Genomic DNA, 253,746 nt, shown 5'->3' on the forward strand with positions numbered 1-253,746 from the left:
GAGAGAGAGAGAGAGAGAGAGAGAGAAGAGAGGGGGGGTTGTGTGTCCCTGCCACACCGCACTCTCCAAACACAACCACAGTCTCGCCACGTTCAATCCAATGGAGATCTAACGAGCCCAACGTTGAGCGATCCCAACCAGAGATTATCGTCACTCACGCCTCCCGTGCGTGTTTTCGCCCCCCCTCCCCTTTCCCCTTGCCCCCCCCCGCACCCCTACCCCCCCTCCCCGAAGACCGTTACCGCGTTTGGTGATGGACAACTCGTGGGGAGAATAGAAAGACGATCAAACAGACGAAGGGGGGGAAAGAAGAACCCAAGTACTGGATTTTTTTTTTCTTTTCCCTCCCCTTTTTCTACGTTATTTCCCAGGACTCGACTGTCGTTACTGGATTTAAAATAGAAAAAAAAACACTCCCGGCTTCTCAATAGAAAAAAAAAGGAGAAGAAGAAGAAGAAGAAGAGGAAGACGAGACCCGGGTTTGAAATTAATAGCGAAAATGATGATAAGGTAAGATCCTCTTGAGTTTGGAGGTAGTGACAGAGTGGCTGCCGCAGTGCTTTCAAGTGACCCCCCGCCCCCCGATTCAAGTTGTTCCAGGCACACCGGCCGGAGCCCGGTTGGAAACGCGCTTCTCTCCCCGTCTGGAAAACGCCGCTATCCGGGCGACGCTCGCCGAGCAGCCCGCAGTGGTTCGCTCGGTCGCTCGGCTGGCGTCGTGCGCTCAACCCGCGCGGATCGAGCGCAACCCGCGTCACATATGGGGGGAAAAACCACGGCGGGGAATCACAGGCAAAAACTCCGCTCACTTGGGTCAATATTTGTTTTGAGAGCCAGACTAAAAAAATTGGTTGATTGGTGGAGGGGAGGGTGTGCATTTGGATATTATTCGTACGTTGTGGTTGTATTTTTTGTTGAGGTTTTGTGTCGGCGCACCCGATTTCATTTAATTGACCGCCTCAAACATTATAATCGAGTTTAAGCTGAGTAGTTTTTTTTAATAGTCTCAGACCAAAACAAACATTTCATCATTTCAACTGTGAGAAATGCCGCCGTAAATGAAATGCCCGGCATGTAGTGCGCCTCTTTTCAAAGTTCTTGGACTCTTTCTGGCGGTCCATAGTGAAGAATGTCAGTGCATTCTTGCAACTCCCCAGAGAGCCCTCTTCTCATCTGTCTTATTTTTAGAGCACATTTCGAAAGTCGACTGAGCTTTTTAAAGACCCCACGTGCTTTCAAGAAAAAAAAGAAAAAAAAAGGGGGAAAAGCCAAAATATTGGTCAGTCCAGCTAGATGGCAGAGGAGCCAGTCAGTTGGGCCACCTTTCCGTCACTCAGGTGAAGCTTTATTTCCAGCAGAGCTGTGAACACCACCTGTGCTCACTTTGCTTATTGAGCCACTAGGGGACTCACTGTTCAGCCAATGAGTTGGATGCAGCGGAGATGGCCAGAAAGCCATGTAGGAATTACGCATGTATGTGTAAAGAGAAATACAGGATGAGAGTGCACTGCATTGAAACTCGTAAAATCAAAACAAACAAAAAAATCCCACTGTTTTGCAATCTTCGGTGACCTGAGACAAACAGAAATCCAGTGATTAAGGTGTGAGTAGGCCATTAAAGTGTTTCAAATAGCGCTGTGTGGGAATGCTTGTTTAAGCATGCAAAAAGTACAAATGCGTATTCACTTAAGTGATTCCATGTATAGGAAATAAGTACAGTACTCCAGTAGCGCTCACCTCAGCATCTCCATTGTCTGCTATGTTTTATGTTCATTCACTGAAACAATTAGCAATTACCCAAATTTGACACGGCACAATTTCTGTTGTCGCCGCTTGTTTGATTTCCAATTTTTCTTCTATGGCAGAAACACTCAAAAGAAAGGAAAAACTGAATATACAGAGATGTAGTGCTCTGTAAGAGCTGCTGTCCAAAATCACTGGATGAAGCAAAGAGTCACAGGCATGGAAAAGCCATACTGGCACGCACGGATGTATTTACATTTGTGATTAATACATTGAAATAGATATATTCTTATTTTTCAAAATAATTTCTTTGCAAAATTACAAGCATTATTGTGAAATGTAGACTGATGGAAATGAAAGGGGAAACGATTGAAGATCTATCCTGGCATTTACCTCCGTGTGTGGAGATGATAAATGAAAAAAGTGTTTTTCGAGCTACCGATAAAAAATTCAGTCCATCTCCGTGTTCTTCCTAATATGTCTTTTACATGTGTCAATTTATCTATTCATCCTTTGGGCCAAGGTGCATTTTCAAATCATGTTCCACATTTTGCTTTGCACGGACTGGAGTGAAAGTTCGAGCGGTTCAGACGTCGTTTAGATTTCCAATTTAAAATAGCTCTTATTTTGAAAATGTATTTTTATAATCTAACAATCCCGTTGACATTAATTTAAAGCAAATATATACACCTCGAAGAAGTACCAAAGATGTAAATGTCTTCTCATCCAAATCCCCAAATGGAAGAGGCCCAGGCCTTTGTAAACATGTGTGCCTGCAGCTCAAAGTCCCATTGTTTCAGAGTGTAAGTAGTGCTTAGTCACTGGTCTATTTTCAAGAGTAGAAAGAAAAAATAAAGTGAGGAAAAAAACAAGGTTTCCTATCTGAGTCTATGTGAGTGCTTTGGCCTGTGTGTGAGAAGTACTTCAGGAATACCAAGGCCAGGGCCCCTGTTATAAGTGTGGAATGGGAAATCAACACTTACATTTTAAAAACTGATACATAAACAAGGAGGCCACAATTTTCTGGCGCTGCTGTGTTGAAACTGTAGAAGATGACGTGCCAGTAAGTTTGTTAGCGATCCCCCCCCTCAGTCCCTGCCCTCTGTAATTCAGTGGGTGTTTTCTATCTTATATTCTGCCAGTGAAGTACCTTTATAACCACCCACTGACTGGCAGGCTGGCTGGCAGAGTATGCAGGATGGGTGGGTGGTGGGTACAGGGGACATATCACTAGTTGGGGTCAAATTCAAGAAAAAAACAAAGATAATGGTAGCGCCGCTTCATATTGTTGAGAAAGCACATAGGTGGCATTGTGTTGGGCTGGGTGTCAATATGCTGTATAAAGTATTTCTCTTGTGTCAAGCCACTTTGTATGTTTTGCAGCTTGGTTTGTTCACGTTAATCAACTGACGTTTGCTCTTGTGTGTCAGAGGTCTCCAGCCGACTACAAAAGCACTTCAGAAAGGCCAGCTTGATGCATTGTGACAAATGAGAAAGCAGTTTGATTTCGCACAACACTGAGCTGCACAGCAGCATAATGAAGTGATCATGACTTTACCCTTGGTTCACTTTGGCCCGGGTCCCGCTGTGTTTTTCTCCTCTATTCAATCGCTTCACTCACTTATTTACTTGGCAAGCATTTCCTCCCATAACCTCTAGTACTGCATAACTAGCGTCAAGGGTGGGTTGCTTGATAAAAACCACCGCTACGGGGCATTGGTTTTACACATAGGGGAACGCTAGCAGTTTTTATTGATATTCAAGTTGCCACTGGGTTGGAATAATAAGAAGCCTATTTTCACGCCCAAGCAAAATCACCTCTACTGTCCATCACCCTGTCAGGACAGAAAGCTGAGGCGTGAATATTATTTGGCAGCTGAAGGAGCTTAGGGCTGTACTTAAAATCTGCCTTCCCTGTTGTCTCATCCTCTCTTTTTGTTTCTTTTGTTTTTAGTTTGTCACTCCTTTTGCATATGTTTCTTTCTTTCCACATGTCTGATATACCTTGTCACAACAAAGTATGGCCCTCCTTCCCCTTCTTTTTATCCTTAGCTCAGTACATATGTCTCTTCCCATGAAATTTACTTGTACATACTTTTAGCACAAAAAGCACATTGTCACCTTCAACATGGGTCACCAGAGGTTTTGGTACACTACGGAAGAATTTGCCTGTAGGTAAAGCCCCCAGGGTTTGCATACGGGGGGAGCACCCAAGTGTCAGAGACAGTGAGGACTACTTTCTGCAGCAGCTGTCCTTTGCTTGCAGATTGGGTTTCGGCAGATATGATGGATGCTAAACGCCTGTAGCCAGTTGTGAGGACATAAAGGGGGAGGGATTGCATTGGTATAGATCTGGATTGGGGTCAATGCCGCAGGCAAAAGATTGGAATTCTGCCCTTGACCACCACTTTAGTATCAGCTGCCACCTTAAAAGTCTGTTGCTATTTGTACTTTAAAAGTATTAGGAGAAATTGTAAGATAGGTAAAAACAGAGAGTAAATCAGTGCCTCTCATTTTAATGATGGAAACTCATTTTAGACATCTATTATCCATTAATATTCCGCTAAATCCAGATATTTACTTGCACTATTTTATGAGCTAAATGATTTTGTGAGCAAATTTCATGCACCAAATCAATTTGTCCCCCACTGATAAGTACTTTGGCTTTACATTTTAAAGGTCGTCAAAAATTGAAGTTTAACTTCTAGGCTTTTCGGCCACTTTATCCCTTCCCTCCTTAGCCTGAGACAGAGTGGATCTACATCTCACATTTGGCAGAAATTGTTCAATGACTTTTAATATGCACACTTTGGTATTATATTGTATGACACTACATTTAAATGTTGAATTGAATAAAATTTGGCCAAAAAAAGTGTTTGGATATCTCAGGGTTAGCAAGGAGAATGAAGGTGATGCAAATATAAATGTAGCTTAATGATATATTTAAGGATTGTGTGTCATCCAAAATTGTCACATTTTTGCCCTTGCCACTGCTTCATTTTCTCTTATCTTAATTTTTGGGGAGGCTGAGAGCACAATTCACTCAGGTTCATTTGAATAACCACCGGAATGAGGAAATAAAAGCTGGGGGAAGAAATGGAAGTGTTGAGTAGATCTGCGCATTCATGTCACACAGCTTGATCAAATTATTCTACAATAGCAGCCACACAAGTGATGGAATTTCAATTAAGGCACTGCAGTTTTACAATTTGTTTCTCGTCGCAAAGGGTCTTGCTGGGGTTGCTTTTCATGTGCTGGTGGGTGAAAGGATTGACAGAGGAGAGGGTCTTATACAGAAAACATATTTTCTAGTCAATATTCTCCAGATACCCACTTCCCTATTTACATCCCCTTCAAAAGAGAATGATAGACGGAACAGCATTGTTCAGAGGCACTCAGCAGTTATAGACTGGAGCAGGCCAAAATGGGGTGTTATGATTAAAGTTTTTGCAGCAAGAAGTCAAAAAAGGAGCCTTTAGTTGATAGCCGGTTTTCAGCAACAATTATGCTACCCGCTGTGCCAAATAGAAGGGTGCGAGAGATAAGTGCATGGGAGCAGTGTACAGCTGAGATTGGTGTGTAGCCCATAAACTGGGAAGGAGCAACGTATATATGACCATCTGGAACCGTAAACTGTGCAAGCTTGAATTTGTAACACCCACATCGCCACTAGCACCCAGGCATGCGCATAGGCCATAGATGTCACAAACACACAGTGATATGATTTTATAAAAATGGAAAATATAAACCACTAAAAGGGAAAACACACAGTGTTGCTGCAGGAATTATTTTATATATATCTACATACACACACACACACACACACACACACACACACACATATATATATTTATATATATATATTTATATGAAAATATATATGAAATAAGCCTGAACTTCAATATTTTATGCATTTGTTGCCCATTTTCCTTTTTACAGACTTTCAACTGGCATTGGCAAAGATGAGAGAATTCCATTAAGAAGTGCAGTGACATTGCCACATAGCAATTTCACGAATGAGGAATGCATTTAATAGTGGATGGATTTTTCATAATTTGGGAGTGTTTCCCCAATTTGTGCTATAACTCTTGAACTGACATGGTTTGTAATGGGACCCATTGCCTCCAGTCCTCTTAGTCACATTCCCCAAAAGAGATGTATGGATATATCACAAGCAATGTTACAATAACAATATGAAGAAAATCAAGGAAATTTGGGCAGTTAACAATGTCACAGTGTAAATATTTTTTCTCCTTTTCTCTCCATTTTTTCCACAATTAGATCCCAGCATCAGTTCAATGTTGGGAGTCAATGTTTAAATTTTGTGTAACCCCAGCATTCTCACTCTACTCTATCTGCAATTATAGCTAGCTGCTTTGAAGAAGCCAGGCGGAACTAAAATGACTTTTCATGTCCAGTATAATGACTGCCATTTGGAAGCAAACGTGGTGAAAGAGGGTGAGAGATAGAGCCACAGAGAAAAGAGTAAAAAGAGATGGAGGGGTAGAAAGAGGGGAGAAACGAGGACAATCAGTAAATGAAAATGGTTGAGGTGACCTCTAGTTTTGACCAGACAACCCAAACCAACTGCCTTTTCTGATGTCATTCCTAAAAGAAAAATATCCAGGGTGTTGATATTGCCTTTATTTTCTTTGGTCTGCAATGAAACGTTTGCCCTTCCCCCTTTTTAACCCCCTGTTCATATTTCCCGCCCTTGGTCTCCATACATTTACCATCAACAGAGAGTTTGCAGCTTTTAGGTGGATTACAAGATGAATTGCACAGAGATGCTATATATTCTCTTTAGGATAGCCCACTACTGCCAAAGGCCAGAGCTGAGTGCCGTCACCTGGGCTAGCAGCTGGCTATCTTTTACACTACCCTCAGTAATAAGGGCAGACAGTTGGGGCTTAAGTTATAGTGCAGACTTGATGCTGTGTTGGTAATCTATTATTTAGACTTTTGTGGGAGTCTGGTCTAGAGAATTTCATGCATGCATTTTGCAGAGCAAATAGTCGCCTAGGGGGAATACAAAGCTCGGTGTGGGGAAGAAATGAACAGAGATTAGACATTGATGTGAGTTGCAGTGTTCATTTTCCAACTTATTCTAAACTAGTCAGACCTGAAAATGTTTTTTTTTTCTTTTTCCCATCCAATTTTGACAGGGATGATGCTTTCACAGATGTCCTTCCACTGTACAAGCAATATAAACAACTTAATTTGATGCTCAAGTCAACGATGTCTTTTATCTCAGTGTTCTTTCTTTTATTTTCTTGTAGGTTGCATTTCTTTATTATATATTTCAGTGATGCAGTTGAAGGTTGTGTTTGCAAATACTTTCAGCTGACAACGAAGAACCGGATATATTTCCTTTCCCTTTTCATGTATATTTTAGGACCTATTTCAGAGGGGTTTCAGAGAGTTGCATCACACCACATTGACGGGCCTTGTTTATATTTAGTCAACCTAGAAAACTATGATGCACATGATGCCACAACTGTATTTATAGACTAATACCACTGTGTACATTTACTTAGGTTACAATGGCCCTCCCATTAAGCAAAAATATATTATCTGTTTTCTGCTCTTATTTTACGTCAGGCTTCAAATGGTTACAAAAGCATGCCAGCCATACCAATCAGCAAATGAGGCAACAAGACTTCAGTATGCACTGACTTTTATTGCGCCATTTGAAAATTATCTTAATTTGGACTCAGAAATTGGCAAATCTCCTTGGTGACGAGACAGCAGCAGATAAACATAGAAAGGCGGTTACAGCCAGACAGGTTATGTAGACTTGGTTTCCTCGTAACTGAAGTTCATGCGGAATGGATCAAGATAGTACAAACAGTATGTGGGTTAAAGATAGCATTTGTAAGGCAAACATACCAAACCCCTTGGAGTCATCAAGCTATATTTGGCGATTTATAGCGTGAAATCTCTACACTTAACCTTATGCAGCCTATAATTCAAGGATTTCACCATAATTTCTTCCTCCTGAGAGAAGGTGCAGGCAGTGTAATTCAAGCAGGCAACACTTAATCTTTCACCTTGCCTTTGCATGTCAATCTACCCTAAAGAAACATTCCAGGAGAGTTTCAGCTCTGATGAAATTGGATACAAGAATTCTTTTTTTTTTTTTGTATATGATAAGCTAAAGTAAGCGTTCCATGGGTTCCACGGGAACCTGGATTTCTGGATAAATCATTGTTCGTTCTGCAATTTGTGCACTTTTAACACAACTTGGTAGCTTTATTATATGAGTCATGTCAGAAGTAACTGTGTGATACGATTGATATCCAACTGTGGGGTTAATTTTGAAATTGGATGAGGACATGTACATATGCTTCATAAAAGCAGTCGGGTTCAGGGAGATCAAATGGCATCGAATAATTTGCACATTGAATAACAATTGCACGAGGGACACGAGCAATGGTAATAGAAAAAAATTCAAGATATCAGACAGTGGAAAATGACAGACCAGAAAATGACTGTCTTTAAGACTGTAAGTATGTGAGGAAAGGATACATTTAAAGTTACTATATAAATGCCTCCATTGATAGCACTTCAGAAGAAATGTGTCTATTCAACCCCTTGTGCACTGACCAGAGGCCTAGTTGAAAGAGGGTTTAGTCATAATTTGAAATGTTTCAATATCATCTATACTTGATGGCTTGCTGCAGGGATAGACGAGAAAACAGTGTCAGTTAGACTCATTCAATCGTTATCAACTTGGGTTAATGATAATATATCAAATGTATAGTGGCATGCAAATTTTTCAAAGGCTTTTTATATTACAGCTACATTTTTCTTATTCCATTTTAAAAAGAATACACAGATGAGGTGAAAGAGTGTGTTTTACAGTTCTGGGCCCTGTGTCACAGTCTACTGAAAGTTTCATTTGGGAGCTATGAAAACACATTTCTATGCAATCCCTTCCTTCCACTTTCCCCTGCTGTCTGTTCCATCTTTCCACCCTGTCGTTATTTGGAAACCTTCCTTGCCGTCTATTGTGATAAGCTAAACACAGAGCTGTGTGGATGTCCTGCCTAGAATGCTTTACTCCTCTGACTGAGCTGCCAGCCTGCATAACACTTCACCAGAGACTTAACCTCTGTAAAATTTCCTAATATCTATCTATCTATAGATAGATAGATAGATAGATAGAGAGAGAGAGAGAGAGAGAGAGAGAGAGAGAGAGTGAGAAAGAGAGAGACTGAGAGAGTGAGGGAGAGAGATACTGTTTTTGTTTATATTTCTTTAAGTATTTATTTTGCAGTTACCACTTTGCGGGAAGTCCCTAAAATTCTGTCAACTTAGTGGAGGATTTTTTTCTACCAATACTGCAGTTATACGCATTAAATGATATAAACAGCTCAGCCTCTGTTGCACGTGGCTGCCTCAATAGTACAGCCTTCCGTGAAATAAAGGGGCATGATATTTTTTGTAAGACAAGTTAGTTGACGTGAAAGTGGCGAATTAAATAAAGGAGATTGTAGTTCAATGAACAGGACATTACTACATTGTCATGGTTTGTGACCTTTCCTATTTGTTCTGACAAGCAATGGTTTCTCTCTGTCAAAACAGCCTACACTATTTGTCAGCGATCCTTCCCTTCTTGACGCATTTTTTTTCCCCATATCTGCCATCTGCAGTGGCTGCGTGACTCTAAAGCCTCTGTGTCATCAATGACAAGACTCTCACACATGGTGATGAGACAAGAGAGATCCTAGTGGAAGAAAGAGATAGACAGAAAAAAAAGAATGAAGAGAGCTCTCTTAATCCTTTAATTGTGTTTCTTTATGTCCCAGTGGACTTCATTACCCAAGCATCATCTGAAGTCCCTCTTGTTTGCTCTTGGAAACGTGTTTGTAGTGCTTTTCATGTCTCCACATGGACACAAAATGTTGTGTGGGGCTGGTCAAAATTTTATTCATTAAAATCGTATATTTCAACTACTGGCTTACACCAAGGATGTGCGTACTTGCTGATGATTATTTACTTTGGCAACAGATCTTCTGACATACTAACTTAATTGGCCTATTTATATAGATAACTGGAGAATACTCTGGCATAACATATAATATAATATAATATAACATAGTATAATATAATATAATATAATATATGTGGGAGACACTGTGGTGCAGTGGTTAGCACCTACACCTCACAGCACAAAGGACCATGTCAATTCTGACAGAGGACCCCTCTGGGTAGAGTTTGCATGTTCTCCCGATGTCTGCGTAGGTTACTTGTGGGTTTTCCAGTTTCCTCCCACAACCCAAAAACATGCAGTAGCTTAATTGGAAAAAATTGGTGAAATTGGTGAAATTGCCCAGATGTGTGAATGAGGGAGTGAACGGTTGTCTGTCTGGCTCTCTGATTGACTGGCGATCACTCAATGGTAGGCTCCCGCATACCCTGTGACCAAAATTAGGATAAGCGATTTTTATGTTAATATAATATATATGTTCATCTGTTGGTTCATTTAACCAGGTGGTTATTATATAATTTGAGGAAAGAAAAAACAAAAGAAACAAAAAAATATCACAATTCTTTTCAAAGTGCTACTAGATCGACACGTTCACTTGCATGAAATATAAACAGAAGCCAATATGTATTTTGTGAATTCAATAAATAAATAATCCCCTCCCTAATTTTTTTTTATCTGCATAGTGCTGTAATTTGGTAAACTGATATATTTGTGAAGATAACATAATTTCATGATTTTAGTGCCAGCTTTCGTGGAGGTAATTTTTGATTTCATTAAATGTGGGGCTAAAAATCTACAGCATCTCTGCATAAAAACTCAGCAGGGGAGGTGATTATCTTTGGAAATTAGCTCACTCATTTAAAGCTGTGTGGATTCAGATGCCTCAGTTCAATGGGAGCCTATTATTCCAAACGACTCTCATTAAGCCATAGTGAAATAAGGCAAGCTGTGGAAGCAGTGAAATAAAATCTATAGACCGGCTGTGCAGAACTCAGCAGTGGTGAGCGTTTCTGTCTTTATTAAAAGCACTGACGTCAGGAGTGAAATGAAAATTGTATGCAGCTGATTTCCACCCCTACATACCCTATAGGAGGTGTTTGTGCTCCAAGCTAAAAAAAAAACAGTACAGCCTAAGCTCAATTAGTTTATTAAGATGTCAAACACTGAGGGGCATTAGTTATGGAAGATATACTAAATTTAGAGGTACTGATTAGAAGCTCCCCATAATGATATATATAGTAAAGTCACTTTGATTCTAAGCTAAATAATGCTGAGTTATATATTACACACGCAAATTCAGATGGCATCTCTATAAAGCAGTGTAAATGGTCGTATAATCACATACATTTAACTAAATGGCAATAGTACCGTATCAACTGTGAAAATGTCCAAATTGCTTGGAGTCAAGGTAAGTGAATTTTGATTTACTCAGGTCAATCACTAGAGCCAGGTTAAAACCTGTATAAAAGTTTGCATGAGCTATGTGCCTTCTGTGGGAAATATCTGTATGCACAAGAACAACTGGGAGTGGTTTTGAGTCTTAAAAATTCTCCTTGACGATGAAAACTCATGCAGTTGTTTGGACTGGTATATATGTAACTAATAGTGGAGTGGCGCCGGAGGTAGAGCAGTCGTCGGAACCAAAGATCCTTGAATTGATTCCTGGCTCCACCTAGTGTGTTGAGGTGTTGTTGAGCAAGACACTGAACCCCTAACTCGTCCTCTGATGGACGGCAGCCTACTGCTCATGGTTCATCCATAATTGGTTAATTGCAGAGAGCGAATCTCACCACGAGGGATTAATGAAGTATAAATAATTCTAATTATTAAACAAGAACAAAAAACAGTGTTGTGCAGCCAAGGCTCAAGGGACTGTGGAGCATCTTTACCTTTTTGTTCCCCCTTCCAGGATCCAATTCCACATCAGTCTAACATCAGGGGAGCACAGTTTGAGGACTCAGGAAAGGAATGATATCAATTGGACCATTTGTCAGATGAGGAAATAATACTCGTGTGTCTCAAGTGTTATCCACGGCAGGTGGCATTCATTTAAATTTCTCCCAGGCTTACATCTCCCATTCTCTTTATTACAATGGCCACAGGTGCAAATCAGGTGGTTGTCAAGCAACCCTGATGTTGAACAAGGTTCTATAAAATGCACAGTCACATTCACAGAAAAGCATGGACACTGCAAACGTAGCGCTGCTTTTAGTGTTGCCCAGTTTATTACTGCTGTATGATAACCTCTGCCCATAGATTAATGTGCTGTTTGGCTGAAGCTCTAAACATCAGTGGCCTGTATGAAGTGATGGAATGTGAACATTAAAATTCGATCTCCTGCATCAGTACATCCAGTGCTGGTCAAGAAGGCAACTATAAATTGCTGGCCATTATTTTCGATTAACCACGCTGATACTATGGACCATCACATTTCTTCCCATTTTTAATCTCTGTCACAGTAGTACCATATTTTCAGTGCGGTTCCATTTAAGATTGCCCCAAACCATGATAGCTCAGACCAGCAAACCTCAGGACACAAGCAACCAGGCAATCTTATTCATAGCAGAGCTGCGATAACAGTAGCCATCTACGTCCTCAGTGGTATCTTGATCTTCAGTCACATCCTTTCCAGGACCTGAAGAGCAAAGGCGTTGTTGCTGGCACGAAAGGGGCGGCGACCTGGCAGTTCATCAATGATATGCTGCAAAAGTTTAATTTCAGACACCCCAACTAAATCAAGCTAGCCTTCCCAAGTGGACCTTTAAATGCACACACAGAGTTCCACAGATCACAAACACAATTCGAGAGCCACCTAGAAAATCACAAGGTTTCCATTATAGCAGAAAATAAGAGGAAAAAAGTTGGAGGATAAACCAGAAAAAATTACATTAATGCAGTTACAAACCGCATACGTTCATCTAAATATATAATGTGCAAAGCATTTGAATTTTCATCTTCAAAGTAGTTGTGGACATGGTGGAAACAGATATGGTCATCTGCCAGATCACATCAGGGGCAGCAGATGTCCAATACAAAAGCAGAAGATATATGACATCCATTATCAATTGCTCATTCTGTAAAGTGGTGACTAAATCCCCATGCATGAAAAAACACAGCCACTTTTTCAGTACTCTTAGAATTATAGTCATTTCATTATCTTGACTGTTGAGCTGCAAGATTCTCAACGTTTACAGTATTTTCTTGTACAATTTCAGACAAAATCTCCTTTCCATGGCCTACAATAATAGCAGAAAAAATTGCAGAAAAAAGCAAAAAAGAAATATAGACTTAGAGTGATCTGACAGATGCTGCTTTCCAGACAGAAACAAATGCTCTGTTTTGCTTATGGAAAGTCCTTTTAGGTCTTAATGATTTCATTGGTTATCAATGTACCTGTCTAACCCCCAGGGATGTGACACTGAGGGAATGACCCTAGAAGACCTTTAGACGTTGGGGGTTTATTGTCTCTGGGAGAACTGGTAGTGGTGTGTTTACGCTCTGCCAGACAGGTAGAAGGTGTGTGTGTGTGTGTGTGCGCGCGCACGTGCGTGCGTGCGTGCGTGCGTGCGTGTGTGTGTGTGTGTTTGAGAGAGAGAGAGAGCGAGAGTAATGATGTTCCATTTTCAAATGCACCAAGCTGCTGCCTGTGCTCCTTCCATACTGCAATGTCAGGGAAGTCTGATGCTCCTTGCTCCGACTGTAATTTTGTCCCCAACATCCCTATTTTTTAAGCTTTTTAATTACATTTACAACCTAAAGCACATGTTAACTGATTTAGATTGTGAATGGTTCCCTTTGAAAGTGGACCTCGTCAAAGAGCTGGGTTTGCAAGTCTGTCAAACACTGCAGAAAATGGTAGTTTGCCTGTCACTCAGTGTCTTGGCACAATGGCTCTTCCTGTGATTGTGTTAGCATCATGCTGATACAAGCACTTTTTGGTAGGAAGATAGGGCTTTGCCTCCCAGTAGGGGTCAGAGCAGTTGACCCAACCCTGGCGAGCTCTCAGATTGCTTGCAATGATTTTATTCAGCCCCTCTCAGTAGAACAGCAGGGTGTGACCCGGGTTGCTGTGGCACTGCCAATGTGGATCCCATTGAGAAACCCAATGCCCATTCAGATGCTTTGATCAAGAGTGCCGGATGTTTTTGATTCACACTGCTGTGCCTCTGTTAACTAAAGAGTGTAATCACTCTGCTAAAATAGGGTTTGTTTACTGGAAACGTGATTCAACAGAACGGACATTATGCAGCTGAGCTTTGTTCTGTCCAACTAGATAGCACCATACAACCATGGTTCATGTCAAACACTTTGTATCCACCTCAGTCCAGGAATTTCCCAAATGTAGTTATGTCATTTGATACACAGCAGAGAAAAGAAGGAAAAAAAAAGGGATCTGGCAAGTGGAAAATAATTGGGCCAGGTGCCAGATTCTAGTCAAGCATGTGAGTTCAGTAAAGCACACTGTATTGATTTGCTATTTGTTAAGTTAGCCGTTATTTGTTTTGAATGTGTTTTGAATGCAGAGAAAGTTCTTTTGAAAACGATCCAGGTGTGTAGCTCAAAGTCCAAAATAAATTGTTTGACAGATCATCAATGACCAGAGAATATGATAGTAAATGAACAGATATAGATTCATTTCCCAATGGCCCTCTTTCCTCTTGTGAGCAGTTATTCCTAAAGAAACACCAAGCATTCTCCTGAGTATTGAATTTTTTTTCTTTGTTAAAGATGCCTGCTTTCAGGTGAAAATGAGGATTTATTTTGACCTGCTGCTTTTTGAGTGATGCTTATATGCGAGCATGAATTCAACTAGATAAATGGAGATGCAGAAAGGATATACATCACACAATGCTTATATCATTCATGTCAGACAGACTTGCCAGTGTTAATATACAGGCATCCAGACCCTCAAAATGCAAAAATGGCAGTTTTGTTTACATCACTCAAAATAAATGGCTGAGGCCCCGCTGTCACTCACAGATGGCACTTCCTTTGAGCGAAAAAAAAAAAGGAAAAAAAAAAAAAAAAGGCAGACCCAGTGACTCGTAATAATGTGTTGGCAAGGCGGCAGCCATTTTGCACAACCTCCGGAGGCAGTGATCGTCACACAGTGGCGTTGGCATTGTCTTGGCACTGGCCGGACCCCGGGCTCAAAGTAGTAAGCGATAGCCAAGCTGTAGCTTGTCAGGCCTGATGCTAATCACTTTTGACATCTGTCGACACCATCTCTTTTCCCTCATCTGCAGCAGGCCTAAAAAGAATGACCTTGGTATCCCTTTCTCTGTTATTCCACCGTCCCGTAACTGCCGCTGTTTTCAATCACCACTTCTGCTCTGGGTGTCTTAGACATTCAGAATTTGCTTTGTGGTCAAACAAGGCTTGTCAACTCATTATTAAAAAAATTCCACCCCCTTTTTTTGTCATTCCTCCAAATTGACACCCTATTTCATTTAGTTCCTGCCTTTAAAGTCTGTATAAATATCACTGTTTTGCTAAATAGAAATGGAGCAAGATCCAGTTTTTTTTTTTTTAATTATGTTTAAATGGATATGCCTTATAAAACACATTGTTTTGTCAAAGCTCATGCTATATCACTGTCATGTGTTGTAAAACACAGCCTATGATTATGATTATCGTTATGATCTTGACATGATCAGTGATTATCATCATCGGCCGATAATGGAAACATAAAAGAGTCTTTTTAAATATATATATTAGATTTACAATTTGGAAGACACCTCACAGACATTGTTTAAAAAATGGAAACGTTTTGTGGACATATGAATAAGTTATGGCAGCTGCAAATGCCACGAGTTTTGTTATCAGTTTGTGCCGACAAGAAAAATTGTAAAACGGAAAGTTTCCACACACATCTCCACATGTGGGCCGTAGGAAATAGCTCACATATAAGGGAGGGAGTGATCTTGATCGGCCAAAAGAAATGGTCAGCGTACATCAATACACTCACAAAGGTCCTCTGAAGTAATGCTTATAAAAAATATGAATTTGGGTTATGGCATTCACAACATGGCAAGGCATTCCATTTCTTACGTTACTTTTCACATATTTTCACAATATGCTGCCGTGACTCATGAGCAGCCCTTAACCCTGGCCTCCCTTAAGAGGTAATTAAGCTCTTGGTTGTTTGTTAAGCTGTCTGCATGTGTGTCCTGTATTAAACACAGGGGGTGCATATGCTCCTTCTTCTATAAACCCATTGAAACAGTGGGACATGAGTGGTGAGGAGGGGTCGGTTGTGTGTATGAGCCTGACAGTGTGTTCTAATTAGGCAGGCAGAAGTGTAGTAGCCTCACTGGGCAATAGCCAGCTGGGAACATCTGGAGTTGGGCTTTCAAACTCCTTCTCCTTTACTCTCCACACAACATACGGTTAGAAAGATTTGTATAGAACAGTAGCAGGATAAGCGAGTGATGGTCAGCCGTGATAGGTCGAACAACTATTGAAGTCTGCCACAATTTGGCCCTTCCTCATATCAGAGATTTGCATCTGTCCCCTTGTCTATAGCTAATAGGAGTGGAAGCCACTCTCATAGATCTCTAGAGACTCTAATGCCAGTAGCAGAGAGGGAAAGAACCTCATCCCTTCCCAACAGTTTTCTACTTTACAAGGATGCATCAAAGCAGTCCACCAAGATCAAAAGAATCTAGTTTCATAGCAAGGCCAATATCTAAAATAATCCCTGAAGAATTCTGGCTTATGCTTAAAATTGCCTGTTTGGCTAATGTTTCCTCATGGTAAGTTAGACATTATTATTGTAAAATCTCCTTTGGACAATGTATCCAAAAAATGCCAGCTACATTAACTACAATGATTTCTCTCTCAAATGTAACTTAATTACTTCTAATTTTTCCCACAGCCAATATCCAACCCAGGTGTGTGTAGAGAAACACTCCTCACTCCATGGAATATAGCACTTCCTGTGGGTCGGCTCTATAAATTGAAATAAATATTGCTGTCACAGTGTGAAGAGAAAAAACAAACAAACAAACAAAAAAAAAGTGAAAGACTGAGTTGGCGCCCTAAGTATTTCTCCTCTGTAGAGAACTCAGCTGAAATAGTGTTTCTCTGTGCTATTGATTTGTTGGTTAGGCTATGAAAAGGCAGAGACAAGACAGCCACCAAGATCCCATCTTCTGGCTTACCATTTAGTGCTAGCAGCTTTGTACTCACTTTTCTTTAAAGTGCTCCCTTTTACATTTATCCACATTCTCTCCTCGCACCTTACCTTTTAGACCACATTTGTGTCTTACACACACACTCACGCTCACACTCGCACATAGTGGCATGTTGGGAATATAGGTTGGTGGAGTTTCATCACATGCCCTGAGTTTGTATGCTTTATTTGTTTGTGTTATTCTTGTGCTGCCATGTGCACTATGGCAAGTTACACTATTTCAGACTGGTTTTGCCAGATTATTGCCACCTTTATGTTAGCAAAGGACAACATCATAAGCAAAGGTGTGAGTGCTCTGGCTCTGGCTTTTTCCTTGGCTCCATTCAGCACAATTCTGTGGTCATGTGAATAAAGAGCACTTGGTTGTGAAATCTAAATTCTTCTACTCATAGTTAACTCAAGCATGAAATTCAGCAATTTAGGCTTGGGACAATATTCATTTATACACACACACACACACACATATGTGTATATATATATATATATATATTTAAATGAACAATGATACAAACACACAGACACATTTTTATATACCGTAATTTCCGGACAATAAGCTGCAACTTTTTTAACTTAAACAATGATGCAGCTATTATATGGATTTTTTTAGTGGGGGCTAACGAGCTTCACGCCGCTAAAACATTTATCCTCATCACATCGGACTGATGAAATGGCCGGGAAATTCTGAGTCTGTTAAACTCTGATACTGAAGAAGACGACTGACGGTTTCAGTGCTCAGGAGAAAGCCCAAGATAGCGATTGGCGAGCCGGTGCGGCTTATATTGAGGTACGCTCAATAGTCCAGAAATTATGGTTTACATATATGTAAAAGAAAGACCTTTGCTCGGTGAACCACAGCACATAACGTCAATGAAATTTAACCAATCATGGATAGACCATGAGCAGAAGGCAGCTACTGTCTCATTCAACAACACTTCAACAAGCTAGGAGGAGCTGGGAACCCAAACCAGGAATGTTTAGTTCCAAGGATGACTTCTCTAACCCCCTACACCACACTGCCCATATATACATATATATATATATATATATATGTGTGTGTGTGTGTGTGTGTGTGTGTGTGTGTGTGTGTGTGTGTGTACACACGCACACACACCACATACACACACACATATATATATATAACTATATCAGTAACAGTGTGAAAAGCATCAGTTAGTCTCATGCAGAGTTAGATCACAGGAACCCAGCTGTTCGCAGTCAATAGCTGCTTCTTTTATTAGCCGTCTACTGACCTGGTAGGGCAGTGAGAAGAAAGAGTTGGTGGCAGGAGGCGGGGCACAAGGGCAGTAGGGGGCACAGATTTCCCAGCTGTTAGTCCACAATCTCTTCCCCACTGTCAGAGATTAAGTAGATCAGCAGGAACACTAGCATAAACACAGAAGTGAAACAAGCAGCTGACTGATAACTGATAGGGATGGTCTAACTCAGGGGAATTTAATGAATGAATTAACTCCGCAACTTTCACATTGACAAATGAGCACAAATATTTGTCTGTTGCATGCCCTGATTCGAAACTGGGATAAAACACGAGCCATAAGGTTTGCAACTAACCCCTAAAAATCCCCCCTACTCTTGTCTATTATTTTTCCTTTGTATCAACCTTTGCCGCCACTCAGTCTGTGGAGAACAGTTTTACTAGTAAGACGGTGGTCAAGAGGGACACCAGGGACTTGACTGTAAACATTATATTTCTTGCCTTGTAACCAGTCCTCCATTGTGCCATTTTTAACAACATTATTGTCATTAAGCGTGCAGGGACGGTTTTCTTTCTTTGATTCACGTCCTCTCTCTCTTCTTCTGTTCCAACTGTTATAAAACACTCTACAGATGTGGCAGGGATATGAGCAGCTCTCTGTTCATGGAGTTTGCTGTCACCTCAAAGTGGGCTACTTTGTGACTTAATATTTTTGTGAGAACACTGGGGGAACACTCTCCAAATAAAGATTTTCCACATAAGGTGAGAGCACCAAATGCAAAGAGAATATGACATTTCAGTCCACCACATCACATGTGTCTTTGCTTAAAGTCTGCTGCTCTCAGAGAAGTTGAGACGTATTGCATATTTATGAGAAATGGTTGCCACAGTGATCAAGTTAACTGGGAGCCAGTTTCAAAAAAGTGGGTAATGAAATCATGAGAAAAATGTGGGAGTCAATGGGGAATAAACCCTTGACCTTGCCACAGTGCTAGTGAGGTTTGATAAATATTTGGCTTTGACATAATTGTTGAGATATACTGAATATGTGTTAGTTAAGCCAAAGTAAGTTTTGATGAGTTGATTTGGTGTAAGACTTCAAAACACTCCTGGAAGACATTGTGCTATTTGAACAACTTCAAATATAACATAAGATTCACTCTCAGTGAGAACGTTCGTTGGACACAAAGGAACAACTAAAATGAAGATCCATAGTGTGTGACTCAAAGAAAACTGCAAGCCATACAGTAAATGGGAAGTTCTTGGCAAATGAGCTTACATAATTTCGGGCCAAAATTGAACTTGTGCTCAAACCTTTAATACGTTTTTTTTTTTTTTCCTTTGCTTGAGGGGCACTAAAAAGAATTCAAACAGAATACAAAAATCATAGTGCTGTGCTATCCTACACTGTGCTATCCAATTACTTCTGAATGGAGTTGAAATAAAACATAAATCCAAAAACTAGTGTATGTTTGTGTTTAAACAGAATTATTTCATGTATTTTTTTAGACCAGATACTGTGTTTAATAAACATGGTACCAATATGGACTTCATTACCAAGTGCTTCAGAACAACGTAGCTCAGTGGCCTCAGACAAGTAATTAGAGTTCACACTGAGGCCTGACTCGAAAATGCAGTCATTATCTCTGCAAAAAATACAACCTTTCCAGGTCACATCACTTTGTTTGTAGCAGTAAAACTAGTTTATTCCTGCATTGAGCCACCATTATAGTCACCCAAATCCACTTGCCAGCATTTTTATGGAGCACGGAGCGATTGGGGGCAACTGAAAGATTCAATAAAAATGTGGTAACACAATTGGCCCAGCACAGCCTGACTTTGTGAGTGTGACAATTTTGTTTAGAAATATGTACCTGATTACATGTTATATATTTTTTATGTATAGTTCAGTCCATGTAATATATGTGAGTGTGGTTTCATCATCCAACTTTAACAAGCACCTCCTGAAAGAGGTCCCAACCAATACATCAAATTTTTTGCTGCCCCCTGAAGACCTAATCAACCATCTTGCAATGAAAAACTACAGTTTATATTGGCCCTTCTCCCACATTAAGTCCCAGTGCATGCTCATTGTTAAGCTCAAAGGTCTTGGCATGAATTCAGTCCTTCCTGTTGCTGACTTGGTGATTACTGAAAGCAGACAAGAAAATAAGGCCATAATGAAAAAGTTGAGGAAAAGATGACGTCTAAAGTATTTTTGCCATCAACAGTTTGAAGAGTCACCAGACATTTCATATAGCAGTGGGAATATGTCCCTCTAAATGCCCCCTTTGGAATTTGAGTGGCTCTAAATTTACAACTAACTTTCTTCCTGTAGTCCTGGAGATCAGTAGAGGGGCAAAATAGCTACTTACTACTTTTGAGGGACACTATTTACATATTTTTACCAAAGAGTTCGATCTTTTATTGCCAGGACATAACTGACCAGATAAAAGTACAAGTCTTGCCGCTACTGATAAAGAGCTCATTCAGTCTATTCAGTCTTTGCACAAAATTCAAGGCCATGAAAACATCACATACGTATTTGTAGGGAGATCTGACTCAAAGGCATAACCCTTCATTAAAAATACAAGTGAGTACAACAGAAGGATGACCCCACTCATCTATTAAAAATAATACTCACACCGTCCCCAATTTATCACAACTAATTTCTCCAGCTGTTGGCTGTTGTCGATTACTTTCACAGGTGGTGTTTCTATTGAGGGCAATGTGCCAGTATCTCAACTGTCTCTCTGCCTGCGGTTTCCTTACAGCGCTAATGCACCACTTGGAGGACAATTATGCCTCTCAATCAACTGGTTATGCATATACTTTTATACCTGTCATGTTTTGATCTCCTTTTTTGCCCCCCCCCTAAGATTTTAGACATGCTGTTGCTACCAGGCAATGGGTACTTTTCATGGAATGCTATTTGAGGTTGAAAGGAAGAAGGATACACACAGACAAACGACAGGTACAAAAAAAAAGACATTAATGATAAGAAAATGACAGCGAGGAATGCATGGAACTAGATATAGTTGCTTGTTTATTTTCTTCAAATAAAGAATCAATGGCAAATCTGTTCTCGTAAACAAGTTTCTTCTCAAAACTACAATATAACAAGTGAGTGCGGTCAGTCAGACTAACCTGACCTCTAGAGTTAGTGAGAACCAGTGAAACAAAGCAGGGCTGATGTTCCATGCATGCACCGTTCACAAGGCTGCAGCCCAAAGAGAAGCACTGGCTCCATCCAGTGTACACTGGCTCCCCTCCCCTTATATCACCACGTCTGGAGGCGGAGGGTGATGGGGGGTACAAGATTAATGATGGTACTAACTGCGTATTTATCATCCAACTGGAGAGTAATGCGACACCTTTCTAATCTGAATATATTTCATTGGGCTGTTATGGCACTCAACACTGGGCTTCATATATATGTGTGTGCCCATTTGTGTGCTTGTACCTTTGTGTGTCACTGGAGGTGCATTTGAATGTTAAACATATCTGCTTGAGCTTGTGCGTGAGAATGCATGTGCCTGTAGAGGAATCCGAGTATTGCAATTCTAGGCACTCGCCATAAACGATGATCCAACATAGCAAAACGGCCCTGTGATAATTATATAAAGATGAAGTTCCCCCTTTTCCAGCACAAAGGGGCCACTCTGTCTGAGATCCCTTTCTGTGATTCTCTTCCACCTTATCAGGTAAATACCCGTTTTCCATCCCCTTCTCCATCTCTCCTTCTCATTGTCTTGGTACTTCTTTTTGGCACTCAGTAGACATCAAGATGGATGTCTTCTCAGCAGAGATGTGATGATAGGATATGGGAAAGGCCAAGATGATCCTGATAGGGCCAACATTGGGCTTGCAGTTAGATTGACTGTAAAGACCCCGGGGCTGCAAGAACAATGAGGACTTTGTAGTTTTGGAATTCTCTTGTTCAGATGCTGTTTGACTCAGAAACTCACAAGCAAGTCACATAGACTGCCCACAATTTATCATACAGAAGATCACAGAAACACCTGCTACATTATGCAATAGATTGGCTTCTGTGCTGCATTTTAAAATCACTGTTACCTAATCCATTAATGTGGGAGCGCCCCCATAAAGGCAGCAGCACAGACACATTTTCCAATCCAACAAGGTTCTGGTCTGAAATTATGGGGTAAAAATAGACTGTGCACATCCTACCAGGATAGGATAAGGTTAGTAATAGAAAAATAAAGAAATAATAATAAAACTTGCAACCATTAATTGGGAACATTTAAAATACAAAACAAAGCAAATACTCGTAATGGTGAATAAATACTATGTACCTATTATCAGTTACAAGGTACAGCTTGTCTAAGCATAGAACTTTCCACAATTGTTGTTGTGTTAGTTAAACATGCAAAGCCTAGGGCATATGGGATAACGGTCAAGGTTCCTACCAACAGATGCTGGAAATGAGTGCACAAATGGGCACCCTTTATGATTTTATGTCTTGTCAGACCTTTGGGAATGTTTTGATATTCTGCAGTTTATTGCCACCTTTAGTATAAGTACATTGTGAGATATTGTTTAAACATTTTTTTTTTCAAATAAGCAATGACCTAAGGAGTCTTAAAATGTGACACTTGATAGTGTTGTATCAGCCAAAGACAGCAAAACTAATATATAAGTTGAATTTCAATGAGATACTACAGGTGAAAAACAGAGAGGAAAATCAATGTATAAAAAAGTCAAAGTAAGGCGTTTTGGCCAATGTATTCTTGACATGGAATGGTATTTGCAGAAAATATATTATGTTATCTGGCATTTTGAAGAATTTGAAATGATTGTCTCAAACAATCTCCAAAACCTCATTATGTTCAAGTAGTTCTGTTAGCTGCAGAAGTCATAAAAAGCAAGTCAAGCAATATCACAATGTATGAAACTATTCAGTGACCTGGCTTTTTTGTAAAATGGGATTTGCAATGCATCTTTTCCTTCTTAGTTTTTTTCATTTTCAGTTCACCAAACCCATTGACATCTTAAAGCAGTCATCCCATAGAATATAGTGCATTTGCTTCTCCACAAAAAAATCACTGACTCATGATTTGTCAGTGTTACCACATTACTGAGTAACATTCAGACATCAGCAGCATTCTTGACCATGGTGCTTGTATAAAACCCCCAAGGAAGGGACAGTGTATCTCTAGCAGTTGCCAGCTGGTGTCTGTCCCAATGACTCCAATAGCGCCCAGTTAGTGTTGCCACTTCACATGCTAGACATTTAGCAAGCTAGTCAATCATGCACAGGGCAGCTGCCAGTGACTTGCCAGTGTCTCTAGAGAACCCAGATACAGAATGGAAGGGGCATCATGGTATCATGACCTGCTCGGCCATGGAAATTAGGTCGTATAAGTCATCAGTAAACCATCCTGATTTAGCATCCTGCTCCAGTTATTGTTGTTATTTAGAGTGCTTACAGTTATACAAGATAACAGGCCCCACTGTCATACAGAGAACACTTTTCTCTGTTGATTTTGGCCCCTGACCTACACCAGTGCATGGTTGATAATAATAATAATAATAATAATAATAATAATAATAATAACAATAGTTACAGTAATAGTCAAAGTAACATAAGTTAGAAGGGCTATGAGTTGGACACAAATGAATCAAGGCATATATTCGATTCATCTATTCTGCCTATCCTGTAGTGTAGGACTAGAGGGGTTAGAAGCATCCAATTAACCTACTGAATGTTTTTGGACTGTGGGACGAAACTGGAGAACCGGGAGGAAACACGGGGAGAATGTTCAAACTCCACACAGAAAAGCCTGCAGTCCAGATCGAACGAGGAACCATCTTGCTGTGAGGTTGAAGTGCAAACCACTACACCACCATGTTGTCTAGTGGGGGAAAAAAAATAAAATCATAGCTGTTTCATGGACAGTGTGCACCGTCACATCACAAAATTTTGCAAGTTAAATAGGGCTGCAGTGTTTAGTAATATAAAATGGAATTCTCAAGGTATTTGTGGGAACTCATACACATTAAATACAAGGAACACCTGTATTCCCTTGGTCCCAATGATTTCGGGATGTTCGAAACTAGACACATGGAAAATCCCTTTGAAGTAAAGCAATATAAAGCAAAACATATCTACATAATATTAAGCTAGTTTCCCATGAGAGTGGGAGTGTATTATTCAACAGCTTTTACACTGACCACAGCTCATGGCTTCTCTGCCATCACTGATTCAGTCGAATAATGTGTGAAATAGACAGTATTGTCAATACCTATTGAACAATTAATTTAGGATCGCACTGCATCATACACTGTCCAATTTCTTTGCAAGGCCAAAAAAATGAAACATACATACCAATCATAAATTATACTTATTGTTTGACAAAACTAATATGAATTTGACTCTGGAAAACTGCATACACTCCATTGCATTAATGAAAACCTGAGTTTGACAGCTGACAATGTTAGGGGCTCTAACTCATTTAACTCTTTTGTTGTGGGGGAAGAAACAAGAGCAGTAATGCAAGCACACACATTTCCCATCTATTGGATTCAATTAGCCCAACAAAGATAAGCATTGCCAGAGCTTTGAACATTTTTTTTATCTTGTTTAACAAAGACCAGTACTCTCAAATGTTCTCCTTTGCTTTGTACTTTACTTGTCTGGCATTGACGTTGTTTCCCCAAAATAGAAGTTGGAACAATTGGAGCAGAATTTGCATGATCATAAAACAAACACTTTTTATGTTTTTAACATGGTTTCGTTGGTCAAACAAGTGCCTTAATTTAATTCTGAGAATGGCAATATTTATCAAGTAAATAAAGCAAGAAGGGGGAAGCTGGTGCGTCACAGTATGAAGTATCAGCAATATTGAATGACATACCCATTAGGTTTCGATTTACTCTCTGTTGGACAACCAGAAATGTGTTGACTCAGCCATCTCACATCGGAGATAGTGTCATTTATCAGTTACGGAACAGAAGTTGATTGTTTTATAACTCCATTAACTACAGATGGGATTCCGCACACTTTCAGCATAGTTGTACCAATTAATGAGTGCCGTATATACAGTTCTAAGAACCCCTTCCTTTACCTCAGTAGACTCATGTTAGGTTTTAAAGGATTTTTAATTTGAAACAGCACTGTGATCTTCTGTGGACTGTTACTCATTGTTATTCAATTTCTAAAGGTGAATGCCTGCTGAATATACTTGCAGCAACAGTCATTTGCCAAACATTTTAAGTGCAGTGTAAACAAGAAACAAGCTGGGGACAAGCATGCTAATAAGGTAACCCTTGAATTCAAGGTTACATTTACCTTCGGTTCCAAAATGCATAACAGGTACATGCACATCCACATACTTTATATCATCAAAGAGCACAAAACACATGCACGCATGCATGTATGCATATATGAATACCTCTCTATCTCTCTCTCCAAGTAATGTCCTCCTTGGCAAAATCTCAGTGCCAGTCTCTTAATGAAATGCTCAATTAGGGTCTTTAAATAGGTAATTATGCATTGCCTAATCCCCTAGCTCCTGGGCCCTATCTCATTTAGATGACACTTGGGCAGGCAAATCGGGAGGGGCAGGCACCGGGGCCCGAGTTTCTGTCATCAAAGCCCCTCTGTGGTGGCACATGCAGCCCTATTAATGATAAGGCACATCCAAACAGTCAGTCAACAGTGAGTCCTAGTGAGGGCTTCTGACAGCATGGGAGACAGCAATGTCAGTTTTGACAGTGTCTTAATCATGTTTGTGAACACTTGGGGGTGGATGTATGGGATTGGGGAAAGAATGTATAAAGATTCTTATGAAGACGGTAGACATAGACTCAAAGCAACATTGTGATGTGGGATTATATAGGTTTTTTTTATCCTCACAGTTAATGCTTTTATTCTTTTTTTAATCACATTTGGACACAGGAGAAAAAAAAAAGAAAAGCTTTCAAATGTCAAAATATGCATTTTGTTCAATGGCAAGCATTGACAAACAGTCTTGATTTCCCGTACTGACATTTGTTTGACAATGGCATTTGGTTTGAAATTTTCACCAAACTGGTTGGATGAAAGTAATATTCATTTGTTTTCAGCAACAGAATACAATGCCTTGTTCTAGTGCTAATATATACTGTTAGGGACAGGGAACTGTTCTTGTTTATTTACAAACATAGGAATGGTTAGCATCTATCTTAGTGAAACGACAGAGGGGAAATAGTTGCATTTACCTCTGGGTGAAGCATTGCTTTCTTTAGTTTGTTGCACCAGACAATTCACTGTTTGAGAACAATACCTGAGCCTTGAACTCTGTCAATGACTTCCATGTGCTAAAGTAAGCTATGCCTCTCAAGTCCACTGTTCGATAGTGCCCTCACTAAAATACACTTTCATAAGGATCCTTAAAGTAACAAAATATTGAAACTTCTTTCCAATCATCCACACCTAACATGTCCTTTGTACATCTTATCAGGATAAATATGAAAATATGTAGAAACAACAAAATTTCACTTCTATCTGTGTATTCAGCAAAAACATCTCATATCTCTGATAATATTTTTGTTCTGCTGCCCTCTCTGTCTGCAGTGATGGATTTTCATGCAAACAGCTTTGATAAGCTGGTGGTTCCAATGCTGTCTGTTTGTTCTTTCAGTTGTTGACTCAGGCTTTCTTATCATATTTTAGTTGTGGCACAAACACTGGAGCCAATAATGTGCTGAAAATTGGGAATTACTCTCCTTGCCCTCATGGACGCCAATTTGACCAAACTATTCTCTTCAAATAATGAGAGGGTTATATTCACACATTATTTGACTTTACGATTGGTACTTGCTCTTTAATTAGATATTATGGATACATGATATAATTCATTTCAATGTTTATATTACGACTTATTAGATATCTGATTTGCTTGTGAAGCCGACCCTTACTTTGGTCAATCTGCATGCATTGTTGTTAATGCCTTATGACAATTGCACTTAACACTCTCACTTCTGGTTAGAGATAGTATAGAGTGTGCTAGGCTAATTGAAGTGAAATTCACTCACTGTTGCCTTCTTGCACTACAGCAACCATAATGCTGTGTTACATTCTTGCTCAGGGTATATTGAGGCAAATTAGCATTTAGATAATGGGAGACACTTGGCATTTTAATTATTTTGCTGCCCTATGAGTCTAGTGTGTATGCCCCAAGCACCTCCTTACATCCTTCATGTACGCCTAAGTACTGCATTTACATACCAAATGGGTTGGCTTGTGTACAAAAGCCACTAAAATGTCACCACTGCACAATGTACCTTGGTGTTCAATTGTTTCGAAAAGATAAGGAGGCATATTGTTGTCGACTCATGCCATATGTATTAGGACGTAACACGATTCCTATTGCTGCATTATTCAGTTATGTTCAATAGAGCTCTGTTCTGTACTGTTTCCTACCATGTCGGTTTGTGGCACTGGAATTTTGTTTTGTCTGTCCGAGGCCTTTGTAGTTTAAAAAGAACGACAAAAGGCTCAGCATTCACTCTCACCCTCCTTCTACTCTTCCATTTCCCTGCCCCACGGAAGTGTGATTATCCATCCTCCCACAGACTGTTGCTGTGTTGGGGGTATATGTCAAAATGCCAGGAGCATGTGGTGCAGGTGGTATTCATATCTATGCTATTGTACGCCATTGATATCCGTGTATTGGAATGTTTATATTTATAAGTGTGTGTGGGGGTGATGTGTAATTTTATGCTGGACCTATCTGATTTGATGACCTGAGCCCAAGTAATATGTATGCTATGTTTGTCATTCCATGTTTTTTTTTTGCACTTTTTTTCCACTAGATGCATTTCCCTTCAAAAATCAAAACTTCAAAAGTGCCAGGGGGCCTCATACATATCATCACTCCCTCTTCGAAGGCGCTAACTTTTTCTCCCTTTATGCTTCCCTCATTCCTTACTTCTATCTCTCCCGCACTGCCTCTGTTAGGTATGAGCACAGACGGAGCGTGAGAAAAACTGGCAGTGAGGCACATTCCCACCTCTCCTGCCCTCTACCCTACAGTGCACCCTCCTTTCCCTCATTTCCTTTCTTCCTCTCGCCTCTGAATTATTTCCCCTTTGTCCCCCCACCCTCTCTCTGCCTCGTTGCTCCCCTTATCCATTATATTTCCACCCCTCTGTTCCACACTTCGCTCACTCCCGCTCTTTTTTTTTTCCTGGTTCATAATATGTAACATGATTTAGCCCTTCCCTGTTCATGCGGCGTGAATTTAATCCTAGCCATTCCAGGTTGCTTCTGCTGCTGCTGCTGTGTCTGCCATTTTTCTAATTTTCTCGCTATCCTGCCATACTCCTCCTGATCCAATAGACCCCTAAAGATTCCCACTGTTTGCCTGATAAGTTATTTCCCTAATACTAATGCTGATATGCAAGGTCAAGCATGAATCAAGTGCCACACGGTTGTTCTTTAGCAGCTACCGACACTGTGACAAGCAAACATTGTACGAGAGAAGTCCTGCCTACAAGCCATTAATCATCTCAATAGTTTTCACTGCGCGGATGCTTACCAGAAGGGTTGTTTTATCTGATGCCCATTGAGAAGCAATTAGTAGAATTCATTAGAGTTCAAATGTGGTTGTCAGTGTCATGAAGGTCATTGTAGGTGCTTCAAACATGCAGACAAAGATAAATACGTTGCTTTACATCCGGCATTTTCCCTCCCCAGGCGCTTACAGCTTACCCAATAGCTATATAACCTTGTGTTTGTGAAACCGTGTGCATACTGTATATTGGTAAGTGTTCAGGGAGCAGCATGACAGGGTACTTAGATAATCAGTCACTAGACTGCAGGTCAGGGTCATGCACCATGAGGGTCATCCATCTGAACCGAACAGCTGCTGGGAAATATGGGAGAAGTGAGGTGGGAGCAAAAGTTGGGTGAAGAGAGTGAAAAAGCAGAAGACAAAGTGGTCAGGTAGACTAGCAAAAGAGAAAACTTGAGAAGAGGCTCACAAAAACAAAACGAAAACACAGAGTAGGTGGTAGGAAGAAGAGCACTAAAACACCGTGGTCATTTTAGTTCCAAAAGTATTTGGCTATGGCCACTTGGAAGTTGGGTGACCTGAATTCTCATGGGGACACAAACTTGTTCTTTTCCCTCACAAACGATGTAACAGTTTGCGCAGCAAACCTTTGAACTTGTTTTTGACATTTTTTTTGTAAGATAACTTTGTTCTCCCCATAGCTGTATAAAATTGACATGTGGTTGCCAGCTTTTAAAGGAATGGCATTTCAAATAAAGACCACAAAAATGTACAAGACAAAATGTAATTTTACAGTATCTGTAGGTTGACATTTCAAAGTAAATAATGTCTGGCAAACGAAGAGGTTAGTTTTGAAATCATATACCAATTAGCAATAGATACATAATTGAGATGTGATTGTTTTCCTTTCCAGCATTCACAGTAAGTGATTTTAAAATAATTATCAGACAGAGTCTTGTCATCCAAACCAATTACGTTCTTACTGTGCATTTCATGTGTCATGTACAGGATTTTCAAAAAAACCATCAGATGCTTTGTCGGGATTATGTTACACGTTACATTTGCAGGTAGAAACACAAACTCTTACTTTGTAGAACAGAAAGTCAGGTGGAAGTCCCCAAAAGGTTAGACTGTGGGGGGCTTCTTTGAGGGAGGTCCGGGGACCCAGGGAGGAAAGGGAAAAATGTAAATAAATAAGTAGAGCAAATAAACTCCGCTAATACACAGTTGTCAGGGTCTTTCTTTTGGAGACTTCACTTGAGGGGCATAACTTGGTGCAGCTTGAGGAATGTTTTCACACATGCCGTCTGATCTGGACTGACATGTGAGAAATGGCCTGTTCACTTGATCTTAAATCACACTGAGATCAGAGCTGCACATAGAGGGCATACAAGAACAGCAATATTGCATGAAAGAAAGAACATAAAAAAACAATAAATTATAGTTGAAGGGATTACGCAAAATACATTTTGACCCTTTAGCCCTCTTGATTGGAAATTTTGGAACACAAAGTTATAGTATATTAATGTAGAAAGTGGAAAGATAGGCCTTTGATGAGATTATTTTATGAATCTGTTCATCTGATGTTTAGAAAACCCTGAGGGACATGTTTTATGGTTCCCAAAGCTGTTTAATGATCAGAGGCAATGCCATTCCCACCATTTACACCCCCTGATCCGTCTTAGAACTGAGGCCAGTGCCATGTCAAGGGCTGTGCTAATTCTCTAAAGAAAACTATTTCATAGATCATTTTTACTGTTGAGTATTACATGGTAAAGTATCCATAAAATACTATATCTTAAAGCAGCTTTACAGGACTAGGTACAACATAAAATAAAAAATAAATACTAGCGGAATGAGCGGTAATACAAATAGTGGAGTCTATCTGTAAAGACAGGCAATAAAATTTAAAATAATTAGACACATAGATTAATTAAATGTAGTAGCATTAAATACAATGTGTTGATAGTTTTGAGTAATTCTATTGATATTTTAAATTTGTTTTCTTTCAGTAATTAATTCCCCTTTGTTAAAGCAGATCATGGAAATATGTTTAAACATTGCTGTTTTCATATTAAACAAAATCAAATCGAGTGAGACACCAACTTCAGTAACCCCTTCATAGTGTACATTTATTTTGCTTTGTATTTAGTTTCATTAAGGTAGGTTTTCTCCATCATGTTAATTTTTTTTTAAGTCTTTTAAGAAATCAAAAAAGACAAGTGAACCTAAGTTCTACATGATAAAACTTTTGAATTGAAATATGTTTGACCCAAACCAGGGGAAGCTGCAGCACAGCGCTGGTTCCAATTTTAGCTCTCTGCCAACACATTCATCAGGGGCACTGGCAGGGGTATTCATTCCTAACTTAAACACAATTTGAGGGGTAATGGAGGGGGGAATAAAAAAATAAATACAAATAAAACCTCAAGCACCGAGCAGAAACTTTCAGAGAACACGGAAAGTCAAACCAGAAAGGACGTCGAACATTTATGATTTGAAGCAACATTTCATAAAGCCATAAAGACAAACCATAAGACGCGGAGTGCTCAAAGAATTAATCACTAGGCAAACAATTCATGGAAAATTTAAGTAGAGGCGTTACAAAGTAACAAAGACTATTTTCCTTTATCAGGGTGGTTTAGATAGGTTAAAAAAAGTCCCATTTTAACAGATACTTGTGTCGTTCACAATGATACTGCATCTTAAGACCATTGATGCTATAGTCTTTGCTTCAAGAAGAATAGAAGACAAACTTGTTCTAACTTCTCAGTACAATACCTTTAACATCAATCATTGTAGTTTGAAAGTATGCATATGAAGGGCAATGATGGCAAATTTAACTAAAAGTCCAAAGGCACATAGACGACCCTGGTTTGCAAAAGAAATTATATGAACAGACTTACAAAAAATGCCAATAAAGGATCATATCGTATTTTATGCGGTATGGTTCTTGTGTGTACAGGGCTACTCACAAACTACCATGAACATATGCGGTGCAGTGATGGTAGTCGTCCTAATGTGTTTGAATCACTCGTTGTCCACTATTGTCTCAGTGTTTTTTTCTTTAGCTGACCTTAAAATGGTCTGATTCCCAGGAGCTGGTCAAAGTTACAGCATGTGGTGCAACTGCTATGCTCAACTCTAAATTAAATTTGATAAGTGGTATAATCAGTAGCATTGGACTGAACTCTTTTATGCCCTTAATATTATGGCATTTTGAAGACATTGAAAGGCATTCAGCATCAAAGTGATCCTTTGAAACTGGAGAGCTCATAACAATTCTGGCAGCATACTTCTCCATAATAAGTTTATTGCAGTATGGCTAGAATACAAGATAAATATGAATGATTCTTTTGTTGTTGTTTTTCTCCCCTTAATAATATTGTGAAATAAATAGACCAGAATACCAAACACGCTCTCTCAAATGTGAATAGAGACTAGCCATTATAGAAAATATAAACACACCTCCCATTCCCTTTCACACTTCTGATAGAGATCATTGGGAAAGAGAGAGAGGGTAGACAGCTCAACACCCCCTTTCTTTTTATTGTACCCCACCTCACACCCTTTTCTAATTAACATTGTGGATGCTGTCAGGCTTTGTTTAATAATGCATGATTGCTATCAGCAGCAAAATCCTTTGAATGAAGCAACGCTGAATGGGAACACAATAATACCACTGGGGGTTCAGGAAGAAAGACAAGATAGTTTTTTTTTTTTTTTTTTTCGTCTATTGTAATAAATGTTCATTAAAAGAACCATTGCCCACCAAATGTAACACAGAATTGTCATGTTAAGGATAATACAGGATGGTGCCTCCATGAAGGATAGGGTCCTTTTATATGAACACTGCAGAAGGACCACATAGAGTTGTCTCATTGCATATAAACCTCAAATGCGCGAAAACAAAATGGTTCAGAACGTTTTTGGACAAAATGATAAGCAGGTATCTTGCTCTTGCCCCCTCTTGGAAAGGATGTTGAAAAGTTTACAAACACAGAGAAAAACTTGTCAATTATAATTAAAATATAATAATTAAGTTTGTCTTTTAGCCTGGGCTTATAATGATTCACATGTCACTGTGTCTCCCTGTCTAGCCGGAGGTTCCACAACTTACAGATTGCTGCATTTCCCTTTATCAGCATGTGTGTGAGATAGTGTGTGCAAGAATGTGAGGGCATGCTTGGCATAGATAAAACGGGAAAGGTTCCTCAACAGTACTTCTTCTGTGCTGCTTAATGTCATGACATTATGCAAATTCCCACCTTGTTAATGAACTCAAAGGCTATCAATTGGATTCAGTGGGGCAAATGTGTAACACAAGTGGAAGAGACAGACAGGTGTACCTGTAGTTCATATTGATTGGATTGCAGCTTTATCCTCACAGACCTAAGCTGAGGTTTTCCACTCCTGTTGAATTAGAATCAAATATACTCCCTTCTCAGAGGGAAAAAGTCCTTACTAAGAGAAACCTATTTACAAGTGTCTTGTCATGTTATTGGCACCACGGATCTCTGGAACCATTTAATGCATATACATCATAAATATCCCCTCACTTATTCTTTCAACTCTGATACATTTTCAAATGGTATTCAGGTTTGTTGAGGACAGATGACTCTTAAAAGTCAGACCATGGTTCCCTTAATATTTATGCTCTAAACTGCTCAGTTACCTTTCCTTTCTGTATGGGAGCATCTGCATAACCTATGTTTGCGCACTCAGGGCTTTCCTTTAATTTGTCACCTGATGCATATGTGTACAATGCCATGTTTCTAAGAGTGTGTGGGTTTCAGTGTGAATGGGGGATGAGATTGCCTCAAATTGATTCCCATCGCCACACGTCCCCCGCTCATGTGCTTGCTGCAGGCCTAGTGACGCCTGGAGACAGGTAGTTGTGTCTATCTCCCCCAACGCAAATCGAGTGTGACAGGTGTGCTATCTTCTCGTCTATTCTGCCATTTACAGCCTACAGAACGGAAAAGGAAGAGCTAGGAGCAAGAAAGAGGATGATTGGTAACAGGGAAATGAGATACTTTGTCATCTTCGGGACTACTGATTGAGCTTATAGGGACTTTTGTTTTTCCCTTTTCAGTAAGTGACAGATTAAATCTGCAGATAAACAGCCAAATAAAATATTTTGAGAGAAAAAAAGTTATACACACATATATAAGTGTAGACACACACACACACACACACACACATACACACACACACATATAAAGAACATATACACACACACACAAATGTGTAGTTGTGACAAATATTTGAATGTATATAATTATATACATGCATATATATATATGCACACACACACAGGTTCAAATTCTTTGTCACAATAGATCAACCAACACTATCCTAATGAATACTCTCTGCAGACTAGCTAGCATGCTAACAAGCAACATGTCATCAAAGCTCATGTTTTTGGATTAGCCGGAAGCCATGTTATGAGCCAAAGACTACCACTGAGCATCCATCATCATGGATCAAACTCTGGCTTAATCAAATGGATGACAGGGGATAGAGATGATCTGCACTGAACAGTAGCTCACTGTATCACATCGATTTATAAAGAAAATACGGGACCTCATAAAAAATGACTCAGGCAATTATTTTAAGAAGGTGCAATATATATATATATATATATATATATATATATATATATATATATATATATATATATATATATATATATATATATATACCGTAATCCCCCAAACTGGAAGAATGGCTCCAGCAATAATATCCGAAAATAACCTTCAAGCTCTCAGGCCTCTGGTAGAGGACCCGAGCTTGAGGAGATACTGCTTTGACCACTCCATTTTCCCTGGTATCAAAAATCAATAATCTTCTATGGATGAAATGCCATGCAAATTTTTCTAGTAATAACTTCAGATGAATCTATTTATTGAATGGATTCACAACATTCATGTCTTAGCAATTAAAATCTTTAACAGTCTATTCGTGGTTTCATTTGTATGGTTATAATTGAAAAGTCATTAAATTACATTTAGTATGTATAAGTACTTCCTGCATTTTCTGACTATTCTTGCATCCAGTAGAGGTGCTCTTGATATGTAGCAGATATCATCACTCATCAGAGGGGGAATTAAAATGTACTCTTTATTATGCACAAATTTAACTGGTGATCACAACTGAAGCAGTGAAGGCAAAATCTGATTAGTTCAACCTTACATCTATGTGGTTTATACCTCTTCTACACTCTCTCTCTTCCTCTCATGCACGTGTGCACACACATCGTGTGAAGTGACTATTCCATTTAGAGAACTGTCAGAACATACCCTGTGAGCACATCAGCCTTTTCCTATCCTCTGTCAGCTTCAAACTCAGCTCCAGCCGAGGCTGTGTGGGGGTATGTCAGAAATGTGCAGGGATAGATAAAACCCGTGGAGCAAACAGCTTTGTTTCATTTAGTCCCTCTCTCTCTCTCTCTCTCCCCCTCCCCCCATCCTTCCATCTCCCTCTTCCTATCCTCCTTGCATTGCATAGGCTGTGAATACCCTGCATCTGAGAAATCAGACCAGACTGACTCACAGGGCTCTGTGAGCCAGCGCCACCGAGGCTGCCAAAGCATGCTGGTGCCAAGCTGTCCCACCATGCGCAGAGCCAGACCCACGCTGCTGCTGCCACTGCTGTTTGCCCTGGGTCTGCTCCTCCACCTCACCAACGCTCAAAGTAAGTAGACTGGCTTTCATATTGGCCTCAGGTGTTGTGCTCCATCAAACTTGTGTGTGGTGGCACAGGATGAAATAAGTGTTGTTTTTTTCTTTTTCAGTGAGAACCATAAATCAAACATCCTGCTGATATATTCGAAAATTACCTCTGCCAGAAAGCTACATAATAAGAATCTCAAAATAAAATAAATTCAGTTACCAAATTAAATTCTCATTCATTTTAGTAAAACGAATTCCTCTTTGATTAAGTTATTGTAATCCACTGGCGTAATTCTATTAAATGGGAAAAACTAACCATGAGGTACAAGGAAAAAAAAGGAAAACAAACTTGAAAATATGCTCTTTACAATTCCTAAGACAGTTCAAAGTCAGCCCAAATGCACAAATTCATTCTTAAAATATAAAGAAGAGGAATCACTCAGTGGCACAAAAAGAATCATCATCTTTGGACACATGCATCCAGAAGCTATGTTTTGCCCCTTTCATAATTTGATATAAATCTCCATTAAACAGTGCTGGTAAAAGACAAAAAAAACTAAAGCAAATAAAAACTGGTAAACCAGAAATACTAAGGCAGACATCACATGAAAGGAGGTAAATGATATTGGGACACTTGACATCAAGACACCTGCTCATTGAACTGTGACAAGAGTTTTAAAACCCCACTGAGTTATGGCTCTCTAGTATAAACTCCCCTTCTAACCCAGTCAAAATTGCACCAAGATTCATGAAGCATTAGCTTCTGGTGTCACAGTAGGATGAATAAAAGTTGTATCTCTCATTTTGCATTGACTAAAATCCCTTCAGTCTAGCAGAGTATCTCTGAATGAAAGGGTCATCAATCCAAGGTCAAATACAACAGAACCAAGCAAAGTGAAATTGATTGGTGAGATTTTCATTTTTGTGCCAGAGAAATTTTCCTTGTAATCAAATTTGTTTTACTTTCCTTCTTAAACTCCAGCTACATATGTTTCACAGCAGGGGAGAAGAAAATGGATAAACATTCTCTGTTTATCTACAATTTGCTTTGGAGCTCGAGGATATATTGACTCAATTAAATTAAGGGGCCATCCCAAAATGGCAGTAATAGTCAATATACGTTACCATTGGGGGGAGCAGTTGTGTCTGAATGCACCCCTCCTTATTGTCTGTAAGTCTCTACATAACAGCTTAACTGAAAAAAAAAAAAAAAACTTTTGTCAAAACCTTCCCTCAGCAAATACTATAACAAAACTTGACTCTTTTGTTTCTTGACATTCCATAGATGCATTTCAGCACAAACAAAGACAAACATAAGTGCAGTCAGCGCCTCTAAAACTTGATACCCATGTGCTCACCTCCCCCATACTTCCTTCCTCCGGTTGTCTGGTTGCTAACAGCTGCTGCTAACTCCTATACCCCACGTATAGACAGCTGTGCTGGGTCATCATTTCAAAGCCAAAAAAAACATTTCATGAGTTAATCACAGTGGATGGCTGTTAATGAGGTCATGGGGATGAGGTGTCCATCCTCTATTTGACTTAGATATGAGAACCCTATGAAACACCAGAAGCTCTTCATATGGCATGCATTTTTTTTTGTCTGCAGTCCCTTTTTTATATTTTTTTTTTTTTACTTGAACTCCCCCCATGTGTTATTTGTCCAAAATTGTTCTCATAATGATTTTTCCATGTTTTTATTTATTTGAGCTCCTGCTTTTTTTTTTTTTTTTTTTTTTTTTTGGGGGGGGGGTATGTTTGCTTCTTTGTTGTTTTTTTCTCTGTTTTTTCCTTACCCCTGCTATTTGAGAGCAGAGCAATGGCCCTTTGCAGAGATGCAAGGACTCCTTAATTTCCCTGCTGCATTTGTGTTACAATCTCTACCCAGAGTTCACTAAAGACCATTGCGTCTTCCATTCAATTTACATTTCTTTAAATGAACACTATTTATCCAAAACTGCCTGAATTCATGAGTGAAAAGCTGCCCTCTGTTGGTGCTTGGGATTTATTTGGGTGTGAACTAACCTGTGCCTGTGGACAGTAAAGTATATGAGACACATGAGAGCAGAAAGGGCTGAGCTGGCCAGCTCAACAGATGGCATGATCCTAAGAGCCAGTCCTGCTCACTACCCCACACAGTGGCCCTCTCTCAAGGAATATGCCATCAGTCCCTCCTATAAACATTCTGATATGGATTAATGGAGTGTATTTCTTCTACAAATACTTTCATTTGGGATCTATACCTTGGAGAACAATTACAACACAAAGCTAAAGAGCCCCCCCTCCTTTTTTCGCTGTTTCTCGTTTTCTCCTTCACCCTGTCCCCCTTGCTCTTCAAATGCAGCCTGTTTAATTTGTGTGGCAAATTGGGCTTGGCAATGGCTTGAAAGATGTGCATAATTGTCCCCGGTGAGCCAAGGGGACAGCACAGGAGAAAGGAAATGCAGGGAAGCAACAAACAATTTATCTTTGTCTATGGCTAAACCGTGACATCAAAAAAAGAGGATGAGAGGAGTGCTGGAAGCATTTAACATATCCACCTGAACAGGGATGTATCAGGGAAATAATTTGGTATGTGCTTGGGCACTAAATAACTTGGCTGTTCATTAACTAAATAGATTTCATAAGCCAAAGACGGACATTTAGCAAAGAAACCCCTAGTCTTAGGAGAGTGTGTTTCAATATATGTGACTAAAAGGTTCCCTCAGGCTTTGTTTTCCTGTTTTAACTGCAAAAGTCAATTGACAACAAGCTACGCTGGTTAACCAGTCACGCTATACTACGCATGTCATAATTGCTGAAAATAGTATGCTCTTTAGAAACAATAGAGCTATTAAAATACATTTGTAAAATATACATATTAAAACAAATATGATGTACTCTATTTTTGAGCTGAGATGGCTAAAAACACTTCCAGACTTTTTAGGCCTTTCCCACACACATTGTCCTGCCTTGGCTTAACTCAGTGTGACTTGATATGTAAGTCCAGAATGGTAGGGATTTGCATCTCCATTAGGACACAGTTACCAGCTTATCTTGAGAAGTGCAGAGTTTCAAAGCAGTAGAGCAATACTTGGCTGAAACTAGTGGGTCACAATTTGGCTGAGGAACAGCAGATAAACACATTCAATATCCTATAAATTATTCCCAATAATAGTACCCTAGTGCTTTCCATATGAAGCAGCCAAATCCAAAATTGATGGGCAACAGAAGTAGAGGATGGAAATTAAACGGCAAAGTGAAACATATATACTAGTGCACAAATGAGTATCTAGGATGAAATGTAATTCCAATCAACCTTGAATTCATACAAGTAATAAATAAGTGGGTAAGGTAACAAGGACTGAGGAAGTAAGAAATGTTATACGAGGACTGGAACACTGAACTGGATGGATGGATGGATGGATGGACAGATATTGCACTCTGCACTTTGTATTGTGGATTTTTTATAATGTTATTGTCGAGTCATTGCTTACCTCCACAACAATACTAGGTTTAACTGTCAACTGGAGACAAATTCCTTGTATGTGTCAACATGGTCCATAAATCTGACTCTGATAGTTATATATATGTTCTGCTTGCTTGTTTTTTTCTGTGGCTGCAATTGTTCTCATTAACTCTTACAGAGTTTGCCTCCCTATATATTATAGCATGAGCTTGTACTGGCAGTTAAACATTTGAATTTTCAATTTAGCAATCCCCAGCCATTTGAATGGAGTTAAAAAAAAACAAAAAACATTGTACTGCTTTATTTTGTTAATGTTACTGGGGAAATATAATCTGCTAAAGGTGCTTTTTTTTGTTGTTTTTTTCTAAACTACCTATTTAGGTTTTAAAACACAGACATTGTACATAAAATATATGTATTTTCAAGGGAGAAAGGTAGCTGTTGACAAACCCGAGATGTGCCTTTCTGGAGATGTCTGAGCTCTTAATAGATATGCAAATCAAATGCAAGAGGAAAAACCCTGCTGTATTGCCTGCCCACGCACTTGTTGAGTTGGACCATGTACTTGGTCTCAACTAATATAGCACTTTCTCACCTGGTGGCTATGCTCAACTGCATTCACACATTCACGTACACATAGAAACAAAATGTGGCAGAGCTACCATGCAAGGCACTAACCGGGTGATTCGGAACATTCAGACAGCATTCAGACAGGAGGAGTCAGGAATCAAACCACCAACCTTCTGATTAGAGGGATGCCCACTCTACCAGCCAGCCCACACTTTGTTAGAATCTGGAATTAAAAGGCATTTAATCGATTCCTCATGTGGCTGGTGGATACTATGGTGAGTTGCAGCAATCCAACACTGCTGTGCAAAACATCCATCAGTATTGACAGGCTTCCCCAGCCTCTCTAAATATTCTTAGTCTCTCTTGTGTTTACCTTTGGACATGCAGAGCAATTTTCCCATGTTTTTTCAGATGTTATTGAGGCAGTGGTCAGAGGTGACACTTATTGAATAAAAATACATAAAAAATGAACAGATACCAAGTATTTCTCTACATCCTTTAATGAGCCATGTTTTCCATTGAAATACTTGATCAAGAACAGTTAGTTTGCCAATACTAAAGTGTAGTAATATACCAGTGAACGGCTTAGTCATTTAAAGCTGCTACCAAGTGGCTGTTTCATCTGACATTATACTTTAGTTATTAGTTATTGCAGCTTTGAAAAATATTTCTCCTGGAGTTTATTGCACCTACAGGCTGTGACCACAGCAGCAGCATTTTGTCCTTATACACTAAGATTAAGTAGGACTCTTATCTTTTAATATACTGCCGTGGTAGGAACTACTTTCCCAAATGTTCATCATAAAATACATAAAGGTAAGTTATACATTTATAATCCAAAAATGTCTTCTGCTCTATCAGAAGTCATTTGGTAACCATTACTGCAGTTACATTCCAGCACCATCATCTAGTATCACAGACCCTCATAGCATTCTGGTCTGGTTGGAATGTGAATGATGATAACCAAGATTAGTGCTTGAGTTTGTGTTGCTGTGAGTACATATAGAAATCACTTTTGCATGGTCGAATACACAAAAGTCAGTATTCTTATGGAATTGAGTATGAGGATGATATTCTGAAATGTCTAAAAAGGATACAGCAGTAACAACGCATTGAGATCAGTGGATTTTAAAAACACAGGCATGTACCGACACATGCATGCACACATACCCCCAAAAGTGGATAACCTTGCAACAAGTCCAATAGCTAATGATCCTCAATTCCCTAGATGAAATCAGGCTGTAATATGTGTGTTTTATGCATGCCTGGCCTAATCTGAATTATTGTAAAATAGTGTTGTATTTGCATATGAGCTTCCGGGCTATACTGAAATTAGCATTTTTACAACGGCTCAAATTAAATCCCTCTGCTTAATTTGCCTGCATGCTAATTCGATTTAAAATGAGTCTGTTCCATCCTCTTCTACTCTCATACCCACACAGTGCTAATGTACAAAGCATGCACACACACGTAGGGATGCTGCACAGTGTGTACTCTTATGAGCAGGAGCCCACATTCAGTATACCCTGTAAAAAAAACACTAACTGACAATATTAAATGGCACAAATAAACCCACAGCTTACATGTTTGTGTATTTAGATTAAATAGTATTTAAACACAAGGGAAGTAAGACTCACAGCAGCAGTACCCAAACAGTAAATCACTGTAATTCCCCCAAGTCTACCGCCTCGTTCATCATTCTGCCGGACACTACTCAAGTGGAAATCTCATTGTTGGCTTCACTTGCTCATTTTAAAATATGTCTTAGTGCAGTGCATCATTTAAAACCAGTAGCACCGGCTATGAGCAGAAAGTGTGTATCATGTTAACACTTCAAATGGATGTGTTGAAAACACCTTCTGGTGAAAGTGCCAACACTTAATTATCATCTCGTTGTTTGGATCGAGGTCTTGCGATGAGACTGACATCCGAGATAAAACAATGCGATCAGTGCCATGCATGATGCTTCTGGCTTGCAGGTTGAAAAAAAAATTAGTAAGGAGTCACTATCATTTTCTTCATCTGAAAATGCCTGCACCAACTCCTTGTCAACAATGCACTGTGCAATTGTGTTTCAAGATGGTATCAGGCCTATCATTAAATCCATGAATGCAGATTTTACTGGCAATTACACCCAAGTGTATTATTTAAGGCCATTTGCCTCATCTATGGATTGTATTCCCTCTTACATTGCACTTAGACCGGAGAATCACACAAAAGGCAAGCAATTTTCACAACACATCTGACCCTCCCACTCTCAAGAAAAGCAGATAATCACATGCAATATGGAGTTGCTGCACAAGCCCAAAATGCAGGTAATTAATGGCTAGACACTAGCCACTAATGCTATATCTAAGTGCACTTATGCCTCTAAGACACATTGACTTGAAAAAAGTGTTCACAACAGTGTAACATCATTGTTTTAGACCAGGTCTCTCAATCTGAAAAATGGTTAAGATATAAAGTGGCTGGGCAAAAAAGAAAAAAAGAAAAAAACAGAAGAGGACCATGTCAATGTACTGCATCAGACAGCATTTATATTCTAACACAATCTTGCTCTTTCTCTCTCTCATTCACATACACACAGTCACAAAAGGGTACCTTGTAGCATGCCAGGAAAATGGGGATCAGCCGGTGAGCAGAGCTCAATGCCAGCTGTTTTGCATCTACAGGGCTTATTCTTCCCATGATTTTGTCCTTGCTGGCATATGCACTAAATCTGATCTCCCTTCATATAGAATACCAGTGAACTGTGTAACAATACAGGTGCTTTGTGACATTGCCACAGTGACAGTGCAATTAATCGATTGGTAGCAAAGGGATTACTAGACCAGTCAAGTCTGAAATACATCAGGCTGGCCTTCCCAGATGATGGTTTACAGCATGTGAGGTATGAACAATAAACACAAGAATACAAATCATCTACAAAGTAATGCAAGCCTTAGGTTTCTTGCGAAGAAAACCACAGGCCCAAAGATAATCTTAATTTTAACATCTTTAATGCAGATTTATTTGAATGAGACAGTGAACTCACTGAAGGATACAAGTCTCAAGGGAACCTGCTCTAATAAATTGTAAATGATACGCACTGCTGGTGTCATTGCATTTTTTGCAAGTCCATTACTTGCTTAGATTAGCGAATTAAAGACTATTTTTGCTGGTCATTGAAATTGTCATGAAAATTGTGACATTTTAGTGAGAAAAAATAATAAATACAACACATCAAGAACACCATACTTATGCTAGATATTTATTGGATTTACTGTTTTTTTTTTTATTATGTTCGATATATGAATGCTGAAAGATATTTATATTTTTCATCTGGATATGTATATCAGAATGAATGTATATTTGGCATACATTTAGCAAAACTGTGCAACTTAAATATAAGATTACAAGTCTGATTCAAGAAGTAAAGCTCTAATGCCTTTATTTTTTGAAGGACACAGACCATTGCTCCTTGTTATTATTTTGACTAGACATTATAGCATGTTTTGATTATTTGCAGCAGATTACAGTTACTCTGTATGCGCCTGTCTTTGTGTATGAAAGACACCTGACTATAGGCTGGTGCTTTGGTCTCACTCCAGGTGAGCTAAGAGTGCAGTGCATTGCACTGATCTCAGTGCAGCACAATTGTGTGCCTGTGGGGCTTTGCTGAGATTCTGTGGTGAGGTTAATGATCTAAACCATTCCTCTCCATGCAATGCCTCAGGGGTACCTCTCAGTTCCAGCCAGAAAGCTTACATCCACACCTTCTTACCTACAGCATTTCCCTATGCTTAATGAAGATTGGGAATCTTTATGCCCTAAGCTCCTCTTGTCACAGTAGATTTACATTTGGTGGAGTGATGGAGTGAGTGCTCAAAGTCTGTCTTTGGAGAGTTATCACTCTCACCTAATACTCTCTCACACATTCCACCTGTCATTCTTATCTGTCACCCCATCCCCACACTTAACAGTTTGCTTACTCACTCATTTGCTCATGCACATATTCACAAATACTCACTGGCTTACACTTGCTCCCTCTTTGGCAATCTGCACTACCAAGTGAGTCAAGCCATTTTAGGAGCAAAGCTTTATTATGACACACAGCTTTGGTGTGGTTTATTAGTTATGGAAAATGAAAGTGAAAGCCTCCATTGAGAGGTGAAAAATGCTCTCACGCCACAGCCAGACCCAAAGGCTTTTCCAGTTGAAATGAAGCCAAGCCCTTGTTCCTAATGGTACAGCACTCTAAGTAAGCACCCCATCACAAAACAGAGTATATGTTCTCACATACACACACAATTTTGGCAGGGTGCTCAAACATTTATTATGCATGTATAATGCATCCATAGTAGCACGGTTCAACAATATTTCGTCATGGCTTTAATACTCCAGTGTTGCTATCTCATATTTATTCATAATTCTCTTATCAACTAAAGAATAACCAAATGAAAATACAGATATAGGGTGACAGTGAATGCAGACATTTTTTTCTGCCATACCTTTGAAACTTTAAGCTCTTATGATAGTAAACACAAGTATACCATATTTCTTTAAAAACTCTTCAAAGTCCTTTCAAGATCTCAGTTTATCCTGATACTACAGTCCCTTAAGCCACGGCTGTCTCCCCCATTTTACTGATAGTTAACGTATGATGGTGTGGCTATGTGTGTGCATGCGTACATACGTGCATGTTTTAGAGAAGATCAGGATCTTTGTCTAGTTTGGTTGTTATTTTGTTGATATTTATTTTTTACATCATGCCGAACAGGATTTTACCACACCAACATATTTGCCACTCTCGGGAGGAAGTCTATCTCTTTTCACTGTCATATTTTTACTTTTTCAATGTTAAAGAGATTACCCACCGGGCATGTGGGAACCTTAGAGGATAAATTGGTACAAAACTAAAATGAATGCAGGTTTTTTTCCCACTTATTTTTTCCATATTGATGATGTTTGATCTGATATAAAGGCATATAAAAGCAAAAGCAGACAGCAGTAACATGAGCAAATGTACATACATCCACGGTGCACCCAACTCCAGATACCACTCACAGACAGTACACCTAATAAATAAAGCTTAATAAATTAACTAATAAAGCTTGTCCGTAATAATGTGCTTTCATTCTCCATTACTATTAAAGAACATCACTGATCAGATGGTCTCGCAAGAAGGCCTTAGATCATATTCTCTGATGTTTGCTTCAGTGATGTGCTTCCTTCATGGTGTACAAATGAATGAACCCTTGTGTTTTGCCCTGTTTGGCTGTGTAAAATGCATTCAAATATACTATATGGTAGATTTCAGAAGATAATAGGGAGACATGGCAAAAATGTGGTGTTAGGAAAAACAAAAGAAATTTAAAAAAAATCACAATATGACTAAGCAAATGGTCAGAGAATGTCAAAAATAAAAGAAATCATAACAAAGAACAACTGGAGCTAAAAAAAGAATGGTTGACTCAATTTGATAGATTTTCAAAATGGATGAGATGGCGGTTATCCATTTCTTTCGATCACTTGAAGTAACCTCTACCTCAACACAATTTTAGTGATAAAAGGCACAGATGAAAAGATATATGAGACAGCATTCCACAATGAGTGACACATTTTGATCTCCTTTTCTAGTCCATATTTCACATAAAGAAAATAAATAAATGAATAGAATTCAGAGATATCTTTGATGTCAAGGGGGTCAGACGCATTGTAAGCTGGGAGGTTGCAGTAGGTGAACAACCTTAGAGGACCAATCCTCTGCTGCGAGAGGTATTTCTAGGAACTTGGAATGTTACCTCTCTGGCGAGAAAGGAACCTGTGTAGGTGTGCCAGGCTGAGAAGTTCCTGACACATATAGTTCAATTCACCTTGACACAAAGCTTGGGCTGTGGAGTCAGTCTTCTCAAGAGAGGTTGAACTCTTCATATTTCACTCTGGCATTTACCCCACTAAGAGGAGCCAAGCAGGTGTGGGCATACTTATTGCCCCTCAACTCCATGCCTATGTGTTAATCCAGTAGATGAAGGAAGCCTCCTATCCCCCTCCTATCCCCCACCTTCAGGTTGGGGGATAGGTTCACACTACCCACCCTTTCTGGAGTCCTTAGAAGGTGTGCCTGAGACCACTCCTACGGGGGCCTCCCATATTCCACTGGGGGACTTAACAATATTAAGATCTGGAAAGGTGTTATTGAGAGGAATGGCCATTCTATTCTGAACCTGGACTTCTGTGCTCATCCCAGACTGTCCATAATTGACACCATGTTCAGGCATAAGGGTGTACATATGTGCACTTGGCAATCCAATATTTGACTTGTGGCCTCATGTCCTGGACACTTGGATGACATGGCACTGTCAACTAATCACCACCTGGTGGTGAGTTGGCTCCAATGTTGAGGAAAGATTCTTGTCAGGCCTGGCAAGCTGAGGGTCTGTTGGGAACATCTGGCAGAATCCAGCTGTTAGAGAAAGAACTTAAATTCACAAATTTGGCAGAACTTTGGGGAGGCAGGGGACATTCAGTCCTTGTGGGACATGTTCGTATTGTCCCTAGTAAGGGTTTTTTCCAGTGATGGTTGGATTCTACTCGCAACCTTTGTTGACATTAACCAGGGTACATAGACTCAACACTAGGTCTTTGCTTGTGGCAGAAGATGTGGTAGTCTTGACTTCATCTGACCATGATTTCCACCTCTCACCTCATTTACAGCTGAATAATGAAAATGAGCATCTTGTAATCAGAGGCCATGGTTAGCAGGAAAAAAAGGGGAGAGACCTCTTCGGGGATGAGATCCTACCCCAAGTGGAGGAGTTCAAGTATTTTGTATTCTTGAGCACAAGTAAGGGGAAAAATGGAGCAGGAGACTCTGCATTGGTCTGTTGTGGCAAAGAAAAAGCTGAGCCAAAAGACGAAGATCTCGATTGCTGATTCCCTCAATTTCCCACCCACTCTTATGGTCACAAGCTGTGGGGGGTGACTGAAAGGAGATCAGGGATGCAAGCAGCTAAAATGCAAAAATTCCTCCGCATAGTGTCCGGGCTCTCCCTGAGAGATAAACTGAGAAGCTTAGCCATCTGGGAGGGGCTCCGGATAGAGCTGTTGTTTCTGCACATTGAGAAGAGCCAGATGAGGTGCCTCAGGTACCTGGACAGCATGTCTCCTGGACATCTCCCTGGTGAGGTAATCTGGGCATGTCCCTTGGCTGGCCTGAGAACACCTTGGGATTCCCTGGAAGAGCCAGATGAAGTGAGAGAGGGAAGTCTGGGTCTCCTTGCTTAGACAACTGTCCCTGCAAATCAGACCCCAGATAAGCAAGAGAAGATGGGTGGATGGATGGTATCTCTATCTGAGTCAATACAACTCTTCTCAAAGTTTGGGGTCACTATTGCTACAGAAGAGCACTGAAGCTGTGTTCTGACCTGCTCAAAATGTTTGAGCTTGAAACTGTCGGTTCAAACTGACAAATATTGTCAGTTTAAACGTGTCCCATGAAGAAAAGGTGCAATCTCAAACTAAAATACTCTACTAACATTGTTAACAGTGCAGCAAATATTATGGGAAGTTACTAAGATCAGAATGACAAAGCAGTAATCAATTGGCTACATCGTGACAGAAGTGATTCAGAGATGAAAACGTGAGGACAATAAAAGCATGCAAAAAAGATGGAAATACAGAACTCACGGGGTATTCTTATCTCAAGATGTTGGCTATCTTGTGGAGGACAGACACTTGCGTTTTGTCAGGCTTCATTGTGTGGTATCTTTGAAATCCAGAAGTGCCTGTTACACAGCAATTATTTTGTTTCATCACTTGTACAAAGGCCCAAGCGACATTATTGGAGATAGTTTGCTTTGGCTACAATCACTGTAATTATTTATACTGCATCAAATTCCAAAAAATGTTAGGCATATTACCATCGTGATGTGATGTCACACCAAAATGTTGATACGAGGTATACCGCATCGCATCATCATGACACAATGCCCTATTATCAAACTATGTATTTGGTTTTACAGATGTGTATGTGTAATATTTAGTTCTGCTGGACTGCACATGGACATGTGCAACTTCGGCCAGGGTTTATTTTAGTAACCACATGATGTAATGGAAAAAAAAGAAAAAGTTGAATCTATTCATAGAGAAAAATGCCACTCAAGGCATCCCTTTGTTCTCAGAATATAGCAACCTCTAAATGACAGATTAAAGTTTGATATTTTTCTACTCTCCAATTCATACCGAGGAGTAGAAATTGTGTGCATTAATAAAGGAAGCAAAGTTTATAACAGTCCTGCCACAGCTTTCAGCCATCCCTACCTCCTTCTTACATAGGTTTTCAGAAGGCAGGTCTATGCATGTGGTCATTCCTCTACATCTTTACAAGATCTGCAATTATTGATTTGGTGATAATTAAATTGTCCACTCCAGCTTGATATGGATTAATAATTGCCAGCTAATGCCCTGCTGACGTTTTGCAGTATCGACTCAATACTGTTTGCAGCAGTGTGCCAATAATTATGACGCTTGGCATTCTTCACTTGGTTCCTAATTAGACCAATCAGAGCTGGCCTGACTTTTGCCCAAGACGTAAAATAAATGTGAGAGGAAGAAGTGAGAGGCAAGATTTGTAAAACCCAATAGTTAATGCTAGTCCTGTCATGATGGAGACATAGTCTCACTTTGCTAAAGCTTTACCTTCACATAGTTGCCATTTATTAATGAGTAAATGTATATGTTATCAGAATACACATGGACGTTTGTTCCGAGCTGGTCCAAATTGCATTAAGAGGATGACATTGTACAAACAACAGCACCTCTAGGAGAGCTATAAATACTGAGATGAGCACGGTATGGGCGTCATGCCACATCACTGTTTTGACTTCCTCACTGCCATCTGTGTGTGTTCCTCCTCTGGCATTTTCACAAAGACCTTTTATGCATTCCTTTTTCCTTTTGTTCATGTTTGCTTGGTTTAATTAGGTTATTTAGTTGAGCTTCACCTCCGAATGTTTCATTAAAGTGTGCATTGCAGATAGGGCTTCACACAAGGCAGGGGCAGATAAAAAGTTAGTACAAAAGATGATAAATGTTGTGAGAGGGGAACAGAATGCAATCTGGACGCCACAATGTAGAGATGCTCTAATGGCTTCCCAGCAAGGAAGGGGGAAGGCACTGTCTAGATGGCAATTTGATAAATAGAGCAGGGATGGCAGTAAGGACTGTAGGCAAGACAAAGAAAAAGGAAAACGTCATGGAAGGGGGAAAAAACAAAGATGACCACAAAATGGAATCTAATTAATCTGGACTTGGTTCCTCCTTCTGACAAATTCAGTGTCGAAGAAGAAGGGGAAGGGAAATTGTTTTTTAGGGACGTGTTCAGTTGCACCACTCCACCCCACCACCACTACCAATCCACTTTCCTCCTAGGTTGAAAAGGCATGTATGGGCTCTGACAATGTGCCTGCACCTGTGGAATGATTAATGGCAGTCGACACACAGTGCATGCTGCAAAGAGAAAATATCTGCTCCAAAAACATACCAAGGAGAACATTGCGATATGCACTCTTCCGGCTTTTACAGTACATTACCCAAAGTCAGCTTTCTGGTTCCGTAAAGCAAATAGTTTATTTTTTACATCATATTATATTGTCTGATGTTACCATAACAAAAAAAAAACAAACAAAAAAAAAAAAAAAACAGTTAGAAATGAATTCCTTCATTCTGATAAATCCATGATGTACAGATAATTTATAATGATACAACATACAAATACAATGGATTTAATCAATTCTGCAAGTAAGTTGAGCTTTTGCATTTATATGCAGAATGTTCCAATGTCAGATGAAACAGATGTAAATTTTGATTTGGGTTGATAAACACTTCTTTTTGATTTATGCATGTGCTATCATTGAGATGATGAACTGAAACACTATGAACTTTTATTTGAAACAATGGACCTCTTCACCTTGAATAATCTCTCACTTTGTGTTCTTTTTAACACACAAAGTACAGTGAATGTTAATGAATGTAGCAATTACTTCGAGTCAATGTGAGAAGTCGCAATTTAACCTTTAATCTATGTGAGAATAAGGCCATTACCTATTGAGGATCGGCCAGTGGCATTTTGTGGTAATTTAACTGGCTTTTTTTGTTTGTGATTTTTTTTTCTTAATTCTTCTGTCCGAAAAGTTTCACCGCACCACGTTTATAATTAACAGCCCCAGTCATCAATCACAATTGTGCTTCTTAAGAGTCAAGGTAAAAAGTAAAAAAAGTCCTGAGAGCTTATGCACGTGCATTCTTAATCCTGCAGCTGGCTGGTTTAGTAACAAGCCATTAATAGATGAACTCATAGTTCCAAGTCACAATTAAATACACTGTCTTTACAGGATTTCTATCCACATGCCTTTGTATTTATTATTAATAAATGCATAAAGCCACACACATGCACTTATCTAGTGGACCAGAGCCCATTATCGCTGGCAAACATTTGCACTTGAGGCCAGTGCTTTTGTGTACGCTCTCGCTCTGTCAATTGAGGTTCAGTTTGGCTAAGGCTGAAAAGGACTTAGAACAGAAGCGTAACCAACTTCATCAGTCCAAAGGCCACATCTCCGGCACCCAACAGTCCTATGGCCCAAGGAGACTGCTTGTCTGTCGGAATCAACCCATTTTTTCCTTCAGTCTCCAAGAAATCATTGCTCAATATTCCATGAAATTGCTTATCAAAACTTAGTTTGAAACATGGAATACATGTACTCTGAGAAGCATGTATTTCTGCACAGCTAAGGACCTGGACCATGTGTTTGGAGGAGAGGGAGGTCCGAGCCTCACTGTTCTCGCTGCTGCCCCCACGACCCAACTCCAGATAAGCGGGGAAGATGGATGGATGGATATTCTTATTAATAATTCAAAGTATATATCATCTCTGGTCCTTATGTAACCTTTGTCGTTTGTCAATTACAACTGGAATGTTACATTTTAGGAATTTTCTTTTCAGTCCATCACCTTCAGATTGCTCCAGCCTATTCTCAACCTAACGTGTACTGGAACAGTGGATTTCCTTTATGTAGTCATGCTCATTTTAAACTCTTCAATTGTGACATGTATTCCCAAAATTCCCGTATATATATATATATATATATATAATATGTATATCCCAAAATTAAAATGGAAGATATTGGGGAAAAGTACTTCAGGCACTTTTTTTTGGGTCATATGTGGTGAATAAATGGGATATTAAGGACATTGCTGAAGTTAAAATATTAAGCTCCCTGACAAACAGACTGTCTAGTATTGTCCACATACAATGAACATGACTGTGCATACATTCAGAGTCATACTACCTTCACTTTTACCTCTATTTAATCCGTAATTAATTCCTCTATTCAAACAAGATATTCCACAATTGTTGTTGATCATTTTTTCTGGGATGTTTTAATTCTATCCCAAGAGGGCGTAATGCTCCATCTGCTTCCACATGAAACATGTCATCTACCAGTCTGACCCTGATATCACCTACCCTCTTCAAAGACTTGGCTATACACACAGGGGTTTCTTTTATTTAGGGGTTTGCAATTAAGAATTTAAAAGCCTCAACTTAGATTAACTGCAGACATGGTTGTGATGGAAGATTATTAATAGTGTGTGGCTTACAAAAACAACCCATAAAAATGCAGCCCATATGGTAACATAGAAAGTAGAATGCCATTCATTTACTGTTCAATAAACCAATTAAAATACCATGAAAAATGATCAAATAATTCATACAGTTTACAATTGGACTATTTTGAGGGAGGTATTGTGGCAGCCACAAGGGAATAGTAGATCTTAAAAAATAATTACTAATGTTAATATTTTATGCCTTTTATGCCTCAAGTCTTTATTTGTCAGATATTTGGCTAAATCTTTCATATGGCTGCACAATTATTTATGTCTCTGTGGGATGACTAAAATATCTATATTTCTATCTATCCATATATCTCAAATTACAGCTGTTTAACACGACACTGAGATCTGGTCGCATATTTTTGTTGTCCGTTGTAGCAGTATTTGATTCAAGAGTGAAAGGTTCTGTAATGTTTAGTATCTTGTCCAAGAACCCACAGAATGGAAGCCAGTATTCATCTTGCAAAACTGCCGGAGCATGAGGTAGTTCACAAATAAGCGCCTGAGAAAACACGGCACAGGGAACGTGTCACTTCTCATGGCCTGACAACTAGCATCCGTCGGAAATGGCTTGGCACTACTTATCCATAAAATTAGAGTCTGTTTAAATATACAGTGTCGAAACCCTGGAATGATTTAGTACATAATCCATCTCTGCTCCAACTGAGACAAATGTGAGGTAAGCTTTTCCGCTCTATGGTTGAATGAAAAGACAATTGTGTGAAGTGTTTATGCTACAAAGAAATAGGACAGACCCAAACATAGTGTAATTCTGTGTTGAACAGCGATGGTCAAACATGCTGCTTACTTCATTGGTTTTTCCACACTTTCTGGTTTTCATTTCTCTAATTCGTATTAAACAACACCGATGAGATGCACGCACACGCACACACACACACACACACACACACACACACACACACACACACACACACACACACACACAATTTAGTTTATATAGAAGGTGAGGTCATCGTATCACAATAAGTCACAATCCTGATTTCTAAGTGTCAACACATGCCAGTCAGCTGACATGGCCAAAGAATGTTTATCACCGTGACATTTTTTCTTTCTCAAACCATCCCTTCCCCCAAGCCTGTGCAGCTCCAGAATGATAACTATTGGTCATTTTGCTGCAGCACTGCCATTTAATGAATCGTTCCATTGCCTTGTGGATAACAGAATGAACTAATGCCTTTCTGTGTTAGTGGCTGCCACTGCCTATCCTATCAGATAATTAACTTTTTGCAAATAGACTGTGCTGACTACCAAACAGAGCAAGCCTGCACAATTAGAATTACTTATCGAAGGTCCCTCTTTTTCTTTTTTTTACAGACATTGGAGGAAAAACAAACAGGAAGAATCTTTTTTTTTTCCTTCAACAGTCTTGCATGACCAAGCCCTAGATTAGTGTATCCGTAAACAAATGAATTAAAAAAATAGGAAAAATGGAAAGTATGAAAAGCCTCTGGAATAATTTGTTTGGTTCACAACCACAGCCCAGGTTTAGAGAATTTCCAGAAACAAAGAGGGTGAGTGTCTACTGGTACTCACCCCCTCTGCCTTCTCCTTTCCAACGTATTTTTTTTTTAAGTCTCATGCCGGCAGTGGCACAATTCAATATTTATATGTTTCCTTCTGTTTGGTTTTCCAGCAAAGGGAGATGGTCTTTCAAGTGTCTGATTTGCCACACCAGCAATTGAGTTCCAGCTTTTAAAGGGTTTGGGCCGTTTGAACAAAGCCATCTGTTTGAGAGGGCTGTTTTATTAAGTGACAAACTGGATCCCTCTTCATCGTTTGTGTCCTATGGGAGATGGCAGAAATCTGTGTGCGGGCGCACATGCGGGCTTGCATGTGTGGAGAAACAGATACAAGAAGTAAAGAAGTAGAGAGGCTACAAGTTTTCCTTTGCAAACATTGTTATACCACAGAGGAGACCATGTCACAGATGTAGCTGTCTGCAGAAATGAAAGGTTTCTGCCTTTAACAATTTACAATATTAATAGAAGACGGAAACCTTTCACTTACACTTCTTATGCTCAGCTGTTGCATTAATAATCATATGTATTTAAATGGAACCCTACAGGATTGTGTACGGTCCCAAAACCGTCAATTTATTAATGCCTTTTTCAGTGGTGCACAATGTTCTCTCAGTTCAGTGTTCACTGTTGTATTCATGCAACAAGGGCCTTTTAATACAAGAGAGAGAGGGTGCTTCAAGTGCATGGATGGACATGTGGATGATGGGCTGCGCTTGTGCACCTCTGGTGCCTTTTCCTCCCTATCCCCATCTTGTCAGAGTATCTGACAGTGCATTGAATGTGGGGCGCGAGCATTAGCTAGTCCCTTTGAAGCAGTTGCTGTTGTCTGTACAGAAGTGCTCTAACTCCTACAGCGCCACAGCCAGAAGCTGAGACACTGCATAGGCGAGCCAATAAGCATGAGTAATACACACTGACTGGGGTTAAGAATGTCCCATTGGGGTATAAGCTTTTTGCAACATTACTTTTTGGCTGAATATTTGACTAAAATAATTCACAAGTGAGTTGTGTATTATGCTTTAGTTTCCATCCCTTTGAAGCCTTGCTTAAAAAAAGAAAAACATCTTTTTAAGGCATTGTTTTTTTTTTTTTAAAGCAGCTACAGTAGGAGATTCTGACTGTAAGAGAAAGTTTGACCTACACCCCTAACAATTATATGCTGCCTGAAGATTATTGTGTCATTCAGCTGCATTTTTGTTTTTTCTATTAAATTTGTTTCACAGAATGACTAATGAATTTTCATATAGAGCAAATTTAAGCAGTTAGACGGGGCAATGTGGGAGAAGGATAGTATTATGAACTTCATTATGTGTGACAAACAGCAGAATATTGATGGTACAGCGAGTCTCCATCACCGCACTGCATTAAAACCTCTGCATTGAATTAATGTACTATTCCTGATCCAGTAATTAACAATCATTCGGGGGCCATATCCCTTTTCAAGTAATCACTAATTGCAATGATAATTTCAGTTTCCATTTAAGGCAAGATTACCAGTGAACATGCAATGCAAATCAGCCAACAGTTCTAATTAAGCTCCAATTCCTTTTTTTTCTTTTTGCCTAAACCCCTTTGTGAGCACATACAATGTGGAGTTTGTTTCCTCGGCAGCACAAAAGACAAAATTTTATCATAATGCTGCAGATAGTAAGCTGTGTAGCGCCTGAAGAAAATAATTTATGCAGTGTTTGTTCACTTGATTACTATTTGGTGTTTATCTTTGTGCTTTTTTTTTCCCCCACTTATTTTTTGTTTTGTTTACTTTACTGTTTGTGTGTGTCCCTTTTCTAGCATGGGTCATGTTTTGAGGCAGTATATAGATCAAAGAGGGTGTTGCCTTATAAACTTCACATATCTAAGTTTACCTCCCATAAATGTATCACTTTTTAAGTCTTTGAAAAAAAAAACAAATTTTGACAATACGTCAGCATCACAACATTGATATGCTGCAACTTAAGGATAATGAATTAGGTTCATGCCAACTTTAAATGTTCCTTTTTTTCACCTGTATGGCAAAATTAGAGCAGAGAATTTGCAGACTGCCACCCAGTGTGTTGGTATTAATTATCCCCCTCCAAATCCCTCACCTCACCCAGCAAGTTAAAGGTTCACCGATGAAATGACCTCTTTCATGCAAAATGAAATTAAATTAAAAAATGTCACCCAGAATGATTGTGAAAACTGAGCTATATTGCCATTGTGTCTGCAGCGAAAAGTAACAAACTGAAAGTTTTTTGGGTCATTTTTTTGTGCTCTCGCCAGTTTATGCTCTTTAATGGTCCGGTGAATCAAGCTGTGGCCAAGAGAGTCTTGGTGACTCGAAATGTTAAGACCATTATAAAAGAAACCCCAACTCTGATCTCATTAAATGCAATGTTTTCTGTAAACTAAACCTAAATCAAGAGAACTTGCATCAAATATAGACTCTCCAAGATACCCTGTCTGATAAAAAAAATCAATATAATTTATCATAGCATTATGTTCTGCACACAGTCCATTCAAGTAAACTGCTTGTCCTATGGCAGCTAGTCAAAGTTCAACACCATCAGTTCAAACCTCAATGAGTTGTCAATTCAAACAACAATGTTGAAAATATCTATCTACGCTGCAAGTAAAGATTAAGTGCTTGCATTTTTTTGTCAAGTTTCATTTCTGTCTCAGGATCTCCGCTTGGTGTCTATCATTTTATTTTTACCGCCCAAAAAAGTTTAATTTTAACTTCATGGTGATGATTAACTTTGAGACTATTTGAAGCCAGAGGATTCCATTTTAGATTAGTGTATACTCCTTAATAAAGGCACTTTTCCATTCATGAAATACTATGATGTCTTTACCATGTCCTTCAATAAGAGAGGATGCCACGACAGGGACTCTCAATAGTCAAGTCAAATGTAACCAAAGTAATATAATTACCTAAGGGCAGTGTGTAGAGCTCCACAGTAGGGTGACAGTAGCCTCGCAATAGTTCTCCATGTTTGTGATTATATCAGGAGCTTTGAACAGAATAACAATTATTGGTTTGAAATAAATTTTGTATTTAAGGTTAAACAACACACAATGCCCAATTTGTCGATGAAGGATATCACTGATTCAGTTTACGAAGACATTGGAACTGAAGGAGCCTCTTGAATGAGAGTTTATCTTAGCATTTGTGTTAGCAGTTCTGACAGACAGACAAGTTTCTGGTATATACTGAATGAATGAAAGATGATCTTGGTTGAATGTTCCATTATGCAAATGTATGGCTTGTTAGAGAACAAAAGAAGGCTCTCGGGAGAGATCAACATGTACCTTCTTGCAAATCCATTTATACCCTACAACTATTTAGGAGGGGTCAACAACTCAAACCAGACCCCAATGAACACCAACTCAGGTGAACTTTGTTCCGTTGGAGCTGAATAACCTCCAATGATAAGAGATGAAAACTTCAGTTCAGTTGCTTCAAGAATTTTACAATTACAATGCTCAATGTTATTCAATTTCCTAAAATTATTTTTTCCATTTATTTTGTAATAGAATTTGGTAAATAATTGGCAAAGTAACATTTTCAACTACCTAATAGAAGATTTTGTGTTTGAATGGCTTCTGTAAGGCTGCGAACATGACTGAACTGAAAAATCTGGGTTTGTTGTTTGCAGTACATGGGTTTGCACAATGTTTGCCTTGAGATTATATCTTTTTGGTTGCTGTCAAGGTGCCAGTCACAGCATTGTTCATGAAAACTGAAGTTTTATTCAACCAATGTCTACCTGAAGCAATTGGAGAAGTCGACCAAAATGGATGTTTGTCTGCACCAGACCTAAAATGGGGGTTTGTTGGTGATATCAGCAGCCATGTCTGTGAAAACACCATTACCACCATGTCACGCCTCAATCACTCCCCATTGTGTGATGACTTTCCCCAACCCTCTTCCCCTCACCTCCAGTGCTGATCTCCCTTACATGTCGTAGCAGTCTATCACAGCCGACATACAGGGACGCACCGAGCCGTAATGGATGGCCCTGGAGCGAAAACAGCCCCAATAGCATATCAATTACCCATCAGCTCCCTCTCGGCTCGATGCCAATGTTTACCACTTCAACCAAGTCAATGAGATAAGGTGCAAATGCAGATATAATGGTGCATTTGCCGCTTACAAATTACACAGTGTAAAGTATGCTGCCCAATTGTCAGATATGTCGGATGGTAAATGAGAGATATCATTGAGACACATGTGTATTTGTAGGTTTGCATGCAATATAGCGTGCATGGAATTAGCCAATGGAGTGGTTTTACTCAGTGGAAACCCAGCTGCTTGTCTGTTTATTTGTTCACCCCTTTGATTACTGACTACACCTTATATCACCTCTCTCCCAATGATGCAGGTTAATTTGTCCCCAGTCACAGTGCTGGCACTGATGCTGCTGGGCAGTACAATCTGGAAGTGGAAATCAGTCTGCATGCAGGCACGATGAGCAGGGACAATCATACATACTTACTCTTTCGCACACACACACACACATGCGCACACGCAAACACAAACACATACCGATACTGATGCGGTGATTCAGATGGCTGGCATTACTGCAGCTGTGTAGCCTAATGGCTTACTGAAGTGATTGATAAAAGGCAAGCAGTTGCCCCACAGGAGGACAGATGGAGCACACTTCCCAGTGAGGCTGGCGCTTAAGCTTTCCAGACTTAGTGCAAAGACATCACTGCTACTGAAATAATTTGAGTCTTGATCATCTTGATAGAGGCAGAAAATAAGTCTCACCAACCAAATCTTGTCAGAGAATGACTGAAGCTTTGGTTAAGACTCATTTACACAAGTTTTTAATCTTAATTCATTGTTATACTGGTTGCAATAGCCCTATTAGCTGATGGGGAGGAGCTCATTGTGCAAATAAAAGCAAATAAATGGAGAAAATAAATAAAATGCCTCACATCAAAATCATGTCAAATCATATGCTACAAGGTGCCTGTGCTTGCTTGTTCTGCATAAAGATTTTATTATACAGGGAAAGACGTTTCCAGGCTGTGCATTTGACAATGAAAACTTTGTGAAGTTATTCAATAAATACAATTTAAAAAGGTTATGGAAATTGCTGATATGGCTAAAAAACAGATTATACTGTTGTAGAAATCACACAGCAATCCCAGACTGACTATTATGCAGTTTAGTAAAACAAACCATTTTCAAGAGGAGCATGTATGTCACGTTCAAGCTTGTCCCACTCTGCTGCAATCTCATCTCTGCTACAGTGCAGTTTTTGTTGGCTTTCCAATTGACATGCAGGGCTGAGCAGAGGTTTTAATTAGGATGAGCAGAATACCCACATGGCCAATCAGAGCTTGCCAGGAAGTTATCAGGTATATGACACATTTGCATTGCATTTAGACATCGTTCCACTTCGTGGTTTTCTAGAGATTAGTTAACTCTACTTCTGAGACAGTACATCATATAGCTTTTATGCAACTGTTTTGAGAATCCACATGATTTTATGCCCAGTGCAGCATGATATCAAGTGTTTTGCATGATTGCTGGTTAAAATATTTGGCATTTAGTGCGACATAAAACATCAATAATTGTACATTGATAATCATTCTTTTGGCCATTTCACCCTTGAAAACACCTCTCCCCCAGACTAGAGCAAAGTCACACAAATCCCAGCTAGCAACAAATTATGACAAAGAAAATGTCAAAACAAGATATTCTTCCTTGTAAAACCATCCTGCATGACACAGTTGGAAATAATAGAATCCCTTTTGTTTCAAAACCTGAGTTAATATCTTTTGAATTTACTCTATGACAGTATCACAAAATGATCATGATAATAGAAAACATTTATTGTCAGTGAAGGAGTAAGGTTCTTTTTATTCGTTTTTCTTATTTTTTTTACAGATTTTTACTTTGAATTGAACTGAAGCATAGAATCACAGCTTCTATTATATTCCTGAAATGTGTAAGGACAATGTTTAGAGGTAAAACTCTGTATGCAGAGTTTGGAAAAGTAAATTGTTAGTCGAAGGGATTATGTCATCATCTTTGCACAACCTAACTGTTATGTTAATCGAGGCCAGCTGCCCCATGGCAGAACACCAGTAAAACCAACCACAGCATGTTAATGTGATTCAAATAGTGATTAAAATAAATGATAGTATGGTAAACCACCAAGTTATTAGCTGTGAAGACCATTTTGAATCTACTGGGAACAAAGTAAACTGAAGTTCAATTGCATTTTCAATGCCAGCAGAGGACCAATGAAAAGAAGCATTGAGACTTTTAGGCGGTAAATAAGTTCTTATGTAGTGTCTGATCACCCTAAATGTCAGAAGTTTTCAGAAGTTTCCTTGTCTTGTTTGTCTTGACCAATCGATGGGTTACTTGAGGATTCAACTCCATTTGGAATTTGCTTTTAGAAATATGTACTTTAGATGAGGGTGATGACGTTTCATTTCAAAGGTTCAGGCTCAGTAAGGCTTTGGACTCTGTTACCCAGATTGAAATAGAACTAGCAGCTGAAGGAGAAGTGGGATGTTCAGAGGAGACCTGTTATTATAGACATGTGACACTTCCAGGTTACACAGTGATTTGAATAGCTCTAACATGGACAACATTTTGGCCTGGCAGATACAATTTCAGAGTTTTAGACTATACCTGTGGTAGCATGGTCTCTATAACACTATTGAATGACAGTGAAACCGTAAATTTGACAGGATATTGTATTCATTAACGACGTAACACAGAAGACAACCTCAATAGGAGATATTTTGATTGTTTATAGGCTACTGAGTAATGTTGCATCATTAATAATTTAAGTTTTGAACAATAATGGCATGGGCAGTGTTCCTTGTGTTCTGCCTAAAGGCCTTTCATTGTCTTCTCTTGGGTGCGAATGTGAAACTGCTTAATGGTTTTCATATTCTTCATTGACTGGTTTTGCAATTCAACAAGATCCTGTATACACTGATAAGGAAACACAAACATACAAAGAATAAGATGACCTTGACCACAATTATAAAAAAAAAAATGAATGTGCCATCAGATTTTTCAGACACAAAAATTAAAAATGACACCTATGCATGAGGACTGAAAGTGTTGTGACAATGCAAATAATTCATGCCAATATTTTGATAGATTTCTTCTTCTTTTCCTCCCAACAGTTCCCCTCAGGAGAAGTGAATCATCTGCAACCCTCTAACCCTAATCTCTGCATCCTCATCTTTCATAGCAACTAATTTCATGTCCTGCTTCACTACATCCATAAATCTGTAGTATGTTTTGATATATCTATAGCACTGATATTAGTTATATGTTGACAGCCATCAAGGTCATAACAAAATGCTTTGTAAACTGTCTTGTCCTGATCTAACTGCATAGTGTAGTCATGACAATCTCCTGCCTTGACCTCCAAAGACATTTTGATTGAAAATTGCACTATGTTTCTGGATAAGAGGTATCAATCACTTCGTCTGTATTACTTGCACGGTCACTAAGCTTATTTAAATGTGTTTTTCTTTGTTTGTTTTTGTTTCCTTCTAGCCCCACCAAAGTTTTTAAGAACTCCCAATGACCAAACTGGTGTGCAAGGAGGTGTAGCATCATTCATCTGTCAAGCTACAGGAGATCCACGGCCAAAGATTGTGTGGAATAAGAAGGGGAAGAAAGTCAGCAACCAGAGATTTGAGGTATTAGGTCTATTGTTCTGATGTAAAATGCTCGACATATGAGAATGCATTTGCACTGCTTCTGGCTCCCCTGTCACTTAATCCATTGTGCCAAGTCCCACTCACTTGCTTTTTGCCATGATTTGCCACGACGCATTAGCAGCTTCAATTGTTATGCTGGCCAGGCTTTGAAATTCAAAATGAATGATGTGTTGGGTTCAAATAATGTGGCAAACAGGAGGGGTTCAAACTCCCATCAATTCAATAAAACCATACAGTTTGGGGGGGTGAATATATTTCCAGACACCCTTGTTTTAATCATTGAATTGTATTTTTCAGGGTACACAATGAGTTCCAGGCCCATGATTATCAACTGTCAGATTTGTTTTTTTTTTATACTTTTTTTGTCATTTTCTACTCAAATAGAATGGATTTTACATTTCATTAGACACTATTGACCTCACAGCAAGAAGGACCCTGGTTCGATTTCCACACGGGGCCTTTTGCGCAGAGTATGGATGTTCTCACTTTGCCTGCATGGGGTTTCCTCCGGGTTTGCGGGTTTTCTTCCCACAATCCAAAACATGCAGGTTTAATTAATTAACTGCCTAGATGTGTGAATAAGAGAGTGAATGGTTTTTAGTCTCGATATGTGGCCCTACGATCAACTGACTAGATCGACTAATGACAGCCAGGACAGACTCCTACATCCCTGCGACCCTAATTACAGAAAACTGGTAGATAATGAATTAATGAATGAAGACTCTGCCAATTGCATGTATTTTTTTTGCCTCCGTTTAAAACTAATTTACAAAGAATAATAATAAAAACATATGTGTTTATATTTTTGAATTGACAGTTCCTTTTATCGTGTTTCTGAATCACGTATTTCATAGCCACTGAAACAATATTATAGATCCGACAGTAGAGTTTCGATTCACTCTACTTGATGAAATTATTGCATTGTGTGGACTGTGTGTGTTTAACTTTTAGAGCACACGATGAGAAGTGAGCACGTCCCCTCTCAGGAGTTATTATTACCATCTCCACCCCAACCATGACTTTAGAGACATTCATCATGCTCAAATCATAATTTGAACCCTGATGACATCACTAAAGGAAGATAAAGAATAGACAAGAGGATAAGAGAAACCTAAACTTGCAGAGTCATGGAATCTCTGTGTAAACTACATGCCACATTTGCCAGCTTACTGTAAAGTGAAAGTCTGTTTCACTTTGAGATTTCCTTTTGCTTTGTGGCATCTTTATCTAAATGCATGTCCTTTTCTCCTTATTTCAGCTGAAACTTTAATTTTTGGTCAGCTTTAATCTGCATTTCAGCTTAGTAGTCATGAGAAATAACATCATCAAAAAACACTGATAAGATTTCTAATGTCTGTGTCAGCCTTCACAACTGTCATAGTCTCACTTTCTTTCCCCGCTACATATTTGCTTGCTATGACATAACAGCAATGATTTCGAACTAGGAGACATCTTTTTTTTAATCTCTTGCTGACATTAATCTAATCTTATCAGAGTTCATCATGTCTGCATTGCTTGCTGTACTGAATGCTAAGACACTAGTTTTCATTCCATCATTGCCTCACTGGGCTTGTTGGCTGCCATAATTTTATGTTTGTTCAATTATGGACTGCTGCCTCATCCTCTAACAATGACACATTGCCTTTAAGAACCATCACAACTTCCTTTTGTTATTTGCTTTTTGGGCATTAACGAAAAACAAGCTGTTCTTTTTGCGATCTCAAGCTTGAATGCCGGCACGAGTGTAATTTGGCGAGTGAAATGCTTAAGTGTAACATGCTCAGACATTGTAAATTGAAAAAAGTTTGTAGACCTCCGCTTGTGTGTGTGTGTGTGTGTGTGTGTGTGTGTGTGTGTGTGTGTGTGGGTGCAGGCGTGTATGCAAGAGTGACAGAGAGAGATCTCAGGCCTTTTCTTTATTCAAATCTACCTCTATGTTTAAAAGTGATTGAGTTATGACACAGGGCTTTCTATAATCAGTGAGTATACAACGTGTAGCATGCAAAAATAGCTGAATAAGCTACAACAAACACCTGTTTGTGAGCATTTTATGTGTTGTCCGTCTAATACAGTCGCTCCTCTGTTTTGTACCACAATTTCACTCCATGGTACAACTGTTCGTTACCGTTTATTAAATCACCTTTAAGTGTTTGTGTCTGTTCTGTCCCATTGACAAAATCCAGTGTGATGCATTTTCTAAGGATAGTGTGTTAACTTTAAGAGTGGGACATATTGCTGTTTAAATTTACTCTCCAAAGCCAAATCTGAGCTAAAAATTCTCTGCAGGAGAATATAACCCATTCTTAAAGTTAGTCAACTGCATTTATTTGCTTCTTAGATTATGTACAATATGAAAGTGCACATTGGAACAAGTTAATATACAAGTAAATTGCCCAGAATATGTGGACCCGATAATTTCCAGTAATATATCTATAAAAATTTTTACCACAAAACAAGACAAGAAAATACAAATGTTCAACGCTTAGATAATGCTATCAAGATTCAAGAATCACACAGATGATTTTAATTCAACGTTGATACCACAGTATTCAAAATCAAACACCTCAAACTTAGCAAAAGATAGATTTTGTTTATGTCTTAGGATGCACTTTGTGTGACCATTGTTGTTAACAAAATGTTTGTGTTGTTTTTGGTCTGCGGAAGGTCCCTCACCCATTGTGAACAAAAAAATCTCCTTTAACATATCTTGTCTCTCGCACCTGCAGGTGATAGAGTTCGATGACGGCTCTGGTTCAGTGCTAAGAATTCAGCCATTGCGCACGCCACGAGATGAAGCCATATATGAATGTGTTGCCTCCAACAGTGTTGGAGAGATGAGTGCTACCACCAAACTCACTGTTTTACGTGGTAGGTTCCTCTTCACTCAACATACCCACTTCCCCCTACTCTCCTAATATGCTAGTTTGTCCCAGCCAAGCCAGGTAAGATTGCACTTTGTTTTATTCTGCCATACGCACCCTCCCATTTTGGCAGTTAGGCCTTCAAGACATTGGATACGCCAATATAGTTTATCCAAACATGATAATATTTAATCCTTTTGCAATATAGCCAAGCAAGTTTGGTTTCTAAGTGACTTAAGTCGTTTGCATACTGATTTCTGACACAATAATTAAGATGCCAGTTAAATTATGCAAATGGCCATTCATCCCTAGCCTGGGGTGTTTTAATGGAAAAGCTCAGCAATAATTTTCAAATCAGTCATTTTTCATCTCTACACTTCAGCTTCAATTTCCATGTGACAGTCTAAAAATAAAGTGCACATTTTATGGTACCTGCACTATTTTTGGTCATATTCGAATGCCAGTATGCTCAAAAGCAGCCTCTTTTAGAGACCAGTCCTCATCTACATAAATGTGTCACAATTCAGGCGGGAAAGGTCAGGCACTTTGTTTAGTTCCATAAAAAAATGTCAGATGATAAATATCAACAATTTGACAGCACCACCTTTATAATAAACACTCTGGAATTTTTTTATCTTGATTACACACAGCACTCTATTCATAGTCAAATATGCACTAGCCCAGAGCTCAAAAGGCTGTGTAATATCTCTCTAAAACATGACTTGTTTGACTATGAATAGAGGAAATGGCTTTAGAAAAAAAGCCCCTGGAAGCCTGAATGAAGTGTGCTCCATTATGTGCCACAATTACACAACATCACAAATTAGTTCCTTTTGACGGGGGTGCTTCCATCCTATAGTAAAAAAGCTGGCTCTGCGAGTCTCTGAACCCCCACTAACCACTTCTTATCACACCAATGAGCCAACAAAGGACCCTTTCCACTGTCTCCAGAGACCAATTGAATGAGAAAGGTGGCACATTCACGTGCATCGCCCTCCTGTTTACTCAAGAGCACAAAATGTGTGGTTAAATCAGTGTGCTCTCACACAGAATATTGCACATATTTCTGCTTCCCCTTTCACTCTCACCACATATCTGCTTCTACCCTTCACCCACCCCCACTCCCCATAGCCCAATTGATAGCAGAGGGACAGATTGAAGCCGCTTTTCTCAGCTCTACAGCCTAGCATTAGCATGTTTATTACCATTTCCATTTTGCTGTTCTGCTTGCGCTCATTTTCCATCATTGTATTGAGGATGAGTTGAAGCCTATCGCAAACCAAAAAAAGAGGAAAGAGAAATCGGGAAAAAGCTTTTTTTTTCTTTCTCCCTGCTGTCACATCAAATCCGTGGATCCTGTTCTCCCTTTTGCTCCTGCCATTAAACAGAAACACAAAACAGGGGCCCTGTGATTGATTAAAGTACAATTCTGCAAGTTGTTTATGTAAATAAGTATACATATTATTTTTTTAAAAACTACACTTCACACCCCCAATTAAGTATTTGATATTAAGGATTATCTTTCTCTCTCTCTCTCTCTCTCTCTCTCTCTCTCTCTCTCTCTATCTATCTATCTATATATATCTATGTATATATAGCGCTCTCTCTCTCTATACATATATATACACACACACACACACAGATATGTATATGTATGTGTGTGTGTTTATACACACTTTTGGTCTGTGTCTGTTTCAAATGAATATTAATGCGTGATAGAAAGGTTTACTTCTACAACAAAAAAGAAAAATCTCAAATCTCAATTAAGCAAAAACTTAAGTACCTATTTACCCATTAAAAATTACTGTTAACTTTTCAAATTTGAAAATCACATGTGATATGGTTTTTCGATATATAAAAAATGTATTCCAATAATATTCAATTATTAGTTGCACCCAGGGATCATGAACAGCAGTCTAAGTTAGGAGGTTCTTTTTTTTTTTCTGTGTAAATGAAATTACTACAACTTCAGATTTTAAATTTTCCCTGATTCTGAAGGACCTAACAGTGATTGCATACTTCTGGCTACCTGCGGTACTAAATTGACAGAATATTTCTTCAAGAATGCTTCACGTATTCCTAAAGAAAGGTACAACGTTTTCTTCTTGCCTCAAGAAAGTTTCTTTATACAGTAAATAAAATGTGGAACAAAGAGTTCCTTCGGCACACACTTATATATGTGCCAAAATTTACCTTGTTTCTTTTGGACTGCAAGTGGAAGGAGTGTATTTTCACAAAATTTCATGAGCGAAGGAAAAAAAAAGAAAAAAAGCAATCAAAGACAAATGCAACCATACCAGGCCTAATACATATAAAGTGATTGTTTGCCGAGTTCATTTGGGCCTAAATGGTCTGTGGAAACGAGTGAAAAGCATCTGTTTTGTGAATCTTGCCACAGGGGGTGACGCCTAATTCCATGAAGGAAAAAGCCCATTGTTGAAATTGCAATGCTATGAGGTAGGACACGATGTGAAAACCCCTGACTACTGGGGATATTAGAATTTGATTGTGGCTAAAACTCGATGGGAAACATCATTAGTAACGAGCCTCTTGGATGCGAGAAGTAATTTGCATGAAAGTCAAACTCTGAAATGTAATGATGCTCGGACAGATCATTCAAACCCAAAATTTCCTCAGTGAACTGTATTTTGGCCTCTTTTCTGATTACTTCTTTTTCTGATATGGAGCAATTTATATGTGTCTCATATGTCTCTCTGTGTATCTGAAAACTGCATTGAGGGGTTTACAGGAAATATGAAAAAAGCACCAGACAGATATTAATAGAAGTTTGTGATTTCTTAAATCAATAATTTTACAAAATATTTTTAGATTAAAATATGGGTAGACATCACACACGCACGTAAGCGCACGCACAAACACACACACACACACACACACACACACACAGACACACACACAAATACATGAATGATATAGAGAATATATCATTTCTATAGAAAAGAGAAAGAATGCAGCCAAACCACCTCAGTCTAGATGCACTAGTTCCAGTTGAATGATGTGTGCAGATCATGATTCGGGTACGATTAAGGATTTATATTGCATCCTGATACTCCCATTATGCTGTCAACAGCCATTTCCTCTGGCACAAGCAAAAACATTCAAAATTACCTAGGTGTATACAAGTTGACAGTGGGTGCAGAACAGGGGGAAACGATTCTCCCGTGATGAAACAAAAAAGGCATCACTTCCATCAGTGAAGAATAGCACAACAGCACTGCAGACACTGTATAGCAGAGACAGATCACATACAATGAAAGTGGTGATACACAGATTATTCATCAGCATTGGTTTCAGTATTTTTATGTGATACCAATAATGGTTGACATGTTTATTTTACAAATTGTGAATTAACATATAGCCCAAAATACATAAATAGGGACATGTAAAGAATAGCTGTTTTTTTTTTGTTTTTTTTTTGACTCAATAGAAGAATAGGTAAATTGTTTACTAATTTATTAGCTCACTTTGTCCCTATCCAGTATTGACATAGACACATGCCAGCCTGAGGGATATGAATAAAAAACTGGTCGGTACATTTAAAATCACCAAGAATACGAATGATTTGGCGGCTGTTTAGTTTGGCAACTAATGAACCAAATGGGTAAGAGGGAGGGAGCAAGTAATCATTAAGAAATGACAGCCATTGCGGCCCAGAGCTTACAAAAGTGGATGTGGATGTCAGGTCCAGAAGATGATTTAAAATTCTCCTGTTTAGGAGCTCTATAAATGGTAATATGTGACTTGCTCAAAGAAAATTTATATTTTTCTTGGAAGATGTTTTTTTCTTCAAGGACATGTGTTCTCAAACTACCCTCTGTAATTGTAGAAGTGTATTTTATGAGAAAATTAACTGATAAATAGTTATGAGACACAGAGGTGCCTATGAAATTGCTACCAGTATTGATTGATAGAGACTGACTTGACCTTAGATGTTCATTAGATGTTTCTTGAAATATCCAGTCAGTTGCACAGGATTAGTCCAAAAGTAATGACAGAACTCTTCCCTCAAGCATCAGTTTTGTCACATGTCACCAAAGTGGACACAGAATGTAATTGTCTGTGGAGGTTCTCAGCCATCCAGGTCATGGTGAATTCGTAACATCGTCATACCGTATGTTTCTAATGTTTCGGAGAAACTAATAAGGGGGTTCAACAAACATGATATACCGGTACATTTCAAACCCCACAACACCCCACTGCAAAAACCGGTGCTCCCCAAGGACAAAACACATTCCAATCCAGGTAATCCCACTAAATTGCTCTTTTGTGTCAACGAACAACACCCCCATTAGCACAAGAACCCCCATTACACCTAGTTTATCCAGATCAACTCTTCCATTTATACAACAAGCCACCATAACCTAGACCTGCCCAAAAACTCGGCAGTGTTATTCAGAAACTTTCCATAGGTCATTAGAACTGGAGAAGCCCCTCGGGTGAGGGGTGAAACATTATTATTAGTCATTAGAAAGATGTAGCTAACCGTCCTCACAGCAGTTGATCTTACAAAAAAAAATCTCTGCATGGGAAATCATGTGAGCCAAACGGTATCTGTACTCTGGATGATTTAAGATAAAATCACTGCCAACAAGATTGATGCCAGACTTTACAGTCTCTAGAGTCTGTGTAGTGTGTAAGAAAACATCTGCCGCAACCACAAAACCGCTTCAACTACTCTCGTTACATGATGGATAACTCTGCAGATGTTCTGGCTCTGTATTTGTTCTAATAAAACTAAATGCAGCCTTGTAAACGATTAATTATTTGATTCTGAAAAATGAGGCAATTTTATTTCTGTTTCTCCTCAGACAACTTCAAAAACCACTGCTCTCTGAAATGGCTTAATATTTATGGCAGTGTTGTGTGGCTCAGATTTGTCTTGGACTCCACATTCCTGTGAAAGGACCAGTCTAATATATGGCCAAAGAGGGTATAATATACATGTATATAAATACATAAATACTTGGACATACAACATACATGAGACAAGGAAACACTGATGGATCTGATGGATGAGAATTTCCACCAGATTTTCAACTGGGTAAAAATCTTGTAAATAGGCTAGTCAAAAAAGAACGTGTTATCTTCTTGTCAACACAATGTAATACAAAATACAGAAGCACACCTTTCCAATCTACTGGAGTTCATCAAATAAGTGTGTCATCCCAGTGAAGGACACACAGGCGGGTTAATACCTAGATTTGATGGGACAACATGCCAGCTTCAAAAGTGGCTTCATGGAACTTGGGTCTGCAGGGATGTACCCGATGTTCAAATAAAACATAACATGAGAAAATTGTGATCATGTGAATAATTAGCTTTAATGCCCAACTGATGGCGCTCATTATGTTAGAGGTAATCAATGTCAAATTTTCCTAAACGTGTTCAGTTTCACAATGGCTGGATGACAAAGTCAGATTTATTTATTTATTTTTTTTATAATGTGTATTTTTTCATCATTATTACTACATAGCAACATATTTCAGCAATGCTGTGTTGTCTTTTTATGGTAGGAATTTGGCTTACATTCATTTTGACTTTTCCAAAGTTATATAACACAGATTTGACAAGATCAAAAAGGACACAAGAACACAACATGAAGAGTTAGTGTACGTCTGGGGAAGATAGTCAAGGGTTGTTGTAGTTGGTGAATTAAGAAACAAATCAAAAGTAATGTTTACAAGATTAATTCTCAATTTATCCCTGAATGCATTGTCTTGAGGAGATTATCAACCTGATTGAGTATACTCTATTCACTCTAATAATAATAATCTGACATCTTTCGAATTAACTATTTGGTCAGAATTGTGCCTTAGGTTTTAAATGGTTGTCTTAACATTGTTATGTTCAGAACAAAAGTGACTATACCTGGAACATATTAATTTTTTTAAGGATTCAGAAAATTAAATGAGTGTGTGTGTGTGTTTGCTTTTCCTCTTCACAAAGTTCATGAGCCATAAACCCAGCATATATATCTGAAAATATGTGGCATTAGTACAGTGATTTACATAGCAAAATAATGGCAGTCACTGCCTACTGCAACACCCGTTACCTTTCACAGTCGCATTTTGGCTGAATGCATGTCTGCTAAAAATGAAAAGTCTGATATAACCCAATTTTCCATTAAGGCTCTTTGAAAATGAATAGGCCATTTCTGCAGGATGTTAGCAAGCATGAATAAGCCCTATACTCCCTTCTCCTGTAGCAAGCTTTTAGCCCGATAAATTATTAAAATGATCACTGCTCAGTATTCCCTTTTCTAAAGAGGAAGTGAACTTGCACAAAGTCAGTTTTCTTAGACCTTTCTCTATACAGCAGATCTCTTTTGGTCCTCACCTGAGTTTGATAATACCTTGCTAAAATCCAGCACTCCTGGTTTGTGACTCATCAAGACAGCCCAATAATTCTGAAAATTTAATAGAATATAATTGACAGTTGACGCATACTTGAACTCTGCATGAAAAGGCTGACACCCTTTTTTCAAAAGCCAGAAAAATGGGTCCCAACTAATGGCCAATGTACCAACTGATGGCTAATTTTACTGAGCATGCCTGAGCATGCAAAAGCCTGTAAGTCTTTATACATAAATACAGACATTTCTAAATGTATAAATCAAAGGGACCTTTGTTAATACACTGACAATATACCATATGACAATTCATTCATTCAAGATATCCAAATGCCCGTTTGACCCAACTAACCTGCTGTTTCTGAATTGATTATTCAGGGACAGTAATGAAGCAAATCAATTGTTGACAGTTTTGTCTTTTTTCTTCTTTCCTGACTCATAGCTATATGAGAGTGGTAATCTCTTGTATCATTGTTGGTTATGGCTTGTAGCCTTGGTCTTGACAAGCTGCATCACAAGTTTGAAAAATAATTTATTCACATGCAGTTGCTCTGCTTGATGTAGCTATAATAAAATGGCAGGATGATGCAGCGTTAAAACACATCCAAACATCATCCAAAGTGAGCAGTAAGATTGTAAAATAAACAGCGTATATGTTAAGCCAAAGTTTAACATTGGGCAGATATCCAATGCAATCTGCTATGCTATAAGCTCATATTTTTGAATGCTTTATGTGCTCTGGGATATCAGGAGTGTTGATGCAGTCTAAAGACACAGGTAAAAGAATGACAGAATAAAGTTTCCAGTGGTTTATTTTGGGGCTGAGAATAGGCTCAGTCCTTCAAAATTCAAAACATATCTCATGTAACCCCCCCCCCCCCCCCCCCCTTCTGAATAGTACTATTAATAACAACAGACAAAAATGCTGAAGGCAAATCAAATGAAAAAAAAAAAAGTTGAGGATTTTTCTTTTATTTTTTCCTCTGCTCTGTGGATAAATAGGGTGTTTTTTCTGAGGTAAATTGAATCATTGCTCAAGGTACCAACCAGTGAAAAAGCCAAGCGGTATCTTGAAGAGGGAAGGCAAGTGAAAGTGGGCAAGGAAGCTGGTTGACAAAGACAGATCTGGTGAGGGTTGGTAACATCATGCATTTATTTTTAAATCTTAGATCAGCTGCACTTGGATCAAGACAGATAAATTCAATAAGTAGGGCTCATGCAAAACACAGTGGCACAGCAAGGAGAAAAAATATACATGATCTCAATGGAGATCTGGAAATCCTTTCTCTTGCAGTCTCCCTTGCCACCACCCGACTTAGTGACCTTTACTCTGAACGGATTTAGCTAATATTTAGGCTATAAGGCAAGAAGAAGGGGGCATCTGGGCATAAATAGAGCTTTGTGCCTGGTTTGCTGTCTGCCTTACTGCCTTGCCTGGCTAGGTTTTCAGAGAAAGCCCCCCCGTTCTTTCGGCGTCATCTTTCTTTTTCATCTGTTTAACAATATCCTCTGGTTCCATTGTCTTCGTCAAACTTCTTTGGTTTGTGGTGTAAATGGGGGAATTTGACAGCTAATCTGTCATTTTTATAAACAATATGGGGTCAAGGGACAGTTGAAGAACCCTTGGCAGCAGTGGCACAAATATGTGTTGCATTGCCTCAACATGGTTCGCGTCTAACCTAGCAGTCTTTGGGATAGGCTATGCTCAAAGTGATATTTTCTGCGGATATGGTAATCAGCCAAATCCCAAGTAAAATCTTGGCATAGATAAATACATCTATTCTGTAGGCTCAAGCTTGGCTTGCATTCTTTTATGAAGACCAAAACTATTCATCCACACTGGAGTAGCAGGAAGGACATAGCTGGTTAAGTGATTTTTCCTTCCTATTTATTATGTATATATATATATATATTATCTCCAAATATGAATTGTGATTCAACAGTAAAATTTTCCCCAAGTCTTCAAAAGTCAATCAAATACTGAATGTCTGCATAGACACATTATGCTTATATATATGTATGTTTGTATGTGAGTGTGCTGGAGTATGTGGATGCATGTGTGTACAGACACACAAAAGCAATGGCAAATGAAAGGGTTCAACTTTCTCAAAATGCCTGCTGATAATCCCAAACCTCTATTTTCTCATATCTAGTATATATGTCAGTGCTGTTTGGCAAATATAATATCCACACTGATCAGATTAAGTCTTCCTCTGGAGCTTCTTTTACAGCTTGAGTTCCCAAACAAAAATGGAAAACAAAATGTTCATCACTCTTTTCAATGGAAGTAGTCCAAGGCTGAACGGGACTCCTAGTCAACCTCTAAATGAAACATGGCATACATTTAGAGGAGTATTTTTTTTTTTTTTTTTTTTTTTTTTTTTTTTTTTTTTTAACACTCCAACTGGAAGAAATGCCAATACATATGTGCCGCATTATGTCTGAGTTCACAAGCAATTATATTCCATGATGTAACACAAGCTGACGAGAGATAATGTTTAGTGGTTAGTGATGGGTACTTTCCTCTGAAGATTTAAGCATCTATTTCATCTATTTGAATGATGCTTTCAGAGCTTGTTCTCCACAATGTGTGTGTATATATATTTATATATTTATCTACTTTCCTTACGCTAACAAAAAAAAATCAAAAAAATTCATGTATCAGGATCAAAAATATTGGAGCAAGTGATATCTCTGAAAATGTTTATAGTCAGTGTGATGTCTGGGATGTTTGAGAATCTTTGAGGCTCAGTTTGAAGTAGTTTCAGCAAGCTGCATTTACCTGATAAAGTAAGGGATGGAATCTGATTTAGAACACATCTATCATTAAGTAGATTTGTGCATGGTGTGGTGTGTGTGGGGAACAGGTATAATGTGTGTAGACAAATCAGCAATGATGTGGGTAAAAGTGCAACATTAGAGGAACTTGAAGAGAAAAGTAGAGCAGAAGCCACCATAGAATCTCTCACAAATGGAGTTGCTGCTTTCCTTTGTTCATCAAGAGCTCTTACGTTTGGTTGAGTAATTTTTTTTTCATGAGAAAACAAATGCATAATTAACAGTTCTCTCTCTGTTGCCAAAGGGAAAATTGTCAATTCAACAGGAGCAGAATAGAGTAATATTTTGCTGAAGAGGATTCAGATCGCCTGAGCACTCTATCACGTTCTCATCCTTTACCTAAAATGATGTGAATGGATTTTTCCTTCCTAATTAAACACAATTCAATAGCTTAGGAAACACTACTTCCTAATTCCTTCTAGGTCAGCTAATGCATTTGAAAGTCACAAAAAGCACTGTCCAAATTATGTTCTCAGGAATAGTAAGATAGCTGTGTGATAAACATGATAAGCATCCAAGCCCTCCTAATTCCCCCAATGTTGTTTTTCATTTGTTTTAGATTTTAGAAAATGGAAAACCCATTCTATTAGTGTCCCTGTATTACAAATTATATGCTACATGGTGTAGTGGGAAAATGGCTCAAGTTCCCCAGAGGAAAAATAAGCACTACTGTCACACTCCATGGGTAATATTTTCAGGGCCTGTTTTTTGGTGTTGGCTTAAATCTTATCTGGATAAAGGTTGAGAGGATCAGATTGATTCTTAAAGTGGACAAAATATCCTTCAGAGCAGAGGGAAAATGGGTGTATAATGTAAGAATATCATATCATGCCTGAAGATATGTGCTTCAAATTCCCATACTTCCATAATCCAACATTTGGTGGTGGAGGGCTTGCCAACACAACAATAGGTCTTGACACAGACTATATTTCCAACTTGCTACTGTAGCAAGTGACCTGTGACAGCCTCTTTGAGGAGATTGTATCCACCCAAATACCTTCAACAAATATATCTTATTATGGCCTGCAGGGATTTCCCCTGAAGAGTAACCTTAAGTGTGGGGTGAAAAGCCTTGTTCCGCTCAGGAAGAAAGGGTCGGACTAAATCCAATTCATGTGCACCAGCCACAGAAATGAAGTCAGAATGTGACCAAATAGGTTTATATTTCTATAGCTTTACTTGGAAACTCCACTACAACAAAGGCGTGTAGTGCTTTGTTTTATTTTTTCCTCCCTCTCTGGTTTTTAACTTATTAGGCACTTTTGGAAATTCAAGTAATTTCAATAGCAAACGCAGCATCTACATTTTAGACAATGCATTCAACCAGATAAAATGTAATTTTCTGTGTCATAGGGAATTTGAATACTTGTTATAGGGAATTGTCATAGGGAATTTGAATACTTGTTAACTGTAATAGTGAATCATTTTATGTTAAACTGAGTTCCGGTGTCAGAATTGCAAATCTAAGTAATGCATTCTTGTTAAATAATATTTCATATATTATTAGAAAAAGATCATGTAGGAAACAATGCTCCAACATTCCTTTGTTTACCAAGATGGAAGGGTCTGTCATTCATATGGCCCATGTCGGACAGAAGAACAGATTTCTACTCCGGTTTTGATGCTAGTGTCACAAAGCTGCCACCATTTGAAGATGTCAGGCTAAAAAAACCATTCCTTTCCTTTTTCCATCTTCTTACAGCATTATTCTAACACATTCAACCAAGCTAAGCTCATTAAGTCTGTAAAAACCACTTAAGACTGTCGTACCACAAAAACAACTCTCTGAGTATAGCATTATGAGCAAAAAAGTGACTAGTAACTGACTAGCTCTTAATGTTTCTTAAATAAATTGCGTTCATACATGCAGTATTACAGCCAGTGCTGCTGGTCAGTACTCCTGTCACAATCAATTGAAGCTTCTACAGTGACAATGAGAGTTGAGACTGATCTTTCTGATTTGAAATAGAAACCACATGCCAGATAAGCCTCCTGGCATATAAAATAAAAGATACATTGAAAGAAAAAAAGTACAAATTCAGTTATGTTTTCAGAGGCCTGGTTTGTTTCTCAATGAAACGGCAACTAATACCTACAGAAGAAACTATGAATTTCTCTTGAAGAGAAAATCTGTGTTCAGTTGAATAGTAAAATCATCCCTTGAGCCGCAGCTCATATAGTTTATTTTAAACTTCTAAAACGTTTTTAGAGATCTACTGTCTTTTAGCACTCTCCCTTTTTACTGGCTTTTCAGGTTATTGACAGTGTGCTCCACTATTGAACAACATGCATGTCAATTTCTGGCTGAAGGTAATAGACTCATGTAGAGTGCAAAAGATGGTAATAGTGACTATAACATATGTAAGCCACTGTACTAACAAATTGCCCTGATAGCCACTAAACCGAAATCACATGAAAGGTCCCACCTTGAAGATTACTCTCTCATATTAGGCAATAATAAATTATTTCTATCATACATAGACTGTGAACAGATCCAAGTGCTTATCATTTCTGTTCTTCACATATTATTTAAAGTAAAGAAGAAAGCCCTTTATCTTAGTCACATTCAGTCATACATATAGCACAACATCTCCAAAATTTGACCACTGCATTCAACCTGTCATGGATGAACCATGAGCAGCATGCAGCCACTTAGCAGCACCCAAAGCACCCATACTTTGCTTAACAACACTTCAACAAGCCAGGATGTTTTTGTAAATCAAACAAGAAACATTTGTTTTTAACCACATGAGGTACATCGTCCCTTGGTTGTTGATTTAACAAAATCAGTTGTGGAACATTAATGTTAATAACACAATCCAACAACGGCACATAAGCATTGCATGTCACAAATCATGGATGCATAAATCACAAATAAAAAGAAAAAAGAGGAAAGAAAAACCTCTAACAGGTGAAAAGGTGAGTTTAGCTGTGAATGAAGAAGAAATATCAACTCTGTATTGATGCAGATTTCCTGAATTAGACTTAATGCCACAAACTGAATCTAAAATTCTGGGCATTATTTATAAGGACTATGTCATTGGATCCAATATAGCATAGGAGGTGAGAGGACGGGAAAGGAATGTATACATTTGTTGCACAATATCATGGAAGCTTCCCCTGGACAGTCATGTACATTTTAGAAATTAATATGGCCTGTGTTGTGTTTCACATTATGCACATATTCTGTTTGAATGATCAATAGATATAATCTACTAATGGGTTGACTTTAGGTCCAATGGCCTTCTTATGGGAAGAATCTGCTCACTGAGGTACTTTTTGAGCCAATGTCCTTTTTATATTCTCCCAATCTTGGCACCACACACTAATATGGCCGATAGCCTGGCAGTGGCTAATGTGTGCAAATTGTCATTGGCAGTCTTTTCATACGAAGCACAAGTGCTCAGCAGTTTTCTAGAAGGTGACTTCAGCATTTCACTCCCTTCCATCTCATTTACTCTGTAGATCCATTGTTGAATATACAGTATCGTTCTGTGAAGCGGCAGCTGCCCTTGTCTTAGACTGCCCTTGAGATTACAGCCCTCAATGAGGTTGAATACAGCATCGTGAAAAATCTGTCTGAACCCCTCTTTCTTTCTGTTAACCTTAGCTTTTAAGCTTTGATTTTCTCTAATAGCTCACAGGATATTTTAGAGCATGTTGAAGCTTCAGAGCATAAAGAATATTTGCGCCAAGACACGCATAATTCCCAACAAACATACACAACTTTTCAACTTCCTGACCTCTTCAAGACACTGTCTACCATTCCAAAAGTCATAATTAATTAGTTAATGCTGATATTTTTTTTAACAAAAGTTAGGTGACCTCCAACAATCATTCAAAGTTGAAAGGCAAATGGCATTGTTAACATAATTGTTTGAACACTATGGCAATAATAAATATTAAATACAGTGCAATTTCACTTGAGTCTGGTAAAATATGCCTCAGACATGATTTGTTTTCTATTGTACCCTTCTTTGTAAACGTCTAACTGCAATGCAACTGGGAAATATATGTAAAACATTAGTATTGGTCATTCTGTGTTCTCTGAGTGCATATCAGTGGGATTACTATGCTAAATCTATAAGTTTATTTTCGTGGTTGATTAACCCACTCATCAGATTCCCCAAGTTTGAGGAATATTATTTAACATAAAAAAATGAAATTTTGCTGTTTTTCCTCCAGCATGGCAATAATTTTGATATTACAAGACAGAGATATTTTTGGTTACTTGTTTTAAAATACCACCAAATTTCACTGGAACTGCACCTCCATCCAAGTGAACCTCCAAGTGATTGTCCAATCCAATTATATCCAACACAACTCAATGCTCCGAGGCATGCTGTTGGCTATTGAGTCTGATCAGGTGTTCTTTTGACTACTTGTACAATTAAGCAATTATTCAACCTTAAACAGAATGACGAAGGCCTTGACAGGAACTATCTTGTGCAAAAAGTCCATTGAAGCCTGAGCATTTCTTATTTACTGAATAGATTCTTAAAATGATAGAGGAAGCACGTGTAATGTGTCGAGGACTAATGTTGCTGCAACAGTGGATGAATGGGACAAGGTATTCTGTATTGTCACACAGCTGGCAGGTAATGTGCATCATATAGCATAAAATTCATAAAAGTAATTTAATAACCCTTAAGGAAAAGCTGTTGTGTTTTCATTAACATTTAGGTGCAGTGCTAAAACTATTCATCATAAATGTCCAAACCCATATCTTTTCAGGCACGAACACACAGCTGCAATGCAATTTTTTAAATCCAGTCTATACTCACTAATTTTTAATATATACCATTTTTGATAGATTTATCTATCAAGGTGGTTTCCCCATACCAAGTGCCCAAAAGCATCATTGGAATGTCATAGAAATGTCCTATAGGATGGAAATTCATAGAAACAGAAGAGTCAGTACAACCAGCGTCACATTAGACAAATTTAATTTGTGCACAAGAGGGAAGAAGCATGATAGAGAGTCTCAAGGCATCTGTACCCTTGTCCCGTCAGAGGGACACGTGAATCGATCTTTTATAGTCTCTGATTCAGGTGATACATGAGGAAGTTCTTTTTCCAACCAGTGAGGTGTCTTTTGTTCATGTATTGCGTGGTTTTCTATCGCCAATCAGTTTGTCCTGTGTCAGCAGGCAAAGGGGGTATTGATACCTGGTTGCAACCAGAAAGGGGGGTAGACGAGGGGTAGACATCATTCTGCTTCTAGTTGTGGGCACTGTTCCCTCTAAGCAGCACGTTTGCGCAATCGCGCAACGCTCCAGCGTTCTCCACACACAATAAAGCTGAACTGTAAATAAATTAAACACATTTTTTTATTTACAGGTCAGCTTGGATTTTATTTTGTGCGCAGCATAGATTTGCTGTTTGCGGAGAACTCTGGAGCGGTGCGTGATTTCGCAAATGCGAGGCTTAAAGGGAACAGTGGTTGTGGGCCCCCAGTGAGCTCTTTTTTTTTAGGACATTGTTTTATAGGTCAGGCAGGTTTTATAGGTCTTCTTTTTCCCCAAATCCATCTATCCTTCCATCCATCTGCCCCCGCTTATCCGGTCTCGGGTCATGGGGGCAAGAGCCGTAGTGAGGCCCAAACCTCCCTCCCTCGCCACCTGGTCCAGCTCCTCTGGGGGGACCCCAAGCCCAGCCGGGAGACAGTCCCTCCAGTGTGTCCTCGGTCTTCCCGTGGTCTCCTCCAGGATGGACAGGAGGCAGCGGCTCTACTCCGAGCTCCCCCTGAATGACCGAACTTTAAACCCTATCTCAAAGGTAGAGTCTGTCCACCCTGCGGAGGAAACTAATTTCAGACACTTGTATCCATGACTCGTTCTTTCAGTCACTACCCACAGCTCGTGACCATAGGTGACAGTGGGAACGTAGATCGAAAGGTAAATTGAGAGTGTCCTCTTTTGGCTCAGCTCCCTCTTCACCACGATAAGACCGGTACAGAGTCTGCAGTGCTGCAAAAGCTGCACCAATCCATCTGTCTATTTCCTGCTCCATCCTTCCCTCACAAGTGAACAAGACCCTGAGATACTTGAACTCCTCCATTTGGGGGAGGACCTTTTCCCCAACCTGGAGTGGGCGTTCCATCTGTTTCAGGTTGAGCAATGTCCTTGCCCACGTGAGCGTTGAAGTCTCCTAGTAGAACAAGGGAGTCCCCAGTAGGAGCGCTTTCTAGCAGCCGTTCTAGGGGCAACTCCAGAATAAAAAAAGTGTCCAGCCCCTCTCAAGAAGCCTGGTTCCAGACCCCACGCTGTGTGTCAAGACGAGTCGACTATATCTAGTCGGAATCTCTCAGCCTCGCGCACTAGCTCACTGGGACGCACAAACCCCTCCACCATGGTAAGGTGGCAGCTCATGGAGGGGTTTTTCCCCAAATATATAATAATAAAGTCATTTGAAATTCAACAGTGCATAAACATTTTTTTCAGTATAAAAGCCAATTAAGTGTACCAGATAATGATGTCAAACTAATTTCCATGCTACATCAATTCTTATTGTGATAGATTTCAACTTGACACCCACCAAAAATTTGAAAACAAAGGTAGAGGATGGTCCGTTGGTTGTATAAAGAAGGACAATATTGTCATGAATCTGTGCAAGACAGGTACATGTTTTTTTGTTGTTTTGTTGTTACTTTTTTTTGTTTCAAATGTCTGAGCCATGCAGCTTATCAGTGTGGATGAGCTTTTTTTGTTTACATTTAAGTAAGTAGTCGTTGGTTTTGTCATAGCTGCTACCCACTCAGATATACTATTTGGAAAATGAAAAATGAATTTATATAGCTGCTAATCTCTGAAAAATATATCAATCATTAAAGTAAGAATTTTATGAGACTGGAAACTGTATGTAAGTATGAAGGTTAAAATTTTTGCTTAGTCCAGGAACAAGCGATGGAGCTGGATGTAGTAGAACCTGTATGTAAATTTAATATTGAATACAAAATGTTTTGTGTGTGTTTATAAGATGCAAATATGTATGTATGGTTATGGTATGCACACATCTTCATATAGCCTATTTATAGCATAAGTAATGCTTATATTTAATTCTCATGAACATGATGGTGATAGCAGTTATGGTGATGATAGTAATACATAACCTATATATAACCTAGTTTATATTATTAGTTCTAAAAGTTATTTAAGTTGCTGTTTCTATTTCCATAGATACTGAACAATTTTATCCAAATTGTTGCTGACCATTTTCATTTGTTTTTGTGTATCTTTGCCAGTGCAAAAAATTACATGGACAATTGTTTTGGATGCCACACTTTTAGAAACATGTACTGATTTATTGACAGTCAATGAAAAAGTTTTGTTGTGCTACTTAGCTGCGTGTCTGCAATCGCAAACTGTCTCACCATATTAAATTCAAGTCAAGATAATTACTGTCACTGAAAATAAAAAAATTCAGGCAACTATTTCTGCACAGGGTTAAGAAGGATCACTGACAGTCTCACCTGCTGTACAATATTTCTTGCCTATATGCAGAGGATCAGCTGCCCCCTGGTTTCCCCACCATAGACATGGGCCCACAGTTAAAAGTGGTGGAACGAACACGCACTGCCACCATGCTCTGTGCCGCCAGCGGCAACCCTGACCCAGACATTTCCTGGTTCAAAGACTTCCTCCCGGTCAACACCACAAACAACAATGGCCGCATTAAACAGCTCAGATCAGGTAGGTTACCCCAACTGAAAACTTCAAAGTAGGGATTTTCCTTTCTTGTTTCCTTGAAAAAGAACTGTTCCGTGTGTTGTCTCCACTGTTCTCTCATCCCTTTCTTCCTTCTATAATTTAGTATCTCATTTGGCTTTTGTTTTTGATTTTTAGGTAATTGTATAGTTCCTACTATTTCCTGTCTCCTATTCTCTGTACACCCTGTATGTGTGTGTTCCTTTGTCTTTCAGTGTTGTCATTGGCTGTTGGGATTATCTCCCTTCTTTGTTTGCTGGCTTCTGCCCTAACTTATGCGTCATTGTTCACTGCTGTGACTTTTTAAATGATGAATTCCTTTGCTATTTCACATTTACTTTCTCTTCCACTGCATTGGTGCAGTACTTCCTTTTGTGTGTGGATCCATTTTCATCCTCTCCTGAGTCTTTTTTTTTTGTTTAGTATTTAGTATTTTGTTTAGCTTTACTCAGAATCTGCAAAGCATCTCAACATTTGTTATTTGTATGAAACAGAAACTGAAATTATTAATTCATTAAGAGTGCTATTGTTGCAATTTTACTCTGGAAAGAGGGACAATTCAGCCTCTTTTGAAGCATTTCATTTGACCTTGATTATATTTGAAAATATCTTGTTAAAATCACACTCTCAAAGCCACGGTAGTGAGTAGACTTGCAAATAGGCACTTTCCCCCAGGCACCTGTTTTTAACTCTACCTCCCAAACATTGCTGTGTAAATGCAAGCTTTGATTTTATTTGCCTAAGCGATACCATTTTTTTTTTTCATGTTTGAGGCATAAAAAGGGTTAAATAGTCTAAGAAAAAAAAAAAAACGGGTCCAGCCACTACATTTTAAATTTGTAGTCTTGTATGTTCAACCACCTGTCTTCACAGATTTCACAACTGTCCTTTGTTAAATCGTCTTGTTAACCTTACTCCCTGGCTCCCATGTCTTCAAGAGAACTTTGTCGCTTTAATCCTTATTTCTAATGTACCACTTTGATTCACATAGAATTTAATAACAAATCCTTGTTAATTTCTCTTACATCGAGAATATAATCATATTCTTATGCTGTCTTTCTTCTCTTTATATTTTTAAATCAACAGAATCCTTTGGTAAGTGCTTAGCTCCAAAGCACACATCACCCCCCACTAATTTCCATGTGTACAACAACTATTAAAATGCATGGCATGCATTTTACTAACAGATTAGTTTCAGGGTTACTGCAAGAGGCACACACACTTTCCTCTCACCCCACAATGTTCCAGGTTCCATGGTACCTCTGCCAGTTTAGTCTCACCTTATCTGATGATTTTAAATGACCTAAACTAAGCACAGTTCTGCCATATACTGACCTGGGTAATAACCTGTCCTCACATGTCTGTTACTTACTCACTGACCCACCACTTACTCACTTTTAAATTGATTTTATTTATTCATGTATTTATTCAATTAAGAAAAAAAGCTATGACATTTTCAGGAAGTTTAGGGAGGTAAGCAATTCAAGTCAAGCAAAGGGATTTCAGGTTTCTTAAACAAGTCTGTCCTTGCTTTCACACAAAGTCCTCAGTCTTTCCTTTCAATAGAGGGTCTTCAGAAGCCATGGGCATTTCCAAATGCCACCTCCCTGTGGTTTATCGTTGTAGAATTGCTTCCATCTGACCTATGATTTTTCTATGATGAATCCTGTCTTTTTGCCAGTAGAGTTCAAAAAGTTCTTATTCTTTTTCTTTCTTTCTCTCCTTCTATTGCTCTCTCTCTCTCTCTCGTTCTCTCTCACTCTCTCTCTTTCCTCTAGTACCTTTATTTACATACCCTGTTAAATCTAATTTGATTCTTCTTCCAAAGCCCCCAGCCTCTATCTACTCGTACTAATGCTTCTTCTTTCTAATCTTATTTGCATTCATATTATCCACCCAGGTGGTACACCAATAAGAGGTAAGAGTGCTGAACTGACGTTCACAGAATGAAAATAATACAAATTCATTCTTGCTGTCAACTCATCCATTCAACTGAATCACTTCCATTTTTGTCCTGTTTATCAAGTCCAAACCCATTGCATTCACATGGACCTTCCTTCTTATTTGTCCTGTTTTGTTTACTAAATCTGTCTTCCATCTCTTCTTTTTTTACGTTTTTATTTTGTTCATTTATTTTAATCACTTATTTAGTTATTTATTTATGTATCCATTTATTTAGTCTATGCTTTATTTACTCCTTTTTATTCTGGTTTCAAGAGCCTGTTTAGCTCAGTTGTGATATGCTTGCCCTGGCTCAAATAAGCATATCCAATGACAATTATTTTTTAAACTATATTTTTTCTGTTCATTTTTGTTTTCGTTTTGGCCATAGCAAATCATGCGTCCCTCTTTTTGTCCAACTAAAACAACCAAGCATTTTTCCCCCTTAGCTGTTCTTGTTCAGCACTAAAAGTATGACAGATGCTGTGGAGTCAAGCAGGCATGCTGAAGACAACACTGCCTCTCATTTATTTTTATTTTTCTCCCAAAGAGTTCTTTCTATCTTTGAAAACTATTTTTTCCCATTTCTTCTATTTGCTTTCCTCTCCTGTACCTCTACAAAAAAGCCCCAACAACCACTTTTTTGATAAAGTTTCTACGGTGCTTTTTTTCTCTTTCACCTATTTTTCTTACTTTTCTTGGGTTTGAAGAGTATTTTACTTTTTGACTTTTTTTTTCTTCAGGGTTTGGGGAATGCAAACACTAGAGTCTGGCTGGGACCCGATTGGCTCATTTTTGCCTTGTGACACAGAGCTGGAGAGTTGTTGATTCATAAAACCATTTTTCCCTGGTTATGTGACACCACACTGCTGATCCCATTGGTGGATTTTAATGGGTGTCTTTTGTAGCTTTCACAAGCTAAAGCAGTGGTTGGTTATCTTCTTGTCGGCTTCGGCCGTGATTTTGAATTTTGTCTTCTAATAAAAATGCATTTTATTTTTCAGCTAAGGGTTGTCAGAAGGTTGTAAGTTGTGCTGACATACATTTCTTGCCAAGATTTGCATGTCAAAACTTTTGTTACAGAGGGTTATATGTTGGATTTGCCTCACATTATTATTCAACTAATATTTTTCCAAGTAAGAGCAGCAATTTTCATTTTTTTTTCTATGTGCTGCACTTTTTGAACTTCACCAGGGTGAAGTAAGAAATTGCTCTATACAAAGGATATTACATTTGTGATTGAATATGCTAAAAGTGACACCTACAATTTCTTTATTTCAATTGTCCTCCCTTGTTATGCTGCTTTCTTATACTGTAAACCTCTTTTGTTTGATCCATGTTTCCCTGAAGCAGTATCACTCATCCTCATATTGACCAGTCCAGTGACATGTTGTATATTGAGGGTCTTGCCCCATTCCTTTTAGTGATACATATATACAGTATATGTATATGCACACATATATATATATATATATATAATATCAGGTTGTTGTTTTTTTTACATCGGCGCTAGGATGAGTGTCCTTCTAAACACTATGACTTTTTTTTTTTCTTTCCCAAATTGAGTTAAGAAAGTTGGTAATATGGAAACAATGATATTTCTTAGATAATGTTTCCCTATGGTTGACAGGGTGTTTTTTTTTCATTTCCCATATTGTAACTTTAGGCCTCTTAACAGAAACAGTGTATTTGTAATAAAATGTCTTGCATGAGTATCGTTTTCCAGCAGTCCCAACCTGTTGTATAGTAGGGAAAGATGTCTCCATTTTGCCTCAGCCAGTGGATAAGACTCATCCGTTTTATTCAAAATCCCTTAATTTTCCAGACAACTTTCCTATAACTGTCCAACTACTGAGGCTTTTGAAGACATTGCAGGGCATTGGTCTCTCTGAGGTTTAATTTCTATTGTGTACCTGATGCATATTGCAGCATCGTAACCAAACCTACCCCACTGCCCCCGTCTGTTATTCCCAACCAGGCGCCCTCCAAATAGAACAGAGTGAGGAGTCTGACCAGGGCAAGTATGAATGTGTGGCAACCAACAACGATGGAACCCGCTACTCTGCCCCAGCCAATCTGTATGTCAGAGGTAGGAAACAAGCCGACAACAGAAGCCATATTGAAATGTTAAAACTCATCACAAACCTTTAAATCGGTACTGAACTCTGCAAGTGCCCTATCTATTAGTGATTTGTAAGTACACTTGTAGTCTTTATTTATTTATTTTCCTTTTTTTACTTGACATACCTGCACTGATTTGATCCTATGTATTTGCATTGTTATGCATATCAGGTCCTCTGTTGACTTTCCTTATTTGAACCCAAGTGACTTGACTGCTTGCTGTGTTTATCTACTAATTGCCTTTCAAACCTGACCGTTGGAGGGGTAGAGGGTAAATGGCCGTCCCCAACCAGCCCTGACATTTTCCCTTCTAGTGTAAAGAGCCTATTTCTCCCTATTAATCAACATTGGAAGGACAAATTAAAGCTCACTGTTTTAGTTTGTAATAAAATTACCATTTGGGAGTTTACGCCTGCAATGTAAAAAAAAAAAACAACAACATATCAGACTTCACTTTTCCTTGACATTAACCATTACAGGTTAAAAATGTTGAAATATTCAGTTTAAAAAATTAAAACATTCACTATGATAACTATCTTGCAGGTAGAATCAGCTTCAGACAAACCACTCGTGATTGTGGCTTTTACTCTAAATAGTTGTTAAGTCTCCATGTGTGATTTGAATACTGTATACATCAATAATCTTGTAACATAATGAAATATCCCTGAAAAAACACAAAAGTGTATATGTGGTACATCATTCTATATGTGTGTATTTCCAGAATTCTGTGGTTCAGTCCTATGGTTAGCTCCTGTAAGTTTAAAAAAAGTTGAAAAAAAAAAAAGTTTATATATTAATATATGTATCTATTTGTTGAAATTGCTGACCACATGACTGAGACGGAATTGAGTTCAAAGAACTCTAAAAATGTTTGAGCTTTATAAGCAGGGTGGCAGGGATGCAAGGGGCTCCCCGCACCGCTGATAGAAAGTCCTTCGAATTGTTTTGGTCGCATCTGAACACCTGAGTCATGGCCTTTTTACTCTCTGTGTTTCCCTTGTTTTTTTTCTCCTTTCATTATTTAATTTTATTCTGCATCAATATCCCTACATTCCTCAGAGCTGCGAGAAGGTTGGTCTGTTTTTGATTCTGAAAAAGGGTTCATTTATTTGCAATGAAAAAAATACATATTAAAGATATTCTACTGTTGCATATCCAGGACCCTTTTCAAATGTTACATTTTTGGTGTCATAGATATATTATCTTTCTTTCCTGAATATTAATTTTACTTGTCAGGTCTCTATCATAATGCTACTGTTCAAATGGCGGTGCATGTTTGCATATATGAAGTGGTTTGTTCGGGACAATATCTGCATCTGTCCTACAAATCTGTTAGCATGGCCATCTTTAAACGCTTGTGTCTTGTCCTGCCCTTCGTCCCATTCCCTAACCCTGCCCCTTCCCTGTCAATGTCTCTGCTTGGCTTTTCTCACACTTAATGGCATAGCATGTCAGTGAAGAGTCTTATACAAGATAAGTTGTGTTCTTGATCCAACATGTTTAAACAATTCAATAAAATTCATGTTAACACAGAGACAGAGCACTTGTTTTAATGAGCTCCTGGATCAAATAGCTCCTTCGCTGACATTGTTTCATGTTAGCACTGGGAAGTTCATCCATGGTGCTCTCTTCTTGTAGTTTGTCACAGTCAATCTCATGTTGTTTGTTGTACTCACGACTAGTTTTAAAATATGAGAGTAACCCTTTTCCCCAGAGAACACTTTTCCTCTGATGAGGATGTTTCTGCACAGGAAGTCTTAAAAGAATGATGTATTTAGAGGGTTATCCACAAGACTTGACAAATGTAATGATATTCAAATGAGCAGGATAATATTATGTCTGCGGGGAGCACGATCCAATTGGATATTAATTACATTTTGAGTGAGAGAACCATTATATTTAATAATGCAAGCACTTTCCCTAGATTTCCTCTCTGGAGAGCTGCAGTTTGCTCAACTGAATGGGCTTTTTGAATTCAGCAGGAAACTCCAGTCATGAGTTTCATGCATTCAATTCAAGCAAAATCTGCACAGACAAATGGTTTCGAGATGCAGGAACTTTACACAGTGGGGGGAGGCAATCGATGGGCATCAGAGATGTCTTAAATATTCCGTTTTTTTGATAATCTCAAGAGAATACCGTAAAAATGTAAAAATGTCTGCAAACTAAACTTGTAAGTAATACTGACATTTATAACCTGACATGCTTACAATAATACAATAATGTTTAACCCTTTGCATTACTCCTGGTTCTGGGATGAATAACTAGAGTTTGATGATTTATTTATTTTCCCTTAAGGATATTGTTACTTTATTCTAAAACCTTACTGCACTGGTAGTCATGAAACACAACTCGAATAGCACAGTACACAATACACAACCTATTTTCTTCTGACCTTGTTGTCACCTATTTTTTTGCACTTGTTTTTTGCATCCCTCTTCCTTTGACTCCCAGAAATGCTTCCTCTCTAAGCTACATATTGTTCTAGTACGCCATACCCTTCAATTGTCCATGATGCTTACCATGTTCATAACAAATGTCATACATATAAAGTCACTTAAAATACTCTTGTTATTTGTACTTTGATTGTAATATTTTAACTTTCTACATATGAAGAAAAATAAAACTTTTGTCATCTAGAGACGTCAAATTATATCTCTTGCTTGAAGCAGGTATGAGTAAAATGTTTGGCAAATAACTGTTTTATTCATGGTTCACGTGGTCCACATACAAAAAAAAATATAGAATAGCACTGAGAACCAAGTTCCAATGTGTCAGTTTTTTTTTAATTGCACTGTATACACAAAAATATGTAAATCATATGAGATGACACTTTGCCCCCCAAAGATAAAATAATAATAATAATAATAATATTGATAGTGTGTTGTTATGTCCAGTTGACTCTTAGCTACTCATTCTTATCAGAAGTATCTTTCCCGCGAAATCCTAGATTAAGCACACATTTGAAGAAACAAATGTAAGTTTCAATTCAAGTGTTTACCATTCAATTTGAGAAGGTTACGTGGTCATTATCTTTGCTACTTTGAAACCTACATTTTCATAATGATGAATAATACTTTGCATTAATTTATGATGTACATATCACCATCTTTTAATGTGGTCTTGTAGTAGTAATCACCTAGCAGTTTTAAGCTCCATTGTAATATTGTCAAAGACCTTTGACATTTGTAGAGTTGCATAAAAACAAAACATTTTTTCTCATCCTCTACACTAGTTAAAAATCCCACCTCTCTTGTGCATCTGCATGGCATTATTTTAAATTACAGGTAGGTAAACAGTCACCAAGTATTGCTGTACAAAAATGTTGGGGAACAAGGCTTAGTGCTCTTATCTCTTGGCACCCATGTAGTAGCCATAGGGCCAAAAGGAAAACATGTCCCATGTGATGTGTGGAAAATCTAAACGTTTTTAAATGCCAAACATTGCATTTTGCAGTTCAAGGGTATTTCGTCACAGCCTTAAAAGTACAAGAGCATAGAGAAATAAAGACTATAACCCTCCTCCACTGTTATGTATGCACTTTCTTTTTTGTCTACTGTATATCTGTCTAATGTGACTATATGATGTGACATTCTCTCACTTCAGCTTCAGAAGTACATTGTTATATCTCTGAAGTGCTGATGACCGCCCATTACTTTGTGTGCTTTGGTTTGCTTGTAGGCTGTGTTTTGTGCATGGTGATTGTGTTGATATTAACCCATTCATCATTGAAATCACTCAGATCGAATGTTTTCAGAAGTGTTTTGTTTACTTTCCATCAAACATTCTAGTTCGTTGCAGTGATAGTGATTTTCTTTTTTAATTATTGAAATATCTTCATGCTGTATATCCTGAAATATATGATCTTGGATTATGTGTCAGTATGCCATTGGGTTTTCACACATTTTTTTTATCTTTTTTACAGTACGCCGGGTGCCACCACGATTCTCCATTCCTCCCACAGACAATGAGATCATGCCAGGTGGTAGTGTCAATATCACATGTGTGGCAGTGGGTTCTCCCATGCCATATGTCAAGTGGATGCTGGGTGCTGAAGACCTTACACCCGAGGACGACATGCCGATTGGACGGAATGTCTTAGAGCTGACAGACGTCCGGCAGTCAGCAAACTACACTTGTGTGGCCATGTCTACCTTAGGGGTGATAGAGGCTGTGGCACAGATAACAGTTAAAGGTAAAACTGCTCATTCACCTCATTAATGTGGCATATATTTTGTTTATACATAATACAGCATGTGACCCAAATAATAGTAGTAAAATAATAATATAAAAATAATAATCAGCAACTTACATGAAGGTATGTATAGTCACCATTAAGTAGTTGTTTATTATTCATTAAGCATGAGGTGAAAAGCTAAAAATTTAGTCCAAATAGTAGGAAAGTGATATATGAAAAATGACTGAGGTTACATCTTTTACACTTTGACACTTTGACACTATAGTGATGCTTTCAAAATGTTTCACATACTGTTTTCTGTCAGAAATGCATTTGCATTATCCACCAGTTCAGCCTGTAACTGCCCTTAAGAACTGTATTTTCCTTTGACTATCAGTGACTCATAGAAGATTCCTTAAAGCTTTGGACATTTTTTTTTTTTATTTTCCCACTGCATTAGATGCCAAATTCAAAAGAAAGTACTTATCTTGCAGCTGGAAAGCTACACAGCCACCAGCTCACCACATTTCTTTAAGCTACAAGTGGGAAGGAGCGGGGACAAGGAGTTTGCAAAACATAGTGAGACTTGCAAACTGTCCTCCATGGGTTTAGAATTTGGTGTAATCGTGTAATCATGATTACCAGAAAGATATCTGAGTCTAGTAACAAGTAACACACATTGGCCCAGAGAGACACATAGTTTTTTGCAGATATAACTGATATTAGTGACAATATAACAATCTGACACCTCACATACCTCTCACATAGATTATCTGAAATGAGATATAAATACAATCTATTGCCTCGATATCTGTTGCTATTCACCACTGCTTGGAAAATGAAAGTAGTAAGTTTTCCTGTTAAATTTTGAAGGTGATAGAAGTAAGAAAATCCAAGATTAATGACCATGACATTTCATGCTGCTGATTATAGGCATTGTAAATAGAAAAAGAGTAGCTTTATTGTCACTGTAATGTTCAAAACAAAACTATACTTTTAGCTGTCATAATTTCATTCACGTCAAGATATGTACTTAAGTAGATAATTATAAATAAGATAGCTTCTAAAAATATATATATGCATTTATGATATATATATATATATATATATATACATATATATATATATGTATATGTGTGTTGTTTTCCAAATATAAACAGTTGAATTTAAGTAGCGTTTTCAGTGTTTGTACTTGAATAAAGTTGATATACCTTCATTGCATTGCAAGTGAAAAAACTGGAAAGGATATGGTTGCTACAAAATGAAGTGTGTAATTTTCATTTGAGTGTTATGTGTATCCAATAATTATCACAGCATTGCCCAAGGCTCCTGGTATTCCTGTGGTAACAGAGCGCACAGCAACCAGCATAACATTAACATGGGACTCTGGAAATCCTGAGCCTGTGTCCTACTACATCATCCAGCACAAGTCCAAGTACTCAGATGACTCGTATAAGGAGATTGATGGTGTAGCCACCACACGATACAGTGTGGGAGGCCTCAGCCCATACTCAGACTATGAGTTTCAGGTTGTGGCAGTCAACAACATTGGAAGAGGGCCACCCAGTGAGAGCATTGAAGCCAAAACAGCTGAGCAGGCACCCAGTACGGCTCCACGACAGGTCAGAGGTCACATGCTCAGCACCACAACGGCAATCATTCAATGGGATGAACCGGAGGAAGCAAATGGACAGATCATGGGATACAGAGTCTATTACACCACAGACTCCACCCAGTATGTCAACCTGTGGGAGAAGCAGATTGTCCAGGGATCTAATTTTGTCACCATCCAGGGCCTCATCCCCAATAAAACCTACTATATCAAGGTTTTGGCTTACACCTCAGTTGGTGATGGGCCTCTTTCTCCAGCTCTTCAGATAATTGCAAAGACAGGAGGTGAGCTTGCTTTTATAACCTCTGCCAAGGATGTATGATTGGTTAAGTTGTTATGATAGTTTTCTATCTGTCTGTCAGTAGGATTAAGTATGATAAACAGTCAGTGGTGGAATTCATGGAAGTAATGTAAATATTTTCCCCTGAAGAAAAAAAGTACACAAAAATTAAATATGCTGCCTTATACTGAAATGTATACACATTACAATGTTTTTTTTCTGTTGAGGCCATGTTCAAAATTGAAAAAAGACACCCCTATAAGTGTTACCCTAAAAGAATTGTTGCTTGTCTGCATGTAGCTGTTCTGGTTTGGATGCCATGTGGCCCCTGAAGCCTTGAAGTATGACTGTACTGAAGTATGGCTTTCTTGGTAATGAGTAGAAGCAGTGACAAATCAATTAATCTTCACTTTCTAATTTTAGTTCCTTCACAGCCCACTGACTTCAAAGGAGAAGCCAAATCTGAAACCAGTATTTTACTTTCATGGATTACACCAGCACAGACTGGACAAGAAAATCAAATTACTGGATATGAGCTAATGTACAAGAAGCGGGATGACAAAGAAGAGGTAATTATTTTTCAAAATCATGCCACATTAGCAGTAACTTCAATATGTGTAATGGCATTGAAATAATCTCAACAATTAATTCTTATCATTCTTACCTCAAGGAATTGAAAAAATCTGCAAACACAGTGTAACATATCTTTACTGGATTGTGTAATGGTAGTATAGATAGGCTTTCATCCTTGCTGACTAAATCTTGGGGATTGAAACAAGTCCTGCAAACTTTAATAGTTTATCAGATAACGAATGGATTTTGTACCACTTGTCTTTAAAATAATATGAATGTGAAGCTTTATAAAAAAGCTTTCTGAAATGTAATTATTAGTGTTATTATTGTTATTATTATTATTATTATTATTATTATTATTATTGTCAGCTCAGGGATTAATGGGATGCTTTTGATAGAGAAGAACAAAAGTCTATGGCTGTGGAGGTTCTAAGTTATCCATATCATGTTTCTTTCATCATAGCAACTCTACTTGCACAGGGGTTTCTTTGAAGACCTTTTGCTGAAGTTCATAAGGACTAAAGAAGCCTCTTAGATGAGAGGCTCAGTGTCTGAAATATAACAAACTGAACATGTCTCATTGCCATGATAAAATTTTACTGGGATGACTACTTTATATATATATATATATATATATATATATATATATATACATATATATACATATATATATATATTTGGGACAAAACATTATCAAGGAATAATGTCGTGATTTGACAGCAAATACATATTTGCTGTATTATACTGATAAAAAGAGTTTTAAGATTCCTACTTAAAGTCCTACTAGAATCCTGTTGTTTTTTTGTTTTTTTTTGCAAATGACAGCCTTTCATTACCTTATTGTCAGGAGAGGATTTGACAATATGAATCATTTTTCACAGAAACATATCAGCTTTGAGCCCACAACAACATATCTACTGAAGGAGTTGAAGCCATTCACAACCTATAGTTTCCGGCTGGCTGCCCGTAGCAAACACGGAGTGGGGGCTTACACGAATGAGATCTCCGCAGAAACCCCACAAACACGTAGGTTTTCTTCCTTATCTCAGCGTGTTTTAATAACTTAAACACAAATATTTTCAAATGCATTCCAGAATTTATGTTTGCTGCAATTTCACAAACATTTATCCTGAGCCCAGACACCGCAGTGTTTAACGTTAAAGGGCAGATGCATTTGAAAATAGTAAAGATGTAAGCATCTGATCTTAATGAGTGTTTGAATCTACTTAACCGTGCAATATCCACTTTGAAAATGTTGCCTTGTCAGTTTAATCTAGGCTTTCCTGTGAAGTCTCGGGACAAGGTTACTTTAGTTTGCAACATTACTGACTGTAAGGCGGAACTTTAAGGCTGTTCAGGCATTCAAATATGAATTCTGATGCCTCATCTGCTTCATTAAACAACTGTGATGTATAATTTCATGTCAGGGCACCATTGACCTATATGAAGCCTTGTCTCTTGACATTGCATGTCAGCCAAGAATAAGGTAACAAAAATTTGCATTCATTTATTTTTAGATTGAGCTTTCTGTGGAGCACTATGCTTAGAATCACTTTTCTGTACTTTCAAGAGATTTTCACAAAAATGACACTGGCATATTAACTCCCAAGTCAAATTACAATTTTTAAAGTCGTGAACATCATAGAAAGCTCAAAATAACTATTGTCTTTGTAATTTTTGGAACCAGAAGACCTCATATTTATGGAACACGTCAAAGTAGGTTCTCCAAAATTACAAGTTAATTTGATCTTCCTTTGCTTATCAGTTGGAAAAAAAAATCCCCTAGAGTCTGCATTTGGCATTCAACTGTGGACATTTAACATAAATCTGAGGTCTCTGAAAGACAAAAGCAGTGATAAGGTAGGTATAAAAGTCCACTCACTGCCCAGATGAATGTCCTGATTTAATTTATGGAGTCAAAGAAGTGCATGCCAATGTTATTAGAATCTAATAAATCAGTCGTGTCTCCTTGGGAAGTTCTCTGTTGTACAATCAGGCTTTTACCACAAACCAACAGGCTTCGGAAAGGTTGGTGACAAATACAACTTTTTGTTTTATTTTGTGTTTTTTTTCTTTTGTTTTTTCAAACTAGTTAAAGCATCAACCTTTATGGTTTTGGATTGATGGTAACTGCTTGCCAAATTTAATTACAAGCTATTAGTAAACCTAAAGTGACTTAGTTTATGTACAAGTTCACATCAGAATGTTAAAATAAAAAATCAGGTTTGTCAGTTAAGATACTACATACTGTATAGATGTTCTGTATTAGGGTGTGTGATTTATTTTTTCGCTTTTGTTTCTATTGTTTGTTTCAATGCTAAGGTAGGTTACCAATTGCAAAAGCTGTTCATTTTCCAACAAACAAACCCGCCCTCCCATTCATCATCGCTGTATACACTTGTGTTTGTCTTCATTTTTGGTTTTCTTTGTGTTGTCTCATTTGTTTTAAATGCCATGCATTTACCCACATATGTCCTTGTGCACTGTCCTCATTTTATGTTGTTTTATTTTCCTTTTCTCCTTTGTTTGGACATTTCTCCAATCATCCGCCCAATGAAAACTAAAAATACACTTGAAAATGACTGAACGAACAACCAAACAAAAAAATAAACAAAACAAACAAACAAACAAACAAACAAAAACCTGTTCTAAATTCAACCTACGGACCAGAACCCTCAGGCCCACCGCGGGAAGTCAAGTGTAATAGCCACAGCTCCACCAACATCCTGGTAAGTTGGAAGCCCCCCCTGCTGGAATTACAAAATGGGATCATTACACAATACACCATCCAATATGCTGCAACCGAAGGAGAAGATTCCACTACACATCAAATTACAAGCATCCCTCCAGAAAGTTCAGAGTACCTTTTGGAAAACTTGGAAAAATGGACTGAGTACCATGTGACAGTTACTGCTCATACAGATGTTGGAGCAGGACCGGAGAGCCTGCCACAGCTCATCCGCACAGAGGAGGATGGTATGTGTTTGCTAAACAAGCTCCAGCTGCTCTTAACCCACCCTCTTAAATACTAACCAGCTCGCCTTAATCTACAAGTCCCCTCTTATTTTACATCCCCCTCTGCCTGCCTCTAATAAGACTCTTGCCACTTAACACTTTTAGCCCAGCTGTGGACCAAATTTTTTTGGCTACACAAACTGGGACCCACTTTGTGAAAGCACTTTTTGGGGCTTTTTTTGCCTTACGCTGCTCAATTTCAACACATGGTATGGCATTTTCAGTAGCAGGCCTCCAACTTCCACCTGTCATTTTTGAAGTCTCGTAACAAGCTCTGCAGTGTTTTTGAAAGGCAGCCCTTTAGGAACTTGGCAAACGGACAAGTTCTGGACTTTGGGACTAACAAATGGTGGAAATTGTTTTTTTTTTTTTTTTTTTTGATTTTTTAAGGCCATTTCTTCTTTGGACCTTCTTTCATGTGATAGAATCATTTTTATTCATCCCCCCCTTGCTTATAGCCAAAATTCTTGTAGTGCTTCAAGCATTTGAAAAGCTTGAAGTCCCCTTTTGGCTCCACTTTTCTATTTTGGCAAAGCACATTTTTATTCCATGTTTTTAAAATCCACTCTTCCCATTTTTAATGTATCAAGATTAGGTCAGGTGACAGACCTGTTCTTACTGTTGTTTTTTAACCCCTTACCATTGTTGAAATATTGATGTCATGCGGTGCTTGTTGCAGTTTGCTGCACTTTTGTGATTTTTTTTTTTGTCTTTTTTTGTGACCGCAGTATTTTGCAAAGCAGCTCTGGCCACAATTTTTAAGTCAAATGACAGGGTTCTCTATAATTTTGACCCTTTTTTTTCTATCCCATGGTGTTCCTCCAGTTCCTAGTGGGCCACCTCGTAAAGTTGAGGTGGAGGCTGTCAACTCTTCATCAATTAAAGTGATCTGGCGCTCACCGATGCCCACCAAGCAGCACGGTCAGATCCGAGGGTACCAGGTGCACTATGTCAAGATGGTAAATGGCGAGCCCACAGGACAGCCAGTCATCAAGGACATCCTGATTGATGATGCCCAGGTACAACACCTTCCTCAGCCATCCACCTCTTTCTTGCTGCCTTTATATTGCTCTCAGTCTCTTTCACATGTGTTACTGCAAATTGTAAGGCCTGAACGTGTACATTGCTATATTTTTTTGTGCCAATGACTGCCTGCTGGGGAGTTTCCATCTGCATTTGTTTTCCTTTTGTCTGTTTTGTAATATACATGTTCAAAATAAAAGAGCACCAACATTTCCAAAGAAAGTAAAATTAAAATGAATCCATGTGTCAGACCTGTAGTTACCTTCTCAAAACTAATTACATCAAATATTTTTTCATCAATAATTTATGTTTTATCCTGATCATATATTCTGTCTCTTTATTTCTTATTCTTGTGTGACAATTAGTGGGAATATGATGATTCAACTGAACATGTGAGTAGTTCAAATTTGCTTCCAGTCTTTCTCCCCTTCTGTCAACCTCTTGCATGAATGACATTCCATTGTCTTTATGAAATGAAGGGCCTTAGTTAAAGAGTTTCAGTTCTTATATTTACTTTGAAAAAGCAATTCCTTCACTATGTAGCTAATACAAACTTTACAATTTTGAAATCTGCTGTTAAAGAGTTTGCCCTTTTGTCTGTAAGCATGCTCTTTGCCAGGTTGTTAATTCAACAAATTATTGAGACTAATTTTCAAGACCGCAATGCTAGCAAGCTTATCAACACTATCTTTGTTCAGTGATGCATGCCATAATTTTATGTACAGTGTTTGCACAGAGAATATTTCTGTTTTGTCCTTCATGGTGATTATGCTGACATCCCATTCCACTTTTTACTGTACTTGCTTCAATCAAAATACCAGTGAGTGAGTGTCAGGCATTTTAAGTCCAGCATTTTTGCAGGAAATGATCATCAGAGAGTTACAAGCCGAGACCACCTACTCCGTTACAGTCACAGCATATACAACAAAGGGCGATGGTGCACGCAGCAAGCCTAAATTGATCACCACCACTGGCGCAGGTAATATAACTGTTAATACCATTATACAATAATATAAAACAACAACCCTGGTGATTAGCTTCGTTTTCATATTATCCCTTGACAGATGCAGGTAATATATGAATTAGTTATGCATTACTACTTGGATATTTAAAGCCTGCTTTTTCTTGTCTTGAATCTTTTTAGTTCCTGATAAACCTCGGCTGATGGTCAGTACAACCAACATGGGGACAGCCCTTCTCCAGTGGCATCCCCCAGCACTAACCCATGGGCCACTTCAAGGCTATCGACTTCGTTTTGGCCGTAAAGACCTTGACCCACTAACTGTCATTGAGTTCCCTGAGCGAGAGAACCATTACACTACCAAAGAGATTCATAAGGGAGCCTCATATACCTTTCGCCTGTCTGCGCGCAACAAGGTGGGCTTTGGTGAAGAGACAGTCAAAGAGGTCACCACAAACGAGGATGTCCCAAGTGGCTTCCCTCAGAGCATTACAGCAGAGGGTGCCACGACCTCCACTATTCAGGTTAGCTGGCAACCAGTTCTCCTGGCAGAGCGGAATGGCCAAATAGTGAAATATGCTCTTCAATATAAAGACATCAACAGCCCACGTAGTCCCTCGGAACTTTTCATCACAGCCCCAGAATCAACTGTCATCTTGGATGGCCTTAAGGCAGATACCACTTATGATATTAAAATGTGTGCCTTCACCAGCAAGGGTTCTGGCCCCTATAGCCCAAGTGTCCAGTTCAGGACACAGCCTTTGGATCAAGGTAGGACCAGTCCCTGAACCCTCATACCCTTACCTTTTTAAAACCAATCTTTCCACGTGCAACTGTTGGGGCTTCGTCGAGGCCCAAATGGAAACAACCACAAGACTTTTGTTTTAATGGTGTTCAACCCATATTCTTCCTAACCTAAGAATGCTTTAATAACTCGCTTAAAGTAAGTATGTATGTTTTGTGTTGTGTAAGTCAAGAAAAGTTCAGTCATTCAGTTTAAAGTTGGTGTTGGTGATAAGGTAAGAGGACAGCATTTAGTTCAGTGTAGTGCTGATTTCAGCCTGGTTTTGTGTGGGGCATTTTCAGGTAAGCACTGATCTGGGACTACTGCTACTACTAGTGGTATTTAAAAAAGGATATTGTGTGTCTAAACCACCTGCTCCCCCTGTCTTTTAGCAGTGTTTGCAAAAAATTTTCATGTGAGAGCAGCAATGAAGACATCAGTGTTGCTTACTTGGGAAATCCCAGACACCTACAACCCAGCGCAACCTTTCACCGTAAGTGCAATTTGGAGAAAAAATAACTTTTTGTGAATGCATTGCTGCAGTCTAGGCACCCCAAGCCATAAGACAATCAGTAACAACGTAACACCCCAACTAATGTCTTCCATGCAGATCCTGTACGATAATGGACAGAGTGTGGAGGTGGATGGAAAGCTAACACAGAAGCTCATCACTGGCCTTCAGCCTGAGACACAGTACTCCTTTCTCTTGACCAACCGCGGCAACAGTGCTGGAGGTCTGCAGCATAGGGTATCAACCATGACAGCCCCAGACATCCTACGCACAAAACCTTACTTAATAGGCAAGATCAACTCAGATGGTATGGTGACTGTAGACCTACCGCCAGTACAGACATCTGAAAAAGTAAGGTATGTAAAGATTCACCAATTCAACCCCGTTATTTATTGCTCGTAACTAAAATATGCATCCCTAACTTGGGTGCCAACTATGATGTGATACAATATAATTTAAACAGTACAATAGTAGATTTATGAATTGTAATAACTGCACTCTAGCAGTCAGACTCTCTAGGCATTACTTGAGTTCATTCTACTGTAAATAAACAAGTTGATCGTTGACCTTGACAGAAGTAATTCTTCTGCAACGCAATAATTCATATTCATCCCAACAATTTATGCAATATCCACTGTCATTATAAACTGCAGCAGCCCAGTACATTTAAACCAGGCCTTCTAAGCCCCATAAAGTGTCATAGACTTTCAGCAGAGCTAAGGATTGTCAGAAGGCCAAGAAGCACATCCAATTGTAGCCTGACGCTTCAAACTCCTTCTTGGGTTTTCAGATCTTGCTGGATACACTTGGCCTACTGTGCCATGCCAGTGCTTAAGCTAATTAGTTTCCCATTACACTGCAACACTGTCTTCCTGGCTAACCCAAGCTAGTCCAGTGCCCAACCAAGATGTCTAAAAGGCATCGGCAGATGCTGTAATCTCTTGCCATGTGGAATAAAAGATGGAGGTCTCTTATTCTGTAGCTTTTCTGCATTCAGACTTCACTTCAAGTGGTCACGCTAAATTTGCAATTGTGTTTGTTTTTGTTTTTTTTTCAATTTAAAGATCTTTAACTAATGTACTCATGATTGTTGGAGACTATTTTATTTGATAATGCAACTGAGGAATTTTAGTTTATGTTTTGAAAAAGTGGCCACTGACTTGCAAAAAGACATGCTTGACGTTTGTTTCGAAACTTACATATGTCTTGATATCTACAAGTTGTAAAAGTGCTGTACTTTCCATTTCATTTTCTAGGGGATATTTCATTGTCGTAGTTCCTTTGAAAAAGCAACGTTCTGGCAAGTTTGTAAAACCCTGGGACAACCCAGATGAGATGAATTTAGAGGAGGTAGGTGGAAATGATTTGATGGTTTTAATGACATAGCACTATGAAATTCTATGTGGTATTTAGCCTCCCTTGTTAGTTACTTTAACTGCATACATACCATTTTTTTCTTTTCTCAAAGTGTAAAAAAGTTGAAGCAGTTTGGAAGCCAGGGAACAAGAGATGAGTCTCACTGATTGACGCAAATAGGTGCAGAGAGCACTGTTCATATGGAAATGAGAACATGAAGTAGCCTTCAAGTGCACTGCAAACTCAAACCACATTCCCCACCTCCTCCTCCTCCTCTTGTAATTACCTGAAGAGCTGTATCAAGCCTTCATCCCTCTTCTCATATCATGTAAAGCTACTGCATACGCGCAAAACACTTAACTGTTATATTTAGCCAGCTGAGTGATTCAGGAGCTCCAGTATATGGCAAGTATGACTTAATTTATGACAAGATAAAAAGACCAAGATGGCATCACATTTAAGTGATTTATTTTGGTGCAATATCAAACATTCCTTTTCTTCATCTGTTTCCTCCTCAAAAATTCTAAAGAGATAGTCAAATCCTAAAGATGTTTCTAAAAGTCATCCAGGAGCGTGTTCCTGTTTTTATGGTCATTGTGCATTTATTTATTGTCTATACCACTTATCCTGCAGTGAGGCTTGAGCCAATTGCAGCTGACACTGAGCGCGAGGCGGTCAATCACAGGTCCACATAGAGACATACAACCATTCACACTCCCATTTACACACTTTAACAAATTAAGAGTCTTCAATTAACTCAACTAATAGCTGTTTTTGAATTTTGTGTGAAATCCAGAAACCTGAAAAAATCCATACAGAAACAGGGAGAACAGGCCAGCGTCAGAATGGAAACAGGGACCTCCTTGCTGTTACTTCCTTTTATTATTATTTTTATTCTAATAATAAATCATATTTCCAGAAAAGTGACAAAAAAAGAAAAAAACACTTTCATCTGGCATTGGCTTTACAGCTCTTGCCTGGAGGCCAATGTCTATAGCCTTGACCGATTGCCCAAAAGTCGCCCCACTGTCAGAATTTATCTGTTTGTCAATATTTGCACTCACCTTTTCACAACTTTTCCCAAGGGCAGCTAGATTTAGCCGTGTTGACAGGAGAGATGATTGAAGACATTATCGGGCAGCACCAACAGCCCGGCAGCCATAACAGAACACACAGAAGAGTGTACACACACTGATATGAATGACAGGCTTCTGTGCGTGCATACACATGCATTCATACCCACAAGCACATAAAGCCAAAGCTATGAAGCCAGACTCTGCACAACTAGCTAGGAATGATTAGCATAACGAGGATCCCACTTTATGCTGGTATACAAAAGCCAAAGCAGTCAGACTTGGACTGAGGGGAACATTTCTTTCAGCCTCCTGTGATTATCATCGTTTGTTGGGAAAGCAGCGTGATAATTTTGCTTCAACAGTAATTGGCCATTGAAGAAAGTTCTACAGTTAACATTAAATTTGAAACCATGGTCAAATGGTACTGAAAACTAAAACTGTTGAATTTGCATTTTGAAGCCACTTTTCATTAAGCTTGACAAAATATTTGAAGGCAATTAGTTGTCATAACCCGCAGTGTGTCATGAGCAGAAAAACAGAAAATTGATAATGAAAAAGCATTACTTTTTGCAAATCCTCCCTACATCCAGCTTGCTTTTTCATCTAGCTATCTTTAGCAAATATATCTCTGGATTGTATCATGAAGAAAACAGAAATTCAGGTTAGGGAAAATGTAAAGTGATCTATTCTCTATTTTTCCCACTGTTTGAAGCTATTGGACTGTCCACAACTGGTTTATATGCTGTAAATCTACACAATCCAGAAAACATCACACAAAGCCAGATGAAGATCTTTTTCAGTAATGTGGTGACTTCTAAAAGGGGATTCCATCACAGCAATCAGAAGCAACAATCTTGATATGGAGGCTTGTTTGTGTGGATGTTCTTTCATGTGTGTTCTGGAACATGTCCCTTTGCATTATCAACTGTATGTGGCTCTCTCTTCACTGTAGCTGCTGAGGGAGATAAACCGAACAAGCAGAGGCCTTCGATTTAACAGGCAGGCTGAACCCAAAGCCTATATCGCTGCCTATTTCAAAGACCTCCCAAAAGACTTTGCACTAGGAGATGGCAAGATCTATGGAGAATTTGAAAACAAGCAGCTCCAGAATGGCCAGGAGTACATCTTGTTTGTGCTTGCTGCCTTGGAGATGTCTGAAAATGTAAGTCTCCACAAGTGTTTATTGTGTAAATCTTATATTCAAGTTTTGTTTCTGTCTTGAGCATGTTTACATCAAGATAGTCCTTGCTAGTGATTTCATGGGTTTTGAGCTTGACAGGGCTCCTTAATAGACACAAACGGGAAAGGCAACTGGATGTTTGTGGAAGATGAATGCCTATAAGGCTGTGACTTACTGAAAACTGAAAAGCAGAAAAAACAAGAAGCTGACACTTGATAAGCTGACAAAGAAAACCTTGATGGCAGGGCATCTCTTAAATTGCATTCTATGCCCTATCCACATTCTCTCCATATTTGCTAGTGTGTGCATGTGTGCATATGGTTGTTTGGATGAAAGACCGAAAACGACATGATCAGCCAGCTGCAGGGAAGGTAATGGATTTGGTGAGGGCCAAGATCCATTCTGATTCACAGTGCTGGCTGACAATCTCTCAACCTACCCTGATATCAGGTTCAGCAAAGATGATAAAGAGTGGTGGATGAGGAAAAGCTGTAATTTCTTCTTAAGCATGTCCTTTTTTCCTTGAAAGGCATTTCTTATTTGTCTAGAATGTGAAATAGTTGATTCAAAACCCTGTTTAGGGAAGGAATAAAAGTTCAGTGTGTGCTGATATCCTGTACCGATGATACATTTAATCTTCCTCCCCCAACAGGATTATAAATAGGGCAATTGCAAGCGTATACCAATGTACAAATATGTGTGAGACTGAGCCCTGGTGGGATTCTTTATTTATTTATTCATTATTGTTTGGCTATAACTAGTTAACTTGTATTGTCCCAAAGGCACTAAAAAACAAGGATCCATTAAGTGGTTTTTAAATAATTAAGATGGTGCAACAAAAAGTAACCAGGTTTGTTACCAAAACCCTGTGGAGGTTGTGTGCTTTTTTTTTCCCCTTACGCTTTAATTTCCCTTCACAGCCTCAACACATAGTCATATCATTGACACTTTAGATGAGTGACAACAAATAAAAGTGTATTCTCTAAAGTTTCTACTATTTGCTTGTTGACAAATTAATATGCTTGATATAACGGCTCAATATTTAAAGAAAAAAATGTGATTGGTAATTTGAAGTCTGTTGCTTTGAGAGAAAAAGGTTTTAAAACTATGGTTTTAAAAGTTAAAAACAATCCTTCTTTGTTCGGGAATTATTCTGGGGAGACATATGGCTCATTATGTTCTCAATTTAATTGCTCTCTTTGTATTGTGACAAGTCTAATATTAGTGATTGGAAATACCTTTTAATATGACATGATACATAAAATGACTTTGAAAGCAGGGTGAGTTTTGATACATCACACTGAGTCACTGAAAGCAAGTAATTTCCACATTTTCAGGAAACTCAATTTGTAATTTCCTTCTCTCTGGCCTAGATCATGTATGCCACAAGTCCCTACTCTGACCCAGTCATCTTGCCTGACATTGATCCCCAACCAATCATCGATGAGGAAGAAGGCCTCATATGGGTAGTGGGACCTGTGCTTGCTGTTGTCTTCATCATATGCATCGTTATTGCCATCCTCCTGTACAAGAGGTGAAAATATGAAACGTCCAAAATTGATTGATCTTTCCACAGAGCCAGACACACAAACACATGCATGCACACGCACGCACCTGGGCACACACACACACACACACACACACACACACACAAGCTTACATCATTAATATTGTAAAATACCATTATTATTATTGACTCCAAGCACATGGTGCAAGACATTGATACACGATACAAATGTACTGTATTTCCACGAATAAAAACAAATGTATTATTGATATACATTGAAAATGTTGTAATCCATAACAAAAGAAACAGGCACATATCTTTCATGATCACATTCAGATACAGGCAATACATGTAAGAACGTCTGAGGCATACTGATATCCCTACAATCCGAAACCCTTTCCATCAGCAGCACTTTCACTTCAAGTCTGTATCATAGGTTATGTTTCCTTGCACTGTTCCTCAAGCATAAAAGCCATCAAATACAGGCGTCAACAATCCTTCATACAGACACGTGTGTTGACTGAAAGTTAATCAGAAACATCCATCTACCCTGTGGACACACAAACACCCACTCACAAACACATGCACAACAGTAGAAAACATGATGAGTGGTGCACCAAATCAAAACAGCCTTTTTTTTTTAAATGTGTTAAACCCCCTGGTGTTAGCCAGACCTTATGCAGTCACTGTGCATCAGTCAAGTGTGGGAGTTGAGAGCTTTGACTATCTGCTGCATGTCAGTGCATGCATGTGCTGTTCCAGAGAGGCCTTAGGCAACCATCCAAGTCACTCTGACCCCCCCCCCCCCCCCCCCGTCTTACTGTTTCCACAATTGAACCCAGCTCTGCACTAGAACCTGAATCTGACCTCTTGCAGCTCTACTTGACACTCATAAAATATGAAATATACAATGATTTTACATTGTTCTTTTTCTGTCTTATCATTTCTCATCTTATACTTAACTGCACTCATCCTAAGTTTCTCAGTTATTCAAGGACAGTAGTTAAAGCTACACTTAGTACCATTAATTGAGATGAGGAAAATAAATCAATATTATCCACCTGAGAGTGTAAGAGATGTATAATTGCAGCTAGTCAGATTCTAACAACCGATTGTCCTTGGTATTCATTTGTATCAACATTTAGCCGTGACAGAATAAAGGTGATAAATTGATTACCGTCATTTCTGGACTGTTAAGCACACCTGAAAATAAGCCACACTGGCTAAAAATAAATAAGTATATATGTGTACATACATAGGCCGCACTTGTCGATAAACCACAAGTGTCCATGTTGTAACATGATATCTTTACACAGATACTTTTTTTTTTAACTTTTAATTAAATGCATACTGGTACCATCCACAAATACGTACTAGAAATGCAGGCTGCGTGCCTGTAACACAGCTGATGAAAAATGTATAATTTTATTATATTAATGATAAATAACACAAGGAAAAGTCCATCCATCCATTTTCGATCCCCGCTTTGTCCTACTCCAGCTGATCACTATTTTCCTCTTCCTCCTGCACACTAAAACCATTAAAGCTGTCAGAATTGAACAGCCTCAGAATTTCACAGTAATTTCATCTGATGTGATGCGGCTAAATGTTTTGGCGGCATGAATCTCGTTAACCCAAAAAATCCATAAATTAGCCACATCATTGTTCAAGCCATAGTGTTAAAAGTGTATGAAAAAAGGAGTGGCTTATAGTCTGGAATTACGGTGTATATATATATATGTATATATATATATATGTAGTGTGTGAAGAAACGTCAATGTTCTCATTTGTGTTAGGAACATTTACTCATTGATTGCATAGAGACTGTCATTGCCATATTAGGGAACATTCGGTTCCCGGGGCGATCAATGTTTACATTGCTGAATGTTCTTCTGTGACAAACAAAAGGGCAACAGCAACCTTATATTGATCTCTGGGAACAAGTTTCAGATTGATATAGTACTGCTTCATCAGAAAACACAAATTAGTCAATTATACTACGTGAAAAAATATGAAATTAACTATAAGATGGATAAATTAAAATAAAGTCAAAAACATCAACATATACTAAAAGAATGGAGATGCTGATTTTATACACAAATTAAACAACAGGATCACAATGAATTTATATTGCTACATGTAAAATTCTTGTAATTTTGAAATTTAATTTAATCATCAAATTAAATGTAACAGCGATTAGCAGTGTAGTCTTGACTTTTATGCTCCAATTAGTTGCAATCAGATGAAACCACATGAAAAAGCAGAGATACAATGTTTAAATTTAATTTGCACAGGCAAACTGTAGAATTTCAAACACAGCCCTGAGCTGCAAAACAGCATAACATCTAAAGTGGAGCATTACTAATCTTGCACAAAAAGCTGACGATTGGTAACGTTGCCAATTATTCACATGTTCCAAAGAAAATTATCTTAATTTAATTTTGCATTTATCAAGCCAAAGGTTTGATTAATGTTTTGTCGATATTTCTTTCCTTGCTAACCAATGGAGCAGCAAACCAGACAGGTAAGAATGACAACAAAGTGGAGACAAACTAATATTCAGGAGCCATTTTGAAGATTTTGTATTAACAAATATTGAACAAATACCACAGTTGGTTTAATCAATTAAATAGTGACAACCATTGGGTATTTCTCAAAATAAACATGGAAAACATGCTTTATTCAATTACAGCAATTACTTTTAAAGATATCTCAACGCTGAGATAGCAGTTATCTTAGCATTTGTCAAAATTCTTACAATAAATTGTTAAAAAAAATTGTTAAAAAATTACAGTATAAAAATAAATTATGTACTCTAAGTAGTCCAACCAGCTGCTTAATTATCAGATCACCCATCATTTACAAAAATGATTTGATACGGTTAGTAGATTTTGGAATGGAAAACAGAAAGTAAATATTGATTTGAGAATAATGGCCTAATTTTACTTGTTTTGCAGGAAAAGGGCAGAATCTGAAGCTAGGAAAGGCAGTCTCCCGAACAGCAAGGAAATGCCACTGCATCACCCCACTGACCCAGTAGAACTTCGGCGTCTCAACTTTCAAACACCTGGTAAGTGTGTAACATCAAGCCAATGATGATCATATCATTTATTCATTTACTACTGAATATGAAAACGTAAGGGGTTCCTCATGGACAGAAAATATATTAAACAAATCACAGACAATTAGTTGATTTGGAACCACTGCTGACAGCATGGCACAATAATAACTTCTTAAAAATCCCCAATCGCTTCAAAGGAGAGAAGCACTTTGCAGGTACACAGTGGATAAGTGGTAGAGAAGGTGCACAGGGTCAAATTGATAATGTCTTCCCTGGAGACAATTCTCTGTGGAAACTCAAGTGCATGATATGCAAGCTTAACAACTTGATGACAGCTGTCAACTTCATCAACACCTGGGTTATCCAGGTCATCAAGGCTTGTGCTTACTCAGACAGTTGTGCTTTGGATGCCCTAATACTTGGAGTCACAGCAGCATGGAAGGTTACAGATATACAAACTGTTCCACAGCCCTGATTTGTATGGGAGCCAATTGAAAGCAGAAATAAAATAAAATAAAACAACTGGTGACAAGCTGTAAATGTGAATGCTAACTTGTTCTGACTCAATGTGATCAGGTGAGTGGTTGCTAGTGGGGCAGTGGTCATGCTTTGACTCACGTGTGGCTGTATCTTGCCTGGAGAAACATAGTGGAGTCACAGTCCATTTATCACCTGGTAAAAGCGTTTGCATCTTTGGAACTATCCTGACCCAAAAAAAGCACATTTAACTGCTATTTGATTTACTCTGGCATCAATTGCATTGGGGCAGGTGTTTAGAAACTGCCAATAATGTTGTAATATCAAAGCCATATGTTTCAGGTCAGTTACTGTGAATGGAGGATGAATTATCCCTGCAGGCTCATTCCTGAAAAAAAAGATTATACATATTTATGAAAGCTCTTCAATGTTGTTAGGAGCATTACTGGCTGTTTCAGTCTGTTAGGGGCTATTTTTCATTTTGGTTCTCACTAATCTTAAACATCCTTTGACCATTACAGTTCTCCTCTTAAGCCATTACCTTCAACCACCACACACGCACAAACACGCGCACACACACACACACACACACACACACACACACACTATCAGCCAATATCTTGGCTTACTTGCTATCTAAAAAAGACTAAACATTTTTTCCTAACACAGGACCGCTTTCTCTTACATCCAGAAACACTTCCACATTAGCCCTCCTCTCTCCCTCTCTACCCTCCTTTTCACCTCTTTACCTCTTAATGGACATTTTCATCTTAAGGACGCTTGAAGTTTGAGCGACAGTGTGTTGGAAATGGCACTTTCATTGTCCCCCCAGTGACAGAAATGGATTTTGAGTGCTGGGTTGTAATAGAAACACCCATTGCCGTCATTCAAAGAGATGTGAGTGGGAGGGAAAATGAGGCCTTGCTTCCATTAGCTAATATCCACTTGTGCTAGCAACCAAAATTAAACATCAGTTCAGTGCTTGGCAGAAGACCGACACATTGCACCAGCACTCTCAAGTTGTAGAACTTGGTCCACAGGCTGGTACAAAGTGGTTTCCAAGTGAACAACAGTATTGTTGTTCAACAGTATGAACCTCGACTGCCTTCTGTTACTGTCCAATGTCAGCTTCACCTTGTCAAAGTCAAGCAAACTTGACTGCATGCTGAAACTTTATGCAGCACACTATGCAAGTGGTATATCACCCTGTCAGAATCCTTATGATAAAATGAATGTTAGGTCACACTCGTCTTTCATCTGTGCTGCTAGGATTTTTATTGCCTCTACTCATATGTCTATGAAATAAGCATGGAGGCTGACGCAATCTTATTGCATGAGTCATATGCAACAAATGAATGGGCCATTTAGAATACACATAAATCATCAAGTGTTATAATCAAGTTTCTACCTTTTGTTTGTGAAGTAACTAGTTGTCACCTTGCTATCATGTCTGCCATGGATATAATTACTCCGCCATCTCCTCCACAGGTACAGGTGTGCCCAGTCACCCCAGTAACCTCCATTTGTCAAGTTAGTTCGTCTCGATTATACATTTGACATGATTTATTTAAGCTTTTATTCCCTTCTTTCCTGCCTAGTCCTATACTTTCATCATCCCTCATCTAATTCACCAATGCTGTTACATCAAAGGAGGCGGAGTTTGAAATGACAGCCTGAAAACATGTCATCACTCAAAGCAGACTTCTACATCTGGCCTAACATTTTCAATGTCTTTTTTTCTATTTTTGTGGGGAATCTGTGTGTCTGTGTCTGTATCCCATGCTAACTTTCCACCGCAGCTTTATGTGTGAATAACATTCTTCTCTCTCAATAGGGAGAGTGCCAGTGGGGCGAGTTATGCTCTATGACTTCTCATTGGCTTCTGTGTCCACATCCTCTTTGAGCATGGCCAGTGCTTTGAGTGAACAAACTAGCCTAACACGATCCACTCTTTCATTCCTCTATGAAACACACATGCTGCTTATCTAAAGTTTGCTTGTGTCCTGGTGATACTCCCACGTAAAACAGGTGACTGACCCACAGTTCTGTCTGGCTGACAGGTATGGCTAGTCACCCTCCGATCCCCGTCATGGACCTGGCAGATCACCTGGAGCGCCTGAAAGCTAATGACAACCTCAAATTTTCCCAAGAATATGAGGTAATTTGTTTTTCAAAGCCAGTCTGTAGTATGTTTAAAAATACAAAAACGCAACTTTTTAATCTGCAATATTTTACTGCAATGAGCACCAAATACAGTCTGGTTGAGTCCCTTTTGTTAAGAATTACATTCAACTTTAACCTCCAAGGCCCTACAGTTGTACCAACTCAGTGATATTACGTAACTGAACCACCATTTGTGTTTTAGTTTGACTATTATTGCAGTAAATACAAGTCAAACTCATCGACGAAAAAAGACATTTGACCAACAATACACTCAGTAAGAAGTGTCTGAAAAGACCCGTACTCAAATATAGGAATAATACTAGTCTTTATTGATAAATACTGTGTCAAAAGCAACTGTGTATATCAATGAGGAATATGATATTTTGCAAAGGGACCATAGGGCAAAGTCTTCTCAACAAATAACAGTGTCCATAATCCTAAGAACCCCTACAAGCTCACAGGAGCTGTAAAGTTCACTTAACCATATTATAAACCTTTATAATTGATGTATTTGAATAAATGAGAATTTTAACATTGTTTATGGTTCAGAACTCAGACACTTAATTGCTTACAATCTGTTATGAAACTAGCAAATCCAACGACACACTGACAACACCGTGTTTAAGTCTTGACTTTGTTGAGTCATTACGCCATGCTTATTCAATGCCGATAAGAAAAAAGCTTCATGGTGAAAATAGTCATAATTTTGAATGCTGTTATTCGCTGTAATAAAAGTACTTAAAATATTACTGTAGTATTTTAAGGTTGAAATAAATTATTCTAATTGTTGCCGTATAATGCACTTGAAGATTTCTAAAAAAAGGAAAACCAGAAGTCCTTTCATTGGCAGTGTGAGAAACAGAAACAGTCACTCTTCATCTGACTATTTCTCTGTCTGTCCTACAGCTTCTCTAAAATCTGAGGTGGTAATGGGGTTGCTTGCCAAGCTGTCCAATAATAATTGAAGCTTAAGTACATTGAATTTCATTTTCATAGTTTATAATTGAGAACAGTTGAAAGCAATTTTCTCGGCACAATAAAATATAGAGTGCGATCATAAGCAATGTCTTTGTTAATGTGTTTCAACTCCTCATTTTGTACAATATATAGGGTTTTGCCAATGATTATTCAATTGCTTATTATTGGTCTAGCTGATATCTATATATAAAGAATTTCAGTTACATTTCATATGACGGTTTTATGGTGTTGCAGTAGAGTTGTGTATATGTTACATGGAAATGAGTGACTTCGTCATTCTAAACAGAGGTAGATGCAAACTTTCACAAAGCAATGATATCCTCAATTTCTCCCAGGATCAACAAAGTATTGTTGCAGTATAGCAGCTGATTCTGATTATAGCAGATGGTCATTAAGTTCCTGACAAAAACAGAATCAACGCTCACTTTCCTTCCTTAAATTGTCTATCCTAAATAAAATTGCATACCCTTTTTTTTTTTTTACATCCTACCGTTGGATTATAATGCAGCACTTTGGTATTGTCCCTTTTATATTATACCTGTTTGTTGACTTTCATCAGTCACTAATATAAAATGTTGAAAAGGACTCAGATTTAAAATTGTGTTTAAACTAGCCTCATGTTAGGGACAGCAGTATGTGTCATACCATAGCATTGATTAAATGAAAAATACAGACAAAATCCGTTTGTCTCTTTATTTAATTCCACTTTCATTTTCTATGAAATTTATAAAATTGTGGCCTCAATATTTGTTTAATAGTATCTCCATACCAAAGGAGTTAACTGAAGTCCTAGTCAAAGAGTTAAATGGATTGTCCTCAAACTGAGAAGGTGACATTTTCCCTGATGGGAAGTTAGACTCAATATTTCCTTTAGACATAATTTAGATTCTTAAATTTTCTGAAGGGCATCCATGATTGTGATGCAGTACAAAAATCATTAGTAGAGTGCAAGCCAAACAAGGATTCCGTCTATTTATTTCTTTTTTCATGTTGTTGGGAAAATAACTAAGCATGATCAATTTAACAGATAACCAGTTCACAAGTGGCACTTTATAGGCTGTTTGTTAGTATGAATCTGCATTCAAATTTCAGAGCTGCTATGCCCATTTATAACTTGCCAGAAAATAAAAAAAGAAAGATTTTGATGTTTTCTCGTGAATAAGGTGAGATTAATTTTCTTTTATTTCACTAGAAATGTTTTAGACACCACTTGAAAGTACCAAAACTACTTGACAATATAACCTTGAAAGGAAAGTCTATTCAGGCAAAAGGAGAAAAATGAATAAAAATTGCTAATTAAAAACACACAATCTTAGGAAGTGTGCATACTGTAAATCACTCAACAAGTACATAAATTATCTGCTTTATACATGATCAATACACTGGTGAAAATTGATTTGATATGTTGCACCTTATATGCAGTTGTGGTCTTGAATAACAATGCAAGTTGTATTTATTGAAAATATTTATTTTCAATATTGGTTGACTCTTTTCCTCCATTGCAGTCTATTGATCCCGGACAGCAGTTTACCTGGGAGCACTCTAACTTGGAGGTCAACAAACCAAAGAACAGATATGCCAATGTGATTGCCTATGACCACTCCAGAGTCTTGCTCTCTGCCATCGACGGTATGCCCTTCCCCCCATCTGCTTCATGGATCTGCAGACAGCCCATACAGGGATATCTGTTAGACTTCAGGAGCAAAATCACACTGTACTTTTGGATTGTATTTCAACCGTATGTCAGACTACTTATTTGCTTTCATGCCTCAGGTGCTTGCAAGGAAATAGATGGCTTTTGAAATAGCCAATTTTCCCTTGCAGTGTTGAGCTTAACATTCAAGTCAGACTAAACAATCACCTGAATTTCCTAGAAATGCATTGGTTTGACTTGATGCCTGGTGGATCTTTTGTGTTTAACTGTTACATTTTGAATGAAGTGATGGGTTGCTTCTTTACTCTAATTCACCCCAGGAAACCAAACATAAATATGAGAAAAAATCCAAGCTCAAACAACTATGATTTACAATTCATACTGCATTAGTAAAGAAGGACAAAAAATACTTATAGCAACAGAATGCAAAGATGTATTTATGGGCTCCATTTGGTTCAGTGTTGTTGATTTTTTTTGCTTGCTTCCTTTTCATTATTCTAGCATCAAGTGAACATTTAAGGTTGACATATAAAGTTCAGCTTCAGCGAAACAAAAGGCCATTTTGTAAAGTCTATCGGGGTGCCTTCCCTGGTTTTTTGGCTAAAAGTGAATGCATGCAGACACACAAAGGTATTAATTAACCATTTTCACTGAGGAGCTCCCTTGGAGGAGAGAGGAAAACAAAGTCAAATGAATATTATGACAGAAAATGGCAGATAAAAACTTGAGCCTTTTGTGGTCATTCAAAAAATAAATACTTTCGGTCTTTATAGAACTCCATTAGCTGAGAGTATAAGCACAATTGCAAGACTTTGTGCTGGAGTAAGTGTTTCTCAGCCAGGGGACTCTCAGCCAGGGACATAAGGGATTCTCTCTTTTCCATCTAAATCCTAGACAAAATCCTTTGGCAAGCAATACTTCTATTGTTTACTATGATTGAGGTCTTTGAATCAAAAAGGATTTGACATCAGAATTAGAAAAATGGCTACTTTCAGTATTTATTGATGTGGGGATCAGCAGAATCTTTGAAGTTAGGGTGATCCGATGCTGTAAATTTTGGGACTTAAATTGTAATGACATACCTGATGATGTCGACTTCTGGCAACTGAAAAAGCACTTCTTGTAAAGTTGCCTGACCACACAAAACATGCATTTATCCAACATTTATATTAATTTATCTTTGGAGTTTCTACCATCCTTCAAATAGGGAAAATCACCCCTCTTCATCATTTAATTTTAGGTATGGGTTTCAGCAAGCATTATTTCCCCAAATCCCATCAAGAAACTATATTGGTACATTATTTTCACGGAAAAGGAAAAATGATGATGCAGAACAAAACAGTGTCGGGTATGTTTTGATTTGAGAATTTTCAACAAATTATGACTGAATAAGTTTTAAAATCTGACAGTCAAGCGCATCTATACAACTGGTCATTTTGCCAATCCAGAATGCCCTAAAATCAACACTGAACTGCTTCAAAATCTGCAACTAAAAACAAGGTCAGTCACTGCCATTGGTACAATAAGGGCTTATAAGTAATAGTTTTGAATAATTTTTGCTATTTTCATTTCCAAATATGTATAGGGGTTCAGGGCAAGACACTGAACCCCTAACTGTTCCCCTGGCGCAGGTGGACGGCAGCCTACTGCTAATGGTTCATTCATGATGGGTTAATTGCAGAGAACGAATTTCCCCACTAGGGATTAATAAAGGATAAATTATTATGTTGACAGAGTAATATCTAGAATTTATACACATCCTGAATGACAGAAGCAGAAAGACAAATCTCTTGCTGAATGAGCATTAAACAATTTGCCCACTTCTCTACACCACAGTTATGTTTTTTTTTTCCTTCAAACATTGAAAACAAAATGTGCTTAATTGTTTTAGCCCTTGTCCATCATGGAAATCTAATGTTTATTAGTGTGGACTGATAATTATTTGGGGAGGAAGAAAATATGGATGGATTTTTGAATGTGTCCACTCTCCATTTTCATTTTCTTTTTTTTTGTTGAGTAAGTTACCTGGGAGTAAAAGGAAGCCTTGGGGAGAGGAGGCAGTTGGAGTGAGGGGATTCTCTGAGACGTGGCATCCATGCAGATGAGACTTATCTTGGTCGACCATGTGTGCACGGAGCCCCTAAACTGCCGGTCCTAAAGCATTGACTAGCTGTCAGCTCTGTCTCTTTCCCCAAGATTCAAAAAGGCTGCTGTGCCTTTCATTTAATATAAGCAAAGGAAAAGAGGAGAAAGAAGGGGAAGGAAAATTGTATTGCCCGTATTTTGTTTGTTTGTTTTTCTCCATGGGAGATGATAGACTCGCAGACTGAGCTTTATCTGCTAGTCAGCTGCAGATATGGGAGAGAGACACAAAACTGCAGATTTAAATGTGTTCTTGATCGAAAATACCAATCTTTATGACTTGCAGTACTGGTCCACTGGACGGCTTTATCGAAATAAACACAAATGTGGAGTCAACTTAGCTAATTTGAGGAAATAGGGCAGACTGGCAATGAGGCCTCCATAATATGAAAAAAATTATAATCATGGTAATTTTGTTTAATACTGAAGTAGAAATTACCAACACAAATAATTAGGAACTTTGGAAAATCACACTTATTTTAAGGAAATCTTGGTATATTTGCTTCTATGTATTTTAAACGACAGTGAAATAATAATTTTCAATTCTACTTTAATTGTCCTAAAAAGATATACATACATGATTAGTATATTTGCCAGAACTGCAAAGTATATTTAGTGTATACTAAGTATATTAGTATATTTGCCAGACAAACAAAGACAAACAAATGAAAAGGGTTTGCTGCTTCGCTTGAATCAACTACTTTTATACAGTGATAATCATGATTAACTGTCTCACAAACAGTGTAGATATGCCTGATTATCATTCTGCGTTATTTGCACTCGTTTCTCGACATGCCTGACATATCTTGTCGCACCTTATTTTTTTCAGGAATCCCAGGCAGCGACTATATGAATGCAAACTACATTGACGGCTACAGAAAGCAGAATGCATACATTGCCACCCAAGGGTCTCTTCCAGAGACATTCGGTGAATTCTGGAGAATGATCTGGGAGCAAAGGAGTGCCATCATTGTCATGATGACGAAGCTGGAGGAAAGATCTAGGGTAAGTGTAATAAATACAGATATGGAAAAAAAGGCATGAGCATAACCCTGTGACACACTTCACCTAGATTCATTCAGTGTTGCAAAAATATTTAAATGTAATGTAGGGTGTGTATATTTGTTTGTTATTTTGAATATTATTCTAAAAACACAATTTTCAATGATTTATTTTCCACCTCAAATCAAAACACAACAATTGCTGTATAAGGATGTCAGCAAATGTCTCTCTTCTATAATTTCCAAACTATATCCTTGATTTACGTATGACAGTATCTCTTAATGCATTCATGATATATTCTGCATGAACATATTTCTTAGTCAAAATGAATTTATACTTCTACCACATCTACCAGCCTTTGAATGCATGAAAATTTTACACTAGCCATGTGAGTTAGTAACCCTCACACTTACTGTATATGCCTTTCCCTAGATTCTAGCACAATGATAACATGTGCTGAAACTCAATTCCAAGACATATTTCGACCCAATATCCTCTCAATCTGTAAACCTCTTATTTTCATTTTTTTTTTCACAATAATTCCATTACCCCTGGGCTGAATGTTAACAATGCTCCTTGTTATACATTCTTTGATCATACACTTGATACATAAGCATTCCAGTGCAACAGATGGAGTATGCAGATTTTTTAAATGTTTTAAATCAAATTGAGTGAAGGTGTTTTCGAAACCAGTCGTACCCAGACTGGCACCAGTCTGTGGATCATTTGGTACCAGTCTACAAAGAAAATCTTTTTTTGGTACATTTTTGTCATTAGACCTTCTGGATCTTATTTGGAAAAAAACAACTGTTTCCACCTTCGCCTTACTGCCACACTTCATATCCTAATTGCCTAATTTAAAGTGTAATTACTATATTCAGATTAAATACTGTGAACTGACAAAGGTTTTTATTATTTGAACCCCCGCACCTCTTACCATTCTACGGAAACATTTTCACGCCTAAAACCGGTCCCTGGTACAAAAAAGGTGGGGACCATTGCCCTAAACAACATCAAGGTGACCAATAGCAGTTATTTCCTGTCAAGTACAAAAGGGTTGTCTGCTCAGCTAAAATGGAGGTGTTTTACAGGCAGTCACCAAGATACAAAGCTGTACACTTGAACAACGATAGCTCTGAGTTTGTAATATAATGGAAGCAGGCTACCTCTGTAATTATAGACTGTTGCGGTACAATTAATAGCATTGCTGGGTCTATAAAAATGTGTGTGGACATCGCATTGATTATAAAATCAAATCCAGTCAGCAGGAATGAGGCAACTTTGGGGATATACGTCAATATTATTTGACTGTTGATTTTCTTGTCATGAAGCAGAATGTTGTACTGAATAAACTCACCCCTGAATACTTTTTTGAATATCCATTTGTTTCTAAATCTTTTCTATTGAATTATTTACTAATATTGTTTTATTCTCATATTTTTTAGGTGAAATGTGACCAATACTGGCCTACAAGAGGGACAGAGACATACGGACTCATTCAAGTGACCCTGCTGGACACAGTAGAGCTGGCCACCTACTGTGTCAGGACATTTGCACTTTTTAAAGTAAGGGTCATACTGTATGTATGTAATTCATTGGAGTTGGCTCTTAGACCTGTCAACAACTATCAAGCGGGTCAAATAGCTGTCACTGACCTTTTCACAATCCCCATATTCAGAATGGTTCCAGTGAGAAGAGAGAAGTCAGGCAGTTCCAGTTCACAGCTTGGCCAGACCATGGGGTGCCTGAGCACCCCACGCCGTTCCTGGCTTTCCTGAGACGGGTGAAAGCTTGCAATCCCCCAGATGCAGGCCCCATGGTGGTACACTGCAGGTACAAAAAGACATGGTCTCACTCTGTAGCAGTGTACACACTAAGAATATCTTGAAGCATGAAATTGATTTTTTCCCTCTCTCCATTTGTTGTCTTGAATATATGAATACATATTACGGAAAGCAGTATTGTCGCGGTTATTTTTAACTTAATTTGTGAGTCATATATGTAATGCTAAGAGAAAGACCAGGGAAATTTGAGGCAGAATTGAGCACATTTGACAGGTAGTAAACTGTGGCCCACTATAAGCCCAAACAAATTAGCCCACCAGGTTTCACAGAAGCCACTTTAAATCTGAAGGTGCTTTCAGCATAACAGAACAAACAGTACTTATGTCATTGCCCTCAGCAAACTCAAACATCTCCTCCCACACACTGACACAAAAAGCCCAGACAGACCTATAGTTTTCCTTGCCACACCAATAAATGTCGCATATCAGCAGCCCACAAGTCCTCGGCTTATCCCCCTGGGTTGTTGCATCTTAACAAATAACTTCCATTCTAACTTTTCTTCCCTTGGCTCCATCAGTTGCCTAACTTCTACCAGAGGAATGATATAGCATGGACATCTGGTTCTTCTCAAACTCAGAGTCAACAGTTGGCCCATGTAGAGACCAAGTGATGAGGAAAAAAAGTCTGAAAAAGGGAGGAAAACTAAGTGATCTGGTGTAATAGGTACAAACTTGTGTCAGAAAGTGACAAAAAGGACAGTGGATTACTGAAGATTTAGAATTACCACATGCCATAGTTAATTAGACCTAGTTGTGGAATTGCTTCCAATTGAATATCCTAAGTTTATACAAAGCAAATACTGCATCTGTAGTACTCTTTATAGGCATGAAGCCATACTGCTGTTCACAAATGCTGACTTCTGCTCACAATCAAGTTTCCACTACTCCATCCCATTACTTCATTGTATGGCTCATCAACTTGTATTGTATGCTGGCCTGGAAACAGTTCCAATGACAAAAAGACAGTAGGCACAGCTAGAGGTCGCAGAGATGAAAATGCTAAGGTCCTCTTTGGGAATGACCAGGATGGAGAGGATCAGCAATGAGTCTATCAGAGGGATGGCTCATGTTAGATGTTTTGGAGAGAAGGTCCTCACTTCAGTTTTACTCATTTATGCTACTTTGTAGTCTACAATAGTCACCTCTTCTACCCTTGCCTCTCTTTCATTTTCCACTTTCATCAGCTTTTTCAAAGTAGTCTTTCCATAATCCCATTACTCTTCTAGCATCTGTCAATAAATTCCCTCTCTATCCTTAATCACCCGAACCTGTTGTACATCCTTTCCATCATTATCTCTCTTTTTAACCAACCTGTATAGATCATTCTCACCCTCCTTCCTATCCAACCAAGCTTACAGGTCATCGTACGCCCTTTTGTTTTGCCTTTACTACCTCTATCTTTACCTTACGTTGTATCTCCCTGTACTCCTGTCCGTTCTCTTCAGCCCTCTCAGTATCCCACTTCTTCTTTGCTAACCGCTTTCTCTGTGTACACTCCTGCACTTCCGCATTCCACCACCAAGTCTCCTTATCTACTTTCCTTCCAGATGACACCAAATACTCTTCTACCTGTCTCCCTGATAACACTAGCTGTTGTTCAATCATCTGGAAGCTCTCCCTGACCACCCAGAGCCTTTCTCAACTCCTCCCTGAAAACCATACAATACTCCTCCCTTTTCAGCTTCCACAACTTTGTCATCTGCTCTGCCTTTGTCCTCTTGATTTTCCTCGTCACCAGAGTCATCCTACAAACCACCATCCAATGCTGTCTGGCTACACGCTCACCTAAAACTATTTTGCAGTCACTGATCTCTTTCAGGTTACCTCATCTATACAAGATGCAGTCTACTTGCATGCTCCTACCTCCGCTCTTATAAGTTACCCTATGTTCCTGATTTTTTTTCTGGAAAAAAGGATTCACTACAGCCATTTCCATAATTTTTGCAAAATCTACCACTATCTGTCCCTCTGCATTCCTATCCTGTATACCAAATCTGCCCATCACCTCTTAATCCCCTCAATTGCCTTCACCAACATGTACATTGAAGTCTGCAACAATTACCACGCTCTCATTTCTGGGGATTTTCTGTATCACTTCATCTAACTCATTCGAGAACTTCTCCTTCTCTTCAAATTCACATCCCACCTGCAGGGCATTGCCACTAGCAACATTGAGCTTCACACCTTCAATTTCCAGTTTTAGACTTATAAGTCTATCCGACATTCTTTTCACCTCCAGATCGTTCCTAACAGTACCATGATAGTAAAACTTAAAGCCTGCTCCTAAGCTTTTAGTCTAACTACCTTTCCACCTGGTCTCCTGGACACACAGTATATCCACCTTCCTTATCTGCATCATGTCGACCAACTTTCTACCTTTTCCTGTCGTAGTCCCGATATTCAAAGTCCCTACTTTTAGTCCCAGACTCTTGCCTTTCCTCTTCTCTCTCTGCTTCCGATCACACCTTCCTCCTCTCCTTCTTTGACCTACAGTAGCTCAATTTCCACTGGTACCCTGTAGGTCATCGGTACCAATGGCGGTCATTGTTAACCCGGTCTTCAACCAATCCAGTATGATCTGGTTATTATCGTTGATTTGCATGTTTGGTTTTGGCAAAAGTTCTACGCCGGATGCCCTTCCTGAAGCAACCCTTTGCATTTATCCAGGCTTGGGACTGGCTCAGGGAGACACTGCTCCGTGCCCCCCTGAGGCTGGCTCGGGGAGACACCGACCAGTGCTGCTCTGAGGCTGCATTTTTCCCACTATATACTGAATGTAATGTTATTGGCAGAACAAACTCTGGGCTCCACCTCTTCTATAATATGTATGGCGTTTAGCATGATCACAGCAGGTTGAAGCTTGCTAAATCCAGATAAGCATATCAGAATGTTTCTTTTATCTTTAATGGGACACTTGAATGATATTTTGTCAATGTAATTTTGGTTGCTTGGTTGTCAGCTATTGATATTCACTTCCGGTTTTAAGTGACTCACAGTTAAAGGACTGATTTGTGTTCAGAACTGGTCAAAAGATTGTACTGAAAGCTGTGAAGATTACTGGTCTATACTACCTTATTTTCTTGGGTTGACTGTCAGGATATCATTTGAAATCGACGGCTACAAATGTGGTTAAAATAATGTGGCATTTCCAAATATTTAGGCAAATGTCACAAATGTCAGTATGAATTGTCTGAAAGGAAAAATAGACCTTTTATTGACAACTAATATTTGCAAAATACCTTTTCTATATACTTTGTTTCTGAAATATGCTGCTCCGATTACAGATTCACCACAGCTGGTAGATGATGAATACAGGTGCTCCTCACTTTACAACATACTCAGTTAACAATGACTCAGAGTTACGACAGGCTTTGCAATAAAATTAAAATACTCACAGAATGCACTGGAAGCAGAGTTGTGAGTGAGTACTAATGGCCGATATGTATCCAAATACTGTACGGTAGTATGGTAGAATCAGTGTTTCGCTTAATGACAATCTCGCTTAACGACAGACCGCTTGGAACATAACCCCATCGTTAAGTGAAGACCACCTGTAAAGTGAGACAATATCTGGCAAAGACTGTTGTCCATAGTTGTGGTCAAAGGTTTAGGAATTAGATATTTCAACTTCTAAGCAATTTCTACAAGGAGACTTTTTATATCATAACAATTGGTAAGATTTCCACAGTACCACTGAGCCTAAGATAGACCCTAACACATGCAGTCATAAGGAAAGGGGCCACTTCAGAATATTACTGCCAGGCTGAGCTGATTATGGCCTTGTTTTCAGCAAAGGCAGTTGTCTTATGGGTGTTCAATATCAAGAAATCTGCAGTCAACACCATCCAGTGGTGTTTTAAGGATAGGAAGTAAACAAAGAGAGCCTGCATACTGGCTTACTCACTTTGACAGGACTGATGTCCTGCCAAAGTGAGCCCAATACCTTCAGTTGGGAAGTAATTGACTTTTTTGACAAATCATTATTGACTTCATTAACAGCCATGGATTGATACTGGTGTGTGTGTGTGTGTGTGTGTGTGTGTGTGTGTGTGTGTGTGTGTGTGTGTGTGTGTGTACATGTTCAGTAAGCAGAGGAAATGATGACAAGTTTGCTGACAGCAAGAGATTTGCTAACAATACATATGTAATTGCTTTCACTGCTCCTCTTTCTTTATCTTCTCAAGGCTTATTGCAGCAGTATTTTACACTGCACTTTCTTTGACTTCTCCTGTCCCCGAAACTTCTGGTACGCATATTAGCCTGGCACTTAATATGTGTCGACGTCTAAAGCAGCTGGTCTTGACTGGCTGAAAAATCAGTGTCAGGCCATTAGTGCAATAATTCTGCCAGCTCTCCTTTAACTGCCGTACACACACTGATGGCTTTCCCCTTACAACTCTGGTTACTCTGCGTATCACTTTTAGAAAATGAATTTGAGATCGACAATGTGACTACAACTGGCAACATCTCTCCTGTTCTCAGCTCCTTCCTCATCCTTCTGTGTCTTTGACTATGTAAGCTCAGTTCTGTCATTCTGTCACTTCCACTCTCAAAGGCCATCACTTTTCTACATTCAGGTCTGCAGTGTAACATGTTTTCAAATGAAAACAGCTGGGGTAAAAAGGGAAAAAAAAAAAACAAAAAAAAACAATATTCTGCATCGTCCACCCAAGGACCGGCATTTTCCCAGTCTTGTGGGGGAGTCTTAATTATTTAGATACTTCTCTTTTAAATTGTAGCGTAATTCTTTCACCTTTGAATATGTGAAGGTCTTCATTATATTAGAAATAAGAGTGAAATAAATTTGGTGTCATTCAGCCAATGTTAGCCTTTTTCCAAGTGATCATCAGATCATTTGTTAAAGCCAATGATTCCCATATGTGCCCGTTTTCCATTCGCTGCACAGTTCTAATGCATCATGGCACATTAAGCAGACTTGGCCCCCGGGGACTAACTTTATTCCCTCTTGAGTCTTCATTCTCAACCCTTTCCGTGTTCCTTAGAGCAAATGAAAAACAAATACTCTATCAGAGTCAAGAGACACAGGAGCAAGGCTCACACCTCATAGGCATGTCAGCTTAATGGATTGAATGACCTATTTGCTTTTGAGTGCCTAGTACAAGGACTTGTCCTGTCAGACCTGTGCTTCGCAGGAGGACAGTTAACAAACACGATTTAACACCATCCTTTCACCCTAATATAAGTTATATGTCAGCAGAAAAGATTTTAGCAATAGAGGCATGTGCTATTAATACATAAAATGCATAGGACTGAGACATCTCCTGTCAGTAAGTGGGCCAGACTGATGCAGTTTCTTTCAAGCTAGCTAGACAAACTAAAATATTTCAGTCATTGTAAGAGTGCTTTTACGCTCCTGTATGTTGAATGAATGTATAATCTGCCCATAGGATTTTTTTAACGAATAGACCTCCTGTTCAGTTTCTCTGGTAAAGCTCTTGACATTTTGAAGTACTGCGTTTATCATTTCTCATTAATTAAAGCCACCTGCACTTCACAAAAGCATGTTAACGAAACCTTTAAAATACCACACACTCAAAATAGTCTCCTTTTATTGAAATTTTGTTTTCGTGGTTGCAGTTTTCAAATCTGAGTTGATGGTTAAATGTCACTGTTACATAAGTGATAAGTCCTGATGAGATAGAGGGTTCAGGTGGGGTCCAAAGGAGTAAGACTAGATTGTAAAGCTAGCAATGAGCCCCCTTAAGACGTTGCCCAACCCCTCACTCGTGATAGTGCCACTTCAGGTTTAATTACGATCAGAACAAAATGGTCAGTCCAATAATGATGAACGCATCCCCGGGATCAAGGGAACACTAATGTTTAGCAAGGATACACAGCCTTCCAGTGTAATTCTGCAGAGAAATCTGCATCTTTATTTTAAAACACAAACAGATTTGAAATCGAAACCAAACACGTATTGCTCACTAGAAATATGTCAAAAATTCAAAGGTTCTTTTGCAGCAAATCAGTTTTTTTTTTATTTTGTTTTCTTTTTTCGGTTTTGGAATCGAAATGCTCTCCTTGCTCTGCCTTGGACTTAACAGAAAAGGGAAATAAGATTGTGATGGACTGACTGCTTTTAAACAGTTTTTACACAAGTCCTGGACAATCAAATAAAGAATGGTCAAATGTGCCTCCAATGGGTCATTGACCACACCAGCCATATTAAACAAAATTCTGTTTTTTCTTGTAGGTATTGTGTGAGTTCTCCTTAAAATGTGTGAGAAAGATACAGAGCTCAAGCTCACCTGCGAATAACATAATTTTTTTTTCTTTGTTTCTTTGTTTCTGTCTACAGTGCTGGAGTGGGACGCACAGGTTGCTTCATTGTGATTGATGCCATGCTGGAACGTATCAAGCACGAGAAGACCGTGGATATCTATGGGCATGTAACGCTAATGCGTGCCCAGCGCAACTATATGGTGCAAACAGAGGACCAGTATGTATTCATACATGATGCTCTCCAGGAGGCTGTCAACTGCGGCACCACTGAAGTGCCCGCCAGAAACCTATTTGCTTACATCCAGAAACTGACACAAATAGAAGGTGGAGAAAATGTCACTGGCATGGAACTTGAGTTTAAGGTACAAATGTCTCGAAAAAAAAAAACTGCAATCAATTTCAGTTTAATGTTTAACCACAGAATGTGCACCATACTTGCAGACATCAATATTCATTCACACAAAAGTGCCATGACAAAAGGTTTCACAACAGACTTAACAGCTTCTGTGCATCTCTATGTCCCAAATCAGGACAAATTTCAGTGTCATTAGCTGGTCAATGTCAGCCAAACTCCCCAAACTTTTCCAGCTCACATTAAGCCCACAAGACAATGTGGTGCCTGTGGTTTCCTTCCTATTCCAGTTAGTTGACTGGATAATTCAACAGGGGAAAATTCTCCCTCCGGGTTCACCTTCCATTGCTCCTGGGGTAAATTGTGCCTCAGTTTACATGAAAATGCCAAACACAGGTTTCCTCCACCACACAGAAGAGTTGACAGAGCACTTAGACAATATATTCTGCATTTATAATGTGAGCCCTAGCCAACCTTATTCAGCCATCTGCACTTTTGCTGTATACATGACATTGCCTTGCTTATCACGCATCTACTTTATTTCACTCTGATGGATGCCGAATCCACTAACAGATGATAAACAGATCAGATTACACCACGCTACTGCCATCATAGATGGCTTTTATTTATTTTTTTTTATTTTTTTAAAGCAGTGATAGAAATTGCTTTGATTCATATTCCATTTCACAGTTTCATTAAAGTGTTTTTACCCACAGCATACAATGAGCCATTACATTGTAGATTTTTTTTCAGCAGGTTTGTGGAATATATTATGCCTTGGATTTTTCCCTAATTCCAATGGCAAGCATGGAATTACATTACTCATATCTTTATCTTGTAAAACCCCCTTTAGTCACTGGGGAAATAGATGAGGACCATCATGTCACTGCTTTTTTTCCCAGGTAGCTCTATGCTCTCTGATCTCTTTTTCTTCCCAATGCAGCGTTTAGCAAACACAAAAGCCCACACGTCACGATTCATCAGTGCCAATCTCCCCTGCAACAAGTTCAAGAACCGCCTTGTTAACATAATGCCATACGAGTCCACACGAGTGTGTCTTCAGCCCATCAGAGGAGTTGAGGGCTCTGACTACATCAATGCCAGTTTCATTGATGGGTACAGGTGGGGACATTAAATTATAACACATATTCATCATAAAGAGTTATGCTTCTGATACTTGAAGATTCCCATTTGCTTGAGGTTAACAATGGTGACTGTCATCACCTACCAAACCTTGTTCAATCAATACTTTTCCACAGACAACAAAAAGCCTACATTGCTACACAGGGACCACTGGCAGAAACCACAGAGGACTTCTGGCGAATGCTCTGGGAGCACAACTCAACTATTGTTGTTATGCTCACCAAGCTTAGAGAAATGGGCAGGGTATGTGTACTCTTGAATCTTGAATATTATTCCATTTTGGTAAATAAAGCTATTTCTGGTTACAAGGTCAAGCAAGTCATAAATCTCAATAGCCAATTACAGATCAACTCAGTGAAACATGTGCAGGACACAATGAACCTGTGCTAGAAGAAAATATAGGGGCTTATGATGATGTTCTTTTTTCCCCTCAGGAAAAATGCCACCAGTACTGGCCAGCAGAGAGGTCAGCCAGATACCAGTACTTTGTGGTGGACCCCATGGCAGAGTATAACATGCCCCAGTATATCCTGAGAGAGTTCAAAGTGACTGATGCCAGGGTAAGCAAAGACTACAATATGCGCTTAAGTTTACAGTTTTAGACTCTGGAAATGGCACTGAACACTCTTGTGTATTGTTTTTTTTCGATATTTAGTCATATGGGGGATAAGAAGAGGCGGGTTCAGTGAATGAAACATTTAGTTGTTGGGTATTAAATTACAGAAATGTCTTTGGAGGTTCTCAGACATCCAGGTCATGATTAATCCTCATGATCATCCACATGAGAGGTGAAACATCACTCATGGGAAGAAATCGAGTCGTTTCCAAGATAAGATTTGGACAAAAAATTACAATCATCCATGCACAATAAGCCAGAATAAGATGTTTGCTGTAGATCTACCTGTAAACAACATTATTGTAATTGTACAGTTATTAAATCACCTGTGGAAAATTATGATTTTTATATAAAAATAGTTAATAGTTTAGTCGCTTCAAAATATTCTCAGTGAGCCCAATTCAAACTTTGGCTCCTTATGGAACAACTTTTAATCGGTGTTTAAAAATTGTTGTGAACACCCTGCAACAAGATATAACATAACATTATTAATTAACATAGAATTTGGCATTGTATCACATATTTGCATTCACCAAGCTATGGCCCTGAGTGTATTAGAATCATAACTTTATATTTCTGGTAATAAAGACACATGTCAATGTGTGTGAGCAGATGTGGTACTGACTGAACTGAGCTGCCAGAGTTTTTTAATTCCATCAAAGGCTTACAAAGATAATGATGCAGGATCCCTACTTTGTACGGCATGTTAGACTGTCTCGTTATAGGATTGCTTCCTTATCAGGGGGATACAATATCACTTAAGTAATACACACCCTCAGTCAATTATCAAGGCACCCTGTCGAGGGGAGCACATCAAAGGATTTAGCATCTTCACTGTTCATGTTTAACACATATTCAGGTAAAATGAGTCATCTGTCGTGACAAAAAAATTTCTCAAGATACTTTACTTCTCAAGATACTTTAGCTGTGGGTCTGCACTCCAAATTTTCTGAATTTCATTTTAATTTTTTTCATGAATATCATCTTGTACTCAAAATTTCAAATGCTCAGTTCATTAAGATGAAGATGGAAGAAACTGGCATATGTTGGATGTATGCAAAATACCTCAGACTGCTTTGCAACTTGATTCATTGGCAATTTCCCATATTTCTGTTCCATGCAAAAAGGCAGGATCTGTACCTTATGCCTCAGTCACCGTGTTCTCTTTCCAGGATGGACAGTCACGAACAGTAAGGCAGTTCCAGTTCACAGACTGGCCTGAGCAGGGAGTTCCAAAATCAGGAGAGGGCTTCATAGATTTTATTGGTCAAGTGCATAAAACAAAAGAACAGTTTGGGCAAGACGGGCCAATCTCAGTTCACTGTAGGTAAGTGACAAACCACCAAGGATTACCAGACCATATCATCAACTTTAGTCCTGCTCATACAGTATGTTGTGTTTAAAAGATAAATTAACATCTTGATTTGTTGTTTTAGAAGATAATTAACATCTTGATTTGTTGTTTTGGAAGATATTTATATTAATGATATTTAATGATATTTATATTAAATGGTTTCTCTGACCTCCTCTCATTTACACAGTGCGGGTGTTGGTAGAACTGGAGTTTTCATCACCCTCAGCATCGTCTTGGAACGAATGAGATATGAGGGCGTAGTAGACATCTTTCAGACAGTGAAAATGTTACGGACTCAGAGACCAGCTATGGTGCAGACAGAGGTGAGATGTTCACCCCCAGCCCCCCTTCTTCTCCCTCCACTTTTGCTTTTGGCTTGCGAAGAAAATATTTGTTACACATTGTACAGCAGCTAACACTAACAATGCTACAATGCAATGTTTTCTGGCACAGGTGGCTGCACTTAACAGTATTGATTTTACCTGATTTGAAAGTGTGCTTTAAATGTCTGATAAAAGAGCCTGTGAGAGTCTAAGTGTCACCTGGAGTTTAACAATTGACTAAAGCAAGCACCCTCCTCATTCTGTGATTTTTTTAGTAGCTGAATCAACTCGAGGTGACCTGTCAGCTCTGCTACAATTTCATCTAATTTCTGAATTACGTAGCGTTCATTCCAATATACTTGAGTTATTTTCATAATTTGGAAATACATTTTGGTTCCCATTAGTACAGAAAGAAATTATTCTATTTGACATTTTCACAAAACAAATGGAAAGCAGATAAGGTCTTTGGGTCACTCAAAATGACTGCAATTTTCATGTGACGTTAAAAATGTGGTTTATGGCAATTATAAACAAAGAACAGTTTCAACAGTGATGAAGCCACATTGTCTAATCAAAAGTCTTCTTTTCTTTGTTTCCAGGATCAATACCAGTTCTGTTACAGGGCAGGGCTGGAGTACCTGGGAAGCTTTGATCACTATGCAACGTAAAACACCCAGTATCGGAAGAAAAAAGTAGAGGGCCGTTTTGAAAGAAACCCCAGTGCGCCTCTCTTCTGAGCCATAAATTACTGTTTGAGAAAGTACTCCTCCTCTCCTTGCTAACAACTCGTTATTTGTTGGACGTGAGATATGACTTGTCAAAAAATGAAAAAGATGATTCCCGGAGGACCAAGTATTTCCTGACCCAAATAAAAAACTTGCTGTGGCACAAAGTGAGGGAATCCTGACTGCTGAAGCATCATGTGGAATTACCTTCTTTTTCTTTTGCTTCAAGGATTCATTTATTTGGAGGTCATAAACTGAATGAAAGCAACACAAAAAAAGTAAATGAACTATATTGGCATCGTCAGAAATGCATCAGTGATTACGAACCATCATGAGCGGCGTTAGAGGCACAAAGAATGGCTGGGGAAAAAAAAAAACTTGATGCACATTGTAAAAAAAAAAAAAAAAAAAGGAAAAAAAAAAAGAAAAAAACCTGTTTCACCATCGAATTACACACAGAAATTCCATCAGAAAATGAGACAATGCTTGGTCCATGACAGCAGGACAAACTTAAAGTAATAAATGAAAAAATTACCCCTTTTCCTGTCAATGTTCATCACCAGATTTTGAGGGAAAGTAAAAGTGATATACGAAATAAATAGAAATTATTGATTTAGTTTTTTAGTACTTTATTATACAGCGGATGTCCTTTTATTGAACTGTGTGAATTTCCTTTTTTACACAAATTTATTGCTTGAAAAACAGCGATACGAATTTTATTTACATAAATGTTTGTTTTTCTTTTTTTTTAAAGTGATGTAGAACTGTTCTCATACATGTGCTTTTTGCAGAGAGTCTCTTTGGCTTTTATTTAATTTTCCCCTCTCAGTTCATTGCATCAAATGCTACCCACTCTACCAAAACTTAACGGCAAAAGTTATTTTTTGGGCTCTTTCTTTCAATTTCATGTTTCGGTTAAATACATGGTAAATGTATTATTCCCATAAGATAAACTGGGGCTTTGTGGAATCAACAGGGATGAGCAAAGTATGAAGTTGCTGCTACCGATTATCTTAGTTCTTCCATGTTAGAGCGATATGACAGAACGTTATGATTTGGATATGATAAATATGTGATGCAGATTTATTGAATATGTATTTAATATATATATTAAAGTTGAAACATACAAAATATATTGATAAAATATATAATTTATGAGGAAAAGTATAAGAAATGGAGAATGTCTGTGAAAGCTCCCAAATTGAGAGTTGTGTGCCATTGGGGAAATGAAGTGACTTTTCACTGGAATGCACATCAGTAAGACAAAATTGTATTCTGATTCAGTGCATCTTTTCTTGTGCAATAAATGTTTTAGATAGGGTTTATGCCGATATATTGTTCACTCACGACATTGGTTCTCCCCCAGCAAGTTAAGTGTGGGAGCGAGAATGTCTGGTGCCAGTTAAAGCATCATTGATGCATCTTCAAGCTCTCGCACAGTCAACAATTCGAGTGTCACACAGCCACACTCACCGCTCCACACAATAGGGCAAGGTACAAAGACATCTTCTTGTGGTTCTTTAATGCATTCAGTGATGAGTTTTTACTTTTTCATTTTGCATTTAGAGTGCCTTATATTTATGCCTGTTTTTATAATGTTTGATTTAACGTATTAATGTATCATTTTGGTAGCCTAGGCATTTGTTGTAAATGTAACTGTATGTTTTATTTACTTTTAGTATTCATTGTATCACATGAAGAGATTATATATGCAAATAAGGACATTTCAAAGCTCATATTTTTCATTTGCAGTGGCCTTATTGTGGCTGAGTGAATTACAAAATAACAGTTCACTCACAGGCGCATACACATACATATACAAATGTATGTGTCTGTGCGTGCGTGTGTAAATCGTATGTAAAGCTACACAAAATAATCAAATGTGGAGACATTTTAAGTGTTCTGAACTTGAGACATGAACATGTACCGTTAAATTATGACCTTTTTACCTGATTGTCACCTTAGTCATGTTTTACAAGTGCAGTATATTCACACAGATTTGGTCAAAATTCAATCCCAATGCACAGGTCATCAACAAAAGGGTAACTTCTCCATGACTTAGGTTTGAATTGCAGACATCAACATTACAAAGAGCAGACATAGAGAAAGCAAAATGTTCCATCTTCAGTTATCCCTGACAATCCTGGCAAAAACAGTGCACCAAGCCCCCTTTTTTCCATGTACATTTGGCAACTTCAGTTATACTTCAGTCCTTTTTTTAAAGGTATCTTTAAAAACTACTTTTACGCACCCTCTTTGGTGACTTTGTAGATGTGCATTCCAGGTCTTTCTTTCCCTTGTTAACCCAAGTAGTTATGTTTCATTTTACGATTTTGTGCTCATTGCTTAACTAATAATTTTGAGTTATAAAAGTGCTAGTAGTTCATCATGTTCTTGTTTCTTTCCCCATCTCATTTTTTATTTTATTGATTTTTCATACGCATGGTAAAACATTGCAGAATGGCCAGAGTTGGCCAGGTGGGAAGATTTGCACTTTCTCTATCTTTGTACTATGCACTGCCCTATTGATTCTGAACCCAATAATATATTACTTGAACCCATCTATCAAAAAATCTCCTTGAGCGTTCACTTTGTGTGTATGTAAATAACACAAAAAAGGTATCAACTCTAGAAAAAGACAAAAAAAAAAAAAGTTTGTGGCTAAAAAAAGAGCATCCACTCTGATGCCATGGTCACTCCAGCAGATGACTTAAGAAAAATCTGTCCCCCAACCATCTGTTCTTGTGGCTTTGCCATTCAAGCTTGGAGTGTCATTAACAGAAATAAACGTTGTGTTCTCTGCTCTCTCTATCTATCTCTCGTCTGGATGCATAGACTGAAAATTAAATAATTAAATTGTAAAAAAAAAATGGCTTGTTAAAAGTTCATACAATTACCTCTGATTAGTTGTAAGCGTAAACTGTTTCTTTTCTGAATGACAGGAGTGCTTTTTATTTTCTTACTTAGGTTACATTGGTGGCGAAAGAAGTCTGTATGAAAATAAGTTCTATGCTGATACAAGTTCCATTTGTTATAAATGAATTCTATTAAAAAATGTCCGTGTTATGCACTGGCGTATCACTTGTTTCCCTCTACCTCAATTTGACTTGACAAGATTGATGAAGCTATTTTACCCCCTACTGGTCTGGGTCCAACATATCTTAATCCCCAGTTCACTCATGAAAACTGACTTGTCCAAGCTTTTGCCATTGTCTCAGTTCCATTCTTGGTGTCTGTACATTGAAAAATGAACGACTATTTACACTCTAATACTCTCACTCACTCCAAAACACACACTTCAATTAATGCGGGAAGACTCACGTTTCTGTCACTGTTTACAAGTGCAGTCTTAGTCTATAATGGACATTCATCTATCTTATACCAGAGAAACTACTACACATATAATAGATGAAGGTGGGGCAGGGGCTTATGAATATAAAGATGATTTCGTAACAGCGAACATGTGTAACCGTTTTTCCCCACCATAAAGACGTACAATACAACCGGGGTCTTGTAACACATTGATGTCCCACATAAAAATCATGAATTCATTAAATAAATAATACAAACAAACAGTATATATATATATTGCATTTATCTAACTCAAAGAGAAGTCCAAAATATTGATATTAAGGAGGGAGTGTGAAATACTCTTGGACAATAAACCTATGTAAGAACAAAGCGACACCATTGACCCAAAGCAAGAAAACAATATCAAAATATAAATTAATTCACAGACAGCTAGATTATTGTTTGGAATTATTGCCTGTCAGAACAATGTGTGCAGGATTAAGCTAACTTTCATGAACAGAAATTCATGAAAGTAATGTTCTATGCGCAATAAATTAAAAACAGAAAAATAAATGCTGCTATAGACACATTTGGAAAAACATTTTATTATGTATAAACAACAATAGACAATATCAAAAGGAATTCCATGATGTATCTTTGTTTGCTGCCATTTAGTTTTTAAAATCACTTAAAGTCATATTATTAAGTGGTCAAGGGATATGTCCACATACATTTCTAAAGACCCCATAGAAATAAAAACATTTTAAATGCCCAGTTTATGACAAACCTGCCAGTTCACGAGCATTCAAGGGATTCTACATTCTATTCTCAATATTTTAGATGGAAACATGTATGCTTGGACTGACAGTCTCCCCTAAATGCTCGGGTACTGCATTACTGCCAGTACAGAACTGCCTGTGGCATATGAGAAAATGTTCAGATTTCTGCATGGCAAGAGCAATTATTGCCTCATCTTGTCCCTGACAATTTGATGGAAGTTGGCAAAAATAAATTTCTCCATTTCTTGAGCAGTCATGCCGGGCTGACGGGTGTTTCACAGCAGACAAGAGTAAAACTTGAACTGCCATTATATTGTCGCTGAGACTGTCTCCTGTCTTTAAGAACAGACATTGAAAGTCCATTCTTTCTTAAAAGCAATAAATCTTGTCAACCAAGGCAAAGTTCAACACATGATTGTAAGAATTTGTTCAGAAACTGATCTAGGGATTCACCTTGAGACTCTAACAATGCTTTACAACTTTCTATGGTGGGGAAGGTGACAAAATTAAGGTTCTCCAAAGATTGCAGCAATACTGTGTTTAAACCTGAAAATGTCCAACACTGAACAGTTTACACTGCTTAAATTTTAGTTCAGTATAGTTTACAAATTATTTATGTCATGTTTTATAACAACGGCTTTTAAGACAACCATACACATAAGTAGTACTGAATTTAAAAAAATAAATATATTGCATGAAAGAATCTTGTCATAACAGCTGTACTCGTCCAGTATATAACTGGGTTGGACAGGTTACTAAATTTGAGATTCTATGGGTTGAATGGGATTGCTATGTTAACATCCAAAGAGGTCAGTGGGACCCAGGGAGATTCTTCTCCAAGCCCCCAGTCAGGTGAAGAAACAGCTTTCTTAGGTTTCTCAAACGATTAGTCTTATACCCGCTGTTCAAATTCCATATCAGGTGAGCCACCCAAATTATTTTCATTTGTTTCATAACAACTTTAAGATACAGTACAAACATGTTGGTTCAAAATCCAGGCTTCCCGGATGGGAAAGGAATAAGCTGATTGGTAGAGAACTCTTAACATTAAAGCATGTTATACAATAAATTAAAGAAAATCTCTTATTTTGAACAATGCACACAAACACTGATCATGCTTGTGGAGTTTCAAAGAACAAAGAAATGGTCCCTATAGGTCATTTATGACTCAAAAACTGGTCAAAAATCAAGGTACCATCTATTTTCTCTTATAAGATCATAAAATATTTTAAGAATAATTCTCAAAATGCCTACCACTCCTTGAGCTGTGGGCATGACATTTTAAAATACTGTCTTTCAAAAGAATTAACCTTTCGTGGATAAAAACTTGTACTTAGTTCCTAAAGCACAAAATATTCCCTTTTAAAGATAAAACCTACTTTGTGAGCAGCATTTAAATGCTGCTGATCTTTGTCATGCCATATTTATTTAGTTTAGTATCAAACACTTACATTTCCCACAAATTCTAATAGTCCCCATAATGTGATCTGATATTTTCCATGTATTAGATAAACAAAAGCTTTCATTAGTAAAATAAAATGCAAGACTTTGCTTCACAATCCAAATCTAGATGCAGTATGCTTGAGAGGTATAGAGTTCATACCCCTGACACTGATTCTCTGTCACAGCTGACTGCCAGCAAAGCTAATATTAAACTTGAGAACGAAGCAGCTTAGTAAACAGACATCACACTTCCTAGATTCTGGCTTGACTGAGTTAAAGGCAAAATACAGAACAAGTTGAGCGTCTGTATGCTGCAAATGGAATGGACAGTGAATGCGTCTGCAAGCAGCACAACCAAAGGGCCTTTTGCCGCCAGAATGGTGATGGCTTTGGTACAACAGAGACAGACAGCCTGCCCGGCAGCAGACCAATGATGATGATGATGATCCATATGGGGATCATCAGTCGAAAATATATCTGAATCAACAATTACTGTAAATATGAGTTGACACTACTGTTGCCACTTCATCAACTTTGTATATCACACAAGAGCTATTTCCAAAGGCAAGGAGAGAGGGTGACCTTTAGCTACTCATTTCACAGCACTTGGAATAAAAGCAAAAAGTGTGCTATGGATGTAGTTACATCCGTACACTACAGATGAATACTGCAAAAATTGGTTAAGAACTTCGTGTTTGGTACTGGAGTATCCAGTAGGCTTGCTTTGCGGATGGAGCCTAGGATTTAAGAATATTTGTATAGGGAGGGGTGCAATGGATGAAAAATCGGGGAGAAGGTTGTTTTTTCTGAAAAGATTGGCTGGACTGACAACCGAGATAGTAAACGAAAAGAGACGAGCTGGAGCCAACAGTTGCTGCAGTGCAAAACCTTCTGAAGGTTGATTTCTTCAGCTTAGCATCTTGCCAATATCCCCATGATCTGAACCACTGTTGGCAAACCATCTGCTTCCTATTTTGCGACTCTGTTTCTCACTCCACATTGTGACTTGGTCAGTAACACAGAAATGCAAGTAAACTATGACTTGGGGTTGTTTTCTACAAAAATGAATACAGGTAAATTTAAAATAAATGCTATGCCAATGCCAAATTACCAAATTTGACAAAGGCAAACCACTGAAAACTGTACAGACCTGAGAGACAACTTAAATGAAACATACTATATAAGGGGAAAGTTTATTGCTAGTCAACAGGAAACATCAATTATACTGTCAAGGCTTCAAAAAAAAGCAGGGAACGTGGAATATAAATTGTGAGTGCCCCCAGCAGGTTTTTGTTGCAACCAAAACCAATACTATACCTTCAGTTCAGTACTCTGCTGCAATCTTTTCATATACTGCCACTTCACCAGGGGATCTTGGTAAGGGTATATTTTTTGTGACCCTGAAGGACAAGGTGTCAGTTATTCTGGGGTATGGCTCTGGGCTTAACTTCACTCCCTAATCAAAATAAATGGCCAGGGCAGCAGAAAGTTGAAGCTCAGCCCACAATATTCAGGAGGGGGGATGTGGACCACAAACAAATCCATTACCACAAGGTAAATAGGACGCATCAGCACTCTTGGCCCATTTGAATGGCTCTACACCCCTTCACAGGATTCTCCATTTTAAGCACAGCAGCAGCTGGCAAGAGTTTTTTTCCCCACTTTCTTCCTTGCACACCACGCTGCAGTCAATCTTACATAATACATTCTGATGATAAAACCCCTCTACGTATGGCAGCTCTGCTAACTGAAAGTGGCTGTGACTAACTCACTGTAATGGGAAAATTCAGCTTCCTCAATATAATGGGAAAAACGTGGCAGAAGTCTGAGTTGAAACTTTAAGGTAATACTGTACCATAATGTGCTCTTAAGCATTTCATAGAAGGGCTGGAGGTGGAGCAAGGATGGAATTAAAATGAGCTGTCATGAAATTAAATGTTTTCCCCCTTCAACAGCTGGTACTCATTTCACTGTCAGGGTATGCATAATTTGAGACATGGTGGCATCCTCACTGCTCTTGGCATTTTTTTTTGTTGTCTTCTTACTCGCAGCAATTATGCTTTTGGGAGCTCCTCATAAACAAAACAAACTTCTTGTTGATGTCTTGTTCAGAACAGTTTTGCTTTGGACAAAAGATAAAAATGTTGAGGATAAAATGTGTTCCCTCTGTGCTGTCCAAGAGAAAAAGCTCAGTGATGTACTCAGAACACATAATTTTGACTGATGTTCAAACCATAATCAGGACAATACATTTGACTTATTTTAAATGCAATAAAAAATGACTCTGAATAACATTAGCAGGTCTACTGTATACAGAATGAAGTCAATATTCTATTATAAGAATGAAAATAATTATAGTAATGAAATGAATGAACGATATTACCAAATCTTAACATTCCCTACCAGAAGATAAAAAAACAATCCAGTGGCGTCTGTAATATTCTATATTTGGCAAATGCCAGAAAATCTTCAAATAGTTTGCAGACAATAGATGAACAAACTGATCAGGCCAGACTGGTCTGAAAAAAATGCAAAGCAGGATAGAAACCGGGTATTAAGCCTTGTATTATGATTGACATCAACGGAGAAGTTTGAAAATAAATGGCCACAGCGTAACAGGGCATAAAGCATGCCTTAAAAAATAAACCTCTGATCATACTTAAACACAGCTGTAGAATAAATCCTGAACAGACTTAAAATGCTACCTTGAAAAACACTGTTCATTTTCCATCTTGTAATACATTAAAGTAAGGTTGAACATAATCCCAAGGGAGTGAGAAAAGCAGGAAAAGAGGGCATGGCTGACTGCTACCGCTCAGGGCCATACAAGAGCATTTAACAAGCAGAGATTAACTACTGTATTCCCACTGGTGGCCTCGAAGTCCTTGTGTACTGCCTCAGGGAAAGGAGATACCACGGAGCCAACTCTTAGAAGCAAAGAAAAGGGGAGGCAAGGGAGGAGTGTCAATGGATTGCTGACATATTTGGTCCTTTGAAGGGAAAGTATGACAGGTGAAACACAATGAAAACAGCTTTGTCACCTCCCTAGAACTGCTGAGCATTCAATAATATTAAAGATGCATCAGATCTGAGTTTATTCTTATTTTAAGTTTATTCAGGAAAACAACGCGCTTCCATCTGAGTATCTCCAGTTCGAGTTTAATCTCATATGTGACATGAACATCAGCTGGGTTCAGTAGCCAATTTATTCTGTTCTGAAACTGTCTATCATGTCTCTCCCCTTATGCGATCCATTCCTGAACCAGGAAGCAATGACTGTAACTCACATGGACACATTTGTGGAGATGTCCTCAACTCATCCCCATCTATCTGTGACATTTTCTCTGGCTATCACTCGTTAGTATTCATAACATCACAGTCATAGCCACTAGCATTCAGGTTCTGATTACTATTGCTATGTATAAAATCCTCTTCCAAGATACTGAAGTCTGAATGTCTAGTGCCTCCTCTTCAAGAAAATATGTTTGAGATTGTGTTCGTGTTTAAAAAATACACAAAAACATTTGATTTTATTCACCCAAGTTTTATGTTGTACACGTTTCCTCCCCATATCTGGGGAAACTCATGTTTGCTCATCTCTGTGATGTTTTGTTATGGCTAATGGCTGACATCAAACACTGCTGTATCCTATCAACAGCAGTAGTCTTATCCTATGCTCTCCTTGTGCTAGTGAAATAAGTGTATGCAGCCAATGTACGCAAAGCTCTTTAATGCCGCCGCAGGGGGGTACAAGACAGTGTCTCTCTCAGCCAGCCCGAAGCCCAAATAAATGCAGAGGGATGCATGGAAGGGGAAGGAAGGGCATCCAGCGTAAAAACTTGTGCCAAAACCAAATATGTGAATTGAACCTAAGAATCTCATACCGGTGCGGTCGAGGCCTGTCAGTGTTGCCGATAACCTACAGGTTACCAATGGAAATTGGGGTATTGTGGCTCGAGGAAGGAGAGGGGAAGGGGTGTTCAGAAGCAGAGAGAGAAGAGGAGAGAGTCTGAGACTGAGAGTAGGGACTTTGAATATTAGGACAATGACAGGGACTGTGTTCAGGAGACCAGTTGGTAGTGAGGGTAGAAGCTTAGGATCAGGCTATAAGTTGCACTATCATGGTATTGTGAGGAAGAGAAATGAAGGAGTTTTCCTGAAGGAGGAGTTTGTTAGGAATGTTCTGAAGGTGTGGAGTGTCAGATAGACGTATGAGTCTAAAACTGGTTGAAGGTGCAAAATTGAAGGTGGGATGCTCAATGTTGTGAGTGGCAGTGGCCCCATAGGTTATATGTGACTTAGAGGAGAAGGGGACATTCTGGAGTGAGTCAGATGAAGGTGGACTACATCTTGTATAGACGACGTAATCTGAAGATCAGTGATTGCAAAGTAGTGGTAGGTGAGAGTGTAGCCAGACAACGTTGGATGGTGGTTTGTAGAATGACTCTGGTGAGAAGCAATATAAAGAGGACAAAGGTAGAGCAGAGAATGATGTTGTAGAAGCTGAAAATGGGGTAGTGTTGTATGATTTTCATGGAGGAGTTGAGAAAGGCCCTGAGTGTGCTTCTAGATGACTGGACAACTACATTTAATGTTATCAGGGAGACAGGTAGGAAAGCACCTGGTGTGTCGTCTGAAAGGAAAGTAGATAAGGGGACTTGGAGGTGGAATGAAGAAGTACAGGAGTATATACAGAGAAAGCGGTCAGCAAGGAAGAAGTGGGACACTGAGGAGAACGAAGCGAACAGACAGGAGTACAGGTAGATGCAGCAAAACGTAAAGGTAGAGACACCAAAGGCCAAACAAAGGGCAAACGATTACTTGTACGCTAAGTTGGACAGTAAGAAGGGAGAGAATGATTTATACAGGTTGGCAAAACAGAGAGATGGATAGGGAAGGGATGTACAGCGGATTCAGGTGATTAAGGATAGAGAGGCAGATGTATTGACGGATGCCAAAAGAGTGGCTGGAAGACAGAAAGAGTACTTTGCAGAGCTAATGAATGAGGAAAATGAGGATTAGCTCTGAGCCCCTTCTTGTTTACAGTGGTGACTGATAGGTGAGGTTAGACAGGAATCTCCATGGACGTTGATATCTGCAGATGGCATTGTAATCAGTAGTGAGAGCAGGGTACAGCTGGAGGAAAATCTAGAAAGGTGAGGAATAAAAGTTAGTTGCAGTAAGACAGACTACATGTGTGTGAATGAGAGGGACTCGGTGCAAAGGTTGGGGCTACAGGGAATGGAGATGAAGAAGGTGGAGGATTTTAAGTACTTATAGCTAACAGAAAAGAGCAATGGATAATGCGGAAAAGAAGTGAAGAAATGGGTTCAAGCAGGTTGGAATGGATGGAGAAAAGTCTCAGGGGTACCATGCAACAGAAGAATATCAGCCAGTATGAAAGGAAGGGTGTATAGACAGTGTTGAGACCAGTGATGCTGGTCTCACAACTTTTTACCACTTATTGGTAGAAGGTTGCTGGGGTTGGTGCTGCCAGGCAGGAGGTTTAGAGAAAGACCAAAGAGAAGATTTATGGATGTAGTGAAAGAGAAAATGAAGGTAGTTGGAGTGATGGAAAAGAATACAGAGAATAGGGTTACATGGAGGAGGATTAGCTGTGGAGACCCCTTGAGGTAAAAGCTGAAAGGAAAAGACATAGTAGTAGTACAGGACAGTCATTCTATGGCTTCCCTCAAAAGTCAGCACATTGCACTTCCTTATCTTTTCAGGCAACAAATCATTCTGAATTTCCCTTCTATCACTGGAAAAACTCTTCTACTTGAGATGCAGAGAGAAAAACAAGAATATGGCACATCTCCAGCATGTTGGTTCACAGAGGAGGAGTGCTGCATTTTGTATGCAGAAAGGATTAGCCTAATTGAAGTGTCAGCCTGAGAAAATTGTGCGTTCGGGTTAATGTCCGGGTATATCTGAAGCTTCGCTCATTTCAGTGATGATGAGGAATTTGGCCATCATTGAAGGTCTTGTTCGATTGTTTGCATGTGAGTGAGTGAGAGAGCGAGAGAGAGAGAGAGAGAGAGAGACTCCCTCCTGAAGAGATGGCAATTGTAAAATTTATCAATCCAATAAACAGGGGGGCAAAAAAGTATTTAGTCAGCTAGAAATTCTGCAAGTTCTCCCATTTAAAAAGATGAGAGAGGCCTGTAATTTTCATCATAGGTACACTTCAACTATGAGAGACAGAATAAGAAAAAAAATCCAGAAAATCACTGTCTGATTTTTTTAATAATTTATTTGAAAATTATGGTGGAAGTATTTGGTCAACACCAAAGTTCATCACAATACTTTGTCATTGCCAACAAAGGGTATATAAACAGAGGACAAATGTTTTCTGTCAGTCTTCACAAGGTTTTCACACACTGTTGCTGGTATTTTGGCCCATTCCTCAATGTATATCTCCCCTAGAGCAGTTTTGGGGCTGTCGCTGGGTGCCACGAACTTTCAACTCCCTACAAACATTTTCTGTGGGGTTGAGATCTGGAGACTGGCTCGGCCACTCCAGGAACTTGAAATGCTTCATCCGAAGCCACTCCTCTGTTGTCCGGGCAGTGTGTTTGGGATCGTTATCATGCTGAAAGACCCAGCCACGGTTCATCCTCAATGTCCTTGCTGATGATAGGTTTTCATTCCAAATCTACCATTACATGGCCCCATTCATGCTTTCCTTTACACAGATCAGTTGACCCAGTCCGTTTGCAGAAAAACAGCCACAAAGCATGTTTCCACCACCATGCTTCACAATAGGCATGGTATCATTCTGATGCTACTCAGCATTCTTTCTCCTCCAAACACGACAAGTTGAGTTTGTGCCAAAAAGTTCTATTTTGGTTTCATCTGACCATAGGACATTCTCCCAATACTCCTCTGGATCATCTGAATGCTCTCTTGCAAACTTCAGGTGCAGGACAATTTTTTATTCTGGTGTCCTTTGATAGCGCTTTGGTCTTGGCCATAGTGGAATTTGGAGTGTGAATATTTGAGGTTGTGAACAGGAGTCTTTTATGCTGATAACAGTTCAAACAGGTGCCATTTATACAGGTAACGTGAGGAGAACAGAAGAGCCTCTTAAAGAAGAAGTAACAGGTCTGTGAGAGTCAGAAATTTTGCTTGTTTGTAAGTGACCAAATTTTACAAAGGAATTTGCTAATTAATTCACTAACAATCCTACAATGTGATTTCCTGGTAACTTTTCCCCCTATTCCCTCTCATAGTTGAAGTGTACCTTTGATGAAAATTACAGGCCTCGCTCATCTTTTTAAGTGGGAGAACTTGCACAATTGGTAGCTGACTAAATATTTTTTTGCCCCACGGTACTTTAGATGCTGAAACAGCAAAGTGAAAGCTGTTGAAAGGATTATTACGTGAACCATTAGTTCATTGCATTCGGAATCCACAACTGGAAATAGCAGTTCTCCTATCAATTAAATCTTTATGAAAACCTGTAAGGGCAGATATACATTAACGTTGTCTAACTCATCAAATTGGTGCAATCTGAATTGAACATATCCCCTATTTCACTCTTTCTTCTGTCATCATGGGAATTGCCACTGTAATTGAAATGTGTCAGTGTGACAGTGGTAACCATAAATTAATGCTGAAAATAAGAGAAGGAAACGAAATGATACAAGGCACCCTGACAACCAGAGTGGTCTATCTGCTCTGAGTATGCACATGAGCCAATATTGCCCTGTCATGGCATATAGCCAAAATGACCACCTCAAATAGGTTTCATCAATTATACTCAAACAGAATTGAAAACTGAGGGTTCAGTGCTATAACTAGATATTTAGTAAGAAGAAACATTGTAAGGTTTAGTGTTAAATGACAGGGCACTACTGCTCCTCTATTTTAAAAAGAAAAGCGATACTTATATTGAAACAACACTTTTTTAATTTAATTCTTACATTTTTTTTATTGTTAATTTTTTCACTTTTAACATCATGAACTAGTCCAAAACAGCTTATTCTTTGGTTGCCCATGCCTCATATGCTTATTATCATAGTGATATATGACACTGGGATAATGTGGTTCAGGTAATAAGAGCAGACACTTATGGTTCAAATGCCTGATCTGTTCCGAGCCTCTCCAAGTGTTACTGATCAGGAAACTGAACCCTTAACTGCTCCCCAGATGCTGCTCACTGGCTCCCAACTGCTCACAGTTAATCCATGATGTGTTAAATGCAGAGAGCAAATTCCTGTGATAAGTATTCTTTTTTTTTAAATCCCAAATTCTCTACGACCAGATCTTGACTGCATCATAAAAGGCCCTTTCTGATGGACACTACAGATGGAGGCAGGACATAGTCACCACAAAGATTGCAAGAGTTCCAGAGTCAAGGCAAATAAGCATCAGGAATCACCACCCAGAAACATCAGTGTCTGACTGGGAACTACATGTGGACCTCAATAAGAGGCTGGTCTCCCACAGGAGGTGGTTGTAACTACACTCTGACCAGACATGATTTTTCTCTCCAGAAGTGCAAAAATCATCATCTTAGCTGAATTACGGTACCCTGGGAAGATGGACTAGCCATCTCCCACCAAGTACTGATTGATGAGGCCCACACCAAAGGATGGAACACAGCTTCATTCCCTACCAAGGTTGCCTCTCAAGGTTTCCCCACAACTTCAGTGTGCTACTTTTTGCAGAAGATTGGGCTGGAGTCTAAACATGTACGGAAGGCAATTGAGGAGACAGCCACATCGAGCAAGACAAGTTCTAGGTAGCTGTGGTTGTCAAGAAGCTACAGGTTCTTAGCCTGAAACTTTTGTCAGTAACATGTCTCAAGCAACAGAACAAGGACGCGAATGGTTGCAGCTAAGGAGGCATGATGGCTGGGAAGGTTACTGAGGAAAGATTGTTTGCTTGTGGATTAGCTATGTAGCATGGAGGGGGGTGTTTCCAGGGCGCTGGATTTCACAGTCAAGCCTTTTGAGGTGTTGTGACACTAACAACAAAAACACAGATGAAGGAAGGTGCTCATTTGAAAACCCCAATGATATGCGTCAGGCTGGTGTTGACTAATGTAGGTAAGTGGTGTCTGTTTGGTAGGGGGTTAGTCTGCTGGTATTTTGCTTGTTTTTGTTATAGATAACTTCTCTACAGCATGAATTGTGTGTTCACCTAGGATCTTGGCACAAGGGACAGTAACACCTTGTCCTTTGAATTAATGGATGTTATGCTGAACTAACTCATCACAATGTTAGAATAAATTCAACCATAGTTACTAAGTCTTGCAATGGTCTTGTTTTCTTCCGTGTTGTCAATTTCTCCACTACTTGCCCAGGTTTTCAGTAGGAAGACATGTCAAATTAATGAAAAAGTTAATGAACTATCCCATAGTGACGCTAAAATCTGAGTACATCTACCAACCTGAAAGCATCCATCTCAGTAAGTATACCTAAATAGCAGTAAATATACACTGATTAGAGACAGTGGGCGAGCAACTGGTAAATACTCTGCAGCCACTGTCTAACGAAGAGAGCTTAGAGTTGGCAGAGGGAAGCGTGGGTTGGATTAGTGTCTCTTGTTTAATACGGTTTAATAGGATTTGATTTTATAGATTTTTTTGGCAATCCCCCTCCTTGTAGCACAACATCTGAGGGCTGAGAGATATATATTATGGATTAAGAAATGCCTTCTTAAAGTATGTAGCTTTGCTTCAGGAATATTGTCCTATATTTAAAGCACATGTATATTGAAGTTAAATATATATATATATCTTACTTTAGACCAAAAATGTGTTCATGTTAACATGTAGATTACTAATACAATCATATTGATAATATCAGATAGGCTTCTACAAATGAGTTGTTGCCAACAATGGAGACATGAGAGTCAAACCATATTAACGCAACACTGTTTAGATTAAAGTAGATATTAGCTTATACTACTGTGCCCAAACATGAAGACAAGTCTTTGAGAATTATCAAATTAAGTAAAATAAACTGTTAACTGTCAGATTTAGTTGTAAACAGTGGATAAAAAGTTGGTGGCAGTGAAACTTCTGTAATAGATGCAATGGAGATTATGTTTAAAGCTCTTCAGCAAAGAGAACTTAGCAGCAACAACTTCAAAGTACTGCTGAGATTTCAGCCTCCACACACTCCGTGAGAAGCAAGAACTTTGCTCTCGCCCCATGGGCTGCAAGAACAAGAATAATGTTCTCTGTGGTCCTGATATATATACTTTACCAGAAAATCAGGTGCAGAACTCTTGGGAAGTCCTTATAGGCATTAAATGCGCTAAGTATTGGGGGAACCCAACAGAAAGAAAAATAGTGCAGTGACAGCTACGTGACAATGGTTGAGAATGAAAAAGTCATCTTGATGGTTGTTTCATGGTGTTTTATATTGGGATGAAGTCACTGCAAAGAGGTTTTCTATGCATGAATTAATTTCCTTCTGACACTCTTCTTTGTCTATGTTTGCTGTTTGACAAATTTGTCACGAAAGTATCGGCATTTTTGCGACAGACAAACTCCTCTGCACACAAGGTTTGGGCACCGCTTTCAAGAATCATTGGCCATTTACGTGTCTTAATAAACCTTACTAGATGATACGAATATTTTCATACTTCATCCTTTCATCTTCCAAACTATCACTGTACATCCCTCAGCACAAGCCAAAACACATCTGCTTCCCTCCGTTAATCACACCCACTTCAACTATCTGACCAATCACACAACCACAACAGTTTCCAGACAATCTGCGAAAAAAAAGTCTGCCCAGATGATATATCAAGAACAAGAATTCCCAAATGGAAAAGAGAGCTCTTACCTCTTGGAGAGTTTCTAGAGGCCTTTAGATTCTAGGCTCATCGTGTTTAAGGGTATCTGTGTTTGGAGACTATAGAATTGGATCAACCAACTACAAGCTTATTTGTTTTGTATTAATGTTAACATGCTTGATCACCTTTAGCAGTGTTCAAGTAATCTGCATTTTACAGCAGAACATTCATAATCATAGACTTAGTAGATATCATTAGATTATATTGGAAAATCAATAGAATTTATTTTTTTATTTGAAAATGATGGTATCAGGGGGATCAATTAAGAAAGAACACTCCAAAGATCCTATACTTTTTCTATTTGACATATATGAATGGCACCATGACACACCATACATATCAGACATGTATCTCCATGGACCATGATGTTTGCAGATGACATTATGATCTGTAGTGACAGCAGAGAACAGGTTGAGGAAAATCTTGAGGTGGAGTTATGTTCTGGAAAGGAGAGGAATGAAGGTTAGTAAGAGCAAGACTTGTGAGTGAGAGGAACCTGGGTGGAACCGTGAGTCTACAGGGAGTGGAGATCAATAAGTTGGAGGATTTCAGGTTCTTGCAGGTAAACAGTCCAGATCAGCAGAGAGTGTGGAAAATAGGTGAAGAGATGGGTTCAAGCAGGTTGGAAAGGTTTGGAGAAAAGTGGCAGGGATACTGTGCGATAGAAGATTATCAGCCAGAATAAACGGAAAGATGTACAAGACAGTGGTGAGACCGGCAATACTGTACGGCCGAGAAACAGTACCAATGACAATAAATCAGGAGGCAGCGCTCGAGGTCACAGAGATAGAGATGCTAAGGTTTTCTTTTGGAGTAAGCAGGATAGATAGGATCAGGAATGAGTCTATCAGAGGAACAGCACATGTTAGATGTTTTGGACAGAAGGTCAGAGAAGCGAGACTGAGATGGCTCAGTCATGTTCTGAGGAGGGATGGTGACTATATACGTAGACTGATGCTGGAATTTGAGCTTCCAGGCAGAAGGTCTAGAGGTAGACCTAAGAGAAGATTTATGGACGTATATAGAGGATATGAGGGTAGCTGGTGTGAAAGAGGAGAATACAAAGAATTGGGTTAGATAGAGAAGGTTGATTTGCTGTGGTGACCCCTAAAGGGAGGAGCCAAAAGGAGAAGAAGATAAATGGATGAAAGCAGTTTTCAATGCAGGGTAGTGACCACATTACTTTGGTTTCAGGGAACAAGTAGAGCTGCTGTTGCTTCAGATTAATAGCAGTCAGCTAAGGTGGTTTGGACATCTGATTACTATGTCTGTCAGGATGGGTTCAAAGCTCATACAACTAGTGCGCTCCCAGTGTGTTCTGGGTAAACCTGGAAACCCGTCGGAGAGATATGCAGCTAACAACATCTGCTCTTTGAAAAACAGACCCCGACAGAAAGGTCTGTAATTCGGAAGAAGGATTTATGGTTTGACTTCGACTGCTGCCACTGTTACCCAGGTAGATGTAAGGATAGCAGAGATATAACTGGCCTATTAATGTCATCCAAATTTTGGAAGTCACCAAAGACAAACCAACCATATATATTTTCCTTTTCTCTGCCTTTTTCTTTAATATGAAAAGAGACTTTCTTTTCAAGTGCTGACAGTACTGACAAATCCAGCAATGATAGATAAATATTGTCATTTAGGTTACCGGATAGATAGATACAATTTCCCAGCAATGCTATATTCATCCAAAACACAAATAGGATTAATATCCACACTGTTTATGCATCTAATTATACAAGCATGACATTCCTTGTCATATTTTACTAATTTTGCTGAAAGAGAAGTGGGAAAATTGTGGCACATTATGAAGCAATAAAGTTGAAGCAAGGAAGGGATTGTGGCCTAAGAGATAAATAACAATAAAATGAACTGAAGTACCTTCTGAAATTTGTTGTATTTGTTGCACAGAACTCAAGTACTTTTTAGACAGTTAAATAGAGTATCTTGTCTGAGCATAGGGCAAGCAGCCATATTTTGATGAGTCTGGGCTATTAGATTATCAGAGCTCATTATGGTAGTTGTACAAATTTGAAATTGCCCCCCAAATGAGAATATGGTTTTAGAGTCATATGGTTATGATGAAGATCAACAGTGTGTTGTCATTTTAGAGGTGGAGAAATTCAAATTCTAAAATGTAAACGGAACATACAGTATAATGTAACAGTACATCATCTTGGAAACTAATGTGATATGTCTTGAGTGTTTTAATGATAAAAGTTATATTAGTAATTAAATTGGTAGGGCATGAAATTATCCCCATATGATTGCCTCTCACAAAACACATACAGGGTTTTACCTCTCATCATTATCTTATCAAATTATGGTTTTGATTTGATTTGCCAAAGTCCCATGTGTACCTGGTACTCGATTCAGTGAGTGTAAATTAGATGAGATAATACAATGTAAGTGATATTACAAAATGATTAAAATAAAAAAATAAAAATTAAAAAGTTAATGTGAGTATACAATATCAGTAATATAAGCTGAGCCTCTTTTGCCTTTACTAATATTAAATGGAATGCTAATGAGTTAATATTACTCCTGTTGTTTACATCTAACAAAATGGTATTTATTCAAGCTCACAGTGTACTTCCAGTCATGAAATTATATGCTATGGAATGGATTCAGAATCATCTCTATCTCACTTTTTATAGTTGTCAGATGATATGTTTTGGGAGAATATTTTGAAGTTATGAGATTCTCACTGTTGTGGTTACTTTCCATGTCTATCGCCACAGTTAGTCTATAAAGAAATAAATGAAATCCTTTTTTAAATGTGTACATGAACTCAGATCATCAGTGGGGACTGGTAAAAGGTACATTTTGATGGGAAAAAAATGGGAATTTTGCACTTTGATGTTATGCTCAGGTCCATATATGCTTTTTGTGTGAAACGGGAATCATTCCTTACAGATATTTGGGATGACACATGCTTTAACAATCTAACCTGACCAATCTATCAAGCAATTATCACTAAAAGGGGAAGGTGAGGCTAGAGCAAGCGTTGAAGGACTCACGCTCAATGCAAAACAGTTCTTGGCAACCTGACAATGACTATCCCAATATGGATTCATGAGACACATGGTTTATAAAGAATACTGTCCAGAAAAGAGTGTGAGAAATTTCCTAATGCAAATCTATTTCAACGTATTGTTCTTAATCATACAACACAGTCTTAGAAGTAATTAATCTAAATAAGCTATTCTTGTTGATGACATCCACAAAATTGTCAGACTATGAAGTTTATGTAAAAAACTCCAGATCATGAGTAAACAAATGTTGATGCATGTACAGATGCAAAATTTGGTGGATGTTTACATTGGCATTTATTTTCATTTATTTTGTTTATCCCTTTTGATTTATGTATTCATTTCTCAGACAAGTGTGTCAAAATCTTCTTGACGAGGCAACTGGACTTGATTTTCTTCACTTGAGGATGTTTCACACCTCATCCAAGAGACTTCTTCAGTTCTGATGGCTTGTGGGGACTTCCCGAATCTAAGTGATCGGGTTGGGGAGGGTCTAGGATACAACAGCTTGTTATGCAAATGTAAGAGTTATCAGCAGAAACTGGGTCAAAAGGGGTTGTTGTGTTAATGGGGGGGCTGTTGTTAGATGGGAACAAAGGTACAATTTTGGGGGATATCCCTGGATTGGAATCTTAAAGGGTGAGGCCATATTTCTCAGAATGTGAAACAAAGGCGTAAAACCTGTTGGATCGCATGGACTCAGGCTCAGGTTACCTGGGACTGATTCTGATGGTGGATCTTTCCGGGTTGTTAGGAGGGTGCATGGGCCTGATTTGTTTGTGTTTATCCATCCTGGGATTGATCCCAGTTCCACAGTTATATTCGGAAACTCCCCACAGGCCATTAGAACTGAAGTAGCCTCTCAGATGAGGGGTGAAATGTCTTCAAGTGAAAAAAATTAGGTCAGGTTGCCATGACAAGAAGATTTTGACAAATCTCATAGTTAGGTCTTCTTTCAACATCCCTGTGTTTGTTTATTCTGTGTATGTCCATTGAAATATTATTTGGTAATAAAATCCTCCTAATGTTATTCATTTTCTCTTTAAAATCCACACAGAGGGTTTCGTGCAACCCAGTTCAAAAGAAATTAGCTACTCAATAAACCTCAGAATTGCTCATCCCTGAGTCTATAACTTTTCTAATAGGTAATAAACCCAGGTCTCAATTTCAGCCATTCAAGACAAGGATGAGGCAGTTCCTGGTTCTCGTTTCCCAATGTTGTTATCAATTCAGGGTATATTATAGACACACACAGTCCCTGATTGTTTTTTTTTTTCCTTTTCATAGCAAAAATTAGACAAATATAAAAATAAGATTGTTTTTCGCAGCAAGGCTGATTCTCTCGCCTGTGCTCACTAAATCTTTCAGAGGTATGTGAGATTCAAATCACAATTATTCAAACAGGGCCATAACTAGGGAAAAAAGGCTTGACTTATTTAGCTACACAACAGTCAGTTTCTTTCAGCACTGGATAGATAAAATTATCACATTCTCGGGTGTGATGTGTAAACCTTTTGAATCTACATGGACCAGTATTTTCAAAAGACAAATGAAAAAAATGAAGTCAGAAATATTACACTGCACATTAACTTTGCTTCTTTTTGCATGGGATGATGAGTATCCAGCAAATATAAAAAGGTGGGAGAATGAACTTGGGCCTGTGATCAATAGAAAGCAATGTGCGAAGGATGAATGTCAACATTTGCTCTATTCATATATCTTCAGATTGCAACCAATATCTATTGTATGTACATGAGAGAGTTGGATTGTCTAGAAGAGGCTGGGGGGAAAAAAAAAAAAAGAATCACATTAAAAATCTCATTAAAATCGGGTAATCATGCTTCGCCGCAGAACTGGGAAGGAGGGTTTGAGAAAGGAAATGCTTACAAGTTGAATCAGCCTGGGGAAGAATACATCTGCTTTTCCTGCATGCCCTAATGCTCCAGAGCATTATTAATGTTGAGAGGAAATGGATCCCATGTGGTATTATAGAAAAAAAGGAAAAGAAAAGCATGTTGCCTCTTCTCATTTTGCATTAGGTCATCAACTGATTTACTGGTATCATAAAAGTACTATGGGACATTGTATTCCCGCATGGAATGGAAGGTGGCATGAAGAAAATAACCCAAATGTGAAAATGGTCACTCAGTATAATTCTTACATGTGCTCTGAATATTCAGATGTATAAAATTTTAGACTTCGAAGAGTAATCAATACGCAAGCTGTAATTATCATCATTGGTCAAACCTCAAAACTTAACAATGGTGTTAGGAAAGTAAAGACTTACTCGAGGCTATATTCCTTTCTTATTGCTTTCACCAATATTTTTTACCTACGTTTCATTTTAGTAAAAGTCTAAACGTGTTCTGTAGTTTAGACTTGAATAGTCTGAGACATCAAAATAGGATTACATATATGTAATCATTGATAAAGCATTTTTTTGTTGAAAACTGTACATTTTATACAAAAAGTATGTTATCTGATTATAACTAATGAAGAAATTCTTTACATTCTGTGTTCATGACTTATTCATGCCACTTCACATGGTATATCAATGTTCAAACTTAGTAAAATAAACAAGATTTTAAAAAGTGCAATTAAAGCATGTTCAACATGAAACAGACTCCCCTTTACTTTTTTCTGGCATTACACACTCATTCAGGGTCCAGTGTTTATGACCACAATCACAAAACAGAGCCATAATGGGCAGTAACAGGATCTAAGCAGCTTGGGAACGTATGGTACTCTGGAGATTTTTCAAGGTTTAAAGACATATATCATACAAAAGCTTACATATCATAATTACTGTATAATCAACAAATACTTCCAAGACCAGTTGGTTCAAAGATTTACTTAAGGCTACTTTTTCAGATTATGAACTGGTGTCTGGAAGTCATTCTTTTTTCACCTGTACCAATATGCAATGTTGGAAACATTTAAGTCTCAGAGTTTGATGGCTTGTGGACTGATATGGATTATTGAGGTGTCTTTTTTTTTTTTTTGCTTGCAGATATTGTGACATACTGTGGGTAATTTTCAATTAACAATCCGATCGTTAATGGGAGGGAAAGAAAAAAAAAAACAGGTGATATCCATAACGACTCTCCAGATTCCGAAAGTTCCTTTGCTCAAGCTACTGGGAAACATTATCCTCAGCCTCCCTTTAAGTACCTGACAATTGACATTAATTACAGTACTTACACTTCCTTTTAATTCTGCCCAATAATGTGTCATATCTAATAATGGTCCACACATGCCAAATGTTGAGAAGATAGGAAGATTAATAGTTGGATGGATCTAAAGAACATCCTATTTTACTTAGCCCCAAATTATCACAGCAATGACGCCCTTTCATGGCTCGTAAGGAAAGGGAAACTTGGATGTCCCAACAATTATCTTCCAATCAGAAGGGAAAAACATCAGTATATCAACTTAGCCATCTCCAGCAGAGTGTCACACACAAGGCCAATGTCAACTTTGAAGACATTAAGAAGGATATGGAGACCTACAAATGTTGATTTTATGTGTGTAGATTTATATGTTCATTGCTGCGGTGGACCTACATTGAAGGGATAATGGCTCCCTCCTCATTACTGGCCTATTCAAACACTAGCAAAGATTTCCCCCTCTTCTAATGATGCATATGGGGAAAAGTAAAAAAGAGAAACAGGCCCGATGGAGATGAAACACTGGAAGAATCAAGATTTTTTTCAATTGCCATTGCACAGGCACAGTGAAATTTTGTAATTTCACTAGTGTTGTTAAAATGGCACTGCAGACATTCAGGTAAAGACAAACTTGCCAATTGAGCTGTGGCTGACTTAGCATCACTAAAAAAAACCTTTCGTCCATGTGAGTTTTCTTGAATCAAGTTTGATCAAAGTCAGAAAGCTGTGAGAATTTGGCAGCAAAATGACAGCCTCATTGGTTGTTCAAAGTTGGTCATAGAAGGCAGAAACACAGTATAAACCAAGGAAAATACTACACAGAGTCAACTGCCAGTCATCTCTTCAATGCTGTTAGGAGGCTCTGCAACAGTATGAATCAAATAACAGGGAACCTTATTCCTATGACTTTTTTTTTTTTTCCCCATGAATCACTCTAATAGCTTGAATAGCTTATATGTGGCCATATATTCTCCAAACACCCGCAGTGATTTCGTAATGGTGTAAAGCCACCAAAATTAACTATGGGACGGTTAAGTATAGGTTCCTCAATCCTAGAAGGTTATGAACTATATGGAGAAACTGTGTCACTTGAAAATTGTAATTTGTCCTGGTATGTATGAAAATGTACTTTCGGGGTTTAGCGTGTTTCCAAGGAAAAGCAGTTTGAAATGATGGAAACAGTGAGAAAGCAACTGAATGATATTGAGAAGAGTGTACTCCCCTCGTTCCACAGAGGTAGTTGCACTATCATAGATATTTCTTTTAACACACGCTGGACATCCTGTTAAGACTAGGAGTTCGATATAAAGCCCCTGTGAACTGAAACGTGCAAGACGCACTCATGCATTGCATGCTTTTCACTATTTTACTCACAAGAAAATTTGTAATGATTTTTCTTTAAAGTGTGTTACACATTGTTTATCAAAGGTGACAATTGTGAGTAATGGTAATAACTGAGATAGTAAGGTCACTATGAGGAAATAGAATTTTGCACAAAGATTTATGTGCTGACTTTTATGAACAGCAGTTTTATTGGTGGTACTGATGTTTCATGTCACTCAGCCTTGTTTGAAATCAATTGTAGAAATAGCTTTGAGTTACCTGTATTTATTTTTTTTTTTCATTTTATTTTTTTTTCCTGCCTACCTCTCAATTTCATACCACATGAACAGTGTTATCTTTCTTCTGAATTCATTTTAATTAAAGTTTTCAGGTGCAGGCATGAAAAGAGCAAATAAAAGGGGCATTTTGCACGGGGAGGAAGGAGGTGACTATCGAGCCGATAAACTAAAGTAATGAAAATTGGATGTCCAATTTCAGCGCCCACTGCAGGTAATTTTTCTTTTTCTCATAAGTGCTGTTCCATTTTGGTGTCTATGTCACTCGTGAGCCATAAGAGTAGGTCTTAAGATAGTAAAGATTGAAAATTGGAACTGAGAATATCATGTGAATGAAATCCAACATTTCCTGTGTCCAGTCCTGCAGAAGCATGACATCATGTCTGGTGTGCACTTGGATTTTTGGGGTACTCATGAATGCATTTGTAGGTGGTCTAAAATTAGTTAATTTCTGATAGATGAAACATGTTACAAATTCAGCATGAGGTTATGAGTGATGATAGGAGGAGAGTGAACTTTTGAGTGTGTAGCAATAGTGAATGCTTGGCAGGAGTAGGATATGGCAAGTAATCATTCATTTTTTTCCCACAAAGAGCGCCTCATAAATAAGGAAACTCAGGCCCTACAGAACAGCTCTCTAAATGGCGGTTACTGTATAAACAATGCGATTATGTTGACATCATTGCACTTTGGTTATGCGATGGACTATTACTGCCTGACCACATGGTCCTCAGATGTTGCCAGTGGAAAGGCACACTAGTGTAATGGGAAAATCAAAATTGTATCCAAGGATACTTTGGCACCAAAATAAGAATGAATGGATCAGCCATTGCCAGGGTGGCATACCACTGCCCAGAATTTGTTTTACCCTGAGGTTTTAAAAAGTTGTTCAACACCAATAGTTTTGCAAAAAAATAAACATGTTAAGTAGGACCATTTTATCTTATGATTTAGCATCCTTTAATCATTAACAAATAAAGAAAAATGAAGGAAAATGTAGAAATGTCTATGAAGGAATAAATATGTCAACAGTTCATAATGTGCTTGATGATATAGAGTTATGGAAGAGTACTGAATATTGTGACACTAGCTATTATTAAGAGCCATTATTCCTTTTAATGTGTTATTGTTCAACGTGTTACAATTTGTTACAAACACGAGTAGCAAGTAATATTTTTTACAAATGTTTTGGGTAAATCAGTGGAGAGAGTTGATGTGGTTCAAGAAAGTAACATGTAATTTTAAGAGGATTTTGACACAAAGTTAGGTCACACAATAATATTGAAACGTTTCTCTCCAAAAAAATCCGTTGCCATACTGTAGTAGGGTTTTGGTTTGGTTTCAGGCTGTTTGTTTTTCCCCCATAGAACCTTTGAGAAATAGACATTGCAACAACTGTGGGGTTTTCCTTTTAAGAAATGACAAGACAGGTGTATCGCTCAGTCAGTAGAAGAAGAACTTTACTGAATAAAGAAATCATAATTTATCACTTAACTTGGATTAATGTTGCTAGAGTGGCCTTCATCCCTACAGGCAGTCAAAGTGACAAGTACCTCCCTTTTTTTCCTTCGGTAAACTTCTTGACTCAAACCAGATACAAGCACTCAAGAGATTGCTTGTAAAGTCTCTGCAGAAGTGGCAACATGAAACACGAATCAAAATATTGAGGACTCTTTTCCTTTTGGCCTTTCCCTTTGGGGGTCACCACAGCAAATTAGCCTTCTCCACCTAACCCTATTCTCTGTATCCTCCTCTCTCACACCAACTTCTCCCTTCGCTTCCGATTCATTTTCTTCATTCATCACCTCTTCAAAGTACTCTTTCCATCTTCGCATCTTACTGTCCAACTGAGCATACAAGTCATTGTACGCTCTTTGTTTTACCTCTGCTACCTCTATCTTTACCTTATGCTGTATCTCCCTGTACTCCTGTCCGTTCTCATCGATCCCCTCAGTGTCCCACTTCTTCTGTATATATTCCTGCACTCTCATTCCAACACTAAGTCTCCTTATCGATTTTCCTTCCAGATGACAAACCAAGTACCAAGAAGCTCCCCCTGACCACTCAGAGCCTTCCTCAACTCCTTCCAGAAAATCAAACAACACTCCTCCCTTTTCAGCTTCCAAAACTTTGTCCTCTGCTCTGCCTTTGTCCGCTTGATCTTCCCTGTCTCCAGAGTCATCCTACAAACCACCACCCTACGCTGTCTGGCTACACTCTCAAATACAACTACTCTGCAGTCACTAATCTCCTTCAGATTACATCAGCTATACAAAATGTAGTCTACCTGCATGCTCCTACCTCTGCTCTTATAAGTTACCCTATGTCCTTGTCCTTTCTTGAAGACAGTATTCACTTGAGCCCTTTCCATCCTTTTTGCAAAGTCTACCACCATCTGTCCCTCTGCGTTCCTATTCTAAATACCAAACCTGCCCATCACGTCTTCATCACCTCTATTCCCTGCATCAAAATGTCCATTGAAGTCTGCACCAACCATTCTCATCTCTGGGGATATTCTGCATCGCTTCATCTATCTAATTTCTGAACTTTTTCTCCTCTAACTCACATCCCACCAGTGGGGCATAGCCACTAACACCATTGAGCATCATGCCTTCAATTTCCAGTTTCAGACTCATAGATCTGTTTGACATTCTTTTCAGCTCCAGAACATGCCTAACAAACTCCTCCTTCAAGATAACTCCTACTCAACTTCTCCACCTGGTCTCCTGGATACCCAGTACATCCACCTTCCTTTTCTCCATCATGTCACCAACTCTAGCTTTTCATGTCATAGTCTCAATATTCAAAGTCCCCACTCTCAGTCCCAGACCCTTGCCTTTCCCCTTCTTTCTCTGCTCCCGAATACGTCTTCCTCCTCTCCTTCTGCGACCCACAGTAGCCAAATTTTCACTGGTACCAGGTAAGTTATCAGCACCAATGATGGTCGTTGTAACTCGGGCCTCAACCGGTATGAAATTCTTAGGTTCCCTTTGCATGTTTGGTTTTGGCACGAGTTTTACGCAACCCTCTGCATTTATCCTGGCTTGGGACCGACTCAGGGAGACATTTGCCTGTGCCCCCCTGAAGCTGGCTCAGAAAGACACTGGCCTGTTTGCGCCTGAGGCTGCAAAATATTAATGTGTAATGACGTCAATTCCAAGAGTTTGTAGCAAATGGCAGTCCACCTGCTGTGAAAAGAATCTTCTCAGTGGGTGGAGGTCAAGATCCATGATGTGTTATGAGTTCACTCAAGAAAACAAAAATTCAATATACGCATTGCAATGTATTATCAACATGTTTTAAAACTGATTGAAATCACTGATCTAAAGCAAATGAGCTGAAACAATTTCCAAGAGTTTTTTTTTTTTTTTTTTTTTTTACCTCAGTGTTAGATATGGGGAATAATCTGTTCCATGCCAAGCATGAAAATAATCTCTTGCAACTGTAGTTACCGCTTTGGATCTCTGTTCTTTCAAAAGGTTAAAATGTTTGTTGAATACCAAAGCAGTAACAAGAAATTAATTGCAATTATTAAGGGTCACAAAATAAAATGTGAGGTTTGGGAAGGCTAAATGATCATTCTTTTCTCTCTGAATGCAGGGGAACATAACTGTTTAATAGTGAAAAAGTATGAAAATCCTTTTCCTGATTCATTTGGACAAAAACATGCTACAAGTTATTTAAAATTGTACTACACGTAAGTAACCATACAGTCCCCTCCCCTTTCTCTCCATACAAAGCTTTTTATGAACAACAATTGACCTACCTCAGTATCTTAATTTCACGAAAATTCCCATATAACATGCATTTTGTGTATTTTACATAAATGAGCAATATAGTCAATTTTCCTGCTGTTTTTAACATTTTGAATAGATTTAAATACACATTTCATAAGTCACAAATCCTATACTTCCTAACATTAAAACCTCTTTACCCTCATTCACATAACACTTGATAAGTAAATGAACAAACAGGTATTGTGTGGATCAACGCCAAATGTAAATAAAGTAAGAGCTATATTCCATGACCAGAGCATTGCAAGGTTTTTGTACATATTTAGGTATTCATTTTTCAACCAATAAAAAATTGAGTGGAACAGTTGTGCTGGATAACACTGATAAGTGTTGTGAAAGAATGGCAGAGTGAATGTGGCCACAGTATTGTCAAATTGTGCATGCTGGGAGACCACTAACATTTCTTATTTGGCAGCAATCTTAAACAACAGAGCCAACAGACAGCTGTAATATTTCAGACTAACACCCAAAGGGCCCAACTGTTTCATGTCAAAAGCATCCAATTAAATATCATCAGAAATTATTTTTACAGATTTAAACTATTTGTTATGAGTTGTCAAGATCAAATGCTTCATTTAAATACATGCAGTCAAAATTAAAAAGCAAAACCATGGTTTTAAATTCACCAAAATTAAAGGTTATCACATAACATACACTTTTGACACAGTATAATTTGGTTATTAAAAAAGATGAAGCTGTCAAGTTAGTATTCTTTAGTTTTTGTATTTTTGGATACTCAGGAAATGTCCCAAAAACTAAAAGGAGCTGTTCAGTGGTTGAGTTGCTCTCAATCAAGACAAGCTGTAGCCTCTGGACTCTAAAGGCAGCTTAATCACTGTTTTTGTATATAAAGTGTGTATCTTTTCAAATAATTTACATCTCTGCCATTTCCATGAGGTTGGGTGAATCTGCCAAAAAGGGTGCCTTAATTATGTCTAATTTTACACTCCATCTTTTTCAGAAGGACCCAGTTTGGTGTCTGGCCTCCTTAGATTTCTTAACCTGCCATTTACCACTCATCACGACAAAGTAAACATCCCGAACAATACATAATCAGGCTGGGGTACGATGAGGAGAGCACAGCAGATGCGGTTCTGCATTGCAGATATCTGCTGCCTCTGCTTCAAATCAATCGGCAATTAGCGCCATTCCACCACAGCTGCTATGAAGCGATTTATTTCACTAGAGTGATCCCCTTTTTCTGAGCACACCCAACATAATTGCAGAGCCCTCCAAGGTCCCACTGAAAGAAAGGAAGAAGCACGGAGGATGAGGCAAAGAGAGATGGGTGGTAGGAAAAATTGTGCATGGGGGGTGAAACTGATGGAGATAGAGTAAGAAGTAATGAGTGAATTATCTGGGTTCAACAGCACAGGAGGCTGCTGCTCCAAATTGTTGTTAACGTATCAACAGCTGAATGTCTATTCAAAGTTCAGTCTTGAAAGTGTCCTTTGAAAGTATGGAAAAATATTCGCAAATGCCATGCTTCTTCATCCCCTTTCAGACAGTTTAGATTTGGGAAGACAAGCTTTTATGTTCAATGGAATACTGTTCCTCTGAAATACCAGCGGATTGTACTTCAAATTAAACACTGGCCTAGACAGTTTCAAAAATAACTCTGCTAATGCCAGGGCTTGCTTTTTGACATTATTACTGAAATATTATGCGTGCACAGTAATACAGAAATCTTTTAAGTCCACACACTGAGTGAACACAGACGTTATTTAATTTGAAACAGAGGACATACATTTTGCATTAAACAACTAATTTCCCTGTGGTTCCCTTTTTTAAGTGATATAAAAGACTGCGTGCCTACCTATTATAATGTCTTAGTGACAAAGCTGAATGTAGCCACTGTACTTCACTCAGACATGATGGGGAGCTTTTCATGTAATAAAATGTTTGCACACTTTGAAAAATCTTTTGTTTAAAATCATACATTTGGTAAAATCCTACCTTCCTTGTTATCTTCCTTAGAGTGAACCGCCTTCATTATGATATGGAATACGAGTCAATACGTGCCTATAACAGGAAATGTTCTCCAAAACATGTATTTCCAAATGAGTACGCGGTCTTCCATAATGATATGGCAATGCTTGATTAGCTGAAATACATGGATAAAAACTCAGCCTACCCATACAGCAGAAAGATGCACACCAGTGCAAAGTTATGGTCTCAGCTCCTACATGGCTTCAAGCAAGTAGGATCTACTGAAAAAATCCCTTCCTATTTTCCACTTTCTCTTCAACCTTCAGGTCACCAAGATCAATTTCAGATGATATAACTTTATAGTTATAGGCTCTTTGCTATAAAGCAAGGAAACATTTAAGTTGCCATAAACTTCTGTCAGTACCTTCAACCATTACTCACTGATGGTGTCTCTGTGATGTTTGAGGAAATATAGCCATTACCAAGATAGCATACACTCACAACATATTCCCCTTCATACAGTCAAACAGAAAAATATGGGATCCTCATAGTCATTTGAGCCTGCATTATAACAAATATCTCAGATTTTAAATCAATTCCACATTCCAAAGAGAGACTTATCTATAGATGTGAGGATGATTCAAAGCATATTTTGAAGTCAATATTTCAAGATAACTTGTGACACAAGCCTTAATGTGATCATCAGTGTCAAAAGCAGAGACAGGTGTGTTTCAAGTCATCTGTAATTGCTCTCTAAATCTCAAGCCATTCTCTCATTAAATCCCATCATTGGGCTTTGCTCTTTATTCATAGCGTCTTCATTCATTAAGGTTTCAATTATCATTATTTTAATAAACAGCCTAAGCTTGACATAACATCCGATTCTTACAGTACCATTTTGGATCAGGGAGGTCCAACTCTCTCAACACTTACCAAATTGTGAGATAAGAAAACACAATGTAATCAGATATCATAATCCTCACAACAAGGGACATTTTTACCAACTTCATAATTGAAGATGTCTTTGTTGAAGGCCTGGTGGGCAGACGCCATCAGCCTAATACATTTTGAGAAGATTTACCATACCTGCAATTGCAATTAAAGTGTAAAATTATACATACATGCATACACACACACAGTACATGTGGGGGTCTTGTATTATATTCATTCTTACACAAATTGTTTATAAATAGCAAAATTTCATTCATGGTACAATGGAGATAGTTAGAATTCAGTCAAGAATTTGACTGAATTTATTTAGTAACTTTCTCCAAGTTTTCCAGGTTAAATGTTTCCGTAGCAGCTAAAGGTACACCCAATGGATACCCTTGACGACTGCTACAGACCAAGCACTGCAAGCATCTCAGATCAATTTATTTCCATACAATCACAAGATTTTTGGGCCACAGTGAAGGGAATGCTATCTCCTTTTTTAACATGATAATGCCTTTATGCATAAATGATAGTTCATTCAGACTTTTGGTACTTCAATGAAAAATCTTGACACCAGGTAGCCACAAAGGTTATAGTTTTATATGAAAAAGAAAAATCATGGCCTTAGAGACCATAAACTTCTATTATTACTGGCTCAGCCATATGGTTACTAAAGGTTACTAAATTGAAGGAATCTAGTATTTGATAATACAAAGGCTTTGCACGGAGGAGATTTGCAGGGATGAAGACAAGACAAAAATATGTTCAGATTCTATCACTCAGTTCCTGCTAAGTTCAAAAACCTGTCAAATTTTCAGAAATGCTGCAGAGATGAAACAATGTGTGTGGGGCTAATCTTCCACTGCAACTTAATCTCTTAGCATACATAGATTAAAAAAAAAAATCAAAAGATCCTGTGGAACTTCTAGTTACAGATGGACAAATTGGTGATGCCAAAACAACTGGGCTTGGTAGTGGTGGACTAGCAGGAAGGAACAGCCACAGTGGTGGAGGTAGAAACTCCAAGTGACCGCAACATCAGAGAGAAGGAGCATTTGAAGCTGCAGAAATGCCAGTGACTCAAGCAAGAGATGTGGGGCATAAAGACAAATGTGTAATCAATGGGAATTGGCAGCTTGCACATCTAAGCTGGCTGGCTCCACCAGATTCCATGATCATCATCTAAGATCATTCCACAGAGGAGAGCAACCTGGGTAACAGTCAGAATTCTGCGCTCAAGCACCAAGGGTGAGAACCTGACCTTGCAGTAAGACAATACCACCTGGAAGGGGATTTTATCTATAAATATTCATACACATAAACAATGAGGTAACATGTGGATCAATACATTTGTATACCAAAGTCTTTTCCATTACTGCTTTCAGGATGGATACCCAAGAGTCAATCAGATGCAGCAGACACTTTGCACTTGTCACATTGTGACTCAAACAGCAAGTGTGTGTGTGTGTGTGTGGGGTGGGGGGGGGGGTATTTTCTTGATGTCTCTCTCCTTCCCCATCATCCTATCTGATCATTAAGAAATCTGTGAAACTCATCCCTTATCAGCATTTCCCTGATAAAGTATGAAATGAAGTTCTCGCAAGAAATGTTGATAAAATGTCAGCCAGCATGTTACAGATTTTATCTGCTGGGGGAGGGATGAAAAATCAAGCACCCACCTACAATATCCTCTTTTGCCCTCTGCTTATAGAGCTTTAAACAATACACTTCTATCAGGGAATGAAAATGACAGACTATACTGCTTTTAGATTGTTCCAAATATGAATGGGTTTTGAGACACACACTTGTTTAAAGGGGGGGGGGGGGGACTTTGGGTGGACTTCATTTTCTTAATACATTTAACTTAACTCATCTCTTGGTACTTAGTACCCTCAGGTCATTGTCAAGACCTATTGTATTTAGATAGCCTTAAATCACAACAAAGTTGTCTGACAACCCTTTACATTTGCAGCAGGTCTAGACCACAGAGATAGAAAGAGTGTGATAGAGACAGGGTTTCATTGAAGTTTGGGAGGGATAGGCACAAACACCCTCACACTAATAACAGGAGAGCTAACAGCTACAAGGTTCTGGTGACACAGCTCATGTGCCTGAACATAATTTTACTGACAACTACTGTGCTCAGATGGTGGAAAATATGAGGTCACCGATCACCCTGGTGCGAGGCTCAATGAAAATGCTAATTTGTATGCACTTTGTGATTTTCACACATAATTTTATTTGGCTGCTACAGCAACAATCAAGTCTTTGGTCTGATTATTAAGTAGTTTGTCGCCATATGTTTTGATATAGTATTCAATTTTCCACCATTTTAATTCACCAACTGATATGGAATATGTTTTATTTTCAGAAGCCATTTGGTTATAAAATACAAGGTGAAGGTTATAGCATCATTATCAACAAGCATGAATATATATTTGCAGCTTTTAGTATTTGGGTGAGGGTAAAGGACATGAATAGTGGTGTACCACTTCTTTTCATTCATTTTCCCATCCATTTCCAAACCTACCCTACTTCTGGCCTTTCTTATTACATATAATTGTCACCTAATTGACTCAAATGCTTTTAATGTTTACCAGGGTGCACTGTTTTATGTTAATGTTAAAGTAATCCTTCATTTTCACTGTAGGTCAAGGATGGCTGGATGCCATCAAAGAAAGACATGAAAATAAAATTATACAAAAACATAGAAAAAAATAGTTTAATGCAGCCACAGGGGGGGGACACAAGCCAGTGTCTCCCTGAGCTGGTCCCAAGCCAAAATAAATGCAGAGGGTTGCGTCAGGAAGGACATCCGGCGTAAGACTTGTGCCAAAGCAAAATATGCAAATCAAAACTAAGAATCTCATACTGGATCAGTTGAGGCCTGGGTTTACAATGACAGTCATAAGTTCTGATAACCTACAGGGTACCAATGGTAATTGGGCAACTGTGAGTCAAAGAAGGAGAAGAAGACGACATTTTCAGAAGCAGAGGGAGAAGAGATAAGGCAACAGTCTGGGACTGAGAGTTGGGACTTTGAATGTTGAGACGATGACAGGAAAAGCTTTAGTTGGTTAACGTGATGCAGAAAAGGAAGGTGGATATACTGTGTATCTAGGAGACCAGGTGGAAAGATAGTAAGACTAGAAGCTCGGGAGATGGTTTTAAGTTGTATTATCATGGTACCGACAGGAATAGAAAAGGAGTAGAAATAGAGGTGAAAAAAATGTCAGATAGAACTATGATTCTGATACTGGAAATTGAAGGTGTGATACTCAGTGTTGTTAGTTGGTATACCCCACAGGTGGGATGTGAGATGGAGGAGAAAAAGAAGTTCTGGAATGAGAAGTGATGCAGAATATCCCCAGAGATTGAGAGAGTGGTAATTGGTGCAGAGTTCAATGGACATGTTGATGCACGTAATAGAGGTAATGAAGAAGTGATGGGCAGGTTTGGTGTTCAGGATAGGAACGCAGAGAGACAGATGGTTGTAGACTTTTCAAAAAGGATAAAAAGACAGGAACATGGGATAACTTATAAGAACAGAGGTAGGAGCATGCAGGTAGGCTGCATCTTATATAGGTGAGGTAATCTGAAGGAGATTAGTGACTGCAAAGTAGTCATAGGTGACAGTGTAGCCAGACAGGATAGGATCGTAGTTTGTAGGATGACTCTGGTGACAAGGACGATCAAGAGGACAAAGTGGTGGAAGCTGAAAAGGGAGGAGAACAGGCGTATATACAGAGAAAGCAAAGAAGAACATACGGAAGTATAGGGAGATACAGCGTATGGCAAAGATAGAGGTAGCAAAGGCAAAACAAATGGAGAATGATGACTTGTATGCTCCGCTGGACAGTACAGAGGGAGGGAGAGACTGATCTATACAGGTTGGCGAAACAGAGATAGAGATGTAAAATATGTATAGCAGGTCTGGGTGATTCAGAATAGAGAGGGAAATGTATTGACAGATGTGAAAAGAGTGGTGGTAAGATGGAAAGAGTACTTTGAAGAGCTGATGAATGAGGAAAATGAAAGAGAAGATGCTTGAAGAATGTAGAGGTGTAATGGTGCCCATTTTTAAGAATAAGGAGGATGTGCAGAATTGCGGTAACTATAGAAGGATAAAGCTGATGAGCCATACAATTAAGTTATGGCAAACAGTCGTGGAAACTAGACAGACCTGAAGTCAGCATTTGTGAGCAGCAGTATGGTTTCATGCCAAGAAAGAGTACTACAAATGGAGTATTTGCTTTGATAATGCTAATAGAGTAGTACAGAGAAGGTCAGCGGGAGCTGCATTGCATTTTTGTAGACCTATAAAAAGCAGACAACAGGCTGCAGAGATAGGAACTCTGGTTTTATATGAGGAAGTCTGGATTGCCAGGGAAGCATGTTAGACTTGTGCAGGACATGTATTCTACCTGTGAGACAGTGGTAAGGTATGCTGTAGGTGTAATAGAGAAGTTCAAGGTGGAACAAGGTTAGGAATCTCCATGGACCTGACGTTTACAGATGACATTGTGATCTTTAGTGAGAGCAGAGAACATGTTGAGGAAAATCTAGAGAGATGGAGGTATGCTCTGTAAAGGAAGGGAATGAAAGTAAGCAAGACAATATATCTGTGTGTGAATGAGAGGAACCCCGGGTGGAACGGTGAGGTCACAGGGAGTGGATATCAAGAAGTTGCAGGATTTCAGGTGCTTGTGGGTAAACAGTCCAGAGCACCAGTGAGTGTGGAAAAGAGAGGAAGAGATGGGTTCAAGCAGGTTGAAATGGGTGCAGAAAAGTGTCAGGGGTACTATGGGATAGAAGACTATCAGCCAGAATGAAAGGAAAGGTGTACAAGACAGTGGTGAGACCAGTGCTGCTGTATGATCTACAAACAGTGACACTGACAAAAAGACAGGAGGCAGAGCTTGAGGAAGCAGAAATGAAGATCTTGACATTCTCTTTGGAAGTGACGAGGAAGGATAGGATCAGGAATGAGTCTATCAGAGGGACAGCACCTCACAGATGTTTTGGAGAGAAGGTCAGAGAAGCCAGATCGAGATGCTGTGGTCATGTACCGAGGAGGGATAGTGAATATGTTGTATATGGATGCTGGAATCGGAGCTGCCAGGCAGGAGGTCTAGAGGAAGACCAAAGAGAAGATTTATGGATGTATTGAGAGAGAATATGAAGGTAGTTGGTGTGAGAGAGGAGGATACAGAGGATACAGAGGGTTAGATGGAAAAGGTTGATTTGCTATGGCGACCCCTGAAGGGAAAAGCCGATAGAGAAAGAAGAAAAAATAATTTGTTATACTTCCTAAGCTCCCAGAGTACCTCAAAGCTGTTTTCAATTTTAGATCTAGTCACTACCTAACCCTTGATATCCATCTTGCCTGAACGAATGATGGCAGAGGTGTTTTCTAGTCGACTGTGCATTTTAAATCGAATGACCTGCCAACTGCCTTCAAACTAGTCTTGCTCTCAGTTAGACGTTCATATTATAAAATTATTATAAAATATTATAACATTATTAGATCACATTGTCTTTTTTGGATGTGGACATGTTTTGTTTTCAGCTCTCATAGGATGAAGAATTGTTTATATCAATTCCATTTGCTAATGAAGCTTTTTAAGTAACACAATTAAATGAATCATATTCTTAAGATCACAGCTATCACTATGTTTCATTACAAGTGCACTTGGCAGATTCAGTACATGAAAGGCTCCAAACAATGTCTGCCATTCTTATAAAATGGTGATATATTTGAATTGTTAAACATTTCAAACTTGCAAGATATTTGCCTTATTTTGTCACAACCATACAACTTGCCCCTGTTATGTTTTTGTGAATCCACTTTAGATAGCAAAAATAGCAGTCTACAAAGATGCATGTCCTCAAGTTATGATCTATGCTATTTTTTCCCCAGCTACTGCTGATGGCGATATTGGCGGGAAGTGAAATCAACTTTTGAGGAGGCTAAGTGCCTGGGTTTTATGACCTATTACCTTGTCCCCCATCCACAGGGATCAATTAGTCTTCCTTGTGTAATAGCTGAGAGCAGTAAAAGCTCAAAATAACACTTTCACCAATGTAATAACAACGTTTACACTTGTAAAATCGAGGCAATGCTGCACTGGAGCTGTGTGCTTGTCAGAAGTGTTTCTAAAACACCAACATACTAGACACAAATGAACATAAGAATATTTTCTGAAGTGAACAGGTATTAAAAAGTTAATTCCTGATTTGAAGCTAATTTAATTTAGCACCATTAATCTCAATGGCAACACAGACTGATTTCATCATCTATTTTGTCTTGACAGCTGTGCTTGACTTCAAGGGGAACTGTGGATGAGGGGATGGTGTTTGGTGGACACAATCAAAGCACCACTGTAATGAATTTAACTGAGGTGTGAAGATGTGTCTTCTCAGTCTGATTGTCTTCCCCCATGTGAACCATTTCTTCTAAATATCACAAGTCATCTCGTGAGTGAAATAATCAATTATTTCCCTTCAGGCAGCCTGGAGGCAGTCTAGTAAAGGACAGGTCTTGCATGTTTGTATTGTTTAAAAAAGATGCAACGCTTCCTGTCCTTATGTGAAAGGACAGACATCCCCTTCTGTTCCTCCTTCCTCAGGGTAAAAACTCAAGTACACTCAGGAAGGCTAACGATAATTTACGATGACACTCCGATATGTTTTCTAGAAAGGGTCATGGCTCTGGGAAATTACGGTACTTTGTCATTTATTTTCCCTTCAGTCTTCAGAGTGGTGAAAGTTCAAAGTTTGGAAACCATATAAAATGTACTCGTTTAAAAAATGAATCTCAAATGAACACAAATTAATGTTGAGCCAAAGAAGTTGAAATTAATAAATCTAAAATAAAATAAATAGAATAAAATAAAAAACAACTACATACTTTTTGTTCAATCTGATACCAGTTGCAAAAAAACATCAGACAATTGTTAAGTGATACAATTAAAAAAATAAATAAATAAAAAAAATAGGTTTACAGCTAACAACAAAACATTTTACTACTACTTTTCCCACTGATCTATGCAGTACTACTTTGACCACTAATAGTACAGTAAATCTCCGGCATAAATCCAAGTATTTGACCATAGGACACTGTAATACTTCACTTCCTGCTTCCCAGACTTCCCATGAAATATCTTGCCTCAGGATTTGTTTGAATGAGCACACGATATTAGATTTTCAGAAGTTTGTCTTGACATGGAGACATTTTATTGAAAGGATCAGAGTTTTTTGTGTCTACATTAATATCAAGGTCTCATGTGGTTCCTGACTTAGCCACTGCTTTCATTTCTAGGTCACTCTCTTGTATAGTCATTAGATACAATAAGAATGTCGTAAACCCTCAAAATATTTTCTCATACATTGAGAAAGTACAGAGTATATTAACTTTTAGCAGCACACAGAAAGGTCCTAAGTCTGTAAGTAAACCCTGAATACAAAGTGGTCTTGTGCCCCAATCAATCTTATTTATGTATTACATGCTCTCAAATCAAAAAGTTTAGAAAAACTGAATTAATAAATAAAACTGTTTAGATGAAGACAAAACAGTCAAATCAGCCTGTCATGGGTTCAACTTGTAAAGCTAATGGCTCAGTCAAACTCCTCCAGAGCTTGCAGGGTAACATTACATTACAGTAATTTGGCAGATGCTTTTATCCAAAGCGACTTACAGCGGCGATGCCGGGGATTAAACCCAGGACCTAATACATGCAAAGCATGTGCTCTACCGCTGAGCTACATACGACACAGAAGGCATTTACCTAAGAAGGTAAACGATGCCTTCTTAGCCTCAAGCAAATGATACTGTGGTCATCATATATATTGGGAATGTAATATCCATTTTTATTTCATATTTGCTATGAAATCAAGACAGGGCAATCACCTCTACTGATGTGCCCCAATGTTATTTGAAATTACCCATTGAATTTACCCTTTCACAGGCACAATTTAGTATGCCTCTTTTCTGATAATCAGCAAGAATAATTGAAAACACAACGGTTTTAAGAGGCCGTATAACTGACTGCTATTATTGGTACCATATACATATTGGCACTTTTGGTAGCAGAGGGTTGGTAAGCATAAAAAAACCAACACATTTTGATTGTTTTTTTTTTTTGTTTGTGTGTTGGTAGATTTTGCAAAAGGATGGAAATGGCTGTATTGAACACTATTTTCCAGAAAAGATAGGGACATAAGGTAACTTATAAGAGCGGAGGTAGGAGCATGCAGGTAGACTACATCTTGTATAGACGAGGTAATCTGAAAGAGATGAGTGACTGCAAAGTAGTTGTAGGTAAGTGTAACCAGGCAAGATAGGATGGTGGTTTGTAGGATGACTGGTGACAAGGAAGATCAAGAGGACAAAGGCAGAGCAGAGGACAAAGGGGTGGAAGCTGAAAAAGGAAGTGTTGTATGGCTTTCAGGGAAGAGTTGAGGAAGGCTCTGTGTGGCCAGGAGACCTTCCAGATGATTGGACAACTACAGCTAATGTTATCAGGGAGACAGATAGGAGAGCACTTGGTGTCATCTGGAAAGAAAGTAGATAACGAGACTTGGTGGTGGAATGAGGAAGTGCAAAATGCAGGAGTATATACAGAGAAAGTAGTTGGGAAAGAAGAAATGTGACACTGAGAGGACTGAAGAGAACAGACAGGAGTACAAGGAGATACGACGTAAGGTAAAGATAGAGGTAGCAATGGCAAAACAAAGGGCGAACGATGACTTGTATGTTCTGTTGGACAATAGCTGCGAAGATGGAGAGTACTTTGAAGAGCTGATGAATGAGCCAAATGAAAGAGAAGTAAGGGCAAAAGGTGGTGTGAGAGAGGAGGATACAGAGAATTGGGTTAGAATAGGGAGATAATGATCTATACAGGTAAGCGAAACAGAGAGATAAAGATGGAAAAGGATGTACAACAGGTCCAGATGATAAAGGATAGAGAGGGATACGTATTGACAGATGCCAGAAGAGTAATGGTAAGATGGAAAGAGTACATTGAAGAGCTAATGAATGAAAGAGAAGCAAAGGTATAAGAGGTGACTATTGTAGACCACAAAGCAGAGATTAGTAAATGTGAAGTGACGAAAGCATTGAAGAGAATGAAGAGTGGAAAGGCAGTTGGTCCTGACGATATACCTGTGGAGTTGTGGAAGTGTCTAGGAGAGGCAGGGGTACAGTTTCTGACGAGATTATTCAATAGGATCTTCAAGAATGAGAAGATGCCTGAGGAATGGAAAAGAAATGTGATGATGGCCATTTTTTAGAATAAGGGGGATGTGCAGAATTGCGGCAACTATAGAGGGATACAGTTGATGAGACATACAATTAAGTTATGGGAAAGAGTAGTGGAAACTAGACTGAGAGCAGAAGTCAGCATTTGTGAACACCAGTAGGGCTTCATGCCTAGAGAGAGTACTACAAATTCAGTATTTGCTTTGAGACTTCTATTAGAGAAGTACAGAGAAGGCCAGAAGGAGCTGTATTTTGTTTTTGTAGACTCAGAAAAAGCATATGACAGGGTGCCTCGAGAGGCACTCTGGTGTTGTATGAGGGAGTCTGGAGTAGCCCGAGAAGTATGTTAGACTGGTGCAGGACATGTATGCTAGCCGTGAGACAGCAGTGCGGTGTGCTGTAGGAGTAACAGAAGTTCAAGGTGGAGATAGGACCCCATTAGGAATCAGCTCCGAGCCCCTTCTTGTTTGCAGTTTTGATGGACGGGATGACAGATAAGGTTAGACAGGAATCTCCATGGACCATGACGTTTGCAGATGACATTGTGATCTGTAGTGAGAGCAGAGAACATGTTGAGTAAAATCTAGAGAGGTGGAGGTATGCGCTGGAAAGGAGGGGAATGAAGCAAGACAGAGTATATGTGTGTGAATGAGAGAAACACGGTTGGAACGGTGAGGCTACAGGGAGTGACATCAAGAGGTTGGAGGAGTTTAGGTACTTGGGGTCAACAGTCCAAAGTAACTGAGAGTGTGGAAAAGAGGTGAAGAGATGGGTTCAAGCAGGTTAAAATGGGTGGAGAGACGTGTCACCGGTACTATGCGATAGAAGACAATCAGCCAGAATGAAAGGAAAGGTGTACAAGGCAGTGGTGAGACCAGCGATGCTGTATGGACTAGAAACAGTTCCAATGACAAAAAGACAGAAGGCAGAGCTAGAGGTTGCAGAGATGAAGATGCTATGGTTCTCTTTGGGAGTGATGAAGATGGACAGGATCAGGGATGAGTCTATCAGTTGGACAGCACATCACAGATGTTTTGGAGAGAAGGTCAGAGAAGCCAAACTGAGATGGTTGGGTCATGTACAGAGGAGAAATAGTGAATATATTGGTAGACGGATGCTGGAATTGGAGCTGTCGGGCAGGAGGTCTCGAGGAAGACCAAAGAGAAGATTTATGGACGTAGTGAGAGACGATATGAAGGGAGTTGGTGTAAGAGAGGAGGATACAGAGAATAGGGTTAGATGGAGTGGGTTGGTTCTCTGTGGCGACCCCTGAAGGGAAAAGCCGAAAAGAGAAGAAGTGTTTTATGAATGCGTGTCTTTACCAGCACATTGACTTCTTTCAGGGAAATATTTGTTACTGAGAAATATAGATGTTATACTAAATAGTAATCTTACGATTTGCAAGTTATCTGCAGTCCAAAAATGGTTTGAGGTTCCGTCTAAGTATAATGTTTGAATGTCAGTTACATTTAGTTACAAATAGTTTTGAATGCATTGTCACTGTCTCTGAGATTCCACGTTTAAAAAAGTGCATAGAATATGCATTCATATGCAAATCCCACTGTTTTTCGTGTCTTAGCTTTCATAATTATGTTAACCCAAAAAGTAGTCTGTCTACAAAAAAAAAACACAACTGCAAGTCAGACAATGAATGAATAAAGCTTAATTACCACTTATAGTATCTTAATTACAGTTCCAAATACCTAACCTTGACTGATTTTTATCCCATTATTTATTTATCTCCCTGTTATTATCAGTTTATTTTAATGGTGAGAACCAGCCAGATATAACCTCATTAACATGCCGTACTCAATCCATCCAAGGTTTCTTTGAAAGAAGGTAGAAATAGAAAGTTCCCATCTGATATTCCGAATGTCAGATATGAGCAAAGGACAAACTTTCACTTTATTGATAAATGTGTGCAAGCTCCTTTTTTGGTCCACACTAATTAAATCATCCCTCTTTGGTAATCACATGGTCATGATAATAGATTTTAACGTTAGTTCCCAGTTTCAAACACCTGCCAGTCAGCTGAAGGCACACCCCCCATCTGGAGGATGGACGTTGACGGAAATGCTATTATTACAGCATCTATACTGTATCTGAAAGCAAAACGTTTGGCCTGCGTAGTGAATTTAAAATACTTGTTTATTTGATTAAATGTTAAGTGCTGACTTAATTAATTTGGAAATACTCATGTTGGACATACATTTTTTTCCAGTAGGTATTAAAACAATTAAAGACCGTGACATTAGCTGTGAATAGCTTGTGTTGCTGCCACAAGGTTCCCTTTGCCAAAGAGGATTCAGCTGAGCAGGTTCCTCCCCTTTGAGAAAAAAAGAGGGGGGATCCTCTTTTCATGTGATGCGCCCTAGAATACAGAGTTTCACAGCTGACTGGGTTCCATCATCATTCCGGCTACCTAATGAGTGATTGTTTGTGGGCTGATAAAATTAAATTGCAAGCCTGGCTGATTCCTGCAACAGGTGTTTTTCTCTCTCACAACAACATGAGAGGCGGTGGTTTTCACCACCTACTCAGGATAATGTATTCTGGTAAAGCGATTCTCCTACTTTATCGTTCTTCTCCCACAAGCCAAAAAAGGGGACATGGGGTGGGGATTTAACCAAAAAGGTCTTACAGAGATTTATTATTAATGGTGATAAACTGTCAAAAGGAGGCTGAAGGGTGAATTCACACTAAACAATCATGAGAGACACTGATAATCTGCTGCTAGTTTGAAATTAAATCAAAAAGCATTTATGTTTCAATACACACACACACACACACACACATCAGTAAATTACTGCACTTCATGATTGTTGATGGTGGTGGTTGTATGTCATTTCTTACAGCCACACAGTATATTTTTTTTTAATTACTTATGACAGAGACATCAAACTCAAATATACAGTGGGCCTAAATTTAAAAATCAGTCCAGGCCGAGGTCTTGAGTGGTTCAATATTTACTGAAAAAACTTGAAATTACTTATTGTACATACTGACCCCGAAAATCACAAAGCTTTTGAATTATGGCCTATTAAAACCCACATTATGTATTAAATCAAAAATCATTTGCAAAACATTTCTTATGGCTCTATCTGCAGCATTTCCAGGGTCATTTCGAATGAAAAAAAAATCCACAGCCAAAAAATAATTTATTTTAAAGAAAAATCCAAAATGCCTTGTCTCAGCAAGAAAAAAAGTCCAAAAAGCGAACATGTTACTGCTCAGTTTTCTGATCTCTGATGCTCTCTAGTCTAAGCCAGAACCTTGAACTGATAAAGCGTATAAGTTGCCTATAAACAACAGAAAAATCTTGCATTTGCAAATGCAAATCTTGCATTTATTTCTTTCTGCTCTATAAGCAACACATTATCATGCCAATGTGTCAACCGCCTGATGAATAGTGAAGCTTCCCTCGGCATCACGTACCGACACAATAGGCACCCTTTTGAATTTCTGACTAAACTTGAGAAGCATCTAATTTTTTTCCAAATTTTTTGAAAACACATTCCCATGCATCACATACCGGTACATCTAGCACCCCTTTCTCACCAGGTGTCGCGTCTGTGTTTGAACGGGATTGTAGACATGACACTCCAGGTCCATCCAAAAATCAATGAGAAAAGGTTCTAATGTATCGGTATGTGTCACGAAAGGAAGCCTTCAACATTCATCAGGCCGTTGACGCATTGGGATGAGAACGAGCTGCTAGAAGCAACTTTTCCTGAATAATTCCTGTCACATTTTCTCCTGGATCCTACCCACCAGTCCACTCTTTTGACCTGACCACAGGCCATCCATCTGTTGTTAGAGCCACAAGTTTATCCCAAGGCAGGCCCATTTCATTTAGGCATACCACTTCAAAGATATCCTTCCCCATAGTTGTGCCATGCATTAGCCCCAAAAAGTTCCTCTGTTATACACAGGTCTGAATCCATTCAACAAATAAAAATGAACAGCTGTGCAGTATCAGAACTGTTGCTGCTCTCTATGTGAAGATATACACTGCCTCCCATCTGTGTCTTGAAACCCCGTTTTCAAAGTCCACCCTACGTTTACTTATTTTTGGGGGAGAGGGGTAGCGGACAGTTGACAACAGGTGACTCAGCAAGGCCAGCTGATGGCGGTGCTTGCACCATATCATCTGACCAGCTCTAATCGTACTTGCGGGCCTTGAATTTGACATATTTGTTTTAAGACGTTCTCGCCAGCCATATAAAATTACGTGGCGGGCCACATTTGGCCCGTGGGCCTTGAGTTTGACAAGTGACTTAAGATGCTATCAGAGCCACAATAAATGTGGAAAAAAAAAATGAAAATACAAATTACAAAAGGGAGATCAGTATTTCCAAAAACTAACTTCTAACAAATTTTCTTCAAACATTAGATTGAAGATACATTAGACAGATTCTTTTTTTTTTTTTTTTTTTTTCCCCAGGGTCTTCAAGTACTTGGATTTGTGACAGAGCAATGGTATTTCAATGAGAAAAGTATTTGAACATGAAAATGCTACATGTCATTAAGGACGGGTAGTATAAATTTTAATGCTGTGCAAAGTTATACATCTCAAAAATGAGAATTAAACATCAAGTTTTAGATATATTTTACTGTATATTAATGAACAAAAATAATGGTCTAGCTCACTATAGTATCTGCTACATAAGAATAAGATCATTTTGTCCCTTACTACACCCCATCCTCCCCCCCTCCATGTGATTACTGTCATGTCTTATTCTGCTGAAAAAAAATTACTGAGGTCTGCGGAGGTTCATTACTGTGTAATACACAAGAAAGACAGTTACGTTTTTTTTCTCCTAATTCATGAGTCTTTTTTAAAGAATCACCATACAATGTGCAGGCACCGTTCAGTTTCTACCACTGGTGTGTCCACAGTACTTTCTGATACTAACTAGGGAGTTGGCATTAGATCTGCATTTCAACTGAATTTAGATTGTTCTTTCAACCAAGTCGGCTTTTAATGAAATTATATCTGCAAGCACTTAATATGATAATCTCAATTATCATCGCTTGTCGGGGTGTGAATATGCCATGACTTCTGTAAACAAAAGTAGAGCTGCTGAGTGGCAGGATTCACTTCCAAGCCCTCAGAGAAATAAAATATTTTAACAGCCTCTTTTCCTGTTAATGATATTCCATTGGTTCTTAACACACCATTGCACAGATATTGAAACCATTCATTTCTGTAATAGGAAAAAGGCGCCCACAGAGAGCTCAATCTGAATGTTGCATTTTTGACAGTTTTCTGATAAAATTTAAACATCCTGAACCATCTCATACTCTGTAGATTAACCAATTTCTAAACAGCTTGGATTTTTTTAGTCAATTCGTATTTAATAAAATCATTTTAAATAGTAGGGACGACAATGTTTTAATCACAAAAAACAAAACAAACAAAACAGCAAAAAAATCATTAACACCAAAAGCATTAGATAGAATTCTTAATGTAGTGAGATTTAGAGTAAACATCTCTAAAGAATAGCCATGTGAGATTGCTATGACCCACAGCATTTCCATTCGGGAAGAAAATGTAAAAAACAATATAAGCACTTGTTTAAATTTATTGATTTGGGCAGCATGGCACAGAAGGTGGAGCAATCGTCTATGGAACTGAACATTCCTGGTTCGATTCTTCACTCCTCCTTGTGTGCCGAAGAGTCGAGCAAGACACTGAACCCCTGGCGCTGGTGGAGGGCCTGCCTACTGCTCATGGTTCATCCATAATGGGTCAATTGCAGAGAATGAATTTCCCCAGAGGGATTAATAAAGGATAAATTATTACAAAAAAGAGATGAGACGTACTGCTACATTCATAAACACTTTCTCTGTGGGGTTGTTGAAAAATACACCAATAATAATCATCAAATTCTCACATGTATAAAGTGTGGGATTGCTTAAGGGCTGGTACATATTGTGGCTCAATGCTAAACCTTTATGTGCCCTTCAACCCACCCATGAGAATGATGATGAGGAAGCAATAATGATGGTGTGAATAGATGTAATATTCTCAAACGTAGCCTAACCATAATTATACCTTTGAAAGATGTGCAAATTAATTGTGCTACTTGTGAATTTTTAACTTAAAGTGCACATAACTCTGGCTATTTCATGTCAACTGATTGTAAACAGCACCAAAGTTACAAAACCAGGACAGTTTAACTGGTCCAATCGCTAAAAATTACTACGGACAATGTAATTTTTTCCAGCAACTGAGTAAATTCCTTTTTTTTCCCCTGGTGTTTGAAGAAAATTGTTCAGCTACTTGAACATTTTACCAGTATCTGGCTGGCAATCGGGTGCTGAAGCCAATGATAAAGCAATTGGCACAAACAATGGTGGAGAGCAGTATCAAAAGGAGGGGTTGTGAAAAATAGCACTTTTTGCCATGAATAGTTTGGAAAAAAAAAAAAAAAACAGAAAAAAAACAGTGACAAAATGAAAATGTGTAAGAGGTACCGTTGAAGCGTTTAGGAAAATGACTGCTAAAGCAAGAGCTCTTGATGACATAAGAGATTAAGATATGAGAAACATACTTAGCAAAAAAAAAAAATCTGGTCCACTTTTTCTCTATGCTGGACATTTGTGATTCTCTAATATAATCAAAACAGAACTGAATGAGTTGTCTCTACCTGTGTCTATAAATCTCTTGCTACAATAACAGCAACCATCTGTGCATGAGGCAGGGCTGATTTGCACTTTTGCTTCAAATGCATAATTTTACAGACACAATCACTTTAAATACATTCAGGATTAGTGAATCCCAGTGCTCATCCTAAATTAACCTATTTGCATTTCATCCTCCCAATATCTTACACTCTTGGCCAGACATTCCCCTTATTGAATATCTATTTGATACTCAATACTTGAACATCAAATAGTCATGTGATTAGATGTGTTATTTTGCTGACTCAAATGCATTGTGTTGATGCATTCTTGGTGCCGGCTATTAGCAGTCCTGCTTGACATTTTGACAGATGATAATTATGCATTTTCTTTATAAATATAAATCTGTCAATATGGTCCATATTTTTCTCTACACCATGATAATTCCTTTGAGGCCAAGTGGCATCAGGTGCTTGTATGTTTAAGTACTTCTGAATTTCACAAATTTCATACAGGCTTCGTGGCGTTACAGACTTGGGAAAATAAGTTAAATGACAGGCAACACTGAAAGATTCTATAACTCACTACTTCCATCCCTGTGCAACAGTTGAACTCAGCAGAAGAATCCAATTGAGCAGATTACTGCATCCAAAAAGGCAGTTAAAGCTAAAACAAGGCAAACATTCAAATAGCACCCAAAGGCTTTTATCGAACACATTGTCTGCAGAGTTAAGTAAAAGGCTTTATTCTGATCAATAGACAACACATTAACCTTTAGCTCTTCAACGCAACACAATCAATACCCTCACATAGTTAACTCACTCCCCAAGAATGCTGACTAGATGAGAAAAAGCTGGGTGTCTCACTATTTTATTTAACTCCGTCTAACCATGTGTTGGGGTCATGCAGGCATCATAATTTCAGAGTGTCATCGTTGCCCTGGTGGGCGGATTAAATCCAAGGATTATAAGTGATGTGTTTACTTGTACAACTAAACAAATCATCAGAAGGGACCACAAATAGAGAGGACCCACAGCGGAAAAAAAAGCATTTTAGAAGAATTATGCAATGTGAAAGCTTTTCACGGAAAATTAGCCTTGATGACTAATCTAATGATTGTGTTGTAAATTTCCCCTGAATTTACAGATATACATTTTGTATCTATACCATAGAATCAAGCGCTCTTCCCACACAGAACTGCAAATAAATGTTTTTGAACAGGTTTCATAAACTCGCTGTAAAATAGGTGAGTGACAATATAGTCTTTGCATTTCATTTGTCAATTTGAGCTTTATTATTTTGATGAGGGCTCACACTTCACTGCCCGCATATTTTACCTACTTTCAAGTCCATCACACTGTACAATTGTAACGGTTTTGTCAAAACAAAGCCATTGCCAAAATTTTAGGCTGTGTAATGTTTGATGCAATTCTCCAGAGTAATGCTGCCACAGTGTAGGTTTGTGCCATAAGGAGAGCCAAACATCACTAAACAGACAAAATTGGCTGCAGCAGGGTAAACAATGGAATCTGGGTACCAATGTAATACTGATTCCCTGTTGTACAACAGCAAATGGAGAAACCACCCAAAATAGCTTTCTTCTTTCTTTTACTTAAAATCATTGTAAGGCCAAATAGGGATTTAAGAGCAACATTCATGCATTTGTTCTTCAAAAGGAAATGGCTGAAAATCTGATAGGCCAACACCCAAATAATTATTTCCAAGATAACCTCAAACTGAGTATACTATACGGTATGCCCATTCTTTAATGTATACAAAGAAAAGGCCGGTAATGCTTTCTGTGGTATGACAGAAGATTTACTTCACTCATGTAAAAGGAGCAATCTTGACATGACATCACATCACTTAATTTCACCCCTCACTTGATACTTTGTGACGTAATGTGCAGGCATATTGCTTGGGTATTCATCCCATTAATAGTCATCAAGAAAATTAAGCTGGTGAGTATGGCAAAGAGTTGCTAGGACTACTCCTTACGCTTTAAAATTTTGAATTGTGGTGAGAGGATTAAATTGATTAGCACTCTTTTTGCACATTTTCAAAGTGGTAGGATGGTGTAAAGGGATCAAGAAAGACAATGCCCTTCTTAAAATAGTCACATAATTTTGTGACAACAAGGTAGGCCAATTGTCCTGCATTGTTGATTTTGAAGAATGTTATGTTACTCATACTTTGTTCAAAATCTTCCTATGAATGTCCACAACTATGTAGTTAACAATATATATATATATATTTATATATATTGTGTGGGGGTGGATGGACTGTAATTGCAAAATGTTCTTTATCTTCCATCTAAATCAAAAAGGTAGATTAAAATATAAAATAATTAGATAGCGGGAAACTAAAATTTAAATGAGGCTGGAATAGTTTGCTTTGGCTTTCCACAGTGAAAGTCAGTTGATCTGTTTAGGGAAGAGTCAGTGTCGTGATTCCAGAGGTGATGCCCAAATGCAAAAACACTCAGGAAGTAAAGTGTTTTAAGGGGTTGATTTTACAAGGGGGATGAGTGGAGGCTGAGTAGGGTCTGGGTGGCTTCTGGGGACGCGACATGAGTCTCTGGAGCTAGGAAGCCTGGTCAGGAATGGACAGCAAATTCTGGACTTCGGAATGAAAATGGATCTTACTTTGCGGATGAAGAGCCACCTGGAATGAATGAATGAATAGATGGATGGATGGATGGATGAATGAATGAATGAATGAATGGCATGGTGGAGAGGATGCCCCCCCCAAGAAGGGAAGCCAGGAATCCATGAGAGGCGTCCGTGTGGCAGTACCCACTCAAGAAAACCATTTGGCCTTGAAAGGCTGGCAGCAGGTTCCTCTTGAGCTCAGCCTGACAAGGCCTCATGATCCGCAGGTGTGCATTGCACCCCAGCTGAAATCATTCTACTGCTCAATCAGGCTCACTGGTGAAAGACTGAGGTGAAAGGAGCAACACACAGACACATGGCCGCGGATCCCAACAGTCAGAGTTATAATTCTCTTTCTGAGGCAGTGAATGACAAACTTACTGCAGTCTCTGAGGACAAAATGTCATCTTAACATTGAAAACATCACATGAGATTTGAAATGAGTATTCCCTTCAATTACATACATTTTGATGAATACATGGAGATAACTAACAATTATATTGCTGGAAATTGTTTTACTTATCTGATAAATCCACAAGAATGAATGACCACATTGTCTTACAATAGTACAACACCGTAGTACATTGAACAACTCAACAATTAATGTGGTGGTACTGGGGGGGAAGGTTTGTCTCACACACCTGAACCAAATCAGACTCGACTTGTGGGCAGGGTTATTTTGCTTTTAAAGTGTTTATGGTTTGATGTGTGTCAGTTCTTCCTTTTGTCTGAAGTGCTTTAATTAGAGTGGGACTCAATGCTGCATGACTTCATTTCATCCTGGTCTTCCACAGTAGTGCAATAAACGGCAGCATGTAAAAGATGTAATATACGTGTTCGATCATAAAATGTGGAACAGAATATATTTTTAATGATGCATGCCAACTCTTTCTAAATACTAAGATCCTATTTCAAAATGTATCACTTTACATGAAGACCTGGTCTTAAAGTAAATATGTTGATCTGAGCGAACCACAAATATGGTGCCATTTAAAACAAGAATAAATTAAATGTGAAAATGAACATTAGAAATGACATCCATACTTATGGACCATAAACATGAGTGCAAACTCAGATCAATGAGATTCCATTACCATCCTATCTCATTTCCCAGAGCTGAAGTGGAAATGGGTTAGAGATGGATCGTGTCATTACCAATTCCAGCGGATCCACGGGAGCCATAGATGATTGTGTGAGAGAATGTGTGGGTCCTATCTGCACCCGCTGCCAATGAAAAGGCTTTAGTGACAAGGAAGAAGGTGAGCAGGAGTTCATCCACCATCACTAGAATGATACCTAATATGTTTTCCTCATGAGGCAGAAGTGTATTATGCTACTAAGGTTTTTTTTTTTTGTTTTCTCCTTTTTTTTTTTGTGTCAGAAATATACTTTTTATTATCAAAATAGGGATTCTGTCTGTCATTAGGGTAATCACCATTGTCAGGCCAATTAATTAAAACAAAATCAAAACCTAATTTGAGTCTCACAAAAGATTAATTAAAACACAAAATGCCTTATTCAATGAGCTCTGTATTTTTCTCGTTTTCCATAATCAAGCATGTCGCGCCATGAGAAATTCTGACATTTTCCTCCTCAACACACCACTACTCATTTTTAGAATATAATAGTCTTTTGATAACAGGAGATCATAAAACAGATCATGCTAACTCAACTTTGACATATTTAAAGTACTAACCATAATTCTCAGCTATAAACTTCCAGTCCACCCATCCACCTCCTGCAGGCAGTTTAATTTATAAACCACAGTGCCTGACTGGTGATTTTATTCTATTGAGCCACAACATAAAGTACGTGGTCTTTTCCTGCACAGAAATGTTGTCCTTTAAGGAAAATGTGGAAAATGTTTATACAAAAAAATCATAACCTGAGCTCTTTCAGGCACAGATAGGAAATAAATCATAATAAAATCAACAAATATCTACAGAGATACATATAAATTAAAAAATTAAAAAATGAAAAATGAAAAATTGAAAATAAAACAAACTCACAAATAAAAATAGACATTTGTTTGTGAATTTAACAGGAAAAGATGCAGCCTGCATTTGTTGTTAACTTGACCATGTTTCTGAGAATAATTGTAGGTTACAAAAGCTCATTACAATTATGAAGAAATAAAGATTCATGACCCTATTGTCTTTGGCTAGAACCAGTTATTGTTGATTTTGGTGTATAATAATTCTATAAGTGTTTTCACAAAACTTTCAAGCTACAGATTTGGGACAGTTTTAGAAAAGTTCTGTAGACCTGGTTCTGATACAGACTAATCCTCTCTTTCAGGTCAGACAGCTGCCGTTTATATCAAGTGAGGTATAATGTTTATCTTAGTTTAAACCTAATTTCTTTTATCTTGTTGAATTGGACTCCCATAATTACAAGACATTAAAGAGTTACCTCAGCTCCAGAGGTTCATACCCAGTTAAAATTCTCCTTCCTCCGCGAGCTGCAACCTTATGCCCCTGGAAGGGTAACCCAAGGCAAACAGGCTCCAGTGAAGGACCAAACAAAGTGTGGCTAAGACGACAATCATTGGACCCAATTTTCCCTTGCATGGACGTGGGGAGGATGCCGGTCAGACCTGGCAGACCCAAACGTAATGTGAGGGGCTGCTGGGAAGGTCCCCTGTCAGAGAACCCTGTCGGGGGTTTCAACTCCCACTCTGGCAGAACTACAGCCACATCCCGAGGGAGGCGGGGAAACTGAGTCCAATTGGGCCATGTTCCGTGCTTCCATGGTTGAGCTGTAGGAGTGTCCTTGCCGACATGGCTCTGCCGCATTGCATGGATGTCGGGGACAGTGCTACTGGACTGACAGACTGGGCTGGTGATCCCCTTTTTTTAAAAATGGGAATCGGAGGATGTGCTCCAACTACAGGGGGATCACACTCCTCTGTCATTGAGGGGGAGCACGGAGTAGAGCCTCTTCTCCCACTTCTCCTCCGCAGAGAGGGGAACTAGATGAGATGGTTTGCGCATCTGGTCAGGATGCCTCCTGGACGCCTCCCAGGGGAGATATTCCGGCCATTTCCGTCAGGGAGGAGACCACGAGGGAGACCCAGGACATGCTGGAGAGACTGTCTCCAGGTTGGACTAGGAGCACCTTGGGGTCCTCCCAGAGGAGCTGAACCATGTGGCAGGGAGAGAGGGAGATCTGGGCCTCACTGGTCTGCCTGCTGCCCCCACGGCCCGACTCCGGATAAGATGGATGGATTAAAGTTCTCAAACACCACTTAGTAAAACAGTTTCTGACTGCACCCTGTCTAAGAATGCAGCCTCAGGGGGGCACAAACCAGTGTCTTTCTGAGCCAATCCCAAACCAAGATAAATTCTGAGGGTTGTGCCAGGAAGGGCATCCACCGTGAAATGTATGACAACAATGCAAATAAAACCTATGACTTCCATAAAGCTAGAGTTGGTTGACATGATGCAGAGAAGGAAGGTGAACATATTCTGTGTCCAGGACACCAGGTGGAAAGATAGCAAGGCTAGAAGCTTAGTTGCAGGTTTTAAGTTGTACTATCATTATATTGATAGAAAGAGAAATAGAGTGGGTGTTATCTTGAAGGAGGAGTTTGTTAGAAATGTTCTGTAGGTGAAAAGACTGTTAGATGTCTGAGTCTGAAACTAAAATTTGAGGGTGTGATGCTTAATGTTGTTAGTGGCTATGCCCCACAAGTGGGATTGAGAGTAAAAAGACAATTCTGGAGTAAGTAGGATGTAGTGATGCAGGATATTGAGGACCACAAAGCAGCAGAGATTCAGAAAGGTGAAATGAGAAGGGCATTGAAGAGGATGAAGAGTGGAGAGGCAATTGGTCCTGAAAGGCAGCTGGTCCTGGTGACATGTGGAGACATGGAGAGGCAGTGGTAGAGTTCCTGAGAAGCTAGACTGAAATAGTTTGGTAATGTGCAGAGAAGGGAAAGTAAATAAGTTGGTAGAAGGATGCTGGAGTTGGAACTGCCAGGAAAGAGGTCGAGAGGAAGACCCTAGAGAAGATTTATGGACATGTTAAAAGAGGACATGAAGTTAGTTGGTGTGCGAGGAGAGGATACAGAAAAAAGGGTTAGATAGAGGAGGTTGATTCGCTGTGGAAACCCCTGAAGGGAAAAGCCCTAAGGAAAAGGAGAAGATTGTGATCTGTAGTTAGAGCATTAAGCAGATGGAGGTATGTTCTGAAAAGGAAAGGAAAAGAAAGTCGCAACAAGTGGAGCAGTGAAGCTACAGGGAGAAGAGATAAAGAAGGTGGAGGATTCTAACTACTTAGGGTCAACAGTCAAGAGCAATGGAGAGTTTGGAAAGGAGGAGAAGAAATGGGATCAAGTAGGTTGGAAGGTTTGGAGGAAAGTGTCAGGGGTAATGTGTGATAAGAGAGTATCAGCCGGAAAGAAAGGAAAGGTATACAAGACATAGAGGAGGTGGATTCGCTGCAGCGACCCCTGAAGGAAACTTAAAGGAAAAGAAGAGCATATTCGGTCTGGGGATATAATTTGCTTGAAAAGCTAGCAAAGGTCACCCTTTTGGTCATGAATCCTGATTTTTGGGAGCACCTTGTAGATAGTATAAACTTGAATCCCTCCGGTGAAATTAGTGAGTACCCTTGCCAAATATAATGCAGTAGATGCAACAAGCACAGCAGAGTTATTTTGCTCATAAATTCTATATATGGTAAGACTTCAAAGTGGGTGCTTTTTAGGCGAGTGTTACATGAATTTTGAAAAAGAGCATTTATCAACATCAAATAAAATAGTAGCAAGTATATGCCTAATACAAGAATAACACAAAACATGACATTTATGACAAATGAAATTCCAAGGCCAATTCACCCTGTACTGATAGCAAAACTATTTTAACCAAACAAAACAAGCCAAACATTAATAGGGAGAGAATCCAACTGCAGTATTAGACCGTGATGATTCATCACACACACCATTTTACAGGGCAAAGTGTAATGTGATGTGCGGCCACACACTCACTGCCCAAACAATAACTCGCACTAAGAGAACACTGATTGTAATCCATGAGCATATTGAGAGAAGAACCCCCAACCTCTGTAAAAGCCAAGAACTATAGCAAGCAGTAACTTCAGCTGGAAAGAAAACAGTCATGCTGCTCACATAAAAGTAACAAAAAATTTTATCCCAAGTACTTTTTATCTTAACATCAGGACAAAACTATTTTTGTTAGGATATTTATTTATGTGTGAACTTTTCTGAATCAAATGTTTTTATGTGCACATGCTTTCTAAATAAAGCAGGATCTGTATGGGTACATTTTTTAGAACTTTACAACAACTTGCCAAGATGTTGGTCAAACATTTGAAATGACAAGAAGTAATGAAGTCCAACATGCTTGACATCCAAACTGTCATAACATTCATAAGTTGAGTTCTCATTTCACAGTTTGCTGGATGTGTGTACAGTGGTCAAGATACTCTTCGGCAACATGTAATATGTACTTGCTGAGCACAACTAACTAAAAAGCATTTGTGAAACCATTTGGCTTAAGTGACCACAGTGGGTGCATTTGCATTTCATTAGTGGATATGATATTTGTTCTTTTCCTGAAAGGGCATTTCATATTACTGTTGCACTGGAAAAGAAATCATACTTTCACATAATGCATCACTTAAATGACAGAAAGAATATATTTTGAGCAGGGATGGGTGTGTTTTACAAGGAATGAATCCGAATAATTCAACAGAACTGATAATTAAGATTGACACTACTGTCTCCAGGGAGGCAATAAAGCAAGTACAAAAAAAGGAGAAAACGAAACATAAAAAAATGCTCAATTCCTTTTCATGAAGCTACTAAGACAAATTTTAACAAGAGTCAATATCTTACAATGTATGTAAATTTAAGCCGACATGCTTTCATTTTTAATCATGAAACTTGAGTATCTCCTGCCTTTGATTACATTCAGAAGAGAAATAATTGCTGATTCCATCAGTGACTCATATCTGTGAACACAGATTGAGTTGTTAAGCAACCGGTATTATCTCCTGATAAAACTACTTTGGTAGTTTTGACACAAAGTTGCTTTCATTTAATAAATTATGAACAAGGCTACAGCATTTATTGCAAGAAGAAGAGGCCACAGCTCAAGGCTTCGTGTTGCCTGAGGTGTTACTTTGGTTTAAAACAGGGGTCATACACCTTGTAAGGAAACTTTAACATTAAACTTTCTGGGAGCAAAACATCCTAAGTTCAGAGTCTAAAAGTTAAATTATCACATATTAGGACAAAAAAAGTTTACAATATCCTGCCAATAGTAAATTCAAATATTCATCTTAAAGTAACTCGTTATTGTCTATTATACTTTGTTCTTGTTCAATGAGGAGGTTTTGGTACTAGCCGTGATTTGTACACTTGCAGCCCAAGCTACCTCAAACCCAAGATCTTGGAGGGGGGGCTCAATAACAATGTGACATTCTATGCTCCAGTTTATGTAGAATATTACCAATCTGTATTTTGCTTTTAGGTACCAATTTATTAAAATGTGGCATTGAATGTTACTTTGCCCACCATCATTAACATCCCAAGCGATAAAGATGGGATTAGGCTATCTAACTGGGTGTGAGGAACAATGTTAACTTGAAGCTAGATTATAGAAGGCATTTCTTGGGAGCAGCCAGCTATGCTGTGGAGGAGATACACGAACACACCTGTATTCACAAAACTACACCAGCTCACACAAAGTAAGGATGACAGAATGTAGAGTGGGAAGGTGGAAATCGAATTGTGTTGCAAAACCATCGGACGTGGGGTGAGTTTGGAAAGACCAGATTAGACAAACTACAGACGGTGTTACTTTGATGAGGAGAGCTGCTCATATTTATGATTAAAAATTGCCAGCTTCTCTTGCCAATAAGCCCTTATCTTTTCAGCATGCATATAAGTCTGATAGAGCTTCTAGCCATAGTGAAAGATAACAAAAATAATTAGCTAACATTCAGCTTTGAGCAGACAGACATTTCATACTAAAGGGAAAATATACTGGGGATGCAGGAGAGGAAGAAGAGCAGCAGTTTTGCTTACAGTTTAGTCAAAAATAAAATGTCCCTATTTATTTGCCTTTGTTTGTCAAAATGACATTTTCTCACTGCATGTGCAGGTAATCGCTTTGAGATAAGCAAATGCTAAAAATCTGTTCATGCACCATGCCATTCAACCACTGTCAACCTTCAGTGATGTAAAAGGAGATTGCATTTCAGATGAGAACTCAATGTATCAATCTTTAGTCAATTCTATCTAAACTTGAACTATGTATACAATACTAAAAATGCAGTCACAGGAGACTCACAGTTAAAAAACCCCACCCTGTAGGATTTCAATATGATTACTGAAAAGTACTGGTGTATTAGCTTTGACTGTGGTTTGATTTGTTGTTGTTTTTCTCTACTTGCAGTTTTGTCTGTAACATATATATCAAAATGCAAAAAAAATATACATCTTTAAAATGACTTTTTTTTTTTTAAGAAAAAGGTAATAGAAAACAAAATATTCTTAAACATGCATCTGGACGGATAAAACTGAGCCCACTATTAAATTTGCAGTGTTCTATTGTACCTCTATTATGCTAGGACTCTTGAACATTTCTCTGTCCTTCCCCCAAAATTAAACTTTTTGCTCAGATATGTTTATATTTAATGTAAAAGTCTATTGTATTATATATTGTGCACTGACATAATTATTTGAGAACTTAATGCAAATAAAGAAAGAGAGACAAATGTAATAGAAGAAATGACAGTTGAAGATGAAGACAAACACACGAGGCCCGAGAAACAAATGTCTCATCTTGCCCACTTAACAGCAAGGAGATAGCAAATTGAGTCCCAACAGATCATATCACAATTCTTTGTAATATAATAATGGACATAATTCAATTAACCACAAATGGTAGATGTACATGATAAATGATGCTCAATACAAAGGTTATAAATTGTATATTGCACTTGATGATTTTGACTGGGTGCCCAAAACATCCAACAGAATATCTGTAAAAAGATAAATGTTTCAAAATACTTGAGATTAATCTACTTGCTTCAGAGTAAAACTCAGTCCAGCCCATCTCTTACATTAATGCACCATGAAGCAATTGTTTAAAAAAATGTTCATTTAACTCAACAATTCAGAAGGTTGCAATTGGTTCTTTGAAGATGTTCATGCACCTCCAGAGTTCTTCTTACCACCTATGTGAAAAATTCAATATGTACAAAGAATAAAAAAGACTACTTTAAGGCTGAATGCGAAGAATCGCATAAGGGTTATAATTTCAGACTACAGTTCTGTAACCCTTAGCCTGCACCCCACCCTCTGTGACTGGCTCCTGGACTTCCCCACTGGCAGACCCCAGTCCGTCAGAATAGGTAACAGGACCTCAGCCAGCATCATCATGAACACGGGCACTCCTCAGGGATGTGTCCTCGGCCCCAGCCTCTACACCTTGTTCACCCACGACTGTGTCGTCTCCCATGAGAACAGCATCATCCTGAAGTTCACAGACAACACCACAGTGATAGGATGCATCACCAGTGGAGACGAAACGACCTCCAAGATGGATGTGGCCAGTCTGGTGAAGTGTGAGGACAACAATCCCACCCTCAACCTGAACAAGACCAAGGAAATGATATTGGATATGAGGAAGGAGAGGAAACCTCATCAGCCACTGTTCCTCTAAGGTCTTGTGGTTGAGAGGATGAGTTGCTTCAAATACCTGGTTGTCCATATAAATGAGCACCTTAGCTGGTCCCTCAACACCACACAGACAGTCAAGAGGGCTCAATAGCGGCTACACTTTGGCATGTTTGCTATGTCCCCTAAGATCCTCAGAAACTTCTATGGCTGCATTGTTGAGAGCATCCTGACCAGCTGCGTCACCGTGCGGTACGGCAGTACCAGTGCTCTGGACCGCAGACACCTGTAGCAAGTGGTAAAGACTGCAGAGAGGATCACCAGAACCCCACTGCCTCCTCCGCAGAGCATCTACCACTGCAGAGTCCAAAGGCGGGCTGCCTCCATCGTCAAGGTCCGTGCCCAACCCCAACACGGACTGACAGGAGTGTGAAATGTAGAATGACACGATTAAAGAACTTGTTCTACTCGACTGCCATCGGTTGGGTAGAACAGCTGACACTCATTCTTCTTGCACATGTGAAGTCTATTGCCCACTTAAATTGCACTCTCCCTTGCACCTGCACTTTGTGAGTTGCACATCAAGCTGCACTCAAATGTCTTATTGCACTGCCACTGTTCTATTGCACTGTTCATATTCATATCTATAATCATATTTATAATAATGTTTACACTCTTCCCATCAGTGCATATCCAAATGCACTGCGGACAGCAAAGTACAAATTTCACAGTACAGGGAAACAGGTTTCTACACATGACAATAACAATTTGAATCTTGAATCTTTCAGGTGTGGCTATTGAACCAAGGTAGACTAAAATCCAATAACCTGTATCAAAATAACTTTCAAATTTGGGATTTTTAAATGTCTGACAGAACTGAACTGTTTGCCCCTTCACCAACCACAAATCTGGAAAAAAAACATTTGATCCATCGGAGAAATTAAATTGTTTGCCTAAATTTGCTCAAAAAAAGAGGACCTAAAATAGCAGTTTACATTAAAAGTTAACTTCCTCAGAGGGAAGACAATGTACATAATTATTCCCTTAATATAAAGTATGGATTCTAGCCAAAGGGCTAAGGGTTCAATATCTATGCTGGAGAAATGTTCCTTTACGATGATGTGGCAAGTTGGTACCATTTGTTGTTCATGAAAACAGCATGCTCACTTTTTTCATTTTCTTTACTTTCTAGTTTTGGATTTATTCCTTTGTCTGCCCATCTAAACACAGTTGACGACAGAGATAAGGCCCCAGTATAATGTTTTCCTGTGTGTCTTAAACACAAAACTCTCAAAGATGTCCCTCCAATGCCTCAAACGGTTGTCCATCGTCCAATGATCTTACATAGCCTATTCATGGAAGGGGATTGAAGATTGAATCAATGCTCTCAATCACTCTGCTTGGTCAAGGGGAACAAGCCTGCCAAAGCATTGGTCCCATTGTGAATTCATCAAAAACTAAATAGATACACATGAAACGAATTTTTGACAAAATCAACATCCCTACCATTCTCATTTTGTGGCGAGAGATGTAATGATATGATATTAATCTTGACCATCAACAAAAGCTTAACACCACTTAATTACTGAATGCAAGTGTGAATGTTTGTGTAGTATGTTTTCCCAGATACCACTTAAATATTTCTATGCATGAAAATTATCTTACTTTTGGATCACATCTTGCACCACAGTATCATAAGTTCATTCCTGAGTCAAAAGATGCATCCACAAAATTTTAGGAAACCGCCTTCAGGCTCTTATGTGATCGGGTAGTTCAGAGTACAGGGGGACAGAAAAAACATAAAGACAAAGCCTCAAGTCATGACTACCACTTACAACGAATTAGTCATTAAACCAAGTGTAGGAGACGAGATTTTTTGTCCCTTGACACCTATTGAGTAAATGCAGCAACCAAAAGAGGATGAAACTACAAAGGATAATATCAGGCAAGATTCCTTGGGCACACTGAGACCATAATTGGATTAGAAGGCTGCAGACAGAAAAAGAAATACTGAGTAACGAGCTTTTGCCATTTTTTTTTCCTTTTGTGTGGTTGGAGGTAATTATGTCTAATCAATGCAGGCAAGATGCAGAGAGCTGCGAATGAAACAAACTCTCTCCAGGTACCAACCATTCCAAATCTGCTTACATATCTGTAAAGTAGGGCTAATGAAGCAGTACTTTAAGGATGCATTTTTTCGTCGGGAGCAACAGGGGGCAAAAATATTGGTTTCAGATTATATGAATTATTTGTCGTGTCACTTTCACTTTGTTACAAAGCAACATTAAGTAATAATATGCTTTAGGGTAAGGCTAAAATGCATTTGTTACAATAGCATGGTTGTGCACCGAGGAATAACTGTGTAAGCTATGAAACCTCTAACTGTGACCCTCTTGCATTTAACTTGCTTTTGATTTATCAATTTTCATTGGTCAATGCATAATGCATATGTTTTTCATTTCCATTCCCCAACAGGAACGTTGATAACAAGAGAAGGATAATACTTGATTCCCACTGAAAAAAATCTAGGCGTACATAAGGTTACGATAAAAGACGTGTTGTATCATTACATAAGCAGGTAAACATAATTACATTATGAAAAGAAAGATGTAGTAGTCATTTATCCACAAACATTAATAGGAATGGCTATCATGTTTATGTTCTCCCCTAAAATACAGTAGCAACACACATGAGTGATTAGCAAAAGCATCAAGACATAAAATTCACCATGATATAAAACCTGTGGACAGCAAATGTAGCAACATAGTTTTGTTTTGACTGCTCTATTCTGCCTTCGTTTGCCACAGTCAAGTAAAAGCGCTTATTTCTCTCTGAATTTGACAGTGTGAGTCATTACTGAAATCCAATTTGCCCGCGAGCATTTATGCTGCTCACTTTAGTTGTGTCTTTTTGTTGACATAAAGAGCTGCCTCTTTCTGTCCCTGGCATGATACTCATTCTCCTAAAATCAGTTGTTGAAGGGGGCAGAGTGGACAAGAAACCACTTTTATCAATGCTAACAGGCAACAAAGATATTCTCCCACTAGGTCATGAAGAGAGAAGAGAAACTTGGGTGGATGTCTTGACATTATAATTCTTGGATCAGCAGACTTTGCCTTTTCCTTCATGATTTATACCTGAGGCACATGCTATCACCTCGTCATATGCTAAGCTTGATAGTGTATTCCATTATACTATGCCATATTCATTTAACATTCAGTAAATACAGGAAAGAAATTCTACAACAGAGGACAACCATCTGAATTTACAGCTCATGTTATCCATAAATCATACGTAGAGTATATATGTGGGCTGTGAATTACCGTCATTTTTTTTTGGCCATTTCCCCATCGGGTAAAAAAGACACTTTCACACAAAACAAGCATTTCCTCAATCACACCTTTGTCTTAAACTGATTGGTAAAACTCCCATGCCCCCTTGAAGACCCTGCAGAGGGTATAGAGCGGATCCACAGTTCGACGACCCAGTGGACCCTCTTCTCCAGCACTGCTGAATAGACCTTACCAGCGAGGCTGAGGAGTGTGATCCCCCTGTAGTTGGAGCACATCCTCCGATCCCCATTCTTAAAGGGGGATCGCCATCTCGGTCTGCCAGTCCAGTAGCACTCTCCCCGACATCCAAGCAGTGCAACAGAGCTGTGTCAGCCAGGACAGTCAAGACCATCTTATGGTCGCAGCTCCGGTCTGCTGCATTGACAATGGAAGCACAGAACATGGCCCATTTGGTTTCAATGTCCCCTGCTTCCCTCGGGACCACCTGGTGCTGAGCAGTTGGCACCTGGACATGCAGCCGCAAGTCCGGCAATATTACCATAAAGTCAATCAAATAACTGTGGCCTAAGGTGTGTTGGTGCCAAGTGCACATATGGACACCTTTGTGCCTGAACATGGTGTTCGTTATGGACAATCCATGACGAGGACAGAAGTCCAATAACAAGAGACCGGTTGGGTTCAGATCGGTGGGGCGTTCCTCCTAATCAGACCCTTCCAAGTTGTACTGTTGTTGCCAAGTCTCCGAGCATAACGAGGGAGTCCCTAGGGAGTCCCTAGTAGGAGCGCTCTCTAGCAGCCCCTCTCGGGACCCCAAGAAGGGTGGGTAAACTGAACTGTTGTTGGGTGCATAGCCACAAACAACAGTCAGAACCCGTCCTCCCACCTCAAGGTGGAGGGAGGCTACCCTCTTGTTCACCAGGTTGAACCCTAACATGCAGGCGCAGAGATGGGGGGCAATCAATATACCCACATCTGCCCGGCGCCTCTCATCAGAGGCAACTTCAGAACAAAGAGAGATCTGATTCCAGACCCCATGCTGTGCATCGAGGTGAGTCCGACTATATATAGTCATAATCTCTAAGCGTGATCTCTAAGAGGTGACATTCCATGATCCAAAACCTTCAGCAGCTGAGGATCGGACCACCAAGGTCCCCCGCTCCAGCTACCGCCCAGCTCACACGGCACCTGACCCCCTTGGCCCTTCCTGTGGGTTGTGAGCCAAGGGGACGAGAGACCCATGTCCGGCCGAACCCCACTGGTAGAGACCCAGGCACCAGGCACTCGCTGCCAAGCTCCGTCGCCGGGCCTGGCTCCGGGTGGGCTCCAGTGACCCGCATCCGGGCAAGAGAAAACTGGGTCCTATGGTTTTCTTCTTTATTGGAGGTTCTTCTAGCCACACTTTGTCTGGTCCCTCACCTAGGACCTGTTTACCTTGGGTGACCCTTCCTGGAGCTTAAAGCCCCCAACAACATAACTCTCAGGATCACTGGATAACAAAAACCCCTCAACCACGGCAGCTCACCGAGTGGCCACATATTCATGTCTAGTGTCTCTTATTCAGCGAATAACACCTCTCCTATGTCTGACTGCAGATGGAAACAATGTACACTAGAAGACCACCCCAAGATGATTCAAAATTCTGCTACAGATAAATGTTGATAATAGAGGAAATTTCAGGAAAATATTTGAATGACAGCCCAGACTGCATTTTGTGATGTGAGCTTCCTAGGACATAGCGTAATCAAAAAAATAAGCAATACAAAGCCTAGTGATGAGATACCACGCAGATTCAAACAGTAACTGATTAATGTCAGTCCCTCACACATTCTGGCCCTCTAGATGACAGGAGTGGATAGCCATTCTTATGCCAGTAAGATTAATGCATTTTTGATTGAAAATTGCTTCCTGAAAGTATGCTGCAGAATGTTATAAGATTAACAAAAGGATTCACAATGGTCATAAGTCAGTGAATGTCAGCTGGGATTGTTTCCATCTCATTGTTTTCCGGGTATTTTCAGCCCAACACAAAGCTAATAGTACTGTCATTCTGCAATCTGATGATGAATTAAACATCAAGTGTTGAATAGCCTCAAAACAAATGTACATACAGTACACCTTTTGTGCAGTCTTTTGCTCTCACATTATGTAAGCAGAAAAAAACTAGTTCCTGTACAGAAAAACTTGTTTTTTCCATTAAATAGCAAACAAATAGTGCTCATTTTGATGGAAATGGGTATTGCCAAAAATTGATTTTCATGAGATGTTATACATTCTTGCAATAATTTATGTTATATACTCAGTTGGAGCTCCATTTACAAGCAACCCCCCATGATTTGCCATTTCAACACACTCCATGACACTATTTCCCAAGCGGTCAGGTGTTGAAACTACTGGGGCGGCAAAGCTTATCCTATCTCCCCTTCCAGAAACCAAAATGGACTCTTCTGATAAATGATTAGCTTAATGAGGAATCATGACCCAGATCAAAAGCAAGCTAATGTCAACAATCTGTGTTGTCCATCTGTCTCATTACCCATCTAACCTCCTAACTCAGTTCACACCCAGAGAAAAGCTGGTTCCTGTAAAAATCCAGCTGTGGATAAGTCTCTGCCCAATCTTCAGTTATCAAAGATTTTCAAGACTCAAATCCATTTTACCTCTCTTCACTTCCATAACAACTATATAGTTTATGTATGTATAAATCATGACATGCTGTTAAACAAGAGGGGGACACAAGTCTGAACGCTTCAAAAGTATGTATCATTTGACCCTAGAACTGAAAACCAGATAAAGTCAAAAGCCAGTGTAACACCAGATAAATAACTGGTACCCTTAAAATGTACACAATTCATGGGTAACTGATTTCAATGGAGACGTATGAAATGAATGTGTATAATGTATATAGCCATACATGGACATTCATTGCCCATGTATAACATTACAAGACTACAAATATCAGAAAGCAGATCAGTTAAGCTTTTTCTGGCTTGGCCATGTTATCACCTTTACCGAACTAATTTTTCGGATTTTGTGGAACAAGATCCCATTTCAGTTAACAGTAATCAAGGATAGGCTTGTAAAACCAACTGCATATATTTCCACAAAGAAAGAGGGAAAAAAAAACACATATGTATCAATGCAATACACCAACACATATCAGGGAAGAAAATTTAAAAAGGTGCTGACTTGTGGTGCTTTAGTCTATGTACTGTATAACTTGGTGTATCGGACTCTGGGTTAGGTTACTTGTAGAGAAAATCTATCAAGGGTCATGTTCTAAGTTAAATGCATATGCACTTACTCATAAAAAAATTTGAGATGGCAGTAAACAGTATCTCCTTATGTAATAGTTTGTAATGTAGAAGCATGATTTTGGAGTTAAAATCAACATGACTCTGAAACACAGGTGATTAGAGGGAGCCCCGCCTGGGAGGACTAGTAAGCAAAAATTTGTTTTAATGTCTGTCTCGTTTGATGCTAAAAAAGCACAAACAATTATATTTCTTTGAAAATTGGAATTTATAACACATAATTTAACACAGGGGGCCGCTATTGTTTTCCTAGTGCAATGCATGTTGGGTTGATGATGTGTACAGGTTGCCCCTGTTAACAATAATGTTATTGTGCTGCTTTTGGGAGCAGTTCCCAGTCCAAGAGAAACAAAGGAAATGATGCTAGTCTGCACAGCTTTCTAAGGGACAAGAAGTGAAGACAGGAATGGGAAATTGCTTGTGGATGTACACAACTTCCCAAGGATCCACAGCTGTGTTCCCGCCGCTTCTCTCCAGATGCTTATGATGCATTAAGCTGAACTAAACTGCCGAAAGAGCTCACAGGTGCTGCTAGTTTCAAATGGACACCAAAGCCAAACGTTGTCACTACATTTTTCTTTTAAAAGTATGCAATGGGTCCTCAAGAAATGAGTGTGCCCAACTTGAAAAAAAACCTAGACAGATGCTGGATGCATCTTAAGATCAGATATACTTTATTGATCCCCATAGAGGAAATTCTTTTGCCAAAGCTGCGTAAAAAGTTCAGTATCAATAAATATGGGTATAAATAGAGAGAAAATTGAAGAAAATTAAAAGATAGCAAAAGACATTCACAAATAAATAGACAGAAGAGTGAACGACAACAACAAGGATAAGAATAGACAACAGAATGAAGAATGAAGGGGGAGGGCCAGGGTGAGAATAAACAACCAAAATGACAATAACAGGGATAAGAACATACACATAGTGACAATAGCAATGACAAAAATAAACGGGATGCAAATGGACAGACCAACAAGGATAAAAATAAACAACAGAATTCGGACATGATGTGTGAATGGGTGAGGTAGTGGTAGTACAGATGCACCTCTGGCCGATCAGGGTTGTGTGCCGTCAAGACTCTTATTATATAGTCTGATGACCGTGGACACAAAGGAGCGCTTAAAGCATTCAGTTCTGCACCAGGTGGGATGAGCCGTTAGCTGAATGAGCTGCCAATCAGCCATAGCTCATCGTGCAGGGGATGGGAAGTATTGTCCAGAATATCTGGACAATAGTATTGTCCAGTTTCTCCTTAACCCTCCCCACTGCCACTGATTGAAGATGGTCCAAGTTTAGTCCCACCACCATGCGGGCTTTCCTCACTAGCTTGTTTAGCCTGTTGACCTCACCAGTCCTGGCACCGCTCCACCAGAACACTAAAGCGAAGAAGAGTGTGGTGGCAACCATGGACTGGTAAAAGGTCTTGAGGAGCCCGCTACAGACGCGAAATGACCTCAGTCTCCTGAGGAAGAACATCCTGCTCCAAACCCTTCCTGTAGAGTGTATCTGTGCTGTATGTCCAGTCTAGTTTACTGTGGAACCCAAGCCATTTGTTGGAGTCCACCTCCTCACCATGGATGTTGATTTGATACGTGTCTCCTCAAATTACCTCCTTCAGGGTGAAGTTGTGTACTCAGCAGCTTGCCCTGAAGGCGCGTGGGTTGGATGCTGTTGAAGATGTAACCCCTATGAATAAAGAGCTACTAAAATGTAGCAATATAGCGATTACAAAAAGATGGCGCACTGGGCTGCCAAGAGAATAGTGAACTTTTTTTTTCCCTCTTCAGCCCCCGCTTTGAACGAGAGTTAATGAGCTCCTTACTCCTGAATTGAAAAAAGATAAAGAATAATTTAAAACGGATTATTTTCCATCCACTTAGTCTTTTAAGTTACCTTTATACCCGAAACAAAGGTTGATGCAAGAAAGCAAGACTGTGATCAATTTTTATCGTATTGAGAACTCCGGCAAGTTGAGCACGTTTTTGTACTTTGCTAAAACAGCCCTTGCTAGCCACGCAGGGAGATTAACATTTAGCTTACTGACAAGAAGGATTCCTATAAAGCCAGTCGAAGTAGATGTTGAGAATTGAGTTGTGAGTTATTAAAGTTACAATGCACTTCGCGTTAATGTTAGTGTTTAATCCACTTTGGTAAATGGGGTTTCTCACGGGAAGTCGTAGAGGGCGAAGTCCCACCGCCATGAGCTCCACATGGGGATGCACACAGAGACCTTCAATGTGATATGACCAGGGCTGCACCATTTCTCGTTGACGTAGACGGCAAGCCCTCCTCCTCTCCTCTTGCCGCTCTGCCTCCCCTGGTCAGCATGCGTCAGCGTGGAGCCAGAGCAGATCAACGGCATGTCCAGTTTGTTCACCTGTAGCCAGGTCTCTGAAGCACAGCACGCTACATCCCCTGTAGACAAGCTGGCTGTCAATGAGGGCTGCCAGTTTGTCCAATTTGTTGGCAAATGACCTCACGTTCCCCATGATGACCTGGGGCAGGAAGGGCTTGCATTTCCTCTCTCTTGGTCCACTCTCTCTCCTTTGCATCAGCTTTCCTCCTCCACCAGGTGCTCTGCCGTAGCTCCTTGGGGATGTCAGCAGGGCGTCCAGTTCCTTTCCTCCGTTGGAGAAGTTCCTCCTGGGTGTACTTTATCGTTTTTCTGTTTTTGTAAGGGAAACACCGTGGCAAGTAACATAATGTGCCAGAGAAATAGTGTCTAGTCCCACCCGTGAGAGAGGAGTGGATGGGTAAACAAATAAGTCCTGAAAGTGAAGAGCGAGGTTAAAATAATAGGAGCTGCTGTGACAGGCTGCTGTTTTCCAGTGCCATCTTGAACAAAAACAAATGGTAACTGGGGATCCCTTTAGGTTTATACAGTTATGTTCAAAGCACTAATAAGGTCTGATTATTTTTATTCTCATATCACTGGGGGTAAAGGATCAAGAGCTAAAGTATAAGCATTGTGAGAATACATTCAAAATGTATCATTCATTTTAAAAAGCTATATTTCACACACAAAAGACATCCATACTGAGCATGCAACTCATCCCAAAATGCGAATTTTTTTTTCCAATTAGCTTTTTTTTTTTTTTAGCCCCTGGCTCAGAGGACATGTTGATACAAATCATACAAAATAAATTGACCTTATTTTACATAAGAGGCTTTCAGTAAATAGTTTTCAGTAATTAGAGAAATTAAAGCTTGTCCTTGAAAATATCACCTTAAATATAAGAGAACCTCTTTGTATGTCAGACTGAGGAATCATGAAGGTGTCATGTGACATCACATGCAGGCAATTTTAAGGATAATGTTGAGTGATGCAGTGAAATGGCTCACAAAATGAAGTCCTGCTCACTTGAGCATCACTGTACTCTGCACAATCCATTTGAATTATCTTCACTCTGGCAAAAACCTTGTGCACCATACAACGTTCATGTAAGTGAATTTTATATCCTTCGTGCTATCTGTGAGAGGTGAAGCCAGAGGCTGTCATTTTAAACTTTTACAATACAGAGGTTTCAAGCTGTGACATGTGAAAAAGTCGCTCTAATCGTTCTGGTAAAATATATTGCCAATGTTTATCTGGCTGTCCAGAACCATTTAGAAATAGTATACAAAGAGCAATCATTGTCATTATCCTGGCAAATTGACTTTGCTGCTTAACTTGGGTGATGTCTGTTGAAGTTGTCAAAGCTTTTTGTAGAAACTACCTCATCCAGGTGTTGGTCTAAGCTGTTTATGCAAATGAGTTGTTGGGCAGCAATTGGGTTGAATGGGGCTACCACGTTATATGTGTTCATCATTTGGGGAACAAGCATACCAATCCATGGGACTCACCTGAGTTGGAATCTCAATCTGTTGTGGGCCACATCCTAAGGGGCAGTTTTGCCTCAAAGGAAGCCCACTGGGCAGTCCCAGACCACATGTTTGATGTTGCGGTTGATGGCTGGCCACCCAACTAATTCACAGCACTACTGCTTGAGTTTGACAATTCCCAAGTGCCCCCTTACGTGCCATTGCCAGTACAAGGCCATGCCACCACATTGCCTCTCCCTGGCGTGAAGACAAGATCATTGGGGTAATGACGAAGACAGTCAGCCCAGCGGTGAAGCCATAGCGGCTTTTGGCATGTGCCACAGTAGACAGCATTGTAGTGAGGGACTGATGATCAGTCCTAATAGCTAAGTGCTAACCATAGAGGAACACGTCTACACAAAGCCAGTGATGTGCTGTGAGGTTCGTTGCTGGTGAGGCACTGACATCTTTGGGGTGAGATATACAATTGTAAGAACTCAAGAGTATGTTATTCCCTATTCAATATACAAGTGGCATATTAACTGGTGATGTTTCATATCTCATCAGGATTCCTCTCTCTCACACCTACATACAACACGAACACAGATAGGAACACATTTCCCCAAGAAAGAATGTATCTAAAATAGTTGCAAGACAACTATTCAAAAAACAATTTCAAAAAAATATAGTGGTATGCAACACAATTTCAGTTTTGACCCACAATTAAACTCATAGTTGTTTTTAAAACTTTGAATTCCAGTGTTTTCATCAATATAAATACAGGGTGTTCTCTCATCAACAGAAGTATACAGAAGAGAAAAAAAATTACTGAAGTTTTTTTTTTTTTTTGTTTTTTTTTTAAACATAAAACTATTTGTGCTGTTATCAATAATTGCATACAAATGCATGCAATCATCCTTCTCCATGAAAAGCTCTGTTACTTTGCTGTGAAAGTCTTACTTGTTTTGTTTTATTTATACTATTTATTCTATCCTAAATACTTAAAGAAGGAAAGCAGCAACAAGTACCTGTCAGTTCAGGTACTTCAGCTGCAGCACAGAACTTTACATTTTGTGTTTGGGATACTGAAGGAACATGAAGAGGTTTTGATGTTGCCCACCTCAGCCTGGCCTCTAGTTAGACAAGGTTGCTGATGATCCATCCATCCATTATCTACCATTAGTCCTACACTTAGGGTTGTAGGCGATGCTGGAGCTATCTCAGCTGTTATTGGGCAACAGGCAGGGTAGATCCTGGACTGATGGCATGTGGCAGGGGCACATATAGAAACAACCAACTATTCACGCTCTCATTCAAACAGAATGAGATTTTCCCTTTTTTTTCCAATTAAAATTCTGCAGGTGTTTGGACTGTGAGAGTAAACCAGAGATCTGTAAGAAAACCTACGCAGACGAAGGGAGACCATGCAAACTCCCCACAGAATTGAACAGAATCGAGTCGGAATCAAACCAATTGACCAATGTGACACCCGGCTGCTGATCAATTCCCTCCAAAGTCAAGCAAATTGAAAGACATGACATGCCAAGGCATGCTATGTGTAGAGTATGTGTAATATATAGCACATTTTTCACAAATATAAAATACCAAATTGCCAAAGTAAAATACAGGTCAAATACACTGCACAGGAGGTAGGGCATTATCACAGTTGCAAACTTTTTTTTGTCCCCAATAGCAAGTTTCAAATATTAAAAGTGGAGCTAAAATTCAGACAATTATCATTGTTTAAAGTCATAATTACATATGTTAATTGTGACCCTCACAGAAGCTGTTTCAGCAGAGTAACTACAGAAAACATGATCTATCATAAGTACTATGCTCTTTGCAATTCTATGCCTGTGTAACCTATGACATATAAACAGCATATATTTATCACCATTATAAATTGAATTTGTCAGATAATTTTTCAAATTGTAATCATTGAACAGTATCTCATAATCTGACATGCTCTATTGTTGAATGGTTGGATTGTATTGGGGGGGCGAGAATTTTGAGCAGCTTTAGGAGCTTTTTATTTCATAATTAATTGAGCAAATTCAAAGGTGGAGCTACTTCCCTCTTTAAGTTATTGAAAAACGTATTTAAAATAAGTTTTCATACGGAAAAGCCTTAAGTACTGCAATTGGTATACTTATATCTGATATAATCAAATGAAAATGATCATGGATAACTGAGTTGGCAAGAAAAGCAAACAATTATATCAGTATGAGAGACAAAGTACTGCAGTTTAATGAAAAGAGTGACAGTTGATGTTAACATTATTGTTTTATTTAGCATTTAACAACCTGCTCAAGTTTGCTAACTACATTTACATGGTTACTGTGCCTGTGTCTGAATGCCTAAGCACATACTTGGTTTAAATGTACACTGGCCCAGCCACAAAACAATATTGACTGCTAGAAAATACCATAAATGCATCCTTAGTAACACCTCCACCACCATATTATCATCACAGGAAGTCATCCAAGCAATAATTGTGATATCAACATTAAGTTTTGACAGCTACAATGACTATGTAAACTAAAAAAAAAAAAAAAAAAAAAAAAAAAAAGTGTTAAGTCGCTTCTTGGTCATATCATTTGTGTATATTGAGGATGTGTGGTAAGGGAACTCAGCCTATATCTCCTAATGAAGAATGTGGTGAGATCAGATGACACCTACAGCAATCAAATACTGATAATTATAAAATATAATAAAAGAAAAGGCCATTTTCTGTGTTGGTTTCACAACAGGGAAATTAGTATGGATGATATCAAGCAAATACCTGATAAGCAGCAGCCAACCTGCTCCCACAATTTGACAACAGTTTAAATTTTGTTCATTTCGGGGCAAGAAATAGGTATTGAATCATCTTGTGCAAAAAACAAATAAATATTCTTGTTCAAGCAAAAACATTGATGGACCCAAAGAGCGAGCATATTTATCTGAAAAGTTGAAAATACACTTACGTACCCGAAGATACAGAAAGATAATTGCAGCGTTTCTTTCGAAAAGGATTAGAAGGAGGAACATTATTGGAAATGCAAGTAAGAACAAACTAAATCATTCATGAAGAATTGATTCAATGTCATTACATGACAGATATTCAGATCCCTCATTATGAAGCTAATGTGGACTTTAACCACAGTTAAAGTCTTGAAATTAATGGAACCCTGGGAAATTGTCAATAGCCAAGGTGATGAGCCGTATGCATTTAAAACCCTATTGGGCAGGGTGAATGATAGTCCACCTCAGGAGAACAGCAAAGGACAGGATAAGACAGGCTGCCCTGTTTCAACTGTTAGACTTGGTGTGGATAAGTTGGAGGAATTAGATGATTTTACAATAAAGATCATTTTTATGAAAACTGTGGGTGATCTGAAGATCAACTTCATGTTTAGAGAGCAACAGAAAGCAATAGAGATTCTGTTCAAATGCAAAATCTTTCATTGCCAAACCAAATCCTATGCAATCCCAAACTTGTTGAGGATGGCCCTGTAAACAGAAATAGAATGGGAAAAGTAAACATTAAACACCATAATGGGAGGCTTTATTCTGAGGATCGGAGAACCGCCACTACTTGTTGCTGACATTGACCAACATTTCAAAAGGAAATTGAAGCATTAAGCTGTAAAATGTCTATCATAAAAGGAGAATCCCCTTTAATGGAATGGGTCTAGTCTGTAAAATGGAATATTTAAAAACTGAGGAATAATAAACAAAAACAGCTTTGCCTGAGGATGAAGCCAATGGTTTTACCCACATTTATCAACCAAACCTTACACCATATCAAAATGTATTTATGTTTTTTTCTTTTCTATTGAATTAGAAATTGTAACTTCAAAAAGAGACCAACTCAAAGTATTTCTGCAGGTTCAATATGATTGGCATATTTGAAATCTAGACACAAAATGTTATTTTGTCACATTGTTATAGATACTGCAAAACATCAGTGAAATTTGCCCTCTGCAAATTCCAGTCCAATATGATCATTCTTACCACCTGAGCCATGCCACAGCCTGAGATATACCGTGCAACTTGTTTTTCAAAAGATAATATTAATATGCACTTACTCATTTGCACCGGGAAAATAGGACAAAGTAGCATGTAGATTTGACAAAGGTCATCAACACTAAAATACAATATCATAGGAGACACCTATGATGTCTGACACCATATATGATATGTTAGACACCATATTAGAGACCAGTGTGTCAGCCCATTTTATCAGGGATGCTCATTTCTAACTTGGGCTATTGTTTGAAGCAAAGTTAATCTATAGTGATATTCCTGTTTTAAGGAAAGTAAATCTATAGTGATATTCCTGAATTGTGGGCAACTTTTAATAATACGCATTTATCATTAATAATGTCTGTATAGCCCTCCCTCTATGGCTTTCAAGAAGAATTAAATGCACCTACATTATTTAATGCCTGAAAGATTTAGAAATCAGGTGAACACTTAAAACGTGTTAGTAAAATGTAATTCAACCAGTCACTTATATACTGGTGAGGTGCTTAGCAATCCTGTGGCAACGTGGGAGATTACGAATTTATCGGATTCACAGGCTGGCCACAGCTGCTTCAATGAAGAAATATTACCTGGGGGAACAAATCCTGAACCTAAAATCCAGGGGCTATATATTATCCTGATAAGGCATGTCGACCTAAGCCAGTGGACCCATTGTTAAAGACCCACTAACTAATGATGGAAAACTGATAAGTGGGCATACCATGTCATTGGCAATGTAAAACAAAAATAGAGTCAATTAATCTTATGAATTGCTGTTTAAGAAAAAAAGAAAGATGACAGGACGAGTTATAGTAATTCATAGGAGCCTAATGAAGAAAAATGATGAGCAAATTATTAGTGTTTCAGATGAACAGCATCAGATTTGAAAACCTGCATACATAATGGAGAATGTTGGGCTACTTTAACCACCCTAGTATATACAGTATACAGAATCATACATTCAATGTCTGTTTATGTACGACACCAAGGCTGCCATGTTTTCACCCAAGTCTGTTTTCTTCGCAGCTTTTCAGCAGATTTTAATAACTGTGCCCTGACAGCTGCAAGGGCCAATTTCGCTAATCATTTCTACATTTTCTATAAAATCAGTTCAATCCAACAGTCGTATAGCTGATTTCAATTGTAGCTTTGTCTTATATTCCACTAAATGCACAAGGAAATCATGGCAAATTAAAGAGTTATCGTAATTCTCAGAAAACAATTTCGTGAGTACACCTTGGATTGCAAATGTTCTTCATCTCAGCCCTTAATGAGGTGTAGAATTTTATCATGGGCAACTTTGAAGTAAAGACCAATGTTTAAACTTCCTGAGAGTAGCTAGATTTCAATGATTTAGATGGTGCAATTTGTAATGCATGTATGAATAACATGGCGTTTGTCACCCTCAGAAAACTGAGTATTGTATGGAGTCTTCTTTCACAAACATACTGTTAAGAATGTGACGAATTTATATTAAATAATCAACAAGAATTAAAAAGTAAACAAAAACAGAACCCTCCCTCCTATATTCCTCCAAGACCCATTAGCATATGAAACCTGTGACAGTTTAAATGAATGCCTTATGTCTCTGAACAAGACATACGCCTTTAAGTCACGGTCTTCTGCATTATAAATGTAAGTTTCGAGCAAGTACAGTATAATGTTTTGGCAATTTTATCTCACAATCGTATTCAAGCCAGTGGCAGTCTCAGTTCACCCCTGTCTACTGATTAAATGTCAACATCTAGTATCTGATTCGTACAATACATGGAAAGAAATTGATTCTTTATAGATCGCATTACTGTTTAGTATAATTTGAGTAATAATATTAAAAATTTGACCAATTTGCAGTAAATGTCTGGAATATTCTTACCTGACAGTTATATGTATGACTTGAATGCCTTGAGTGCCTTTTTTAGAACTGTGTGATGTCAGGTCTCAATTCCAAAACATATAAATCTGAATGATTAAAGGATGACTTTGAGAAATACAAACAAAAGCAGGAAAGTAAAGCTTTTTTTGTTTTTATGCTTTGTAATTTTTTTCTGTCCCCATAACTCTGCTGTCAAACAAACAAAACTAGGCAACACCATCTCTTGGCAACAGCGATACCTTTTCTAGAAGATCATCATAGGACTCGATTTGGAATTTTAGCTCAAACAAAATATAAAGGATGAATGTAATTATGTAAGACCTGTACTGTGTGTTCTGATTCTAAGTTAGCATATTACCTTTTTTCATGATGGCAGATGTGTGCTTTAAATGTTTGTGAAAAGCGCTATACAAATCGTATGTATTATTATTATTATTATTTATTACCTGATGCTGTGTGCTATTGGATTTTATGTTTTGTATTTCCCCCTCTGTTCCCACTTTGTGATCTTGTCTTTTTCTTCTTGTGTGATCATTTCTTGACTTAAGCCAAAAAGAAAAATTATATATGCTTTGGTTTCTTAACTATTAAAACTACTGACTTGTCATCAAAAATACACCAGGGTGTGAAAGGCACCTTTCCTATTTGCTATCCACCCTCTTCTTGGTGCATTTCACAGGCCGTTAATCATTACTGTGATTATTTAATTAAATCATTTAGTTTTTTTGTTACTCCAGGTCTACAAAGACCGTGTAGTTACCACAGGCAACAGTGTATATGTAAAAAACAGTGTCTGCCATGGTGGCAGGAGAAAAACACTAGGTGACATGAGGAACAGCTTTTGTGTCCTACTGACAGGCCATGATCTGATTCTGGGAGATCTGTTGATGACGACAAAGTTTCCACTCTATTTAATTGATTAAGCGTAGCATGAGGATGGCTGCAATTGTCTTACAATACAAGTGCAAGATGATTACAAATTAATAGACAGATGCACATAATTTTCAAAGATAACATCCAGGTCAGGCAATGCCCATCTACATAAACACTTGATTATCTTATCAATGGCCGTGGGGACTCTTTTTGGTCTAACTGCAGATCTTTAAGTTAAATGTTGAAAAAAAAAGAAGCAAGTTTAAGTTTCAAAATTTACTGAAAACAGTTTTTTTTAAATAAAATCCAAGCTCAACAATTTCTATGAAAAAATACATATATTACTGGCGGATACTAGGGACGGAGCCTCTCCCCATACAGGACTGTGAGCGAGGAGCGTAGTTTACATCCCTGATATTTTATGGTACAATGTGTTCCTTTTTTAACTTTGGTGAATGTGTTGAGGAATAAAGTTTGACCTTGCCTTTATCTTCGTTATCTTTCCTTATCCTCCCACGTTGGTGACTTTGTATTGAGCATGTCTGACTTTGACGAAGTGTGTGACCCCACAGCCCAACTAACGGTTCATCCACTGCGGAATCTGTTTTGTTTCCACGAGCACCATTTCGGTTAGGACTTTGTAATAGCCTCCTGCTGGTCCTACTATTGCGCAGATTTTCTGGTCTGCTTGTTGATATCACCAATTCCCAGCTTATTCTTAATTCCTCATTCTGCCACAATATGCTACAGCTGGGAGGCATAATAATTAGAATATTAAAAATGTAATTCTGTATATTATCATCCATCCATTATCTACCAGCCACATATAGAGACAACAAGCTATTCACTCTCTCATTCAATTTTTCCAGCTAACATTCAGCATGTTTTTGGAATGCGGGAGTAAACTGGAGAAACCAGCACAGCCTTGGAGAGTACATGCAAAATCCAAACAGAAAGGTCCTCTGGGGAATCGAAGCAGGGTCCTTCTTGCTGTGAGGTGGGAGCATTAACCACTGCGGAGCACACTGGATTAATTAATTCTAAGTGTTGTTTTTTTTAGTAAGACTATCACTTTGGTGCCATATCTGTTATCTTTATTGAGGAGTCAAAATATATTTTCATTCGCTTTCATGCATTTTTGAAATAATGGTCTTTTTGGAGGAATAGGGTAAAAAGAAACTGGAATGTGATTAGAAAAGAATGAAAAATATTTTTTTTTTCAAAACTCTGTTATTGATCGTATGGTAAGACAAATTTGCAATTGATCTTTTTCATCTGAACAGTTATGAAAAGCTTCTGAGTGAAATGTAGTCAATGGCATTTCTTCGTGCAGGGACACAAACAGTACATTTTGGTGTCTGATATGAAATTTTCTAATACTAGCTTGATAAAATTTATGTTTTGAAACCACCACAGAAAAACATTAACTTTCACTTTAAATGAACAATTACAAGCAATGTAAATTATAGTGCAGCTCTGCTTTAATATTTGAAAGACAAGCATAACTCAAAAAGTGAGAGCTCAATTCGAGAAGGCCTTTGTCCTCTCTGTGTCTTATTGAGCAGATATTGGCATCTGTTCAGAGCTTGGCCCTTCAGGTGTTTTCAGTCCAGTAGCATTGCATTCCTCTCCATTTATTTGTCATCTATATGTACCCATCTCATTTTGATGATGGCAAACTTGCACCTTCTCTGCCATTTTATACTGCCCCCATAGCCTTGCTTGAATAAAATAAAACCAATTTAATTCACCATGGGAGCCATTTGTTGCAGAAAACACACAGTTATTATTGTAGTCTCATGACATTGTATGTTTGAAATTGGACTGAATCACTGCAGAATGTCACACAGGTAGTTTTGTGGCATTAGTCTTCGGAGAGAGGAATGGTGTTAATGCTGACAAACACCAGAGAATGAGGGTCATTTACTGAACATCCATTAGGCAGATGACAATATTCCTCTAGCAGCAGGAGTGCTTGCATGCCTTTGCGATCTCTTCTCTCTATAGAGTTCACCAAACTTCATGGGATCATATGATGCTTGTCTTACTGAAAAGTGACATGTATTGTATTTTTCAAAATAGTGTTGTTGGATATTTGTGCTATACATGAGCAGAGTTTACTAAAGGGTTTACAAGAAAAAGTATCCCATCCACAGTGAATTTTATTTTTGCAAATCCCTTAAAATGTTGACCAACTGTTCAGTTTCCGTCTTCTGTATTACTTCAAAGTTTTAAACAGTCTGGGTGGAAGCAGTTTGGTGCATTTTCAGCTGGGCACATTTAGCAAAAAACACAATATAGAAAAACAACAGGACTGGGAGGATTTTTCAGCCTTGGCAGAGGTTTACAGTCTCTGACTGCTCATTTGTTTTTGTCAAGATGCCCATACAAGCCAATTCTCTCAGGACTGCTGCACACATTACTTTCCATAAGGTGCACAATAATGATCACACACATTAAATCCTTTTCATAGTTCTTGCTCCATTTTAAGGTTAAAGCTCATTAAAAATCTAAAATCAATCAACTCATATGCATATCATTAACATTTGTACCGAGGTTGCTTTCTTTTTTTTTAATCTTTGTGATAAGGAAAAAAAAAAAAGAAAAAAAAATCAAATCACAACTGTGTGAACCATCTTGGCTCTGATGGTCAGCAGAGAAAAAGCAAGATTTTGGAAAATGTAATGTGACATAACTTATCTTCCTTTGTAACTGCTGACATTGCCGAAAGGACTTAGCATAAGGAAAGGACTTAACATAAACACTTGACATAAACACAAAGATAATATCAATATATCTTTGTGTATCTTTATCTTAATATCAACCAAGTTGGTGATGGAGTAACTAATTTTTGTAGCAAACACATGCCTGACAAAGAGAATGATAGCCACTTTTTTTAAAGTTGCCAATCTCTTATTGACATTATGTATTTAATTATTTTCCTCCATAATACAAAACCCATACTTTTATGATCGATTGGTAGGGCATTTTCTTTCCAACATAAAATGTTAATCACAGGAAATGACTCTTGCTGACTTATTCCCATGGGAAAAACACACAGGGTCATCTTTGATCAGACAGCTTGATAAATATGATTTTGACCACTTTAAGTCAAGACACAGCATTGAAATAAAACCATTGCTGCTTATCTGCACCTTCCACACATCATTTAACTATTGGCTCACAAAATTGGACATACAGCCCTTGAAACATAAACTTTCACAAATGGTGTGCAGTCAACCAGTGGAAAATCTAAGATCCTGTCAAATAATTTAGCCAGAAACTCTACTGCTGCCTCTCCTAGACACTTCCATACCTCCACAGGTATATCATCAGGGCCTACTGCCTTTCTACTCATCCTCTTCAATTCCTTCCTCACTTCACTTTTAATCTCTGCTACTTTGTGGTCTACACTAGTCACCTCTTCTACCCTTCTACCTTTTATTTTCTTCATTCATGTGCTAAACATTCACTACTTGTAGGGAACGTGTAGAGGGAGAGAGCATGTTTTGCCAACCTGTATAAATCTCCCCCTCCTTACTGTCCAACCGAGCATACAAGTCATTGTCACCCAAGTCATCCTTTGTTTTGCCTTAGCAACCTCTATCTTTACTTTATTCTGTATCGCCCTGTACTCATGTCTGTTTTCCTTGGTACCCTCAGTGTCCCACTTCTTAATTGCTTTCTCCGCCCTCTCTGTGTATACTCCTGCACTTCCTCATTCTACAACCAAGTCTCCTTATCTACTTTCCTTCCAGACGAAACATTGAGTGATCTGCTACCTGTCTCTCTGATCACATTAGCCGTAGTTATCCAGTCATCTGGAAGCTCTCCCTAAACACCAAGAGCCTTTCTCAACTCCTCCCTGAAAACCATCAAACACTCCTCCCTTTTCAGCATCCACCACTTTGTCCTCTGCCTTTGTCCTCTTGATCTTGCTTATCATCCTACAAACCACCATCCGAACCATCTGGTGCTGTCTGGCTACACTCTCACCCACTACTACTTCGCAGTCACTGATCTCCTTCAAATTACCTCTTTTATACAACATGTAGTCTACCTACATGCTCCTATCTCCGCTCTTATAATTTATCCTATGTTCCTGTCTTCTCTGGAAAAAAGTATTCACTACAGTAATTTCCATCCTTTTAGCAAAGTCTACCACAGGGGTGTCAAACTCATTTTAGTCTGGGGGCCACATACGGCCTAATTTGATGTCAAACGGGCAAGATCAGCAAAATCAGAGCATAATTAATTAAAAGGAACACTAAGTCCAATTTTTTCCTTTGTTGTAGTGTAAAGGAGAACAGGGATATCATAAAAATCTTTATATGTAATGAACTGTTCCTTTAACAAATACATCACAAACAACCTGAGATTCATTCAGAAAAGTAAGAACAATTTCAGCAACACCATGCCTCAGTTTAACATTTATTTGTCTGCACTATGCATTACAACTGATCACAGTGATTGTAAAATGGCACAGAATATTTAGTCACGGGTATGTGAAACTTAAAGACATAGTCCTGGAAAAAAAACAAAAAAAAAATGATGACATCTGGAAACCAATGCTGAAAACCTAAATGAACTCCGCACACCTTTAAGTCTTAAGTAGCAGCTGTTTTGTACAGACTATTAAGAAAGTCGTCACTCGCCTTGTTTAAGAATGAAATGTAAAAAGTGAAACACTTCATGGATGGCATGCATTGGAAAACGTAGTCCACTCAACCAAACTCTTGTATTGAATCTGTTGACTAACACTTAATTATGCAGTATTTACAACAGCATATTTTCCACCAACACCAACTAAAGAAACTTCTCTGTGGCAGTGAACGTCTCATCAACTCCACGAATGAATACGGCCAGTTGAGGGAAATTCGTAATATCAGTGCTAACAAAGGTTTGCAATCAATTGCAACAGAAAATGCTACAATGACGGCACTTTGCATTTCATTTGGTGGGCCAAGTCCGTCTATGGTTCGGAAATTCTGTCTGCACGGTATTTCTCGTCAGGCTAAAGTTAGCAAGTTTGTATTTTTTTTTTTTTGTTGCATTTTAGGTGTAGTCTTAGTTTTGGCTACTACTACAATATGGTTTAAGGATATGGGCCAGCGTAAAATGAAAACTTTAGGTTCATAATATATGAGGATGATATTCAGATTTAAAACCTCAGTAGCATACAAGTGCCCACCTTAAGCCCAAGTTCATGTCCTTACCCATCTTTAGCCCCGGTTTTTTCCTGTCATCTCTCCGCTATTATCTGTATTCTTGAAATAAATCGGCAATTCACAAGCCAGGACCACACGATAAACTGAAATGTCGATAAATGTTTATTGAATATTAAATGTGTGAGGTGTGTCTGACAGATGTGAATGGTGAAGCTGCATGAAAGTGAGGGGGAAGGGAAGGCATTAAGAAAGAATTCAACTGAGTGATGAGGCAATGAAAGAAAATGGGAGGGAGGGATACTAGGACATGTAAAATAATGAACTGAAAGTGTTTATTACACTGAATAAATAAAATTGAAAATTTGAGTTCAATCTAGATTACAGATAACACACCTACAAGTGAGTAGGCCTATATTGCAGTCCCTCTACATTCTAAATCAGACATATTTACATGTGTGTTTGTATGTCTTATGACATCTACATGAAACAATTCCGGCGTATAAACTTATAACAAATGCAAAAAGGAAGAAAACAAGATACTAGGGTCAGATTTTTAATCTACAGACGAATCAGAATTGTTTACATATAGTGAATGTAAATAGATAAGAAACTGAGTGCATACTAAAGAGTAAATAGTTTCAAAAAGTTCCATAATTTCTGATTTGAGTAGTTTATTGCAAGTGACATGCTCATTGTGACAAATTCTGAGCTTTTTATAATCAAGTGGGGGAGGGACATTAGGTGGGCTCTTGCAAACACTACAATTAAAACAGTGAGGAAAATTTGCATGGCATAAGTGTATCATTAACTCTCAGGGAGCTAGAAACAATATGGGCTCCTGGGTGGCATCTAAAGATAGGTCACAAATCCATCCTGTGTAGGTGGCTGTAACAGCAAGCTTCAGAAGCTAATAATCCACACAGTCTTAATATAGTCGTAACACTGTACATCTAATTTCAATTTACTCTTTTAACACTGGAAAATATAGAAACACTTGTGTATATTTGTACATGTGGAATGTATTCTTTAGAACCCTGGTATCATTTCAATGATTCGTACCATCTGAAATCAAGGTAGTGAATTTATCCTGTGCTTGATACCTATCTTGATCAAATATCAAAAGGTAATAGTTGCTAGTATCCCTTCAAAGAAGGAAAAAAAAACACCACTGGGGATGTGGCAATAATGTCCCGCTCTCTCAAGTCAAGAGAGGATTGTAAAAGCACAGTGGAGAGGATGAATGCCCCATGGTAAAAATGTATTTAATACATTTTATTTCAGTACACTTTTGTATGTTTCATATTGGGGTACTGTCAGTACCTTCCAAAGCTTTTGTTATTCTTTGAAAGTGTGCAAGTAATGAAACTCAATTGAAAAAATTTAGATCAAAAGTGATTGAATAAAGTGGTGTTGGACAGCTGCATCTGCAGCGTGAGGGCTGGGCTACCATTTCAACACTTGAGGGTTGCATTCGTGCAAAAGGCACAGAAATGCTCCCTGATGACAATGGTTTTGAGCTCACAGACAGTTCTGTATAGTGTGCACAGGCTTGGGTTTTATGTGCGCAGGTTCAAGGCTGATTAAATACCATATATCTCTGTCATAGTGTATTTGCTTGGTTAAGACCACCCAGTCTGTTGGGTACGCTCAAGTTTTATATACACCATGCAGCTTCTCTTGGTTTCCAAGGGTTGCTGAGGGAGACTCTTCCCACAAGCTATGAAAAATGCAGGGCGCCATCCAAGCTGTGAAAAAGCAGAAAGCAATAACAGGAAAATAAAGTAAAACGAAAAGGTTTACTTGATCCCCTGATTAACTATGATGAAAGCCCATCTTAATTTAACCATCATACCACAAAACTGGCACACATTTTGATTGTGGTGTCAGCTGTATCCAACAGCTCCAACAAATCTCTCCTTGTACAGTTTTGGGTCTGCCAAATCTGAAAGTATAAGTGCAGAACATAATAAATCATCTATTTTTATCCTTGTTGGTGTCACTCCACTCGCATCATTTTTATTTTTGTCATTGTTATTGTCACTCTGTTTCTGTTCTCATCCTTATTATTGTTGGCGCTGCTGTCAATTATTTGTGGATGTATTTTGCTATCTTTTAATTGTCTCCCCTATGAGGATCAATGAAGTATATCTTATCTTATCTCATCTTATCTTTGTAGAGTTTTGGTAAGAACTGTTTTTTTTTCCTTTCCTCTATTTCATTTTATTCTGAATAACTTAAAGTTATAAATTAATTGCTGCAAGGGGTGCGCATTCATTTGTTTTTTCTGATCAAGTAAATACAATAAATATTTGCTGGACATATCAAATTAACCATGAATATTTGCCAAGATTAAACAGTTTGCCTGCCTGACATTCAATGAAAATTCTAAGAGCCATTCAGTTAAACTATCCAGCATACAGTCCATACTATACGGTCCAACATACTACATACTATACAGTCAAATTTGCTCAAATGACACATTGAATTAGTAACCTATATTCTTCCCATGTTTTTGAATAAGTGTTGCATTATTTGAGTTATTCTGAAAAAGTCATCACATTTTTATCTTTTTTTTTTTCTTTTTAATGAACATGAACCAGTCACAGTTTTGACAAAAGTAAGAGGCCGGCTGGAATTAAAATATTGCCATGAGTCACTGAAATTGAATATTTGTGGTAAATAGTAAATGGACTTGATCATTTGTCAACATCTAAACATTTTTGCTTCAGTGCATGAAGCCATCAGTTTTACCCAAATGCTTAGAATGTTTGGATGACTCTCTATGGTTGAAATAGGAGATTTTTTTTTTTTTTTTTCCTGTGTATTGTGTGAGCACATGACCTGACTTTCTGCCATAGCTTAACTGTGTGGAAAGACAAATGAATGAATCATATATGCAGGATAGTTTGGATTGGTTACATTGAGTGGTTTTGCTTTTCTTCACAATGGTTAACCAACAGAGCACAGAAGAATAATATATGCAGTCGAGCCTCTATCAGTATTTATGAAACAGATATGAGCTCAAATTGTCTCTCCTGCCTTAAATACCACACTGGTATAAACCGATATGAAGGATCTCAGGAAATGCTCTGAGAAGATAAAAAAAAATGATTATTTGGTAGCCATATCTTTTAGCTAGGTTCTGGTCAATGTTCGCTATGACAGAAGAGGCTGATCCAAATAGAAAAAGTAGAGCCAATAAAGTTGTGCTGATGCCAGATTTTTATTTTTATAAGGCGAGCACGGCATTGTCACCTAATATTCATTATTTCATTATATAAAATTATGAAGTGTGGTTAATGCAATGTACCTGGGATGGAGAAAGTGATATTTGATCACACAGCATTATATTGAGAAACCAGAGGGTGCATAGCTTAAAAATAATGGGGCCATTTACAGTATAGTTAACTGCCAGATCCCATACTGTAGATCAGCAGATGAAAAAAGAAATGCAGTGGTAGAAGTAAACATAAATAAACCCCAATAATAGAATGAGTTTTATTAATTAATTCTTTCAGTCAATATAGACAAACTATATACCCTTTTCTTTTTTTGGTTTGTTTTTTGTTTTGCTTGAACTGTTTGTTGAAAAAGTGGCGCTGCCACAATGCTGTCAATAAATATATACATCCCCCTCTGTTCAGCGACAATTTATGACTGATATCCCTGGTGAAGTTATTGATTCATGTAGGCCTCTATGCTCATACCTTTTTTTTCTTTTTAATTGCGTGTGAATCAAATCATGTGTACATCAATGTTTAGTCAGCCTGGATTTCTTTCAGTCACCCGCAAAGATGCATGTGAAGTCATATGTATGCAAAGAGCTGATGAAAATCCATTATTTCATAGGTGCTCCCCTTGATCTGTTACCTGAACAGTCTCTAAAGCTCGATTGCCAAAAAAATCTGAAGTCCTGCTCTGAAACAGATATTGATAAAGGGTCTGATTTAACATCAATAATCGGGTGTGAGGCAGTTGTCTTATTTATTGCTTTATTTGATCTGCAAATATGAATGAGGATTTTCACTGGCAGAACCATGGTGTTTCTTCCAGCAGCTTAAAATGATAATACTTAAGTTCCACCAGTTCTTGGGTTCACTTGTTGGTGTTTGTAATCTAATGCTGCAGAGTTAATATTTTCTTTTTTTTTCCTGAAAGGCACCACTGGTGTAAGATGATAATTTTTTGTTACACAAGACAGTGTACCACAATGTTTTTAGTTGCTTATGTGTCAGGAGCTTTATTTATATATCCCAGATGGTTGGTGGAATATAAAATAAGCCATGTCTTCTATGCAATATGGTCTCACAGCTGTGAATCTCGGTTTCATTGTTTGCAAGATTGATATTTAGCTGTCCAGTTGGCTGTATAGACCAAGCCTTCAGCATAATTCTTTCACAGGGAAGCCAAAAATGCAAAAGAATGTTCTCCATAGATTATGTTAGAAGCAGTTTAAATTTTTAACAATGACATCCAGTTTACTGCTGATTAGGTAACAATGGGGAATCTCTTTTTAGTGCTCCATGTGACGTCAACTGCAGCATGTTGACTAAACTATAGTCAGAATGAAAAAGGTGCTGGCTTCATCCAAAAATGTAATGTCTAATGCTCGGCTTACACCTAACAATTTTCATAGTCACAGACCTAAAAATGAAAGTTGAAAGGAAATCTTGAGTTTTACTGGAGTCTTATTGGAGTCGCAGCATGCTCCAGAAATCTCGGTTTTTAAGTGTAAGGTGATAATCTTAACGGTCTTGGATCAATCTTTTCCTTGTCTTGGGCTTAAAAAATATCACATGTACTTGATATTACCGCAAGTCTTTCATTCCTGACGGTTACATAACACAACCCACAACCAATAGATAAGCTCCAATAAAACCTGGAAAAAGGAAACCTGATAGACATACAATCACGAGAGGGTTATTGGTGACAAAAACAATATTTGTTACAGTATGGAAGAACAGGAATTGCGAGGGATGTCCTCATCAGTATGGACTGTGCAGAAAGGGGAGCAGATGGTGGAGCTGTGGGCAGAGGAGCCCAGCTTGTACGATGTCAACTCTCCAGCGTATCACAACCAAGTGGTGAAGGAAAAGACATAGACGGAAATAGTAGAGGTTCTCCAAATACCCACTGAACACATTGTATCGTGGGAAAAAAAATTGCGAAAAGAAAAAGTTTTAGTCTTGCAATTAGTGACCCTGAAAGATTCAAATGTCAGTCTATCTAGTCTCTGACTTGGCTGAGACTTAAAACTCTAAAAAGCAGTCTTTAGATGTGAGATGATAGTTTTACACAAGTATTTTCCAAATCTTTTCAGTCTTTAGATGAATGGGTGGCATTAGAAAGATATGTACAGTGGGGAGATCAAGTATTTGATAAACTGCTGATTTTTCCAATTTTCCCACTTGTGAAGCATGTAGAGGTTTGAAATTTTATCATAGGTAATATTCAACTGTGAGTGACAGAATCTAAAACAAAAATCCAGAAAATCACATTGTATGATTTTTAAGTAATTCATTTGCATTTTATTTCATGACTTAAGCATTTGATACATCCCAAAAACAGAACATAATATCTGGTACAGAAACCTTTGTTGGCAATTACAGAGATCAGATAATTCTTGTAGTTCTTGACCAGGTTTGCACACATAGCAGCAGGGATTTTGCAGGGATGCTTCTTATGGAGCCAGTCTCCAGTTGCCCTGGCTGTGTTTCTGGTGAGAGGTGAGGTCTTGCATGGAGCCCCAGGCCAAGGGAGCTTGACCGTCATCTGGAACTTCTTCCATTTTCTAATAATTGTGACAACAGCTGTTGCCTTCTCACCAAGCTGCCATCCTAGCATTGTAGAGGTCTACTATTTTATCCCTGATGTCCTTACACAGCTCTCTGGTCTTGGCCATTGTGGAGAGGTTGGAGTTTGATTGAGTCTGTGGACCGGTGTCTTTTACACAGGTAAGGAGTTCAAACTTGTGCAGTAACGGTGCAAGTAATGAGTGGAGAACAAGAGGGCTTCTGAAAGAACTAAGAGGTCTGTGAGAGCCGCAATTCTTGAATACTTGTCATGCAACAAAATGCAAATGAATTATTTCAAGATTCTATTGCATCCTTTTTTTACATTGCTATTCTGCCAATTGCCAGAGATGCATCTACCTTCCCCATCTCTGCAAACCTACTAAGACACTGTAGGAAATGTATAAAAATGTACACATGCACCAAGCACTGAGAGCGCAAGTGAGAGAAAAGTCCAGAGATAAAGCACAAGAGGATGAACTCTACCAGAGATAAAATGAGGCACAAACTGCAGGGAGAAAAAGAGGAAGATCTCTCGCTCAGGCTCATTACCTTGCTCATGGCATGCCAAGTGCTGACACAGCAGCATTGCAATCCCCCCTACCCTCCCTCTGCCCTTCAACCCATTCTCAGGTAGGTGAGGTAGTCACATTCTGTCAGGCACACCCGCCGCCAGTCCATTTGGTGGGTGACACCCATAAAGCAATGCAGGATGGTTGTGTTCCAGAGCTTTTAAAGCAGCCAATGGCTACTTTAATGGGTGGTCACACTATTTAGCTTAATTCATGTTCTATTTCAGCCTTACAGGGAGGATTTGACCTCTCTTAGGTTAAATAATGGTTCCAGCATAGACGGTAGATCCCGGCACAAGAAAGAGACAAATGCATAGTGACATTCAGTTCACTCTGGCATCCCCGAGGTGTGTGAATTTAGAGCGATATATTAAGCATATGCTTTGCTTAAACATGGGAAGAGTTATTAGGCAGGTCAGTAATGACTAGAGGCAGAACATAGGAGAGGGTTTGAAGAGATGAACTGGCATAAGTTTGAGTTGATAGCCACTGATCAAAGTAGAACAAAAAGGAACATGAGATTACTTTCTGTGAGTTAAGAGAAATTTTGGGGCCTATCTCAAATTATTTCTGCAAAGATAAAAAGGGACATCAAGGAGAAATTTTTGTAATATTCTTGCAACAAAATTCTGCATTGTCTTCAAACAAACAAACTAATAATTTCTGCTTTCTTGACACAAAATGGTCCTTCAAAAAGTTCAATCTTGAATTAAGAATAACTTCTTTTTCAATGAATGAACAGAAACACCTGCAACACCTTACAAGGATATTTGTAGGAAACGAAGCAATGTGGATTTCTGAGACAAATAAAGTGAGAAAAATGTGTTTGTCTCCCCCACAGGTGAAAGCTGGGCTCTACAATGATGAAAATATATTAAAATATGTTAATACATATTAAAATATATATATTATAGATTAAAATATATCAATATATTAAATATATTAAAACATGTTTTGAAATGTTGGCCACTTGACCAAAGGAAATATAATAATGCTTTTCATGTTCCACTCCATTGCAAAAGAAAACAACCTACATCCAGGGTTCAAGAAACTTTTTATCTGTCAAGGCCACTTCTAAGATGTTTTAATATTGCTATGTGAGTGATAAATAGTTATTATTACACCTACACAATGCTGCCTTGAAGTCTTGCTGTAACTGTCAATAGAGGAGGGCATGTGAGAGAGGGCAGTTAACAGTTCAAAGACACAAGAAAAACTCTACTAGATGGAGTATCCAAAATTCATAACCAGCTACAACTGTTTCAATACACCACATGCAATGGTAGAAGTATCATGCACAATGATGGAGAACCTGGGAGGCTAAATATTACTCATGATATTAGGAAAATACTTCAGCAAGACAATCTCTAATGACAAGTGGCCCCAATGAAATAGATCCATTTTATTGTAATAAATCCTGTTGAACACATTCAACAGGACACATTCAACAAGTTTATACGTCAGTCTACTGGAAACTAACAGACACCTATCAGTACTCGTTTGATTCTCACAAACCTCTTTAGTACAAACTACAGGACATCAGAACTTTCCACCATCACGCAAAGAACTTTCCAACAACCAATGAAGGTAGGAAAACAATGTCAGGAAAGTCCTATCAGTCTTGTGGCAATCACAGATGGGCCTTTTCCAAAAACAACAAAATGGCAGCAAAGCACACAAGTACACATGGACATTGTAATGCCACACATTGCTGCAATTTCAAAAAAAATTCAAACTTGAAAAAAAAAAAAAATCAAATACTGGTTTATTTCAAACACCACCCTAGGCAAAGACTGTGCATCCCATCGAGCAACCATTAACAACATTGAGAATATGGCATATTAAGTGAGAATTATCATGAGTATTGTGATGACCTAAATACTACAGAGACTACAGAGACAAAAAAAATCTGCAGAAATGGATGGCCCAACCAAGGAAAGCTATCTATTCAGGACGGGACACGATGGTCCATAACACTTTAACGATAAAGGTCCCTTCCTTTGAAAATAGCAACGTCCACATTCTGGTCAGAGAAGTCAGTTTATTTGAGAGAACTCAAAGATCCTATCTTTGTAAAACTGAAGAGACTCTACAGGAGCAGATGAGGAAGTCAACATAACCTTCCACCTGCATCATACACCATGCTGAGGTCTGTCCCTAGACAAATCCACACACAAAGATCTGTCTGCAACTTGCAACCTATCTGGAGAGATCAACAATCCAAACCAGATCCCAGCAACTGTCGCCCAAGTCCCAACCAAAATGCGCTAACAGACTTCTTTTGTTTTACACAATTGTGCATTTGCCTCACAATTACCTACTAAATTAACCTAGATTCCAAAACAGCTGAGTACCCCAAATCGGTCATTTTGTTCCCGAACCAACATACATATACAGTATAATGACAAATACATTAACATAACCACATGCATCCTAGTTTCTACAAAAGAGTAACTAATTATCATAACAAAATCTTTCCACTTTGATCAAAAGCCCACCACCAACTGTTATGTATCGGAAACCCTCAGGTGGGAGGTTTATGTCTTCAAGAAGAGGAACTAAGCCCAGTTGGCAAAACAAAATTTCAAAATGACTGACCATAACCTGGGTGACTGAGAATCTTGACAATCTTGACACTTCCAGAGATATTATGTCTTCTATGGGTCAGTTTAGGTAAAATAAACTAGCATTTAGTTTAAATGAACTTCATTGTCATCCTCTTAGACAAGATGTTAGTACAAATGATCACATGAAACGAGTACAGTGTAACATTTAACATATATTTTGCAATATACTTTTTAATGGCCCAGAGCTTGAAAATGTTCATTAGCAGCTGTGACAAAATTTTCTCCATTGTACATCTTTAGGTAGGAGCAGCTCTTTGTACAGTTTGCAATTGATGCATTTGATCAATATGTAACTTGAGGAAGTCAATGTTTTCTCTTTCTTTCCCATATATAAAGATATCCAGATACTTAATGTGTGTTACACAAAAGCAAAACATTGCTGCACTTTGTTTAACTCCTGTTTAAATGAGGACAGTTTAATGAAGTTGAATTTTAAAGTGCAGCTGTTAGTTTACTCAACATCATTTTCTTTGGCTAAACAGAGTCAAGTATGTAGCACTGCAAGACCACATATAATGTGAGAAGATCAGTGAATAAGTAGGTGACCTATGGGAACAAGTAATTTTTTTTTTCCATCTTGCTATCCTTAGTCATCTTGGGAATGCATTCATCCTCACTCAAGGGTTCAAGGGACTGTGATTCTTGAGAGGCACTTTTGCAAAACCACAAGGGTCAAGCCAAGTTTGCCCATGCTGTCTTTATCCATCTTTATCTCCATCCCAACATCCGCCCCCATCTGCATAGTCCCAGAGTGACAAAACTAGTTAACTGAGTAATAAATCAAGGCTTGACTGCCCAATTTGGTCTCCTAATGCAATTAATAAGTGCTAAAAGCATTTAACTGGCTATAATTTGCAGATGCCACTTTGAAGTGGCTATTTAAAGTGAACTGTGTATGCACATGGAAGAAAAATATTATGCTGGCTGTGATTTACAATAAGTTGTTCAAAATGTAATTCACAAAATAAAAGATCTGTCATTGTATGTTCTGTACCCAATTAAAAACTGCTCATTTAATATATTTCAGACAACACTTGGACTTTTAGGACTATTATCTGATAAAACATTTTTAATGGATAATATCACACACACCTGCCACATTTACTCTGTAAATGTTTATTTGTTGAGAATGTTGGGGGAAAAATATAGAGCCACTTGCTCTAGACTAGACAGCCATGGATATTTGACCAATTAATCAATTACCTGATGCAGATTAATCTTAAAATTAGTCTCCTTGACCGCTAATGCATAATTTACATTTAAGATGGCTTGAATAAATCATTAGATGCACCCACATTTCCACTCCAACCTATCAAAAAGTGACTCCCCAAAGGATGTACCGGTTGCAAATGAACCTCTATTACCCAGGACCAAATATCACCCACTTTCAGGGTTGCTTTATATACCTTCCCTTTGCAGCAAAACCACTGAAAGGCTGGTGAGGAGAGAAGAAGGCTAAAAGGAGGAAGTAGAGAGGGGTGACTGCAGAAAAGCAGACCTTGTCATCAGAGGATTTATTGCCAGTGAGACAGCAGCACGAGGGGAGCTATTGATGGGTGACACATAATCAGCCTCTTTATCACAATCCCACAAAACTGGATTACATCCAGAGGCTTGTGATCTGTCTGGAGTTTGCTAATGCCGCCACTCATTTCCTTATTCCCAACAGTTCTTCATTATCAAGACCCTGGTTTCCTTTCCTTTCGTTTGATTGTTTTCTTACCAATAAGCATTGCCTCCAAGACCTGGAATCTTGAGGTCAATGACTATAGGTTTGGTGACCAGGTATGTCACCCCCTCTTTTGGCTCTATCATTCCCACAGTCCTTTTTGATAGGGAAAATGGAGGGAGGTGTAACAGTTTTTAAATCAAGTTTATTTGTCCAGACAGCCAGTTTCATTTAAGAATACTATATGTATTATTTTTAGTGTTGGTGATTTGTTTTTTTTAAACCAGTTATTTCTAAAATAATTTCCTGCACAAGGCATTTATTTCATATTATATCAATTGTTCATAGCCCTTGTTTGTGTCTAGATCCTTTATTTGCTTATATTTTCAATTATTACTCCATTCACACATTTCTACCCTGTAATAATGCTGTTGTATCTCCCTGTTATGTGATCAAAAAGTGTATATTTTCTTATGTGCAATGGCCAAACAAACATTAAGAGATCCAAACTGGTCCTGAAAGGGTTTAAGTGTTACATGTAAAGTTGCTCATTACCTCAGATATAAGCGTTGTTCTTACAAGTACTCTATTTATTGTAATTGTCTGCAAATTGTGATTGATGGTGGCTCATTGTGTGAGGTTTTTTTCACTGTAATGGCCTAAAATATTTTCTTTTGACCTTTGGTTTGGCAAACTTTAATTGTTAATTTATTTGTTTGTTTATTAGTGTGGGTTGTGTGAATTTGTGTCACTATGAGAGTTTGAGATAGTTATTTTCATGTAAAGTTACAATAGGAAAAAAAATAAATGTATACATGTGTACATAGAAAAAATAAAATCTAATATCTTCCAAAGAGGTTGAATTAAAAGTTTAACATTCACAGACTGATTTGGGGTTCAAATGAAACCATCATTTAAAAGTGACAAGACCAAATATATAATCCACTGAAATCTGTTAAGTGTGGCTAGACTCTTGTATTGCGATAGAATTTACAGAAGGGTGCAAAAAAGAAGTCCGATAATTTGGTGTAGCCATCTTTGGATGAGAGTTGGCCGTGAAAGGTTTACTCAGCACATCCATAAGAATAAGAATAAGAATAAGAACAACTTTATTAATCCCGAAGGAAATTGCAGTGCCATCTATGGTTTTTAAGAGGCAGATGCACAACATGCTGAGGAGATTGTTCGGCTCATTTATGCTGGGAAAGACTTGGGCCCTGAGGATCGGGGTTGATTGCTTTGGAATGTCTAGAACTATTTATTCAGTCTGCTGCTACCATGGCTTGGTTGTGATAAATGAAAATCCAAATGAAAGATCACCTTTTTTAAAGCTGCATGAATACATGGGTTTTTCCTTAAAAGTCAAATAACAATAAATGCATGAATAATTGTCAAGGAACTAACAGTACAGCAACTGCTTAATCACAATGCCTTTATTTCATTGTATTATTGAAAACAAAATTTGGCAAGCAACTCTTGCAAGAGTATTCAAAAAGCAAATGTATCTTACATCAAAGGTATTCACACTGGAAAAGTAGTGTTTCATATATATGTAATATACACTTCAATAAAATACACAATGCACACAGAGGAATGAAAAGTGAATATACATCATAAATACGTGAAAATTTTGCACACAGAATGTATTCTTGTCGAAATCTTCTCGTCGTGAAAACTGGACTTGAATTTCTTCAAGCCCAGTTGTCAATTTCTTCAAGTCCAGTTGCCATGACAAGATGATTTCAACAAGAAATTCATCATGACCTGGATGATTGAGAACCTCCACAGACACACAATATGTATGCTACACTTGTACTATTTTTTTGTTGTGGAAACAGTTTTGAACCTTTGGTTCTCGTTATCAGGGAATTGAATTGCTTATCTGAGGGCAACGGGACAGATGTGTGTGTAACGGGGGGGTTACATGTTCATCAATATTAAGTTGTTGTGGTCCATAACTACCCAGTGTAAAGTATTGGTCAACCCTAAATTTCTCTCTCATCGTAAATTGTTTGAAGTTATAATTGTGGATTGCACAGTATTATATATATTATATAATATTTTATAATTCCCATTAGCATCCCCCAGCTGTTTATATGATTCCCCACCACAAAGATATTTCATTATCCTCTCTTTGGTGAGCTTGAAAAGCTAACGGAACACAGTCATGCAGTTGTGTGTGTTCGAAGAAAAAAAACAATAATTTAACTTGTAAACAACCCCACAATTTTATGCATCCCAAATGCCCAATCTGCATTTGAACCCTTATGGTCAGAAGGAGATCTGTCATATTAATGTCACAATTGAAGACTAAATTAAATGGTCCATATGTAGATTGATTTTGCTGGCATTGCTGGTCACTTATTTACCTTTGGTACAAAGTCAAAAAACATTTGTTACATTGGCAAGCAGAATGGAAACAAGGTAATGAGCTTAATTGCTTTTTTCAAAGCTTGAATGAAGGTATGTTGGCAAGCTAGTGGATTAAAACATTCATGATATTGCCTGAGTGGACTTTTGCTTGTAAAAACAATTTGCAAACATCAGCTTGGATAACAAATCAAATTGTTTTCTCTTGGTCATCAAAAGATTTGACTTCTTGAGCCTTATCAGGTATGGTTCTCGTCCCCCCCCCCCCCCTCAAAAAAAAAAAAAAAAAAAAAAATCAGACTCAGGTTGCACAGTATAATATTGGACATAGTACATACTCAATGCACCTCCCAAGACTCATAAAACCTGCTAAAATGGAGTTTAATTGTTGATGAGGACTGGATGAAACAAAGACAACTTAACCATACATTTGATGAAATTCATTTCATCAAGCCCATTACATAGGAACTGTTTTATGGCCTGTGACAAATACAGTTGCAACACAAATTCAAGTAACATAGGATGAGGTGTTAAATTCCCTGCGCAAGCACATGCAGAAACTTAGCGAATGATGGATGGTAAGTTGAATTTTTTAACTGGGTTGCTGGGCTTTTTTTCCCCATCCACTCAGCAACATTGCCATTTTTTGGTTGCTGGGGCAGCAACAATTGCCAAGAGAAAACTTGAATGATGGCTGGTAAATTGGATTTAGGACCTTTGATTCTGATAATCAACAGAGTTCCTCTGGGTCATGGGGTGTTTCAGCCTTTAAACACTATACACTATCACCAGAGGCAGCCAGCCACAGGCTGATCAAACCTGCGCTTGCGTCCCATGCCCAATTAGTACGTTGCCGTGTCTTGTAAGTTGCCCTTTCTTGTTAGCTAGGAGCTCAACTGGAGTAGTTCCTCCAGTTGCCAAAGCCAAAGCCAACGCTCCTTCTCTCTGAAGGCTTCTGATGCAGTTTCGATGGATGTGCGTAGTCACCGGCCCCCAATTCCCACGTCCTTCAGCAGTTTGTTGGTGGACATCCTCAGCATCCGGCCTCCACTGGGCAGACTTCTGTGTTCCAGTCGCGATGTCGTGCCTCAGCAGTTTGTTCAGTATAGCGCAGGTGTTTTCACTCATTTGCCTTATCCATGGAGTCTTCCCAGGGTACAGTGAGCTTGATGATATAAGCCTTCTTTACAGAAGGGAACCAGAGCACCAGGTCAAGTCTGAGGGTGGTGGAGGCAATCTCTGGAGGAGATATTGCCTACCAATATCTGCCCAGTTTCCAATCCCACGGAAAACACAATTGATCCCTCTACATTGTGGAGCTGCTCCCAGCAGCTGTAGCCCCTTCCCGTTTTCCTTCCAGTGTGGACAGAAAGCTCTTTTGAACTTGGTTGTGGCACCAAATATACCACCCCTAGGTGAGACTGGTCTTACACCCAGTAAGAAAGTGCCAGAGTGAGGCTGAGTGAGCAAAAAGCCCATACTACTTACTATGTATAATATTACATAGTAAGTAAATTCCCCTACTTGAGCCACCATCTCATCATGGTGGAGGGTTCTCTGTGTTCCAATTATCCTGAAGGTTTTTTTTTGTTTTTTCCGAGTTTTTTTTCTTGGACAATTCACTTCAGAGACTGGTTTTGCTTTGTGAAATATATAAAAATGGCACGATCAATCAAGGTTAGATTACATAACAGATTCACTCTCATCCATAAGCAATATAAATGCATGCATTTCTAATGACTTTCGGGGGGGGGGGGGGGGGGGGGCAGCATTTAATTTGCTTACACTGGCGACAGGAAAAACAGGAGTACCAGGCATACGTGTTTTGGGGACGTATGAGGACAGACAGAGCTGGCTGTAGAGGTGACCACATGCAGCTTTACATGACAGAAAAAGTGTTAAGAGCGGCTACTTTCCTCTTGTTCTAATGGGAAGATGCCAGCCTTTTTTGGATTTGACTTTGAGTAGGCAGAGAGCTTTCCTATGACACCTGTCTGGTGGCTCCTGAGCTGTTATGTCCACTCCACTCCATACTGAAGCAGCATATTCCATGGGGGTACAGATATAAGCTTTGAAGGATTATGCTTGTTTACCTTTTAAGCTACAGCAAACACATGAGCAGCCTCAATGGCAAGCCACTGGTGGCTGGTCCTGCACTACTGGGGCCCGGCAGAGTATAGCCCAAAAAAAGCACGTAGACCCTTCTGGGCTCACCAACAGTGTGTGTGTGTGTGTGTGTGTGTGTGTGGGGGGGGGGGGGGGGGGGGGGTAAAGAGTGACCTATGTGGTGGCCTTAGGTTGGGCCTTTGGCAGTCTGATCCTTGGCTTCAGAAGCTGCCTCTACAACTGTGGAAAATCACCTATCTGACAGGGAAGGAGCCGAGCACTGATGTGCAAGGCTGACAGGTTCCAGTTAGATCTGGTCAGCTTTGCCTCGATACACATCTTGTGCTTTGGAACCAGGTTCTTTGAGAGTGTTGTATTGCCTTCCACACTTGCGTTGCCTGAAGTGAGAAGCACTACATACAGTACATTCCGGAGCTTAAGTCACTGAGGTGTTAAAGCTTCTCGGTGGCAGGTCACAGGCGGTCAAGGAGATTTTCCTCCAGTTTTCCTCAAGGCTCAGGATCATGTGGAGCTGTCTTGGTTGACACATTTGTAGCATACCATGGACATTGCGTGTTGTATGCAGCTCAGTGGTGGAGCGCATGCTTCGCATGTTCAATTCCCAGTATCTCCGCTGTAAGTCGCTTTGGATAAAAGCACCAAATGACTGTAATGTAATGGACATCAGGGACTGTGCCTCTGGATTGGAAGACCACAGTGTCCTCCAATTACAAGGGGTTCAACACTCAGAAAAATGTGCGGGGATGAGAACCCAAACCGAAGAACATGGTCCTTGGCAAGAAAAAGCGTGGAGTGCCTTCACCAGGTCAGGGATGAGATCCTTCCAAGTGGAGGAGTTCATGTTTCTCAGCGACTTCTTTACAAATGACCGAATAATGCTGCAGAAGATTATCATTTCACTGCAGCATCACAACAGAGATGCCGCAGATGCCTCAAGAGTTTGAAACATAATGCCCTTGTGAGTTTTTCTGTATGTACTGTATATTCATAGCAGATAGAGCAGACCTATGTCTGCTGAAAAACCATAATTAAAAAAAAAAAATTTGTATTCTCTTCAATGCTTGTAAATGTCTTTCCCTTCAGTCTTATCGCTCAAAGAATACATGGTATGTCAAACAATGTAAACCTCTACTTGCCCTGAAGAAAATAAATATTTTTAGCTAATAACCAGCCATTCAAAATTACACAAAAGCTATGCAGGCAATGCTGACAAAATAAAACATATTACTGCCAATATCACATTTACATATAAATTGAGTTAAGTCACAACTTGCTCTGTTGTTGCTTGTGATTATTCTTGCTTATCACTGAAAAGTTATGTGTTTGTCACTTTCAATACGGAATCAACAATGGGACACAGAGCGCTCTTCTTACTCAAGAGCGCATGTACTAAAGTTCTAAGTGAGATAGTTTCAGATCCCATTAAATTAACATGCCTACTGCATTTTAAGATTAATGTAACCACAATTGTAAAGGTGTTTCTATATATTCTTTCTCTCGAATTTCTTCAACTGGGTGCTCAGCTCAACTGAACAATACCTTACTCCTCAAATCAGTCTTACATTTTTCAGGTGCAATATTGTTATGAGCCTATTTGCAGAAAAAGACGAAATGTATTGGCAAAAAAAAATAAAACTATACTTCCAAAAGCTATAAAGATTTCATAATGGGGCTTCATTGTGCTGCTCATCTGATGCATACAATTCTAAAACACTTTGTAATTGTGCTGGGGTTATTGCCAAACATTACATGAACCCCCATGTCAGGTAATACTGTGGCGGACACGAAAGTGTGTGGCCTCTCACCCCACGGGACTGAGGGCCGGGGGATGTGGTTGAGCCGGATATATATGGGCGATCCTGGACGTTCAAGGTTGTAGTAGTTTGTCTGTGTTTCAAAATGTTTCCGCCATTATTTCGTCACCGAAAAACCGCAATACATCATTGGGTACATTCCAAGTAAGGTACACCTTCTCAAAATAAATTCAACAGCACAAACAGTGTCAATTAAAGGTCTTTGGGGCACATTTACTCCTATTATGAGCAGATATCTGAAAGACTCCAATTTATAAAGGTTTCTCAGTGATTATTCCTCCACATCCTACTTCTGAAGGGCTCCAATTTGCAACTGATGCAATTCTGTGATGACAAATTGTCACTTTAAAAGTAGGATTACTGTCCGCTTCTGTGAAATGTGTGTGAATAAGAATAGAAATGAGAGAAGAGAGAAAACCAATAACTTTAGCCGAGCACTGATTTATTTTTTTGTAGAACTACATGAAAAAAATATATTTTGTGCAATAGCTGAATGAGGCGTAGGCATAATGAAAGTGATGGCACACCCTGAGGGCTTAGTATAAACGGTCTAAATTCATCAGTTTACCAAAATAAATTTTACATTGGAGGCCTCAGCCCAAGAAACTCTGAGGATGTTGCCTAAGATTTTAACAGCCACAACTGAAGAGAAACAAAGTAAATGACAAAGGTCATATTGGCTTGAGTAGTGTTAACCGTAACAGGATTGCAATTTGAAACCTGATGTAATAGCTTCTTTTTTAACTGTAAATGTTTCCCCAGAACTGGAAAAAAAAAAAAAAATCAGGTCTGTTTTTGCCAGACTTTGAAGATGAGGTTTCATTGTCATGAATGACTGCCCTATGACGGTCATTCTTTATGAACAGCATCCTGTATTGATCATGAGAAGAATCCAGGCTGTCTGACATTGTCGGAGCCATCAAAGATTGAAAACCAGAAAACAACAATACAAAGAAGATACATCACATGTCTGGGACTTTCATGTCAAAACATAGTGCTTAATATTAGGTATAATGACACCCATTTTTTTTTTTTTTCCCCAACAGAAAAACTGACAGAATGGAGCAAGGACAAAAGAAGTCACTGAAAAGGAATCGCACAGTTCACCTACCAGCGATATGGTTGACATGATAATGAAGGCTAATTATTCTTACAGTGGGCATTGATAGCAGATATAATGAATGAGAATTGTTAGACAGTAAAATAAATAGGTCTGTTAAGACATTTGAAAACTATCTAGTTGTGTGATTTATTTTGAAACTATGCAGGGATTTGGAAGCTGTGATTTTTTTTTTTTTTTTTCTCCCATCTACAAGTCAGACATGGAGTTCATGATTTAATTTCTCCCGACCTACAGACTTTAAACAGGTCATTGTAACAGATAACACTTCATGACAGCTGAAATACAGGTAAAACTTACAAATAGAATATCATATATATATATATAAACATTTATATGCATAAAATCACGGTCCTGTATCTTCGTTATTTGTAACCAGCTTTAGTCAGTGATATGGTGTAATAGTTTAACAATTGCATGTCAGAGTTTAATTATATTTCTGTCATTTGGCAGATGCTTTTATCCAAAGCGACTAAAAAGAAGTGCAACTCAGTCACCGAAGATCCGAAGTACCAGTAGTTGGTAGCAAGAAGTGACCGCTCAACCAAATAGCCATCTCAGAACCATATACATTCATTTCATCATTTTGTTTTTTTTGTTTTTTTTGTTTTTTTTTTGGGAGGGGGGGGTTGGAGGCTAAGTGCGATTAGTAGGGTAGTGTTTGATCGGCAGAGTGATGGGGTGGACAGTCGCCCAGAAGAGGCAGATCGGGGAGGACGGTTAGGGACATGTGGCTGGACCATAACCTGGAGATAAGACGGGTTGGCCTTCTTCACTGGCCGGTAGGCAAGCGCCAGGGACTTGAACTTGATGCGGGCAGCTACCGGGAGATGCGGGCAGCTAATTAAACATTCAATGACAGCCAAAAAAGATCAGACATCAAAACCAATGAAAATTACAGTACTAATATATATTCAATATTTCGTGCTTTCCGATTTTAGGTTCCAATTTTGGTGATGAAACGCCATTAAATGCATTTTTTTCCTTTTTGAGGGTTGATAGCTAGACCAAGCATCTAACCCATGTTAAGTTAACTTGACGCATTTTCTGTTCAATTGATGATGGGGGGAAAATAAATAAATAAAAATCATACAGAAGACTAGATATCCAGAAGCAAAACCACTTTGGCTGCTTATAACACTGGTATACAATTAAGCTTTTCTTATACATTTTTGGCTAAAATGTTTAAATGTTTCTATTGACAAATATTGTCAACAGAAACAGCATAGCTGAATCTCGACTGGGAGATAATTCTATTCAAATATAGTGGAGATCATAATTTCTGACTGCTACAAGTAATGATGAGGGATCACTCAGTGGTTTCATTTAATCCAAATGGTTGAATTCTACCAAGACAGTAAGTTGTTTATATACAATCTAATACATACGAATACACTTTCTCTGAGACTTCTTATAGAGGCCTGTGACAAATTTCAATAATATCACCAACTTGGAAGACTATACTTGCCAGATTTGTTCCAAAATTACTTGGAAATACACAAATGCTATATCTTGCAGATGAAGAATATACTTCGATTTTGTTTGTTATTTTTTTTAACATTCTGCATTTCAAAGCAGCACAGCTAGGTAGACAACCCCCTAAATCTCCTACTGAAATTAAGTTGTGCTTACAGTTTTTATGAAAACAAGAACCCTGGCATGAAATGATGTCCGTCTTGTTACTCGACATCTGAGAGCTTTTGGTCAACAGCAAAGAGTCATCCAACATTTAATCTTTTAACAGCAACCAAAGCACAATTACTAACATTAAACATGGGCCTGTTCCATGTAGGTGTTGTACATGCTGTCTGACTGCCATGGTGGTGACAACCTGAATTGAAGGGGAGTGTAATTAAAGTTATTAACTATACCGGATATCCTTGAAATGGACAGACAAAATAGCTGTTCTGCAAAGGGCCTTGACTCACTAGAAAAATCACACAATCATGTATAATTATTAGAAATTCAACAACAAAAGTGTTTAGTAATCGTGACCAAAGGAATCTTAATTCTAAGTTTTTGCTTTGGTTATGTGATTCTATCCAATTGAAAATGCTGTAAAATTCAAGTTTAGAGAACTGTGATTTTTTTTTTCCCCAAAAAATAATAGGTGTTACAAACTAAATGTGCTTGAAATAAAGTTATTGGAACAATGTCTATTCTCGTGAATAAAAATCATATTCAAAAATTACAAGAAAAATGATAGGTAACTGAGTATCTGAGGAGAAAAAAATATATGCAACTTCATAAAACACAAAGGATGCTTTTGGACTAAAAAAAAAACATATTTTTCATATTTTCATGATAATTGCTGATAGAAACCTGGCCTAGCAATGATAAATTGAGGTGAAAATAGGAGGGAGCATGGCTAACGTCTTTTGTGACACTGCCGCTCACTCTGGTGAACAAGCACTGAACTACTCTCTCCCTCTCAGATCTATGTACTGTCAAGATGGATATTTGGTGAAATGCTTTATCCCATTTCTGCTCCAGCGATATGAACTCCCTGTGACACTTAGGAGGTGAGTCAAAGCAATATTTGGCCTTTACAGTTATTAAAATTAACTGTAAATTCAATTAAAGCCATGATAACACAGATTAACTATTAAAATACAAAATGAAGAGATCTCAGGAAAGAGGTTGTGGCCATCCCAAAGAAAGATTTGACATTTGTCTGATTTTGTATTTGAAATGATTATGATTAATGGACAATTGACTGATTAACATTTTGATTGAAAGCTGGACATTTTGACTACCGTTTAGCCTGACTACTCACAAGCGTGATTAAACAGTCAGCAGTGCCTTCCATGGAAAGGATATGTGGTTAACCTCAGAGTAAAACAGTCCTTGACAACAAGCGTCAGTTTCTTTCCATGTGTGCCCATTTGTTCCAGTCAGGAAAATAAAAGATACAAATGCCTTTGGAAAGCCATGCAGACCAGTCTCTGTCTCTATACTATAAATTGTGTCGTTAACAAATCAAAATTGATTGAAAAAAGTGTTGTTTTTTTTTCCTGATTTGTATTTTTTGGCAGTCTTATGGTAATTAAATAGTGGTCCCACTGTTTGCCACATATCCTAATCTTACAGTCAAATTGGCAGTTGCAAGTTAATTGGGATATCCTTTCAACACGAGGCACGATTACAATGTCAAAGAATCATAAACAGGAGCAAAGAAAAAAGTGCTTCATTGCTCAAAATCTCCACGGCCATAGCTAAAGTCTACGGATTACATTTTTCAAATATTGTTAGAATAGATTCATAACTGTACTTAATTACATTTCAAACTTTTTTCGAGTGCAAACACTTTAATTAATTGTAAAAATGTTCTGAGTTCATTTTAAAGTTCAAAATATGGTATCTTGTTTTATCTTTCAATTGTAATTTGTTTTTTTGGTTCAACCAATTAACTGTAGAATGAAATGTCACTGTTCTACCTCTGAAGCAATTCATTCTTTCTCCTATGTAACTGGGTACATAAGTAAATTGAAGAGGTCTTTGTCAATCCACAACAGCTCAAAAACATTAACATTTTCATTCTCCTCTCATCGCTAACAGCCCCAGGGAGATTCAACCATGCGTATTCTATTAACAAAAGGCACACCCAGTGCTCCCAAGTCTCAGTCTCGATTCATACACATCCTCAAATCCCTTGGCAAAAGCTGTTTGTGTTCACTAGAGCCTGCAAGAGGGACAGAAAAGAAAGAAAAAAAAATACATACGAAAAACAGACGAGAAAGGCTGAGAGAACACAAACAACGAAAGTCACTTTTTGTAAAAAAAAAGGTACACAGCCTGTGCCTTAAATTCTTAATGTTCATCTGGGTTAAAGCTTCGAGTGCGTGAAGTCTTTCCTGAATATCATTTGTTCTTCCAACTTGTCTCATACCAACATCAAATAGAGCAACTGAAGAAGATTCTCAGGTGAGAGGTAAGATATCTTCAAGGAAACAATCTAAGTCCGGTCATCATGATAAGATCTGACAATGATCAAAATAGAGTGTAACAACAAAGCCTTGAGAAAGTAAATTAGATTGAAAAGAGATGAAAAAAGTGTTAACTGAGATTGACCTATTTATGAAAATGTCCTTGGAGAGAAATATTTGCACAGCATGTGTTGGAAATTATCAATATTTGCTCTAGTATTTTCTTCTTGTATAAATGATTTAATAGCACACAATAATGAGATACAATATAAATTGCTGCTGTTATTAGTTCTGTTTATCAATTATATTAAATGTCTACTAATCAATTGTGTGTATATGTTGGAGGTGTGGGGGGGGCAAGGATTTCATATTCAAACTGTTCGAGCACAAAACATTAAACAAACTCTCAAATCAATGAAGTCACACTTTTGACAGTCCTTCTGAGTTCTGACTTCTGTCAGCAGAATCAAATTTGAGGTAATTTTTTACACGGTCAGAAACTCCCATTGGCATTATTAAAAAGCTCAGAGGCACACATCCAACTGATCAAACAGAGTGGAATCAGTTTTACTTTCTCAGCCTTACAATTTAGAACACTAAAGATGAAACTAAACAAAGCAAAACATTTGGTCGTGCTAACGTGTACAATCTAACATTCCAGAAGAAGTAACATTCAGTGCAATTAGTTACATTAAACACCAATCAGTAACTACAACAAGCCCTCAACTTTGTTAGCCCTGGACATTTCTAGATGCAGAAAAAAAGTGTCACTTCTATTTTACAGGGCCATTGACTTCAGGACCAACTGCAACTGCATGTAAGAACATGCGTAAGGGGCTGCAGGACTCTTGCTAGCTAGCGTATAGATGAACCAACCTTTGCGTTTAGCGCTTTAATTAATAAAGACATCCCCACAAGGTGCAGGGACAAACATATGCACGAACCCAAACATGGTGTTTGAAGCATTTGTGTGGGTGCACAATACTCCAGGTACACATAGAGGTAGTTTGCTGTGGGTCCCTATTGTCAAACCAGGACTGAAAGTAGGACAACATCATTGTCTGATGACTCTCCCTCAAAAGACTGCAGAGAGTTCATAAGTCAGATATTCAATATTTTATTCACAAATAGTCAAACATTCCATATCAATGGTTTTTGCTTCTTCAAAATGCTCAGATTATGGGGATCATTTTCTCAGGTGATAGAACTTGAACGCATTGTGAATTTCACAGTCAGAACATGTTGAGCAACAAGAGCTGCTAATAGCGGGAGTTATTCTCCCTGCAGGTAAGAAACACATCACTGACATTTGCCTCTAGTCATTAGCACAAGGTATTAATCCTGTTATAAGCCGGACCGGTTAGAAAAGTAAAGTGATGTCGATAGTTGGCTGTAAATTAGGCAATCGCACACAAGCTGTTGTTTCACTGAGTGAAGAATATAAAACATTTGGACTTCGCCTGGTATATTTTTCAGGCCAATGATCAACTGTAGGGTCCTTAATATTGTACTATTACAATGGCATTTTTATAAATAAAAGAATTTTGTCTGTTAGCAAACTCATTCAGGCTTTCAAAAGTAAATAAAGGATGTGTAGAAATGATGTGGAAGTGTTTACTATGCAGTGTGCTGGTAATCATTTATGGCTAAGTTTCCTCTTATGTTGGCACCTTAAGTGATTTTCCAGAAATTACAGTGTTGGACAAAGTTAGACAAAATCAGTTCAACAAGTTTCTGCCTCCATTTCTGACACAAACTTTCCTGATCTCAAACTACCACCCTGCTCTGCACTGGGCTCCGATAGTGAAAGGTGTTTATCGTGTAATGGTATCCACAGTGGAGCCACTGCAGGGCACTGATAGCAAGCTGCTGTTTTCAGATCAGTTCTGTTCCAGCAGTTATAATAGTTGCTGCTGCGATTAAAGATGGAGAGACAGTTTTGGACCTCTGTCTCACGTTCACAAGGGCAAGTTAGGACAAAACTCCATCATTAAAATAACAAATTTTACTGCATAATTGTGTGTGTGTGTATGTATATGTGTGTATATATATATATATATATATACACACACACACACATTAAGCAAGTTCAAGTTTCATGTAAATAAACAGATTTTCTGGTTATGTTGGACTTTCAAATAAGCTGGACATGTGAGGACTTCTCAGCTTTATATAGTAGGTGTGTATTATTTAATGAGGATGCCATGTCTTCAGTATTTACGCAACCATTTACTCAGTCCGTCTCTTGTTCTCCTACCCACATCTCTCAAAAAGAGTACCCTTTTCTGTCTGAGGTAAGAGAACCCAACAGAAAGGGGCAAACCAAAAATAAAATCCTGTTTCATCCTTGTATATTACTGAGAACGGGTTGTAGCTTTCAAGAGTGAAAGACAACACTGACCCCTACATACATGAAATGCAACTGCATCTCAGTAAAGGGTGATAGGGAGGACATGCCATTTCTGTCACACGTTTTGTAAACGTTTAAATTTTTTTCTCAGTTTCTAATATCAATTAAAATCTTACAGATGGTCTCTTTAATAACTGACTTACCAACATTACACTAAAAAAAAACGGGTAAATCAATATACATTTCAGACAGAAAGAAGCTGATTTTTGCTTGGGTGTAATGACCAAATGTAAAGGGAAAGAGCCACATTGCTCTGTAAATTACAAGATATTTCTTAAGGTCTAGCCAGGATTACAATTACAAGCACCCTTAACCCATACCAATTCAAACTTCAACAGGATATCATCTGCACTTATAATTGGAGAATGTCAAACATCTCCATCAACACTACATCTGAGCATATAAACATCTCAAGCCAGAGACCCCAACATCTCTTTTTCCCTCCTCATGTGCCGCTCAATTCATTGCGTCTAGCTGCAGCTAATCTGTCTTTTAGCAGTGTTGGCAGCAGTGGGCAAGCACACAAAAAGGCTGCTGGGTAGAAAACTGTGAAACTGTGGGGAGACAGTAGTGATTGACAGCTATAATTAGCCTGCTGAAGTTGTGCTGATGGAATAAGGCCAAGGGGAGTGGCTGGGGTGTTTGAAAAGCATATAGTACACATGGATACACTCAAACAAGACTTTTTATGCTAATAAGTATCAGAATATAAGGGCATAGAAGTGTTCAGTCATACAATAGATTCCCACTGTAATGTTTGACAAAAGGCAAATTCTTCAGTAAGCATGCAGTGTATAAATTGTTGAGTGCATAACATTTGTCAAGAAATCAGATTTGTTGAATATCAATAGAAATTGAAAGTCTTAATTGATAAATTTTGCAGTGACCATTAATCTGATTCTAGCTAAGCACTGATGAACATTCAACATTTAAGAACTCTTAGTAAAATCATTGGCATGATTTAAATAGGGTAAGAAGAAAAAAAAAAAAAAAGACAAGGCAATAATGGGCAAGCTTGACAGGATTTTGAAGCTACACAAGTCTTGATCATGTTAATGGAAGTTTTGTACCCTGTCTCCCTCCTTTTGGTATCTTTTATGTGTAATATCATGTCACTGTCAGTGTGGCCATAAAAGCGGAACAAGGAATAGAGGGGTGCAACTTGCTGTCAAACGGTCCGAAGAAATTGTGATTCCATCAGGCTGAAAGACCCCTCACCAGCTTTGTGAAAAGGTGTCATTTGCTTTAATTTGATTGTTTTTAGGTGGGCAATAATATAGCATTTATTTAGCCCACCTGCAGATCTTCCTGCCTGCCCACAGGCAAATATGCTGATGTACTTGCATACAAGTCCTTTTTAAACCATTCAGACTAGTAATTTAAGAGGCTGTGTTCATATAGTAGAGCTTAGTTGACCATTCCGCTCAGGTCTGCTCTTATATACCATCTAGTGTGGCCAAAATATAATAAATACAATTATGTTCAAATTCTAGCACAATATACCTAAACATAATCTGCACATAATTATCAACCATACTTGCACTAGCTGTTCATATTCTGCTCATATGTTATCTACCGTTACTTGCACAGGCTGTAAAAAAATAAAAAAATAAAAATTAAAAATGCATTGATTCTATAATACTAATTTATTTGTAAATACTGCACATTCTGTAAATATGCACTACTACTTTTTCCACTTCTGATTAGATGCCAACTGCATTTATTTTCTCTGTATCCTTACATGTGTAATGACAATAAAATGTAATCTAAACTAATCTAAATGGGGTAATCACTTTGATTTTGCAGTATGTCTGTTTAGTACCCAGAATCATAGTAGCCACATGTACCTGTAAAAATTCATAGGTATCATTTCACTGAAACTGAAATCAGCTATCAACACAAATGTCCCAGTCTCTAAAGATTTACTTTAGCATAATTTCATGGTTTTTTGCAATTGACTGACGACAAGTCCAGGGGGTGCTGGACCCTATCCCAGCTGTCATCGGGCGAGAGGCGGGGTACACCCTGAGTGCAGGATAAGTGGTAGGAGATGGATGTATTTGAGGTAAACTTTGTTATTTTGTTATGTCTGTTCAGTTCCTGCACAATTACCACAAATTTGTGTTATTCATTTTCCCTCCTTTGCTTTTTTGTTACTTATGTGTCCTGCTTAGATTCAGGTCTCAATTAACACCAGCGTTGACAGTGTTTTTTTTAATATTTAGTCTACACTGCAAAAACTAAAAGCAAAGAAACTGGTCCCTAAAAGGTCCATCCACAGCGCAACTTGGAAATGGCTTCAAAATATGTCAATATTTGACAATTATTGACCCTTAAGAGACCTTACTGGTTCATCAGAATTAGAAAGCAAAAAGACTGGAAAAATGCAACTGGCCTGCTTCTATCATGACCTGTTTGACAACAGACATAAGTTCAATCATAATATTGACTTTGTATAGTTAATGACCGCCATAGTGCTTTAAAATAGTGAATGAAGTTTGCTTTCTTACTCTTGAGATTTGAGGATCAACTTTGTGTAGCTTGTTTGGCTTAAATATTGGTGCTATTTGTCACCTGAATTGTTCATTAAAAAGTTATTTGCTGTCAAGAAGGCAGTAGGCTTATCATAAACTGAAGATTTGTGGCGTACATACAGTGGCGTCACACTTCTCAGACAAAATAGATACCTTCGTGGGCTTTTGCACTGACAGCTCATATTGAATATGGGTATAACCTATAACCTACTGGACTGTGATTACACACTTTTTTGAAACAAGGGTACAAAACAAACTATGTAGTCACCAGCATCTTCATAATATGGTTCTTGTACTATTTTTCAAATAAAGTCAGTTCTGGATGAGTGAATAAAAAAAATGTTGATTCTAGGTTAATTATTGGATAACATCAGCCATCCTTTCACTTCACATGCATATGATAAAGTGAGTACTAAATTAATGGGAAATTTTCTAGACATTTTTACTACACTACTTTTTCTAAAACTTGCCTGAACCAGTGTACTGTATGAAGGAACAATTTCTCTTCATCCATCAAAATGTCTCCCTCATGGATAAAGTCTCGTATCTCTCCATTCTGCCCTAAAAACAGGCAATAAGTCTTACATTGTGCAGCTTTAAACCCACTGTTTACCAGCGGGTTTAATGCAGCAAGCCCTTAATTGCATTCATTATCTAAAGCTCCAGGTCTGGGCCAAGGTTGTGGAAAAAGATGGGGGATTTCAGTTATCTCTTGTTTATTCAAAAATATATAAAATAACTGCCAGTTGTAGATAATAGGTAATGAGCACGTATTGTGAAAAATAAATAATGGAAAAGGAAAGGATTTTCTCTACACTTTTATCATACCCATTTTCCTTACAGAAAAGGAATAAGGATGTATAGGCCATCATAGCTTAAAACGTATTAAAAGTCTAGAATAAAATGGAAGTTTCTTTGAATGAAGGGAAACATAATGGAGTTCTTTCCATTCCCTGAGGTGACTTGGAAAATGGGGATATAATAGAAAAACAGCACATCAACATAGAAGGGAGATCTGAATCCCATAATGACTGTTATATCAGTTAACATTACATAGTTTGAAAGTGTCTAGTAAAAGTTATTTTGTGTATAGTTGTAGCATTTTGTACTTGCTGATTGTAAATTACAAATAAAATACAAGATCAAAAGATATGGGGAGAATTAATCTTTCCTGGATTGAAGGGGTACATTTTGTGCCTACACCAGCTGATTTGTCATGTTTTACTTGTCACAAGAGAAGACTCCAGAATCAGAGATCTTAAAGTGGTTAGCTTAGAAGAATTGCCTTTATCGGCATATACAGTTACACATGGAGCACAGCATCAATGACATGTGACCACTGCATTTAAATCATATGAACCATGAGCAGAAGGCAGCTAAGGAACAGCACCAGGGGAGTTAGGGGTTCAGTGTTTTGCTCAACAACACTTTGACAGAGGCAGGAATGTTAAGTTCCAAGGACAACTGCTCTAACCCTCTGCGCCATGCCGCCCCCAGAAACTGCTGTACTATCAGTTATTGCAGTTATTACAGAACCAATGACGACTACATCAGTAAAAGAAGAGGAAAGACTCCAAAATCCTCTCAACCAAAAATGTCCTATTGCTTTCAGTTTTATTGGTGATTATTTCATTCAGTCACCATCCAAACATTTTGCAGAAAGTACCCATTCTAATCTAACCAATTTCGATAGGGTCATCCACAGCTGGTTCTTTGGAACAAACCCTCAGGTAACTACAGTCAAAAGTGTACTTCAGCAGTCAAGAGAATGATCTACTAGGACTTGACTTGGTTCTGTCAACCACAGCATTGTATTGTAGTTTAAAATACCTCAGTTTAAAGAGAAATATTATAAGTCAACTGTGCAATGGGCTTTAAGAGTCATCATTATCAAAAGATCTGAGTGGCCCCTTCATTTTTTGGTATGTCAAAGCGAGGTTAAAAAGAATGAAAACTAGTTGAGGTAGTCTAAAAGATAGTCTTACCCACATTTTTATACAGTCATGAAGAACAGCTTTATTTTCCCTTCAGTGACATTTTAAAAAGCTTTTGGAAAAATTGTGATAGAAATGTTACCTCTACTGTAACACTTCATCAAGCACCAGCTGAGATCTGAAAAGGAATGCCAGGTTCAGAGGAAAATCATTTAACCTAACAGTTATGATGTGAGTCCGAACTAGGATAGAGCAAGCATTTTATAGATCAACAAAGGGAAAATCAGAATGCTTTATTGATCCCAAGGGGGCAATTGCTTTTTGTTGAAAGCAGCTCCTGCCTAGAAAAGAAATATGGAAAATATCAAAATAAAATGGTAAAGAATAATAATAAATAAATGAGTTAAAAGTACATAAAAATATATCCAATGTACATACATGTGTATTTACTAATACATGTATATGATTACATGTAGTATAAATCAGGGTTCTTGCACAGGTTCTTTCCTTTCTTGACTTATTTTCCTGTCCACTCTTCTTTTGCGGGTGGTACTATATGCTGTTTCTCCAGTGCATTGTGTTGTTTGCCACAGTGTTACCCAAACCAAAACTAAGGAAAGTGATAAAATACACCCAGGAGGAACTTCTCCAGCTGCGAAAAGGAGCCTGACTCCCCGCTGCACACATCCCAGAAGAGCTAGGGCGGAGCACCCGCTCCGGGGGATTAAAGCCTGCGTGAAGGTGAGAGAGCGGACCAAGATAGACAGGAGATGCAAGCCCTTCCTGCCCTTGGTCATCATGGGGAACGTGAGCTCGCCTGACAACAAATACGATGAACTGGCAGCCCTCGTTGACAGCCAGCATGTCTACCGGGAATGTAGCATGCTGTGCTTCACAAAGACCTGGCTACAGGTGAACGGCGCCATTTATCTGCCCGGTTTTACGCTGATAAACCAGGAGGAGGCAGAGTGGTGAGAGAAGGACGGCTTGCTGTCTACGGAAACAAGAAATGGTGCAACCCTGGTCATATCAGCATGAAAGTCTCTGTGTGCTTTCCGATGTGGCGCTCATGGCAGGACTATGCCCCTACTACCTCCCGCGTGAGGTTTCACGATCCATCCTGGTGCTCATCTACTGTCCTCCATCTGCAGCTGCAGATGGAGGACCAGAGAAGTCATTCACCAGGCGGTCGCGGACCTGCAGACGCACCACCCCAGCGCTCTCATCCTGATCTGTGGGGATTTCAACCATGTCCCCCTCACTCCCATTCTCCCCACCTTCAGCTAATATGTAGACTGAGAGAAAGTAAAACTCTGGACGTCCTGTATGCCAACGTGAGGGATGCATACAACTCTTCCCCTCTGCGCAACTCGGGCCATAACTTGGTATTCCTGGACACTGCCTACACACCAGTGGTGAAGCAGCCAGCACTAGCTATCTGAAGATCTGGTCCAAAGACACAGAGGAGGTATTGCGGGAGTGCTTTGATGTCATCGGCTGGAGCCTTTTCAAAAAGGACTTCGGTGACGACATTGAGGGCCTCTCCCGTTGCATCGCAACAGACTACATCAAATTCTGCAAGGAAATGTCATTTGAGAGGCTTATACTCTACTAACTAAAAGACCAGCTATCTGCTTCCCTGGCCCCTCTGCAGTTTGCGTACAGGCAGCACATGGGTGTGGAGTATGCAATCATCTTCCTCACTCATAGCGCCCTATCCCATCTGGAGGATACAGGAAGCACTGTGAGTCACCTTCTTTGACTTCTCCAGTGTCCAACCCGCCCTCCTCAAGGACAAGCTGCTGAGTATGCAAACTCACCCTGACATCATTGCCTGGATCATGCCTGGACTACCTCACCGGACGGCTGTAGTATGTCAGGCCGGATGACTGTTTCTGAGGCCGTTGCATGCAGCATAAGAGTGCCCCAGGGTATTGCACCGTCCCAACTCCTCTTCACCCTCTTCACCTCCGACTTCCAGTACAACTCCGCTTCCTGCCACCTCTAAAACTTCTCCAATGACTCTTCCATCGTTGGATGCATCACCTATGATGAAAAGGAGGATTAAAGCGGTCTGATCACGAGTTTTGTTGAGTGGAGCAACCAGAGCCACCTCCGACTCACATCTCCAAAACCAAGGAGGTGGGTGTGGATTTCCGGAGGAACTGGAGGAGACAGACATCAATCACCATCCAGGGTAAAAAGGTTAAGATAGTAGACTCCTACAAGAGCCTTGGGGTCCACATTAACAATAAATTAGACAATAAACTAGGTCACACAACACTGATGCACCCTACAAGTGTCAGAGCAGGATGTTCTTCCTGATGAGACAAGGTCATTTAGCTACTCAAGACTTTCTACCAGTCTAGGGTAGCGAGTGCACTCTTCTTTGCTATAGTGTGCTGGTGGGGCGGTGCCAGGACTGGTGAGGTCAACAGACTCAACAAGCTAGTGTTGTGAAAGCCCACTCGGGGGTGGGACTGAACCTGGACCATCTTCAATTAGTGGCAGTGGGGAGGGTGAAGGACAAACTGGGAGCTATCCTGGACAATCTTTCCCACCCCCTGCACAACAACCTGTGGCTGATGGGCAGCTCTTTCAGCCAACGGTTCATCCCAACCCGGTGCAGAACTGAAGGCTTTAGATCAGGGGTCGGAAACCTTTTTGACTGGGAGAGCCATAGAAGCCAAATATACCTAAATATAGTTCATCGAGAGCCATATAGTATTTTTAACATATAATTAAACATGTCTTACTTTTAATGCGACCTCTGGTGCTGCATGGATTTGTTTGAAGTGCCGCTTTATATTTGACTGTTTCATCGATGCAATTTTATCATAGCATAGTAGACATACCGCAGATCCAAAGGCAAATTCCTCTGTCCACACAGCTTGGAATGCACGGAAATCCTGGTCTTTTTTTTTTTTCTTTTCCGTTACGAGGGTTGGCTATCTGAGAAAATTAATTTCTTCTCATTTACAATGACCGGGACATGCTCGGAAGCCAATGGCTCCCAACCCGGCTTGCAGGTGATCCGTGAAATTTATGTTCAAAACTAATTTCTGTTTACCTTAAAAATGACACAGTATTATGAAGAAATATCACATTTTAAAATCAGTTCAAAACTGAGTTTTTCTTTTTCAACTCAAAATTGTCTGGGAGCCATATGCCGTCATCAGAAGAGTCATATATGGCTCGCAAGCCATAGCTTCCCGACCACTGCTTTAGATGCTCCTTTGTGGCCACGGCCATCAGACTGTATAACAGCAGTCTGGATGACACAACTCTGACCAGCATGAGGTGCATCTCCCCACTAAAGAGAAAAATCAAGAAAGAAATGACATGCCCTGTTAATCCTATGGCCTTAAAGCATCAGAATCTCTGCCTGGGCAGATTCCATATTTCTCCTCAGCATCATTATAATAACTATAGTTTTTAAACAATGGTGGTTATTGTGGAGTTTTGAAGTTAAATTTTGGTATGACATAAGCACCTCGAAGGTCACGTTCAACACCGATATTGCACCAGCAACCCAAGTGACATTTAAATTCTTCCTGTTGTGCTAATCCCACAAAACTCTGACAGACTACAATTATGTCATCACTTAGCACAACCAAAGTTGGATAAAAAGATATAAATAAAAGGGAAAGATGGTTAAACAATCAATAGTTCCAATAGGTCTTACATCACTATTTGCATCATGTGACTTAGTCACTAAACGGTTTCAATAATTAACACAAAATTTGGATAGTTGCTAAAACACTGTTGGGAGCACTAGGTAAAGTATTTACAATTATAGAAAGCTTTCCTCTCAAACAATCATTCCCTCAGTTTAGGGAGGTAGCAATTAGCAATTGGAGGTTAAACATGCAGCCACAGTATGTGGTTCAATGCATACATGAGTCCAGCAATGATTGCATAGAATTTCTTCACCAGGGTTCTGTGTTGATTCAAATAAGTGACAATAGTAAAAGGTGAAAGTCTTTGGCCAAAAATGTATGATCCAAGCCTCAGGTTGATCAGCCGAATTAAATCCTGTACAACAATTGCAAAATAAAAAATAAAAAAAAAAGTATAGACCTAAGTTGTATGCTTTAAAACCCAAGGGGTTTTAAATTATTAATGTTCATAATGATTCAAAAAGGATTGAATACACTAAATTTCAGTGATCAAAAATATTGCTTTATTATTTAATAAAAAATCCAATAATTAATAGAATACTGTTCCGATAGGTCTTGAAATTACACAATTTTCATTTACCAAGTTTGTCAAAATATTGGCACATGTTTTTTTGAGAGGGGAATATTTATTTGTAGAGAACTGTTACAGAACCGGTTTATATTCTCATAATTATTGGCATGCTCTTAACATATGTGCTAACCTATGACAAATAGCATTAAAAGCCTAATGTAGGCAAGCATGTGCTAGATCTTAGCCAATAAGTTGTAAACTTTCAATCACATTGACTTACATATGCACAGGCAGATGGAACGGACAGTTGATCCAGATTTATTTATTGGCATGTCGGCAGCATGTTGGACCAACCGAATACACCAAGTGCCAAATCATAATCATCTGATTAATGACAGCTGCTTCAACAAGGACTCATGGGGAATATAGAGAACAATTATAATGTCTACTTAACCTACAAAGTCTTAACCTACTGCAAACTAGAGCATATTTGTATGATCAAAGCATTTTTACAAGATCACAGATCACAAACTAGAATTTCCATGATGGGCTAGTGCTGACTATTACTGAGTTATATGAACTCCCAATTAGTGATACTATAACAATAAAGTTGCTATCTCATCACCAAGTTACAAATTGTGAGATATGAATCCCATCAGTAATCTATCAATTTTATATCTAGCAGTCAAAGATCGAAAGCCACCAGAAGAGACTTTCCACACAAACTCCCCCTCTATCTGTCAGCCTCACCACAATACACATATGGCATGTTGATGCTTCAAAACTCCTCACACATCCTACAGACTGCTGGTCTTGAAAAGAAAAAAAATATGTATCAGAACAATTGGAACAATACCTTAAATTCTCAGCCTAAAACTTAAGTTTGACCTACAATGATTTTAATGGGATTCTTAATTCCATAATGACGTCATTGTTGAGCAGGAATGCACTTCACTGTCTCTAATTTAATAACACGAGTAAGCACATAAAGTGTGTCAAATTTTTATTTGTTTCCCTTTTTGTTTAGGGAGGAGGTTTGAGCATCCTGTCCCAACTGTGATGTGCTGAGATTTAGGGTGTATGAATTTAAAAGAATTTAAAAGAATTAAAAAGAATTAAAAAGAAATTTAAGAAGAATTTGGGAGAAGAAGAAATCCTGCGCGCGCTCACACACACAAGATATGTACCAAACTTTGCTATCATATATGAACCCGAGCAGTAGGCAGCCACCGAGTCAAAAGGGGTACAGTTCGTGGTTTGGCATCTTACTTAACCACTTCAACAGGATAGGAGGAGCTCTGACATTGAACAAGAAACCAGGTTCCAAGATGACCACAATTGCCACTTGAGTCAAACTACCCCAAATGAGGGATTACGTAGTACATGGATGATTAGCATGGAGAGTATAATCCAAAGTGGTTGATTTTTTCCCCCCTTGAGAGGAGCAAGAAAAATGACATTGTTTTCAGTAATAGTGTTGCCACCTTACTGAATTTACAACCGTTTTAAGATGGCAGCAAGGCAAGTAGAATGAAGGGAGAGGATTTTTATCTGCGAGGAAGAATGACAGTTCCATTACCTGAGAATTGCAGCTGCAGCCTCCTATCCACCAACTACAGTCCCACCCCCACCCCAAAGAGTTCTTATCAATACTGAAGGTGGCCCATTTTTAACAATAATCACTGAGGGCTCTCAATTACCTCCATAAAATCCAATCAGGATTTGATCCCTGATCATAATTTGGGACATCTTTTGACTGCACTCATCTAGAGCCACATCAAACCAATAATAATTCTGAGTACATTAATTTGATTTTTTTCATAATTATTTGTTGTCACACCAGTTAAGCTAAGTAACAAATTGCAAATAAGGAAGCACTCAAACAGTTTAAGGAGGTATGGTGTCAGTACTCACACAGAGCCAGGTCTGTTATAAATGATGTAACTATCAACTTCGATCCCTCAGCATGTTACATCACACACGCACGCACGCATCTATGTTTTTTGAGAAATCACGCATTTTACAAATATATGTTTGTCATTTTTTTTTGAGGAAAACAATGGATGTAAAAAAATAAATAAATAAAAAAAAACAGCAGGATATACAGTTATCTCAGCATTTGTAAATGTCGGGAATGAGAGAGAAGACAATTCTACAGAGGTGTGGACAGCAAGGTTGACAACCTCGAAAAATCAAGACTTCTAAAGAAAGAACAACATCAAGCAAAACTGAAGTATACTTTGTACAATCTGAAGAAAAAATATGAATAATTTTGACCATGGTAGCATCTGGGCTCTTAAGAATTGTGTTTCTGTATACAAACTGAAACAAGGCTGTTTTGATAAGCTGTGTTTAATAAGTCCTTGCTCTGATACAGTATTCGAGAAAAACTTTTGAAAAATTACATTTGCAAAGGGGGGCTACCTATTCTGGACTCATCTCTATAACACACACATGCTTGAAGGACCAGATAAGTTTGATAGAATTCAATTATGTTTTGCAGGATGTGTTTATAAGTGAATACGAACTGTATAGAAGGTTACTGAAGATTTGTTCTAATATGGTCAAATATGATATGTAATTCTGGAAACAAATCAGCACTCATCCAAAATTCCAGTAGGCGAAAAAATTAAGTTAATGGAAAAAAAATAAATTATGAAAGTAGGCAACACAACAATTGATTATTTGCAACAAGAAAAAGCAGTTGGATTAGCAAAACACTGTATTAGAATCGCAAACACACAGAGTTTAACATTTTCAGCAAAAAGTGTTAAAGGCCCCGCAAAGTAAATTGTCATGGACTATTTATTTTTTCATTTCTCTGCACTGCATGTAAAATAGGTTTTGTTCTTGGGGATTTTTTCCCCTCATCTATTGATCTGCATAAATGGTGATATATAAAGTATTTTGGTAGTTCATTTTTACAGTTTTCAGAGGTTTGTAACAGATTCAAATCAGGAATAAAGTTAATCTTGAGCAACAGAGTGAAAATAATGTCTACAGTTAAGACATCTAATGATAATAATCGGTATTTCACAGCTGTATGACTACATGCCCAAGAGCTAGTGGATTTAAAGTTTAATATCTATAAATAATTAAAAGCGCTGGGAAAAGACCATTTAGCTGGTCAATAACGATAAAAGGAAATTGCCATGTTAAATATTAAAAAAATCCAATAGGCTTAACACAGACCCATTTTAAGGGTATTAAATTAAGCCAATTAACTTTTTGGTCAACAAGGTTATAAGCAATCAGACTTACAAATAATAGAGGACCCCTCGGAGTATTCCCGACAATGAGTCACCTACCCTAACAAACAGTATCTACTTAACCATGATTTTGTTAAAAAGGGGTTTGTATGAGTTCAAGAGAATGTCTGTAATATTAACAGAATTACAAATCCAGGAAGAGGAAGAACATGAAAACAATGCCATTGATTTCCAAAGTCTCAAACCAGAACGGCCAAACACGTAACAGTCAACCAAATCTGAACAAACCCCGCGCACACACGCACGTACCCACACCAACCCAAAAATATTCCATCAACAGGCAAAGGCAGAAAAACTGAGGTCCAACAAATTCGAAAAGGCCTTAAATCTTGTGGCTACCCTAAATGGGCCTTTGCCAACAGAGAAACCTCCACACCAGATAATAGAACAGGAGATGGACAGGAACTAACGTAGAGAAATTGTCATACCATACGTTGCTGGTACTTCAGAGAAACAAAGAAAGGTTTTCAAACCACATCAAATAACGATACACTCCAAACCCCACAGTACCCTGAAGCAAAGACTAGTGCACCCAAAGTGTGCAACATCCAGACATAAAACAGAGAATGCAGTCACCTGCAATTGGGATTGCAATAACATCTACAATCGGGAGACAAAACATCTTCTGCACAGTCGAATGACCCAACACAAGACCCACCACTTCAGGACAGGACTCTGCAGTCCAACTACACCTAAAGGACGACAGCCACTCCTTCAGAGACCGTAATGTCCATATACTGGCCAGAAAGAGGAGTCAAAGAAGCAATCTTTTTCAAAATGTTTGTTCAAACATTAACTTGGGTAAGTCTCCAGATGTTTTACCCCCCCTCCCCCATGACACCCCCATTAGCACAGCAAACCCATTCAACCCAGTTTCCATCCAACAACTCTCATTAATATGACAAGTCTGTGAAATTTAGACCAGTTACCAACCCTGGTAGTTATATATAGGAAACTCCCCAAAGTCCATTCAAATTGAAGAAGCCTCTTGGATGAGAGGTGAAGCGGTTTCAAGGGAATAAATTCAAGTCCAGTTGGCACAAGAACATTTCAACAAGGACCAAGACCAAAGAATTATGCCAACTTGAAAATCCAGATGACCAGTGTAGTCAGCCCAGTGAACAACAGAAACGAAGATGTAATTCTACATGAAAAGGACTAATCACGTACTCAGCCGTATCTTGTACTGGCTCACAGCAAATCCCAGCCAACTTCAGTCTACTTCTGCCCTTTTGACAGCGAGGGAAAATGGGTTGAAGTTGGGCCATCAGCCAGCCAGTGATTGATGGGTTTGGGCATGTTGGGTGTTGGGCCTTTAAGACAGCATGCTTTGTAATAAATGTCTGTACTTCAGGTTTTAAAGTATTATTTTCTCATAATAAAAATGTCTATCATCGAAGAAAGAGTAACCTTGTCAGTCTGCCAAGTCAGTGATGAGCAAGGGGTGAAGAGTGAGATCTGCAACCCCACAAATCAATCACGCATAAACAATACGACAAGATGAACTTGCGGACGATAACAGTTCTTAGAGAACATTGCAACATAAAAATGTATAATGAATGCTGAGAAGCCATGCCAGTTATAGTGTCACGCTAATAAAAGACATCAGAAATCAAATGGAAAGCTGACTTGGGGAAAGAGGGATTATAGCTAATTTTATTCTTCCAAATGGTAAATGGACAGGGGAGCTTTTGAAGGCTAGCATAATACAGATTAAAAATTAAAATTTTTGAAGATCACCAAATTAAAGTAATTGCTTTTAATAACAAGAAATTTCACCTTATTTGTCCTGACTTTCAAGTATGACTAAACTAAGCCTTATTTGCTGCTAGACACACCCATTCCCAATTAAAGGAAAAATCTTTTTGTGGACTGAAGGCGCTTTGATTTTTCAAAACAAGATGGAATTCTGAAGAAATAAGTTTGGTGATATACAAACAGTATGTTGTAATATGACACTATTGAAATTATGTTTCAATAAATAAAATGTTATAATCATTTTTTGGGGGGGATTTTGAGCAGCAGTGTAAAGAAATGACTTTCAGGAAATACTGAGAAAATGGGGGATAAAAGAGTAGATAGCAGAAAGAGACAGCATCCCTGTGAAAGGAAATGCTCACCCTCCTCACCCCATTAACTCCAATACACTCACTGATGATACATTAAAATCTATTTATGCTATGTGGTAAGAGTGAAGACAATACACCCAAAAACATTCAAACATTACCATTTGTAAATACCACCCACTATCACTTAAGCTGAAGTTTCAGGGAGACTGATCAAACATCTTGAAAATTAGCAAAAATTCTAATTTGAATAGACATAGACCATTTTTAAACTGTTACAATATATATCATGTTTGATATCAAAAATACCAGAGATTCAAGTGTGAAACTGAAAAATATTCACACAGTAAATTAAAATGCCGTTAGGTCATTCATAAAATCACCAAAGCACAATACCCAAAAGCTTTCTATCCATGAGATATGAGAATAAATATTATCAGTGAGGATATTACGTATATGATGTATTGATCTTAATTGTATTATTTCCTCATTTTCAGAAAGCTATAATTCTGGATCAATAGGCTCCCTGGAGAAAATACACTCCTTGATGCTAGCTCATGACTGATTTGAGAACTCCTTCATATCTAATATTTATAATGCTTTAGTTAAAAAAATAAATAAATAATTTAACTGCTGAAGTGCCACACTACAAAATGCCTAGGAGAGCATACAGGACAATGAATTACAAGCCCGACTACGCTTGTTTCTTCAATTCCATCAACAAATTCATTAGTTTGTAGAACATAGAGATCTGATTTTTTCCATCCCCTGTCTAGCCTCACCCCATAGTCTACCTTTCAGATCACAAATGGTTATCATAGCTATCAAAGTTGAAGAAAAAAACAACTCAAAATTATCTGACTGCTATAAATTGTGCAAGTTAACATACAAAGCCTTAGTTACTGTATTTGCTTGAACTAGCACATTTTTTACGCTATGTGCTATAGTCAGTTCAACAGTACACATCTTCAAAATGTTTAAGAACCCTCCAATGTGACTACCTGATGGCTTAAAGAGATAGGGAAGTCCAAACGAGTGTTTCTCAAAGTTGAGACAGTGCGTGATGTGACTGTGTCAAAAGTCCATTTATCTTGCCAAACAAGGTGGCAGAGGCTGGACAGGATTAAAGAACTAGGTCTTTGGCTGACTCTCACCTTCAGCACTCAACTCAGAATGAGAGTGCTCCATCATGCAACCCCCGCTGTGACACTGGCAGGGCAACTGGGTGGAAAGAGCAATGGGGTGTCGTGCTCTCCACGAGCACCTTCATGGAGCACCCAGGCCTGCTTCGGTTTCACCTCACGCAACAACTGCGCAGGAACAAAAGGACTCACCTTGGTGGCAACTTATAATCAAAGCCAATGCATTTTTTTCAGCATATCAATTTTCCTTCAGTACACTGAAGCATAGTCACAACACAGTCCAGGTTTCAAGAATGCAGTGAAATGAAATTCATTATGATTGTACATCAAAAGACAAATGGGAAAAAATTTCCCCACATTATACAACAGGTTACTGGTTTACAAAGCAAACCCACCCATTTGACTTCCACTCTAAGGGGAAAATGCTTCCCATTGTTTGCAACACATTCATTTCAATTAGAAGTGGTGGACATTGTAAGGGGACAACATGCATTTTAATTTAATATAATTACTGAAAAGTAGGACTATCCATAACTGTCACTTTTAAATCATGCAGGTCCTTTACAAAAGCAGCAAAATAAGAGTCTCAATAGGTATGACAAATCACACCCATTGAACAATATAAATGCATGCTGTAGATTTTTGACAAGAATTTGCATTACATAGATGAGATGACTGAGTAAAAGAAAGTAGATTGTGAGAGCCTTAATATTTTAAACTCAGTAAATGTATGGAAGAATATGTATCTGGAATGCACAGCATGTATTGTTCACATTTGCCCCCAAAAAGTCATGCTGAAAATCCAAGGCAAATTTTCATTTTACGGCCCGTCAGCTCTGTGATACAGAGCAAATGAATGCAGCAGAAAACAAATCTATCAAGTCCTACATCAAATAACCATGCTCTCACTTGCTGTGACTTCAGGACACAGACATAGCAGAAGAGAAAGATAAAATGTTCAACTGGTGAGGGGGGGGTGAACACTATGAAACATTGACAATTCGACCCGAGGAATGTACCTTGATTAATACACCTTCAGTGTTTTATTTGGTCAATTATATAGATACAGAATATAAGCTTTGGCCAGACATTAATCCAATGGAAAAGTCCCTTCACGTGGCTTGACAACATGTGTCTAGCAAATGCTAACTAACAAATGGAAGAGTGGTTTCGTTGCTCATTTAAAATGTGTAATAAAATGTAATTCAATTCACGTCAACGGCAACATCCTCATTAACAAAAAATGCATACACCTACATTGGAGACTCCCAAATTTTAATTTAAACAAGGGAGAAGCATAGTGTTGCAGTGGTTAACACTTCCGCCTCACAGCAAGGAGGACTCTGATTCAATTTCATTTTCTGTGTGGAGTCTGCTTGTTTTCTGTGTGTTGTTTGCATGTTTACTTAAGATTCTTTGGATTCCTCCCCAAAGTCCAAAAACATGCAGAAGGTTAATTAAGAAAATTGCCCTAATGAGTAAATGAGAGAGAGAATGGTTGTTTGTCTCTACATGTAGCCACGTGATTGGACACCGATCCAGGGTGTATTAACCCCTCTCACCCAATAATAGCTGGGGTAGGCACCAGCATCCCCTGCAACTAAGTGTAGGATAAGCAGCATATAATGGATGGATGTGTGTATATATATATAAAAAAAAAAAGTAGAAAAAAATTTAAAAAAGGGGGGGGGCTTGCCCTTTTGCCCTTTCAGATGAAGGATTGTGACCTGCTCAGCAGGGATTCAGCAACTGGATATCAGCATAAATGCTTCAGGACCAGACAGACGGACTGAAAATTACATTCATCTGACCAGACAAATTAATTAGTTTTTTTGCTTGTTTTTTCTTAAACTAACAACCTTGCTGTCAACCTACATTTCTAAAGGATGAGAATTATATGAAATTCCTGGTTCACTTTACAATTAAAAAAAAAAAAACCCTCAGTATTTTCAGATGCAGAATGACAGTAAAAAGAAAAAATAGTAAGGGGTCATAATGGCATTTATGCGTATTGCTTATTATTAATAAAGCTATATATGGTTCTCTTTGGGGAGTGACCAGAGTAAGAAATGAGTCCATCAATGGAACAGCACAGTGAATATATTGGTAAACGGATGCAGGAATTGGAGCTGCCAGGCCGGAGGTCTAGAGGAAGACCAAGGAGAAGATTTATGGACGTAGTGAGAGAGGATATGAGGGTAGTTCGTGTGAGAGAGGAGGATACAGAGAATAGGGTTAGATGGAGAGGGTTGATTCGCTGTGGTGACCCCTGAAGGGGAAAGCCGAAAGGAGAAGATGATATCGATCGATTTTTCTCACGCACACACGCATGCACCTTATCATGGAAAATGTCTTGAAAACTACAGCGTTGTGAAATAATCGTTGTTACAGTAGTCCATAAACTTTTAATGTTCCTGAATGTGTTGTAACATCAAGACAGATTAAACAAGAGGTCAAAACAAAAGCCATAAATTCCTGCTGAATTTTCTATCTCTACCATTCTCCAAAAGGCCATCAGAAACCTATGTTTCAAATCAAGGAGAAAAACAGAAGGTCTCTCTCCAACTTTGATATTGAAAGACTGCAGAAGTAAGCACATGCTATATAGGCAGTATCACTTTAGTTCAGTGATTCTTGTGAAGCATAATGGTAGGATGAAAATGTCAATTTCATGCCATACAGACTTTGATTAAAGAGTTTAATGGATACCTGTCTGGAACATGACAGGTTAATCAGTGTCTTTCACCAAGCTTTTTGTCCATGTCTACTTGAGCATTCCAAGCTTTCAAATGGAATGGCAAAAAGACACGCACAAGATGGGGTATGAGACCATTAATTAGAGCCACACTTTTGAGTCAATGTGTCTACCTCAGTGCTTCAGCTAAATGCATGCTGCAAATTAGTGTTCTTGAGAATGCTCCAAAGCACTCACATTGAACGTGATCCTCCGGGAAAAATAACGAAACTGGACAATTAATAAGCTGACATTTGCTAATTCCAACATAAAAGTAAAGTCATATGTCGAATACAGTGTATATAGAAAAGAAACCCAAGCCATCCAAAATGCGGTTTCTAAATCTTACAGTATGTCTAAAGAATTCTTTGTCAGCATTCATAAGGAGTCTGAAAAAAATTGGTCCCCTCTTCATGTGAATTTTGATTTTTCAGCAACACATCGAATTGACGGTATTGAAAAAATTAATGTGCTTCTGGATAACTTTCAAAACGCTCTGAGTACAGTTAGGGGAGGGTGGTGCAATCAGTCATCAGAGGCCATAAATTTCATTGCAGTGAAGAGAATGCTGCATTTGTGCTGACACTAAAATAGTTTGACAGAGCTATGCCTGGCTTTACAGTTGTCCCCCCCCCCCCACTGAATTTTTCCATTAGGGAAATATCTACTTAAGTCTATACCTCCACCGTGGTACTGAATGTGTATGTAGGTACTGCGCCTGTTTATGGATTTTAAAAGTATGCCTCCAGTAAATCACAACCATTACAGAAGAGGAAGTGGATTATATGTGAGGTCATTCCAAGTTAGAAATGCCATGGAAAATGTTTAACAATCCATAACTCATTGTGCTGCAGGGATATGTTACTTAGGCAATCTGAGCAAGGAATTGCAATTTGAGAGGGGGAGGGAGAGTGTTATCAGAACTTTTAAGTGGGCTCATGTAGTAAAAAAAATACCTACCGCCAAAACAAGCATTTCAAAGTTAAAAAAAAATAAATAAAAAATGCTTCTCGATGAGGCACAAGCAGTCACCTGACTGATTACTGAAATTAGTTCCCTCAGATAGTGGCTTTTTCTTCTGACATTATAGGTTATAGGTCTCTATTTTGTTAACACTTGTTCAGAAGGTAATTTGTTGAAATATTCACTGAGAACATGTGTATAATGTAAACAACTCTAAAGGGTAAGAACAAATATTGAACTTTTGACTTTATTTTCCACTCACATATTCCTGACAAGCAAAATTTGTCTCTATTAGCACCATCATTGTTTGCAAGGTTTCATTTCTATATTTCAGTGCATGAACTAATCCCAGATATGGAAGACTAGTACTACAAAATTAGAAAATTCATATTTTTCAAGCGATCAGCAGGAGCCCAACTGCACTGCACCTTGAAAGCATGTATTTATTAGTGTGTACTACTTAACTACTTATTCATTCACTAAATGACTGTCAAGTCAAAAAAGAACACCGGCATTGCTTTGATAGTGAAGGAACATTAAAATGTGAATTTATTGAAAGATTTATTTCAAAACCTCTCTTACATAAATCAGCCAACATTTAATTAACTACAGTCAATCACTGTAGCCAGATAGACACTGGTATAAATTTAAAATTGTACAAAACTGAGAAGCTTAACTAAAACAAAAAAAAAATAGGACCCAAAGGGTATGACTGACAACCCTAACAATGATTCTCCCCACACCTTTTGAGACTTTTGAGCCATATATGTACAATTCCCTCTCCTTTGTCATTCATTCTTTGGTCGATGAGTTTTCTCAGCACGATAAAAGGAATAACTGAATCTTTAACTATGTCTCTTTATATTCTTAATACCACACAGACCATTTGATTTCAAGTTCTGCAGCTTTTCTTCTTTACAAACAGTTGATTTCCTTATTTTCCCCACAAATCTGAGATTAAGCACAAGCCAAAGAACAACTCTACAGGCACTCACAATGACAGTGAAGCAATTTTGTTGAGAAAGAAAAGTGTGACTGGGAGGTCCCCATCTCCAGCAGGGTGCCACTCAAATAAACCTGAGCCTGACAGCTTCAAATACTCTGTGTGACCATGTACTGCATGTTCTTTTGCTCTTCTTACTTCCCATCAACGAACGTACTCCCCTCCTGCTTCAGCATATTTCACATCTGAGGGGAAAAGAAATAAGCAATGGTATTCCTTTATTATTTGCCAGAAAGCCTACTAGTCAAGTTCTGACACTTGCATAATGAAAACTAGATGTACATACACCCGTCCCAGAAGAGAGCCATATTAATTGATCTGCAGCAAAAGCACAGAGAGCCTGAGATACTCATAAGACACAAAGAATGGTGGATGACAGATCTCACAGTAAATGTTGATTCATTCATAATCATATTTTCTGAATCTGAAAATCCCCTCCACAGTCTTCTAAAGAATACCGACAAAACAGGATTATCTTTTCTTGTCCTTAGGTGGAAAATGCTGATGCTTGTGTACATAAATATAGAAACAATAACAGATGGGTCAACATAGATTCACTCTGGATGGCAAAAAAATAAAGGATAATTAATTTGGAAAACTCTGGGCTTGAATGTGATTGTGACTTTGATCAATGATTGAGGAAACTCATTACCTGCATCGGCCAGTACATGAGACAGACTCTAATAGTGTGCCAGTTTGTAATTCTGGGCCATAATTGACAGCTGGATGAAGCAGGTGTGCCCACTGACACAGTAGCCCACTGAGAGAGACAAAGGGGAAAGTGACAAAGATCACAAGATGGAATGAGGAAAAAGCAGTGACAAGGAGTAAGTAAAATGAAAGGGATTGTCTTAAAGATACCACATCCCTTACAGATGGAAAACAGGATTGGGGGGGACAAACACAAAAGTATTTGAAGAAACAGGGAAATGTGAAGAGGGCAACCTTGTAATATTTTGGAATCCCTCCAAGGGTCTAGTGCTACATATTTCTAAAAGTTCAAACTTGAAGAAGTTTAACATGTTTGAAAATATCTAAATACATTAGATTTTTAGAATGGTTTCTCTCACTGACAGTTTAACGCAATGTTGCCATGACACTATGTTATCAAACAAGAGTAAAATATACATGAAATATAAATATACTTTATAAAATTATAAAGCCATAAAGTTTGATTATCACAGTTGGACTTCAATATCATTGTAGCTTCTACTTTCCCTAAGCTATAAAATGTACATGCACATTCTGTGCAGAGTCAGACTGCAGGATACAAAAAACATTTTTATGATTTTCATTACATCTCTTAAGTGTATTTTAAAGAAAAGTTATTTACTTGCTTGAAGTAAACACCAATATAGAGAAGCTTATGTAGGCTTCATGCCATCTTCTGGCAAGCCGTCACAGGACAGGGGCAAAAATGTTGAACTCAATCAAGCACACTATAATTCCATGCAGTGTACTAGTGGGGCTGACACCATCTTCTAATGGCTGCTGGTAATCAAGCACCATGATTAAGCACTTGGAAAAATGGGCACACATTGAAAATCCTTTTGGAGCTGTCCTTTTCCATAAAGCTAAGTACACTCGTGACAGCGGGTATGTGGGTGCTTCATTAGTTTTTACATCAAGTTGCCTGAATTTGCTGTAAGTTTTTCTGATTTGCATTAAGTGAAAAGGCCTCCAAAGAGTCCTTGACTGTAGCTGTTTGAGGTCTGTTTGTGGGAATTGTGGTGCAGAGAAAACCATAGAGTTTTTCGAATTTCGATCAGACCAAGACAAATAACTTTTTTTTAGTAGAAGTACCTTAAGTTATTGAATTTAATATTTAAAAATTGGAGGGGTGGCATCCTAATCTTGTGGCATCCTACTTGAAATTCTGTAATTAGAATTTCATTTGCATTAAATCTTCTCCATGTTTGCTTCTGTAGTTGCAGCAGAACATGAAGTACAACTTCCCTCTGAAAACACTGCTGATAGGTCATGGTCAGTACAGTAAGGGGTCTGATCCTCTCAGAATGCAGGCTGATTGTAGGTTAATTATAATATCAATGCTGCCAGTGGATTCCTAAGAGCAGCTCGAGGCCAGACGGTGGATGACATTCTCCACATGGTGAGGTACGTTAGGTATCCAGACAGATGCTTCAGTCACACAGACTCATTAGTAAGGACCACCAAGGATCTGACCAGTAACCAAAACTGTGACCACAGCCATATGTATTCTAAAACCATCAGGAACAAGTTTAAAGAGCATGATAAAATTTAACATTGATGTTCAATGATCTGTCCCAAAATAAGAAAGTGGAGAGTGAAATACAAGCGCACAACTTCATGAAAAGTTGAAAAGACAAAATAAATGTGACAGGGAGGTCTACTTATTTCTGTATTAATCATTTTCAAATCTTATGATAACACCTGGACTTCTAGTTTCTTAAAGACAGTTCACCAAGTCACTGGGGAGAAAAAAAAAGTAAAATGCTAAACCTATTAAGAAACTTTACAACTGGTTTTGTTTGGATTTTTGGGGCTGATTGCAGTACAAGAAACAGTAAGCAAATGTAAATCAAACTTTTTACAGCCGACATTCTACCTTGCCTATGCAGGACAACCGCATTTGCAAATATCAATGGCTTCATTCTGTTGTCCGCCCTGGATAAGCCTTAACAGCCAGTGACCCACGAGCTGGGCCTTGCTCAGGAGTGCAGTCAGACCAATTTTTTTTTTTTAATGTTTGTTGGGTTTGTTTTTGAAGTGTCACGAAAAGGACTTATGACCATACAGTATTCTATAATTTCTCAATGAATCAAAAACTTGATTGTATAGTGTTTTGGCTAGGGGCAAAAGCAAAGTACATCTTTCCCTGTCAATAAGCTCTTCTCCTTCTGGCCTAAACACTAAGACGTGTGTCCTGACTGCACCATCACTGCAATTGAACCAGAAAAAAGTACTTGAGGGAAGG

General features: G+C 38.5%; 1 protein-coding gene across 29 annotated transcripts; it reads left to right on the top strand.

The window, feature by feature from the left end:
* The first annotated feature begins 321 nt into the window (after positions 1-321).
* Positions 322-129,274, top strand: ptprda (protein tyrosine phosphatase receptor type Da). Of its 29 annotated transcripts, none has more exons than XM_086165884.1 (36): positions 328-510; positions 35,175-35,360; positions 60,074-60,222; positions 62,967-63,108; positions 79,812-80,000; positions 81,916-81,933; positions 83,935-84,045; positions 88,003-88,272; positions 89,569-90,150; positions 90,570-90,715; positions 91,601-91,745; positions 93,390-93,695; positions 94,560-94,753; positions 95,123-95,149; positions 95,619-95,736; positions 95,902-96,489; positions 96,895-96,995; positions 97,113-97,369; positions 98,270-98,363; positions 100,398-100,607; positions 101,999-102,159; positions 104,645-104,656; positions 105,090-105,202; positions 107,159-107,200; positions 107,731-107,828; positions 110,317-110,440; positions 113,437-113,612; positions 115,055-115,174; positions 115,288-115,442; positions 121,772-122,057; positions 122,991-123,169; positions 123,307-123,433; positions 123,625-123,750; positions 124,979-125,133; positions 125,348-125,483; positions 126,083-129,274. In XM_086165884.1, exons 2-36 carry the CDS (start codon positions 35,258-35,260, stop codon positions 126,149-126,151), a joined length of 5,829 nt encoding a protein of 1,942 aa, XP_086022010.1. In that variant the 5' UTR covers positions 328-510; positions 35,175-35,257; the 3' UTR covers positions 126,152-129,274. The 29 variants fall into 29 exon arrangements, with proteins under 29 accessions (XP_086022032.1, XP_086022010.1, XP_086022012.1 ...); XM_086165886.1 differs by having other exon boundaries at positions 96,898-96,995; XM_086165885.1 differs by having other exon boundaries at positions 60,074-60,219.
* The last annotated feature ends 124,472 nt before the right edge of the window (positions 129,275-253,746 follow it).

Source organism: Fistularia commersonii, chromosome 19 (assembly GCF_037954325.1).
Source record: "Fistularia commersonii isolate RoL2024-O1a breed Wild chromosome 19, RoL_Fcom_v1.0, whole genome shotgun sequence".
Lineage (NCBI taxonomy): Eukaryota > Metazoa > Chordata > Actinopteri > Syngnathiformes > Fistulariidae > Fistularia > Fistularia commersonii.

Coding starts and splice junctions, on each gene's coding strand:
- ptprda (XM_086165884.1), top strand. CDS start 35,258: ATGCTGGTGCCAAGCTGTCCCACCATGCGCAGAGCCAGACCCACGCTG. Junction 35,361..60,073: donor CCACCTCACCAACGCTCAAA/GTAAGTAGACTG, acceptor GTTTCCTTCTAG/CCCCACCAAAGTTTTTAAGA. Junction 97,370..98,269: donor CAGACATCTGAAAAAGTAAG/GTATGTAAAGAT, acceptor TTCATTTTCTAG/GGGATATTTCATTGTCGTAG.